General features: G+C 38.0%; 1 protein-coding gene and 1 long non-coding RNA gene across 5 annotated transcripts; both read right to left on the reverse strand.

The window, feature by feature from the left end:
• Positions 1-52,213: 52,213 nt before the first annotated feature.
• On the reverse strand, positions 52,214-214,113 carry RSPO2 (R-spondin 2). Its single transcript, XM_004282937.3, has 5 exons — positions 213,001-214,113; positions 139,219-139,407; positions 112,955-113,098; positions 110,722-110,910; positions 52,214-54,140 (listed from the first exon to the last, which is right to left on the reverse strand). The coding sequence occupies exons 1-5, from the start codon at positions 213,092-213,094 to the stop codon at positions 54,028-54,030; spliced, it is 729 nt and encodes a 242-aa protein (XP_004282985.1). The 5' UTR covers positions 213,095-214,113; the 3' UTR covers positions 52,214-54,027.
• Positions 214,114-235,823: 21,710 nt separating this feature from the next.
• On the reverse strand, positions 235,824-262,967 carry LOC117197809 (uncharacterized). 4 transcript variants are annotated; one of them, XR_007472572.1, is made up of 4 exons: positions 256,067-262,967; positions 252,404-255,920; positions 251,397-251,432; positions 235,824-237,658 (listed from the first exon to the last, which is right to left on the reverse strand). It is a non-coding gene; the product is annotated as an uncharacterized LOC117197809 (long non-coding RNA). The 4 variants fall into 4 exon arrangements; XR_004478688.2 differs by having other exon boundaries at positions 252,404-252,619; positions 255,394-262,967; XR_007472571.1 differs by having other exon boundaries at positions 252,404-262,967.
• Between the last annotated feature and the right edge of the window lie 25,391 nt (positions 262,968-288,358).

Genomic DNA, 288,358 nt, shown 5'->3' on the forward strand with positions numbered 1-288,358 from the left:
TGTGAATACTACCAAAAGCAATCTATAGATTCAATGTAATCCCTATCAGGATTTCAATGGCCTTTTTTACAGAAGTAGAAAAAAACACTCCTAAAATTTACATGGAACCACAAAAGATCTTGAATAGCCAAAGAAATCCTGAGAAAGAAGAGCAAAGCAGAAGATATCACACTTTCTGATTTTAAGCTATACTATAAAGCTATAATCATCAAAACAGTATGGTATTGCATTAAAATAGGCACATAGACCAATGGAACAAAATTGAGAGCTCAAATAAACCCAAGCATATACTGTCAACTAATATTTGACAAGAGAGCCAAGAATAGTCATTGGAAAAAAAGACAGTCTCTTTAAAAAATGGTGCTGGGGTAATTGGATATTCACATGTAAAAGAATGAAACTGGACCCCTATTGTATACCACTCACAAAAATTACCTTTAAATGTATTAAAGACTTAAATGTAAGACCTGAAACCATGAAACTTCTAGAAGAAAACATAGTAACAAAACTCCTTGACATAGGTTTTGGGAATGATTTTTTGGATATGACACCTAAAGCACAAGCAACAAAATAAAAAATAAACAAGTTGGGACTCCATCAAATTAAGAGCTTTTCCACAGCAAAAGAAACAATCAACAAAGTGAAAAAATGGAAAAAAATATTTGCAAACCATATATCTGATAAGGGGTTACTATATAAAATATATAAAGAACTCATACAACTCAATAGCAAAAAAACCCCAAATAACCCAATTAAAGGATGGGCAACAGACTTGAATAGACATCTCTAAGGAAGATATACAAAAGGCCAATGGATACATGAAAAGATACTCAACATCTCTAGTCATTAGGGAAACGCAAATTAAAATCACAATGAGATATCATCTCATGCCTGTTAGAATGGCCATCATCAAAGAGACAAGAGGTAACAAATGCTGGCATGGATGTGGAGAAAAGAGAACTCTGTGCACTGTTGGTGGAATCGTAAATTGGTACAGCCACTATGGAAAACAGTATGAAATACACTCAAAAAATTAAAGATACAACTACCATATGATCTAACAATTCCACCTCTGGGAATATATCCAAAGGTAATGAAAACACTAACTTGAAAAGATACCCATACCCCCATGTTCATAACAACATTATTTATAGTAGCCAAGACTGGAAACAACCTAAGTATCCATTGATAGATGAATGAATAAAGAAATTGTGGTATATATACACAATGGAATATCATGAGGCCATAAAAAGATGAGGAAATCCTACCATTTGTGACAGCAAGAATGGACCCTGAAGGCATTATGCTAAGTGAAGTAAGTCAAAGACAAATACTGTAAGATCTCATTTATATGTGGAACCCCAAAATAAAACAAAACTGAGCTCATAGAAAAAAGAGATCTGACTTGTTACCAGAGGGGGTGAGGAGGGGGAATTGGATGACAGGTACAAGCTTCCAGTTATAAGATATTTAAATAAATACTAGGGATGTAATGTACAACATGATGACTATAGCTAACACTGCTGTATGGTATCTAGGAAAGTTGTTAAGAGAGTAGATCCTAAGAATTCCTAAGACTTCTCATCACAAGGAGAATTTTTTCCTTCATTCTTTTTTTCTTTCTTTTCTTTTTATTGTATCTACAAAAAGATGGATGTTAGCTGAACCTATTGTGGTAACCATTTCACAATATATGTAAATCAAACCATCGTGCTGTATACCTTAAACTTATATACAGTGATGTATGGCCATTATTTCTCAACTGGAAAAAAAGCAAAATACATGTATACAAATGAATGAACTATTAAAAAATCCCTCCAAAAACGAATGAAAGTAACTTACCACCTTTTCAGAGAAAATGGAGGAAATCATATGATCATCTTAATAAATGCAGTAAAAGCATTTGACAGAATTTCATACCTAATCAGAAAAAATAAATTAGCAAACTGGAAATAAAAAGAAATTTTGTCAACCTTCTAAAGACATCTACAAAAATCCTCTTGCTAGCTAATATTGTACTTAAAGGAAAATACTAAACGCTTTTTATGTAAGATTAGAAACAGGGCAATAATGTTCACTCTCACCACTTACATTCAGCATTGTAGTGGACCTCTTAGTTAGCCCAACAAGGGAAGAAAAAGAAATAGAAGGCATAAATATTAGCAATAAATACAGTTGACCCTTGAGCAAGTCAGGGGTTGCTCTGCGTATAATTTATAAGTCGGCCCTCCGTATCCACGGTTTCTCTGCATCTGCGGATTCAACCAACCACAGATTGTTTAGTACTGTAGTAATAACCTTTGAAGAATATCCCTGTATAATTGGACCCATGCAGTTCAACGCACATTGTTTGAGGGTCAACAGTAATTAAAGTGTGCAAGGCCAATTGCAGCTGCTGGTTCAAATGTTTCTGATGGCACAGAACACCAAGCTTTCTCTCTAGCTGGATAAATAGGAAATACCAAAAGCAATTTCCTTTCACTCATTAGGGATAGCAGTAACCTTTTCTACTGTGCCTAGAATTAGGTCACCTCTACAACTCTCATCCATAATTGAGTCCTGCAGGATATCCCATTGATCCTCTACATTTATCACACCACTTTGATAGGATCTGTAGGACAGGAAGTAGATAGTATCGATGTTTTTGTAGGACAAAAGGAAGGAAGTAAATCCCCCCCAAAATACAGGGATTTTCTACCTTGGTTAAGCTTCTGGGGATCCATGGTCTGAGGTCTGCATGGATTTTCTCTCCAAATTGAAATACAAGTTGCTATACCCAACATCCTATATGTTGAAAACTAGTGATATCATTTGTTAGATCTCTTTGGACTTTAAAGACAATACATGACACGTTTTGGTTTAGTATTCTGACCAATGTATTAAGTGACCCAAAAGGCTGCTATTTTGAGTACAGTCTGAAGCCAGAGCAGGCTCTCCAGCTTGTCCAGTTATAGAACTTGGATGAAACATGGGAAATGATATCCTCCTAATAGGCAGAATCTTACTAATATGTTTCTTTGTATAGTAGCTTAGGACTGTAAAAATGACCATGCAAGCTGTAACTTTGAAAAGCAAAGTTAATAATCAATAGGAAAAAGTTCTGTGACCTTTAAAAATTTTGGTCAAACATTAAAAACTCTTACTGTCAATTATAAATGCATGGGTAAATAAAAAATAGTAACTAATATTTATGTAATATACTGTAATTTAAAATATTAGAAACATTGAGAATTAAAGTGGTTTTTTTTGTTTGTTTAAAAAAATGTTTATCAAGAGTAGTTTGAACAGTGATTGCTGCCTCCTTTTTGTATAACTTGTGATATGGAAAGATTATGTTTCTACACCTTGGTGAATTTCCATACTCCTTTTTATCATTCTAACATTTGATTCTTTGCACTTACACTGTCATGAAATATCTCTGAGAGTTACCTCTGTGATGTGTTTTTTTTGTCAGCATCACTTCCTCTGAAATTATCTTTACCTCTTGTCATAACCACTTTCCTCACTTATGCCCATAAGTTTGCTTCCACTAAGTTCCTCTGACTTCATATCTAGAGTCTCTCAAATGGCAAAAATGTCGACATTCCAAAGGTCGGTCGTTTCTTCCATAACTCCATTTACATTTTACTTGAATTTCACTTCCAGAGTTATCAGTTTTTGTTTCTTTGCTGCACATCCATTTTTGTAGGCCAGTTTCCTTTTACAATTATCTGTTTTTATAAGTCACATGGGTTTATCACTGGGAGACAAGGAGGCAACAGATGACACACTTTGCTGTGTGTAAACAGAATAACAGATGAGCAATGACCACTGACAGACTTTGAAAGAAGTGACATGATTTGGTGCTTACAGAGTGATTTGTGGACTGAAGAGCTGGTAGTGAAGTTTGTACTTTATGCAGTCTCTCAGGGTCAGTGGACCATAGGAACTGAAATTTGAACTGTGCTGTTGGGGGATTGTTGTTATTTAACTAAACCGAGATAACTGAAATTTGTGCATGTAAGTTACAATATACATGGTTATAGCAAAGTGAGGACCCCTGATACTTTTGTTGCTACTTTGCCTTGAAGGACAAAGTCCTTCAAGGACATGGTCGAAGGTAGGAGTTTATACTGATCTTTAGGCATGGTTTGGCCATTTGGTCAGAAGGAAGAATTTTTGCAGATTAGTGACAAGGAGGTTTGGGAAAGGATCACGTGGGTGGTTCTCTCAGAATGGGCACAGAATGTGAGAATAATTACATCATAAGTGAATGTTCACTAAACGTCCCCTTTGTGGAAGAGGCTTTCAGTAATAATATGAACAAGATGATACACCCTGTGTTTATCAAGTCAACCCCATTCCCAGTCCCCCTAATGTTTCATTAGTGGATTCATGAATGTGCCATGATGGCAGGAATGTATTTTATGCAAGATCGACAGTATAGGTTGCTCTCACCAAGCCAAGTCAGATTACCCCCATTTCTAGGTACGCCATATTCTAAAGACACCAAAATTGAGTCCTTGGAGAACCAGCCAGTTATTTGGTGAAATGATATTGCAGCCCTGCCATCATTGTCTTAGACTGTTTGAGCTGCTCTAAAAACAATTACCACAGACTAGGTAGCTTATAAACAACAGAAATTTATTTCTCGCAGTTCTAGAAGCTGCAGGTCTGAGATTAGGGTACTATCATGTTCAAGTGAGGGATCTCTTCTGGGTCACAGACTTCTTGCTGTGTCCTCACACAAATAGTGGAAGGGGTTAGGGAGCCCTGTGAGATCTCTTTTATAAGGAACCTAACCACCTCCCCAAATCCCCACCTCCTGATACCATCACCTTGAAGATCAGGATTTCAACATATGAATTTTGAGGCGACACAACCATCAAGAACACAACAATTGTGGAAGAGACAGTGATTTGTCTTTAGGAAATAGATAGTTTTGAATTTAGATTTGCCTCCCCTACCCAGCATACTTAGGCTAAAAATACATTTAAAATTCTTCTCTGTTAGAGTTTTCTACACAAATATCTTGACTAAGAAACTCATTTTTGGGCTTCCCTGGTGGCGCAGTGGTTGAGAGTCCGCCTGCCGATGCAGGGGACGCGGGTTCGTGCCCCAGTCCGGGAGGATCCCACATGCCGCGGAGCGGCTGGGCCCGTGAGCCATGGCCGCTGAGCCTGCGCGTCCGGAGCCTGTGCTCTGCAGCGGGAGAGGCCACAGCAGTGAGAGGCCCACTTAATAAAAATTTAAAAAAAGAAAAAAAAAAAGAAAGAAACTCATTTTTCAGCAAAAAAAAAAAAAAAAAAAAAAGGAAAAGGAAAAGATGAGCCTGTGGGCTATCATCATGGAGCTCACTAGTCTTACCACATACCTCATTACGCACATGAAATAAAAGCTATCAAAGATTCAGTTACAGCACCAGTTGGCAGTCAACACCTTGCAAGGTTGGGATGTGACATATACTCTGAGCCAGTGACTGAGATGAGGTGCTGTTTCCCCCAGAGTTAGAATACTTGGGTCTGGAATCGGGTGAATGTAGGCATGACACCTCCCGTTATTATACCTTATTACTCACTTACAAAAAGTTTTCTCCCAGTCCCCCAAACTCTGCATTTTGCTGGTTGGAGAATTTAGCACCCAAGAGAGAAACACTTCCACAATGGGGCATAGCAACTGCTGCATTGAACTGGGAAATATGACTGACCATTGCCATTTGGAGATTCTCGTGCTATTCGATGAACAGGAAGGAAAAGGTTACCCCTGTTCGCCTGGGTAATTGATTCAGGTCCAGGGTCTGAAATCATCTGTCCCTTTATGGAAAAAGTTAACTTTTCTGGTTTTGTGGGCCATATGTTCTCTGTCACAATTATTCAGCTGTGTGTGAAAGCAGTCATAGTCAGTACTTAAATGAATGGCCATGGCCATTCCTTACCAAATAGGAACAAGACAGGAAACCAAAAGATGAAAGGTTCCCTTCCTTCTCCTAAGTCATCCCCATTTGAAACACAGAAGTGTAAGATCAGTTATCCTTTCAAATGCTCCATGTTCCTGACTTGGCCAGTAAAATGAGAATTCCTACCCTCTGAGAAGTATTGGGAAGAAATGTTCTCCATTTCTTTATCTATCTTACATTCATATCTTTCTCAAGACTGAGGAATAACTGAGCACTGTACATGTATATTTCAGCCTCTTCTAGGCTTTGTCTCTTTGGGGAAGTTCTGTATCCATATATTTCTCCACATATACTCTTTACTTCTCTGATCTCTCTACAGTAAGTTTAGTGGGGAGGTCAGACCTTGCAAGAGAAGATAGGTGTGAAGGATGGGGAAGTCTCAGTTTTGCAGCTGCTTTCACCTGTAGCTGGTGGGTAAACTTAGCTTCTTCCTTAATAACATCAGTCCTTGTGTAAGTCTCACTGTTTTGTTCACTGATTTCCCTCTCCTAAACTTCTTCTGTGTTCCAGGATAACCAAGAACAAATTTAAGAATTTTTCTCAAGTGACAATTTTCTATAATACCTAAAGTCTTGCTATTCTGAACCATGAGTGTTTATATGAGTCCTAAATCTCAAGATCATGAGCATCCCTTAGATTGAGAATTGGAGAATATAAATTCCCCATGTAATAAGAAGGTCAGGGATTCTAGAGGGCCAGGAAGCCAGTAACAATTTTTTAAATTGTTCTAGCTATTGAGCTAGATATTTTAGGTGTATTACTTCATTTAATCCTTTAACAACCATTTAAAACTTATAACAACCTGAATATTATACCCTTCTTTAGATGAAAAATGGGTAACCAGAGATGTTAATTAATTTAATATTACTTAAACAAAATAGTAAGCAAAAAATCCAGAATTTAAACATAGATTTCATTGACTCCCAAATTCGTGCTTTTAATCACTGTGCCATGTTAGTGATTAGTGGAGGGGGAACTAAAACAATTAGCTATGACTGTTTGTTGGCCACCTCTCCCAAGACAGGAGATAATTCTGAGTAGCAGAAACTACCCAAGGAAGACAGGTAGTTCATCTGTGGCCATTCTCAACTGAAGTGAGCATTCCATTAATCAAACATCTTCCCACTTATAGAAATCTGAACTTGGGCATATGCTAATTCATAACTCCTCACTGGAGTTACAGTTCCTGGCTTTTCCCAGTACAGTGATCCATACATGATGGACACAACCCATGGATGACTGACAGAATAAAAGAACAAGTAGGATTCTGATATGAAGAAATCCAATGAGGGAGAGCTTTCGTGGTCCAACTTGTGAGTGTCAAATTTTATACTGTCTCCATCTGCTTAACTAGGCAGTATTCTCAATGTCCCCCTTCTCTGCAATTCCCATAATGATAGATTTTTTTCTGGAAAAAAATTATAGAACCATCGTGATTCACTGAAAATCCACGATATATACAACTCAGTTGATGTTCTACAATCTTTTTAAACATATTTTACTGGCTCTTAAGTATCCTTCTCCACAACCACTATACAAAACATCCAGTTTCTGCAAATATTTCCACTCAGAACAAATAACTCCACCTACTTTTATTGAGAAGGAAGCCATATTTCCTCATTTATCTTCTCCGAAATATATGTCTCGATATCATACCATCATAGGACTTTCTTTGTAGATACAGAATATTTACCTTAGAAAATAAAAACACAAGTAAGGTACACAATAGACAATTACAGTGATTTAAACTGTTTTGTTTTATATAGCTAAAATTTCACATAACTGCTCAGCCATCTGGCTTACACATGGAAGAGAGTAGACTTACTGAATTGGCTGAGAACACAAGGAGAACCATCTGGTCATGTAACAAACATAGCTTGAGTTCCTACTCTCTGCCAGGAACTGTAACTAAGATTGAAGACAATAGTTCAGTCATATGTGGCTCCACACAAGAAAGGCTTTTTCCAGTTTTAATTCTTGGACAATGGTATAGTCTATCTTAAAAACGTGTGAATACTCCATTTGTCAACCAGGTACCTACTGACCACATCAAATATTGTAAAAAGTGGGTGTTTTTTTCCCCACTGAAAAAGAGAGTTAAAAGTAACTCCATGCTTGTATGAGATGACAATTCTAGGTCTTTTTTTCCAGTATTCATTTTCTACCCCACACTGTTTTTATTTTCTCATTGCTTTAAAAATGGATCAAATCTCAGATTCACCTTTTTGATTATGACTCATAAGTGGTTTCTTCTAGTCCTGATGACCCCTCTAAGTACTAGTCATGCTTAGCCCTGCCTACTGGACATTTCCTGTTGGATGTCTTGCTGTCTGTCCAAATTATTTAATCAAACTTATCCTTAACTCAAAACTAGGACTCTTTCTGAAATTTACATTTCTAGCAATAGCACCATTTTATTCTTTGAGTAATTTTGGCACAAAATCTGGTAGTCACCATTGATGTACTCTTAAGCCTTGGAAATGATTAATCATCAATCATGTTGGTTCCATATTTCTAATGTTCTCTTACCAACTTAAAAAATGTTCTACCCATCCTTCTTAGTTCATGACTCTATTCCTTAGGCTGTCTAAAGAGTAGGATACAGATTAGGAACCAAGATCGTGGAGTAGAAGGACGTGTTCTCACTCCCTCTTGCAAGAACACCAGAATCACAACTAGCTTCTGGACAGTCATTGACAGGAAGACACTGGAACTCACCAAAAAAGGATATCTCACATCCAAAAACAAAGGAGAAGCCACAATGAGATGGTAGGAGGGGCGCAATCACAGTAAAATCAAATCCCATAACTGCTGGGTGGGTGACTCACACACTGGAGAACACTTATACCACAGAAGTCCACCCACTGGAGAGAAGGTTCTGAACCCCACGTCAGGTTCCCAACCTGTGGGTCTGGCAACGGGAGGAGAAATTCCTAGAGAATCAGACTTTGAAGGCTAGTGGGATTTGACTGCAGGACTTCGACAGGACTGGGGGAAACAGAGACTCCACTCTTGGCGGGCACACGCAAAGTAGTGTGTGCATCGGGACCCAGGGGAAGGAGCAGTGACCCCAGGGGAGACTGAACCAGACCTACCTGTTAGTGTTGGAGGGTCTCCTGAAGAGGCGGGTGGTGGCCGTGGCTCACCGTGGGGACAAGGACACTGGCAGCAGCAGTTCTGGGAAGTACTCCTTGGCGTGAGCCCTCCAACAGTCTGCCATTAGCCCCACCAAAGAGCCCAGGTAGGCTCCAGTGTTGGGTTGCCTCAGGCCAAACAACCAACAGGGAGGGAGCCCAGCTCCACCCATCAGCAGTCAAGTGGGTTAAAGTTTTACTGAGCTTTGCCCACCAGAACAAGTCAGCTCTACTCACCACCAGTCCCTCCCATAAGGAAACTTGCACAAGCCTCTTAGATAGCCTCATCCACCAGACAGCAGACAGCAGAAGCAAGAAGAACTACAGTCCTGCAGCCTGTGGAACAAAAACCACATTCACAGAAAGATAGACAAGATGAAAAGGCAGAGGGCTATGTACCAGATGAAGGAACAAGATAAAACTGCAGAAAAACAACTAAGTGAAGTGGAGATAGGCACCTTCCAGAAAAATAATTCAGAATAATGATACTGAAGATGATCCAGGACCTTGGAAAAAGAATGGAGGCAAAGCTCGAGAAGATGCAAGAAATGTTTAACAAAGACCTAGAAGAATTAAAGAACAAACAAAAGAGATAACAATACAATAACTGAAATGAAAAATACACTAGAAGGAATCAATAGCAGAATAACTGAGGCAGAAGAATGGATAAGTGACCTGGAAGAGAGAATGGTGGAATTCACTGCCATGGAACAGAATAAAGAAAAAAGAATGAAAAGAAATGAAGACAGCCTAAGAGACCTCTGGGATAACATTAAACGCAAAAACATTTGCATTATAGGGGTCCCAGAAGGAGAAGAGAGAGAGAAAGGACCAGAGAAAATATTTGAAGAGATTATAGTTGAAAACTTCCCTAGCATGGAAAAGGAAATAGCCACCCAAGTCCAGGAAGCACAGAGAATCCCAGGCAGGATAAACCCAAGGAGAAAAATGCCGAGACACATAGTAATCAAACTGACAAAAATTAAAGACAAAGAAAAATTATTGAAAGCAACAAGGGAAAAATGACAAATAACATACAAGGGAACTCCCATAAGGTTAACAGCTGATTTCTCAGCAGAAACTCTACAAGCCAGAAGGGAGTGGCATGATATACTTAAAGTGATGGAAGAACCTACAACCAAGATGACTCTACCCGGCAAAGATCTCATTCAGATTAGATGGAGAAATCAAAATCTTTACAGACAAGCAAAAGCTAAGAGAATTCAGCACCACCAAACAAGCTCTACAACAAATGCTAAAGGAATTTGTCTAAGTGGGAAACACAAGAGAAGAAAAGGACCTACAAAAACAAACCCAAAACAATTAAGAAAATGGTCATAGGAACATACATATCAATAATTACCTTAAACATGAATGGATTAAATGCTCCAACCAAAAGACACAGGCTTGCTGAATGGATACAAAAACAAGACCCATCTATATGCTGTCTACAAGAGACCCACTTCAGACCTAGGGACACATACAGACTGAAAGTGAGGGGATGGAGAAAGATATCCCATGCAAATGGAAATCAAAGCTGGAGTAACAATACTCATATCAGATAAAATAGACTTTAAAGAATGTTACAAGAGACAAGGAAGGACACTACATAATGATCAAGGGATCAATCCAAGAAGAAGATGTAACAATTATAAATATACATGCACCCAACATAGGAGCACCTCAATACATAAGGCAACTGCTAACAGCTATAAAAGAGGGAATCGACAGTAACACAATAATAGTGGGGGACTTTAACACCCCACTTACACCAATGGACAGATCATCCGAAATGAAAATGAATAAGGAAACAGAAGCTTTAGATGACACAGTAGACCAGATAGATTTAATTGATATTTATTGGACATTCCATCCAGAAAGAGCAGATTACACTTTCTTCTCAAGTGTGCACGGAACATTCTCCAGGATATATCACATTTTGGGTCATAAATCAAGCCTCAGTAAATTTAAGAAAATTGGAATCATATCAAGCATCTTTTCTGACCACAATGCTATGAGATTAGAAATGAATTACAGGGAAAAAACGTAAAAAACACAAACACATGGAGGCTAAACAATACGTTGCTAAATAACCAAGAGATCACTGAAGAAATCAAAGAGGAAATCAAAAAATACCTAGAGACAAATGACAATGAAAACACGATGATCCAAAACCTATGGGATACAACAAAAGCAGTTCTAAGAGGGAAGTTTATAGCTATACAAGCCTACCTCAAGAAACAAGAAAAATCTCAAATAAACAATCTAACCTTACACCTAAAGGAACTAGAGAAAGAAGAACAAACAAAACCCAAAGTTAGCAGAAGGAAAGAAATCATAAAGATCAGAGCAGAAATAAATAGAAACAAAGAAAACAATAGCAAAGACCAATAAAGCTAAAAGCTGGTTCTTTGAGAAGATAAACAAAATTGATAAGTCATTAGCCAGACTCATCAAGAAAAACAGAGGACTCAAATCAATAAAATTAGAAATGAAAAAGGAGAAGTTACAAAAGACACTGCAGAAATACAAAGCATCCTAAGGGACTACTACAAGCAACTGTATGCCAATAAAATGGTCAACCTGGAAGAAATGGACAAATTCTTAGAAAGGTATAACCTTCCAGGTTATATGAACCAGGAAGAAACAGAAAATATGAACAGACCAATCACAAGTAATGAAATTGAAACTGTGATTAAAAATCTTCCAACAAAAAAATTCCAGGACCAGATGGCTTCACAGGTGAATTCTATCAAACATTTAGAGAGCTAAAACCCATCTTTCTCAAACTGTTCCAAAAAATTGCAGAGGAAGGAACACTCCCAAACTCATTCTGTGAGGCCACCATCACCCTGATACCAAAACCAGACAAAGATACTACAAAAAAAAGAAAACTACAGACCAATATCACTCATGAATATAGATGCAAAAATCCACAGCAAAATACTAGCAAACAGAATCCAACAACACACAATGGATCATACACCATGATCAAGTGGGATTTATCCCAGGGATGCAAGGATTCTTCAATATATGCAAATCAATCAATGTGATACACCATATTAACAAACTGAAGAAGAAAAACCATATGATCATCTCAATAGATGCAGAAAAACTTTTGACAAAATTCAACACCCATTTATGATAAAAACCCTCCAGAAAGTGGGCATAGAGGGAACCTACCTCAACATAATAAAGGCCATATACAACAAACCCCACAGCAAACATCATTCTCAATGGTGAAAAACTGAAAACATTTCCTCTAAGATCAGGAACAAGACAAGGATGTCTTGTCTCACCACAGTTATTCAACATAGTTTTGGAAGGTGAATAATAGTTTTGCATTATTATGAACTTGCATAAAATCTTTAATCATGGTTATTTTTAAGTCTTTTATCAGTTACAGACAGTTCTGGACGTACTCTGATGCTTTTGCAAAAATATTCCTATATAAGGGTTTCATCTTCAAGGAATTCATGGAAAAGAGTCTGACAAGCACAGGTTTCTGGTAACTGACTATACTGCTGAACTGAATGAATAAGCATTTTCAGAACTCTAATGGAAAACTGATGAATTAATAAAAGTGCTAACTAACAAAAGATCAAGATGAAAAAGAAATTACATGGGACTAAGTGAACTGATGAGGATGATTATAATTTTTGTGACTTTCTGTTTGAATAAAAACAAAACAAACAAAAGAAAAGAAATAGGACACACCTATCTAGAGTTTTCCTGAATTACAAATGACTTGAGTAGTTTAGTGGTGTACTTCCATTCTTCTATTGTATTAACTATTTATTGAATATTTGGTACTACTGAAATGGAGGGAAAAGAATTTCACTCTCAGTAGCTTAGAGAAATATGTTTGAAATTAATTTACATTGTGATGAAGACTATAATTAATACGTAACAAAACTTTAAAATAAAAAGTGTGGGTGTGCTTATGTGGAGAAATGGGAAGGAAGAGAGATTTACAGATACTGTATCCTATCCTACTCTTTTTTTTCTTATTTTTAAATTTTATTTATTTTTAATACAGCAGGTCCTTATTAGTCATGAATTTTATACACATCACTGTATACATGTCAATCTCAATCGCCCTATTCATCACACCACCATCCCCACCACCCTGCGGCTTTCCCCCCTTGGTGTCCATATGTTTGTTCTCTACATCTGTGTCTCAAATTGTGCCCTGCAAACCGGTTCATCTGTACCACTTTTCTAGGTTCCTCATACATGCATTAATATATGATATTTGTTTTTCTCTTTCTGACTTACTTCACTCTGTATGACAGTCTCTAGATCCATCCACGTCTCTACAAATGACCCACTCTTGTCACTCTTTATGGCGGAGTAATATTCCACTGTATATATGTACCACAACTTCTTGATCCATTCATCTGTCAATGGGCATTTAGGTTGCTTCCATGACCTGGCTATTGTAAATAGTGCTGCAATGAACATTGGGGTGCATGCATCTTTTTGAATTATGGTTTTCTGTGGGTATGTGCCCAGCAGTGGGATTGCTGGATCATATGGTAATTCTAGTTTTAGTTTTGTAAGGAACCTCCATACTGTTCTCCATCATGGCTGTATCAATTTACATTCCCACCAACAGTGCTAGAGAGTTCCCTTTTCTCCACACCCTCTCCAGCATTTGTTGTTTGTAGATTTTCTGATGATGCCCGTTCTAACTGGTGTGAGGTGATACTTCACTGCAGTTTTGATTTGCATTTCTCTAATAATTAGTGATGTTGAGCAGATTTTCATGTGCTTCTTGGCCATCTGTACATCTTCTTTGGAGAAAAGTCTATTTAGGTCTTCTGCCCATTTTTGGATTGGGTTGTTTGTTTCTTTAATATTGAGCTGCATGAGCTGTTTATATATTTTGGAGATTAATCCTTTGTCCATTGATTCGTTTGCAAATATTTTCTACCATTCTGAGGGTTGTCTTTTCATCTTGTTTATGGTTTCCTTTGCTGTGCAAAAGCTTTGAAGTTTCATTAGGTCCCATTTTTTTATTATTTTTTTTATTTCCATTACTCTAGGAGGTGGATCAAAAGAGATCTTGCTGTGATTTATGTCAGAGTGTTCTTCCTATGTTTTCCTCTAAGAGTTTTATAGTGTCCAGTCTTATGCTTAGGTCTCTAACCCATTTTGAGTGTATTTTTTTGTATGGTGTTAAGGAGTGTTCTAATTTCATTCTTTTACATGTAGCTGTCCAGTTTTCACAGCACTACTTATTGAAGAGAGTGTCTTTTCTCCATTGTATATCCTTGCCTCCTTGTGATAGATTAGTTGACCATATGTGCGTGGGTTTATCTCTGGGCTTTCTATCTTGTTGCATTGATCTATGTTTCTGTTTTTGTGCCAGTACCATATTGTCTTGATTAATGTAGCTTTGTAGTATAGTCTAAAGTCAGGGAGTCTGATTCCTCCTGCTCCGTTTTTCTCCCTCAAGACTGCTTTGGCTATTCGGGGTCTTTTGTGTCTCCATACAAATTTTAAGATTTTTTGTTCTAGTTCCGTAAAAAATGCCATTGGTAATTTGATAGGGATTGCTTTGAATCTGTAGATTGCTTTGGGTTGTATAGTCATTTTCACAATATTCATTCTTCCAATCCAAGAACATGGTATATCTCTCTATCTGTTGGTATCATCTTTAATTTCTTTCATCAGTGTCTTATAGTTTTCTGCATACAGGTCTTTTGTCTCCCTAGGTAGGTTTAATCCTAGGTATTTTATTCTTTTTATTGCAGTGGTAAATGGGAGTGTTTCCTTAATTTCTCTTTCAGATTTTTCATCATTAGTGTATAGGAATGCAAGAGATTTCTGTGCAATAATTTTGTATCCTGCAACTTTACCAAATTCATTGATTAACTCTAGTAGCTTTCTGGTGGCATCTTTAGGATTCTCTATGTACAGTATCATGTCATCTGCAAACAGTGACAGTTTTATTTCTTCTTTTCCAATTTGTATTCCTTTTATTTCTTTTTCTTCTCTGATTGTCGTGGCTAGGACTTCCAAATCTATGTTGAATAATAGTGGTGAGTGTGGACATCCTTGTCTTTTTCCTGATCTTAGAGGAAATGTTTTCAGTTTTTCACCTTTGAGGATGATGTTTGCTGTGGGTTTGTCATACATGGCCTTTATTATGTTGAGGTAGGTTCCCTTGCTGCTTGTTTTTATACCTGACAAGTCAAATATTTCCAATCTCTACAACATTATTCCTTCTGTGGGATTCCGTTAAGCACTTTGACTCTGCCAAGAATAGGCCACAGCCTTACTTGAGTGTACAATCCTCACCTCCAGGATTGGTCATAGAATGACATGTGTCTAGTAGTAATCCCATTTCTCTGCATCGATTGATAGTAGCTCTTCATTGTACTAGAGTGTAAGCACCCAGAAGGGTGGGGCCCTGTTTTCAAGTAAGCATCTGGATTATTAGATCCTAGCAAAGAGCAATGCATTTAGTAAATCTGTTCAGCAAAGCAACACTGATTTTTGCTTTTCAAAGACATTGTTAAAAGAACAAAAAGACAAGCCACAGACTGCGGGAAAATAGCGGCAAATGACATGTTAAGCGAATGTATTCAGAAAACAGAAATAGCTCAGACTCACTAATAAGAAAACAAACAATCCAATTTTTTTTAAATGGGCAAAATATTTGAACAGACACTTCACCAAAGCAGATATAATGATAACAAATAAGCCCAGGAAAATATGCTAACAGTTTACTAACTAAACATAATAATAAACTACTACACACCTATTAGAATTTCTGAAATGAAAAAAACTGACCATATCATGTGTTGATAAGGATATGGATCTCATACACTAGTGGGAATGTAAAATACTGAAATCACTTTAGAAAGCAGTTGGTCAGTTGTGTTTTTTTGGTTTTTTTTGTGGTGTGCGGGCCTCTCACTGCCACGGCCTCCCCCGTTATGGAGCACAGGCTCCGGACGCGCTGGCTCAGCGGCCATGGCTCACGGGCCCAGCCGCTCCGCGGCATGTGGGATCTTCCCGGACCGGGGCACGAACCCGCGCCCCCTACATCGGCTGGTGGACTCCCAACCACTGCGCCACCAGGGAAGCCCGATCAGTTTTTATTTTTTAAAATATTTATTTATTTGGCTGCACCAGGTCTTAGTTGCGGCACACGGGATCTTTTAGTTGCGGCATGTGAGGTCTAGTTCCCTGACCAGGGATCGAACCAGGGCCCCTTGCATTGGAAGTGCAGAGTCTAGCCACTGGAACAGGGAAGTCCCCAGTTGGTCAGTTTTTAAAATCTTAAACATAAACCTACCATAAGACCCAGCCATTCTACTCTTAGGAATCTACTCAAGGGAAAAGAAAGAATACATCTTCACAAAGACTTGCACACAAATGTTCATGGCAACTTTTGTGGTAATAGCCAAAAACTGGAAATGACGCAAATACCCGTCAGCTGGTAAATGGATAAACAAATTGTGGTATATTCATATAATGAAACACTACTCCGCAAAAAAAAAAAAAAAAAGACTAATACAACAACATATATTAAGTCTCAAAATAATGATGCTGAGTGAAAGAAGCCAGGCATAAAAGAGCACATATTGTCTTACTCCATTTATATAAAATTCTAGAAAATTTAAACTAATCTATAGTGACAAAAAGCAGGTCATTGGTTGCATTGGTGCAAAGAAGTTACAAAAGGGCACAGGAAACTTTTGGAGGTGATGGATATGTTCATTATCTTCATTGTAGTGATGATTTCATGGGTGTTTACATATTTCAAACGTTACCAAGTTGTACACCTTAAACATGTATGTCAATTTCACCTTAATAAATCTTTGAAAAAGAAAAAAGAAAGGAAAAAGAAGAATCTCTTGGCTGTTCACTGTATTTGAAGATATTGATCATATGGATAAATCTAGTCACGGAGGGAGACTCGCATTTTTTAAATGAAAATCTGGCTGAGGATTATTGCTGCAAATGTAAGATTGACTCTCATTCATCCATTCATTTAATATCTATTTAGGACTTATTATCTTCTAGGCACTATTCCAGGCACCAGGAATATATCCATGAACAATGAAGGCAAAGTTTCCACCCTGTCAGATTAAAATTTAGGGGTAGAGGGGATGAAATGCTTAACACACAGACAAATAGATCCATGTTATTGCCCGGAAGAGTAAAGCAGAGGAAGGAGACAGGAATGATTGGGGAGGAGGTTGCTATTTTAATTTAGATTGTCAGGGAAGATCTGACAGGTGACATTTGAATATAAAACCTTTTTCATAACATCAATACTTTTAATTCACAAATTTTCATAATTTTTTTGAGATTTTAGACAGGGAAATAATGTTCTGAGGAATAAGTTATAATTCTTTGACCCTTTATGTGACTCACTTCCTCAATGTTAAGAAAGGATTTTGGAGGTTTGTTGGTTGGGGGGTGAGCTATAGAGAGTTAAACAAAATATATATAAATTAAAGGCCTGTGAGAATTCTAAAAGCCAAACACCAATTAGGGAGCTAGTTTCAAATTAGAATCATCTCCTTAATTACCACTTTGAAGGGAATTACCTTGCTCCCCATAATAGAACATGTAGCTCCCTTTCATTTTGCAGCTGAGCCTAAGTATTCTGTTTTTGATTTACCTTTTCTTGTCCATACTGATTTTTATGTGTTGAAATCAGCACATTCATAGCAATGAATGATAAGATTGTCTCTATCTGATCATACTGGCACATCTGTGTTACTGTCTATCATTCACCCATCCAGCCAGCATGTACTTAGCACCCACTATGCTCGGTGCACTGACTGCAGCATGAGGCTATGGCAATGAATCAGACATAGACCTTGAACTTGAATGACTTATTGTCTACTGGGGTAGATACATGTGAATAAATGAGAAATGAAAGTGGCAGAGGTGTTGACTTACAAGATAAAACAGAAGGAGGAAAGTGGCTTGTCATGTCCACTATTATGGGTGTCCTTGGTGACCTTTCTGTGAGTTGGAGCTTTTCCGCCTCTCCCTGTAATGTCCTGTCTGTAGCTCTTTGGAGCCAACCAATCTCAGTTATAACCTTAAATATCTTTCAGGTACTTAAACCTCTTCCGACTGTTCACCTATAAAATGGGAGATAGCAATAAGAATTAAAGTATACAATAAATATAAAGTGTCTTACAGATTAAATATCCAACTGATGTTAGTTACTTTCCCCCATATTTTGATCATCTTAGAAACCAAATCTGATTTTACATTTCAAAGATACTATAAAATTATTATGAAATATTTCAGATACAAAATAGTTTAAAGAATAAATCAATAAACTTAGCTTCAGAAACAGAACACTGTCAATACAGTTGACATCTCCTATGTATCTCTTTTATCTCCCTCCTAGCAGTAGCCCCTTCCAAAAGAAGTAACTTCTATCCAGAATTTGCTATCAACCCATGCATTTCTTTATATTTTTACCACACATGTATACATATATACTACATATGTATACAATGTTGCTTTGTGTGTTTTTAAACTTTACATGAATGACCTCATACTTTAGGTGTTCTGAAAACCAGATTTTCCTGCAAATGCATTTGTAAGATGCATCCTTGTTGACATGTATAGAGCTAGTTCAGTCACTTCTCTATGCTCTTCCATGTAAACATTCCATGACTTATTTATTTCTGCTCTGGTTGGTAGACTTTTAACAAAAGCTACTTCAAAAATGCTGCCCTAAATGTTCCTATATAAGGTGCCATATGCAAATGTGTGAGTTTCTTGGGGTTATACTTGGAAGTGAAATTGTTGGATCATCAAATATACACAGCTTCCATTTTATGGATGTTACCAAATTGCCCCAAAATGTTATTGTAATGTGAACTCCCACCAGCACTATATGAATCCCAATTTTCCACATTCTCACTAATAACTGGCATAGCCATATATAAAAATGTTCATTGCAACATTATTTACATTAGCCAAGATATGGAAGCAACCTAAGGGCCCATCAATAGATGAATAGATAAGATATGATATACACACACACACACACACACACAAAATAGAGTATTATCCCCAAAGGTGAATGAAATCTTATCATTTACAACAACATGAATGGACCCAGAGGGAATTATGCTACATGAAATAAGTCAGACAGAAAGACAAATACCATACGATTTTACTTATATGTGGAATCTAAAAACACAACATACAAAACAAAACAGAAACAGAGTCATAGATACCAAGAACAAACAGGTAGTTGCCAGAGGGAAGGAGATTGGGTGATGAGAGCAATAGGTAAGGGAGGTTAATAGGTACAAACTTTCAGTTACAAAATAAATGAGTCAGGGGTATGAAATGTACAGTGTGAGAAAAAAGTTTTCAAATGAAAGGGTGTGAAATGGTACTTCAATATGGTTTCAATTGACGTGTTCCTTTCTACCAGTAGAGCTGAGCATCTTTTCATGTGCTTAGTGGTCATTTGGGTTTCTCGTTATATGAATAATTTTTGCCCATTTCCTCAGTGTCTTCATAGTAGAATAACTCACATTTTTCTTCTCCAATTTTAAATTTATTAACATTTTGATAGAATACATTCAAACCTTTAGCAATATATTTTTTAAAAACAAAAATAAGATTTTCCTACCACCCTTGTCCCCAACCACCCAGTTTTCCTCTTTGTAATTAACTTTTCATCAAATTTGGAATCTGGAAGCAGTGCATAGAGATTATTGTTTCTGTCTGATGATTGTTCTGCCTGTGCAGTGAGGAGTACAGTAAGTAGAGTGAAACTTAGGGTCTTGTGGTAATTTTTAAAGGACTAGAGACACCAGAACCAGTCAAGAGGCATTTATTACCCTTGAACAGAGAGACAGGGTGAAGATAAAGGAGAGAGAATGATCATTGATGGTTGAAAGTCACAGAGAAAATTGAGAATGGAAGGTCTCATCCCAGCAGAGAGTTCAGGCTAGAACTGTCCTTGAATATAGCAGTCCCAGGAGCCATCAGCTTTTGTATGAACCTGTCTGTCCACATACAGGGTAATGAACATTGCGTTGCACAAAGATGAGAGTGTCAGCACCTGCTAAGCAGAGTTTCTTTATGAAGCCTGTTGAGTCATGCAAAATGCTGGCTGTTGCTTAAAGGTTCTCTGACATTATAATGAATAATATGCCTATGGCTTTTCTTTATTAAGTATTTGCTATACCGTATAGGAAATACTTTGCATACTAGCCCATTGGATTTCTCAACACTCCTAACAGATTGTTGAAGCGTTTCACAGATGAGAAACCTGAGGTTCATACCTGGGAATAGTTTACCCATTGTCACAGCTGATATGTTATAGCTTGTAGATATTACTTGCCTTGTGATGAAGTCTGTAGATTTATTTAAAGTTCACAGGAAGGAGAATTTAGTTATGTATTCTCAAGTTCAAATTGTTGAGTCACCCACCTGCAAGTGAGAATGACCAGTTTATTGGGAAATGACGGGGTTATTTCACATCACACCTCACATGGTATTTCTTTACAATGAATGTATCATATGTCCAGAGTATATAAATGTCTGAAAGGCGGATGCCAGGTCACCACTGAGAAAGATCTGACTGGAAACCCAAACAGTTGGACATTCCTAAACATACAGTGCTTCTTCCCCTGTGCTATCGTCCTCAATCATATCCCCCTGGATATTGGTAGGGGGAAAAGTCACTCTTCCAGAGCAACCTTCTGGGTTTATCATAGAAATTATAAAACCTCAGATTTCAGCAATTCATGAGCAATTTTCATTTCTGCAGAGAATTTCTAAAAGTCTAGCTCTAGAATCCCAGGCTTTCATATGCTAGCCAAAATGAACGCTTCCTGAATTTCCTTTCAGAGTTCCCTAAAACACTTCCCACTCTCCCGAGGTCTCCTTTCTCAGAGTCTGTGAGAAGTAGTCCAGTGTGAACTCAAGGGTCTAACTGCTGGTGCTAGAAGGTAAATTACTACTTAAGTTTCTCAGATGAAGAATTCAATGTCTTTTATAAAGAAATTGAACATGTGTTTTAAAAGGTGATATGTTCTCTCTGAAACTCTTTGTGCTTTCGGCAGAATGAGTCTAAGCCAGTTTTGGGGGTTTTATTCATCTTTAAAACTCCTGTGGCCACTAATCTACAGAGCTGTTTACTCTTTTGAAGTTTCCTTTCACCCTGAGCTGACAGGGTTTTGGCCAAGTTTGGCTTCAGGAGACCTTCAGAGATTATTCTCTGCCCAGGTTGTATCCTCTCTGTGTGGTGGTTGAGCCCTTGGCTTAAATTTCATGGGGAGAACGAAGTTGCTGAAGTCCAAGGCAGACTTGATAAATGTTTCCAGCTCAGGAATAGGTTTGTGAGAGGAGTGTGTGTGTGTGTGTGTGTGTGTGTGTATGTGTGTGTGTGTTGGTTTGGCGTTACTGAAATGAACCCATGAGATATGTACTGAAAAGTTTAATTGTGCTTAGTGTTTTCTAAACATTTATACCTAACAGATCCAGAAATAATTTTGTTTCAAAATGGTAAGGACTATACAATAGGTATTCTCTCTGTATTATTCTTTCCCCATGTAATTCTTAGCTAACTTGAGATAATAATGAAATAATCTCAGTAAATTGTCTAAGAAAAAGAGTGTCATGCCAAATTGACCCTGAGCAGCAATGAAAAAGTAGCACATGAAAGTGGTTAAGTGTATTACCCAAAGTTCCATTACTGTATTCAGCCATCTCACCTTAAGATGCACTAATATTTCTCTTAAATAGGGTCATGGATCATTAATTCCCTGGCCTTGAAATCTCTTATTATTAAAAGTGTTACTTAGCAACTTTTAGATGTTGAAGTTAATCCAAATAAGAAAACCCAAAAGGTCTGTTGGTCTGTTCACTCTTATTGTAAAAAAAATGATTGATGTCCTGTGCTGGAATATTTTTCATTTGCTTTCTCAGAATTATATTGTCTTGACTGGGTTAGGAAAAAAAGAGTAAAGTGTGAATTTCCTTGGCTGCCATAGATCGGGGAACAAAATCACAAACATATTTGGAGTTCATCTCATTTGTCTGCCTCACTCTTCTTCATACGTGAAAATGACTTTCTTCTCTCCTTCCAAATGTTGGATTCAGTCTTTAAGCAATACATGCTATCTAATATCCAGCTGGTGGATCCAGCAGGCCCAAATATGTCTATTTCTTTTTCTGCAGGTTTGATTCAGTGTCTGCAGACTTTTGCTAAAAGCAGTCAGGTTTATCTTGATTACTATATGCTAATTGGCGGAACCATTAGAACTGTCCAAAATGAGATCACCACTTCCACTGCATGTTAACTTAAAGCTCCATGTGGCTCTCTTGAAATTCATATTTTTTGAAGAAGAGGCTCTACATTTTTGTTTTGTATGGGGCGCCACATGTTATGTAGCTGATCCTGCTTACATGTCTATCTTCTTACTGGAGTTGAGCTCTTGGAGGGAAGGGATTGTAATATTTCTTGGTCCAGTTCAACACATGTTACATGGATTGATTGTTTCATGGAAAGCAGAAAGCTTTGATTACTCATAATACAACCTGATAATACATTATTATTTTGTTTCAAGCTTTGAACAGACACTTCTTTTTTTCAAGTTAAAGTCTGTATCTAAATGATTCAATCAGTGTATTTTAAGTATCTCAGTTATGTCCCTGGAATGCTTTGGGTACTAAGCCATGAAAAATTAAGGATCAAAACCACAAATTTTTCCCAAGAACAAGTTTAGAATAGTGTGATCATAAAGCTTTCTTCCTGAGAGTAGAAAATGTCATATTATTAAATTTTAAAAATCTCATTGAGATAGTTACTAAATGAACAAATTCTTACTGGATTAATGGAATCACCTAATAAACAGTGGCCATTAGCTACCATTATTCTCATCTCTGTGCTCTACATATAAAACATGCTTGTCTTTGTTAATTTTTTCCTTTCAATTAGATCTCAAAATCTATTTTTTAGGACATTTTCATGCACTACTTGTGAATGAATAGAAATTATGATAAACTTGCCATAAGGTAATATGGAAAAATAATCAAAAATCTTAAAATATGCAAACTATTGACCCAAAATTTCAATTCTAGGATTTTCTCCTGAAGCACATTACATCTATAACAGTAAAACTTTGGAATAAATGTCTAATAAATAGTTTATTTAAAAACAATGTATTATATATTTATATTATTTTAATGATATAGGGAAATTACAGAATAATTATAAATAAATATAAATTATAAAATAATTATAAAACCATACTTAAATTGTTATGATTCCAATTTTTTAATGTATAAATTCATTAAGAAATAGAAATAAACACTAAAATACTAAAAGTGATGCTCTTTCGGAAGAAGGGATTATAGATAATTTTTGTTTTCAATTTCTATATTTTAAAATGATTTTTTAAAGCAAAGGAAACCATAAACAAGATGAAAAGACAACCCTCAGAATGGGAGAAAATATTTGCAAATGAAGCAACTGACAAAGGATTAATCTCCAAAATTTACAAGCAGCTCATGCAGCTCAATATCAATTGGGCGATTGGGATTGACATGTATACACTGATGTGTATAAAATTGATGACTAATAAGAACCTGCTGTATAAAAAAAAATAAATTAAAAAAAAAGAAAACAACCCAATCCAAAAATGGGCAGAAGACCTAAATAGACATTTCTCCAAAGAAGATATACAGATTGCCAACAAACACATGAAAGAATGCTCAACATCATTAATCATTAGAGAAATGCAAATCAAAACTACAATGAGATATCATCTCATACTGGTCAGAATAGCCATCATCAAAAAATCTACAAACAATAAATGCTGGAGAGGGTGTGGAGAAAAGGGAACACTCTTGCACTGTTGGTGGGAATGTAAATTGATACAGCCACTATGGAGAACAGTATGGAGGTTCCTTAAAAAACTACAAATAGAATTACCATACGACCCAGCAATCCCACCACTGGACATATACCCTGAGAAAACCATAATTCAAAAAGAGTCATGTACCACAATGTTCATTGCAGCTCTGTTTACAATAGCCAGGACATGGAAGCAACCTAAGTGTCCAATGACAGATGAATGGATAAAGAAGTTGTGGCACATATATACAATGGAATATTACTCAGCCATAAAAAGAAATGAAATTGAGTTATTTACAGTGAAGTGGATGGACCTAGAGTCTGTCATGCAGAGTGAAGTAAGTCAGAAAAAGAAAAACAAATACCATATGCTAACACATATATATGGAATCTAAAAAAAAGTCATGAAGAAACCTAGGGACCAGATGGGAATAAAGACACAGACCTACCAGGGAATGGACTTGAGGACATGGGGAGGGGGAAGGGTAAGCTGGGACAAAGTGAGAGAGTGGCATGGACATATATGCACTACCAAATGTAAAACCGATAGCTAGTGGGAAGCAGCCGCATAGCACAGGGAGACCAGCTCGGTGCTTTGTGACCACCTAGAGGGGTGGGATAGGGAGGGTGGGAGGGAGGGAGATGCAAGAGGGAGGAGATATGGGGATATATGTATATGTATAACTGATTCACTTTGTTATGAAGCAGAAACTAACACACCATTGTAAAGCAATTATACTCCAGTAAAGATGTTAAAAAAAAGTTTTAAAATATTAGTTTTCAATATTTAATGATGCCTCCATCTTTGTTAGAGGTATTAACCTAAAATTATGTGCCTGTATATCAAATATTGTATTTAGACTACAAAAACCCTTAAGCTGTATTTGAATTTTCCAAGAAGAAATGTAAACCCCAGTGAATCCTTAAATGCAATGGTATTGAACATGGGAAGTGCTCCCTTATCACATTCTTTCAAAACACATTGCCTGGGAATCAGCACTGTGGACAAACACCAACTATCCAACTTTGCAAATCATACTGAACTACCTTAACATTGCAGGAAAACAACAAATCTTCCCTGGACTTGGGGAAGAACTTTATAGTGACAAATCCCAAAGTAAATATGTAAGACTGGGACTATTGAATTGACAAGAACTGGTCTCTTTGGAAATGGTGGCAGAAGCTTTCTTTGTTTTAACAGAGTAATTTATTCACAGCTCACTTTTAACACTTTGTAGTCAAAGTGCCCAAGTATATCTTTGTAGGTCTGTTTTCATTACTAAAGTTCATGCTTGAGGGCATGCACCATGAATTTTCCATGTGTCCTCCCTCCCTGCAGGCACTGGCATATAATAAGACATCATAAGTGTTTTGAGAATGATTGAGGAATGTACAAAGGCAGGACTTATTTATCTCAATTTGAGTTATATTGCTTGACCTTTAGTGTTAAATATGCTTTATAAATGCTTTTTATGTTTAATTTAAATTAAACAGAACCAAGTTTTGGTGTCAAAACTTCGAATAAATTGATGGAAACAGGGCTTAAATTTAGTTGTGATGGCCTAGAGGAAACACCTCTACAGATTTGTAAGCCATTTTGGCTGCCAATTTCAGATTCATTAGTGAACAAATATTAGTTGATAGCCTGGTATAAAAAGAACCATGGACTTGGACAAATTCACTCACTCAGCCTGTTTCCTGTTGTGTCAAATGGGAATACCACTACTTGCTTGTTGTACCTCATGATCTTTGTAGGGGCCCAATTTAAAAAATAGTAAAGCTCTGCAGAAACATTATTTATTATATGCAAAGTCCTATGTTAAGTGATCTGGGAAAGCAGTGTTTTAAACCCAAGAGCCCTGTCTTCAGGGAACTTATAATCTAATTATAAGTTTGAATTGCTCAGTCTAATAATGGGAGTAACCAATGTTTTTTTGGATCACAGAGCAGAAGCACCTCCATAAGTCAATCCATCAAGGTCTCCTATTTCTATTGTAAACTTTATGAACCTGCGCTTTCAGCTGCTCAGACTCTGAGACAGTTTGGAACCTTAATTTCGGTAACTTTGCACATTTGAAACAGTGACAAGAGGCAAAGATTCTTATTGTTGTTTCTGAGTTTTTTCTTCTTTGAATAACATATAATTTCCAACAAAAATCATGGACCATAACTTTCCCTGAATTGTTTTTCTCAAGTTGAGACAGATTATGGGAAAACAGAGGGGCTGGCAGAGTGAGAGAGAGAGACAGAGACAGAGAGAAAGACAGAAAGAGAGACAGAGAATATGAGGGGCAGGAAGGGAGGGTGGGAATCTGGGAGAGAGAGTAGAATCAGGACCCTCTGGGAAGTTTCCGTTAGCATCTCATCTTCCCCTTGTCTCCTAGGCTTGTGAAAATGTTTGCCACTTAACATATTTCCTGGGTGAGGACACTTGGTAAAGATTTTAATACCTTTGTACAAAAGTTTTTTTTTTTTAAGTTATAATAAATTTTCCGAAAACCATTATCATCATCATCACCACCACCAAACCAAAAGGAAGGGAGAGATTATATTTAAGAAATAAGTCCATACAGTAGTATAGAATTGGCACCACTAAGAAATTGTGCCACTTTAGGTAAACTCGGGCATGTCCAAGATATAAATTGAGTCCGCCTTGAACTTGAACAGTTTGAGTTTTACCTGGAAGAACACAGAAGGAATTGTCCAGGTAATAACAGCCCAGAGATTTATGCAGAGCAGATGTGGGATATGAGGTGGCGGGGAGAAAACCACTCCTATCCTTCTTTTATCTGGGCCCCAATTTCCTGTAACTCCATTGTCTAAGGAGTCCAGACCAGATTCTGGACTCGCTATAAACTTTACTCAACCTTCAACTATACTCATTTATATGTAGTTTTATATTAAATCATCCAAGGCCCTCACAGAATCATAGGGTGACTTTGTGGTAGCTTTCCCCCCAAATTATTCTGGAATGTGTTTGGATTGGCATTTGAGCACCAGTTTTATTTGTCTCAGAGTGTAAATCAAAGAATCATTTCTGGATAGAGTCAGATCCAAATATCTTCAGTACAGATGAAGTATATGTACAGCCAGTAAAATGTTATATATTTTAATTAATTTTTATAAAATACTGTTTGTGCATCAAAATAATGTTTTAAAAACATGTCAGCACTAAACTCAGTGCTGTGGAGTTAAAAAAATCATATAATCTGAGAAAATATATTTAATAATTGGTGCCAATTTTTAGATGGTGGTCTTTTGAATTTTCTAAATTTCCTAATTAGGGTGTAGCAAATTTAATGACAAAGAACTGCACACAAGCACCTAATTATAGTGGAGCACCACTGATATTGAGGAGCTAAAGAAAGGGTAACTAACATACCATCCATTTTGCCTGTTGCTATTCCGCAGAACACATCAGAGTTCAAAACCATAAGATGAAACACATTCAGCCAGCCTATTTTCAAAAGCTCAACCGTCTGTGTTTTTGAAATGCACTAATTTAAATTTAAAGACACATATTTAATGTTTCCCCTTTGTAGGTTTTCAGCAGCAAACACACATGGCGTCACCATCTGTTTTCTGCCTGATTCATTACCAATTCATCCCCTGCTCTGTATGATCAGATCAAGAGGGTGGACATAAATTTGGCCACCTGGGCACTGGTGTCATTAATGTGCAGTCCAGCCACACACTCATAAAGTGGTTTTGCTTGGAGCTGTAACTTCGTGGTGCTTACTTTTTCCATTTGATCAATGTTGAGTTTTGCTCAGTAAGTTCTTAATAATATAATTTCAGAACAAGCTAGAGAACCAAGAACTTTCAGGAGTATTTTGCCTACATATCTAGGAGGAAAGTAAGTGTGTTTTCAGGGACAAACACAGATTGACAGAACTAGAAGAGAGGAGAAAGGTAGCGAGAGATACACAAAGACACACAAACAGGGATAGAGAAACACAGGGCCCTGTCCCTTTTACTTTAATGAATATATGTATGGAAGAGTTCAGACTATTTTGATATAATTCTAGGTATGATTTCTGATTGAAAATGAGTGAGTCCATGTTTTCTCTTTGTTGTAAAAGAAACCCATAGCTATTCATCCCAAATCATTAAGTTCATCACAAGATAAAGCTGTCATATTTAAAACAGATGTTTTACTTCCCTAATTAAAACTTTAACTGACTAAATGTCACTTTGCAAACTATAGTGAATGGAGAATTAATCAGATAAATTATGAAGTAAATTAAGACAGACAAATTGCCCTGATTCCTTTTTTCTACCTTCTTTAAATATTGAGCAAAATCACAGAAACACAGTTATCTTAGAAATATGATAGATAGTAATTTATAGTATAGCAATCACATCTTTAAGAGAAATTTAATATAATTGAAAAATCTTACAAGTTATATAAGAATTCTCACTCGTGAATCTCATAAAAACTCTTGCGATTCTGAGATGAGTCAGATTTTAATAATCAAAAAATTAAAAAAGGGACCATTAACAGAATCCTTTACTGAATAACTACTATACATGCAATTTTGAGGAATAAAAGGATGAAATACATAGCATGAACTCTCATCTCAAGAGATTTACAATCAATTGATGAGATTATTCACTTGAAAAAAAGTTAAAGTATTTTATTTAAAAGTTCTATTAAATCTCAAGTTATTCTTACTATAGAAATTCAGCAGAGGAGGGTACCAATGATAAGTCAGGAAAGTAAGGTTACATGGAGGAGGTGATGGGAATCTTGTGCAGGATGGTGATTAGTCTTCTAAAGCTACCATAACAAAATACCATAGACTAGGTGGTTTAAGTAACAGAAATTTAATTCTCACAGTTCAGAGACTGAAAAGTCTAAGATCAGGTGTTGGAAGGTTTGGTTTTTCTTGAGGCCTCTCCCCTCGGTTTGCAGGTGGCTGTCTTCTCAGTGTGTCCTCACATGGCCTTTCCTCTGTGCATGAGTTCTCTTGGAGTCTCTCCTCTTTTTATAAGAACACCAGTCCTATTGGATTTTGGTCCCAACCTTATGACCTCTTACAACTTTATTGCCTCCTTAATGACTTTGTCTCCAAATACAGTCACATTGGGGGTTAGGGCTTCAACCTATGGCTTTTGAGGGTGCATAATTCAGTGCCCAATATGTGGGATTTTGATGGGGATGTTTTGTGGGGTGGGTGGTCAGTGATGTGATATGTGATATGATATGGCAGTCAAAGATCAGCCTCATTAACAAAGAATAATTGTAAGCTGTCATTAATAGCATTCTTTTTTTCCTTTAGCTTTATTGGAGTATAATTGTAAATAAAATTGTAAGATATTTAGGTGTACATGATGATTTGATATACGTATATATTATGGTATATATTATGAAAATATTCCCCCCATGCATCACCTCACATATTTACCATTTGTGTGTGTGTGAGAACATTTAAGTTCTACTCTCAGCAAATTTCGGCTATACAATACAGTGTTATCAACTATAGTCACCATGAAATACAGATGGTCCTCCACTTACCATGGTTCGACTTATGATTTTTCAGCTTTACAATGGTGTGAAAGTGATATGCATTCAGCAGAAATTATGTTTTGAATTTTGAATTTTGATCTTTTCTCTGGCTAGTGATATTTGGTATAATACTCTCTCATGATGCTAGGCACTGGCAGCTAGCCACTGCTTTCAGTAAACCATACAATCAAGAAGGTAAATAACTATTCTGTAGCCATACAACCATTCTGATTTTTACTTTCAGTATAGTATTCAGTAAATTACATGAGCTATTTAATACTTTATTATAAAATAGGATTTGTGTTCGATAATTTTGCCCAACTGTAGGCTACCACAAGTGTTCTGAGCACATTTAAGTTAGACTAGCCTAAACTATAATGTTTGGTAAGTTAGATGTATTAAATGTATTTTCAACAATGGTATTTTCAACTTATGATGGGTTTATTGGGACATAACGATGTAAGTCAAGGAAGATGCTCAGATATTATGCATCTTGTGACTGAAAATTTGTACATTTTTACCAACCATTTCCTTTTCCTCCCACCCCTGGCAACCACTTTTCTACTCTCAGTTTCTAAGATTTTATTTAATTTTTTTGATTCCACATAAAAATGATGCCATGCAGTATTTGTCTTCCTCTGTCTGGCTTATTTTACTTAGCATAATGCTCTCCAGATTCATCCATCTTGCTGCACATTACAGAATTTTCTTCCTTTTTAAGGCTGAATAATATTTCATTATATACATACATACATATATATATATATCTCACGTTTTCTTGATCCATTCATCTGTTGATGGCCACTTAGGTTGTTTTCATACCTTGGCTATTATGAATAATGCTACAATCAACATGGGAGTTCAACTATCTCTTCAAGATAATGATTTCATTTCCTTGGAATTTATAGCCAGAAGTGTGATTCCTGGATTATATGGTAGTTCTATTTTTAATTTCTTGAGAAATCTCCATACTGTTTTCCATAGTGGCTGCACCAGTTCACATTATCACCAAACCTGTACAAGCATTCTCTTGCCAGCTTGATAGCTTGTCTTTTTGATAATAGCCATACTAACAGGTGTGAGGTGATATCTCATTGTTGGCTTTTTAGTTTAGTTTAGTTTTGGTAACAAGAGCCATTTTAATGGAGATTGTGAAGAGATTGGTCTTTGGAATAAGTTAATATTAGTTAAGAATGAGTGTAAAGTATTGTCTTTTTAATTCACCCTTGGGATTACCATCTTCATTATTCAACATTTATTTAATTTTTATTTTTTCCAGTTTTACTGCATTATAATTAACATATAGCATTGAATTAGTTTCAGACATGTAACATAATGGTTAGATATATGTCTACATTGTGAAAGGATTATCACAATAAGTTTAATTAATATTCATCACCTCACAGTTACAATTTTTTTTGTGATGAGAACTTCTAAGATATACTCTCTTAGCAACTTGTAAATATATAATACAGTATTGTTAACTATAGTAATTATGCTATAGACTATATCCCCAGAACTTCTTTATTTTATAACTTGCAGTTTATACCTTTTGACCCCTTCATCCGTTTCCCCCACTGTCACCCCCTGTCTCTGGAAACCTCCAGTCTGTTATCTGTTTCTATGAGTTCAGTTTTTATCACATTCCACATTTAAGTGAGATCATACAGTATTTGTCTTTCTTTGTCTGACTTACCTCACTTAGCATAATGCTCTCAAGTTCCATCAATGTAGTCACAAATGGCAGAATTCCTTCTTTTTGTTTCTTGTTTTTTTTCAAAAAAAAACCGTTTTATTGAGGCATGATTGACATGCAATAAACTGTATACAACTTGGTGAGTTTGGGGATAAGTGTACACCCGTGAAATTAATATCAACACAATCTGTGCTATGAACTGTCCATCACCTCCAGAAGTTTCCCCCTATCCTCTTCTTTATTATTATTATTATTATTAGTGGTAAAAACACTTAACCTAGGATCAACCATTTCAGCATATTTTCAAGTTTACAACACAGTGCTGTTAACTATAGTCATCATGCTATAGAGTAGATCTCTAGGGCTTAGTTGTCTTGCATAACTGACTCTCTGTACCCGGTGACCAACCCCTCCTGTTTCTCTCTCCCCTCAGCCCCTAGCAACCACCATCCCACTCTTTGCATTTATGGGTTTGACGTTTGTGTCCCTCATACAAATCTTATCAGGTGGTAACTGTCCTTCTGTGTCTGACTTATTTCACTTAGCATAATGTCCTCAAATGTCCGTGTTGTCACAAATGACAGGTTTTCTTTTTTTTTGTAAGGATGAATAATATTTCACTGTATGTATGGAACACATTTTTTTCCTGTCCATTCATCCATCAAGACACTTAGATTGTTTCCACGTCTTGGCTACTGTGAATACTACTGCAATGAACGTAGGGGTGCAGCTATCTCCTCAAGATTCTGATTTCATTTTCTTTGAATAAGTACTCAGAAGTGGGATTGCTGAATCATATGGTAGCTCTATTTTTAATTTTTTGAAGAACCTCCATACTGTTTTCCATAGTGGCTGCACCAGTTTACATTCCCACATACAGTGATCAAGCATTCCCTTTTCTCCACATCCTTGCCAACACTTGTTATCTCTTGTCTTTTTGAAAATAGCTATTCTGACAGATATGAGGTGAGGCCTCATTGTGGTTTTCTTTTTTTTTTAATTAAGTTTTATTGGAGTATAGTTGCTTTACAATGTTGTGTTTCTATTGTACAGCAAAATGAATTAGCTATACATATATCCCCTCTTTTTTGGATTTCCTTCCTATTTAGATCATCACAGTACATTAAGTAGAGTTCCCTGTGCTATACAGTATGTTCTCATTAGTTGTCTATTTTACACATAGTATCAATAGTATATATATGTCAATCCTCATCTCTCAATTCCTCCCACCACCACCCCTTCCCCTTTGGTATCCATACATTTGTTCTCTACATCTGTGTCTCTATTTCTGCTTTGCAAATAAGATCATCTATACCATTTTTCTAGATTCCACATATATGCATTAATGTATGATATTTGTTTTCTCTTTCTGACTTACTTCACTCTATATGATACTCTCTAGATCCATCCACATTTCTACAAATGAACCAATTTCATTCCTTTCATGGCTGAGTAATATTCCATTGTATATATGTACCACATCTTCTTTATCCATTCCTCTGTTGATGGACATTTATAACTGAAAATTACTCCAGTGTGTGTGTGTGCACATACATATCACATTTTCTTTATCCATTCATCCCTAGATGAACACTTAGGTAGTTTCCATGTCATGGCTATTTTAAATAATGCTGCAGTGAACATGGAGGTGGAGATATCTCTATGAGTAGTAACTTTGTTTCCTTTACATGGATATCCAGAAGTGGGATTGATGGATCACATGGTAGTTCTATTTTTAATTTTTTGAGGAAACTTCATACAGTTTTCCAGAGTGGCTGAACCACTGTACAACAGTGAACAGGGGTTCTCTTTTCTCTGTGTCTTCACCAGTATTTGTTATCTCTTTTTTTTTTTTTTTTTTTATGATAGCCATTTTAACAGATGTGAGGTGATATCGCATTGTGCTTTTGATTTGCATTTTCCTAATGATTAGTGATGTTGAGCATTTTTTCATGTACCTGTTGGCAATCTGTATGTCTTCTTTGGAAAAATGTTTATTTGGGTCTTTTATTCATTTTTAAATTTGGTCATTTATTTTTTTACTATTGATTTGTATATGTTCCTTATATATTTTGGATATTAACCCCTTATTGGATATGTTTTGCAAATATTTTCTCCTGTTCCATAAGTTGCCTTTTCATTTGGTTGATGGTTTCCTTTACTGAGTAGAAGCTTTTTGGTTTGATGTAGTCCCACTTGTTTATTTTTGCCTCTTTGCCTTTGGCCAAATGCAAAAAAATTCCTGCCAAGACTAATGTCAAAGAATTTACCCCATATGTTCCCTTGTAGGAGATTTACAGTTTCAGATCTTAATTCAAGTCTTCAATTTATTTTAAGTTTATTTTGATATATGGTGTAATTTAGGGATCCAGCTTCATTCTTTTTCATGTGACAGTCCTGGTTCCCAACACATTTATTGAAAAGACAGCACTTTCTGCATTGTGTATTCTTGACTTCTTTGTCATAAATTAATTGACCATATATACCTTGGTTTATTTCTGGGTTCTCTATTCTGTTACATAAAGCTATACTGTTTTGATTGCTGTAGCTTTGTAGTACAGTTGGGGAGAGCAACACCTCCAGCTCTGTTCTTCTTTTGCAAGATTGCTTTGGCTATTTGGGGTCTTTTGTGTTTCCATACGAATTTTAGAATTATTCCTAGTCCTATGAAAAATGCCATTGATATTCCTAGTTCTGTGAAAAATGACATTTAATAGGGATTGCATTGAATCTGTAGATTGCCTTGAGTAATATCATCATTTTAACAATATTAACCCTTCCAATCCATGAACAAAGTATATCTTTCCATCTGTTTTTTGTCCTCTTCAATTTCCTTCACCACTGTCTTACAGTTTTCCTTTTACCTTTTAAAATAGATTTATTCCTAGGTATTTTGTTCTTTCTGATGCAATGGTAAATAAAATTGTTTTCTTAGTTTCTCTTTCTGATGGTTCATTGTTAGTGTATAGAAATGCAACAGATTTCTGTATATTAATTTTCTTTGTAGCATTTTTACCAAATTCATTGATGAGCTCTAGTAGTTTTTTGGTGGTGTCTTTAGGATTTTCTATGTATAGTATCATGTCATCTGCAAACAGTGACAGTTTTAATTCTTCCTTTCCAATTTGGACACATTTTATTTCTTTTTCTTGCCTAATTGCTCTAACTAGGACTTCCAACCCTATGTTGAATAAAAGTGGTGAAAATGGGCATCCATCTGTTCCTGATCCTAAAGCTTGCAGCTTTTTACTGTTCAACATAAGGTTAGCTGTGGGCTTGTCATATATGGCCATTTTTATGTTGATAAAGATTCCACTATACCCACTTTGTTGAGAACTTTTATCATAAATGGATGTTGAATTTTGTCCAAAGCTTTTTCTGCATCTGTTGAGATGACCATATGATTTTTATTCTTCATTTGTTAATGTGGTGTATCACATTCATTGATTTGCAGATATTGAACCATCCTTGCATCCTTGGGATAAGTCCCAGTTGATCATGGTGTATGATCTTTTTAATGTATTGTTGAATTTGGTTTGCTAATATTTTGTTGATGATTTTTGCATCTTTGTTCATTTTTGTTGGCCTGTAATTTTCTTTTTTGTGATATCTTTGGGTTTGATATCAAGGTGATGCTGGCCTTGTAGAATGGGTTTGGAAGTGTTCCTTCCTCTGCAGGTTTTTGGAATAGTTTGAGAAGGATAGGTGTCAACCCTCCTCTAAATGCTTGGTAGAATTCATCATCTGGTCATGGGCTTTTGTTTCCTGGGAGTTTTTAATTACTAATTCAATTTCATTACTAGTAATTTGTCTGTTCATGTTTTCTATTTCTTCCTGATTCCATCTTGGGAGATTGTACATTTCTAGGAGTTTGTCCATTTCTTCTAACTTGTCCATTTTAGTGGAGTATAATTGCTTGTAGTAATCTCTTATGATTCTTTGTATTTCTGTGATATCAGTTGTAAATTCTCCAGTTTCATTTCTGATTTTATTGGTTTGGGCCCTCTCTCTTTTTATCTTGATGAGTCAGGCTAATGGCTTATCAATTTTGTTTATCCTTTCAAAGAATCAGCTTTTAGTTTTATTGATCTTTTCTATTTTTTTTTTCAGTCTCCATTTCATTCATTTTTGCTCTGACCTTTATGATTTCTTTTCTCCTACTAACTTTGGGGTTTTTCCCTTATTTTCTAGTTCCTTTAGGTGTAAGTTTCTGTTGTTTATTTGAGATTTTTTTCATTTCCTGAAGTAGGCTTGTATCACTGTAAACTTTCCTCTTAGAACTGCTTTTGCTTCATCACGTAGATTTTGGATCATTGTGTTTTCATTTTCATTTGTCTCAAGTATTGTTTTATTTCTTCAGTGATCCATTGATTGTTTAGTAGCATATTGTTTAGTCTCCATGTGTTTGTGTCTTTTTGCAGTTTTTTTCTTTAAGTGATTCCTAGTCTCACAGTGTTGTGGTCAGAAAAGGTGCTTAATATGATTTCAATTTTCTTAAATTTACTGAGACTTGTTTTGTGTCCTAATGTGTGATCTATCCTGGAAAATGTTCCATGTACACTTGAATGTGTATTCTGCTGTGTGTGTGTGTGTGTATATATATATATATATATATATATATATATATATCCATTGGTCTGATGTGTCATTTAAGGCCATTTTCTTATTGATTTTTTGTCTGGCTAATCTGTTCATTGATGTAAGTGGATGTTAAAGTCCCCTATTATTATTGTGTTACTGCCAGTTTCTCACTTTATATCTGTTAATATTTGATTTATGTATTTAGGTGCTCCTATGTTGACTGCATATATTTAAAATCCATGTATCTTCTTAGATTGATCTCTTGGTCATTATGTAGTATCCTTCTTTGTCTCTTGTTACAGTCTTTGTTATAAAGTCTATTTTGTCTGATATAATTATTGCTACCCCAACTTTCTTTTGATTTCCATTTGCATGGAATACCTTTGCCCATCCTGCCGTTTCTCTCTGTATGTGTCTTTAGATCTGAAGTTAGTCTCTTGTAGGCAGAATATATGTGCATCTTCTTTTTGTAACTATTCAGCCACACTATGTCTTTTGATTGGAGCATTTAGTCCATTTACAGTTAAAGTAATTAGAGATAGGTATGTACTTATTGCCATTTTGTTCATTGTTTTAGGGTTGTTTTTGTAGTTCTTCTTTGTTCCTCTCTTCTTCTTTTGTTCTCTTCCCTTGAGATTTGATGACTATTGTTAGTGTTACATTTGGATTCCTTTCTCATTTTTATGTGTGTATCTATTATAGATTTTTGGTTTGTGGCTACCATGAGTTTTATATATAGCTATCTATCTATCTGTTTATATATGTGATTATTTTAATTTGCTGATCTCTTAATTTCAAGTGCATTTTAATAACCCTGCATTTTTACTCACTTTCTCCCATGATTACTGTTTTTAACATCATATTTTACATCTTTTTGTTTTGTGTATCCCTTAACTACTTATTACAGTTATAGGTGATTTTACTACCTCTGTATTTTAACCTTCCTACTAGCACTGTACATGGTTGATTTACTACCTTTGTTTTATATTTGCCTTTACCAATAAGATTTTTCCTCTTATAAAATTTTCCTGTTTCTCATCATCACCTTTTTCTTTTACTCTTAGACAAGTCCCTTTAACATTTCTTATAAAGCTGTTTTGGTGGTGCTGAACTGTTTTAGCTTTTGCTTGCCTATGAAACTTTTGATCTCATCAATTCTGAATGAAAGTCTCGCTGGGTAGAATATTCTTGGTTGTAGGTTTTTCCCTTTCATCACTTTAAATGTATTGTGCCACTCTCTTCTGGCCTGCAGGGTTTGTGCTAAAATGTCAGCTCACTGCCATATGGGAGTTCCCTTGTACAAAACTTGTTGCTTTTCCCTTGCTGTTTTTAATATCTTATCTTTAACTTTTGCCATTTTAATTACAGTGTGTCTTGGTGTGGTCCTCTTTGGGTAGATCCTTTTTGGGACTCTGTGCTTCCTGGACTTGGATGTCTGTTTCCTTTCCCAGGTTAGGGTAGTTTTCAGCTATTATGTCTTCAAATATGTGCTGTGCCCCTTACTTTCTCTCTTCACCTCTGGGATCCTTATAATGCAAATGTTAGTATGCTTGATGTTGTCTCAGAGGTCTCTTAAACTGTCCTTATTTCTTTTTATTCTTGTTTCTTTTCTCAATTCAGCTTCAGTGATTTCCATTACTCTGTCTTCCAGCTTTCTGATCCATACTTCTATATCTTCTAATCTACTGGTGATTCCTTCTGGTGTATTTTTAATTTCAGTTTTTGTATTCTTCAGCTCTATTTGGCTCTTCATTATATCTTCTAACTATTTGTTAAACTTCTCACTGTGTTCATCCATTCTTCTTCCAAGTTCTCTGATCATCTTTATGATCATTACCTTGAACTCTTTATCAGGTAGTTTGCCTATCTCTGTTTCACTTAGTTCTTCTTCTTGGGTTTTATCTTGTTCCCTTGTTTGGAACATGTTTCTCTGTCATCTCATATTGCCTAATTTGCTGGTTTTCTTCCTATGTATCTGGTAGGTCAGTTATGTTTTCTGACCTTAGAGAAGTGGCCTTTTGTAGGATATGTCCTGTATGTCCCAGCAGCACATTCTACTCTGGTCACCAGAGATATATGCTCTAGGGGTAGCCCCCATGTGGGCTGTGTGTGTGCTTCTGTTGTGATGGACTGACTACTGTGGGTGGTCTGGTAGACATGGCTGGCCCCGGTCCAGTTGGTTGCCAGGCCCTGCCTTGTGCGGAGGCTGCCGGTTGCTGGTTGGCAGGGCTAGATCATGAGGCAGCTGGCTGCAGAACCCCAGGGGCTCCTAGGGCTAACGTTGGCTCTCTGGTGGGCAGAGCTGGCTCCTGGGGTGGTTATTTGCAGGGCCTGGTTTCCCAGATCTAGTGTCAGCCTGCTGGTTGGTGGGGTTAGTTCCAGACATGGCTGGCTGTGGGTTCTGAGGTGTCCCAAAGCTGGTGTTGGGTCACTGGTGAGTATTTCTAAGTGTTATGGTGGCTGGCTAAGAAGACCAATCTGTTTCAGAGCTGGTGTTTGTTGGTGGATGGCTCTAAGTCCCAGTGCCTCTGGCTGTAGGGTCCTAGGGGTCCCAAAGCTGGTGTCAGCCCATCATTGTGTGGGCCTGGATCCTGGGGCTGCTGGTTCAGAGGCCCAAGGTGTCCCAGAGCTGGTGTTGGCCTGCTGGTAGGGAGGGCTGGGGTCCAAGGGGTCCCAGGGCTGATGCCAGCCTGCTAGTGTGTTGGCTGTGTCCTGACAAGGCAGGCTGCAGAGCTGCAGGGGATCATGGGGCTGGTGTCCACCCACTGGTAAGCAAAGCTGGTAGGTGGGACAGATCCCAGGGTGGCTGGCTGAGGGACCCAAGGTGTCTCACTGCTACTGTTGGCCTGCTGGTTGGTGTGGCTGGTCCCAGGGCTAGTGCTAGCCCTTTGGTGGGTGGGGCTGAGACCAGGAGGTCCCAGGGCTAATGCTACCTCACTGGTATATGGAACCAGGTCCCAAGTTCTCTGGCTTCAGGGCCCTGGGTGTCCTGGAGTTGGTGTGTCGGCCTGCTGGTGGGCGGGGCTGGGGCCCAAGGGTTCCTGAGGCTGGTATTTGCACAATGGTGGGTGAGACTTGTTCTGAGGCTAGAGCTGGATCACTGGGGGTCAGAGCTGGGTCCCAGTGTCTCTGGCTGCAGAACTCTGGGTATCCTGGGGCTAGTGCCTGCACACCAGTATGTGGGGTCAGGTCCTGGGCCCTTTGGTGAAAAGGACTGTGTCCTAGGGTGACTGTGGGCTCAGGAGGTCTTAAGACAGCCTGCTGGCTGGTGGGTAGGGCTGTGTCCTTGCCCAGACAGCTGCTTGGCCTGAGGTGTCCCAGTACTGGTGCCAATAGGCTGGTGGGTGGAGCTGGGTCCAGGTGCTAATAACTAAAGGGAGGTTTCCAAAATGATGCTTGGCAGCACCAATGTCCAAGTGATAGAATGAGCTTCCCATAATGGTTGCCACCAGTGTCTGTGTCCCCAGCATTAGCTTCAGTTTCTCCTTCCTCTCCAGGAGACTCTCTAAGAGCAGCAGGTAGGTCTGACCCATGCTCCTTTCAAATTACTGCTTCTACCCTGGGTCATTCTTCAGGCTTGTCTTCACAGTGTAGGACCCCCAAGTTTGGGGGCTCGATGTGCGGCTCAGACCCATTGCTCCTTGAGAACTTCTGCAATTTTAATTATCCTCCCATTTGTGGGTCACTCACCCTGGGGTATGGTTCTTGACTATACCACAACTTGTTTATATCTTTAGTTATAGAAGATTTTTTCTGCTAGATTCTTGTCTTTCTCATCAGTAGTTGCTCTGCAAATAGCTGTAATTTTGGTGTGCCCATGATAGGAGGTGAACTCAGGGTCTTCCCACTCTGCCATCTTGGCCTGGGTCTCTTTTTATAGTTATTTTTAATACTTTTGTCTTTTAATCTTTATACTAGAGTTATAAGTGATTTACCCAGCCACATTATATGATAGTATTTTGAATTTAACTATATATTTATCTTTACCAGTGAGTTTTTTACTTTCATATATTTTCCTGTTACTAAATAGCATCCTTTTGTCTCAGCTTGAAGAATTCCCTTTAACGTTTCTTGTAAAGCCAGATTAATTGTGATGAACTCCTTCATCTTTTGTTTGTCTGGAAAATTCTTTATTTCTCCTTCAATTCTGAAGGATAACTTTGACAGGTAGAGTATTCTTGGTTGACAGGTTTTTTTTTTTCTTTCAGCACATTGAATATATCATTCCACTCTCTTCTGGCCTACAAAGTTTCCGCTGAAACATCTCATAGTCTTATAGGGGTTCCCTTGTACATAACAAGTTGCTTGTCTCTTGCTGCTTTTAAGATTCTCTTCTTGTCTATAATTTTGACAATTATAATGTTTCTTAGTCTGTGTCTCTTTAAATTTATCGTATTTGGTTCTCTCTGGGCTTCCTAGATCTGGATATCTGTTTCTTTCCCCAGGTTATGGAAGTTTTCAGTCATTATTTGTTTTTAATAAGTTTTCTGCTCTTTCTCTCACTTCTCCTTCTGACACTCCTATATTGTATACATTGGTCCACTTGATAGTGTCCCATAAGTTCCTTAAGTTGTCTTTACTCTTTTTCATTTTTTTTTTAGCTCCTCTGATTGGATGACTGCCCTGTCTTTGAGTTCACTGATCATTTATTCTTATTTTATCTAGTTTGCTATTGAAACCCTCTATTGAATTTTTAGACTTAGTATTGTATTCTTCAGCTCTGTGATTTGTTTGGTATGTTTTTATATTTTCTCTTTGTTGAAATTCTCATTTTGTTTGTACATTGCTCTCATCTCCTCAGTGAACACATTTATATCATTATTTTGAACTATCAGATAAATCCCTTATCTCCATTTCATTAAGATCTGTTTCTCTGTGTTGTTCTCCTCACATTAGATAAATCAGCCACTTCTCCCAGTCTTGAAAATGTGGTCTGTGTAGGAGATGAACCTCATAAATCAGCCCAGCCCAAGCTTCTGGTTGTCTCTCAAACCTTTGGGGTTTCCAAGCTGCTTTCTTTGTTCTTAGTGGCTCCCAGTAGGTGAGAGTGTGCCAAGACCCATCAGTGTCCCAAAGGAGAGGATTATATTTGGCATCTAGACGCAGGTTATTGGAAGCTGGACCCTCAGGCAACAACTGGGAAAGTATGTAGGTGAGCCCCTTGCAGGGAGAAACTGGGAGATAGTCATTTTTGCCTGTTCACTCTGTATGGGCCTGGAGTTTTAGCCGTGATGGGGAGGGAAAGGGGTTGTACGCCTATACGCGTTAAGAATTGCTTCTTTGTTTGCTGCATTTGTTTGGGACTCATGAATGCCATCCTCATTGTCTTGTCAGAGCCAGGAGAGCCAGAGGCCTGTCCCTCAGGCAGCAGCCATGAAAGCTGGGGTGTCAGATGTGTATATTAGATCCTTTCATGGAGATACTTGTGACTTGGAGGGGCCTACAGGGAGAAAATGGAAGAAGTGTCCATCACCTTCCCTGGTCTCCAGGAACAATAGTTGTCAGCCCCTAAATGCATGCTAAATTAAAAGCCTGACCCTCAGGCAGCAGCTTTTAAAGTATACAGATGGGGCTTCCCTGGTGGTGCAGTGGTTGAGAGTCCGCCTGCCGATGCAGGGGACACGGGTTTGTGCCCCGGTCCGGGAAGATCCCACATGCCGCGGAGCGGCTGGGCCCGTGAGCCATGGCTGCTGAGCCTGCGCGTCCGGAGCCTGTGCTCCGCAACGGGAGAGGCCACAACAGTGAGAGGCCCACATACCGCAAAATAAATAAATAAAATAAAATAAAATATACAGATATATTCCTTTCCGGGAAAGACTAGGAGATGGGCATTTCTGCCTTTTCCCTTTGCCCTGAGCCCTTGAAGGGGGGGTAGCCATTTAAGAACTCTGTTTTTGTGGGATTCATGAGTGGATGTTCCAGTGGCTGTCAGAGTCAGGTAATCCAGGGATCCATCCCTCAGATGGCAGCACAACAGCTGGGGTGCAGACATGTTTAGAAGCTCCTTCCAGGGAGATACTAGTGATTTGTAGCCAGCTACAGGAAGACAGTGAGGGAGGTGTCCAGTGATTTCTGTGGTCTTCATGGATGATCACAGGTAGCCACTAGATGTGTGCTAAGTTAGAAGCTTAACCCTCAGGTAGCAGCTTTCAAAGTATACAGATGGACCTCTTTCAGGTAAAAACTGGGAGATGAGCTAGTTGTCTGCTCCCTCTTCATTGAGCCCTGGGGAGATAGCCATAGTGAGTGTTTGTACCAGTTAACCACTGCTTCTTTGTTTGCTATAGTCTTGTGGGTCTCATGGACACAAGCGTCACTGACTTTCAGAGCTAGGTGTTTTGGGGTCCTGTCCCTCAGGTGGGAGTCTTAAAAGCTGGGGTGCTAAATATAGGGTCAAAACCCTTCCATCCTCAGGAAGAAGCTGGGAGTTTGGAGTTCCCTCTCACTTATATGGTGCTGTGCTTGGAGTAGGGTTTATGGTAAAAGCGTGTCTCAGCCTTTCCTACGCATTTCACTGTGGGTGTTTTCTCATTTGCCCAATGTGGAGGAGTCACTCCAATAGTTTCTGGATCTCTTTCAGAGGTAATGACTCTGTAGCTGTACATTCAGTGTGCCTGTGGGAGGAGGAGAGTTGAGCAACCTCCCATTTCACTATCTTGGTCAACCCCCACTAATAGCATTTTATAGGCTGCCTACACTTGTTGCATAGGGTAAGTATGTGGAGAAAAGCTATGGAGATTATGTGTTGCCTTGAATATCTAACAATATTGTATGAACCTTTGCGAAAGTTTGACAACAAATTATTGTACCACCATCATCAGAATGTCAACTTCTTTCATTAAAATGAGACATTTCATTAAAAGTAGATGTCATTGTTCTAATTCTAAACTTATACAAGCTGATTATTCTCATCAAATATCTTTTTGACTTTTCTGCTTTTCTATATCTATTGATTAGCTTTCAACTAATAAATAAGATAGTTTCTTGATCTGAAGAAAAAGTGAAATACTGAAAAGTGAAACAGTAAACTGAAACACTGCATTACAGAGTAATGCCAGACCATGCTAAGGTAACTGATGACTTCAGAATCTCAGCGGATTAATACAATAAAAGTTTATTTCTTGTTTTTGTAAAATCAGATTTAGGTTAGCCAACTACCCAAGGCAACTGTTTTCTGTGCAGTGACTCAGAGATCCAGGCTTATTTCATCGTGTGGCTCTACCATTATGATCACAGACAAAGAAGAAAAGAAACCATGCAGAGCATACACCTACTCTTAAGTGCCCCAGCCCTGAAGTGACACACGTAATTTCCAGCCAAATTTTACTGATTAAAATCAATTACAAGACCCTACCTAACTGTAAGAGGATTGAGAAATGCAATGTTCCTTGATGGTCAGAAAGACATAAGTAAGCACTAGGTGTCTCTGCCACATTTAGTTTTTCCAGATAGTAATATGTAGGAGAGAGTAAACTTGGGAGAAGCATGTGTGATGGGAAAAAAGATTAGAAACATTATTTAATTTTAAAAATGTAATGCAAGTTCTTAAAACTTTAGCTCTCCTATTTTTACACAATGAACACTGAAAAAAGTACTTCAACACTTATCTTGTTTTCCAGTTAAATACCATGATTGCGTATGTGTGTGCAATACCTAACTCTGTTCAAACATGTATGGTCTTACATCAGAGAGCTGTTACAAAACAACCTCAATAATTACAAGTTTAAAAATTCCTCATTGTTGAAAATTACAAGCCCAAGGACCTATAATTCACAGAAGTCTTGTTTTATTATTCACTTGATATATTTTATTAAATTTTAAAGAAATTAGAAAATTTTTTGTAGGGCCCTTGAGATAATCATTTCATCATAAATGTAGATGAAATTCATAGGTAATATGGTAACCTAAAATTAAGTATCATTATCACATTTATGTGAAGAATAATTTCCATGGTTTTTAAGCATTGACTTAAGTTCTTCCAATATTGATACCATTTTCAAGGAGAATGTAAACTATTGGTAAGTTTCACTTTTGGAGTGTAAAATGAGGGGGAAAAATTGAGAAGACCAAACTCCTTGATTGTTACAAAGTTTTCCTAATTGTCCTTCACTTCTCCTGATATTTTTTCTAAAATGAGGGGGAAAGGAACTATGGAAGCCTTGAATCCCAGCTCTTGTGCTCTCTCTTAGTAGCTGACTGCTCCTGGATTTCCTCCCTGGACACATTTTCAGTCTCTTTACTGGTACCTCCTGCTTTGGTTGATATCAAAGCTTGAGTGCTTCTATGTTTCTTTTCCTCTCTTTGTCCATTCTCTGTCTGCATCAGCCCATAAAGTTCCTTGGTACCAAGTGCCATCTATACACTGATATCGCTCACAATTATATCTCTAGTCCTGACCCTTTTACTTAAACTCCATATTTATATCCAGCTGCCTACTTGGTATCTCCACTTAGATGTCTAGCAGACATCTTAAACTTAGCATGTGAAAAATGGATTTATTTATTCTCCAGTTTTCCCTGCCTTCTCTATATATCCTGTTGCATAGGACAAGAGACCTAGGGGACATATCCTGTTTTTTTCCTTTAGGATTACCCCCTACATCCATCTCATTGGCAAGTCTTGTGGACTCTTCTGCCAAACTATGTCCTGAATCCAACCACTTCTCTCCTTCTCTACTACCACCCAGCAGCCCAAGTCATATTAATTCTCATCTGATTACTGCAATAACCTAACTTTTCTCTCTGCTTTCACTCTGAAAACCCACTTCTACACAGCAGCCGAAGTGAATAGGGCAAAGGAACCAAATCACATCAGTCCCCTCCTTAGGTCCTCCAGTGATTTTCCAAGCACTTAGACTAAAAGCTTTCACCAAAGCCTTCATGGCCCTTCGTGACCCTTCATGACCTTGCCTTTCAATACTCCTAACCTCATGTATGTCTCATGTTCCTCCTGACTGTACTCTAGCAACTTTTCCCTTTTATCTGTACTTTGATCATGCTGATGCTGTTTGCACCTCAGGACTTTTGCACTGGTTGTTTCCAGTGTCTCGGCTACTTCTTTCTCAGATCATCATACACTCAGCATCCAGGCTTTGTGCCAAAGTTTAGCCCCTGAGAGATGTCTTCCTTGACATTTCTGCCATTATCATGTAATCTTTTCCATTGTCCTTGGTAGAGGAGCACAAGATGACACAAAACATTGGTCTAAAAATCATCTAGCAACTAAAATGAACGAGCCAGAAAACAAGGGCACTACAATTATTGACTATAAAGTTTTACTCTTAAAAGGCATTCAATGAAAAAAAAAAAAAAAAAAAGGCATTCAACGCATACTCAGTATTCATAGGCTAATACAGGAAATGAAGACCAAACTCTAATGGAAAGAAAAGGCACTAAGATAATGGGAGATACAATTAAGGAATTCTAGATCCCAGAAGTATAAAGAAGCCAATAAGTGTAATCAAATAATCATTTTAAAAAGAGTCTTTTGGGCTGTGTTTAAAATGAGTCCACTGCAATAATTCATGTAGATTAGGGTAATAAGAACAAAGAAGAGTACACCTATTACAGAGAAAGGATGGAAAGGTCTTGATGTTGAAGAGATAGAGGATAAAGAGAAAGTATATGACTCTCTGAATAGAATGCAGGGGCTCAGGTATGCTAGAAGACAAGGGATCTACTTACTGCAGTGAAGAAGTTAGGAGAGAACTTAGAAAAAAATTTTTTGCTTTTTGAGTTTTTACTATTTCACTTTAGGTTTGGGCCAGAAATATAGTAATAGTCTATGGCCAACAAGGGATAAAGCTAGAACTGGAGTGAGACATCAAGAGTGGAAATATAAATTTGGTACTTATCTCCATACACAGGGTCGTGTTAACAGGGCATATGCCTTCAATATATTTATTGGATGCCTCCAGAGGCAGAGTGTGGAGAGCTGAGGCAGAGTTAGAGGCAGCCTCTCAAAGAGTTTGCAAGGACAGTCCATGAGCCAACAAGTTACCTTCTATATCAACGGTCAACAAACCCAGCCGGTGGGCTAATTCCAGTCTACCACCTATTTTTGTATAGCTGGTGAGATAACAATTTTACATTTTTTTAAATGATTGAAAAAAATCAAAAGAAGAGTAATATATCATGACATGTGAAGACTGAAATTCACATTTAAGTGTCTGTACATAAAATTTTATTGCAATTTAGTTACAGCCATTTGTTTACATACTGTCTTATGGCTGCTTTTGTGCTGCAATAGTACAAGGTTGAGTAGTTGTGACTGAGACATGTGGCTTGTAAAGCCTAAAATATTTACTCTCTGGCCCTTTACAGAAAAAGTCTGATAACCTCTCTTCTCCAAAACAGACCTAGTGAAGAAGGCTGAGTTTATAACTAAACTAGGAGGGAGAAAGGGAGCCAGTAGAAGAGAATTAAATTCAAGTTGGATGTGCACTCAGACAGCATGCTGCCATGGAAGCTGAGGTTATAAAGCCCAAGGAGGAATGAGCTGGTTAGGCCATTAGAGAACTTCAGAACATCACCAAAGGACCACTGCTGAGCTTCTTAAAGGGGGATGGGCATTTCTCCAAGTATAAGTGACTATGTGCCAGGGAGTATGTGAAGCCACAGGACCAAATAAGCATGAAACATCTTCGTGGAACATGATTTCACTCCAGGTTTTTGGGGGGATGCTGAAGGCTGGGGGAGTAGGTTTATATTTAAAAACAGCCATTTTACTGAGTAGAATGCACAATTTGCATGACTTTTTTGTATTAAAATTTTTTGTTGCATGAATAATTTTTATATTAAAATTAGGGTGCTAAAGACACTTCAAATTTGAAGTAAGCCTGCTTCAGGTTAAAATCCTGGAGTTGTAAATTCACTTTTCTCTGTCTTTAAGGGCACTTTAGTGGGAAGGTTTGAAAAATACTTCATGGAATACACAAAGAGTATTTCTGAGAGAAGACATTGTCACCATCTAGGGCTTTAAATTGACCTGGGAATCAAAAAGGTTTAACTCCTAAAGATTATAAGTCCCCGTCAACTCCAACCTATTGGTAGTGTTTCCTTGGAACACCTTTATTGGGAGGGATTCTGAGACTTGTATTTAGTTCAGCAGTGATTAGCAATGTGTTCTAATGCTGGGGGAGGTAGTGCATGGCAGTTTGCTTTAATGATTCATCATAGATTAATATGAGAATCTGTCTAAATCTTTGACATATTTTTCAGACTGTTTAACCTCTCAATCAGATTTAATATGTTTACCATCTACTTTCAAAGCCATAGTTGCCCTTACATCTCTGCCTTCATGATTCAAGGGGTATCGACAAATATGGAGACCATGTCCAAGTTAACCGTAAAGGAATCGTTGAAAATTTTACAATAATGATCATCCCAGTCCATTCATTCAGTCTTTTCATAATCCCCACAAAATACATAAACAAGAAGAAAGTTAAAAGGGCACTGTATTCCACATGAAAATTTTTAATATTCTACAAGGGTAGGATGATGTTTAAATGAGAATAGAACAAATATATTAATAGAAAAATAAATGGTAGAAACATAAATGAAAAGTTGAAGTGAGTGAAGCTGGGGCAAGAATATTTAGGATAATAATGGAACAGTTCAGAAGAGAGACAAAGAGAACCAAACAGGTTTAAGACAAAGAAGGTGAAGAGGTAAGGAGAAATTCAAGAGATGCTTCTGAGGTAGACTCACTAGAATCTAGTAACAGATTAGATGTATGGAACAACGGTAGTAAATGATGAACACAGGGTCTTAGCTTAACCAACTAGGTAGGTAAAAATATTAATTACTAAATGGAGAAGGCAGGAAGAGGAATTGTTTGGGGGGCAAACCAGTGATTATGCTGTAGCATCACAGAGAACTACATTACCGAGGGCCCCTGGTTTCCAAGCAAGTTTGGGCAATGGCAGATGGTGGAAGACTGGAATTTGGCAGTAGGGAGAAGCCAGAGTATTCTTCCTTTCTCACTTTGCCTTCGGCAGCATTTCTCCTGGCGACTGGAATCTTTTCCGAGATTTCACCTCCTGCTATACAAGCTTTCTGTCTTTGGTTCCAGCATCCTCAGTGGCCCTACCTCTAGCCTCAGCTATGATTCTAGCTCTAGCTGGGTGGCTTTGCCTTCTGGATTCTGGGAACTCCAGCTCTTCCTGTTACCCCTCTTGGTAGTGGCTTTCTGCTGTTGCTAATCTCCTGGTTGTCTTACCATCCCAATTTTAGCTTCTCATCTCATTCATCACCTGTATAACCAATTCCCAATTAAGTTAAATTTCCTGTTTGAAATACCTAGACTGGTTTTTCCCTTGACTGGACCCTGACTGATACAGTAATAAATACAGTTTTAGACATGCTGAGCCTAAGTATGGGGCCCCCTGATCAAGATATTTAGTAGAGGCTTGGAAATAGTTAACAAAGACCTGGAGACAGAGATACAGGCTTATAAGTCAAAAACTACAGTTGGTAGTTGAAGCCATAAGGTTAGATTTCCCAGGTGGAGTGAGGAGATGGAAAGATTAAACCCAAAGTGTTAAGCAGTGGGTTTACCCCTGAAATATCAACATTTTTTATTTAAGTCAAGAAAGAACTTGAAGACTGAAAAGGAGTAGCCAGAGAAGTAGAAACCCAGGTTAGGAATGTCACAGAAGCCAAATGAGAAACAAAATTCCTCAAGGAAAGGGCCCAGTGGAGTCAAACTTGGTGGAAATAGCAGATAGAACACATTAAAGGATTGAGGCAAATATTTTCCTTTCTGTTTAGCAAAGGAAATGTATTGCTACGTTTGTCAGAACAATTAACTTAAATGAGTTAAGATAAATGAGAATAGGAGGAGGCTGAAGACATCAATGAATGTAAGCTACTTTTTCAGGATACTGGATGATAAATACCTTGAAAGAAAGAATACCTTAAGTTGGAAGGAGAGGAAGGGCTGAAGCCATCAAAGGAGTGGATACTGAAGATCTCACAAAAGAGGGGGTGGGATCAAGAGTAGAAATGGAATGGTTATCCCTTTGGAAAGAAGAGGGAAGATAATATGGTTGGTCAACATGTGCAAGGTTACTAATTCTGCTTTTTCTAACATGGTGTTATCAAGTGTATCCACCATGCACAAATTTCTCTAAAATGAACAGAAGTATCATTCTCTCCTACTCACAGCTCCCCTCTAAAGCAAAAAAAGATATAGTTGTTGAAAGAATCATACATCACCTTTACATATAAATTACACACTTGAGGCTGAGTGTTAACTCTTCTCCAAATGTCTCTAGCAAGACATGAAAATTTCATGTTTACAGTGACTGATATTAGCATCTTGAAAAAGAACAAAGACATTCATAAAATTGGCTTTTTCTAAGTGCTAATCTGTCAAACTTTTTTTTCTCTTGTGACGAGGATATTTATGATTTACTCTTCTAACAACTTTCAGTTATGCCATACATATTATTAACTACAGTCACCATGCTGTACATTACATCCCCAAGACTTATTTTATAACTAGAAGTTTGCTCTTTTGACCCCCTTCACCCACTTCACCCACCCCCACTTAAGGTTTTTTATTGAAGTATAGTTGATGCACCATATTATACAAGTTACAGGTGTACAATATAGTGATTCACAAGTTTTAAAGGTTATACTCTGTTTATAGTTATTATAAAATATTGGCAATATTGCCTGTGTTGTACAATATATCCTGGTAGCTTATTTTATACATAACCGTTTTTACCTCTTAATCTCCCACCCCTATTATGCCCCTTCTCTCTTCCCTCTCCCCACTGTAACCACTAGTTTGTTCTCTATATCTGTAAGTCTGCTTCTTTTTTGTTATGTTCACTAGTTTGTTGTTGTATTTTTTAGATTCCACATGTAAATTATATCATACAGTATTCATCTTTCTTTGTCTGACTTAGTTCACTTAGTATAATACCCTCCAAGTCCATCCATCTTGCTACAAATAGCAAAATTTTCATTCTTTTTTATGGCTAAGTAATATTCCATTGTAGATATATATGTACCACATCTTCTTTATCCACTCATCTGTTGATGGACACTTAAGTTACTTCCATATCTTGGTAATTATAAATAATGCTGCTATGAACGTTGGGGTGCATGTATCTTTTTGAATTAGTGGGGTTTTTTTTCAGGTATATATCCAGGAGTGGCATTGCTGGGTGATATGGTAGCTCTATTTTTAGTTTTTTGAGAAACGTCTATACTGGTTGTACCAATTTACATTCCCACAAAGAGTGCACGAGGGTTCCCTTTTCTCCACATCCTTGCCAACATTTATTTGTATTCTTTTTGATGATAGCCATTCTGACAGGTGTGAGGTGATATCTCATTGTGCTTTTGATTTGCATTTCCTTGGTGATTACTGACCTTGAGCATCATCTTTTTATGTGCCTGTTGGCCATCTGCATTTCCTCTTTGGAAAAATGTCTATTCAAGTCTTCTGCCCATTTTTAAAATTGGGTTGTTCGTTTTTATGATGTTGAGTTGTATGAGTTATTTATATATGTTGGATATTAACCCTTTATCAGTCATATAATTTGCAAATATTTTCTCCTGTTCAGTAGGTCGTCTTTTCATTTTGTCAATGGTTTCCTTTGCTATGCAAAAGCTTTTAAGTTTAATTAGGTCCCATTTGTTTATTTTTGCTTTTATTTCCTTTGCTTTAGGAGACAGATCCAAAAAAAAACATTGCTGTAATTTATGTCAAAGAGCATTCTGCCTATGTTTTCCTCTAAGAGTTTTATGGTTTCTGGTCTTAAGTTTAGGTCCTTAATCCAATTAAAAAAATTTTTGTATATGGTGTTAGAGAATGTTCTAATTTCATTCTTTTACATGTAGCTGTCCAGTTTTCCCAGCACCACTTATTGAAGAGGCTGTCTTTTCTCCATTGTATATTCTTGCCTCCTTTGTCGTAGATTGACCATAAGTGTGTGGGTTTGTTTCTGAGCTCTCTATTCTGTTCCGTCGATCTTTGTGTCTGTTTTTGTGCCAGTATCATACTGTTTTGATTACTGTAGCTTTGTAGTATAGTCTGAAGTCAGAGAGTGTGATTCCTCCAGCTCTGTTCTTCTTTCTCAAGATTGTTCTGCCTATTTGGGGTCTTTTGTGTTTCCATAAAAATTTTAAAATTTGTTCTAGTTCTGTGAAAAATGCCATTGGTATTTTGATAGGGATTGGAAGTGAAGAAGTAAAAATGGTTATTGTTTGCAGATGACATGATACTATACATAAAAAATCCTAAAGATGCCACCAAAAAACTACTAGAGCTCATCAATGAATTCAGTAATGTTTCAGGGTACAAAATTTATATACAGAAATCTATTGCATTTCTGTACAGTAACAACAAACTATCAGAAAGAGAAATTAAGGGAAAAATCCCATTTACCATCACACCAAAAAGAATAAAATACAAAGGAATAAACCTATCTAAGGAGGCAAAAGGCCCATACTCAGAAAATGATAAGACACTGATGAAAGAAATTGAAGATAACACAGATGGAAAGATATACTATTTTCTTAGATTAGAAGAATTAGTATGATTACAATGACAGTACTACCTACAATTGTAGATTGTAGGCAATCTACAATTCAATGTAATCCCTATCAGAATACCACTCAAGCTTCTTGGAGAAAGTTGTAGTCCCATATTTTACTTTTACAGATGCTAAGCTACCCGAAAATACTAAGAAAACCAGTTTCATATGTTCTACTTAACATACATTGTATGAAGTATAGGAATGGTATAGCCATTTGTGGAAAACCACGAGATCTTCTTTGTGTAATTACCATGAAGCTGTAAATTACTCTATAGTATGTCTCTCTCTGTTGGTTTGTATTTGCTTATAAGTAAAGGCTTAGAAATCAGGTAGCTTTAATCAATTCCCATAAGAGTAAAAGTTTGAGCAAGTAATATCCAGACATAAAAAAAATAGATTGAAGGGAAGTGATGATTTCATAAATATATTCTATTTTGTTGGTAGGGAGAATTATTTTTGAAATAAATAGCTAAGGACAGAGGCAACAAGAGTAACAGGTAACAACTTGTGCATTGCTTAGTTTATACCATGCTGTGCTGACCGTACTTTATGCATTTTACCTAACTGAATCGTTAAGACACAGCCCTACACATATTTTACTTAGTCTTTAAGACATAGCCCTACGACGTAGGTAATATTGTTGCCTCCATTTTACAGATTAGGAAACTGAGATCTGGGGAGATGAAATAATTTGCCCCAGGCGACCCTCAGAGTCTAGACTAGACCTCAGGTAGTGTGGCTCTAAAATCCCCACTCTTAATCACTCTGCTGCAGTGCAATTTATAGCTAAACTAGTTAGTGTCCTACATGTAGTTACAAACATAGGTTTTAAAAATTTGTCTGCTTTTTTTTAAGGACCAATATTTGGGGGTACAGTTAAATATTGTTTTTCCCCTAAATATATCTCTAAAGAAAAGAATATCTCCACAAGAATAATTTTGATTTTTTTTAATGCACTAAAAGAACATCCCAGAAACAGAACAGGTATTGACTTATTAACGATGAAGCACTATATAAAGAAGCCCCCTCCCCACTTAGTAAATAGGAATATAGTGTAAATAGATGTGAAAGGAGGTGAACACTTTAGGATTAAATGCAAACCCTAAAGTTGTATACAACATTCATATATGGCTTATTATCTCATAGCAATAGTATTTTCATAATGACGTATTTGACATTCATATTTATTGGTAAGATGCTTTTGACTCAAAAGTTAAACAAAAATACAGAAGAGGTAGTTTAGCAAATGCAAGGTGAGAAAAAGGCTTTACCTTTGTTTTCTTCCTCAAAAATCTGCGGCCATTCCTTTTTGTTCTAATTTTCTTCTGGATCATCCAGGAAGATAGTGATGCTTTTGGAAGAAGCCGATTCAAAACCCTCTAAGAACTGATTCCCCCAAGTGGACAGTGATGTTTTTGAAACAACTGCTCTGAAAGTCACCTGGGAAGTCTGCACAGTGTTCCTCTCTGTCTTGGATAAGAAAGAAATTCTGGTTCAAAGGAGTCCTGTTAAGATCTGACCAGCAGTTGTAGGAATTATGTTTCTCCTCCAATTCTACGCATGGTCTCATAAGATGGTAATTTCTACACTGACCTAAGAATATTGGTAGATGCTCTGTCATTGCAAGTCAGGAACTGCTTTAAATGGAAACTATACAGATTGAAGTTTGCAATTAAAAGTTTGAAAAATTCTCTAGTTGACCTGTGAAACTGCATGATGAGTACTACAAGTGACTGCATGTAATTCCTCATGTTTTCAGTTGTGTTTCATAAAGTCATCACATCTTAGACTCAAAGGGAGTTTCGGCTTCTGACTGCCAGAGGCCTCAAGCTTTAGCTGGGGTCAGGAGTAGGGAAGGTCTATTGATATTCAAATTCTCTGACAGGGGTCATTTGACCCTATGTACAAACTAGCTTATCCTATCCTTACAATGAGAAATAAGCCCACAAAGAAAAGAAAAGTTAAGTTTCAAGGGGCAGAAAAACATTCATCAATTCGCAAAACTAGAACAGTCATTTACCAGACAATGGTTAGGAACCACTAGAAACAAAGTGACATAATATTAATCAGGTATGACTTGTTGCACAGAAGAAAGTATAAATACAGTAAATAAGAGGTTTATATGTAGCCCCAGCAGAGTATGTACACATCCAAGCTGCTGTGAAACTGAACGGGAATTCCTGCAGCGGAACCCCAGCTAAAAGCAGTCTCCGTGCACAAGAGTTGGAAGGTAACAGATGTTGGGAACCACGTGTGGTAACACTAAGCAGATATCCACATACCTTGATCCTTGAAAATGCAATATGAGAAATGTCACAAGCGAAATAGCACTTTGCCTGCCAAGCGCTGTCTTTCCATAAATATGCACAAGTCAATTCTCCAGTGGGGGGTCTGCAACCTCACACCTCCTGCCCCTCTGTGGGACCAGGGGTGGCTCTCTCTGGGGGCACAGCGAGCTGAGTCACATGCTGTACACTTACTCCTGCTGCCACTGCTGCAGGTCGCAAGCTCCTGCCTTCACAGTCTCCAGATGCAAATCAAAGCATAAATAACACAGAGACCACGCTCGTGGCTCCTCCTCTCACAACGTGACTGGGAACAGGTACTGGTCCGAGCAGCGCAACTGCAACCCACCAGTGTCCGGGAGTGGAGAGTAGCTTTGTGCACTTTTGCAAAAACAACCCCCAACCAAGAAAAAAAACCAACCAAACAAACAACAAAAAAAACACCACCCTGTGTCTTTTATTTTACTGGTTAGCTCTGTCTGTAGCTAGGAAGACGCTGTGTTGCTCCTGGGCTCTTTCTATCAGCTTCTTCTTCTTCTTGTTCTTTCTCTCCTTTGCCTTTGGTGCTCTCTTCCCTACAACAGGGGGAAGAGAAAGAAATGAAGACATGTCAGAAAAGGCTCTTTCTCTAGGAAAGAAAACACAAAACATTAAGAGTTTTATACAAAGCCCATCTGGAAAACATCACCTATGGAAAAAGCAGCCTCAAAGAGAAAATTGTTCACGTTAATTTTGACGGAATAATAATAATTTACTAAATTGGATATGCTGTCTCAAACAGAGACTGATCTTCCTGTTACAGGGAACTGGCATATTTAAAAACCTCCCAGCGGCCTGATCAGTCTTGCAAATATCATTCTGCCACAAAAATTCCATTTATCCCCTCCTCCTTTTAACAATGCTACCCTTTACTAGACATCTTTACATCTTTCTACTGCTCCATATGTCAGTGGGTCAAAAGAAAATAAGCATCTATCTACAGTAAATATACCAGAAGTTTCAAACGCCCCTCTCCCTGCCCCCACGGGAGAAGAAAACGTCTAGCTTTTAACATTATTCCCTCAGTGTTCTCCAAAGGCCAATAAATGAAATGACATATGTTGAGTACTTTATTTTCTATAAAAATTCATGAGGACATCATTTTTATGTGGCTTATGGCTTCTTATACAAACCTCCTAGGCAAGTTGGTCTTATTGAGAGCAAGAAAAATGCTTGCTTATTTCTGAAGAGCTGATAGGTGTGTGTTTTACTACCAGAAAATCACACCCTGTTATCCTATTTCCCTCTTTGCCTTAGCCACTAGGAAGCACAGACCACAGCTAAATAGTTGAGGTTTTCCTCCATCAGGAGTTTTGGGATGCAGTTTTCCTTTTGCCTCTGCTGTATTTTACTTCTTCCATCTTGTGGTATGGTTTCCAGTCTTTATAAGGTCTCAGCATTTCTTTGCAAGTATGTCTACGTAGGACTGTGAGAAAAAAGAATCAGGAATATAGGCATTTGCTTTAGGTCCTTTGGGTTCTAAGCATATAGGAATCATGGGATTTTTAGAACAGAAAAGAGCTTGAAAGTTCATCTGCATTAGAAGTTTGGTGCTATACACCTTCAGGACAGGAAGGTTCTTCCTCACAGACTAGAAAGAATCCTCCCGTCAGCTCTTCTTCCTCCTCTACCTGTCCCTACTTCCAATTTATCATGTAGTTTCACAAAACTTAAGCTTTCTCTTCCTGTGAGGTATAGCTATTAGACACCAGAGTCATCAGTACCACAAATACAACATTCCGTTCTAATCCATGCTCTCCATCCTTCCCACACGTAAGAAACTCAATATTCCCAAGATCCTTTCATTACAGGGATATAGCTGGTCAGCTTTTCAATCCAGGCAATGGAGAAGTGGCTGATATAAGACATGGAAAAGAAATAGACCACAGGTTAGGAAGACAGATTTGAGCCACAGGAAACCAGAGTCACAGGAGATTAAAGGATGCCATGAGATTTTTAAGTAAGGGAGATGGTTCTCATTTCTGCTCTTTCTGATCGGAAAGTGTCTGTCTTGTTTGAGGATGGAAAAGTCTTACTCGTAAGACCCTAGATTCAATAAGTAAAACTTTGCTGAGTTCAACTGTTTATCACAAGAACAAAGATAAAAAGAATAACTTATTTTTAATAGGACACCACAGTAAAATAATAAGAATATAAGCATGCCTCATATTAAATTATGAAGGTCCTTGAAGTTAACGTCTGGTTCTCATTAAGTTCTGGCATTATGTTATAAGGGCATTTTGCCAACTTAAAACGTAGTTAATCCTACCCAATGAAACTTTAGTCCAAGGCATCATTAGTCAAAGAAACTGTAAAGTTACAACTATTTAGTAACACTGTTTCTAATGATGAGACACACCTAATAAGGACAGAGAGATGAAATACTTAACATAAAATAGCATATTTAAAAAGAAGTTTCACTTATAAAGTTTTATGAGGAAGGTTTTCTTAGTTCTATATTTTCTCTCAAAAAACAACCAAAAAATCCTTAGTTAAAAAAAATCATCGCTGACTACCATGTAAAAATTCAGTTTGTGTTTCATTTATTTAAAGGCTGGAGTTTCTTTTAGAAACAAAATAAAATTAAATGAAAAAATAATGCAAACATTCCTAGATTTTAAAATGTGTTTTGTTAAGATAAAAATATACTGAATATAATTTAAAGAAAACCTTTCCCAATCACCATTTCAATTCTTTGTATAAATTATGTAGTTGAATGTTAGATGTGTACTCCTTCACTAACAGCAAATCTATGCTGTGACTGCAAACTCTCATTTTCAAAGAAGGTTAATTTCATGTCATTTACCTAATCTCAATATATTATTCTGATGTAATTGTCAATATCAAGTAGTTTTTGTGTTTGCTAGCTGATAGAACATTGTGTAATAGAAGTTCCTCAATATTTGCATAAAGCAGTTCATACTGGGACAAAAAATTCAGAAATGCTTCTGAAAACTTATTTTATAGATTATATGATTATCCCATTGGCGATAAGTTTTATGGTACTGTTTCCAACTAGAGATGTTTTGGGAGACCTTATTACAACCCTAAAATTTTTCCTCAGATGTCTCTTTTAAATGACATCTCTGTGCTATTTGTTCACTGCTTGGTTTTGTTTTTGGTCAGCCACGTGTCACGTAGGATATATTTGCAAATACCAAAGGCTTAAGACGATTAGCCAAGACTTGACCATGGATAGTTCTAAATTACCTGAAAATATTTTGTGGTCCATAGTAGGTTGTTTGGACTTTAAGCCAACTCAAAGTAGTAAAATATTAAAACATAACCTAACATAGAGTATGAAAAGGGTCTTGCACACATTTTCTTCTGAACTCTACTAAGATTTTCAAATATAAGGAATTGGTAAGATTAAGGCTAACAGAAATATATATCCCTATTCTTATCTATATATTTGAAAATAAGTTATATTGAACCTACAAGTGTGCTAATTTGTTTCCACTTAACTTCTTTACATCTGTGACTATGAACTTAGACTCAGAGAATGACTTGTGTAGTTTCAGATTGTTCCACATTATCAAGTACATTCACCCTGAGCATTTAAGGGCAAATATGATGCCAGTCACCCAAAGAGTGATTCAACCCATGGACTTAACTTTCTTACTTCTCAGTTCACAAGAGAAGACTCGGCAAATATACTGCCCAGGATGAGCAGAAAAGGTTTGAGTTTTATGAGGAGATTGTCAGCCTTCAGCTATGTCCAACTCCAATGAAAAATTCTTCATATCATTGTCCTGAGTACTTGAAGAATGCAGTGGCCTTAAATTACTATTGGGGGAATCTCTTCAAGATCAGGCAGAATCTGATCTACAGAGCAAATCTTTACAGCACTGTTATATGAATGCAAGAAGATGACTGGCCCAGATATAACAGTTTTTAAGGAAAACAATGTGGTTTAATAGAGAAAGGTCCTCTCTGAGAGGAAGGAAACCTGGCAGGTAGGCAGTCTTGTAACTGAGATGTCTGGTAATACATTGTGGTTGTGACTCTCAGTTTCTACATTTATAGGATGAAGATGCTACAATTATCTTTCACTAGAAAGTCATGAGGCATCGTGTGAAAAAGTTGCGTTCCTAGGATGAAGAGGTATGTAAACCATCACTAGCGAGACAAGGTTATTATCAAAATGAACAAAGTTAGAAAGATGCTATCAAAGCCACACTCTAACCAACATAATGACACTGACTTGCACACATGTGGAAATGGTCCAACAGGATAACCTATCAACTCTTCTACAGGAAAAGGTGAACAGTCCCTTATGGAAATACTTGTAACATCCAGCCGTAGATTGCTGCTCTTAGAATCAGGAATAGGACAGATTATTTTGAACCAAGATATCAGGCAGACTTACAAATTACATGAAGCTGTGAAAATACTGACTCCACTGCCAGTCAGACATGAATTTCATTCTTTCATAAGCTCCCCAATTCTAGGAAGGTCTTCAAATGATTTTTCCTCTCACTAGATTTAGGTAAGAGTCTTTTTATCATCGGAGCAATGGTTATTGTACGTACATCAGTAAGGTACAAAGGCTGTCTAGGGTTTGTATTATGATTACTAAGTGCTTTGAGAAAGACTTCCTAATGGTAAATACAATGAAAGAAAATTGAAGAATAAACTCAGTAGCTGTGACTGTGGAAAAAGATAAAAGCTTCTCTCTCTATATATATACACAAACACATACACACACAACTGAGCAAAGTAAGCTACATCATGCAAATGTAATTAACTATAGTTACCATTGTTACAGCCAGAACTATGATGACAAGGCTAATCACCTGAAACGAGTACCAATTTTTACTAAATTTTAATGGTAAGTCTGTGATGCTGACTTGAAACCTGGGCTTCACTGTATTTATGAAATTCACCATGGAGACTTGGGAATCACCTCCAGTCATCCTTCAAAGCAGCTAAAACTGAGGACAAGAAGTCTGTAACTACTAACTCGATGAATCTTGTCATACTTCAGAGGATGTGCTGGAGGTGAAACATAAGGTTGCTTCCACATCTAAAGCCACAAGGACTGAGATGTAGACAATAAATAGTAACTGGGTTATTTCTTTTTCTCGTATGAGCAACTTTAGTTTGCCCAAGAAGGAGTAGCAATAGAGATTTATTTATTTAAGAGTGATTGATAATTCTCTGGAAAAATGCCAGCTGATTCCTAAAATACTTTAAAAGCTCAAAAAAGAGACAAAAGACCTAAATACAATTCATAAAGGAAATAAAATAGCTAATAAATATATTTAAAGAATCAAATCTCATAATTAAAACCTCCAACTAAGATGAGTTGCCACTGCAAAGATTCTTAAAAGTAAAAATATGTAAAAAGCTAGTGAGAAAATGGTAAGACAGCATCAGGATGCATTATGAGAATATAAAATTGATACAGTCTTTTTGAAAAGCCATCTGGCAATGTATACAAAAGCATTAAAAATATTCCTAACTTTTGACTCAGATTTAGGAATCTATCCTAGGAACATAACCTAAAGTTGAACAGAGATTTCTGCATAGAGATGTTTACTATCATTCTGGAACAATTGTAAATTACCTAAATGTCCGACTACAATTTTTTATGACCTCTTTTTATGATTACAGAAATCATAAAGTTTCTTTTCAGCTATGAATTGAAGTATTTTGTATTTTAAGGCCATGACAGTTAAGTTTATTCCCAAGAGTACTACTATGACTTGTCCCTAAAACTTGTCATAAATGCATATAAGGAAAAGCCTGTAATTCAAAAGCATTCCTACTGTGGGGGTAAGCAGGTTCCTTAGTGGAGGGATCAATCACAATTGCATCTAACACATGAAAGTTTAAGAACTACTAACCTACATATTTTAGACATGAAGAATGGATGTTGGCTCACAAAGCTTCTTGTATCTAGAAAGGTGTCCAAGTAGGCAAATATGATGAGCACGACTGGGACCTACCCCTCTATATTCTACATCGTCCAAGATAAAAATCTCTCCACTGTTCATAATGGTTCAGAACAACATATTGATGGTTATTTATTTACATCAGCTGGAGAGTCAGAGACAGTGAGCTAGAACGAGTAAAGCCAATGAACCTATTTGGCTCCTTTACAGTACAGAGTTCCTTAATCGGCATTTTAAGTAACATCTATCTGGTTTTTCAAAAATACACTCTACTAAAAACATTTCACAGAGAGAGATCGTTGTCTTTTTAAAGGACTGGTAAATTGTTCAATAGTTGTTTGATGACTGTGATCAAATTTTCTTTGAGAAAAAAATAATCTAGAGACAAACCAATAAATGTCATAGTGTTGAAAAATAACAAGCCATCTACTAAGGAAACTTTACTGGACATCTTGAATTTCAAGTCATAACTTGAAACTTCCAAGTGGTCACTTAGTCATTTCATCTTTATAAAAAAAAAAAGAGCATGTGCTTTCAAAATCTATACACAATCTGGAGATAGCTTACCAGTTGGCTTGTTCATCTTACAAGGCTATTGGTGGAGAGTGACAACTGACAAAATGGGCTTCTCTAAACATACAAACATGAAAGTCATTCAGAATTCAGAATACTTACTACCTATGCAGATTTATACTAATTTGTAAGCTGTGATTCAATAAGCCGATTCTGACTGTGTGTTACTGTTCTTTTATCTGTAAAATTTTACCATATTTTTTGTTGCAAAAAGAAGAATACAAAATGGCTTCCTTTCTCTTCGAGGCCTCTACTCAAAGACATTTTAGTAGACATGAGGTCTGTTGCCTATTTTGCTGAAAGGAAGTCCCATTTGGTTTCAAAAATCTTGTTGCATTGTTCAACTTGATGAAAATGGAAGAGAAAAGCTAATCCTGAGGATGACCTGAACCTTTATGAATTAAGTGTATCACCACTAAGATTTCTTGCACATGGTGTTTCAAAATTTCCTCATTGTATAGCTCTGGAGAAAATTATTGTTCTTCGGGTCTAAGATACAACTTCTATTACCAAGGCCTTACCAACCCATTTGAAGCAGTAGAGACTACAGAAAAGTAACCTAAATAATATCTAGGTTTGTTCCACACAACATTGATCGCTCCAGTTGATTTGTTTAACTTAAGTTCTTAGAAATCTGGTACCTCAAACAGGAAAGAAAAAAAATCAGTTTAGACAAGATTCCATGGAGTTTAAGATAGGTGAGAATAAACAAAAAGAGGTGGTTTCACAAATGTCTCGAGTTCTTTTCATGACTACTTTAGGTTCACTGTCAAGGACAAAGAGTTTCAGAGTAGTGAAAACTAAAATCATCCTGTCGAAAATTTCATTTGTGTGAAAAAAATAAATATATAACTCTACCACAAGGGGGCAATAATTCACTTTTACTGTAAGAGTATCTCTGGTTAAAAATATATATACAGGGGAGCTTTTAGGCTCTAACTTCTTAAATACTTTCTTTTAACCCCAAGTGAAGGTCGCCTTTTTTTCTTTTTAGCCAATGGTAAGCTCTGTGGTGGACTAAGAATAGGTAGTAAGATCCAAATGCTGCACGAGGAAAAATGTAATTACATCTCTATTAAAAAGATGTTTGAAGGTAAAGGAGGCTCAGAGAAAAGAAAATAAAGATGAAATCTGCTATTCAAACAGTGATTTAGGGGAAAAAAGCATTATTCACAAACCCAGGTTCCCATTTTCTTACGGGGAAAGTTAACATAAACTACCTGCAAAGAACAGGTCCTTTTCTCTTAGGTCTCTTATCTATAAGAATAGAGTTGTGGGGCTTCCCTGGTGGCGCAGTGGTTGAGAGTCCGCCTACCAATGCAGGGGACACGGTTTGTGCCCCGGTCCGGGAAGATCCCACATGCTGCGGAGCGGCTGGGCCCGTGAGCCATGGCCGCTGAGCCTGTGCTCCGCAACGTGAGAGGCCCCAACAGTGAGAGGCCCACACACCGCAGAAGAAAAAAAAAAAAAAGAAGAATAGAGTTGTAAATCTAAGAATGATCGTCATTATCTTCTGGTGCAGGGAGTGCAGAGATTTAATATCAAGTACAAAAGCTGATTGTTAGGTGGTGACTCCTGAGCAAGGCTTCTGATCACGTTGGCTTCCCAGCCTCAGGCAGTGGACCATGTTGGGGAGGGTGGAGAGACAGCAAGTATACCCGACATTACTACCCTCTGCTCTAGTCCAACTCTGCTAAATGCTTTAGAAATAAAGCAAGCCAGGCACAGAGAAATCCGAGTGACCTATCCAATTCCTACAGCTAATTAGCAGCAGAGCTGGACTTGCAGCCAGGTCTCAATATTTCTCTCTTATATAATTTTACAGCTTTAAAAGTCCCTGGGGCTTCCCTGGTGGCGCAGTGGTTGAGAGTCCGCCTGCCGATGCAGGGGACACGGGTTCGTGCCCCGGTCCAGGAAGATCCCACATGCCTCGGAGCGGCTGGGCCCGTAAGCCATGGCCGCTGAGCCTGTGCTCCGCAACGGGAAAGGCCACAACAGTGAGAGGCCCGCGTATGGCAAAAGAAAAAAAAACAAAAACAAAAAGAAACAAAAATAAAAGTCCCTGGATAAGAACACAGCAATAGAGTTATTTTTCAAGAAAGGCAGAAGAGTATTAGAAGACGGCTGATATTACTCTGACAGAGTTCTATGAGAAAAACCCATGGCCTCATCATAACTGAAAACCCATTATGAACTGTTAATACGGCATACATGACAACTTATCTGTAACTTAGAGACTTTCTGTAAATATACACTGCATTGATTCATTGCTTATTCTTCTCCTTACCTTTTATCAAGATGCAATCTATAAAATTTTTTGGTGGGGTAAGTGGATTGGTGGACATTCCTGCTATGGACCATGCACTGTAAGTGCTTCAGACACATTCTCATGTAATTGAACATCATCAAAAAATTTAAGCATTCAAACCGTTCTGCTAGAATGTCATGCAGCTATGCACCCTGAATGTACTCAAAATAAATAAAATTTGCAGAAAACAATCAGGCTCATTTGCCACTCTTAAATTAAGTCAGAAAAAAAATCAGGTTTTGCAGAGAAAATGATACTGATTTCATTTGATTAGGAGTGATGGGATAACCAGAGAAGAATTCCAAGTTGCTCCAAAGCTGACTTCATACTATAATGGAAGGTACCTTTTAAGATAACTCCATTTGAATAAGATGATTTAATCCCTTCATCTTGGGCTTCAATCGATAACTATTAACTAAATGAAAAAAAAAAGTCCAAGAAATGAAATGTAGGACTATCATCATACGGCAAGCATTTATTTAATTTGGACTCAACACAATTTGGAACTTGAAGACATACTTACAAGCAGTAAGAACGTAAATAATGTTTTCTACATGGTAGCTACGTCAGAGCGTTGGTTATCAGTCCAGCCTATGGCTTACCTAAGTGGCAGGCCTTACATGAGGACAGTCAACACAGGGTGACATGAGGGGATACATGTTCCAGCCTCCATAACTGCATCCCCTCCTCTGTGCCCCTGTAGCACTTTGAACCTCCCTAACTAAAAAATTTACCACCTTTTATTGCAATTTTATGTGTGCTTATATTTCATGGCTACTAGTTTGTGAAAAATTACAAATAGCTACAATGTAGTGCCAATATGTGCCACAGAGTACTGGTTAGAGGCTTCCTAAAAATTAAGTTACAGATATTCACTCAAATTTATCTCAATTAACATGGTGAGCTAGAGCAAAGATGTCTGGGCTAGATCTGAACGCTGAATGTGGTCAGGAACCAAAACCATAGGGTCTTTGTCATCCATCATCAAGCGAACTCTCTTGTTCTTCCTGGACTCTACATGGCTTCTGCTCTCAACTCCAGCTTACACATGGTTGATGAAGGCAGCCCTGGCCCTGAATAAACCCATGCCCTTCCAGCTTACCTCCCTCTTATAACGGCCTCAATCTCTTTTGCCTTAATTGCATATTCCCAAGAGAAGAACTCAACGTGCCTTACTCCCCCTCAGTTAAACTACAGAGTCGTGGATGCCTGGCCAGTCCATGGATAGGTCACTCCCAGGTCTAGCCTGGAGGGGTGGGTGAGTCACATGACACTGGACTAGGCGGGCATCCAGGATACATGGTTAAGAACATGGGTTTGGGGGTCAGACAGTCATAGATTCAAAGCAGAGCTCTGCCTCTCAGAAGCTAGTGATCTTGGATCAGTTACTTTTTCTAAGGCTTAGTTTTCTTATTTCTGAACAAATAATATCAATGGTACCCACCTCAGCATTGCTGTAAAGGATAAAGAAAATGTGTGTCAAGTTTCAGATACTATACCTGGCACGTACATGCTAAATCAATTCTAGCACCAGATGAGGTGCCTCGTGTGTATTATTTCTAATCCTTATGACAGCCCGCAAGGTAAGCATTATTTTCACTTTGCCGATGAGGAAATAGGTTTAGAGAAGTTAAGTAAACAGCTCAGGATCACATAGCTCGGCAGTGATTCAAACCAACATCTGGCAGATTCTAAAACCTGTACTCTTTCCACTATACTCTTTGGATCCCTTGTGCCCAGCAAAACTTCTTTGATCTCATAATCATTTAAATGGCTGCTGAACAAACAAATTAATCAGTAAATACTAGGCTGGAGGCATCAAGATCCCCACCCAGTCCCCCAGCACATCAGGGTGCTCTTGGGCCATATTAGCTCCCCATTGGGACTGGCCTACAACCTCTATTTCTCATATTAATTATTCCTTGGGTTAAAGGCGTTCAAAGCCTCAGTTTCCTGGGGTCAAGCAACACATTTAGCGCAACTCAGTGTCAACAGTGCGCCCGTGGTAAAACTCAAGGGAAGATGACACGGGATGTTTCTTTTTCAGCTGAGAGTTGGAAGAAGTTTAGACCTGTGGTTCCAAAAGCTAGTTTATGGGCCAGAGATAGTATAATCCTCCAGGGAGTTTTTTTTGTTTTTTTAAATATAGGTTTCCTAGCCATACACTGACTCTTGAATGAAACCTTCAGGAGGGAAAATCCAGAATTTTTTTGCTAAGCTTCAGACATGATTCAGTGCAAAGTTAAGATACATGCAAGTCGAGAGCATAAAGCTGTGCTGAAAAGGGTGTGGGCAGGAGAGAGAAAGGACTTTGGAACAGGATAAAGAAAGGAGTGCCAGGCATCCCTTCAAAATGAATGGCTTCCTCCTTCCCAACTGAGCTGACAGGTAGCTTCTGAACTGTGAAACGAAGCAAGCCTCTTTGTGCCCGGACTCCCTTCCCTAGGTTCTCTTTGTGGTGATGCCCCGAGAAAGCAGCAGAGATCAAGCTGCCTGTGTTGAGAGGAATGTACACATGAAGAAAGGGTCCCTTATCTTTTCGTTCAAGCTAAGTCACTCATGTTGTAGGTCACTCATGTTACAGCAGATTCATTTCTACTGTGGTTATATTCCACAAACTTGCTTTACTCTAAAGAATCTCTCAATTCACTCAACAGATTCTGGTTTGAAAGACAATCTACTTGGTTTGCAGAAATTCTAAGGAGTTGGACAGAAAAAAAAAAAAAGACTATGGTTGAAAACAATTAAAATTATCATCAAATTTGGAGCTTCTGCCTTACTAGGATACAGATCTGGCACTTCAAAACTTGGAAAAACAAACAAAAAAGGACCCCTTAGACCAGGTAACGCAAATACCAGAGGTATTAAAATGTTATTGGTTGGGCTTCCCTGGTGGCACAGTGGTTGAGAGTCCACCTGCCGATGCATGGGACGCGGGTTCGTGCCCCGGTCCGGGAAGATCCCACATGCCGCGGAGCGGCTGGGCCCATGAGCCATGGCCGCTGAGCCTGCGCTCCGCAACGGGAGAGGCCACAACAGTGAGAGGCCCGCGTACCGCAAAATAAATAAATAAATAAAATAAAATGTTATTGGTTGTATCACAGAAAGAAGGAAGCATATTACAAGTCTTTTTCCTTCTTTCAGAAAGATGCTATGAGTTTCCTCCATGTTATTAAATCATCATCATCTTCATGCTGCTGCTGTTAGCTGTGAGCCAGGCACTAAGCGTTTTACATATGTCAACTCATTTCATACTAAAAATATTCCTATGAAATAGATACTCTCTTCGGTACCACTTTGCAGAAGAAGAACCAGAAGATCAGAGAGGTAAGGTGACTTAAGATGGCACAGCCAGTAAGTGGTAGAGTTTGGATTTGAACGCAGTCTCGTCCCGAAGCTTACACTCTTATCCATTATGCTGTACTTTCTCTCATCACCTTTGTGGTATAATAAATGTGATCTCCTTAGAGGGAGGAGAGGAGGAAGGAGTCCGTGTTACACTCTTCCCTTGAATCATAAACTCCCACAAACCCTATGAATAGGTCTTCAGTCAAAGGGTTGAACCACTAAATTCATAAAATGGAGGCTGGGACCATCATTGGTTTGTTACAAGACCAAGATGATCAAGGGCATATTTTCTTTGTTATTCTTGCAGAACAAGGAAAATAAACAAATATTTGCCAAAATAAATAGTCTCCATCTATAAGTAAAGACCAGACAAATGTTTTGGTCACTGTAGAATCTCTGTCAACCACCCAAGTAGCAGCAATGGATTTCAATTAGAGGAAAAATATTTTACAAGGTACTCTAAATAACATGTTCAACACACCTAATGATTATTAGTGACATCACATCTCTAAGGTTTCAAAAAGTCTGCAACCTTTGCTGGGTTTTCTTGAATCCTAATATCTTGGTGATTGCCAGATATTAAAAGAGCAGAATATAGCTAATAATTATTTTTTTCACAAACATCCTACTGTTTAATAAAATGAGTTTACTTCTCCCCAACTGGAAATGGTATTTCACGCTCCAGAAAAAGTACATAGACTGTTAAACATATAATATAAACTGAAATCAAAAGAAAGTGCTAAAAATCCATACAGACACTCATATACATAATAAGTATCTGTAGTATTTCCCAAGCATTGCTCATGGTCATGTTTATATCACTATGTCCTAATCAGTTTTATTTGACTTAGGTGTTAAAGAAAAATGAGAAATGAAAAGTTTACATATAACATGAAAAAGTTTTAAATGTAATGGAAATTATTTAAAATAAATCATCACTGAATCAGATATCCAAGAGGAGTCTTGCATTCCAAACTACTATAATTTCAGTGAAGACATCACCTGGAATTTGATAAGAAAAACTACATAAAAGAATATCAGTGAGCTATTACTATGTTATAGAATACATACTCTCACAGTCTGAGCAGGGCAGGTTCCAGGACCTGAGCTGAAACTTGACCTAAAAGCATCAACATGAAAATGGTTATTTTAAAAAGGACTTTGAGGAAAGACTACAGAGAATGCTTTGCCGAGAAACAAAAAAGATGTCAATGCTCACAGGATATGTGAAAAACTATCTTCTAAAATAGAACTTTTTTCACTATGTTGCTAATCAAAAATACATAAAATTATAGCTACAAAGCTATAATACAACCATAATAATTTCTTTATCTATTAGGGAAGTTAAAGACCGAGTTACTGAGAACAGATATGAAAAGCTTTTCTGCTTTAGCATTTTTCAAAAATTAGGTAACCATTTTTCTGACAACAGCTTAATTAGAACACAGTTGGAAAACAAGGAATGAATTAAGAAACTTCTGGAAATCGCTTCCAATCAGTTTGATTCTAATACAAAACAGAAAAAAAATGTATGGGTGATAAATATAAGATTTATAATTTGATACTTTTTTGAAGGAATAAATATTTTTAAACTGCCTTAAATTAATGTGTTTCCAAGTCTTCTTATAGAAAAATTTAAAATTCCACCAAATAATGCCATTTAAATGTATTGTTAAAAGCTAAATTGGTTCTAACATAAATCAAGTCTTTTTTTGAAAGAGAACTGCAGATATATTTTAATGACTATTTAAACTTAAATTCTGGGTCACTAAAAGTTTCAGTAGCAATGAGGTAGGCTATTCAAAACTACTGGAGACAATTTCTCTGAGGTGTGTGTGTATTCATGAATGCATGTGTATCCAAAATATATCCGCCTCCATAGACTATCTGGGCACATTAGTTGAGAGAACAGCTTACTTTCATGTAAATATATGTGTGTTTATCTTACAGCATAAAATTATATTCTTTAGGATTACGACCAACAAATTACAAGTTTCTTTTAAGATAAGACTAAAAAAAATCTCGGGTATTAAAAATTATAAACTCAAAAGGAGTAGCAAAATTGCTACAGTAAAAGTTTATGGTTTGGAGTCATCACTAATCAATGCTTTTTTTCCGGCTCTGACAGAACATTTTGCACTGAAGAGCAGAGTTTCTTTAAGCATCCAGTTTTTATGCCATAAAATACAGGAAAATGATTCCTATTAACTAAGAGCAGAGCATGACTTAAGATCTCTCCTCCAGTTCCTGTATTTATAAATAAAATATGGAAACAACAGGAAATCTGGACAAGAGGAAGTTGTGTGGTGAGAGGAAAGAAGGGAGAGAGGAAGGAATGAAAAGGAGGGAGACATAAATGATTATTATGGCTACCACTCAACTCAAATACAAATTGGTCTAGGGGACCATTTTAGAAATATTTCCTCATTTAGAAATCAATCACTGATGTCACCCAAATGACAAGGAAACATTTTCATCATGATAGGATATGATTTTTGAAGGCTTACTATACTACTACTAGTTAGAGCTTATAAGCTGGTATAAAGCTGGTATAAAGATTGCTTTGTCATAGGTCCTATCCTAAGGATTTCCATTACAAAAACACCAATGAGACTGAATCATAAAGAGGTTCTAAACACATGACCCTTTGGGGAAGTTGGCATGGGAGATGTTACAAAAACAAAATGGCAACATTTGGGTCATATGCCATTTTGTTCTAAGTATTAAAGAAATACTTAAAAGGTAAAAAGGCAGTATGATGACTACAGTTTACTAATACTGTAGTACATACTGGAAATTTGCTAAGAGTAGATTTCGGGTGCTCTCATCCAACACACAAAAAGTAGCTATGTGAGAAGACATGTTAATTAGCTAAACTGCAGTAATCATTATGTAGATGTATATCAAATCATCATGTTGTACCCGTGAAATATATACAATTCTTATTTAAAAATGAAATGAAAAGAAAATGGCCATTTGATTTGGTCATTAGGATGTCATCAGTGACCTTTAAGGCAGGAGTTCAGTGATGCTGAATGCAGAGACCAGGCGGGCTGGAGTAAGTCAGAGGGAAGATGAGAGTGAAGGCTCCACTACACAGCACTGTTCTGAGAGAGACAGGAGAGGCGAGCAAGGGGTTCTTCAGGATGGGGAAATCTGAGGTTATTGAAGGCTGAGGAACAGAAGCAAACAGAGGGTGGAAATGGTTTCTTCTATGGCTACAATGTGCCTGGCCACATTCACATTATCAAAGAGATAAAGAAAAAAGCAAAGATAAGGGATTCTCTCCAGGCAAAACTGTATTAGCAACTTATCTGGTAATATTAGATTTGAGCAATCGAAACTAATTCCTGTGTAAATCGCTCTGTCTATGGAGTGCATGGAAATCCAGAGGCCACGGACATGTTTAATAACCTTCCTTGATTCCTAATTCCTTCCTCATACTGTCATTCCTAGGTCTCTTTACAAGAGAAAGCCAAAAAATTAATGGTCTTTCCAGCAGGAAAGAATTGAATAAATGTATTCTCTGTGCCAAACTGTGATAATAAAAAGTAAATAAATAAAGTTAAAGGAAAAAAAAAGTAATATTTGAGCATAAATCCTTTTCCAAATTCATTCCACATAACTCCACAAGTTGCGCATTATGTAAGTTGAGTACACTGATGAAATACTGTGGCTTTCCCATTGAGTAATAAATATTCCCTAATGCCAGCAAAATTTTATTTTATAGGTAGAAATTAGATCAGTTCCCATTAAGGGTTATCTTAACGCATAATGTTATGCAGGCAAAGAGTTTTTTCCCTAAGTGCTACTCCATGGGAATTTTATATACTATCAACTACGATTGGTATGTACCTATATATGTATACATTCAAAATTAAGTGCAACAAATTAAAATATGAAGTAGATGAAAAAAATAATGAAGTATTTACATATATGTCTGGTTTAAGTGTAAAGTAATACAACTCTTCTGAAAGGAGCTTTTCCCCTATGTTTTCTTCTAGGAATTTTACGGTCGCAAGTCCTACATTTCAGTCTTTAATCCATTTTCAGTTAATTTTTGGTGATGTAAGATAAGGGCTCAAATTCATGCTTTTGCATGTGGATATTTAGTTTTCCTAAAGCCATTTATTGAAGAGACAATCCTTTCCCCATTGAGTATTCTTGGCTTCCTTGTCAAATATTAGTTGACCAGATATGTGTGGGTTTATTTCTGGGCTTTTCTATTCTGTTCCATTGACCTGTGTGTCTGCTCTTATGCCAATACCATACTGTTCTGATTGCTATAGCTTTGTAATATAGTTTGAAATCAGGAAGTGTGATGCCTCCAGCTTTGTTCTTTCTCAAGAATTGCTTTGGTTATTCGGGGTCTTCTGTGGTTCCATATGAAAATTAGGATTGTTTTTCTATTTCTGTGAAAGATACTATTGGAATTTTTATAAAGATTACTCTGAATCCATAGATGGCTTTGGGTAGTATGAACATTTTAACAATATTAACTCTTCCAATCGCTGAACATGGGCTATCTTTCCATTTATTTGTGTCTTCTTCAATTTCTTTCATTAATATCTTGTATAGAACATTCACTTCCACAGTTAAATTTATTTCTAAAATTTTTTTTTACTGTTTTTAATGCTATTATAAATGGGATTATTTTATTTCTTTTTTCCAGTAGGTCATTGTTAGTGTACAGAAATGCAACTGATGTTTTGTATGTTGATTTTGTATCCTGAAACTTTACTAAATTTGTTTATAAGGTATAACAATTTTTTGGTGGAGTTTTAAATTTTTTCTGGGAACAAGATCATACCATCAGCAAACAGCCTATTTTACTTCTTCCCTTCCAATTTGGATGCCTTTTATTTCTTTTCCTTGCCTAATTGCTCTGGCTAGGAATTCCAGTAATACGTTGAACGGTAAGAGTAGGCACCCTCTCAACTGCATGGTCTTTGGTGAATGCTGCAGGGGGAAGGATGTCTTCAGAGGCCACAAGGGCTTTTGGGGTTTTCACTGGTGACTCCCAGTTCAGACGTTAGGCACCAAGGCAGGCAGCAGTAGTGGCTGGAGCCAGTGGTGTGCACATACTCAGGTTTAGGAAGCCAGCTGCAGGTAGCTGTGTAGTGGCAGGGGCCAGTTGCAAACACACACACACTGGTGGGAGGCAGGGCAAGCAGTAAGGGCTAAGGCCAACTGCAGTGCACTGGAAGCTGTGAGGGTGCTGGCTTCTGGTTCTGATCTCTGGTGCCAGCAGTGAAGCCTGGCATCAGGAGTCAGGCTGGTAGCATGTGGTATATAGCTGGAGCAGCTAGCTGCAGGTGAGCACAGTGGTACAGGCCAGTGATAGGAGACAGGGCTAGATCCAGACCCACAAGCAGCTGTGGGGGCCCTGGCTGTCAACATTCCCTCCTGTGGCTGTGTAGTCTCTCCAGTGATGGAGGTTGGGCCAGAGGCATGCAGCTGTGGCTTGCTGCAGATGAGCCCAGTGGTGCAGGCCAGTGACAGAAGACAAGGCCAGATCCAGGACCACAAGCAGCTGTGGAGGCCTTGGGTATCAGCATGCACTTCCATGGCTGTAAGACCTGGTCACAGGTGCACACATGGCAGTGGAGGTCAGATAAGCAGTGCGCAGCTACACAGCTGGAGGGGTTGGCCCAGAGAGCACACACAGCAGCAAGGTCAGCTGGGGGGCTCTGGGCTGGCATCTGGTACGCATGCAGCCACAGAGGATCCTGGGCTTTTGCCGGGGTGGGAGGGAGAGGGGAGCAGGGAGGGACTCAGGTGGCTGGTGTCAGCAAACATGAATACCGGGGGGCAAAAACCCAGTGACATCTGTGGTGGCTGTGCTGGCCCTTGGTTTCTTCAGTAGTGAAAGCTGCTGTTTTCATCCGTAGGACACGTCACTGGGAGCAGTGGCTTCTTTCACTGTGTATCTGACACTGGAGCCCGTGCTCTTCTTCCTCGTTCCCACACATCTTTATGGGTCGTGTCTCAGGTTTGCTGGTCTCTGGTGGTGGTGACTGAAGTGGGTCCTTCATGTAATACTCCAAAAGGCCGGGGAAGCTGGTCATTCACCCCACTCTTCCTCTCCCTGTGAGGCAAACTCTTTCCAGCTGGGGAGTTTTCCTTGGTGCCAAGAGTGCAGCCTTGGGGGATAGGATGATGGAGGTGAAAGGAAACATTCTTCCTTCTCTTTTTGTGTGGTTATTCTCAGGACTTTTTGTCCCACTAGGTTGCTGAAGTTTCTCAAGTGGATTCCAGAGCTCTCCCAGAGCTGTTTTTGTTTGTGGATAGCTGTCTAATTATTGATTTTTGTGGAGGGATGGGGGCTGGGGATCTCCTACTCTGCAATCTTGGTGAAGTCAGAGATAATTTTCTACTTTATAAACTGAATGGTAGGGTACAGGGATGATTTTATCATTGTTCTTTAAACAGTAAATATAAATTACATGTACTTTTTAGTAAGTATAATATTTCTTTAAAAAATACAAAATCACTGTAAAATATCCACTCCCCAAATAAAAAAACAACCCCCAGAAATAACCATAGTTAACCAAAGGTGTGTGTGTGTATATATATATATATATATATATACACACATACATATATATGTATGTGTATATATATATATACACATACATATATATATGTGTATATATAAATACACACATACATATATATATGTGTGTATATATATATATATGTGTGTGTATATATATATATATATATATATATATACATCCTGTAAACAAAAGTGTTACTGTATCATAAATGCTAATCAACTACTTGGTTTCGTAAGATATTCTGCAACGTTTTTTCAAGAAATGAAAACATTGGCATTATACTTTATAATTGTTGTATATTTAAGTATATTTCTGTCTTTTCAAAACAGTAATCCTCATTATCTGAACATAATTCATTCCTGAAAACATGCTGGATGGCAAATTTTTGGATAATGGAGGCCTGTCTTCTATTTCCAAAATGGAAAAAGTAATTTATTTCCAGTTTATGAAAATATCCTAACTAATTTCCCAGAATATCACTAAAATCCTTGAAAACATCTATGCAATAATCTAACCAAGGCTTTCTGAATTAAAAAAGAAATTTAAATAACCTAATTACCTGTTTAATAAAATTCAATAAACTCTGATAGATGTGTTTGTGTTAACCAAGCAATGATACTGTATAGTACTGGAAGCCTTCTATATTGGGGAGTAAAGTGAGCAGTGAGAAACACTATAGTGTGTGACCCCAAGATAGCTGCCATCATTTTCTTCCTTACTTGTACGCGTATGCCACACTTCATCCACAGGAGGAGTCTGTTCCTCCACTTTGAATCTGGACTGGCCTTAGCAGCTTGCATGACAGAGGTAATATTCTGGAACTTCTTTCATTAGAAGCATTGCATCTCCATTCTGGGTCCACCATCCTGTGAGGAAACCCAAGCTGATCACATGGAGAGGCTATGTGAATAGAGAGACAACAGCCAGCACCAACTGTTCCACCATGCCAGCCCAGAATCCAAACATGGGAGTAAGAAGCCTACACATGGGTCCATCTTCAGCAGTCACTTGACACAACAGAATGAGTGCCCCCAGGTGAGACCCTCCCAGCCACAACCTGTCCACTCTTGGATCCATGCAAAATGATAATCAAATTCTTGATTTTAAGCTACTAAATTTTGGAATGTTTGTCACTAATTAATAGAGAAATGCAAATCAACACCACAATGAGGTATCACCTCACACCAGTCAGAATGGCCATCATCAAAAAATCCACAAACAGAGGGTGGAGTCAAGATGGTGTAACAGGAGGACATGGAATTCATGTCTCCTCACAAGTAGGGCACCTACCAGGCACTGGTGGGGGACCATGGACACCTAAGTGGATGGGAGGAACCACCAGTGACCAGACTGCAAGATCTTGGTTCCCAGACCAGAGTTTGGGCCCAAGCTCCTGTGGTGGGAACTCTGAGTCCAAACCGCTGGAATAACAGAGAACCTCAGACCCCAGGGAATATCAATCAGAGTGAGACCTCCCAGAGGTCCTCATCTCAGCACCAAGACCCAGCTCTATCAAACTGCTTGCAAACTCCAGTGCTGGACATCTCAGGCCAAACAACCAGGAAGACAGAAATACAGCACCACCCATCAAAAAAAGAAAAATAAATAAATAAAATGACAAAATAATTTGTTACAGACAAAGGAGGAAGGTAAAAACCTACAAGACCAAATAAATGAAATAGGCACCAACCTGAAAAATATTCAGAGTAGTGTTAGTAAAGATGATCAAAAGTCTCAGAAACAGAATGGAGAAAATACAGGAAACATTTAACAAGGATCTAGAAGAACTAAGGAGCAAACAAACAGTGATGAACAACACAATTACTGAAATTAAGAATACTCTAGAAGGAATCAATAACAGAATAACTGAGACAGAAGAATTGATAAGTGAGCTGGAAGTTAAAATGGTGGAAATAACTGCCAGGGAGAAGAATAAAGAAAACAGAATGAAAAGATTGAGGACAGTTTCAGAGACCTCTGGGACAACACTAAACACAACAACATTTGAATTATAGGGGTCCCAGAAGAAGAAGAGAAAAAGAAAGGGTCTGAGAAAATACTTGAAGAGATTATAGTCAAAAACTTCCCTAACATGGGAAAGGAAATAGTCAATCAAGTCCAGGAAGGAGAGAGCGTACCATACAGGATACAACCAAAGAGAAACACGCCGAGACACATATTAATCAAACTATCAAAAATTACATACAAAGAAAAATATTGAAACAGCAAGGGAAAAGCAACAAGTAACATACAAGGGAATCCCCATAAGGTTATAGAGGATTTTTCAGCAGAAACTCTGCAAGCCAGAAAGAGTGGCAGGACATATTTAAAGTGATGAAAGGGAAAAACCTACAACCAAGATTATTCTACCCAGCAAGGATCTCATTCAGATTCGATGGAGAAATTAAAAACTTTACAGATAAGTAAAAGCTAAGAGAATTCAGAACCACCAAACCAGCTTTACAACAAATGCTAAAGGAACTTCTCTAAGGAGGAAACACAAGACAAGGAAAAGACCTACAATAACAAACCCAAAACAATTAAGAAAATGGTAATAGGGACATACATATCAATAATTACCTTAAATGTAAATGGATTAAATTCTCCAACCAAAAGACACAGACTGGCTGAATGGATACAAAAACAAGACCCGTATATATGCTGTCTACAAGAGACCCACTTCAGACCTAGGGACACATACAGACAAAGTGAGGGGATAGAAAAAGATATTCCATGCAAATGGAAATCAAAAGAAAGTTGGAGTAGCAATTCTCATATCAGACAAAATAGACTTTAAAATAAAGACTACTACAAGAGACAAAGAAGGACACTACATAATGATGAAGGGATCAATCCAAGAAGAAGATATAACAATTGTAAATATTTATGCACCCAACAGAGGAGCACCTCAATAAATAAGGCAAATGCTAACAGCTGTAAAATGGGAAATCGACAAAACAAAATAATAGTAGGGGACTTTAACACCCCACTTACACCAATGGACGGATCATCCAGAATGAAAATAAATAAGGAAACACAAGCTTTAAACGACATAGTTGACCAGATTGCCTTAATTGATATTTATAAGACATTCCATCCAAAAACAACAGAATACACTTTCTTCTCAAGTGCTCATGGAACATTCTCCAGGATAGACCATATCTTGAGTCACAAATCAGCCTTGGTAAATTTCAGAAAATTGAAATTGTATCAAGTATCTTTTCCAACTACAATGCTATGAGACTAAATATCAATTACAGGAAAAAAAACTGTAAAAAATACAAACACATGGAGGCTAAACAATATGCTACTAAATAACCAAGAGATCACTGAAGAAATCAAAGAGGAAATCAAAAAATACCTAGAAACAAATGACAATGAAAACACGATGACCCAAAACCTATGGAATGCAGCAAAAGCAGTTTTAAGAGGGAAGTTTATAGTAATATGATCCTACCTCAGGAAACAAGAAATATCTCAAATAAACAACCTAAACTTACACCTAAAGCAATGAGAGAGAGAAGAACAAGAACAACAAAAAGCCGAAAGTTAACAGAAGGAAAGAAATCATAAAGATCAGATCAGAAATAAATTAAAAAGAAACAATATCAAAGATCAATAAAACTAAAAGCTGGTTCTTTGAGAAGATAAACAAAATTGATAAACCATTAGCCAGACTCATCAAGACAAAAAGGGAGAAGACTCAAATCAACAGAATTAGAAATGAAAAAGGAGAAGTAACAACTGACACTGCAGAAATACAAATGATCAAGAGAGATTACTACAAGCAACGATATGCCAATAAAATGGACAACCTGGAAGAAATGGACAAATTCTTAGAAAAGCACAACCTTCTGAGACTGAACCAGAAAGAAATAGAAAATATAAACAGACCAATTACAAGCACTGAAATTGAAACTGTGATTAAAAATCTTCCAACAAACAAAAGCCCAGGACCAGATGGCTTCACAGGCAAATTGTATGCAACCTTTAGAGAAGAGCTAACACCTATCCTTCTCAAACTCTTCCAAAATATAGTGGAGGGAGGAATACTTCCAAACTCATTCTGTGAGGCCACCATCACCTTGATACCAAAACCAGACAAAGATGTCACAAAGAAAGAAAACTACAGGTCAATATCACTGATGAACATTGATGCAAAAATCCTCGACAAAATACTAGCAAACAGAATCCAACAGAACATTAAAAGGATCATATACCATGATCAAGTGGGGTTTATTCCAGGAATGCAAGGATTCTTCAATATATACAAATCAATCAATGTGATAGACCATGTTAACAAATCAAACAATAAAAACCATATGATCATCTCAATAGATGAAGAAAAAGCTTTTGACTAAATTCAACACCCATTTATGATAAAAACTCTCCAGAAAGTAGGCATAGAGGGAACCTACCTCAACATAATAAAGGCTGTATATGACAAACCCACAGCAAACATCATTCTCAATGGTGAAAAACTGAAACCATTTCCTCTAAGATCAGGAACAAGACAAGGTTGCCCACTCTCACCACTATTATTCCACATAGTTCTGGAAGTTTTAGCCACAGCAATCAGAGAAGAATAAAAAATAAAAGGAATCCAAATCAGAAAAGAAGAGGTAAAACTGTCACTGCAGATGACATGATACTATACATAGAAAATCCTAAAGATGCTACCAGAAAACTACCAGAGCTAATCAATGAATTTGGTAGAGTAGCAGGATACAAAATTAATGCACAGAAATCTCTTGCATTCCTATAAACTAATGATGAAATATCTGAAAGTGAAATTAAGGAAACACTCCCATTTATCACTGCAACAAAAAGAATAAAATACCTAGCAATAAACCTACCTAAGGAGACAAAAGACCTGTATGCAGAAAACTATAAGACACTGATAAAAGAAATTAAAGATGATACAAACAGATGGAGAGATACACCATGTTCTTGGATTGGAAGAATCAATATTGTGAAAATGACTATACAACCCAAAGCAATCTACAGATTCAAATCCCTATCAAACTACCAATGACATTTTTCACAGAACTAGAACAAAAAAATTCACAATTTGTATGGAAACACAAAAGACCCCGAATAGCCAAAACAATCTTGAGAATGAAAAATGGAGCTGGAAGAATCAGGCTCCCAGACTATACTCTAGACTAAACTACAAAGCTACAGTAATCTAGACAGTATGATACTGGCACAAAAACAGAAATATAGGTCAATGGAACAGGATAGAAAGCCCAGAGATAAACCCATGCACATATGGTCACCTTATCTTTGATAAAGGAGGCAAGAGTATACAATGGAGAAAAGACAGCCTCTTCAATAAGTGGTGCTGGGAAAACTGGACAGCTACAAGTAAAAGAATGAAATTAGAACACTGCCTAACACCATACACAAAAATAAACTCAAAATGGATTAATGACCTAAATGTAAGGCCAGACACTATAAATCTCTTTGAGGAAAACACAGGCAGAACACTCTATGACATAAATCACAGCAAGATCCTTTTTGCCCCACCTCCTAGAGAAATGGAAATAAAACCAAAAGTAAACAAATGGGACCTAATGACACTTAAAAGCTTTTGCACAGCAAAGGAAACCATACACAAGACAAAAAGACAATCCTCAGAATGGGAGAAAATATTTGCAAACAAAGCAACTGACAAAGGATTAATCTCCAAAATATACAAGCAGCTCATGCAGCTCAATATCAAAAAAACAAACAACCCAATCCAAAAATGGGCAGAAGACCTAAATAGACAGTTTTCCAAAGAAGATATACAGATTGCCAACAAACATATGAAAGAATGCTCAACATCAGTAATCATTAGAGAAATGCAAATCAAAACTTAAATGAGGTATCACCTCACATCAGTCAGAATGGCCATCATCAAAAAATCTACAAACAGTGAATGCTGGAGAGGGTGTGAAGAAAAGGGAACCCTCTTGCACTGTTGGTGGGAATGTAAATTGATACAGCCACTATGGAGAACAGTATGGAGGTTCCTTAAAAAACTACAAATAGAACTACCATATGACCCAGCAATCCCACTACTGGGCATATACCCTGAGAAAACCATAATTCAAAAAGATTCATGTACCACAATGTTCACTGCAGCTCTACTTACAATAGCTGGGACATGGAAGCAACCTAAGTGTCCGTTGACAGATGAATGGATAAAGAAGATGTGGCACATATATACAATGGAATATTACTCAGCCATAAGAAGGAACAAAATTGAGTTATTTGTAGTGAGGTGGATGGACTTAGAGTGTGTCATACAGAGTGAAGTAAGTCAGAAAGAGGAAAACAAATACCATATACTAACACATATATGTGGAATCTAAAAAAAAAAATGGTTCTGAAGAACCTAGGGGCAGGACAGGAATAAAGACACAGACGTAGAGAATGGACTTGAGGACATGGGGAGGGGGAAGGGTAAACTGGGACGAAGTGAGGGAGTGGCATGGACATATATACACTACCAAATGTAAAATAGCTAGTGGGAAGCAGCCGCATAGCACAGGGAGATCAGCTTGGTGCTTTGCGTCCACCTAGAGGGGTGGGATAAGGAGGGTGGGAGGGAGATGCAAGAGGGAGGGGATATCGTGATGTACGTATGCATATAGCTGATTCACTTTGTTATACAGCAGAAACTAACACAACACTGTAAAGCAATTATACTCCAACAAAGATGTTAAAGAAAATCCACAATAAATGCTGGAGAGGGTGTGGAGAAAAGGGAACCCTCCTACACTGTTGATGGGCATGTAAACTGGTACAGCCATTATGGAGAACAGTATGGAGCTTCCTTAAAAAACTGAAAATAGAGCTACCATATGATCCAGCAATCCCACTTGGGCATATAGCTGGAGAAAAACATGGTTCAAAAGGATACCTGCACCCCAATGTTCATTGCAGCACTGTTTGCAATAGCCAAGACACAGAAGCAACCTAAATGTCCACAGACAGATGAATGGATAAAGATGTGGTACATATATGCAGTGGAATATGACTCAGCCATACAAAGAATGAAATAATGCCCGTTGCAGCAACATGGGTGGATCTGGAGATTATCATACTAAGTGAAGTAAGTCAGACAGAGAAAGACAAATATCATATGATATGGCTTACATGCAGAATCTAAAACAAAAAAAAGATACAAATGATCTTATTTACAAAACAAAAATAGACCCCCAGACTTAGAGAACAAACTTTGGTTACCAAAGGGGAGAGGGGAGGGGGAGGGATAGATTGGGAGTTCAGGATTGACATGTACACACTGCTATAATTTAAAATAAAATGCCTTTCCATGAAAAATAAAGAAATAAAAATAACCAGAAATTTTTTTTGGAACGTTTGTCATGCAGCAATAGATAACCAGAGCATACACTACCCAACTGGGAAGACTACTCAGGTAAGACTGAAATGCACTGAACATCCTCCTTGCTTGGAGTCACACCATTGAAATGTTTTTGCCGGCAAGTGCATGTGAACCCATTATGGTAGGGTTTGATTCATAAATTTGGAGTAAAATTTTTTGCAAGTTATTATAGCAAATACTCCCATAGTGACAATTCTGGTATCATGGTGTATCCGTAAGATAACTTAGCTGGGTTACAAGATTTTGGAGTTACAGTCTTCATCTTTCAAAACTTAGATGCTATTTCCACTATTTTTTTTTCTTTTAAACACCCAAACTGGAAGTCTGAGGACAGCTTGATTTTGATTTTTGTCCTTTGGATATAAAGTACTTTCTTTAGAATTTTCTCTTTTATCCTTTTTTTTCAAACGTTTTTGCCAGGCTATGACTATATGTAGATCTCTCTTTCACAGACAGTTCTTTGGCTCTCTAAAACCAGGCTATTTTTCAACTCAAGTTTTTACTGTTAATACTGTTAATATCATCTTTTTCCCATCATCATTTTCAGCAATTTGTCCTTATCCTCTAAAATTCTGTTAGTTTCCCAAGTTTTTCCTCCATGTCATTATTCTATTTTCCAAATGATCAATTCTGTGCCTGACATTCCCCAATGAAAATGTTAATGTGACTACTCTATGCTCAAATTGCCTTCAATTCTTTATCTCACCTGATCTCTCTTTTAATCTGATCATGTTTTCCCTTTATCTCATTCTATTTACTATTGCTTTCTAAGCTATTTTATGCATATTATGTTTTCCCTGTACCTTATTGAGGACAAACTTTTTCCCTAAATTTTTCTTCTGTCTTATAATGCAGCAATGTCAGGAATCTGAACTTCATCAAGTTTTAGAATGACTTCCCTCTTATTCTACAGTAATTATTCTATAAACTCAACTTTTCCTCAAAAAAAAAAAAAAGTAAAGTCTACTCAGATTTAAGAGATGAATTGGGGGGACTGCCTTTGGACAGTCTCTACCCATCTGGGTATTGATTAAATTCCATATTCATTCCAACTCATGACTAGCACTTGATTTACCCATCCCCCAACCGAATCCAATGTTTAGCACTTTTTCTCTGCTGTGACTATGCTGAACTAAAATGGAACCTTCTCTTAATGACTGTCTAGATTTCTGACACACTGAAGGGAAATACATTAAGTTATGATCTTTAACAATCACTCCCATCAGGTTTCTTCCCATCATTCCCCTGACTTATAGCACTTAAGGGACCCACACTTTCCAGGACACAGTGTGCATTCTTATGTATTTATTTTCTGGGAATTGAGTATTTCTAAGAAGCACAGTACCAACAGGCTTTAGAGAGAAAGATGTAGGAAAGAAGAATCTGGCATAGACAGTTTATCCTTGTCACTAGGAGCACAAGCCCTGAAGCCAGACAGTCTAGATTCAGATTCTGGCTCCGTTATTCAACTTGCTCAAACCACACAGCTAACCTCTGTGCCTCTGTTTCCTCACCTGAAAATCAGGAAAACTAAGAGAATCTAACTTACACAATTACTGCAGTAATTAAATGAGCTAATATATTCAACACAATATCTGGACTATTACAAGTATTCACTATTAGTTATAATTATCATTCTGTTGTTATAAAGCAGAGGCCACACAACAAAATGACATCTGTCCGGTTTTCTAATTGATATGGAACTTCCATTTCTGACCCAGGGGCAATTCGGCTGTGAGGGGAGAAAGCATTTCTAGCTTTCAGGGAGCCAGAGTCATCAGCAGCAGAATGTACATGACCCTCCACTGATGTTTTTAAACAGACTCCTTTTGGTTTTTAGTTATTGGAACTTCCTTCTGGATTCTTATGACAGGTTGCCTGTTGGTTTTGTTTTACAGTGTTGTCCATTTCATCCTTATAAGGATTTTAGTGAGAAGTCAGGAGGGGTGTAGCAAAGGCAAATCCATCTAGGTACCATTCTAAACCACAGGCCATTGATCATTAATCCTAAATATGTTCAAATACTAAAACTCAAGTTTACATGACTGAGAACAGCTCTCAGGTCCAATTCTCTTCTGTTTACACCAATGGCAAATGAGAAATTCTAAAAATCTCCTAACTAGAATTATGAACTGTGGGCCAAAAAATACTGCAGTGCTGGACAGAAATTTGAGGGCTCATCTACTCCATACATGTGTCTTAAAATAAGCCTATATCAATTTATCTTGGAAAAAGTATTTAGAGACCGAAAGTATTCTTAATAAACATAAGTACCAAGGAGCTCTTGATTATGTGAATTCCAAGTCCTCTTCTGTGGTTATATAAGTACAGTTCTTCAAAGAGAAAAATAGTTGGCCATCAGGTTCTATGTAATCTTTATATTCTTTAAACCTTATTAGATCATCCATTACTACCCTTTTTTAAAAAAAATTTTATTGGAGTATAGTTGCTTTACAATGTTGTGTTAGTTTCTACTGTACAGCAAAGCGAATCAGCTATACATATACATATATCCCCTCTTCTTTGGATTTCCTTCCTATTTAGGTCACCACAGAGTATTGAGTAGAGTTCCCTGTGCTATATAGTAGCTTCTCATTAGTTATCTATTTTATACATAGTATCAGTAGCGTGGATGGACCTAGAGACTGTTATACAGAGTGAAGTAAGTCAGAAAGAGAAAAACAAATATTGTATATTAATGCATATATGTGGAATCTAGAAAAATGGTATAGATGATTTTACTTGCAAAGCAGAAATAGAGACACAGACGCAGAGAAAAAATGTATGGATACCAAGGGGGAGTGGTGGGACGAATTGGGAGATTGGAACTGACATATATACACTATTGATACTACCCTTTTTTTTAAAGTATGTAGTTAACAGATGCACTGCTTAGCTGAGAAAGTTTGCATAAATAATTAGCTTTATGTAAATACTGCCTATTCTTCTTTTGTAATGTCACATTTATTTTAAACAAGAAACTGAAAATTTAGTCTTGCCAAATTATGTAAAGATTTCTCCGACACTGCTTCTAGCCTAACCCTTTTTTTTTCTTTTAGTTTTTATCATATATCTTTTATTCTATGGGTTGTTTTTTTTTAACATCCTTATTGGAGTATAATTGCTTTACAGTGTTGTGTTAGTTTCTGCCATATAACAAAGTGAGTCAGCTATACATATACATATATCCCCATATCTCTTTCCTCTTGCGTCTCCCTCCCACCCTCCCTATCCCACCCCTCTAGGTGGTCACAAAGCACTGAGCTGATCTCCCTGTGCTGTGCAGCTGCTTCCCACTAGCTATCTATTTTACATTTGGTAGTGTATATATGTCAATGCCACTCTCTCTTTTTGATTCTCTTTACTAGAGGTACTTACATTATATAAAAGTAACAGAACTGGGAGAAATGCCATTCCAAATTTTTATGTATGGAACATTTAAAAGTGGTGAGTTCCTAAAGTGGATACTTTCCAACAGTCATCTTAGTTCAGGAAAGCGATATTACATAGGAGGTTAAGAACATGCTCTTTAGAGATGAAGAGCCTTGGTATAAACCTTAGCTCTGCCACATTAATTTATCCAAAGCCTCATAGCTAGTATCTTCTCTAGTATCTCAGTTTCTCATTTTTAAAATGTGAGAAATAGTTGTTTCTACCATATAAAGTTGGTGTGTTATGATTAAACAAGGAAATAAATTTTTAGCCCAATTCATGGCATGTAGTAAGCATTGAATGTATGTTAGTAGTGGTGGTGGTGATGATAATAATGATAACAAAAAAGACTATAAATGAGACAGAGAGGAGGAAGAGATCTCTTTAGCCTTCCTTAAACCAACCACATGAAACAGTCTAACTCACAGCCAAACCACCGGGGAGGCTGGACCACACTCCCTGACACTGCTGTAAGCCCGTCATGGCTCCACAGGGGAGGCTGGACCACACTCCCTGACACTGCTGTAAGCCCATCATGGCTGTGCCATCCCAGCTCACTCACACCACAGACCGTGAGTTTTCTGACTTGTATTAGAAGTTGCTCTTCCCATCTCCGGATGGATGGTAACTGCTGGTTTGGATGGGATTTACTCTACATCCTCTGATTTAAACAGCTTTGCAAAAGTAATTTTTCGTTGTTTTGAGAGGATAAGTAACACTACAGAAGTACTTGTGTTCAACAAAGTAAGGATCATGCAACAAAAGGAAAACACCCAAAGGAAAACAAATGTGTAGAGGAGATAAATTCACTTCAGGATGGATGTTGACCAAAAAGAAATTACATCCACAGTTCTCGCAGTTGGGGACCAATGGCAAATTACATGCCCCCTGTTTAGCAGCTGAAAGGCAGCCAGATCCTGTGGCTTGGCTCCCTCACAAGCTTTAAATACACGAACTTGCAGAACTGCACCCAAGTAAGCAAATAACATGCAAACTGCTTTCGGCTAAGAATAGAGAGAAAAGACAGAAACTTTTCAATAACTCCAAGCTTGAAGAGATTATACAGATAAATGGGTTCAGCTTTGCCAAGGTAGAAACATTCAATTAAGTTTACAAAATCTCTAAAGGATGCTTTATAACTCTCTTTCTCTCTTGCTCCCATCTTACAACTAGCTAAGTTGTAGGAAATTTAGATAAATATTTCAATAGCTGCTTTTCTTCTATTTTTTTCCACCCACCCAAATAGGTTTCCCACTATGAAGGGAAATGGAAAGCAATCTTGTCTCTTGTCTATACTATTAACTCTGGTTTTTAAAGAAGCTATAAGGCAAAATACCTGCTGGTGAGGAAAAATGTTGCCAGTGGGGATTACACAGCCTCTGTTCAGCTATAGTATTCATAAAACAAAGAAAAAAACTATGTATCTATTTTCCTACCTATTTTAAGCCATCTGGGTGATTCTGATGTGTCCTCCTTGGATTGGATCCTCTCTCTAGATGAGCACCACTAAGACTGCTTTATCTGTGTTCTTTAAATGGACTGATATTATCAACATCATTATTAGTTAACATCAATATGTGGCCAGGTACTATGCCAGGCTCTGATCCACTTAGTATTCATTACGACTTTTGAGGTAGCCATTATCATTTTACAAATGAGGAAACTAAGGGTTGATGAAGTTAAGCAGCTGCAAAGGTCACCAAGCTACTAAGTAAAGGAGTCAGGACCTAAACTCCAAAGCTTTCACCCTTCAACAATATGTTGTATCGCCCAGTTATGTAAGAGCTTCAAGAGTTCGAAATAAAGTAGGAGTGGAGTACAGGAAACCAGATTTGAAAGAATAATGAAGATAAAAGAAAAAGATTTAAACTTGACAGGCTCTATTAGCCTGATCTCTGTCACTCTAATTGCTGTACTGTCCCCAGTTCTGAAGCAGCATGGATCCTCCAACTGCTCAATTACTGTTGATGAACATGGTAAGTCCACTCAGAGACCTGACCTAATAAATGTCCTGCATGACGCCATGTTGCCACCAGGATTTCTCATGAACGGCAGATGCAGTCTGAACCACAAAGTTGAATAATAGCGAAAATTATACGGTCTTGGTTTTGCAATGATTTTGAAGAATCATTATTCATCCCTAAATAAGTCATCTAACTCGTGATGGGTCCTCCATAAAGCCTTATTAAAAATACAACTCTGATCTCACACTTGGAGAAACTGGACTGTTGTCAGGGGGCACATACACCATCCCCTAGATCAACAGCGGAGCCAGGCATTGAGGTTGACCTATTACCAGACTGGTATTGACCACCATGTGTCATTTTTCATCCCATTGACTATGATATGGTTCAAATCCTAACTTAACTAATTGACATGCTGAACTACCAAGTAGGATTTTGTAATCCAATTTGTTCCTCATCATTTAGGCAGCTGTTTTAACCAAAATGTGCTAACTTGTTTCAGGACATGCATAAAATCCAGCATTCTTCTACCCAGGCTGGTAACATAATGGCACTTTGCCAGCGGGAAAAAAAAAGCTTAGATGGCTCCCATAAAAACCTGTGACACGAAATTAAGCTAATTACAAAATGCAAGCTTAAGGTTTAAACTACTTAATTCTTACTAATCTTGCACTAAAAATTGAAGCCAACAATGGACAAGAGTTACTTTGTGTAAACTAACTCTCTTCAAGTTAATGCTATTTCCTTTATAGTAAAAAGAAATGTTAATATAAAGTGGGTCTTTATTCTTCACATATCCTCCAAATCATAGTTTTGCAATACTTATGGCTCCAAGATAGCCAAAGTCCAGCAATGCCCTTGGTAATTTGAGATCTGCAGTACACTTTTGACACAAGCCTCCTTTATTTTCCCTTTAAATGCTGTCAAAATACATGAATGTTATCACTCCACATAACTTATGTTTGGATGCTTGGCGCTCCCAAAACTAATTGAATCATTTTTGGTGTCAAGTTACAGAAACAAATATTGTACCAAAAATAGAAAAGTAAAAAAATAAAATAAAATTTGCAGAAGTCCAGTTACACAAAACTAGGAACTAACAACTAATATGAAACAAGATGTTGGCTAAAAATTTTTTTTAATTAATTAATTTATTTATTTTTGCCTGCATTGGGTCTTCATTGCTGCACATGGGCTTTCTCTAGCTGTGGCGAGCGGGGGTTACTCTTTGTTGCGGTGTGCAGGCTTCTCATTGCAGTGGCTTCTCTTGTTGCAGAGAACGGGCTCTAGGTGCATGGGCTTCAGTAGCTATGGCACATGGGTTCAGTAGTTGTGGCCTGCAGGCTCTAGAGAGCAGGCTCAGTAGCTGGGGCGTATGGGCTTAGTTGCTCCACGGCATGTGGAATCTTCTCGGACCAGGGCTCAAACCTGTGTCCCCTGCATCGGGAGGCAGATTGTTAACCACTGTGCCACCAGGGAAGCCCCAATGTTGGCTAAAATTTAAAGTGAGGTGACACTAATAGAACAAGTGCAACATGTGTTTTAAAAAAAGACTATCACTAAATAATAGTTAACCTAGAAATTTCAGCAACATTTCATAAACATGTATATTTCTTTGTTTCAGGGTAATACCTGGATGAAACAAAAAGATTCTAGTTTCACATACTAAACAGGTATTCTTCTACAGGTAGTTTTGAGGGGAAAAAATAAAGACCAGTCAAGAGACCACTAAAGTAGTCATGGTGGGCAGTGTGAAGAAAGAGTAGGACCGAGTAAAGAGGGGGAGTGAGAAGTAGTTCAGGTGGTAGAATCAAGTGGAATAAGTGACCAAATGGATATGGAAAATAAGGATGATAGAGGAGTAGGATGATTTCCAGGCCAAAATGAGGAAGGAGGTGATGCCAGCCTCTAAAATAGGGCATAGTAGGTGGAAGAGCCTGTTTGAAAGGAGAATTAGAAGTCATTTTAGATTTTTAAAATTTGAAGTACATTTGAGATAACCAAGTAGAAATGTCAGGTCAGGGGCTGGGGCAATGAAGGCACTGAGAGGGAAAATATAATAAAGAAAAGGTCATAACAGACAAATAAGATCCTTGTGGAGAAGGGCTAAGATTCAGGAATACTGGGGTAGCCTGGAAAGAAAGAGGTTTGTCTCTTTCATGGGAAAATACAAGTTAAGTAGGTACAGTATTTGAAGATATACAGATGGGAAGAAAGGTGAAGTATAGTTTGTCTGCCATAATGTATGGACACCAAGGGGGGAAGCGGCGGGGTGTGTGTGTTGTGTGTGTGATGAATTGGGAGATTGGGATTGACATATATACACTAATATGTATAAAATAGATAACTAATATGAACCTGCTGTATAAAAAATGAAATAAAATTCAAAAAAAATTGTCTGCCATAAGGAGAAGACATCATCTCTGAGAAGAGTCAAGATTAGGAATAATTTCTGTGACAAATGAGAAAGAGCTTAGAGAGAAGTAATGGGATCTTCAAGCTGGGCTGAGGAATTTGCTAAGATTGTGAAGTGTTCTGTCCACACGGTCTGTGATTTCCTCAACCTTAGACTGACTCAGGTTTGGGGGATTCTGAAGCACTAGAAGAAGAGGCTAAGTTCCAACCTCTCCTGCTGAGCCTGTGTGTGTTGTTCAATCACAGAAAGACTAATGCCCATGATGCAACCTCCACTTATACATACATATGCCTCTCTGATCTGATGCTGAGTTTAAATGAACATTGTCACTATCAACATGAAAAAAATCAGAGGGCATAATTTTTCCAGTATTACAAACGAAGCCACACACATGTTAGGCCTGCTATAAAAGTAAACTTAAGCTCACATAAAATAGTCCACTTTTGAAAAGAAACTGGCTAAGAGATTGCATATTTATTCATATGAAATATACATGTATTTAAATTATCCATTCTCTTTCATTTACTTCAATGCTCATAAAAAATGCTGGTCTCAAATTTATCACCTATATAAAAAAAATACATATTTATCTTAAAAAAATGTTTTAAGTTTCACCACATTAACAACTCTAAAAAATGTTGAAACCCATGAACAGATTTCTGGGGGAGCACATTTGCCAAGTTTTACCTCGAAGAAATATTTTAAAATTCATTTTCATAAAACAATTTTTCAAAAAGAAGCTGACATGTCCTTAATTCTATTTGTTTTAGCTGGCACCACTCAAGACTTAGAAAGCTTAGAAGAACAGAAGCTAAAACTATCATTGTACAACACGGAAGGTTATAAATGCAGCATTTTTGTGCAACTTTGTACTCATTTCAATCCATCTAAAAGTTAAAAACCTTGTACTTGGACCTGACAATCTATTCATAAGTATCCAGCTGTGATAATTTCAAAACTCTTTTCCATAGTGGAAGTCTTGGACCCCTCATCTTAAAAAATAAAATTACCACATAATTTTTTATATTTCTTTTTTTCTAAGCTTCTTAAGGAATGCACATGCTCTTTGCCTATCATGGGCAAAGGTTATGAAGACAGTTCACCAAAGAGGAAATGCAACTGGTAAACAAAGGAATGGAAGAGGGAACCCCCTCATTAATAAATGAATATAATTGAAAACAGATGACATATTTTTAAAAACATAATAAAACTGTTTGAAAATGTAAAACGTAGTTCTGGCAAGGTGTGGCAAGGCTAATACTCATATTATGCCGGTAGGGCAATAATATAGCCCTTTGGAAAAGCATTTGGCAGTATGAATGTTGGCAAAAAATTGATGTTCTTTTATACAGTAATTCTACTACTCAATCTATTCTAAGAAAATAATTCAAAATATTGGAACATTTATAATAATAATCACAAAAATATTTTCTTGTAAAATAACTTCAGGGTTTTTTCCTGATTATAATACTAAGACATTGTTATCTGCACAAAATTTAAAACTTGCAAAACGTATAAAGGAAGAACATTTTTACGCATCTACATTCATTCAGCTATTTACTGACTACCTACTTATATGCAAGGAACTGCTAAACACTGGGGACTGAGTAGTGGGTGTGACAATCCTTTCCATCATAAACATAAACCATGTTGGCTTATGGTTGATTGGCTGATACTTATGACTAGGGGTGATATTGATTTTTCCATCCTGATATTTTTTTGTTCAGGAGCCTTGCTGACAAAAGAAAACAAATCTCAAATGCAGGAAAATCTTAAGTGCTCAACTTTATAATTTAGGTATGGTTAAAAAAAAAATCATAGGATTATTACATGCAAAGCATCTTCTTATTCCTATGATTATATATATCATATATCTACATACGATTATACTTATATGTAATATATGTAGATGATTATATATATAATTTAACATATATTTTACACAATAGTCAGACTTTAATATGTATAAAAATGTCCAGATACACAAAAATTATGTACTACTATAAATCTATAAGCTAGTCATTTTAAAACTTATTTCAGAAAATATATATTAATGGTACAAAAGATACCCATTATCAGATAAGGCTCAAAATGGATGTAATCTACATATTCATCTTTGAGTTTTACAATCTCATGGCTTTCTGCTGGGTCCTGGATTGGGGAGAAATCTTTATCCCCATGGGAAGATGGTCAAGGTTTGGGGAAACCATGACCGGGTCTGAATTAGAGACAATTGCCCAAGCAACTGGGGACAGTAACACAAGCAGGTGGGAAGAATCAGAAGACACAAAGGCATGGGACTGATGCACCAGGGCCACAAAATAGTACTCTACTCAATGGCAGAATTGTGCCCTTAGTACCTCATGAATAAATGACCTAGCTTTATGTGTCTAAGAGAAGGAGCTAGGAGTCTGGAACAGTACTACTACTTTCTGGAAGCTGAAGCTCTTTAGCATCCTAGCAAGCCATCCAAGGTCAGCTGGAGGAGTTGACAGACTCACAGTAATAAACAACCGTAAGCACCCAGGAAATACTAGTTATGTACAGACACTGTGTGTTCTCCGTTAAGCCTCACAAGCCTGAAAGGTAGATTCCATCATCTGTCCCCAATTTACAGAAAAGAACAAGAGTATCAGAGACTCTTGAAGGGCAAGTAGCTAATGAATGGCCGTCCTGGGGAGACAATCTCAGGACTGTCCAACTGCAAAGCCTTTTCTCTCTTTACTCCTTTGTTCTTCTGCCTCTCATCATTTGAGGGTTGCAAAAAATAGAAACAGATGGAGCAGGTGGCCCACAGTGGAGTCCCAGGTTATGGTGATGTCAAGGCTGAACAGGTTGGCATCAAATAGAGATGGCAGGTCATCAAGGAACTTAAGACAATTCACAGGTGAGACTCCAGAATATTTACCCCTGGATGTGTAAACCTGCAATTCTACATTATGACTTTTCTGGAATGTTTTCTCTCCAAGCCATTTAGTAACTGGGTTACAGTAAGAGTAAGAAGAGTTCCTCCTCCATATTTTCAGCAGACCACTTAAGAACATATACATCTTGGTCGTATATACACACATACAAAGGCAATATGAATGAATGAGGTATATAAGTGCTGATAGTATGTTTGCTTAAAATCCTGAACCTGTCCACAATAGGATTCTTGAAACTGCAATCTAGTAGTGCTTTATCGGGCGACAGTCTCATAACATAAACATTTAGTGTCCTTTAGAGTTTAAATTTCAAGTTAGAAGAGATAAAGCATTTAATAGACTCAGTAGTTTTATTGCTACAGATAGAAATTTTAGTTTTGCTACATTTCTTGGCATGTTTATTAAATCAAATGTTTTGCTTCTGTTTACAGTAAAGTCTTTATGAAATCAGAGCTTGAAAATATTAAGAAATTAAAATTAACCCAGAAATGTTCAAATAATTTCATTCTCATGACAGTTTACAGCTACCCACCATCTTCCTAGGCAAATGCTCCCAGAACCCTCCTTAAAAAACATTATCTTAAACCTTTCATTTATGAATTCCTGCAGAATTACTTAACATATTGAAGTAAAAGGTTTTCTTTTCAAAATACACAGTCTCTCTGCCCACAACACTATCAGCACAAAAGGTCATTTATTAAAGCTGTAATATCCCACCCACTTAGTGAAAATAAATAAATACAATAAAACAGACCATAACTTCCCAGCCCATCCACCAAATGGATTAAAAATTGGGTAGCTCACCTGACTGTGGCTCTAGAAATGTGAAAAGTATTTGGAAGCTAAACACAAAGCATAGGTTCAGGAAAAAGGAGTCCCTCCCAAGAGGCACATAATCTCTGAGGAGACAGGTGACAGATGTGCCTATGGACCAAAATAAAATAAAGATCTGGCCAACCAAGCTGAGAAGGAATTTAAACACAACAAAAGCTCATGTTAGCACATGTTGGTGCCAAATGTATCCTGAAATCTTTGAGGAAAGCATTCTGATGAACTGAGGCTATAAGTCATGAAATGAAAAACTTCTAAGCACCTACCCCTGCCTGCCGGCCACAAATGCTCCCCACATTTTGCCATATAACACAGGCTAACATTGTACTGTGGCAAGAGATTTGAGATTCTGCTGTTATTGTGTTTTTAATGAATGGTAGGAATCAAAACAAAGCCTTGAGTCAGCACAAAATACACACTGCACATCTCTCTCCAAGAGTGAAGCCAGGTCTCAGAAAAGACCGATGTGTCTCCAGAAGATGAGAAAAGGGATTACGGAGAAAAGAAACATGTTTGTGAGCAAAAATAAGATTACAACTCTTGTTATTAACTCTGGCCAAGCCTAAACAAACTTTTTTTTTCTTCCAGTTATCATTGAGTCATATGGCCACCGGCAGGAACTGTTATCACTTCATTTTCTGCAGAACGTTTCAGAAACTTGAAACCTCCCACACTTTCCCCATGTGAATACTTTGGATTTTTAAACAACCATGAAGTGTTTGCTTCCAAAATTGAATACATTTGACGGCCTGGTAGTACAGCTGATCCCTCGCAAACTGTTTAGCAGGGAGAATGAGGTGACGGAGAAAGGTACCGAGAAAGTTACTAGACCAAAGTGCACAATGGTTAAAAAGTTATTATGTGACGGTTATATAGAACAGCAATTTAAATTAATTAAATTATTAGCATTAAAGCTGTCTCTATTGTGCCTTTGCCTCTGTTTTGCTGTTCAACCACACAAAATGGAGAACATGTGCAAGAGCACAGCCTGAAACGCTGAAAGTAAAGAAGTAACATTTCAAACATTTGTTGTACTCTTCCTTGTGTTACTGACCCCATGAAGCACCGGCTGAGCCACACAGAAACGTGAGACAAAAGATGCAAGTAAGTTAAATGCCAAGTACTTTGCCTGCGTCCTATTAACATAATAAAAAAAACTATGCACAGTCTCAAAGTCCAGTGTGTGCTACAAACTTGGTAATAAAAAAATAAAATCAATCCGTGATTTTTCTGCAGCTGTTTTACAAATAAAATGCATATTTTAGGTGTTTTTCTCTAAATAGAATCTCTCCTAAAACAAACAAACAAAACCCAAAAAACTACAAGTGCTTAATATCGTCTTTGAACCAGAGATAACTTTAAGGAAATCTCTGATACCAACAGATCCAAATTGACATCCCAGAAGTCCAACATAGAACACAGCTTCCTCAACGTTGTTGCTTGTAGCCCCCTAGACCCTTTTGATTTTGCTATTGTAATATCATCTTCAATTTCACCCAAACAATTTGAAAGGAGTCCTGCCTTTTGCCACTTATCTGGCTAAAGAAAATGCTTTGTCATGAGGGGACTTCCTTTCATGCTGATCTACTCTTTCCTGAGCTCAGGGCTAGTTCTTAAATTTTCACAGAGGTGGTCATTTCTGCCGAGAAGATCAAGTGTTGCATTTTGTCTAAAAGGAACTTGAAATGTAAAACACCAGGTTTCACAGCTCCAGCCAAGTTAAGTATGTGTGTTTTATAACAGACGCTAGCCAGAAATGCAAATGATTTCCATAAAGTTTTAATCCTGTTATCAATCCCTTGAGACACACCCCCTTACCCCTGATCTCTCCCCTGGCTATGGTTCTACATTTTTATTGCATGTTTTATAAAAGAAAAACACTAGTAAAGATACCCTAGATTCTGGTTTAGAAGTCCCAAGAGATGACACTGAGGTGTAGACTTAGACAGTTTTCTAATTAAAAAGTCAGATGGTCTGTTTCTCTTAGAAATGCTTCAGTTCCCAGTGTGTGCCTGTAGGTGTTTTGCTCATGGCCTCTTGGCCCAAAGCCATTTAAGATCTGCCTCAACAAGCCCCTTCGTGAAGTTGGGCCTCGCAAGTGATGGAGAGCCAGGATATCCAAGAAGAAAGGATTTGTACACCTTAAAAATGTACTGCTTTTACCGCAATTTAAAAAATAAAAATAAATTTTAAAAGAACTTGGAAATATAAAGAACATAAGCACAATTTTGAAAGAAAAGTCATTATATAGAAAAAGCAATTTGAAAAATTTTAACAAATAGATGAAAAAGAATCAAATATACTGAACTGTTTTAGCCATGGATGAAAACACCAATCACAACTCCCTTCTGATAAAGTTTTTTTTTTTTAATAAAAGGTATAATATACTTCCTTTATGAACCTCAAGCAATTGGCATCAACATTTTTCTATGGTGCCTGTTCCTGCTTTCAGCATTTGGTTCTTGCTTTAATTTCAGCTGTAGCAGCTTTTAAACTTTTCAAATCTTGAATCAACACAGCTCATGGTTTGTAGAATACCTATTATAATGACAAGCCATGCATCTTACCAGAAAAATGCGTATTTTATTAATTTCTTTCAAGTCTATTGATCAGGAAACCCTTTACCAAGAAGACAGCAATTGTATCCAGACTCCAGAATAACTATTTGCAACCCATCTGGAGCTGTGGCATAGACCACAGTCAGAGTCCAAAAAAGAGGCTAAGAACAGAGCTGTTACAATTCACTCTCTTACATTCTTCATTCTAGAGATTATCTTCTATGGTAGCTTTACACTAAATCAAACTTCATGAAAGTCTAGGACTTGGGTGTACAAAAGCCTCAACACATTCTTCATCTAGATTATGATGATGATAATAAGAGCTACAAGAGTCAAATAAGTGAGTGCAAAAAAAATCACTATAACAAGGAGTACATTGAAGTCGTTTATGTAGAGGTAATTTCTGCACACTGTACATAAATTAATGTAGACCATTTTTTTATTTTGTGTTTTGGGGCTATATCTGAAAAATCCATTAAGATAACCCTTGCAGATAGTTCATGGATTACTTAAAATATTAAATGAAATGAAATTTACACCACCATAAGATACTACTCTGATGAATACTCATTTCCACCAGAATGGGCATCAGTCAGACCATGAGTAAACTTAACCAGTGAGGAGTCGGCATTTTGCTGATACCATTCTGTTTTTACATAGAAAGCAGCTTGGTTTCACAGTTGGCAGAACCCAGTAATGCTGTAACTCTGAAGTGGTCCTTGATTGAACACTCTATAAACAATGTAGTAAAACTAAGAAATGAACTCTTTACAGTTAGTGTTTAATAAATCGGGTAGGTTATGCCCACTGAAAACTGACCCAGGAAAAAAAACATGGAAAAGGAAATATATTTGAATTAGTTATGCAAAGGCATAAAAACACATGATTTTGAAGAAATGTATTGTAATATATATAACTTTCTTTCAGGGCTATAGAACTGCCTTCAATTTCTGCCATCAATTATCTGTCTTCAATTAAATTGCCACCATCAGTAAGCATTCTGGGTGGGGATGTTCTGTGCCAGACTTTGCAGGTCAAAATTCTATAGGAGGACTTCCCTGGTGGTGCAGTGGCTAAGAGTCCACCTGCCAATGCAGGGGACATGGGTTCAACCCCTGGGCCGGGAAGATCCCACATGCTGCAGAGCAACTAAGCCCATGCGCCACAACTACTGAGCCTGTGCTCTAGAGCCAGCGAGCCACAACTACTGAGCCCGCGTGCCACAACTACTGAAGCCCACGCACCTAGAGCCCATGCTCCGCAACAGGAGAAGCCACTGCAATGAGAAGCCCACGCACCGCAATGAAGAGTAGCCCCTGCTCACCGCAACTAGAGAAAGCCCGCGCGCAGCAATGAAGACCCGATGCAGCCATAAATAAATATATAGATAGATAGATAAATAATTCTATGGTAACTTTAGGGAACCAACCTCAAACCAGAAAGCTGAGATAAGTAAAAACTAATCTCCAAGTGTCCAAAAAGCAGCCCCAGTCTCCTTAAGAACCCTTGAGGGTGGCTGGGTTGTCCATGGTTACTGAATAAAAGTAGTCTGTCTCTTCCAATTCCACATCCAACACACATTAGATTTAGAAGCCCCGGGGACAGCAGAAGGTGCTGGCGTCCTATGTTAAGATGGGAAAATATACTGGCCAAACAGCTAAATGTCCTATTTCAGACTATGTGAACATTCTGAAAACCCTATTGCAGCACCATTACCTAAAGCCCACACCTCTTGAAATTCTGGCATTATAATGATCTCTGAAGAGATACAACAATGGTATTACCTAATTTAATCACATAAGAGTCCAGCAAGTTTAATTTCCTCTGCATAATAAGTATCAGAAATTAAGATTTAAATTTAGGAGTCTTTTAACTCCAAAATACTTTTTTGGCTGCATTGGGTCTTCGTTGCTGCGCACGGGCTTTCTCTAGTTGTGGTGAGTGGGGGTTACTCTTCGTTGCGGTGCGTGGGCTTCTCACTGTGGTGGCTTCTCTTGTTGCAGAGCACAGGCTCTAGAGCACAGGCTCAGTAGTTGTGGTGCATGGGCTTAGTTGTTCCGCGGCATGTGGGATCTTCCCGGACCAGGGCTGAAACCCGTGTCCCTGCATTGGCAGGTGGAATCTTAACCACTGCGCCACCAGGGAAGCCCCTGACTCCAAAATTCTTTAATCCTTTACAGCACTGGCTTTGTAGCCTAAAATATCACTAGGAAGTACAATTTAAAAGCTCAGTTGTTTCCTTGGTTGACAAAACGAAATATCATCTTGTATTTAAAATACTAAAAAAATTTTGTCCTCCTTAGGAAAACCCACATAATAGGACACCAAAGCTTTTTTTTTGGTCAACAGGAAAATTATTTCTCTAAGTTCACGGGTGAAGTAGTTTTGGCTAATAGCTAATTCTGATTTTATCGTTACTAAAAGGAATAGATGCTAAAACATTTTTTAAAAAGTCTGAATGAGTGGACAGCTAGTTCTGAAACAGAGGTATAAAATGAACTTCAATTGTGTTTGTTTTTGAGCTATCTTTGTTTCTTGTTGGACTTCTATCTCCAGTAGCAGACAAATGCACTAATTTTCTCGGTACGGAAAATGCCAGCATGAAAGCCAAATAAAGTTGAGTTTAAGATAATTACTCGAGATTTCATCAAAGCAACTTGGCACTCATCAAAATTCAATCCCAGCTAGCTGATGAGATTTCATCAGGCTGCTTAAGAAGCAGGGAAATAAACAAAAGGAGAGACAATGAAAACAATGTGACAGCTGTCAAACAAAATGCGGAGCACAACATTGAACGCTTCCCTAAATGCAGTGCTGAAACCACTAGTTCTCATCCCCGCCACACACACACACACATACGCGTGTGTACAAGAATAAATGACCACATATTTTGAATTTTCAATCATCTTTCCTTGTGCTTTCACTGCATAATACTGATTGTGGAATCATTTGTTACCAAGTACTAAAGTTGCATAAAAGATGAACATCTTAAGGGCTGTACAGTTAAAAAAAGTTTTAAAATACGGGTGCTTAAGAGGTCACCTCCCTTATTTGAACTCCTTTAAGCAAGTTCTTAATAAATGTAAGCTATTATAAAAGGAATGGTTCAAATTATGCTACTACCAATGTTACAGTTTTGCAACTAGATATGCTCACATGTCATCCACCTGGTGGAAAATTTCACATAGTGGTTCTTGGGATATACAGGTCTTATGTTTCTGATAAAGTAGAAGTAAACTGGTAACGGCAACACAGTGCACTGCTTCAAACAGGGCTACAGAAGTTAGCAAAATAACTCAACTCAAAGCATATCTGATGACCATATTAGGTCAATCTGTGCACTTAGAGCTGACAATTATACCAAATAGAGGAAGGTCTGAAATGCTACAACACTTGACATTTGAAGCAGAAATTACTTTAAATTACTCAAGTTAGCAGTACCACTCTCAACATGAAAATACAAGAATACTACAAGAAATCTTTGCATACATGTAAGACATGCATATGGTTTCCTTCTACAGGTTTTGACATAAGATGAAAAGAAGAGAGGAAGAAAGGAATGGGAGTCAACACAATATCTATCTTCCAGGGATTAGCACTAGGGATTACTTTTTACCCTTTCATTTCATCAGAGGTTTATTTCCTCTAGAATTTTCAAGCAACAGATAGTTTGGAAAGTAGATTTTTCTATATGTAGATATTTTTGAAAATAGATGCTTCATATCAGCCAATATCTGTTGTACGTTTTCTGTGTATAAGTCCAAGATAACAATCAAAGACTTATTACTAATTCAAGTTTCTAGTTTTGGGTTATTATCTTGGACTAGACATTCTAATAACTAAATTAAGGCTATCAATGACAAAATGACCCTAGGACTGTTTCACCAAAAAGTGAGCAGAAAAGATGTGAGACCTGCCAGAATTTTCTCCTAGGGGCAAGGGAAGATAATACCTACTGAATAAAAACGTTAAAGAGGCAGCTCAAGACGAAACAAAGTTGTGTTTGGAGCATATCATGTGCTTGTCCAGCTTATACCATATTTAACTGTACATAATTTGTATACCAAAATGAATAACTGTAAACAAGTTAAGGGAGGATTTGGGGTTTTTTATTGGTTCATCATAGAATCTTGCAGAGTCAACCATAAAAAGTAGATACATTGTTGAATCAGTCTGAGCTAAGTTTCATACCACTATTTGGAGAGAAAATACTGCGAAAATAAAGGGCCAATCACTACAGAGAATATGTATGCAAGAACATGAAAACCCTAGCTGCAGTACCTCTGAAGGATTCCCAGAAATTACTATAGGTTGAACAATAAAGAGGCTGTATGGGAGAAAGCTCTAGGTTTGATGTCTAAGCAAGAAACAAGCTTTGCCTTTATCTTCTATCATTACCATGGGGAATTCACTCAGCCTCTCTGCACCTTAGCTTCATGACATGTAAAGGAAGGGATGTAAATGAATGCAACTTAAAGTTTTGTTTTAGAGAAAGACATGCTCCTTTTTCCCCAAAGGAAAACTCCTACGGAAACCACAAAACGGGGACTTCCCTGGTGGTCCAGTGGCTAAGACTCCATACTCCCAATGCAGGGGCCTGGGTTCGACTCCTGGTCAGGGAACTAGATCCCACATGCATGCCACAACTAAGAGCTAACATGATGCAACTAAGACCTGGCACAGCCTAAATAAATAAATAAATATTAAAAATAAAAATAGGGCTTCCCTGGTGGCGCAGTGGTTGAGAGTCTGCCTGCCGATGCAGGGGACAGGGGTTCGTGCCCCAGTCCGGGAAGATCCCACATGCCGCGGAGCGGCTGGGCCCGTGAGCCATGGCCGCTGAGCCTGTGCGTCCGGAGCCTGTGCTGTGCAATGGGAGAGGCCGCAAGAGTGAGAGGCCCGCGTACCGCAAAAAATAAATAAATAAATAAATAATAAAAAATAAAAATAAACCCCAAAATGTAAAAAAAGAAAAAAGGAAAGCTACTCTCATTCAGCCAGGGTGAGGGGCCAGATCCTTACCTGCTGGGCCTCCTCCCCACAAGCCACGAAACAAGCCACACACCATGAAATCCTGAATAGAATTAGATTGAGCACTCTTGGATCTACATCTAGAGATTTCTTCCCTTTTATGGATCCTACCCTCTCCTCAAGATTAAATGACTGATACATATGGGTTTAAGAAACTGAATTCCCATAGCAAAAATGTCTTTAGATACAGTGAAGCAACACACATTACTGTATCTGTTATACATCTGTAACCACATTCCTAACTTTAGGCTCATTACTCTCTTATGACGTAGGTAGCTAGTTCACTTGTTATAAACTATGTGCCATATGCTAGACCCATGCTTCTTGAATAACTACATACCTGAACTTGAGGTTTGCAAATGAATCATCATAAATGAGCAGAAACTGTCTCCTCCCTGTGGCAATTCTTCAGTCAGTCTCAAATTTTTCTGGCACTGGTTAATCCATGAGGCTCAATTTAGTAACTATTAATTTTGAAGTATCTGCTGAGTTCACTTCTTCTCTTTATTTCTACTCCTTTTGCCCTAATTTCCCCCCTTTTGCTTCCTGACACATACATTATATCAAGTGGATTCTCCGTGTTTACATATATGGCAGCATATATACATCCCATTTTTTCACGTTTTTGCTCATTTGATCTTCTCCCTTCACCCTCTACTCATTTTCACTTAGTCAAATCCTCCCATGATTCCAGGTCTATACTCTGAATGCATCACCTCTTCAGCCACTATTAACCTTTTCTAGTCATACTGCAACCTTCATCCCGTTCAATATTTGAGGCTTGCTCTGTCCTAGCCCCTACGCTAATCAGGATACTCAATGGCTGTCCAAGCCATTTCTAGAACTCACTGTTTCAATTTTACCACCTAGATTACACTGTAAATGAGTTGAAATGAGTTTAACTTTGAATACGTTGACACATCTGCTAAGCTGGAATGCAAATTAACCTACACTCCCTCTGCCTACCAAAGGCTATTACAATCTTCTCGGTAAAGAGAATAAAAAGGCTTCAAGCCAAGTAGAGACAATAGAAATAAAAATGAATGAACAGTGGAGAAACAGGACTGGGTGAGCAGTTATTTTAAAAAGATAAAATAATAACAACCCACATTTTCTGATCCTTGATTCTGTGCAAGGCAAGGTATGAATGATGTTTCTTAATCCTCTTGGCAATCCTATGAAGCAGGCATCTGTTATTATCTTCCAAATATAGATACTGAAGCTTAAAGAGATTAAATAAACTTCTCAAGTTTGCATACTTTTTAGGTGGTTGAGCAAAGATCTGAGACCTAATTTGTCTGAATGCGAGGAAGAGATTCAAAGGTGGGATTGAGGTCCTTGGTAACTGGGAGGCTAGTGATGCCTTTGGAAAGGATAGCCATCCCCAGAAAAATAAGATCTTGAAAGGATAGTAAGGTATGTTTCAGCTACACTTGGTTTGACATGCTGGCAGGATCTCTAAGGAAGATGCCCATCAACAGCCAGAACTGTGGGATTGGGGCCCAAATGGAAGATGAGTCACATCTGAACGAGAGCATGAAGAGGTAAGAGTAAGCCATGGGAAGAATGGAAAATATAGCAGAATTCACAATGGAATTGCAACAAAATGTAGCAGAATAATAAAAATTCACCTATTTGCATACATGCTCATTTACTCCTCACAATTATCCTGTGACATATTATTATCCCCATTTCATAAATGACTAAACTTTGGGAAATTAAGTAATCTGACCAATGCCGTTCAACCAATATGTGATCGAGACCAGTATGTACCAAATTTATAACTCTTTCCACTATTTTTTCACACTGCTTTTTCCAATATACACTCATTCACTGTCACTAAAGGTATAAAACAGAAGCTTGATGAGTATTTGTCAAAGATAGCCAAGTGTGTCTTGGGGGCTTGGAGGGTTAAAGGATTAGGGCGAACAAATACATGAGACATTGTTTCCCACCACACACCACAAACACCACAAATTGATAACTATACCGTTTTCTCCTGCACCCAGCATTTAACTCAGACTCCTTCTCAACCCAGTGTTCCAGGCAGCTGCTAGTAAACGACACGCTAGATAAAAACATCTTAGGTTATACAACCGACATTGGGTCTTGTAGGATCATTTTTATCCTTGACCTGAATAATATTTAATTTTTGTACTTTAAATTGTCAGAGTATTCCAAGCTAGCTGGTAAAGGAAACCCATTAAAAGGTTAACATCATAAGCTAGAAAATAGGGGCTAATACATCCGAGGGTCTTGGTAATGGCAAATGGAAGCAGCAGTTAGAAAGCAAATATAGTTCAGTTAGGGTGAATGCAAAATGTGTCTAGATTTTTAAAAATAAACTGAACTAATATAAACTGGGGAATGGCTTGGCTTAGAAAGTTGGCAGAAAAAGATTTAAGTGTCACAGTGGACTGCAAGTCAAGGCAAAATCCTGCGCTCTTTAGAAGAGCAAAGCATTACAGAAAAATGCATAAACATCAGAACCCAGAAGTATTCTCTGGTAATTCTCCCAAACTCAGGCTCTGCTTAACGCTCTGCTCCAAATCGGGGACATGCAAGTTACCTTCTTCCATACATCTTACTGACACACCCCTCAGTCACTCCCACCTTCAATCAGTGTTCCACTAAAATACTTCCATGCCCCACTGTGTTCAAGGTAAAATTCAAAATCCTGTCCTTTCCATAGGAAAGGTGCTTCGCACACTCAGTTTTCAACTTACATTTTTGCTGTGAGCTGCTATGACTGCCATTCTCAAAGTCTGAGTTCCAGCCAGGCTCTTGGGCTTATCCTCCCTTGGACACAAGAGGTACTCTTTGGCATCTACATCTTTTCCCTAAAAGGTTCTGTCTCAAATCATCTCCTTTTTTTAAGGTGTTTTCCACTCACCTCTCCTAATATGTTTTGCTCTTCAGGAAGCATCCCCTAGCCACAACAGCTAAAACAGGATACTTATATCAGTTCAGGGCCTAAGATGATACTTACATTTACAAATTCTATTTTGCTTCTTCTGTTATTTTGTAATGTGCATTTTCTTCATCCCTAACTAGACTATAAACTTTGGTTTCTATCACTCCCCACTGCCAATTTGCCCATTTCTTTAAAACCTGATTTAAATAATTGATTTGCTGAACCTGTAGATGTGGCCATGGAAAAATCATAGATTGCATTCGAAGCTCAGCTCCATCGCTTAACACCTGAATTATATTGGGGAAGTAGATTCGAAACAGGAATTAGAAGGCAGCTTGTAAAATATTTTAATAAAGTCAATTCAACTCAGTAAGCATTTACTCAAAATCCACATGGTTCTCTCATATCAAATAGCCTTTACAGGTTAAAATAATTGAAGTCCAGCCTTAGAGAAAAAACAAAAATCACAAAAGGTTATTTAAAATGTTAGTGCGGGGCGGGAGATAATCACCAGAAATAACCCTCCATCTAAATATGCAACTTCTGATCTTACTTAAGAACATCTTACTAGGTAGAAAAGACACCTGGCTTACTGACAAGCTCAAAGGGTAACTGACCCTCCATACAAATGCACATTTTCTAGCTCTAGATACCATGAAGTTCTAAACGGATTCAATATTCACTGAAAGAACCCAGTGGATGATTGCATTCAAATATAACTGGTAAGCCAGAAAGTCCCGATTCCATGATGCCTGTTCCTCTATAACTCACATTTCACTATTATACGTTCAGCTTTTATTGAGGAATAAACACTCCCAAGCTGCCTTCTACCTTCTAGAAACATAGCAGGTAGTGCAGATATTTGTGGTGCAGATGTTGTTGAAGACACTGTCCACCATACTACTCAATGCTCCAGAAGTGACTCCCCATTTGAGAAATCTGTTTAGTGTTTCTCTCCCTATGGAACTAGAATATTCCCTTTACTATGAGAATTATTAATTTCCTTAATTCTACGATGTAGGTCCCACAGGTTGCGCACACTTTAATGTGCCTGAAATTGAAGTATTCATATAAATGTGTGTGCCACGTATATATGTGTGTATATGTATATATATGTAGGTATACATCCATATATACATACATGTATGTGTGCATGTGTATCTATTCATGTTTGTGTACATGTATGTGTATATATGTGCTGTGTATATACATGGTGATTTTCTCTCCAAAAGCTGTTATTAAATTGATACTGTATTTTATAAGTAATCATTTATTTTAAATTAAGATAGAATCATATCCATGTTTTCCCTTTGCCTGGTAGGAAACCCAAGGCCAAATTTTTGGCCCAATTATTTCAACCAACACATACTCATATGGTCTATTTTCCCTGTCAATCCTGAGTTCCTAGTCTAAGTTTTCCCTAGTTCTGATCTTTTAAAATTTGTTTGGCTTTGTTTTGTTTTAGCATGTTATCAAATACTTTTTACATTAAGTTATCATTAAATCGTTTGAGTAACGGGCAGTCTATAAGGGTATAATACCAATTATTAAATGTCTCTTGACTATGCAAGTTCAAGTATTTTACTCCTCATTTCCAAAGTCCTCAAATACAAGAAAATAATGCTGACACACAGGATATTAGGCCCAAGTATTATATAAAGAGTCAATTGTAAAGCAAAATCTACTGCCCTTACATTTTTAGTTTAAATTGTAATAAAGTTTGCTACCTGAACCTTTTGCCCCTCTGTGCTGCACAAAGTAATTTTGTCGTCTTAACCACTTCTGTACGATGACAACATGAATCGCTCTGGGATTTGAGTAGAACTCTGTCATTATTTCCACGAAAATGTTTTCTTTCTGCCTCCTAATCCTGGAGGATATCCACAGGTCCAAGTCTAGGTCAATCCAGTAGCTGGAGAAGTATTTACAGGAAATCTCAATGAGCAAACAGCCTGCGCTCTTTTTATCAACACCATTTAAAAATCCCAGAGAGGTGTCTGATGAGGAAAATAAGTTGTTCCAAGAAATCATTAGGGGTTTATACTTGAGACTGTCTTATCTCATAAGGAAAAAAAAGTCCCCTGTAAGAGGGGGGAAAAAAAAAATCTACCACTGACACCATGTGTGTCCTATTAAAGTTGTTTTTATTTTAGAGTGTTGTAAAAATTGTTTTATATATTTTACATTAAGATCAGAGTAGCGTACTGCTGGGTAGAATTCATAAAAGAAAGGCTCCTTTGGAATTTTCCTGTCCTTGCCTGGTTACACATAGACTGTCGGGCCTTCGGTGGCATATGTAGTTGAGAAATCCTTTTTACAAGTACCCATAAAAGAGACTAGTACATGTTGCTCCAGACTATAATTAAGTGGGGCTAAGTAGAGATTCCAGATGTAGAGACTGTAGAGACTGGCACAGAGGTGTGGGTTCGCTCACTCACTCCCTGGCCCCTCCGACAAGAAAGTCTGGCACCAGGACAGGCTCAAAATGCAACTGGAGAAGAGGTTGTCTTATATGCCCTCCGTCAGCCTCCATGTGATGGGTGCTTGGCACGCCCTTGGATTTCTACGTCTAAGTCCAAGATTGCACTTCATCTTGCCCTCTCTGGACTTTCCATGAGCTCCCATGCACAGCACATCGGGGCCCACTTTTCTGCTCCTCAATTTCCTCAGACCCTTACCCTCTGAAATGTGAGAATCAGAAAATCTGAAAGAAATCATTGCTAAAAAAGAAATACAGAAACAAAAACAAAAAATACCACCACCACCAGGTGCCCACATAGTTATCCCCTACCCACTTTCCCAGAAAGAAGTAAAAAAAATAAAATAAAATAAAATTTAAAAAGTGGCCTGCCGATGCAGGGGACACGGGTTCGTGCCCCGGTCCGGGAGGATCCCACGTGCCGCGGAGCGGCTGGGCCCGTGAGCCATGGCCGCTGGGCCTGTGCGTCTGGAGCCTGTGCTCCGCGGCGGGAGGGGCCACAGCGGTGAGAGGCCCGCGTACCGCAAAAAAAATAATTAAAAAAATTAAAAAATAAAAAAAGTAGTTGTGGGCGGAGCCGCAAGGGAGGGGATACGTCCCAAGACACCGCCTAAAGGCTCATTGTTAAGACAGATGAGGCAGGAATTTCAGATACTTTAGCTACTGAGAGGAATGTTTGGGAGCAGGTGGATCTTTGTTAAACCTCAGTTTTATAAGATAATCATACATTTACATTTAAGATGTGGCTGCTTATGAATGACTGTCCCAGTTTATAATCACTATAAAATAAACATTACCATTCACTGCCGTGTGTCCAGAGTACCTGGGAAATAGCACAATTTGCTTAATTTATAGTGACTAACACAAATCACTGATTTTAAAGGAAACAAAATATTTAGCATAGCAAAGAGGCAACAAGAATTCCCCTTTTTTAGATGCTCTCTTATTCATATAAAAATTTCAATATCTACATTCCTGACAACTCTGAAAATTTCAGAAGAAAAGAGGTTTTTCTCTTATCCTCTCCCAAACTACTCTTGAGGTTGGCATGTATAAAACAGACCACATAAATTGCAACTCAAATGTAAACAAAATGTAGAGAAATAAAGAACATATGTCTAAAGCATATTTTCTTGACCCTATCCTACTGAAAATGTGCTTATTTCCTGCTCTTGGTTTAATCCATCACAATCTACAACCATCTTTAGTTATAGTATCTAATACCTAATCCACATGTTGCTGTCAGTTTATATACAGAAAACAAAAATTGGAGAGGTCTTATTACTATTGCCTTTTGAAAAGTAGATGCTTGCAGAGATTCTGGTTCTAAGTTGCTAAATAGTATTTTCTTTTGTATCCTACCAAGTTAAAAGCCACTTAAAAAAAAAAAGTAGATGCTGGTCAAGTAATGTCAAATAAGAGGAGTGAGTTGTTTTCAAGTTGAAATCGTAGGTAGGGGCAGTTTTTATATTTAAATTGTAGCACAATCCTGAGAAAATACTTCGAAAACACGAGGGCTTAAAGAATTGCACCATATTATTACTAACACCTGAAGTATTGTGAGCTGAGGCAGCCACGAGCAAAAGAGACAGAAAGCTATCTGACCATCTGTCAAAGCATCACCTAAAGTACTTTAGCAGTCTGATTGCTTAGATGGGTCAGAAAGAGAAAGGGCATTCCAGACACAGAGCTACTAAATGTGAGGGAGGGGCTCTGAGCCCCAAGGCTCCTGGACAGCCAGGGAGCAAAGGGGCAGAGAGGAGTGCTGGGTGTGGTCCCACCAAGACAGCCTCCGGGGGAGGGCCACCGTGAAAGACTGCGGATGGAAAGAATAATCTTGAAATCACATTTTTTTTCCCACAACAAATTGAGGACCAAAGATACTAAAATTACAGAAGAAGATGGCCTTAGTAGGAATGGCTGAAGCAAAACAAAGCCAGTGGGCTCAACACTTCGGCACTTGTGAAATGACCTTTGGGGTATGTTTCACCAGCTATTTCAAGTGGGAGGACATTGGGAGGGGTGGTGATTGCAGTGTCATGTTTTTAAAAAATATTTGTAAAACAAAGTAAAATGATGCATTGGGGTGGAGGGAGAGACCGTTTAAAGTCAGCTTCTTCGATGTTGGACAACCATAGCTTTTATCTTTGAATTTTATGATAAGGAACAAGGAAAAGGTACAGGAAAACTTGAGTTTTCTGGGCAAGACGTTGGTCCTACTCTTGGCTTTACCATTAATAACTTGCTACATCTCCATGGACTAGGCAGAGCCTCCTGGATCTCAGTTCCTTCCTCTTCCCTAGTACGTAATGGAAGAATCAATGATGTTCATAAAACGTAGCTATTGAGTCAAGAGCTAAAAAATCTTTCCCCTAGGTCTTCAAAAGATCTCCTTCATTCAGATCTCTGATCAAATGTCACTCCCTCAATTTCCCTGAACACCCTACATAATACACTCCCAATCCAAATTTTCACTAGCTCCTTACCCCGCTTTATTTTTCTTCACATAGCTCCCATCTCCACATGAAATTATGCACTCAACCACTTTTTTATTGCCATGATCCCACTAGAAAAAACACCGTAAGAACTTTGAGCAATACCATGCCTAGACCAATGATTGGTACACAGCACTGCTCAATAAACACCTGATGAATAAATTAAAATTAGTTATCATGGGACTTTACATACAGGACAGAAGATTTCAGGTTGAGGTGGTGTTGGCCAATCCTGTGAAAGACTACTCTCACCTCCAAATGACATTCCCACCAACCCCTGCTCCCTGTATGTGAACGTTTTCCAACTTTGTACTGCAGCAACCATGATTTTGTTCTTCCATTTGTCATTTAAATTTCATCATAGCATGTTTGTATTTTTCTATTAATATATTGTCTAATGTACAACATAGTCCACACTTGAAAGTCCTTCCATTTAAAACTGCAAGTTAGGGAATTCCCTGGTAGTCCAGCGGTAGGGACTCCACACTTTCACTGCTGAAAGGGTGCAGGTTCAATCCCTGGTCTCGGAACTAAGATCCTGCAAGCCGCGTGGTGTGGCCAAAAAAAATTTTTTTTTAAGTCATAATAAAGCTGCAGGTTATATATTAATAGAATAACTTGGTCCCAAGAGGATGAATTCTATTAGTGTGCTCAGGGTGGGAGGGAGGGGAGTGAAGACAGTTACATCTGCTCTGAGTACAGTCTTCATTTTTAGTAGTCTGTTCATTTTCCCCTTGTTTCCTACACTCATTGTTCAATTGTTTTTCCTCTAACTCATTGTCAGTCTTTCCCTCTTTCCCATCGTCTTTTACGATCCCCTCCTCTTTCTTTCTCCATCCTGCTGCTATCTTGGTAGCTAAAGCATAGGTCATATGCAGACTTTACAAGAGTCTTGGACAGTCTTTGAGGGTTCACTATCTGTGAAAAGGAAGGAGGAGGAAGGAAGAAGATGAAAACTGCCAGATGTAGAAGCCTTGGCAAATGCACAGTACAGCTACTGGAAAAGTGGTCAGTTCTTGGTCATAAAACAATGCTCTTGGGCTTACAGTTCTCTTCCTTACCCTTCATATGACAGCCACAAAACCTACCCATATCTTTTGGCAATTAGTCGTAGAGTCATTGGATTTTAGGACTGGACTGGATCTTACAGATTGCCTACCTCAATACCCTCAATTTAAAATGAGGAAATAGAGGCCAAGAGAGGTTAAGTGACTTGCCAAGGGTCATAGAATTAATGAGTTGACATGGTGCAGAGACCCAGATCTCCTGATCACCAGACCGGAATCCTGAAGAGTGAGAGTCAGAAAAGCCCAAGGTACTCCACAGATTATGTCATCAGAAATGAAAGAAAGGATAACTAATCAAGAAAAGTTTGGAAATGAACAGTAACTTCAAGTCATACATCAATCCATGACTTAAGACATTTCCAAATATTCTTTCACTGTTTAAAAGCAAATAAGCATACAATAATTAAGGGAAAATAGGCAAAAGCATTACGCTGTTGTTTTTAAATCTTACAGCCATTTATTGTCTCATTTCTAATAGTTTTCAGTGTAATATCTTATATACTTAGGACTACTCCATTTCGCTGACCTCTAACTTATGGCTTCCAGTAATGAAAAGCAGCTGATTTTAATGTGCCCATGCTCCAGTGTGAAGGAGGCTAAGGCTGCGTTTGTGTGCAATCAGGTTAAGATTGGCTCCAACAGGAGAAAAATCCATACATATGTTGAAAAGATCTGAAAAATGCCTGTATTCCCAACCTGATTACGACTTACATTTTTGCATGGTTTGTCAAAGCAGATCACCGAAATCAAGTCAAGATGTAAAATGGGATAAAGTGGTTTTCTTCTCTATTCTTCCATTAATCCCCGTGACCTATTGGAGAAAGGAACTTTTTCCTCTCTCACCTGAGGCAAGGTGGGATACTCCACTGGAAGTTATGCCAATTTTTATCAATTGGTGCTCAATTTCCAAAATTAACTTTCTAGTTTTCATTTCCTACATTTGTAAATTGAAGTTATTTTATTGCAGAGTCATTTTCCATTTCTATCAACAATCCTATGTTAGTTCCCTTTTTTAAAAACATAAAACAAATTCCAATATAATTTTTTAAACCTACTAACTTTAAAGTTTACTTAAAAATTGAATTTATTAAACTGAATATGTAGATACAGGGATTAGAGCAATAGCTAGTCTCTCCTAAAGTCTATCCTAAAAAATAATATTTGGTAAAACCTAAATGTAAATTAAATAAGAGTTCATTGCTGGTTCACTTGTCAAAAAGAGAATATTAACAGATGATACATAAACATTTGTTTTGACATAATTTTAATTGTTGACAGTGTCAGGTTATATCTATTAAGACAATGCACTGTTGCTTGAAGCATAAAAAATTAAAATGCAATAAACATTACAGGTTAAAAATTTAGCTGTTACCTACAAAATTCTCAAGCAAGGCTGGGGCTAAGTCAAAATAGTTTCAGAGGGGAGGGGAACGTGCTGGCTCTTGTTACACATAAGCATGTTTGTTATAGGAGCATTTTCAGGTTAATTTTTGCTATTAACGTAAACCACAATTGGGGGACCACGTTGCTGGAAGAGGAATGGGGGGGTAGTTATATAAACAATATACAACAAAGAAAGTCTTTATTTCCAATACCTGAATACATCAGGTTTGTTTTTAGGTACAAGGTTGCAGGTTAAATGCTCTCAGCTATCCAAGAAGTGGCTTATTAGTTTTGTAAGAAAATATTTTCTTATATTTTGACTGAAAAATACCCAGTTTAACTGAACAAAACCATCCTTGTTAGTGAAAAGCAGACCCAAAAAAACTTTGTTTCAAAGACTCAGCAAAGAAAAGCAAAACTAATTCAAGAGGAAAAGCTGCCTTCCTAATAGTAGCTTCTGAATCTGGATCTAATAGTTCTCAAAGGCCGACTGGAGTCTTCAAGTCTTAAGTTTTGTCTTCCTCCATGGATCACAGACATTCTCTATGAGGCAGCATAATATGGATATAGATCCATTCTAAGCAGATATATGTTCCCTGTCTGGGCTATAGCCACGAAGCTGAAAAGCTATGCCCAACAGGAAGAACGAAAGCAAACAAAAGTTTCGACTGTTTCACAGGGCAATTTTCTAAACACAACTTTCTTTTTTGCTTTCCTACTTTGTGCACTAGAAAAATCCTAACTTCATCTTTGGCAATGCGGCATCCGCTAGTGATAAAATAAATAGTAACAAGAGATTATGCTTTCAGAAGCACAGCACCAGCGCTAAGAACTGCATTTCAACATACGGACTCGGCTCCAGCCAGCACCTGAGCTATGTACACTTCTCCTAATTTGTAAGTGGGCCTAATCCTGTTATTACAGAATAATTACTACAAATCAGCACAATTACTACAAAGACACAAATAAACATACACATACCAGTAGCTGTTTTCCACAAATTATTATCAAAACAAAGAGAACCGGCTAATTGTGGTAACATTAAGACAATGTTTATTCCTCCCAGTGTTTGGGCAAGTTTATTTTAAGTTGTCATCTTCAACTAGTAATGATACAGATGATTTTACAGATTCCATAAACCTTTCTAATCTAAACTGTTCTCAGCTGAAAGTTGGCTACTTCTCTTAGAGCAAAGGCCTGATTTCATAAGAACTGGCTTTTATGGTACATTAGCAAAAAAAAAAGAAAAAGTAAAAAACCAGCGCGCACACACACACACACACTTTTAGAAATCTCATTTTAAAAGCTCATTTGTAATGTAGTCTTCTAAATTATTTTCAAGGTACCATGAAATTAAATATTCACTTTACATTCTTCACAGTTTAAGCATTCGTCTCTAAGGAAGTGTAACGTGGAATATTCACACCAATGTTATTATCAGGTTTCCCTCATAGATAAATACTTTTTTGGGAGCGAGGGTGATTAGACAGGAGGAGAATTCAGAAAGCACACAGCCCACAATAGGGATTATCTGAACTCACCTCCTGGACAATGCCTCACGGCCATCTTACATCTCCTGGATTCAGCGATCGTTGGACATGGTATCGTGTCTTTTGCTGGCTTTTTAACAATTTGCCGTGTTCTGGTTTCCAGACCCCACTTAAATCCACATGTGCGATTATTTCTGCTACAAGTTCCCCATTCACTCCAATGGCCAACCTCACATCCTTCTAATAGAGAGAAAACAAACACAGATGACAATTTGGTATACATTTCTCCACCATCACCAAATTTACATAGCAGTGTTTCTCTAACTCCCCCACCTTCAGATACCAAGAATTAAGTTGTACAGCCCACAAGACCTGTATACACCTTTCAGGAACTTTAACTCTTTGAATTATGAAGTTATAGATAAAAGTAAATAACTACCACATAAGTACTTTAAAAATTACTATTTGTCTTAGTTCATTTTTTGAAGGGATGCTACTGGTCCATTCTAAAGACATTGAAATATATAATCTTTAAAAAGTTCAACAGCTAAAACCTACAGTAAAAGATACTCTTTTCATACCATGACAGGACACAAAATTTTACAGGTTAATTCTGCATGCACCCCCCCCCCGAAATTCACAAGTGTGTTAGTTTTATTTTGGAAGTAAGTATATGATGAAAAGGATAGTGAGTGTTTCGCATTTTCTGATTGTCTCAATTCTTTTAAAAGGTGTCTTACACTGCAGTATATATTTCTTACTCCCTAAATTGATACCGCACATTACCATAGTTTGAAAAGTAAACAAATATGGTCAGATATTTGAAAATGTATGTTTTGCCTAGATATGTAAGCTTTTAGCATCCCCTTTTGTAAGTTCATATAGTGGAAAAGTAGGTTACTCTCCAATACCCTGCGATGAGAGGAAGGGGGAGGAGATAAAAGCATAAAAATATGCAAAGTTAAACCTCCTCATCAAATTCACCATTAAAAACCCCATCACACTAGCAGATGAGGACTCAGGCCTAGAGTCCACACACCATTAGTATTTCCACATTCCAGATCTCAGCAGGCGTCATGGGAACTCTTAGATTTTTCAAAGCTACTTAAGATTTTTATTTAGGGGAATGCATAGGACTCTATGGTTAATCTGTTAATAGTTAAGGGTTTCATAAGCATTTCCACTGAACATTTGTAATAGGTGTGGGTCTTGCCTCTCAAAAGCGAATTCAACGTACTGAATATGCTCTTCTAGTGACTTTCTTATTTTTCAGTAAGGTGTTGCCTGTATGCATGTATTAACTCACACATATATAGGAATATATGTACACATTTCTTCAAAAACCTCTCATTTAAATGTGTTCTCTGCAAGCTTCCGAATACATAATTACAGACTACTTCAAAATTTCTACAGGGAAAACGTTCTCAATTTAAGTCTCCATTTTAAAGAGATGGAAAGCCTCATTTAGAATACACTGCTCTGTTGTACACCATATCAGATGTATAACATGTCAAATAAAATTCAGGCATGGCAGAGGTGGGAGTGGTGAAGATGCCATCACACCTAAGATTAGATAGAGGCATTTATCAAAACGTAGGTACTGACAGATCTTTACCTTTTAATCAGTGGTATAAAATTATCGAACTTTTTTTAAACACTCAAAAAATATAAAATTTATAAAATGTGTATTCCTAATTATTACTCACAAACAGCATATATATGTATATTAAATTATGCATTCTACATATCTAAATTTAGTAAAAGTAAAATTGTTTTACTGCACTTTGCAACATTCAGTCAATCATCAACAAAGTACATTTGGCACAAAAAATCTCTTCCCAATTGAATTTTTTTTATACAAATGGCTAAGCAAGAAGCTCCATAATTAACACACGTAACAACAGTGACAGACCAGCTAAGCACACGGCACGGCTTGAAAATCTTGTTTTTCTTCTAAACAAAATGCTTTTCTCTAACGGTTACTAATAACTTTATAAGCTAATTAAGAAATGGATGTATTACATAGATAATAAAAACATTATTCTCAGCATTTAAGTGGTTTAACTTAGATGTAAAACTAACAAATTTTGAAGCAAAATATAATATATGGTACTGCCTAACAGCATAAAGTCAGCAAAGAACTTAAATAATTTTCAGTTCAAATAAATAACAAGAGAACCGATTTGTTTCTATGATGAATACATCCAGCATGCACTTTTTTCCCCCAAGAAACGGGTGTTAAAATAAAAGTTGAAGTTTGAAAGTTACATGGAAAACTACTCACCCACACATTCCATGGTTTCATCTAATGGTGCAAAACCATCTGGACATTCCTCAAAGCAGCGGCCTCTATGCAAATAAAAGCCTACTTTGCACTTGGTACAAAAGTCTTTGCTAAAGCAAGAATCACAGTTTTCTATTCTGCATCCTAAAAACAATTTTAAAGAGAAAGAGAAAATTTCAGTCAAAAATTTACTGGTTTTGCAAATAAAACTTTCACAAACTCACCGGTTAGCTCAATTGGAATTCTAGTGGTCAGAGAAATATGTGTTCAACTCATTTGTTTCCTCATGCCATCTCCTTCTAAATCACTCCTACCTCTTCCAACAGCTCACCACATCAATAGGCTAAGACAAAATTCCAGCCCGGGGCCCTAGGCAGCATGAGACCCTTCAGAAATTTTTGCAACTCCAAATGGGATTAAAATGAAGGATTAAAAAGAAAAACACTCCCCCTACAAATTACATTGCTGGTGGGATTGAAATCTGTTCTGCTCTTCCAAAGACCTACTATGAAAAACACAATGGGAACAGTCTAATCAGTATATTCTGTTCCAAGACAGTAAGTTAAAATGCTGTTTAATGCATTTACTTTCATCAGAGGGTGTCTTAACTAGGAGGGGTACTTTAAGTCATTTTTTGGAAAACCCATAATACATTTCCTTAGTCCTCACAACAGTCCATCAGGGTGAGCAGTGGTACCCCTATTTTGCAAATAAGGAATCTGAGACTTAAGCCACAAAGCTGGTAATGGCTGAGTTGGTTCTGAAAGCCCCCAAATGGACTGTCTTCTAAATCTGTTCTCTTTTCTCTATAACACACTAACTGAATTTCGTTGGAAACAGTTGGTGAAAGAGAAATGCTTTCAGTTCTGCTAGGTGTGGTTTTGAATCCCAGCTCTGCCCTTACCAGCTATGTGACTCTGAATGGCTACATGCCTCTCTGAGCCTCTGTTTCCTTCTGTATAAAACAGGGATGTCACTGACTTTACAAGGTTACTGTGAGGATCTACAACAATATATGTAAATCGACTAGCTCATAATCGGTAGTCTGCAGATAGAAGCACCAGTGAATTAGAAACAGAAACATGTATTTTTCCACTAAACTATTCACATTACAAGGTGTAAAAAGAAGCAATAATTTACAGGCTTGTATTCTAGGTCAGATTCCCCTGTATTCGAGGAACAGCTGGGCCAGAGGTAATTGGTTTGTAGGGGTGAAAATAAATAAACTCTAAACTACTCTTCAAGGAGAAGGAAGGAAAGGTCGGAGAATTGGTTAATTGAAAGGAGAGGTTTTCGACAGATTACAGTACATTACTACTTGTAACAGATTTAATTGATGGCAATTAACAGCACATAAAGCTCTATGGAAAACTCCCTGGCAACACTTTTATTCTTTTAACAAGTCTCTGAGTGCCAGTACTATATTTGGTGATTTAACGATTCAGAAAAGCTTTAAAAACTAGTTTCCACAACCGAAGATATAATTGAATAAAAAATATAACCAAAACATGAAATCATTGAATATCAAAATTTTGAAAATTGAGAAGATAAAGCCAGAATACAAACACTAAAAAAGTTTGTTAAAATAGATTACATTATAAATAATGACAGTTTCTAGACTTATAAAAAGAAAACGGCAATCTTCACCTTTCAAGTTTGGGTCTAAACATGTCTGCATGTATTAAGTGACCACCATGAAGCAGCTAATTCTTCTAAAATGTTACCCAAATTTACAACTGGAAAACCAACTATGTGTGGGTGAAAGTCCATAGTCAAATTACACTATTGCTCTTTCAGGGGAGGATGGTGGACACAGAAGAATGGTTTATCACCCTATAAAATGTTCATTTGCAGCCTTAAAGACTGTAACCTATATTTTTATAAAACGGTGGTCTATCGCTGGTCAGTAGCTTCTTAATCATGGTCAAAATACATGACCATCATGTCCACAAATTGTTGGTTTTCTTGCTACATTTTTCGAAAAAGCAAGCAGCCCTCCCTGTTAGCAGAATTATTTTCCAAGAAATAATGATAAACATTCCAAAGGATAAAACAGACCTAAAGGGTGAAGAGAACAAAGCATTTATATATTTTTTTAAAAAAAGGACTATACATTTCATAAGTCAATTGTTATGTATAAGATCTGATTGTTTTTTGTTTTTTTTTAACATGGCCTGCACCTATGAGCTTTTAGACCAAAAAGTTATAGCAATAAGCATTTGGAAATAATTTTACAAGGTCCTTTCCTGATCTTTATTGTTACTTGTAGTTCCCTTTCCTCATTTCATTCCATGCTCCTAAACCAGTTCACAGAATGTGGAATTTCTGAAATACCTATCATTCTCTCTAAAGTCCCTTAGGACTTCTTCAGGCATAAATCTGGCTAGAAGAAAGCTTAATTATTTGTCCTCAAATTTCAGTACAATAAAAATCTGATGAATTCAAATTATAAAATACTATAACCATGACAAAGCACAAGGTGAATTATAAGCAATGACTGAGAATAAGCTGTGAGCCCCATCATTAAATGAAAAATGGCAAGTTGCAGGATATATAGAGTATGATGCAATAAAACCACATATACACGTGTATGTGTACATATATGAAGCAGCGTGAGAAGTTAATTTGGGAAGGGGAAATAGCGGAATTTTGAAATGTTAAAAATTATATTTCTGAGTCATGTGAATCTTTTTAATTGCAATGTATTTGTGTATTAAAAGAGAAAAAGATATTTCAATATACATTTGTGACCTACTTAAATATACAGAAAATGCCACTGTATTTACATTCTAAAAGAAATTCTTTTGATTTTTAAACAGGCAAGAATGAATAAAGGAATGTTATCCCATCACAATTTTTTTTCAGATTTGGGAGCATGAGGTTATACCCCTTATATGATAATGCTGAACCTGCCATAGCCTTCAAAATAATCATTTGACCATCTCTTGCCAGTGTCCTTTGCTTTCATATGTTCAATGGTGCTTTCCAAATCATTAGGAAAAAAGTTAAACATTTTTTTATTCATTGAAGCATTTAAAAAAGCTTTGATTGGTGCAAAGCTGTAACGACGTCAGGAGCTCCACTGATCTTCCTGGTCTCCGTCACTCTTCGCCACAACGTAAAACCAAAGCAGGCCGCCCACATACTTAGCAGCCTGAACTGACACAATGCGTTCACTCACAAACACCTTTGAGCTGAAAGGTTTTTTGTTTGTTTGTTTGTTTTTTTGCGGTATGCGGGCCGCTCACTGTCGTGGCCTCTCCCGTTGCGGAGCACAGGCTCCGGACGCGCAGGCTCAGCGGCCAATGGCTCATGGGCCCAGCCGCTCCGCGGCATGTGGGATCTTCCCCGCCCAGGGCACGAACCCGCGTTCCCTGCATCGGCAGGCGGACTCTCAACCACTGCGCCACCAGGGAAGCCTGAGCCGAAAGCTTTTTAAAGCTAACAGCGGCATAAAACCAACTACACTGCCAGTCTGCTTCTTTTCAGGGATTCACATCAATTCTACTAACTCATTTTTTCATACAAAAGTAAAACAGGGCTTCCCTGGTGGCGCAGTGGTTGAGAGTCCGCCTGCCGATGCAGGGGACAGGGGTTCGTGCTCCGGTCCGGGAAGATCCCACATGCCGCGGAGCGGCTGGGCCCGTGAGCCATGGCCGCTGAGCCTACGCGTCTGGAGCCTGTGCTCCGCAACGGGAGAGGCCACAGCAGTGAGAGACCCGCATACCGCAAAAAAAAAAAAAATATATATATATATATATATATATATATATATAAAAAACATTCTCATCACGAATAAAAATTCAAAACAGTACAGAAGGTTTAAAGGAAAAGATAGAAAGTCTTCCTTACCTGATGACACATCGGGCCTACTCCCCAGAAATAGCCACTGTATTAACACTTCAGGAAAATCTTTATGTCCATTTTATAAATAAATGAGTTTTCAAACACCAATGGGATCATTCAACAGACTGAAAAACTTTGCAAAACTTTATACTGACTAAGAAAACGGGTATATCAAACTTTACTAAACACGGGTCTTGTCTCTAGAAACCTGGGCTTTAAGTCCTTGTTCAGAAATACAAGACCCTGTTTTATCCAATTTACATGCTTCTAAATTATAGTGCCTCCTCAAAACTGTAATCCACCAAGTGAGGGCTGCCAGTATCGGTTTAAGTAAAATTATTGTCCAAGTAAAACTGTGTCCAAATGCAATCTGATGGGGCTGTCATTTGGCAAGGGAGGCTTGCTCTGGCCAAGAAACAGAAAAATAGCCTGGGTACCCTTTCTGTCCTTCCACAGTAGCCATACCAGCTCCATTGTAACATTTCTCAAATTATACTCTAGTTCAATAGCTCATTCCAAACATCCTCCAAAAATTGAGTATGTGCCAGGTTTTGTGCCATTTTATGAGAACATAAAACTGTAACCCCCATTCCCTGTCCTGGAGGTGGAAAAGCCAAAGAGAGGGGGCCATGTGGCACTTTCAGGGCATCGCAACATAGCACAGGAGATATTAGAAGTGTGTGCTGGGTACATTAGAGGCAGAGGAGATCCATTTCTGTTCTGCCATTACAAACTTTTTTTTTTTCCAAGCTCTGAATTCCTTGTTTCTAACACAGTGCCGGACACATGGTCGAGTTTTAGTGCTTGCCAAGTGAATGCCATTTAAAAACTCAATTCCTTTATATTTAAAATCTCGTTTGAATGCTTAATATGAGATTGTTTCATATGCACTGTAAATATCTTTCATAGAAAAAGAAAATCTATGGTTGCTGGTAAAGGACTACAAATCTTATGGGAGGAACAAATAGTCCAACACCTGAAAACAAGTATAATGGAGAATGCAAATACTGATGTGTGGCAGGTCATGTGTGCTATGGAATTGGGAACCTCCGCTGAGTAGGTTTGAGAGAGACAGAGGGGAGAGCAGAGTCCTGGGAGGGCGACTCCTCCATCGTAACACAACGGCGATGGTTCACGTAGTGCGTGACACCTGATGAAGAGGGGCCGGAATGAACTGGAGGTTAGATGGGTGACGTGGCTACTCGGCTTTAGATGGCTGTGGGTGGAGAATTTCACCTCTTGTTTTATTCAGTTTCAAAAAAGGAGGTAAAATTATAAATTATTTGTGGTTTTAAGTATTTAAGTAACAATTAAAATGAACAAAAATGAAGTAAAGTTCAAATTAGGGCTTGGTCTGACTAGCAGTAAGAGGTCCCCATAGATTACACTTGAGAATAACGTGATCAAAATGGTATCTGGTTTGTTCCCTCATTTTGGCAGATAACAGCCCCTCGGGGCCAGGCGCCATGATGATAGCTAGAGGGACAGATGAAGAAGCAAAGTTCCTGCACTGCAGGATATTCTGTCTACTAATAGGAAAGGTACCCAGGCAGGCAACGAGGTAATAATGTAACTACGCTAAAGTCTTTACAGTGAACTGGGGAGAGGGTATTTTCAGGAAATTAAGCTACCTGAGAGCAGGGATAGCGGGGAGGTAAGGAAAACCACTGAGAGCCTCATGCTCTAAGAGCTACCAGTCATGGGGAAAGGGGTTACAGTGAATCAACAGAACCAACAAAGTGGGTGGAGGAGAAGATGAGCTGAGAGAAGAGAAAGATCCAGTTATCCCCCTCCCCTGCCTCTTCCTTTGGTGCCGCAGCTCTCAGGGCCTTGACACACCGAGAGTTTTATTTATCTCCCCAGCAAAATCTAGATGACAAAAACCACCTCTTATTTGAATATCTCAGAGCGGCTAATAATATAAACAAAAAAATGAAAACCTTAAATGAAAAACAGAGAAAAAGCAACCTCTGTTCAACCCAACTGTGAACATGTAATTCTATAGGTTACAATCAATTATTAGAGAAAAGAAAGAATCAGTGAGGTAGAGAGGACCTCAGACACACACTGAGGAATCTGTTATTTCTTGGGCACCAGGGCTGTGGGCTGCAGGCTCCTCAGCACACTGTGAATATCCAACCGCTTCTTGTTCTCTAATTGCCCTTTCGTGTCAGCTTCCTGGCACCTCCTTCAGAACGTGGCATACACACCCATGGTGGGCGGCTGGGGGCGAGATTTAGTCTTCAGTTAGCAGTTGCAAGGATCAAAGAGCATCAAGTCAACCCCTGGAAAACCCTAGAGGTTTCTTGGCTCAGTGTATACTAACATCTGAACAGATATTAAAGGGACAGGTTGTTCCAAAAGACATTTGAAATTAGACTTTTAGCAGTGTTTTCACATGGAAAGTACTAGACTGTGCAACTTCATATGAGGTTTCTTAAAATTGTTTAAATATTTTTAGGCTTCTCTAACAACTTCAAATACTGCTGTTTAACATTCCTTCTCAAAACTTGCAATGGTTTATAAATATCCCTAAATAAAGTTTTTAAGCTTTATGTTACACAAATCATGCCTTTCTAATGTGTACTATTGCAGTAATCCCATTAGAGTAGGGGCTGATGAAAACTTATGACCTAAAATCTAAAATTACATTTTTTCTAGTAGGGTCTAGTTACATGCAGCTCATCAGAAGCTTCATTATATTTCAACCTAAAGAAAATAAAGGACAGATTCAGAGGTTTCAGGACTCAGTGTTTCATACTTACAACTGAGCTATTTGAATGATGATGCAGTAAACCAGCATTAATTTCACTAAATTAAGAGAAGATCCAGGGTAGAAGTCTGTGTAAAACCCACCAGAGTGGATTTAAATAAAGATTGCCTTTATTAGCTAGGAGAGTTAGCATAGAGTGAAATGCAACTATGTCAAGTGCAGAACAGGACATTTCAAACAAGAGCCAAGGCAGGGAATAAGTACTATGCTGAGAATATAGTGGCCTTTCAAATAGTACAGTGGTGAGAGGGTCTGAGGTTACAATCTTGGCTCCCTTACTGTTGTGTGACCATCAGCAAGTCAGTAGAGCTATCTTTGCCTCACCTTTAAAAAGGAGGTAACATCAGGCCCTATCTCAGAGTTGAGAGAAGTCAGAGGTTTAATAGAGGCAAAGATCTCAGCATAATATCTGAGAAGAGAACGTGAGCTATTATGAGTATAAAAATTTGCCAACTAGGATAGTCCAAGATGGCGGATGGAAGGAAGCTCAAATAAGGTACAAAGACACTGTATGTATATGGGTATATGTATGTATAATTATTTTAATTCTATATCGTATACATTCATAGAATAAATTTTAATTATATACATATGTGTGTATATGTATACATATATATATATATATATATATATATACACACATACATACATAATGTACTACTTAAATGAAAGGCATTATCCAAAGACCACTGTCTACAGTAAACATAGTAGCTTTACCCTTGCTTAGGTCATACGGCTAAACAAACTGAATACAATCATTTGTTGAGTACCTACATGGAAAGTCATCTACTTCAAACATTCAGAGCCAGGATTTAGGAAAACTGAGATCTAAATGCAAGTCTGAATTGGGGGGGGGGGGGGGCGGGAAATTACATGCTCTTTGTGCCCTACTTCCTTCCCCATCAGATAGGAGGAGAAAATATCTGACTTACCTATATCATATCTTTGTTCAGAGTATCAAATTAAAGGTGAGAACAAAAAGAAAAGATTAAAAGGTACCACATAAAATGTGTATTACTTCCTAGAGCTAAATAAGCCTAACCTTCAACAAATACTGCGTCAAACATGCAGCACCCACTTCCAAGCGCTATAAAGATGTTCAATTTATGAAGTGCACTAAACATGGTCCGTCATGGCCGTTAGGGCAGTGACCACAAGGATGGGAAAAATCATGGCCTGGGAGTAATTTTAATTCTCAAATTGCAGTTAGGTAGGATGAATGGACTCAATCCAGAAATGTATACATTGCTTTTCAGATAATTATAGAATTCTGTTTTATATGCCCAAAGTGCCCTTTATTTCAACTTCACAGGATATATATGCTATCAAAAATTGTTTCCTCCTGATTTATTTTAACTTAAAGTGTTACAACACTTCTTAAAAAAAACCCCTCAAATTTGTAAAATATGTTGCTGGGAGCTTCACTGTGACATCTGACTATTTTAAAAATTATATCTTGCCCACCCACACAAAGAAATCTGAAGAAACATTGAGGCTTGTGTAAAATCATGTGGTCAAATAATAAGGAACTATAAAAATGTTGGCGTCATTTCTCATATGTTCAAGTGATGGATATTTGAAATCATTCTCAAAACAACTGAAATTAAAACTTGGACACGTTTGCTGGGAATACAAAGCTAGGTGTTTAAAGGGCTTTTTTCCCCCCATCTAAAGGGGATGAGAGAGAAGGACAACTACCTCAGAATAAAATAGGAAAGAAATGTGACAGTAATGAAAAAAGTTAAAAAAATTATAAACCAAATTAATATCTCTTATCAGATTTTAAATTCCTACCAGTAGCAGATCTCTCATCTTGGTTACTCTTTGTGCTTTTCCTTTTTTGGTAAGTTGTCACCCTTTCATATTAAGGTGGAACCAAGGCAGGTTAATAAATTTCAGACCTAAAAAAGACTTAGTTGAATTTTTCCAAATGTTGGAAAATGCAAATCTCTCCACCCAACTAACAGAAAAGCATATGTAAGCTAATATATGTCTTGCCCTCCACTCAACCTCCATCCAAGGAAAACAAGGAGACTTTCTGAATCCCTTCACCCTCCAAATAGGCAAGAGCAGGAATAGGCAAACTTTTCCTGTAAAAGGCCAGATAGAAAGTATTTTAGGCTTTGTGGGCTACACCGTCTCTGTCTAAACCACTCACCTCTGTTGTAGAACAAAAGCACCCACAGACAGTATGTAGGTGATTAAGCATGACTGTTTTCCAATAAAAATTTATTCACGAACCCTGAAACTTAAAGTTAATATCATTTTTGTGTGTCATAAAATACTATTCTTTTTGAATTTTTCCAACCAATGAAAAATTTGAAAGCTAGTCTCACCTCAAGGGTCCTACCAAAAAGGTGACAGGACTGATTTTGCCACTGGTCATAGTATGTTGACTATGATGCCTAGAGAATGATGGAAATCCATGGAGTACATTGAAGGAAAAAAGAAAAGAATTTCATTTTTAAAACACCAAATGGTAGCATTAAACTTAGAGAGGCATAGTGATGTCTTATACACACCATCTGGCAGTGTGTGTAAGACAAATATCAAATGAATTTGAGGACTCTGAAATTATTTCAACATAGGGGTAATATTACTTCAATGTTTTTCACAGTATATTGATAAATAAAAAAGAGTGACTCCTTATCAGTTAGTAATAGGTCAAAATTCCACCCTATTTTAATAAGCTTTTAATTTCTTGATTATGTGTGGCATTGACTTGTCAGCGAAGGGGTTGACTGAAGAGAAAAAAATAATTTTACAAAATAATGTTTTGGCTAAAACCTGCATCATGTTTATATCTAGTCCTATGGTCTGATATCTTTACCCAGCTCTGTTTGTGAAGGTAGCTTTGATGATAGAAGTAGATACAGCCTTCACTGTGCCATGTAGTGGCAGGCAACACTTAGGCTTGTAAGTGGACTTCTCAGAACTTCTGTTATCTGCTCTGTAAATAGGGATAATACTATCTCCCTCATAGGATTGTCAGCAACGAATGAGAGAATGTACAGGAAAGCACTTTAAAAACTAAAGTGCAAAATAGATGCCTTACTTAGACAAAGGGAAACAGAGCACAAGGTAGCATCTGCCTTTAACAGAGAATGATGCTGTCAAACTTGGGTCTATCCTGAAATAATAGGCTCATTCAAGAGAGCTACCAAACCCACAAGAAAATTAAATGTAAGCTTGAAAAAGATTTCCTCTATTAAATATCGGAACAGACTTTTAACATTCCAAATATTAGTATCATCATTTAAAATTTTTAAATATAAGTAGCATTGAAAATCACATAGCCATGTTTACCACAGGGAGGAAAATATACATCCTAGCTCTTAGGCTATCTATTTGATATAATTTGTCATCCAGATCAAATAGCAAGAAAGAGTACCCTTTGAGTTTTCTCTAGCAGTTACCCAATACAATTAAAAAAGGGTCTCTCTTGCAACAAGTAGTCATGGCACTGCTACCCTAGACCAGTATATTAAACATCTGCAGTGTGAAGGTGAATAACCATAACTGAAGTTGTTAACAGTATCTCCAACCTGGCCTACATCTTAAATCCTTGATAGTTTAACCATACCGGTGCTTCAAATCATAATGCTCAAACTAAGATTGCTCGACTGCAGCTGCATGAGGACCTCTGTGATCTTTCAAAAACACAAGTTAGTCATGTCATTTTCTTGCTTTAAAATTTTTCAGTGGCTCCCTTTCACTTCCAGAATCAGTTCAAACCCTCGATTTTCAAACGCAAGATCCTTCTTGATAGACATACCCATCTACTATCCTCACTTCATCACCGTGTACCTTTCACCCTAGCCATGAAGTTTCCTTAAAACTCCCCATAATCTCCCAGCACCCAGACGCCCATGACAATAATTCTTCTCATAGTTGTTAATAACTATGTTCATTATAATCACCCTATTAAATGGAGAGCCCATGAAAAAGAGCGTGTCTTATTCTATTCAGTATTCACAGGGTATGGGTACTTGACACAACAGATGACAACAGATGTATCTACTGAATGACTAACAAATTTAATATTAAATCTCTTTCAGGTTAGAATAAACACTGAAACAGAGTTCACCTTGTTTGTTTAAAACAAAAATACTTAAATTATAAAAATCTCCATTTCCAAATTAGGCACCAATTTATTATAAACTACACTGAAGCGCTTATGTCTCATTTTTTGTCTTTCTATAAGACACAAAAGTATGCATATTCCTGTAAACCAAGTAGAGATAAGGGTTGGAAGGAGAGATTGAACACAGCAGAAACTAGACTTTAAAATTCATATAAAGTCACAAAGAGATCAATATTAAAGACGTGAATAGCCAATAGCAGATAATACTGTGTTACCCAGTATTTTCTTAACAGATACTCTTGAGAATTATTAGAACTAGAAGGTTATTATTCCAGCGTCTGTTATGTATTTGTCGAAGCTTGTGAACATAGTGCAAAAGCTCAAATCACAGCTCAGAGTTCCTTCCAATTCAGTGCGCTTTTATTTTTTTATAAATGTATTTATTTATTTTGGCTGTGTTGGGTCTTCATTGCTGTGCACAAGCTTTCTCTAGTTGCGGTGAGTGGGGGCTACTCTTTGTTGCGGTGCGCGGGCATCTCATTGTGGTGGCTTCTCTTGTTGTGGAGCATGGGCTCTAGGCATGCGGGCTTCAGTACTTGTGGATCGTGGGCTCTAGAGCACAGGCTCAGTAGTTGTGGCGCATGGGCTTAGTTGCTCAGTGGCATGTGGGATCTTCCCGGGCCAGGGATCGAACCCGTGTCCCCTGCATTGGCAGGCAGATTCTTAACCACTGTCACCAGTGAAGTCCTCAGTGTTCTCTTAAAGTGATTTTCCACAAATTGATTTCTCTCTTTAGAAAACCAAATGTTTTGCAATCCTTAATGGGATTTAAACACTTAAACTGACCATTCATTTAAAAAATAGTCAAAGAAACTTTGATATTTTTCTAATATTCAGGTTAACTGTACATAATAGTTTTGTCTACATCACATGGTTTATTTTTAAGGAACAGTATAATGAAAAGAATATTCCATTGGAGTCAGTAACTCAGACACTTAGGCCACCCTGCTACTGACAAATTGTATGACTTTGGGGAAGCACTTCCTTCATAAGCCTCAATATGCACATTTGTTGGGGTTGGGTGGAGAGGGAGAGAAGAAACAGAATCAATTAGGTTTCTTCCAGATCTATGTGTACAGTTTTTAATTAGTTTAAGAGAACTTCTACATGCCTGACAGAGGCCTTGTAGGGTTGTGAACACACACACACACACAGGTTGGTCAGTGAAAGTGTTTACTAATTGAACAAAACATCTCCTTTAAGAACTATTTGAAATATGCTGTTATTACTTGCTTTCCTCAGCACAATGCAATAAGCTATTGCTTACCTTTATCTGAACTTTGTTTACAGACTGAAAAGATAGGAAATAGTTCACAGTATATCCAATTTAATTTAATAGAAAAGAACCCACAGCTAACATCATGTTCAATGGTGAAAAGCTGAAAGCATTTTCTCTAAATATCAGGAACAAGACAAGGATGTCCACTCTCGCCACTTTTATTCAACATAGTTTTGGAAGTCCTAGCCACAGCAATCAGAGAAGAAAAAGAAATAAAACGAAACCAAACTGGAAAATAAGAAGTAAAACTGTCACTATTTGTAGATGACTTCATACTATACATAGAAAATCCTACAGATGCTACTACAGAAAACTACTAGAGCCCATCCATAAATTCGGTAAAGTGGCAGGACACAAAATTAATACACAAAAATCTGTCACATTTCTATACACTAACAACAAGAGATCAGAAAGAGGAATTAAGAAAACAATCCTATTTACCATTGCATCAAAAAGAATAAAATACCTAGGAATAAACTTACCTAAGGAGGCAAAAGACCTGTACTCTGAAAGCTATAAGATGCTGATGAAAGAAGTCAAAGATGATACAAACAGATGGAAAGATATACCATGTTCTTGGATTGGAAGAATCAGTATTGTCAAAATTACTGTACCACCAAGGTAATCTACAGATTCAATGCAATCCCTATCAAATTACCAATGGCATTTTTCACAGAACTAGAATAAAACATTTTTTAATTTGTATGCAAACATAAAAGACCCCAAATAGCCAAAAGAATCTTGAGAAAGGAAAACGGTGCTGGAGGAATCAGGATCCCTGCCTTCAGACTATACTACAAAGCTACAGTATTTGAAATATGGTACTGGGGGAGGGATAGAGTGGGAGTTTGGGGTTAGCAGATGCAAACAAGTATATATAGAATGGATAAACAACAAGGTCCTACTGTACAGCACAGGGAACTATATTCAATATCCTGTGATAAACCATAATGGAAAAGGATATAAAAAGGAATGTATATATGTATAACTAAATCACTTTGCTATACAACAAAAATTAACATAACATTGTAAATCAACTATACTTCAAAAAATGTAGTATGGTACTGGCACAAAAACAGAAATATAGATCAATGGAATAGGATAGAAAGCCCAGAAGTAAACCCACACACCTAAGGTCAATTAATCTATGACAAAGGAGGCAAGAATATACAGTGAAGACAAGACAGCCTCTTCAGTAAGTGGTGCTGGGAAAACCGGACAGCTACATGTAAAAGAACGAAATCAGAACATTCCCTAACACCGCACACAAAAATAAACTCAAAATGGATTAAAGACCTCAATGTAAGGCCAGATACTATAAAACTCTTAGAGGAAAACATAAGCAGAACATTCTTTGACATAAAGCACAGCAATATCTTTTAAATCCATCTCCTAGAGTAATGGAAATAAAAATAAACAAATGAGACCTAATTAAACTTAAAAGCCTTTGCACAGCAAAGGAAACCATAAACAAAATGAAAAGACAACCTACAGAATGCGAGAAAATATTTGCAAATGATGCAACCGACAAGGGATTAACCTCTAAAATATAAAAAACTCATACCACTCAATATCAGAAAAAGCAAACAACCCAATCAAAAAATGAACAGAAGACCTAAATAGACATTTCTCCAAAAAAAGACATACAGATGGCCAAAAAGCACAAGAAAAGATGCTCAACATTACTAATTATTAGAGAAATGCAAATCAAAACTACAATGAGGTATTACCTCACACTGATCAGAATGGCCATCATTGAACAGTCTACAAACAATAAATGCTGGAGAGGGTGTGGAGAAAAAGGAATCCTCCTACACTGTTGGTGGGAATTTAAATTGGTACAACTGCTATGAAGAACAGTATGGAGGTTCGTTTAAAAACTAAAAATAGAGCTACCACATAATCCTGCAATCCCACTCCTGGGCATATATCTGGAGAAAACCATAATTTAAAAAGATACATGCACCCCAGTGTTCACATAAGCACTATTTACAACAACCAAGACATGGAAACAACCTAAATGTCCATAGAAAGATGAATGGATAAAAAAGATGTGGTATAAGGATTTCCCTGGTGGCACAGTGGTTAAGACTCCACACTCCCAATGCAGGGGGCCCTGGTTCGATCCCCGGTCAGGTAACTAGATCCCACATGCATGCTACAACTAAGAGGTCACATGCCACAACTAAGGGGCCCACCTGCCACAACTAAGGAGTACACCTACCACAACTAAGACCCACATGCAACCAAATAAATAAATAAATAATTTTTTTTTAAGTATGAATGGTAGCAAATATTAAAACAAAAAGATGTGGTATACTTATACAATGGAATATAAATCAGCCATAAAAAAAGAATGAAATAATGCCATTTTCAGCAACATGGATGGACCTAGAGATTATCAAACTAAGTGAAGTAAGCCAGACAGAGAAAGACAAGTACATGATATTGCTTATATGTGGAATCTAAAAAAGTGATACAAATGAAATTATAAACAAAACAGAAATAGACCCACAAACATAGAAAACAAACCTGTGGTTACCAAAGGGGAAAGGGAGGGGAAGGATAAATTAGGAATTTGGGATTACCATATACACACTACTGTATATAAAACAGATAACCAACAAGGACCTACTGTATAGGGTTAGGGGTAGCACAGGGAACTATACTCAATATTTTGGAATAACCTATAAGGGAAAAGAATCTGAAAAAAATAGATACATATGTACATATAGCTAAATCACTTTGCTGTACACCTGAAACTAAACACTGTAAATCAACTATACTTCAATAAAGACTTATGTATCATTCACATACAAAAAAATTTAATAGAAAAGAATCACCCAATTATCCTCATTATCATCAATGCTGGCTCATTAAAAGAACTGAAAAGGGCTGTCACTTGGTCAATAGTAACCTACCAGGTTGCTCCATTATACCACCACCTTCCTAGATAATCATGTTTAGCATTTCAGCAAGAAATTTGTTTATCTTTTAATGATTTTAAATGCTAAAAGTAGTTAATATAAATGTCTTCGTAAAACGCAAAAATAGTTTCAACTTTTAGCTTGCCTGTTCCACAAATTTATAAAGTGATCCCTCTTTCAAATTGCAAAGAATTCCAGGAAGCATATAGCCCAGGAACAATGAACATGGGTTGTCAGCAGACACATGTTCCAGTATCAACTCCACTACCAGATTTTGAACAAGTGATTTAACTTCTCTAGGACTCAGTTTACTTGCTTCCCACAGTCATGTATCTACTTCATAAGTGCTTGAAAAGACTTAACCAGAAGGAAAGTGCTAAATAAGTCTTCGTTATTACTAGTAAGCACATGGTGTCTTTCACAGAAGAGCAGCCAGCGTTACTGAGCCCTCCCTCTTACTCTCAGAGACCCCAGCCACCTGGGATATGTCAATCATCCAGTTCATATATATTGAGCCCCTGTTAGAACGCCAAGTTCTTGACTAGCTGACCTCAGCCAATTAAACTGTGGAGCAGGTGAGACCAAGCTTTTAGATACAACCCCCTAAAACTAAAATCAGTTGGCAAATGTTTTGTCCCAGTCATAGGTGCATCAAAATATAGCCAGCTCTCTTGCAGAGATGGCTTTTATTGAGAAGAAAGCATAAGAATCGAGAGACTCAGCAGGTAATCACATCTCAATTGTCTTCTGATAAGGGGACAAGAGGGCCACGGTCTGTGGTCCCTCTAAGGAACTATTCTTTAACCTTATCAAATTCTGGTCAGGTTATTAACTGGCTAGGAGCAGCTCTTTCAATGTCAAGCCACTTTAGGACAATAAGCTTTCTCCAGCAGGCAGCAACCTGTTAACCTTCTGTAGAATGGTCCCCAAGGCAAGGTCCCTCTTCAGGGGAGAAAGCTCAGGAAAGTACTGTTTCAAAGAATGCCAGTTGAAAGTGAAGACCTTACCCTCCCCGCCCCCTCCAAAAAAAAGACAGATTCTAAAACTTATCTAATAATGTGATTTTTGTTATTTTCTTTTCTCCAAGAGAAGCAGAAAGGTATGGTTAAAGGAACACAGGAATTAGACTCAGCTCAGCCTTATACTGTGTATCCTTGGGTAGGCTTCTGAACCATTCTAGCTTATCTTTTCAATGGTAAAATGCAAATATTTATCTGCGACATAGAATTGTTAAGAGAATATTGGAATAGCCATTCCCACCCAGAGTTTGAGAAGAGGGGCTAGGCTGGAATAACAAAAAGTGATTTCTGAAGGCATTCAGAATCCCAGAATGTTAGAGCAATGATTTCATAGACTCCCTTAGTTTTTACAGATAAGGACACTGGGGCTCAGAAAATGAGGCTCACCCATTGTCAAAGAGGAAGTTAGAATACCTGGTTGATCTCCATTCTTGAGCCAGCTGCAGACAAAGCCAACAGAAGGCCCCTCTCTGCCTGAGTAGTCACCATGATCCCACTTTTCTGTCAGTTAGCACTCCCCTGCTCTTCCCTTCAAAGTCTGGTCCAAAATAAAGGTCTACAATGCTTCTACTCATGTAGAAGCCACATTTCAATCAGAATCTTTTGTCAAAACTTTATCCACAAAATCAAAACATAAGGGAATCAGATTCTAAGATATCAAGACACAGTTATAAATTAGAATACCATATGTGCCAGAATACTTGGAATCTTAGAGAATTAGGAAGAGGGAGTTATGAGAAAGTAAAGGAGGCAGAAAAGGGGTCAGCAGAGAGTTAGAAGCATTAGAAGCCTGACCTGACAGCCCGTGTATTCTACCATGGTCAACTCAGTAGAGTCCATATCAGATATATGATTAGTGATTTTGATGTTGATAATTAATGAGGGACGTGGGGGAAAATACACATTTCTTCACAATATCCTAATATGCTTAGAGGATATTAAGATGTGTCTTCTACTAAAGGCAAAGCCTTGTACTCCCGAATTAGCGACAGATAGAGACAACATAATTATTACACTGTAGCACTGATTCCCCAAGTGTAGTCTCTGAGCCAGCCATGGCAGCATTACCTTGAAACTTGCTAAAAAGGCAAGTTCTAGGGCACCACTTCCGACCTACCAAATCAGAAACTCTAGGGGAGGACCCAGCAATCAGTGTTTTTACAGATGACTCTGATGCAGCCTTCAGTTTAAGAACCACCTCACTTTACTCCCTTGCTGCCACTAGAGAACATCCTAAAACAAGTAAAGTGTCTGCCCAGCTTAGGGATTCTCCATCCTCATCTTCCAGGATTCCACTCTCAAACCTTATGTGCCAACTCTCAGCTGACTCTCTGCTACGAATGTCCTTTTCCCTCTTGCTCTTACTCACCCTACTCCTCCCTTTGGGATCATTTCAGATAATAATATACTCTCTAGAAAATCTTAAGACTCACCCATCTCCAAGTGCACATTAGCTGACACCCATGGGTTCCCTGAGTACCCAGTGCATCGCTGTCACAATTCCTACCACATTGTATTCCCTTGCATTATTTTCTAAAAACACACATTTGTCCCTGCATAGTGTAAGAAAGGTATGCATTAAGTGTTTGCTACATTTATACACTTTATTAAGCAGTCTAAACTATCGCCCAAATTATAGAGTGCCCTCTCTTTCCTCACCAGATAAATACATACTATTAGCACCGGGCAGACTACCCAAGTGCCCCCTTCATGATTACGCTTCCTTGACTGTAGTGCAACCTCTACTCCAAAATAAAGAATATGATAGGCTCCTTCAATGATCCCTAATCCATTTGGTAGTTTGCTAAAGATCAAACCTAAAGTAAAATAGCTCTAACACAATACATGATTTAGAACATTTCTGGTTTCTTTTCTTTTTTTTTTTTTTTTTTGCGGTACGCGGGCCTCTCACTGCTGTGGCCTCTGCCGTTGCAGAGCACAGGCTCCGGACGCGGAGGCTCAGCGGCCATGGCTCACGAGCCCAGCCGCTCCGCGGCGTCTTCCCAGACCGGGGCACGAACCCGCGCGCCCTGCATTGGCAGGCGGACTCTCAACCACTACGCCACCAGGGAAGCCCTCTGGTTTCTTTTAAGTGTAATCAGAATAGTCCCTAAATTTGAATATTATTTTGCGTTGGAGCAGTAACAATCATTTATCATCTTCAGGTTTCCCATCAAGGTCTCATCACTGGCACTTTCACACATCATGCTCATCCATTTCCTCTGGACCCCCTAACTTTTCACTACTGACCTAGCTACCCAGGCTAGATGGAGAAGGAAGGAGATAATATAATTAAGTTACACAATTTCCATACCATTTCCAACAGTCATGAAAGACTGTTCTCACTTAAACACTAACCTTTCCCTTCTCTTACCTCTCTTATAATTATGTGACACACCAACCCCATTTGCCTGTGTGTTGCAGCAGCAGTTTAGGTAATGGTGCTATATATTACTGTTGTCTAATTCTGTATCAGTTTCACATGCAACCCAACTGTGTATTCAGTCAATTTGTAAGTATCTTCTAAATAAAGACATTCTTTAGTTTTATTTTACTTCTCCTGTAATCCCACAAATACTGCGGTTACATCAACATATTTGTTAGAGGTCTGCATCTTCACAGATCTTTAAACAATTATAAAGACTTTATGGTACTCAGAGTAATTATATAGGTCCTCTTATTTGTAGTTCACAATTATCCAGATTTGATTTAAAACATCTTAAACATATTTCTGTTAATTCTAAATACCTTGATCTTTTTTCAAATGCATCATCACACTGCATGATTCAAGAATGGCAGGGGTTTCCAAAAGGACTCAAACTTGACATGCAGTAATTCTTTAAAAACACCTAAACACTGATCTTGGGGTTCACAAATTAAGGGATGGTTATACTTAACTTTGAATTTTCTTATACATTCAAAATTCCTAGTTTTTAAACCTATGTCTTTTCATTTCAAAAACAAATTATAGTATTCTCCTGGCCCAAAAGATATTTCTCACAAAGTGCCAAAACAAGGGCAGCATCATAAAATATAGCAGAGTGAAAACAAAAGTAGCAAGTTCACTGGATACAGAACTGCAAAATTTCATTTCCATAATTTTTTGCTTGCAAATGATTTTTAAAAATATACTGCCTCTGGCAAGACAATTATATATTATTTTCTTATACATAAAAAACTTTACTAGTCCATTTTCTTTCACTTCAGCCTATTTTTGATCCCCTTCCTTGTACATGAATTAAACAAAAACCTTGACTAACATGAGGTAGATACTTTATAGATTGCTGATTAAACAATTGTTTAATGTCCAAGGCTAATTTCCTCAGTTAGGTTTTGGATCCTATGTTCTTCTGTCTCTTTAATGATTTTGTTGCCTTAATCATCCCTCTCTTTCTCCACTTCAACTGGCTATTTCCCATTCAAGTCTCCTTCCATCTTACACACACACACACACACACACACACACACACACACACACACACACACGATTTCCTAATTTGTGAGCCTTCTAGCTATCATAAGATACTCTTTTGCAACAAGCTTAGCAGGGAAGGGAAAGAGAAGGAGGGTCTACAGTCACCTGGCTGCTTCCCTAAGACTCAATGTACTCCCTGAAACCGTAGCAATCAGGATAGCACTCCAACATTAACAATGAAACAACTCCCATCGAGGTCAACAACTCTTGTTTAAACAGTACAACTTTGACATTGACCCCTTGATACTTCAAGTCTTCCTACTTGCTTCTGGGACATCATTCGCTAATTTTCTATTTTCCTGGTGATTCTGTCATGGCCTCTGCCACAGGCTTTTCTTTCCTTGCTGTAAAATGTCCCCATTCTTCAGTCTTCAATCCTCAGAACTCTTTCTCAGTTGATATTCTTTTCTTCTTCTCAATAATTCAGTTCAGATCTCCCTTGACAGCTCCAGACCCTTACATCTAACTGCTTATTGGGTATCTTCCTCCCCAGGATGTCTCATACTTCCTCAAGCTCAACATGCCCCAAACCAACCATTCTCCACCATCATGATCTTTCTCTCCAGCAAATATGCTCTTCTTCCTATATTTTGTACCTTGATAAATTCTACTCTCCAGCTCTCAAGTCAAAATCGTAAGAGTAATCTTAATTTCTCCCTTCACTTTTGGCTAACATCCTCCAATTGGTTATGAAGTCCTACTGATTCTTCCTCAATATCTCTCTCCACTTCTCCATTTCCACTATAACTATCTTAGGTCATTTATTCATTCAAATATTTACTGAGCACCCAGTTTGTGTCAGACACTATTCTGCATAACAAGAGCCTGAACAATACAGACTAAAAATCCCTTCCCTCTTGGAATTTGTGTTCTAGTGGGAGAGGTGAATAAAACAGATAAGTAAAATATGCAGTGTGTTAGTCAACCATAAGTGCTAAGGAAAGAAGGGAGGGAAGGAATGAGTGAAGGAGGGAGCAAAGAAGAGAGGGAGGGATAAAGAAGAGAAGGAAAAAGGAAATATTGGAATAGAGAAGGTTAAAATTTATATAGATTGGCCAGGAAGGGTCTAGTGAGGATACAGCTGTTCTCATTTTTTTTTTTTTTACCCAGAATATTGATCTTGCTGCCTTCATTGCAGACTCCCCTCTGGCCCATCTTCCATGCAGCTAAAAGAAAAATATTTCCCCAAACCGTAACCTTTATCATTCCCTTACTTGTAATGCTTCGTTTACTACTTGTGGCTTTCAGGATGTTTCTACTACCTAAATTTAGCACATAAGGTTGCAATGACCTAGTCCCCACCAACCTAACTAGTTTTTTAGTTTTCTGATTTTACAGTGGAACTGCACTCAACCACTTGCATCTTACTTCACAAGGAATGATTTTTTTGTGCATCTCCATACCTTTCCATGTGGTTTTTTTCCCCTTTTTTCTACCTATAATACTTAATCCTAATAATTCTGCAAACACCCACAGCTTTTTTTTAAGTGGAAGCTCCTTCATTGCTGAAATCCACCCAACCATTAGAAAGTGCGTTTTACTTAGTTGGTAACTTCATCCATAAAATAGAAACACCATAATCTACTTTCCACACTTATTTGAAAAATAAAATGAGGAAAAGTACATCTAATAGAGTAGCTGGCACAGAATGGAAGCTAAATAGTTAGCAGCATTTACCACATAATACACTTAACTATCTGTCTTTCCACTAGACCAGGCTTTCTCAACCTCAAAACTACTGACATTTCAGGCCAGATAATTCTTTGCTGCAGGAGGCTGTCCTCTGCACTGTAGAACGTTGAGTAGTACCCATGGCCTTTGTCTACCAGATACCAGTAGCACCCCTCCACTTGTATTAACCAAAATGTCTCCAAACACTACTAAAGTGTTCCCTAATGGGCAAAATCACCCCTGGTAGAATGTCACTGCACTATGCCATAAGCAACTCAAGGACAGAAACTAGTTATTACTCATTATTGTATCTTCAGGTATCTAGTACCAAAGTCAGCACATAGTAGGTGTTCAATAAATGCACATCAGTAAAAACCACAATCCTGCCATCTAGCACCATAGATTAATTTTACATATTTTCGAAAAGTATGTAAATATTATTTTATAGCCTCTTTCACCCAATATTATATTGTGAGATTTATTTATGATGCTTCATGTTGCAGTAGTTCATCTCTACTTCTATATATACTTTTTTAAATACTCTATTGTTTGGACATTTGAGTTGTTTCCAATTTGTAGCTAGTATGATTAGTGTCATCATGAATAATCTTTTATATGGTTTCGGTTACAAGTCAGGATAGCAGTTTTGTTGAAGGAGAAATGGGAGTGATTGGGAAGGATATAATGAGGGTTCTTGGGGTACTGTTAACATTTCTTCTTGAGTGATGGTAACATACGTGTGTCCACTTTGTGATAATTCATTGAACGCTCCGTTTATGATCTGTGAGCATATTCTGTGTTATCCTTCACTTGAAGGTTTTTATTTATGTTACTAAGAAAATAGTTGTGCAATTAGAGGAAAAAAGAAGGCCAAGGATTCTGGTAAATATTCTGCAATGCCAATATTCATGAGAAAAATAAATGTTTGCCTTCATTTGTATCAAAGAAAAGCATATTAAAACAAAAAAAGATGCATTTTATCCTTTTTGTCACTAATACCCAGTGTTGGTGAGATGCAAGGGAAAATGTCTGCTATTAGTAAAGACGTGAATGAGTACAACTTTCCCAGAAGGCCATTTGGTGATATATATCAAAAGTCTTTAAAATATATTTTATGCTTGTATCTCAATTATATCTCAGTAAAGCTGGAAAAATATGCTATGTTTAAAAGCTTATCTTACGAAAATAAATCAGAAAAAACGTGTAAAACTATACATGTGTGTATAAGCAAAAGAATCTATATACAAGGAAATTCTTCATATAACTGCTTACAGTGGTGAAAACTAAAAGCAAATTTTCAACAGATAATTAGCTAGATTATTATGGTATATCCATTCAGTAGAAAACAAGCAGTCATAATTAATGACATGAAAAAATGTTCATAATTCATTAAATTAAAACGTTACAAAACAGAATGATGACTCATTTGTAAGGAAAGAAAGACATAAATATGCACAGAAACAAAATGTCAAGAATAGAAGCCAGAATATTACTTAGCCATAAAAAAGAGCAAAATAATGCCATTTGCATGGATGGACCTAGAGATGGTCGTACTGAGTGAAGTAAGCCAGACAAATATCATATGATATCACTTATGTGTGGAATGTAAAAAAAAAAAAAAAGATACAAATGAAATTATATACAAAACAGAAATAGACCCACAGACCTAGAAAACAAACTTACGGTTACCAAAGGGAAAAGGGTGGGAAGGAATAAATTATGAGTTTGGGATGAACATATACACGCTAATATATAAAGTAGATAACCAATAAGGACCTACTGTATAGCACAGGGAACTATACTCAGTATTTTGTAATAACCTATAAGGGAAAAGAATCTGAAGAAATAGATATGTATGTATAACTGAATCACTTTGCTGTACACCTGAAAGTAACACAACACTGTAAATCAACTCTACCCCAATAAAAATTTTAAAATTATCTAGAGAAAATTATAATTCCTAGCTAAATTTAAATGTTAGTCTGAGCAATAAATATTATTGTATATATATACAGGTGTGATTATAAAAAAAAAATAGAAGCCAAAACGTTGACTTTTGTTATCTCTGAGTAATATTTATTTTTGTTTCTGCTTTTTATTTTTTTAAAGTTCTATGTACTTTCCAAGCTTTCTGCAAGGAATATGTACAGCAATTTTTAAAATTAAGCTTTTTCATGTAAATGAGTTTATCAATGAATGAGAAAGAAAATATGAGAGAAATCTCACCTAACAGTATCAGAGACAATGGCAACTCAGTGTTGTAGTATGTTTTTTTCCACACTATGCCGCAAATGATTATTGAATTGGTTTTTAATAAGCATGTTTGAATTTTATAAGATCCACACTGTATGGACCAAGAAGCCAACCTCAGCCAATATTCTATAGAGCAAGTCTTTCTTTGGAAGAGAGGTTTTTCTTTACAATGAATTCTTACTTTAGTGATTAGGAAATAGATGAGCAAGTTTCACTTAGAGGATTTTTTAAAGCTACTGTTGCTTGAAGTATAATCTTCTCTACTGTCTAGCATTAATCTTCTAAAACAAAAAGTCAATATGATTTCAAATTCTAAGTCTGTGACAGCTTTTCCAATTTAAATCTGTCTCATTCTCTGTATGGAATACAAATAACAATGCAATATATTTCAAGCATCTATGAAAAAGAGCCAATATTACTAAGAATGAACCATAATCATCTGAAGTCATATACTGAGAATTAAGAAATAATTTTCCACTTTCACTTTGCTTCACAGGAGCCTTGTTAATAAGCACTTCCCGCTTGTACCAGATAAGTAATGATTTCTAGGTCAGTAAACTGCAACATCGATTGCATTCACTTACAATAAGTATAGCCATAGCAAACTCATTTTCACGTGTAGATTCTCTTTCCAAGGCTGATTTACAGTCATTGCTCTCCTCTCCATTTCTGGGAAAAGGGATCAACTTAACCAAAATGTTTGTGTTAAGCCCTGCCTTGGGGTATCTCTCTAAGGAAGACACTGTTGATAAGACTATAAGGTACCGCTGAATGACCACCCATTCCAGTTTGCCCAGGACAGCCCTTCTTTACACCCAATGTCCCTGCATAGTTATTAACAGCAGCCACTTTCAATCCCCAATGTCCCAGGTAGAGTAATAAATTATATGGTCACCCTATTGTCCATACACAGTGTGTAGAGTGCTAGGCATAGAACTTGGAATAAGTGCCTGGAGCTATCTACACTCTTTATCTTCCTTGTGCACTGATAGTCTGGAATAAAAAACACACAGAATATTCATGGACCCAAATCCACCCCCCCATAGGTGGTCTAAAGCAATCTGAACAGGAATCCATTTCAAGATGGACACATCCTCCTATGAAGGTTCAAAAACTATGAGGATAGACATTACTAGCTAGCCCAAATCATACACCTTAAGGATAAGGTACATATTTGAAAAAAATGGCCAATCTATTGATACTCTGGGGGAGCCGTACCCCTCTAGTTATTAATCCCAACAATTCCATAAAATGGAAGTCCATACAAATCTCCTCTAAATCCATATGTTTCTATCTTGCTAATGGCAAAACTATTCACCTAGTCACCTTAGCTAGAAACCTTAGTATCAAATTTGATTCTCTCTTTATTCTGTGAATTTAGTTAGTTACTAAGTCTCATTGATTCTATTTTAAACGTCTCTGGAATTCATTACCCAAAAACCTTTCATCAGAACACAATTTCTCATCTGCAATTGTTACAATAGACTTCTCCAATTCATTTCCTGCACGTCTGCAAGAATTATCTTAAATAAAGCAATTGCTTTAATTCACTGTCTGCTCAGAACCCTCAGATAACATCCAGACTTCTTAACATTGCACTCAAGACTTTTATCATTTGCACTCAAGCCTCCCTTTTCATCTTCAATTCCAACCACACCTCACACTAAGCAGCTACTACTCAATGGTTCTCCAGGGATGGTACTGTTCCCCTGGGAGGTGTCTGGAAATTTTTAGGGACATTTTTTATTGTCACGGTGATTTGGGGGAATGAAGAAGATTTACTGAGCAAGGACTAAGAATGTTAAATGTCCGGCAATGCAGGCCAAGTTGCCTTGCCAAGATGCCAACAGCATCCCCAAAGGAGACTTCTTGTTTCCCAAACACATTATTTTTACAAACGTGTCCCTTCTTCTTCCCAGATTCTATATAACCTTCCTCTAGTAGTTCTGCCTTCTTTCAAAATAACATTGCCCTTGGATGATAAAATTCAAAGTCTCTTCTTACCTGAAGACCTCAGCTGATTTAATAGTCATGCACACAGTGTGTTAATTGGAGATAATTAAATCACTCCCATAACATACAAGTTGCCTGCTGATCTAGTACTTAGTGTATTGAATTATGATTAAACAGCTTACCCATCTGTCATTTCACTCCACGTTCCCCTTTTTTCTCCTTCTATCCCCTAAAATTTGAGCTCCTTAAAAAGGGGGATATTCCTTTGGTATCTTACTCATTTTTTTAAAGTCCAATTTTTACCATTTACCCAGAAGTTAAGAATAATTCTATAATGAGAAGTGACTTTTTGGACTAAAAGGTAAAAAATTGTACTTGTATTCCTATGTATAGAATGCCATTCCCTAATAACCTTTTTGTGGTTGCTAAACTTAGAATACTTTGAAGTAAACTGTATTTTAGTTATACCTTTTATCAGCAGTGATGCTTTAAATTCATGTATTAAATTAGAGATTAGACTAATTCACGTATTACAAACTCAAGTATAAGAGAAAAAGAAGCTATAGACACTGTGGTAAGCTCAAGAGGATGTTCCCAATATAAAGGTATTTAAATCCCTTTATTTATTGATAAGTGCTGAGTACACCTTACAAAGATCTGCCTACCATGCTTGTGTTTAAGATACATGCTATGAAAAAATACTTAGGTAATCTTTAAAAAGAAGTGTGTGTATACAATATACTTCTATACAAGAAATAAAGTAAAAGTGTTCTTATACCACCTCACTTATTTTTTTTTAAGTTTAAGCTTAAACTATTTCTGTAGCATATTAAAATTGTACTCTTTCTTAATCAAAATTTTCAACTTAACTCCCCCTAAGTTGCAGAAACAATAAAATAGGGTGGACAAAAGTTGACTGCTCACTTGCACATCTGTTCATATCTGGGGCTCGGTGTCCATAGTACCCGGATGGGCAGGAATGCAGGCACTCTCCATACTGGCGCATGCCTTCTCTTCGAAGAAAGAAGAATAACTTCTGTTGACATCGGCTGCACCCATTGTCCTTTGAACAAGACAAGCATCCCTTGCAAATGGGATTTGATACATAACTAGCTGTAAAAGAGAAAAGACAAAATCCATTTAAATATGAATATGATCAGACTTCTGGTCAATGCAACATGCTGAAAAGACAAGTGTCTCTTGTCCTTTTACTTTAATCACATAGAAATGCTAAACAAAATAACCTCTGCCACCCTCCAAAAAACAATGGTTCATACACAACCAAACTTAGAAACAAAGAGGAAACCCAGAGACAGAGTTGAGGCTGGAAGCTCAAACTGAATGGCTTATGGAGATGCTAGAGCAGACAGAGGCAGACCTCAGGGCAGGGTCCTCAGTCCAGATCAAGAAATATGCATGTAGAATCACGTTGCTATAAACTTGAAACTAACACACTATCATAAATCAACTATACTTCAATATAAAAAAGAAAAGAAATACGCATGTAAAGAGCTGATGCTTGTCTCTATGGAGACTGGAGTCGTAAAGGCTCGTGTGTCCATGGAACAAGCACTAGAAGCCCCCACTCCAGCTGGCCAGAGAAGAGGTTTCCAACCCTGGATTGGGGCATCGAGGACGTGAGCACAGGAGAGAAAAATATAACCCACGAGAGAAAGCTACCCCAAATCTATGAGACTTCCAAGTGTGGTATCCAAGTTTAAATCATCAATGTAGTGTGGGGTCCCTAAGTCAAGAGGTTAACATAAAAAACTTGCCCAGATCCAGCAAAATCCACAAAGAAAAAAGTATGAAACAACCCTACAGAAATCTTCTACAATCCTGAGACTGGGACTACAACCTGGGACTTTCATGGAAAACCACCTTAACATCAAAATGAACAAATCACATGTGCAAGCAAACCTCAATGAGGAAGAGTCAGTCTGAGTAAGAGATTTCATACCTAAAGAATCAGAAATAACAGAACCATCTGAAAATGACTTTAAAATGAGTATCTTTAGAGTATTTGAAGAGATGAAATGACTAGAAATCACACGGGAAGAAGCAGTATCATAAAATGGGCAAATTAGAAAAATTAAAATTCTAAAACTGAAAAAAATTCTAAGGACAAGTTGAATGGTAGACTGGGAGAGGGACTTAACTAGAAAACAGGCTTAAAGAACTGTGGCACAAAACAAGATATAAATATTAGAAAGGTAGGAAGCATGTAAGAAAAAACAGTATCTGAAATATATGAACCTTATGAAGTTCACTACAGCTAGTGACAAAAATGGTAATTTAAAAGAAAACAAATTCCGTTTCTAGCCCTGGTATAAAATTCAGAAATGATACAATCTGAAATCCTAGTATAATTTCTAAAGTATAAAAAGTTCATGTAAGGTCATAAGCTTAAGGCCACACTGACTTCATTTTATTGAGTTAACCCACAAAAGAAATAAGACAAGGAACAGAAAATTCATCAATTATTGAAACTTTCTGCTTTGAGACTACATCCTATTTGCCCTACATATAATCTTTATTGCATATAAAATTAATACCAAGCCGACAGTATTCAGACTAGCAGCTATACAACAAAGTACATTGTATACCACACCAGTCCTTATTTATAATGATTTAACATCCAATATATTTACAACTACTTGCAGCAGATCTACATAGGTTTCAGTTCCACAACATGCTCTCCCCAATTCTGGGCTCCCTGACTTGTTCTTGCAGCCTCTCTTCCAGAGAGATTCCTAAACAAGAGCTTAGTCTAACCTTTCAGAGAAGGGGCCAAAGAAGAACCAAGACACTCAGGACCAGAAATCATGGTCAAGATGACCCTCTGAATTGGGCATTAAGATCTACTTCTTCCCACTTATTCCAGGACTTTGTTCTATCAACTGTTCAAAACTGCTTTTATTTACATAGTGAATCTATGTTAGAGACTTTCTCTTGCTTGCAAAGCTATCTATGCTTCCCAACTAATTTCTTATTTACCACCTTATTTTCTTAAACCTGCAATTGTGGAGCAAAAAAGAATCAATTCAGATTAAAAGTCACCTCCTCAGATAGAATTCCTAATAAAATTTTGGCAAACTTTCCAGATACTCCTTTATATATGTACGCATATACAGTATTTATAATATGTAATTGGTATTTTTCATAACTGTGATCAGACTTTACATGAAGTATGATAACTTGCTCAATTTCAATCAAGTTGTGAGCATCTTCTCATATCAATGAATCAGACCAATATCACTCATATTTCTTCGAAGTGTCAGTTTTATCTGCAGCCTCAACCTACCATCCCCACCCATGTAATTATCCCCAACACTACTTTTATGAAGACCACAACTGGTTTTCAGATCCTCAATTCAAGACCTCATTCTCAGTCTCTTGTCCTCCCAACTCCTGTAGCTGGGTCATTACTGAAAGTTTTCTTCCTCTTCTAGACGAATGAGAATGTCTCCTTCTAAAGATTTAATTCCAGCCCTCACTCTTGTAATTTCCACTAATCTTCTCATAAGTCAGGCCCTTATTACTTCTCACTTAGACAGTTATAGTGCCCCAACTCCCCACGTACCTCTCTCTGCATTCTACTGTTGGCTCAGCTCTTCTGCTTTTATTTTCATCACAGGATTTCTGTTATCCCTTACTCTCATGAAATAATTATGACTTATAAAGCATTTTCACATAGCCAACTGGAAATAAGGTTAGACTATTTACAATTTCCCCAGCTGCCTTCTGAAGAGGTTTTATTCTCCCATTTTGTTATTAGTGTCCTGAGCAGGTTGTAAGGAGTGAGTATGTAAGTTTCAAAAACTGGGATACAGACAAACTTTTGTGTAAGGAAGGGGTAAAAAACTGAGAGTGGGGTGGGTAGGGTGCAGAACACGGGATGAAAAGGACAGAACTAGGAAGACTCAGCAGCTGTATGATGGATGAAATGGCTTTGGCAGAGGAAGTGGTGACTGGGGAGAACCCAACACATTTTAATTTTCAGGGCTGCCTAAGAACATAACCCACCTTAAGCACAAAGACCCTCTGGCATGATATTTGGGGAAGAAATTTATGACTCTCTTGTGAAAGAAAAAGTCCTTATGTAGGAGCAACCAGGAGACTAAGGCAAGGGCAGGAGCTGCTGGCTGGAGCTGCATCAAAGGCAGCCCCACACTGCAGGGTCCTCTGCAGCACGTCTAAGAACAGTTCACTGGCTGCCTTCTGCTCTGCAACTTAACTACAAATATGAAAAGGTACGATCAAGGTTGTCCAAATCCCAAACGTAGTTTCATAAGTAAAAGGAGAATTTGGAAGATTTACATACATAGCAAAATGGTTTAAGGAGAAGGTTCTCTGTACCACAGTCATCACAAAGTAAAACTGAAGCTATACTTACTTTCAGTTCAAAAGTTAAACCAAGAGCTCTTTATCACTATAAATCACACTCTGTAGAAAGAAGTATGGAGAAAAGAGAATTACAGAGCTAAGAGAATCATCATAAATTAAAGGCTTTTTGTTTTGTTTTATGTATCAGAAGCCAACTTTCATCCTGACCACAAAGATTTCAGAGTCAACAAATTGTACTCTACATTTTTTAAAAGGTATTCTTAAAATCAATAAAGCATTGCTTTATTTACTTGAACCTTAACTGACAATGAAAATGAAATAGGGAATACTTACCTGAGTCCATATCTTAGATATCTTTATAACCCTACACAGGAGGAATTCTCTTAAAACAAAAGTGATGTGAGCCACACCCAACCTAAGTGCTCTCTCTTTCCCTTCCCCCAATCTTCTTCAACCGTGCTCCTCAATACTGAAGGACAAGAACACATGTAATTTTGGCAATTTGAAGCTTTGTGCCCCAAACCTCAAATGGACTTTTTGGTTTAATTAACCATTGTCCAATGTCAACTATCCTAGTCACCTCTATGTTGTACGTCAACAGCTTAATTCAACAAGAACTTCTTCATCCGTTATATGGTGACTACACCAATCTCTGTATCTAAAGCCAGGCAAAAATAGACCTTTAAGCATGACTAGAGTAATTTATTTTGTCAGGATCTTAATAAGTCAAATGGCTCTGCCTATTTCTATGAGATTTAATTCAAGTGTGCAGGTGAATAAACAAATCTTAATTCCCAGCTTTGATGACTGTGTTTATTTGCTCTCCCCGTAAGCTTCAACTTTTCCAACCCTAAAGCCTGCTGACATCCAGAGCCTCATCACTCCAACCAAAACACTTTTCTAAATCTAGATCCACCCAAAATTCTAAAGATGAAATATATCACATAAAACATTAAAAATCTTCAAAAAGGTGCTGGACAGTGGTGTAAACACAAATCCACACATATCTCCCTGACAGGGAAAGGAATATATGGATACAGAAAACAAAAATCATGAGGCAGAAACCAGGTAACAATTACTTATATCACTAAGTATATAAGGAGAAAAAAAAACAGTATAAGTAAAACTCTTTACTCTTTTTTTTTTTTTTTTTGGTGGTACGCCGGCCTCTCACTGTCGTGGCCTCTCCCTTTGCAGAGCACAGGCTCCAGACGCGCAGGCTCAGTGGCCATGGCTCACGTGCCCAGCCGCTCCGTGGCGTGTGGGATCTTCCCGGACCGGGGCACGAACCCGTGTCCCTTGCATCAGCAGGAGGACTCTCAACCACTGTGCCACCAGGGAAGCCCAAACTCTTTACTCTTGATTCTAATTATCTGATTTGTATTCCTCTTAAATTGCAAAGTAAGTTTGGTTTTTCATGAATCCTGATATTTTAAGTTTGATCCTTTGTTAAATCAAACCCAGTTATTCACATTTTATCCCATAGAACATTTTATGTAGGTGTTGAATGACCATCTGTTTCTAATCTACTCCTAATACTTTTTAAAAGTGTTCCCCTGTTTCTGGAGTAGGCCCTGCCAAACAAGAAGAAATCTAAATTCCTGCTAGGTGAAGGTATCCATTCCTGACAAAGAGTACAGATTTCTAATCCTGAAAATAATGGGACTGAACAATGGGCTGTTGGCATCTTAGCCTTGCTCCATATTTGCAGGTTCAATAATGTTACAAGTTGAACAGCTTTTTAAAAAATGAAAAACTACTATTAACTTCATTGATCAATCTTATCATAAAATTGCTAATATATTTATCTCTGCCCAATCCCAAATTCAAGATATATATTTAGAAACCAAAACCCTATCTCTGGCACCAATGACAGGGAACTTGCATGTCAGATTCTATACAAATCAAGTCAGGCATAGATCCTTCCACTACAGCTTGGCAACACTGGGATAAAAAACCATGTAATCATGTATACTCCCAAGCTCAAACTCAACTAAGCAATCAACGTCGTGAATTAAGGAGCCACACGAGATTTGACCAAAATGAGAAATGCCTATCTTAGGATACTTTCCTTAGTTTTACATTAAATTGTAAGTATTTTTAGAAAATAAAATAATCTGATCTTTGATGCAAAGACAACAAATTTTAACACTCTGGATGTTCACCATTATAATCATTATGCCTTAGAAAATAGATGCTAAAATTAGCAATGTTAATAAAGCTTTGACAGAGATAAATTTCTAAATGTCCATTAAAGTGTTAGAGGAGGAAAAAAAAAGTGTTAGAGGAGGTAAAATAACATGAATTTAGTCTAGAAAAACTTTTGAGAATAAAGGGCAAACGTGCCAAAAATTCCAAAACTTTATAACCTGTAGAATTAAACCATATTTTCTCAGAATCTCTTTACCTTTTATCATGAGTCCTTCAATAGATACTAATATTTTTAGGAAAAAGGCTTACAAAACTTTTAACTTCTCAAAGTACTAGCTTTGAGAAACCCATATTAATTGGCTGCCTGAAAATGTTATTAGTTGATAATTAATACCATTGTTTATCCACCTAAAACATGTTAATTAGGAATGAAAGAATGGATATATCCTTATCTTCAGAAATATTCCTTAGGAAAATAGTATTTCTAAAGATTTATAAGCCTCCTAAAATATTGAAATCATCTCTAGAGATGAATATTCTTAATGACATCAGGATTAAAGGAATTTAATCAGATGATTTTGCTGCTCCTACAAAGGTGGGTGTCTCACTGTATAAAAACTCAAAGCTACTAGATTTTAAAATATGGAGGGAGAAAGTTAAGTAGAATTACAGGTTTATTTTAACACATGAAGTGCTAACATCTTCAGAAAAAATGAGGAAAAGGACCACAATTGTAAGCTCCTGATTTCTCGCCAGTGTCAGCAGTACATGAGTCATAATCCTTTATAGACGGGCACCTCAGAAGTACAGTTACAACCACGATTAACCATGGCTGTAGTGTGGTTAACTGGACGGGGTATTTCTTTTTCTTTTTTTTACACATCACAGGAAGCAGAAAGTCTGGATGAGGCATGTCATGCATGCTTCAAGTATAAATTAACTAAGATGTCTCAGGGAAGTCCAGAATACTCAATAAGGGCAGGTCAAGGAAAGATGATGAGCTAAGATACGGTTGCAAAATAAATGTGGATGGAATCTTACATAAGTATGTTTGAGGGCACAACGAACCTATCCAGAACATGATTAAAACACATTCCCCTTCTAATTTAACACATCATCATTAATATTCAAGAGAGTCTGCCAGAACTGGAGGAAACTGAAAGAATGTACCAAAGCAGTCACTGCAATCATCAGAGGAAAAATTACTTTGGTTCAACACATTTTACCTTGAGACCAAGCAGTATCCCTTTAACATATTTCACCCAAAACGTGAGCAGCTGAAGCAGATGCAGGTCACACATCTGGTGATAGGAGCCAGAGATGTCCCAAAAGAGCTTCGGAATGCACATCTTACATTCAATGCAAGGTACTTAAGTGTTTTTTTTTTTTAATCAGAATCCATCAGGTCCTGATCCTCAGGGCTCAGGACCACAGAGAGCAGCTCAAGGAAAGTTGAAATGAGCACTTTGATGTGCCATTCTATGTACTGACCAACTAAACATGAAGTAGAACACAAGAATCTGAATGAGTTAAATGGGACCCAGAAACAGGTTTCCAAAAACAGTCATTAACACCCAACGTCAAGTAAAAAGACACAAGAAAAGATAAAAGTAGCTATGTATAGACTCTCACAAAAAATTAAAATAATGAGCCCTCAAGTTAGCATATACAATTCCCCAAATGGTGAAGTATTTCTCATAATTAACACTCACTGTCGAAGCCAAGCCCTGGAAGAATTATTCCTCTTCCCTCCACACCCCCGCTACAAACTCTGGCACAAAAATCTTAATGCATATTCCTATGCTAGATGTTAACGCTGACAGGTAACAGGGAAATATATACAATTAAGGGTCAGAACACCCGCATCCCAGAACTAAACTATTAACATAAGCAAAATACCAGAATCATAAGCTCTTCAGCTTCTACAACTGCTAACACCAGTAACATTAACTAGTTGATGAGAAAAATATAAGATGGTTTGAGATTTGCTCATTTTCCCAAAGATATATGATGTTCTGAAACAAGGGAAGACTCATATTTTATGTTGTATAAAATAAGCCACCTGCTTGAAACCGTGAAAGAGAAAAAAATTTACTCCATAAAACTGTTCTAATGCCAGAGGAAAAGTAAGCGTAAAGTTATAATGTATGGGAGCCTCTAAGCTGTGGCTAGAAGCTGCTGTGTAGTATAGATCACTCATGCCAAGGGTTGGCTTGGACTTTCACAACATACTTAAAAGACCCTGTGGAAATGTTGACAGAATGTTGGTGCTAATGGTAACTCCAACATGAGCAGATCTAAATAGATACATTTATGAAGATTGTGAAACCACCACTTTCACATGGTCCCATGTTTACACAAGGAGATAATCCAATTATTTAAATAGAAAAAAGCAAACTGCTCATAAACAGAGCCAGATTTTTATTCCATAAAGTACTTAAATACTTCTTATACTAACACTACTTCAAAATAGTTTTGCATACTTCCTAAGTACTGTAACTTAAGTGCGCATAGCGTCTGACCTACCCAACTGCCTATAGGAAAAACTCCCCTTCCTGTCTATTCAAAGATTAATAGAATATAAACTAACTCCTGCTTATTTCACGATTTTAATTTTAAAACAATAAATGGAAAGCCAACTGGATGGCTTATTTGGTGTCATAAGCACAGCCCTCAAGAACCACCCATGCCATAACTAACCAGATTAAAGACTCCATGTGTTTTAGATGTGGAAACTCCCATGGATTATACCACTGTGTTTTAAAACTGGGAGTGAACACTGTTAGCTACACTGTTCTAGAGAAAGGTCTCTTCAAACAAAGATAATTAAAAATTTTTTTTAAGTTGCCTTAATGAAAAACACACTAACAAACACTTTGGGTTGACAAACATTATTATGTAACAATTATTCCGGAATACACTATAATGCAAAAAAAGGTGAAAGCTTTATTATACTCAGTGTAGGTCGCTGTGGGTAAAATATTACTTACGCTAATAAAAATCAGAATGATTCACTACTAAATCTCCAGGCCTACACAGGATTTAGTTCTCAGTAATTTTTAAATCAATTGTCTGTATTTAATATTTATCAACAGTTCATTTTAACATGCTTTGTCAGTTTGCTAACTTCACAGCAATCAATACCTTAGACACAGTTTGCAATCTAGCTGCTTAACCATTCTTGCTCTAAGAAGTTATATCTATTCAGAACAAGAAGAAATGAAAAAGAGAAAAGTCAAAATGGGGGTGGGGAAAGAAAAGAAAATGAACTTGGGGAAACATTCTAAGTAATGTTCATTACTCATAATTTCTGTTTATCAAAAGTGAATAAACAGATCAGAGAGTTTAAGAAACCTTTCCAAAGTCATACAGTTTGCTAGTGACTAATTTAAATCCAGTTCTGACCTCTGATTTCAAAAGCCATGCTTTTAATTTCCTCATTAAGAGATATATGTACAGCACCTAGGGAAAAAATGCATTATACCATGATTAAAACTGTGAGAACTTTTTTTCAAATTAGACTGTACCCTTGTAATTTTGCTCACTGCCCCTGTGCTCTGTTTTTAGCTACAGCAAAATAATCAAAGTTCCTTTTGGTGATTAGCCACTAAGAGTACCATACTAACTCTTTCCTAACATAACTAGGACTATATTAAGTCTCATAAACCAACAAAATTAGGATGTCATCCACAAAAACACTTCAGAGTCAAACTGCTGATACAGCACAAAGGATAATGGGGGAAACTGAGTTACAGGTTTCTTCTGGCAGAGGTTAAAGAGAAATCTTCAAAATTATAAATGGAAAGTCTTTAACTGTTTGGGCATACAGCAAAAAGCCAGCACTCTTTACTCCAATTGACAAGTTCAAAGAAAAAACATCACCCCCAAACCATGCAATTTCCTGCAAATGGGCCACTCTCCTCACTGTCTTTGAAGACAAATCGTGTCCTGGACAAGGGGCCTTTGAAGTAACACAGCAAGCATAGCTATGTAATTAGAAAGGCTCGTTACGCCATCCAAATGAGCAAAACTAGACTTTAAAGATGCGCTAAAGTGAAGAGGCTGGACTGACAGACTGACACAAAGACTTTGAGAGCAGTTTGCCCCTGCTCACTAACCGTAATTCTCCTTCACTCCCTCCAAGCCTCAGAAGCCAAAAGCAAACTCCATATGCACTACTGGAAAACTGTAAATAGTGTTTGGTCACTCTCAAAAAAGTGGCAAAACTGTATGTATGCATGTTTACAGACATAGATGTGTATATAGATACCTACACTTATGCATGTGTATATAAATGTATGCATATACTATTTTTCTGAACCATTTGAGTATAAGTTGTAGACATTACACTCTTTTACCTCTAAATTTCAGTGTTCAGTATGTATTTCCAAAAACGAGGACATTGTCTTATAATATCAGCCATATTGATATGATCCAATACTATTTTCTAACCCCCAGTCCATATTCAATTATCCCAATAATGTCCCTTATATCTACTATTTTCCTAGACTAGAATCCCATCCAAGATTATGCATTGCATTAAGCTGAACTATTTCTTCAGTCTCCTTTAATCTGGAACAGTTCCTCTTTCATGAGCTTGACATCTTGGAAGATCAGTTATTTACAGAATATCTATTTGGCGGACTGATCTCACATTTTGGGGATTATGTATGAATTGATGTTATGTCCTTTTCTCGCGCAGGTCAACAGACACTTGATGAATTTGGTTGCATTACTGGTGATATTAACTTTGATCCCTTGACTAAGGTGGTGTCGGTCAGGTTTCTATACTATAAAGTCACTATTTTTCCCTCTATAAGAAGTTTTTTTTTTTTTTTTGAGGAGATATAGTGAAACTACATACATATCCTGTTCTTCAAACTTCCACACACTGGTTTTGGCATCCACCCGTGATCCTTTTGCCTAAATCAACTATTCTTCTGATGGTTATCAAAGGTGATTTTATAACTCCATCATTCTTCTCCATTTATTAGGGGGTGTTCTAGTGTTAGGAAGAGCTTTCCCTTCTCCTTCATTTATTTCTCTGCTTGTTTGTTTACATCAGTAGGGAATCGCAGATTTTATTCAGCGTACTATCATCTGTTACTGTAATCTGTGCTCAACTTATCCTAGATTTGTTCACTGAGAGCCCTTTAAGGTGCTGTGGATTTTAAGTTGCATTTTATGTGCACGCTACCAAGTGCTTAGGGGTAGAGAAGAAGGAGATCAAATTTATCCTGGAAGAGCTAAGAAATAGGTGGTAAGATGAGTTGCCAGTTGGAGCAGGAGTTTGCCAGTTGGAGGGGGATATCCCAAGGGGAGGACTAGTACGGGCACAGGTGTCTGCACAGGACTGGGGGATGCTGAACTCTCTGTCCTTGTATGTCTGATAAACCTTGGCCTATCTTATTGACAATCTATCTTTCAGACAATAGCAAAAGGAGCCACTCAATACTTAACTTGGATACAAGAAAGAATTTGCTGAGAATATGGAAACTATGATGTTACCATGGGGTTTAAAAGAGTAGAATATACAGAAACTGCAACCCTAGAAGTAAAATCCAAGATTTCAACGATGGATTTTTTTTTAAGTTTGGAAGGATACAAGTTTGGCTTTGCAGCCAACATTTCTTAGTTAGAAGAGGAATTAAGAGGATATTTTCAGGGCTTCCCTGGTGGCGCAGTGGTTGAGAGTCCACCTGCTGATGCAGGGGACACGGGTTCGTGCCCCGGTCCGGGAGGATCCCACATGCCGCGGAGCAGCTGGGCCCGTGAGCCATGGCCGCTGAGCCTGCGCGTCCAGAGCCTGTGCTCCGCAACCGGAGAGGCCACAACAGTGAGAGGCCCGCGTACCGCAAAAAAAAAAAAAAAAAAAAAAAAAGAGGATATTTTCAAAATAAGAATCTACTTATATAATCCCAATGGGAAAAGAAATGAATGATATTCTATTAGAATCCAATAAGGTTTCATAGGAAGTCCTCTGATGAATTCAAACATTTTAAGCAACATGTACAAAAGGATACATTCAGGAGAAAAATAGGTTAGTCACAAAGAAATGTGAGGGAGGCTAAATTTTCCTAGGAAGGCTAAATTTTCCTAAGGTTTATAGGGAACTTTTTTTTTTAAGAGCAAAATTAACAAGATGAAATTGTTCAGTCCAATTATTAATATAATGTAATACTAGATGAAAGGTAGAAAAACTTATTTTCTGCTTTCATTTTGTATTTATTAAAAACAAAGACCTTCAAAGTGAAAAGGGAAAAAAAATCACAGCTTAAGGAAAAAATATTGACTATAAGCAAGAAGACCCTAGTGAATATATCTTTATATTTTTAAATATTGAGAAATTGATTCCTGAAAAAAAAATGGAGGGCTTTAAAGAAGGGAAATGAATCGATGTCTGATTTTCAATAAGTTGGGAAAACTGAATTTCAAAAACTCCAAATTTTAGAAGAGGCTTTAGGACACCAGGGTTGTAAGCACTTATAGTTTAAAATAATTATCATAAATACCTATCACGGTGTTTATGTCAATAAGAACAAGTCCTGTCAAAATTAACCTCATTATTTAAAAAAAAATCAGTTTCCCTTGCTTTCTCTCCTTATCTATATATCAACATCTATATCTATGTCTCTGTCTATATACACACAGATAGAAAGATATAGAAATAGCACACTCATATTTGGTAAACTACTTATAAGTAAGTTGCAGACACCACAATACTTCACATCAAATTCTTCTGCATGCACCTTCTGAGAATAAGGACATTTTCTTACATAATCACAATACCATTGTCAGATGTCAGAAAATTTATCATGGGTAAAATAATATTTTATGGTGTTTATGTTCATACTTCATCAGCCATCCCAAAAATGTCTTTCCATCTATCCAGACACCAATCAAGGACTGTGCATTGCATTTGGTTTGTTTCTTTAGTCGTTTTAATTCAGAACACCTCCCCCATTATTTTTTGTCTTTCTTGACATTGAGACTTTTAGAGTCCAGGCCAGCTGTCTTGTAGAATATCCTACAATCTGCATTTGAATGACTGTGGCCACATAATTAGATGCATCATTCTGCCATCATTAATACGATAATTTAATTCAGGCAGGAATCATCACCATCCTAACACCATTAGGTGCAAGCTTACTGGGAAAAAGTATCACCCAGGAGATTACTTACTAATTCCAAAGGGGGAAGTTCCCTTTATGATGAAGAGGTTTGGCAGAACCCGCATTAACCAAGGGATCAGACTGAGTATCACCAAAAATGGGACAAACTGCCTCATGTGCTTCCTGATGTGATGAAATGAGAAGCATACATCTGTCAAGAATTCTTGTCAATAGGTACTTCTTCTAATTACTTTGTAATCACTAAGTCTCCAATTTCATTTTCAGGGATCCTGAACTTGATATTGCAGAAACCTGTTTCTTCCTCTTTATTCTTTTCATTTTTACGCACAGGATTCTGAGAGCAACGCATTTCAAAAAGGATTGTAGCAAAAGAGGAAAGCAAGGAGACAGTAGACAGAGATTATGAGGCATCTGGTGTCTTCTCACCATAGAAGCCAATCATTAGGCTCATACACACAGGCACACACCTATGCACAGACGTGTGCATGCAAGCCCATACACCCCAAGGGAACAGAGGAGGGGGGACGTTAGCTACTCTCTGGGAAAATCATTCCATCACTGTGGTATAGAAGCATTTCTAGGGCCACCACACATGGCTATACTCTACACAGCTCTGGGGGACACTGTTCACATAGAGCAGTTCTGCCTCAAAAAAATATAAAGCAAAGGCTCCTACCTGATGACCATGAGCCCCTATGCAGTCTGTAGAAGTACTTTGTTTTACTCACAACGTATCTGTTCCTCTAAATTTTTTAATGGAAATTCAGATTTCTTGCTTTTTTCTTGAATAGTCATATGGTATGGCCCACATTCCAGCTTGATAACTATCAACTGAGCTGTATGACAGTTGCCTGCATCAAACAGACATGGCCTGTCCACTTCAGCTCATCACTCTCCATGGTCTAACACATGACCAACTTCATGCACAGAGCAACCACCTGGCCTCTGGGGATCACCTTCCACAAAGAAGATAAAATGCTCAAGTTCATGCTACTGTGAACAACATTTTCCTAACATTCAATTCACTTACTAACGGGGGGGTGTACATCATCTCACAAACCAGTGCAACTTTCTCTTTGTGAATTTATAATCATGAAATAGTAGCTTTTTCACTGTAACCTAGTAGAGAGCAGTCGGCATAAAGAGAAATAATGTTACTATTTAAGTAATATCAGTGAAAACCAAAATTAGATTCAAGAGTTAAACTATTATAAACATATTTAAAGGTACCCAAATTTCACACATATGTAATAAAAAATCACTTTGTAAAATGGTTTGCCTATTTTAAAATCTATGTTAATAAAGCAAAAGAATCTCCTGAAAGCCTGTGTGACAAAGTCAGACCAGCAAAAAAAATACTTACTAAACAAAGGAACAAACTGGAAAAAATTATAGCAACACACAAAAAAAGGGTAGATGCTTTTGTATATATTGAATACTTGCAGATCAACATGGAGAATGGTCCTTTTAGAAGAGGAAGTAGGGAATATAAACAAACTATTAAAAGTTGATCAAAGAAACGGAAAAATGTACATAAAAATATGTTCAAACTCACTAGTGACAAAAAATACAAATTAAAATAAGCAGCCAACTTCATCATATATTAAAGTTCAGGAGATTGATGATTAAAAACTATCAGTAAGCATTTAGAAAATGACAACCTCATATACTCCTGGCGGTAATGTAAATAAGTACAAATCTTCTATAGTTTAGCAATATTATACTTTTCCTCTGACCCAGCAATGCGGCTCTCAGGAATCCTATGGAAAGAAATGGACAAATACATAAAGACACACAATTCACATCACAGCGTTTGTTTTAATGGTGAAAAGATAGTAAAGAGCCAAAGTGTCCATCAATAGAACACTGAATAATTTATCAGATCTAAAATATTGACTTTAAAGATAATTTATTATACACAGAAATGTTAGTTAACATGCAAAGAAGGCTCTTTCCATATAGAAAAATGTAAGAAGGCGGATTATAAAAATAATGTAAGACTCTATTTAAAAACAAATGTGTATAATATTACACATATTATTACACATATTATATTACACATATTATATTATTATCATACATGGCATGATATTCTGCAGTATGAACTGACTTTTTTCTTTTAAGTTCATTCTTAGTCCTTAGGTTTTTCTTTATTCAAATATACAAGTAGCATTCATTGGCTCAGGGAAGAGTTTCTCAAAGAAAGAAGTGCAAATGCTCAAATTTTAAGTTTCCAAATGCTATTTTAAAACTCTTAGAAGAGACAAAACCTTCCCATTCTTTTAATTTCATTGCGTTATGAGACACTGAGTTCTGAGTTTCAAAAACAGGAGACAAATTTCACAGAGGAAAAATGTTTCTGTCTTAAATAAGCATGGAAGACTATCAGAGCCAATTACCTGCTTAGATAGGATAAAGATCCCATGAATTGGGGATGTAGGAGGGAGGGAGAAGAGAACACTCAGTTTAGGTTGAGTGGGTCTCTACAAAGAGTCATATGCCCTAACCTTGGGGGAAATGGTTGCACGAAAGAATATTCATATCCTGTCCAGATAAATTAGGGAATCAGAACAGAAGGTATATGTGAAACCTAAGAAAGGAGTGCCCAGGTGTGTGCCTCCAACTGGGATACTTAGAGCCTCAGGATGGAGACATGGGAGTGAGGCATTTGGGGCAGAAAAGGCCTGAGAAGGCCCCTCAAGCCCAAAGCAGTCTAGGAAAACATCCGAAATAACCTCACATCTCAAGAAGAGCTCAGACACGGTGGAGAGAGACCACAGGCCAGGGACAGCCTCACAGTCAGGACAAAAGACGCGGACTTCGCGGACATGAATTCATGCCCTGACAGAAGGTATGCAGAGCTAGACATGGAAGAGTCAAACCAACGCTAACTGCACACAGTCGTGGAGAGCGGCATCAGGATGACAGAGGCCCTCCACTGCTTCCTCTCCTCAGACAAACTTGATGCAAACCTTGCTGAGAAGCGGGTGGATGGAGAAAGAGGGAAGGCCAGAGCTCATCTGATGATGAAAATGGAAAAACACTTAATTGACAGAGTATATGAATTTACCAGGATAAATTTTCCACTACTAAGAAGAACAAGGTCTCGAGATAGACACTAAACTCAAGCTTAGAAAATAAAGTGACTTTGCTGTACTCCCGGGGTGTGTATCTTAGGAAATTTCTACCTTCTCCATATACACAGAAAAATATCTTACAAATATAGATGCAAAAGCGTTAACAATGGTTAATGAAAAGAGATAGAATGAGTTCATCTTTTTCTGTACACTGTTCAGCATTTCATAAAGTTTTGCAACGAACCCATATCACTTTAATAGAAAACAAAGCTATTTTGGAAATAAAAGGTAAATGACAATTATTCTGCCTTAAAATGTTTTAAAGAATTTAAAACAATCATTAGGTTTTTAAAATAATTTTGGGAGCAAAGGACAATTTCTCTCCATTTCTTAGTTTCTACTTTTAGTTATCCTGACTTTCACATATGGAATTGACAAAAAAGACATTCGTAACTTACACGGTGATTCACCTGAAAGAATAAAGTAGGCCATGTGCCTTTGCGCCACGGGCACTGCAGGCGCATGCGCACCGCCGGGGGGGCATAATTGGGCAAGGAAGAAGTTACTGTCTCTTTAAAAAACATAAAACTCCTAATTTGCTTAAAATACACACAGAAACCCAAAGGCCTTAATAACCTTAATTGCAATTTCCTCCAAGTAGAACATTCATAATCCTTAAATCCCTTTACTGAGTTTTATTGCCAGTAATTAGCCAAAGTAGACAGAACTGAAAGAGTGTGTGTGCATGTGTTTGTGTGTATTTAAATTTAATAGACTCAAGAAACGTTTGTGTCATTTAGTCCCCACTTTTCAATACCAAATGGAAATATTCAAGAAGGAAAGGGAAGAGAGATGGGAAGAATTCAGAATAGGTGGAAAAGAAGGAATTTCTAGATTAGTTCAACATCCAAATAAATGTAGTATTTGGATCCTCTTCATGTAAGTTATTTGTTTTAATTATTCCCTAAACTTTCCAAAAAACATTTAGTGGGAAAGCTGAAACCATGATTGGTGTTCCAAACTACAGGGCTACATTAGCAAGTAGCCCTTTCAAGTCTTGCTATGTAAAACGTGGTCCTCAGCCCCGCGGTAGCAGCACCCACTCGAAGCACGATCACCAGCCTCCCCCGCACCTACCGAATCCAAATCCATATTAAAAACAAGATCCCCCATGATTCCTACACATTGATCTAAGGCATTCCGATCCAAGTTTTGAATGCAGCATCCCCCTCCAAAATAAAAGTAATAAGGAAAATTAATCTCTGTACCTGAAAACACTAAAACTACCTTTGTGTCTCCCTATACGTAGATTATAATCAATTCAAAGGGGAATTTTATGTATCCTTCTATCAGAAAAACCAAAAGTCGTAATTAAAGTAGAATCTTTCCATTTTATTCTTTCACTCAAACTACAAACTGAAAATAGGTTAATTTGCAAAAGAAATTCCAACGGTGTAAGATTTATTTTCCAAAGTTATTAGTTGACCCTATTCACCCTACAGGATGGGAAACTGCTAGGTCACAAAGTACCATCCTAGTCAAGTAAAGGCTACATATAAGAGATCTTCCAAAAAGTTGAAAAACGAGCTTTAAGAGTATACTATATAAAGAAGAATTAACAAAGATCAGGAAATAGAAAAGTTAAGGTTTTCAAGTTTTCATTCATTGAAATTTACAACCCTCATATTGGAATTTACCCTAAATTTACAACCCACACCAATCTGGCACAGATCAGTGTCTAATGCGTCTTGCCACACTGGATCAGACTCATTCTCCTTCCTGCCCAGGATTCTGATGATAGCACCAAGGGACATGCTGTGGGAAGAATGGCTGTTCTTTGATGTCAGCCTCAAAGGTTAGGAGTGTACCCAAAACATCCTAGCTCCCTGTAATAACCCATTATGGAGCTGTCATCCACAAACTTAGTTAAATCATTTTTGAGGTTATTTATATTTTCCACCCCTACTTCCTCTTAGAGTAATCAGTTCCATAAGTTTCTAACTAGTTGGGTAAGGTGATATTTTCTAATCCCATTGCTCACCAAATCTTAGAATAAGGCAGTGTTCTTACTATCAATATTATTCACATCATCCACGATGTAAAAGGAAAATGGCCATATCTTCTCACAGCACTTGTGTCCATAGATCCCTATCGTTTTTTTTCTTCCCATGGGCAGGCATCTTCTGTCGTGACCATTTTAGACTCCTCGTATCTTCTCTGATTTCACTATAGATCTTTTGGGGGGATTACCAGTCTATTACAAGGAGTGGGTATACTATTAACTTGTTCAAAGATAAGAGAATGCCCTCCACTTGATTTCAAAGTTCATTTCCTGAGGATTTATGACTTCAGTCAAAATTCTTAGGGATCCTGTAACCCCTCATCAAAACTAGAAGCAAACAAACTAGATTAACTTCCCATACTTATAATTTGCCACCTTTGTTTTTTTGTTTGTTGGGTTTTGCTGGTGGTGTTGGGGGGCTTCTCTCTCATACCTGTCCACCGCTGTGAACATAGATTCATCTGCCTACTTCTATTTCTCAGGTAAGCTCAAGAGCTTACCCTGCAATTTCTCCTCTTGTGTGGCTTGGCCTTCTACCATTTCCTACCAGTATTGGCAGCCAAAAGTAGAACCTGTATACCCTTTGAAAACAGTAGATTAAGACTACATTGATCCTCAATCTTTAAAATTCCCAACTTGCTACACACTTCAAAATTGAGCCCAGTTCTAAACTGAGGTCTCTTTTGTCCTGTAGGAATAGTTCCTTTAAAAAAATCTGCTTTTACCACTTTACCGTCCAGCTCTAGTTTTATTTGACAATCACAGAGAAAAATGACATACCGACAATGGGCACCCATGGTAACTTTTGAAGGTGAGGGTGCAGAGAAAGGAAAGATACCCTTCTGCACATGCTCCTGACTTCCACTACCCACCTGGGTACTGGAGAAGAACTAGAGAGGAAATTAAGAGAGTTAGATGTAGTGAGTGCTTCAGGAGGACCCAGCCTGAGGCTGAAATGTGAGAGTGAGGGGATGGCTATAGAAAGTCTTCAGAAAGTATCCAGGACCACCCAAAATGGTCAAGTGTGAAGAAAAATAAAGACATTTCTCACATGTAGGGTCCCAAAAATATATATCTCGTGTACCTTTTCTCAGTAAGTTACTGAAGGACATGCTCTACAAAAACAGGGGAATAAATTAAAAAAAGAAGAAAGAAAGTAAAAGATGGAATCTAGGAAACAGCATATTAAACACAAATTAGAGGCAGAAGGAATCCCCAAGATGATGGTTAAGGAAAATCCCAAGATGATGTCTGTGAAGCAGGCTATACAGCAATCAGTCTAGATGGCACCACATCAGAGACTCCGAAGTTTCTTCAAAAGGATACAATTAATAAAATAGTTAATATATTCTAACATACTAGGAAGAGATTTACACAAGCTGAAGAGAATTTAGAGTTGAAATTAGGGGTGCATATATGAAGGAGAAACCAACTCCAGAGAAAACAACAAGTTATACAGGAAACAAAATGTGATAAATATATACGTACTATGTGACTCAGCTGTGTTTGCATGGTTGTAAGAACATAACCACTAGTTACTCATCCTTCCAAACTTATACTATAACCACATGAGAGGATAGAGAGGAGAAGCATGCTCGTGTGTAGTGAGGAAGGGAAGTAGTGAGAGTGAGCTAAATCCTTATCTCCCATAGTGGAATTCAACAGATAATGCCCCAAGCTAAAAAGTACAGCAAGAGCAATAAAAGCCTGTTTTGAACAGTTATGACCATAAATACCCAAAGATTCTAAAAGAGTTGAAAGTAGTCGTGGCACAGTTAGCAGGAGGGCATTGGGACAAGGGCAGTAGTTTTTCATAACAATCTTGGTAGAACTATTTGACTCTAAACCATCTGTGTGTTTAACTTTGATAAAAACAAAGGATGTGGTGTTTCCTTGTAATATTAGTAGTGAATAATTTAACTATACTTGGGAAAATTTCAAATTTATGCAATTAAATTAGAAGAAATTACAAACTAAAGATTTAATTACATAGCACTTACAAAGTCAAACAGAAATAAACATACAGCTGAATGTTAATATTCTGTGGGCTGTCAGCAGTTATATCACAATATTCAAATTCCCAGATTTGTTCTAACTGTTCGCAAGTAAAAAAAGGACTTTAGGATCTCAAGTCTCAGTGTACAGTATCTTCCTTCATTCAGCAACTGAACAACTTATTTGATGTAGAGAAGAACAAAACATTATTTGCCATAATGTTTTTATTTAATTATGGATAAAATTATATCCTTAATTCACATTTATATTTCCCTACCAAAAGAGGACTTCACTTAAATCTTGGCAGAAAGCAAGAGTCTCAAAACGGACACACAGTTCACCTCTATGATGAACCCTTTTAGGGGGGTCTCTTATTTTACTCAGAGGGAAATGAGGGAATGAATCCAAGTTATTGTGATGTGTTCTTATACAAAATATTTGATTTACAAGGAAAGAATGCCTATACTAATGACACATGGCGTTTGTAATAAATCCTTCTCACACCATGGTATATTAACCAATATTTCCCAAACCTCCCTTAGGTCAACACAAGAGACCTCAAGCAGACAACCAGATTAACTAGGACCACATCAAGTAAAACCAGGCCACACAGGACTACTCTCCTACATAAGAGACAAAACAATACATGTATGATTTCAATAGTTTCTCAAGCTGTTCCAGTGTTGGCTAAAACTTACATCTTTCCAGACTTAGCAAAAATACAGACATTATCCAGGCCTAAGGAGTTTCATATTCAGTAAGAATTAAGTCTCTTTGTTCCTCTTTGCCAAGATGTCTTAAAGTCTTAAATAGAAATGGAAAGGGGGTAGAGACATGATAGAAAATCCAGATAAAGCATTAAAAATAAATGCATGTATTACCAAATGTGAAGATTTTTTTCCATAAAACATGAAGAATCTAAAAGTGCCAGTACTCTGAATTTCATGATCCATGATCTTTTAGTGAATTTGGTTTTCAAATTAACAGTTCATACTTTAAGAAAACAAACGTTATGCCAGCCCAAGAATTGCACATATGTTACTGCATATATGTTTGAAATAGTTTTGAAAACTGACATATGGTGGTATAGTTAAGTGTATACAATATAGATTTTAAATATAAGTACAAAAGAGGCGTATATAAAAGCAAACTTGATAGAAGATTTATTATTTTATTTCTGGTCTATGGACCTCATAGTCTGTAATATTTTCAAGCCTAACAAAATGAATTCAACTCAAAATGTTACACTGAACTATCCAACACTGACCCTTGTTATTTAAAAAAAAAATATATAACCCATACAACCCTTTCCCTTTTATATCTTTATTGTATTTCTGCAAAGCTGACCCACACTCCATGGTAGGCTTTCCCTTTTGTGGGCTTCCCTCAGCCTGTTGGTCTGAGCCACAAAATAGTCGTATATTTATATGCTGCTTTTAAATGTTCCTTTGAAGGTTTTTTGTTTTTTACTTTTCATTCAAATCAAGCTGGGTGAGAAGACCACAATCACCTCCTTTCTTTTTTGTTTTTCTTTTTTTCTTATTCTTTGTGATTAGAACAATAATCATTCTTAGGAAGAGCTAAAGCACCTGCTGATTGAGTGCATGTTAAAAATATGACAGCCACATTTTTCATGCAAATATAGTAATCCCCTTTTTGTATAGGATGGTTTTCTCAAAGCGTTCTTCAAAAGAATAGACTTTGGGCTTTTTGTTTAATACTAGTAGCAGAGAGATGAACAGGTAACTCACCATGTGTCAGACATTACTAGTTAGTTGCCTACCCTTGTTCAGGATCCCGTTTCTCTTTAGGGAGGCATTATGCTGGGCAAAAAGCTGACTTCCCAGACGTTGTGGTAGTAAGGAGGCATTTGTTACATGTAGGCAGGGACAAGAGTATATGCCAGTCAAGTCTCTCTTGTTTTTTTAATAAGAAACCGACAGCTTTTCCAGAAGCCCTATCCGGGAGACTTCTACTTATATCTCAGAGACCAAAACCTTACATCCATCCTAGACTCCCATCCCCTCACCACAGTCAGTTACCAGCTCCTACTAACCTTCACTCTCCAATACATCCTTCACTCCAATCTCTTTTCTGCATTTCTACTACCATGGCTATTCCACAAGCCTACACACTTTCATGCTTCCAACTCTCACCTCCATCTAATCCTTTCTCCACTAAACTTTCAGAGGGACTGAAAAATTAAATAACTCCTATCACTCCCCCTGTTTAAGAATCCACAAGCCCAGTCTCACCTCTGAGTTATGCCTCAACCCTACACAAGACACCAGCCCCAAACTCTTGCGTTTCTGTTTCCACTCTTCACCATCCATCCCCAGAATACCTTCAACCCCCATCTGCCCTTATTTTTCTAGTTATTTTACATTCATTATTCAGGTCTCATATCAGGCTCTATTTTATTCATTAATTTAGTCATTCAATAAATATTTATGATTATTCCCTATGTCACACACACTAGGGACACAATGATAAGAAAATAATTTACAATTTCCCAACTTAAAAAGGAACTTGCAACCCCTCCAAGAAGCTGTCTCTGATCCTTGAACAACTTTTAAGGGCTTAAGGGCCACTACAGTATGGCCCCTCAGACATGTTGGACTGTCTACTATTACTATATTTGTCACATTATGATGAAATTAACCAGCTGTCTATATGTCTTCCCCAGTAGATAGTAAACTCTTCAAAGGCAGGTATCACCTCCTGTACATTTTGATGTGCCCAGAGTCCAGCTCAGCGCTTTGCATCTAGTATAGATGTTTGCTGTTATGCAAGAACATACTGCTTAAATGCAGTGCCTTTCAATTAACAAGTTTTAGTGCACAGACCTTTTACTTAGCTTGTTAGAAAATAAAGCTCCTGGTCTCCAGAAACATACCATACCATCTAATTTAACAAGATATGTATGCATGATATGTCAAATTTAGTGCAACATTAAATAATAAGGGGAAAAATCTCTAAGGTTTGGTCTCAGTTGTTTTGAACAATATTATGACAATGTTTTAGAGATCACGAATTTGAAAAGCAAATCAATTATTTCTCTTTGCCAAATAAACCATTCACCCATTTACTAAGACAGTTTGACTCACTGGGATATTTAAATAAGATTTCCCCCCCCAAACTGGCTACCCTCTTCTGCTACCCTGAACCCCTGCTTTCCATTTGGGTATCAATTCCCTAGGTATACTGAGCAGATTCCATAAATGAAAGCAAGATGAAATTTATTATAGTAGTTCTTGAATTTTTAAGGCCTGTTACTTTTTATTTTAAAACATCAATTTAGATTTAATATAAAGCCAAAGCCTTTCTTCCACTCCACCTACAAAGGCAGGAAAAGTCTAATTCCCTACCAGCTTGGGGTACAGAGGAGTTGGATGCATTAACTCCCCAGTGTGCTACAGAGGAAAAGGGCATGTCTCCCACTCAAAGGATGAGGTTTTATCCTTCTCCTTAGTTGGCCTTAATGGTCTCATTGCCAAAGGGCTCAGGAAGGAAGAGTGATGACATCACCTTCATCAACAGGAACCTTTTCGGGGAGGGGCTAATACCCATAGCAACTTCCCTAAGCTTTGGTAGTCCCTTTACAAATCTCACCGCACCTTCCAGCTAACACTGTGTTCACACTGTATTCCCCCATACAAGCTTTAGCTGGCCACCTCCCCACCATGTTATAAAGGTCCTGTCAAGACTGTAATCCCTAATCTCATCCACCCTGTAATCAGATATGCAGGCTCCATCTTTACTGCCTTCTAGAGGCAGTTTCCACCTCACAGTCTCCTTTCTCTTCTTCAGATAGAGTGACAGCCACAGTCTACTGCCTAAGTGTCTTCCAACAATGAAAGGGAAGGTAGCAACCTTCTGACAGTAGTAACACAATTTAGGAACAATTTTTTCTTAAAGTGCCCACCCTTGCCTTTGCGGAGTAGAACACTTCCCCTTCATCCTCAAGCTCCCAAACTTTAAGAGTTTATATGTGTGAGGGTACAAACATATAGAAAGCATCAGAAATTGATATAAAATAATAGTTGCAGCTAGAGAAGGATAATTAAAGGGAACACAGGAGACATGCTTTTTACTGTTTTCTTTTCTCAATTTCTTTTTTTCCTTGACAATGAAGATGTATCTGTGTATAACAAGTGTAACTAAAATGAGAATGAAAGGAGAGAAAGAGGAAGAGAGGAAATGAAGGAGATAGATTGATTGCTTCCTTATAATGAAATGATTCAATGATCAAATTTTCAAGTTAAACTCCCTTTGTATTCACATTACTATTTATTAATTTACTCCAGAAATAGTGAGAACAACTCTTCTTCATGGTTACTGCAAAGGAATAAAATTATATCACTTTAATCAAATGCAACAAATTCAGAATTAAGAAAAACATCATAAGACTTAAGCATCCCTGAGGAGCACACCACATTACCCTCAGAGCCCATTCAAAAACGAAGCTTAGAAAACACCAGCTTCTGGTTAAAGTCAATCAACTCAGAAACAACAGAGTCTTTGTCAAGGAAACCCGAGTTCAAGTGCATGAGGATCAGATAAAACACAACACATGGCATCTGAACTAAAATGATATGCTTTGATTTTAGATTAGACGTTAAGAAACCAGCAGAATGCAAACACTTAAGAGAAAGGATGTACAAATAAAATTACGATTGGCTTCCTCTTAGGTGGTGACAGTTGAACAGGAAAGTGGTAATAGTAAAAGTGCTACAGAGCAGCATGTAAACATCTTTATTTGTAAATCCACAATATAGAGAGTTCTACTTAATAGGACATTGTGTTATGGTCACAGATAATAGATATTAGATAACCAAGTGTTTAGAAAGTACAGTGTTTAGGAGACTACTGATAATAAAAGAACAACTGTTAATTCAGAAAAGACCACAAGCAGGGCCATGTGCTTTAAGGCCTGTATCTTGTACAGGGAGGAGGACGTGGTGGATGGAAGGAGTTATGCAGAGCTGTGTCTCAATTACGGCTATAAAACCAGTTCCCCAGATTCTTTTAGAACCTCTCGTTAGAAGCTACTCAGATTACCTAAGATAATAAAAAGCCAGGAAGCATAAGGGCTCTTTTGACCACACATTAAACATGAATTAAATTACTGAAATTTCATGGTATAGAGTCCCAATATGGTGTGTTTCTGTGTTTAAAAGCAGGAGAATTTAACAATTTTATACACTGAGGATGCTTCCTAAGGAAGAAAAACAAGTTAACGCATACATAACTCCAAAATTCTCTCCATCAAAGACAACCTGGAGAAGACTTAGATTAAGTTGCTTCAATGAAATAAAAATTATATTAATCTGAAAATACACTTGTACCAGGTTATTCCTTGAAGCCTTGTTTGTCCCTGCAAAATATTGGAAGCAACCTAAATGTCCACACACAGGAGAGTAAGTGGATAAATTATGGTACATCCACACAACAGGACACAATGCAGCTATAAAAAAGAATGAGGGAGAACTCTAACTCTAAACTGATATGGAGTGATTTCCAGAATGTACTGTTAAGTTAAAAAAAAAAAATCAAAGTGCAAAAGTATAACAGAATATCTAATGTGTGTTACCTTTGATATCAGGGAAAAGGAGATAAATAAGAAAATTTTAAAATGTCTGTTCACTTGTGCAACAAGAAACATAAGTTGAATAAACCAGAAACTAGTGAGATAGGTTACCTTCGGTAGGCAGGTGAAATGGAGTTAAAAAGATAGGGGACTGTAAATAGGTTAGAAGGGGTAGGGTGTGGGAAGTACACACACTTCTTTTATACTGTTCTGACCTTCATAATCTTGTTAATATTTGACATACTCAATAAATGAAAACAGTAAGGATGGAGAAGAGGGAAAATGTCCCACCAAAAAAAAAAATCGAACTGAATTTTAGATGAACAGAACCACACTGAAGTGGGAGGGAAACTAATCTAAGTAATTTTTGAACACTATATCTTGACTACATATCCTTAAGCTAAAGACAAAGAGAACTATAAACAAATACTGCTTCTGAGTAGGTTTGTTTTTCACAGTGGTATGGGTTAGCATTTCTAAAAGCCTTCTATGTAATATATTCTCAAATTGAACAAATGAGTAAATATATTGCGGATGAGAGTTAAGTTTTTCATTGTTAGAAAAGAGTTAGAAACATGGAAAGAGAACACACTAGAATGAACCCTGAGATGTTGGATTGGAACTGGAGGCCACAACATCATGAAATCACTTTTAATATGTTCATAGAGATAGATTATATATGCACAGGTATGTATGTATGTGTATACACACAAGCACAAACACACATGCATATGTTTTCTAGCTTTGTTTGCAGAGAAGGTCTAGAATTAATGCCATTCCCGATAGCAATGAACATACCTAGCATCCAGATTCTGTTTTCTAAACACTATTCTCAGATAAAAGGAGCTATGGCCTCTTGGCGAAATGGCTGATTCAAAGGCAGGGTCAGGGAAAGTACAAAATCAGCCTGAGACGTTTTGTACCAGAAAGCAGAGAAGTCTTCAGGGAATGTTGGGAACATGCCAAAAATAGAAGTTTAGAGGAGCTCCCAGTGGCCCGATCTAGGACAATTTGAGCAACAGAATAAACATTGACAGATTATAATCCATAGAAGAAAATAACAAACCATGAATCTATATTGCTATGAATGAATGAATGAATGAACAAGGGAGAAGTTCTTCTTTGCAGAATTCCAAGTAATGAATATAAGATAAATGAGGGGGATTTCCCTAGTGGTCCAGTGGTTACGACTCCACGCTCCCAATGCAGGGGGCCCGGGTTTGATCCCTGGTCAGGGAGCTAGAGCCCTCATGCCGCAACTATTATGAAAAGAGCTTGCATGCCACAACTAAAGATCCAGCGCAAGCAACTAAATAAATAAGTATTTTGATTAATTAAATAAATAAAATGGAGATCCCCTCACTTGGAATCACCATAGTAATAATCATTTCAGGCACTAGTTAAAGCTATTGAGTAAATGTATGATGAGTAAAAGATTTTATATAGCATCAAAGCATTTCCCACAAAATACTTATTTCAGAGAGAAATATAGTAACTTTACAGACAAGATACCTTAGTGGTCAAAATTAGTATCACCAGAAATGGAACAAATCAATATCATGTGCTTCCTGATATGATGCACTGGAAAAAAAAAACCACATCGTTTCTGTTATATCCCTGGCAAGAACGCAGAACTTCAATCTAGTCATGAGGCAACATCAGACCAACTCAAACTGAGGAATATCATACAGAATAACTGGCCAGTACTCTTCAAAAATGTCAAAAAGACAAAGCTTTTGTCTTCGTGAAAGACAAAGGCTGAAGAATTAGTCCAGATTAAAAGGCGAATAAAGAAACATAAAGCAATGTATGATCCTGGATTGGATCTGAAACAGACTTTTCTTCTTTTACTACATAACACATTAGTGGGACAACTGGGAAATTCTGAATAAGTCCTATAAGCTAGGTAAAGAAAATAACACTGATATATACTGTTATTTTTAAAAATGTATTGTGGTTATAAATCAGGTTTTCATTTTTAGGAAATACACACTGATGTCTTTATAAAGAGCATCATGTCTCCTTATAATTTCAGAAAAAATAGATAATATGATAAAGCAATTGTGAAGTGTGCTAAATATTAGCACTTAAGGAATCTGGGTAAAGGGTATATAAGATTACTTTGTACAAATTTTTAAACTTTTCTATAAGTCTGAAATTATTTCAAAATAAGTTAAACAATATAAGATTTCAAGTTTAGGCAGAAGAAGCAATAACCAATCCATTTCAAAGTAATTAAAATAATAACTACCTATAAAAAATGATAACAATTAATACAAAGAAGTTTTATGAAAATACCTCTGGTTTTTCCAAGGAACCGGATCTCTATTTCACTTTTATATTTCTTGGAGTTTTTGAGTAAATCATGAAAACCACCTCTGATATTTATTAGATAATAAGGCTTATTACTTTAAAAGACTAGCATATCCAAATACTGCATTTTCCTCTTAGATTTTTCAGTAGAGGAAGTTATCCAACTGATTAACAAATAGTTACTGAATGAAAGACACTGTCTAGATGCTTAAACAGATAACATCTACATCTGGTTCATCCATTCCAGTGCCAACAATAAACCACTATACAAGATTTACCCCATGGGCTTTGCCAAATGAATTACCAATCTGGTAATCTGGTCAGTCTGGTAGGACTACCACATGCAGGCAGAACATTCAATACAGTCATGATAATAAAAGAATTCTTGAATAATAATTTCAAGGAACTTACTAGAAATGCATGCTTCAGTGCATTTTTATCCAGGAAAATACAAGAGTAGAGGGCTTACATTTAAAAAAAAAAAATCCATGAGTTAATTTGTATCAATTCATTCCTAATCACCACTATCCATTAGATTTTTTTTTTAATTGAGGTATAATCGACTTAAAACATTGTGTAAGTATAAGGTGTATAATGCATTGATCTGATACATTTATATACTGCAATATGATTACCACCATTTTAGCTAACACCTCCATCACATCACATAAACCACTATCCACTAGAATGGACAGATCAGGATAGATGTAGTTTGGGGGAGTGGTTTCCCAGTAGCTCTTTTCAGAGCCTAATAGGAACAATAAAAAGGGATCATATTTCTTGTAGAATTTCATCTTTCTCAAAAACAGAACCCTCCTTGATGTTTCAGTTTACTCCCTAATATATTCTCATCTGGTTTTATATTCAACAGTCTGCAAGCTCCTTTCTGTATATTTGCATACTCAAAGATTCAACGCAACCCTCATACCCTTCAAAAATTCTTCAGTGGTTCCCAACATCTACTGATAGTCTTTGGTCTCTCACCTCTTATTTCCAGCCTAGTGGGTCCCCTGAGGAAGTAACTGTATATACCAAAAGTTCAATGACCTGACGAACATGTAGCCATTCTATATACTGTACCATCCAACAAATTTAAGTTTCAGGTTCCTAGCTTGACACTCAAGAGACCCCTCCAGTTTGTCCAGGACTGAGGCGTTTCCTGGGATCCTAGACTTTCAGGGCTGAGAACCAGTGTTTCAGGCAAACTGAGACATTTGGTCATGCTAGTTCTGGAACCCAACAACCGACCTCTTGACCTCCCAAATGCACCTTTCCTTCTGATATTCACTTTCTCTGGCTCATCCTACCCCCATCATCTCTACATATCTAAGTGAAAATTATTCAAAAACTTGCCCAAATGTCACCTCAGTCAAACGTTTGCTTTTCTCCAAACCTGGAGGTAATTTCTCTTCACTGTAAATTCCAAAGCAAATCAATTGTTTTCTCCCTTGTGGCACTTGTACTATGCTGGGGAGGAAGAGGTGGGTCACTTACTCCTCACTTCTGGTGTTTTCTTCTCCACCGGGGGGCGGGGGCGATATCTATATATATAAGCTGTGCACGTTCTCCTCCTTTTCACTAATTCTTCCTCAAGAAAGAGGGAGGAAGTTCTCTGTATGGAGATTTGGGACAAGGAACTACGCGTTGCAGACCAGCACCGTTCTCCATCTTTTCCTGTCTGGGATTGTCTTGCATTGCCAAAGTGTTATAGAAGCAGGCCTCCATGCTATGCCTGGCTGGATGGGCTCGTCTGAATCCAAGGTATGGGATTAGGAAGTTCATTTTTGCTGCACATCAAAGCCACGCCCTCGAGCATCAACTTCACAAGTAACAAAAATGATATTTAATTTGTCATCTGAAAACCCTGATCTTGTTATCATTCACAACTTGGGCAGATAAAAGGAATGCTGTTTATCAACTACAACCCCCTCTAAACTGTAGGTTCCTATAACTGGGCCTGTAACATCTCCATAGCATACTGTACAGTGCCTTGCAGGTAGTAGGCACTCCTAACCAAGTGAGTAGATACTAATCTCTCACTATTGATTTTTTTTTCAGTATGGCAAAGTGAAGTCCGTTTATGCTAAGTGAAATAAGTCAGAGAAAGACAAATACTGTATATCACTTATTTGTGGAATCCAAAAAATACAACAAACTAGTGAATATAACAAAAAAGAAGCAGACTCACAGATATAGAGAACAAACTAGCATTTACCAGTGAGGACAGGGAAGGGGGCAGGGGCACTATAGGGGTAAGAGTGATTAAGAGGTACAAACTATTAGGTATAAGATAAGCTATAAGGATATATTGTACAACACAGGGAATATAGCCAATATTTAGAATAACTAAATGGAGTATGACCTTTAAAAATTATGAATCACTATATTATATACCTGTAACTTATATAGTATTGTACAGCAACATTACTTCAGTTAAAAATAAAATCCTAGGCCTGGTACTTACTAGCAAGGTGGTCTCGGGTAAATCTCTTGACATCAGAGTCCCATTTTTTCCCCAATTAAGGAGTTGCTACAGAGACTTATAACCCACAAGGCCTAAAATATTTACTCTTTGGCCTTTTACAGATAAAGTTTGCCAACCCCTCTTCTAAGGATTGTTGTAAGGATTACAGATCAGACGCTATTTATTGCTAGTGCCTAGCGTATTTTTGGCTGTTATCAATTTAAATACCACGGTAATATTTAAAGTAATTTTTATTAAAAGAAAATTCCTGTGAACATACAAAATTAACAGCTCAAATACCCTATACTCAAATATTCCACACCTAAAAGAGGGGAAAACAGACCATAAGAATCATCATTTTTAATTTGCTACAAATTTAGAGGCTCAGGAAGCATTACCAACCACAAAACTCTCACACTGAAAAGCATCTACAAGACATTTAATCAGTGTTCCCAAGAACAATGATGACTCAAGAGAAATAAAAGATACACTAAACATTTTTTCCACTAAAAGGGAATCTTGAAATAGAACTTGAGCAACAAGAATAAGTATATTTACATATTTAATATTCTTTAATGGATGAGAAGCAGAGGGTACTGATGAGAGTTATTCCAGCTTGAAAAAAGTTGTGAAAACTATTAAGTCTGACCAAGACACTGCAATAATTCTTCTCCCAATTAACTTTGACTTCTTTAACTTTGTGTTAAGTGTCAGGGATCCAAAATAAATACAGTCCTGGTCCTTGTAGAATTCAAAGTCCAATGAAGAATACAAAACATGCATTTAAGAAGGTTATCTAAATTCTTCTAGCTGGAGTTCAAACACTTAGCAGAAACGACCCTTCTACCCTTCTCTCAGCTCCAGATCAGTTTTGTTTGGTACCAGGGATGGAGGGAAGAATTCTGCAAGGGAGGGTTCTAGGACAGATAAAAAGACAAGACAGCTAAGCTTGTGATGCTGGCAAGCCCCTTGGACTGGATTTTAGTTCCAGAAGTTAGAAGAGTGAGAAATCCTAGCCAGGGGCTTCCCTGGTGGCGCAGTGGTTAAGAATCCGCCTGACAGTGCAGGGGACCTGGGTTCAAGCCCTGGTCCGGGAAGATCCCACAAGCCGCAGAGCAACTGAGCACATGCGCCACAACTATTGAGTCTGCGCTCTAGAGCCCATGAGCCACGACTACCGAAGCCCGTGTGCCACAACTACTGAAGCCTGGGCACCTAGAGACCGTGCTGCGCAACAAGAGAAGCCACCGCAAGGAGAAGCCCGCGCACCGCGACGAAGACTAGCCCCCATTCGCCGCAACTAGAGAAAGCCCGTGCGCAGCAACGAAGACCCAAAGCAGCCAAAAATAAATAAATAAATTTATTTTTTTTTAAAAAAAGAAAGAAATCCTAGCCAGATCAGATGAGCTGGCTGAGAAGACTGCAGAGATCCACGCAGTATTCATTTATACAACCAAAGTTCAGCTTAGGGTTTGGGAGGGCGCTGGTGTCTCTGCGTCTGCATGGAAGCTAGCATGGCTCCTGGACCCTACAGGTTGGCAAATTGAGATGTTTCAGAAGCGAGAGTCTTTGGTCCTGCCGGGCGCCTGCACTGTCCTGAGCAGTGGCCATGGAGAGGCTCCTCCAAATAACTTCATGAACAACAGACATTGATTAGTCCTGTCTAAGCAAAGGAGGAAAACCATGATGGAGGAGGCTATATGGTGACTGCCAGGGATGCCCAGAAATAACTGGACAAATTGACTGGGAGTGTAACCCACAATCCTTTAGTCGTTCCTCTGCTGGCTTGAATATGCCCTACTCATTTAGTTTTATTTTCATGTGTATCTTAATACATCATGGTAAGTGCTATGATAGAGGTCTGTACAAGTTCCTATGGGAATCCGGATGAGGGGCTACGAATTCAACCAGTTCAGGCAACTCAAAAAGAACTCTGGGGCTTCCCTGGTGGGGCAGTGGTTGGGAGTCCGCCTGCCGTTGCAGGGGACATGGGTTCGTGTCCCGGTCCGGGAAGATCCCACATGCCGCAGAGCGGCTGGGCCCGTGAGCCATGGCCGCTGAGCCTGCGCGTCCGGAGCCTGTGCTCCGCAACGGGAGAGGCCACAACAGTGAGAGGCCCGCGTACCGCAAAAAAAAAAAAAGAACTCTGAGGAAGATCAGTTATGTTTTTAAGAATGTAACAAGGAGAGCCATTCCTTGCTATGAAACGGTTCTCTTTTCACATTTCTGTCAATGTTTTCTTCCTTCTAAAGATACAGTATAACAATGGGATACTTTTCATCAAGTGTATCTTCCACTGAAATCCTTGCATGGGGTACCTGAAGAATTGGCAAGCACTTAGCCACTGATGATTATACACCTGTGTTAGTATCTTTTGAGGATCGAGATAACTCTTTATGCTACCAGAGAGAGAATTAGTGTTTCCCATTTATTGAGTTCTTTCAGACACAACCAATTCCATTGTTAAATTATTCTTGTATCTCACAGGACATGCATCTAAGTTACATTTCCAAACTGGAACAAGCATAACTTGAACCAGTCTCTTTAGAAGTCATGGTGTTATAGGCTTGAACCTACCACCAGATTAATCTTCCTTCAAATAATGGCTGTAAAGAGGGCACTTAAAATATCCCAAAGATCTTGCATCACTAATGGATCACTGTTACATGGTGCAGAAAACTTGACTCAGGAAGCAGTAAGCGTAAACAGGTGGAGTCCATTATAAGCTTTCTTTTCTTGTGGTGTAACTAAACGGCCTTATTATGCTACCAACTTGAAAAAATAAATTGTAATGTTTATTACTGATTATTAAAAACACCATGCACTTTGAAAAACAGAGAGTAGACTGTCAATCGATTTTAAAAGAGACCAAATCTTTTATGTTTGCAAATGCCCTTTCAGAACAAGAGGAATACAGGTATTAAGTGTCACCTGGGTGAGAATAAGAACTGACATAAAAATCAGAGAATAAAAGACCATAATTTTATATATTAAAAATTCAAGATCATCCATGAGTGAAAATGTAAAAATATTTACTGACACTGGGATTCCTAAAGATGAAACCTTTGGTTAGCAGACTTTGTTTCCACATTTTTCCACTCTCTCTGTTAATGGAAGAGGGGAAAAAAGTAACCTTGAATCAAGGGACCCACCAAGCTGCAAAAGTTATTTGCTGTCTTTTGTAGACAGTAACTAGCTTCTCCACTTTCTGGCACTAATAGAAGAGAAGAAAGGTGATCGAATAAAATAGAATTGGTGCCCCACATGTCACTCAACTCAGGTGGCCCAGAAGCTACGATGGTGGCTTAGATTGGCAGAGGCCAGAGGGTGGGAGGGGATGGAGGAGAGGTTGTCACCCCATGCACCCACACACAGCTTGTATGGGAGGTAGCCCCAGCCCAGGAACGATGACTAGACCACAGGCAGATAGTACGAATATAAGTTCTGGCCGCACTCCCACCTTTTCAACAACTTCAGTAAAACACTTTGCACACTCTTGTCCTAACTCTAAAATTAAGATTTTTTTTTTAAAGGAAAACAAAAACAGGAAAGAAAAGTAGAGAGGAATTTACAGAAAAAAAAAAACCCAACATCTACTGCTTTTACCACATCTAGGCCTACCTATAATCATAAATATTTAATAATTACATAGTTCACATGTGGTCTATCCCTCTGAGTACCTGCTCGTTCATCTTCATTCCTGATAAATTATGAACTACTTGAGGACAGACAATCTTAAATTTTTATCACTAACACCTTAATACGGTCTCTATTACATGAGGGTTGATCAGTAGTTTCCATTTCTATCCTGTGTCCTGGCCACATTTCCTAGAGATACAGGGCACATTTCCTCTTGGCTGCCTATGCTTTCAAAGTGAAGGTATTGAAATTAAAAAAAAAAAAAAAAATTAACCTCCCCTATCAATTTTCATGTTTCTTTTCAGAAACACAGTAAATATCTTTTATTGTGTACTGTGGCACAAATTCTTGGTCACCCCATTCTTTCATTCCTCAGATCCAATAAGTCACCAGTTGAAAGGATACTTCTAAACCTTTCTAGCATCTCTTCTTGTCACCCAATGCTAGGACCCTTGTCCAGTTCTAATTAACTAGTGCTAAGATTACAGCAAGAATGTCTAGGTAGCCTCCCCGATGCCAGCTTCCTTCCCCTCCAAAACACTAGTCTTCTCCAAGCCCCACTTCCATCCCCCTCAGAAGACAGTCATGCCTGGAAGGCAGGTGCCATGTCTCACCAACTCAGTGTCCCTTCACATGTTTGCAATAAAGTACTTCACGGACTGAGGTACCACATGAACTTCAAGTACTTCACGGACTGAGGTACCACATGAACATCAAGTTATGTTCAAAATTAGACTTCTTTGGACTCTCTGATTATTTCCTTTAAGTATAGTCTTGCAAATCTTTGTAATTGCAAGGGAACAGAAAGCTTACTTCTTATTAAGACGCAGCTCTCGCTAGAGTACCTGTATTATTACCATTCACCTGTATACTGTGCTTCTCAGACGCTTGTTAATCTTTAAACAACAACAACAACAAGATGAAGAAAAGGAGGCTGGATGCGCTTGGTGCTGGTGCTGGTGTGCGGAAAGAGAGGCATGGGGGGCAGAAAAACGCAGCACTAACTTGAACATTCTTTATGCAATTCCATCATAATTGGAGAGCTAAAAATGACAACCCACTGGCAACACCCTTCGCTGAGTCACAGTATTCTTCGTGTGCATTTTTCTAAGAGCAATCAAAATGGTAATTGCAGGACTAACTTTAGAACATGAAATCACTGTATCTGCACCAACATGGAATGCAGTGTGAAAAGTAATCTCTCATTAAACCAGAAACTGTGGTTTACAGTGTTTAAAAATTGCCTTGAGTCGTTCATTCTCAGGGGATAGATCACAGTGCTCCTTAAGGACAGAAAATTTAGAGAAAGCATTAGCTCCTGCCACAAAATACTTAAGAAATCCCATGAGGTTCTGGGTTTTCCCCCCACTTGTTCTAATTACACCAGGAATAAAACGTTCTTTACGCGTGTCTTAAGTACCACCCTTAAAAATGTCCTTTTCCCAAACTAGGTTCCCAATTCAAATAAACAACCTATAAAAAGCCATTTTTGAGACAATCTGAGAAATTTGGTCGTGGTAGGTACTAAATGATGCTGAAGAATGATTGTTAATTTTGCTAACTCTGGAAACGGTACAGTGGTTATAAAATAACCTCATTTTATAGATAAATGATGAAGTATGTTAAGGTAAAATACATGATATCTGAGATTTGATTTAAAATATCAGGTACAAAATAAAAAGGACAGATGAAGCATATATAGAATATATATATATATTCTTAATAAATGTTGAATCTGAGTGATGAATATGGGGGGTATCCCCTATTTGTGGTTTGACAGAAAAAATTCATAATAAAAAAATTTTAATGTTTATTTTTCTGCTTTATGTACGACTCAGAATAATGATTGCAGTGGCCCAGCAGAGAGGGTGCTGGGCCACAGTAGCAACAAAGCAGAGGAAGATTTGCTGTGACCAGGCTATGGCCAAAGCCATGTGAAGGTTAACAGAAAGTCTAGAAAAGATGTGCATGTGCACACGGAACACTTAATCTTGTGATAACCTCACATGACCAAGCAGACTCCTACACAGAAGCCAAGTGTTATTTTCTTCATGTTTTGAATGAAAGTAGCAACTTTTCCCCCAAGCACTATTTTGCTTCTCCCCCAACCAGAACATGCATGTGGTTTTATGTTAAATAATTGAAACCTATTGAAAACTCCTTCCAGGTAAACACACCTTCCAAGTTTTGACCATTGCTCAGTAGGAAGACCAAAAAAAAAAAAAAGGGGGCGGGGACAAGATTAGATCCTTTTCCAAGAAAATAATATGATGGACACAAAAGACCAAATGATTACCTGAGTATCTGGCAGTAGCAAGAGAACTTTAGAAATCTATCTTTTCTGAATTATATTGTTATCTTCAAATTACTGCCTCTTGTAGCTGCTTCTTAGGACAAGTAAGGCACCAGATAAATCAAAGTCAGAGATTTCATGATACTTCCTGGTGAGTTCCAAATCTGTCTTCTTACTGTGTTTCATCTCACTTCTGAGTATAAGTGAGTATCACAGACACAATGAGTAGTTGCCATGTCAATAGCACAAGCTTACAGTGAGCACTGGTTTCTCCTGTGGTGCTTAAACATCTGTGATTCCTGGATGCAGCAGGGTCCGAGCTTTTCCTCGGAGAGTCTGTTTCAGTTTATCTGGAGGGGGGCCCAGGCTCCCACATCATCAAATGTTCCCCAGATTATTCTCACCATTATCAGGTTTAGGAACCACAGACCATGTCTATCCGTGGACTGCCTGATATGGAAAACTTTTTCTTGATTTTGTTAAATATATTACAAAGATAGAGATACAAGGGCATCCTGTGAATCTGTGCATACTGTCCTCCAAGTATTAAAAAACAACTTTTTAAAAAGTTTGCATTAAATTCAAAGATATTTTATTTAACAACAACAAAAAAAAAAAAACCCAGAATATTTGGTACAATTAGCATTCCCTTCATATCAAGTAAACCACCACTGGCACTTTGCTGTCTCCACAGATCTTGGTAAAGCAAACAAAACAAAAAAAATCCCACCTCACATTACTAAAATGTGCTAAAATCTATAGCAAAAGAGTTGTTCTGTCCCCTCTGTAAAAGTCTGACCACTTTCAAGACTCAGTTCCTCTGACACCCTCCTCTGTCAAGAGGAGGCATAGAAGCCTAGGCACATTGTATATACCTGTGTCCATAGCACTTGAACATTGAGCTGTAGTTATTGAAGTCATAAATCTGAGCACCCTCAAAACAAAAGCCATGTGTTATTCATCTTCATGCTACCAGCACCTTGGAAGTACCGGATCAATGCTTTGCTCAGTGTCTACTAGGTATCACATAAATAACCATCCATGTTCTAGAATGGCTTAAGTAATTAAGTCAGTCGCTCAGTCCCTTGGTGTCTACGACTACCAAACAAATACGAGGCTAGATTGCTTAATTTTCCCTGACATTTCCATTCATTCTCTCTTTCACTATGCTCCATATCTTAAGAGTTTCTAGACCTTAAGGGTACTTAACCTCATGTGTTAAAATCATAGCATTTTTATAATCTGGCAAATAAATTAGAAACAAATTCTAATATATCTTTTTCTGGCAGCAATTCCCTCATTGCTTAATAGTAATATTAATTGACAGCATTTGGGAATACTCTATTTGCCATATTGTTTAATATGCTTTATATTCATTAACTCATTTAATATTTATAAAAACGTTATGAATATGTTATTATTCTAATTATACAGAGAGTGAAAGTAAAGCACTGAAGAGGCTATGTTGCCCAAGGTCATTCAGCCACGAAGTGACAAAGCCAGGATTCAAACCCAGGCAGCCTGGCTTTAGTGCTTCAAGTGTGTTTTCCTGTGTATTTAAAAACAAATGAATAAAATAAGTGTTTGAAAGATTGTTTATCATAAGCTTCCTTTCTGAAGGAAAAGAAATAGTTGGTAGTAAAGAGGTCTGAGCTCATCCATGCAGTCTCCACACTGGTCAGCCCAGCTCCTCTCACCTCCCATCAACCTTAAGAGAGTCCCAGTGACTACCAAGCTGCCAGGCACATTTACCCTTTATCACTGTTGGCCAAATAACAAATGGTGTAAACAAGGGATTAATCAAGAAAATAATACTGAGCACCTGTTGCTTGAAGGCTCTGAGGAATTGGAGAAAAGAAGACATAATTGAAGCCCTTGGAAACCATCCAATCAAAAGGGCTGCATGAATAGGCATTAGATCACCTACCCTACTAACAGGCAGTAAGTGTTATAAACATACGTATTGAAATTTCCTGCTTTAATCCACTAACTTCTCAACTGGGATGATCATTGAATCCATCTGAACTGGGTCTGATGGGCTGGACTTCAAACAGAAGGGAGGTAAGGGGAAATAAAGGCATTTTCAACAGAAAAAAGGAAAAAAACCATGTGAGAAAATGCATGGGAACAATCAGTCCTGCAGTTCAGCTGAAGCACAGAGTAAATGCCTAATGGTCTCAGAAGACAGCTGAAAAGGTAGGTTGGGTCCAGACCAAACAGAACATGGAATATCACACTAAGCAAGAAAATTAGCCTCCAGGCACTGACAAGTTTCCTAAAAATCTGAGCAGGAAAATGACATGATCAAAGAGTAGTAATAGAAATACGAATCCAGCCTGATGAGTAAAACTTAGAGGGAGAGCGGTGATTAACAGAGAGAAAAATCAGTTAAGAGACTTTTGCAATAATCATGACTAAAATATTGACTTGGGACAGAGTACTGGCAAGCCAAAATTTGGACTTGATTCATTATGAACCAAAACTAACAAGTCTTGATAATAGACGAGTGTGGAGATCTGAAGGAGAGAGAATATTTGAAGATGTACTCAAAATTTTCAACCTGGGAAGAGAATTGAGGTATCACTAAAAACAACAGCAAAGTCGGTGATGAGCAAGGTGAGTGAAGTTGTGGGTGTCATTGGTTTAGTTTTGGCTGGGGGAGGAGGTACAGAGAATTCACTTTTAGGACAAGTTGGCCATGAAAATGGAGCTCTCCGGCATGCAAATGAAAGCACAGGGCTGGTCTACAGAGAGATTTTAAAGTTATCAAGCAGTTTAGGAGGAGAGCCCCAAAGCATGAACTAAAATCAGGTTTTGTTTCCTTGCAATATTTTAGATAAACCCTGAATGTGTGGCAGGGAAGAAAAATCCTATGGGGATTGCAAATGATTTTTCCCTAAGAAGTTGAACAATGAAAGAAATGGCAAAAGCAGAAAGGGTACATTCTAAGGATTGTAGAATCAAAGGATATTTTTATTTTACATGTAATATGGAAGATACCTAAAGACTTTTGACAGTAAGAGTAGACAGTGTCAAGGAATGTGAGATAAAAGATACAAATGAAACAGATCCTATATGAGAAAAGCTCAGAAAAGGGAATATAGGAGCAAAAGTACAAGTAGAGGCGACAGGCCCCACTTCCGCTGAAATAGGAAAAAATAAATGTAAAAGGATAGGGGACATTTTTAAAAGAAGGTTTTAAGAGGAGTAGGGTATGCAGGGTATGTAACAGGGGGACACAATATGGTGAAAATGAGAGAAAAGATTAGTGAATTCTCAGAGGACAGCTTTGATGTTTCTCAGCAAATTAAGTAGCAAGGTTGTTATCTGAGTGATAAGGGACTTCACACAATAAAGATCAAGATTGTAGAAAAACATTTGGAAAAGTCACTGTCAAAGAGAATGCAATAAAGAGTCCTAGAGAAGTGATGAAAAGGGTTTCCATAGAGTAGTAAATCCCACTTGTGGGCAAAATGCATATCAAATCCCCCTTAACAGCATGAGGTTCACATCACAAAAGGTCAAAGGGGAAAAGCTTAGGATACTAAAGACAGCAGTCTGGAGATGATTGTTAGGGACTGAATGTTTGTGTCCCCCAGAATTCATATGTTGAAACTCTAATCCCAATGGGATAGTATTTGAAGGTGGAGCTTTGGGGAGGTTATTAGTTCATAAGGGTGAAGCCCTCAAGAATAGGATTTGTGCCTTTATAAGCATCAGAGACTTAGCTAGCTCCCTCTCCTTCATGTGAGGATACAAAAAGAAAATGGGGGCTTCCCTGGTGGCGCAGTGGTTGAGAGTCCGCCTGCCGATGCAGGGGACACGGGTTCGTGCCCCGGTCCGGGAGGATCCCACATGCCGCGGAGCGGCTGGGCCCGTGAGCCATGGCTGCTGAGCCTGCGCATCCGGAGCCTATGCTCTGCAACGGGAGAGGCCACAACAGTGAGAGGCCCACGTACCGCAAAAAAAAAAAAAAAAAAAAAAAAAAAAAAAACCAAAAAGAAAATGGCTGTCTGCAACGTGGAAGAAGATCCTCACCAAACCTGACCATGCTGGCACCCTGACCTCAGACTTTTAGCGTCCAGAACTATGAGAAATAAATTATTGTTGTTTATAAGCCAGCCTATCTATGATATTCTATTATAGCAATCCAAATGAACTAAGACAATGACCATAATAAGTTCAGTCAGATTTCTGAGTTTACCGATATGTTGATAGTCGCCCACAAAAAATGAAATTTAGGGACCTGTGACTACCAAAGAACAAGTTTAATTAATTGATGGTAAGGAAAGGTCAAACCATATAAATTGTATGCAAGACATAAACTTGAGAACTAGGAATTAGAAGGGTTTTGAGATGCAGTCACTTCAACAGGTAATTGAGGAGAAAATGAGATCAAGAACACACTCTCATGGGTCACCATACTGGTGCTGAATTTAAAGGAACCCTCTATGACCCAAGTTTGAAGAAGCTAATAGAAGATAGTGAAGGAAGATCCTGAATGTCTACAGATTGGTGATAATGAGGGGAAAGCAGTAGAAATGGACATAGCAGACTGTAAAGAAGGAGACCGCTAAATAACTGTGTTCAGAAACAATGGCGAAGATGAAGCACAGAGAAATGAGAAGCAGACCTTCCTTTTCCAGGGAAATCAGGAAAAGGGGGGTGGGTCTTCCACAAGAGGAAGACTCTAGAAAAGAGGCAGTATGGCTCGCAACACAGATTTCCTTACAGCTCAGTACTGGTGCTCATTAAATGTTGAGTTCTTGAAGGAGTCATTGTAAAGAAATAGAAGCAACTTTGTCCTTAACATAGCTTTCTCCTGACACCTAGGGAACCAAAGTGACAAAGTGGGGAGGATGGGAAAGTGAAGGATCTGAGTCCTTAAAGGTGACTACTAGACTAGCGGTGGGTGCCGGATAAGCTTTGCGTCTAGGGCAACAATGATGGTTAACAGATGAAGGAAGCATGAAACTGGCGGACTGGGAGGCAGCACGAAACTGGGAAATCGGGGCGGGGGATCAAACGCTTTGTTTGGAGTCAGGCCCAGCTTTCGATCCTGGTTCTATCACATGTGAGCTTTAAGAGCTTCTCGTCTCGCCTCTTTCCTCCCTTAAACTCCTAGTCTGCAAGTTTCCAAAATCCGTTCCAACTGCGTGTGGCTGGTGCAAGGAGTGAATGAAACGACGAATGCTTATGAAGCACGCGGCCGAGGTGTACTGCGGGCACAGCAACAAAAATGAACGGTAGCTATCGCCACCAGAGGGAGGAGGCGTTGAACAGTCTCAGACAAAGGCTGCGAAAAGTGAAAACGGCCTCCAGCCGACTGTGGATGAAGGACAGAGGAAGGTAAGAGCGAATGCATGACCGCAAGTGCCTCGATACGTGGGGCTTTTAAACCTCAAGGGTGAGGGCACTCCATTTGTAGTGGGGAGTTTGCTTTGATGAAAATGCTTGCTCTATAATGTTACCTGTAATGTTAATGCTTCGTCACTTGAGAATTCCGCACTGTAAAATCCTTCTTGTCTAAGCCTTAGAGAGAGATCTGGGCAGTGGGTTGACAGATTGCAGTGGAGGTCTCTTCTCACTCCAGCAAGGTAAGGATTATGTTTCATCTGCTCTGTTTTTCTAATGGTGCCAAATAATTAATATTTTATTCCTATTAAGGAATGAAAGAAAGGATTTCTAAAGTTGTGTCTACAACACATTATACTACTCTTTTTGCTAAATAGAATAGTTGTTTTTATTTGGTTATACATTTTACCACAATACTTTGGGGGGGGGGAAGTACCATCTTGGAAAAAAACAAAAGATAGTCTTAGCACCTCTCACCCTGAAGCATGCCAACATTCTCTCATTCCACGTTTAATTTGAAAGGAAGTTAAAGAGATACCCATGACATCTTGGCTGAACTTCATAACTGTGATACCCAGTCCAGAAGCAAAGGCATCTGAAAGCTCTGCAGCCCAGCCAGGGCCATCCCAACAGGGACAAGGAGAGGAAGGGACTCCCTGAGAGGCAAGGATGCTTCAGAGAAAAGTGCAATGAAAGAGCCACTTGTACAAAACGTTGTTTTGATAACCAGGAATTTTTTTTTTTTTTTTTGGCGGTACGCGGGCCTCTCACCGCTGTGGCCTCTCCCGCCGCGGAGCACAGGCTCCGGACGTGCAGGCCCAGCGGCCATGGCTCACGGGCCCAGCCACTCCGCGGCATGTGGGATCCTCCCGGACTGGGGCACGAACCCGCGTCCCCCGCATCGGCAGGCAGACTCTCAACCACTGCGCCACCAGGAAAGCCCCCGATAACCAGGAATTTTCAGGGACGTTACGTGGATAGAACTGCATTTGAATTGTCATCAATAGCAACTTCAGAGGGGAAAAAATGTTGTTTTCCACTAAAATTTTTAATACAAAAGCAATGTTCTTACTGTCTGACAAATAATCATTTCTAGCACAATGCCTGACACCCAGCAGGAACTCAAAAGACCTTTGCTTAATGAATCCATGTCCCGTGAAAAGCTGATATGTCCCAATGATTATGCCACAATTCTAAAGTGGGTTTACAAACTGTCACAAAATGTCACTGATTCTGCGGTCAAGAAAACTATGAATATTTAGGAAGTGGTCAAGAAAGGAAAAACTCTGATTTTAGAGGTCAAGAAGTAACACTATTATCTATATTTCTAATTCCTCAAAAAGCTATTAAAAGGTTAATTTTAAACACAAAAGTTTCTCTTGACTACAAAGCCCATGTATTAGGCACCTGGATTCAAAATCCAAACACTCTCAAGAACATTAATTCCTTTCTCCCTTTATTATATAATATGATACATTCGAGATTATAAAGAAGTATGTTTCATTTACTATTCACAAAAATACCAAAACTCGCAGGTATTAAAACTTTTTTGGTGGGGGGGGCGTTGGGTAGGGGGAAGAAATGTCTGTTCCACATGCAGCTGCAGCATAAGCTTAGGTGAATCATATTCACCTCTTCTAGACATTAGAAGATAGCCATCTTGTCTGTGTATGTTACACGGATATATACATCTTAAACAGTAAAAGACTTTTTCTTACATCTACTTAAGTGAGTTGCAGGGCAAAACATGTGAACAATTTGCTAACTGCTTACTCCACTCAGATTGCCATAGAGTCGGCACTCCAGGATATATAGATATGGTTGGACTTAAACTGTGTAATATAAAACACAGCTATGTTTTTAATCTGTCCTTCCTACCTTGCCATCTTTGGTCACTAAAGTGGAGAATCTCTGTATCTCAGGTTCACATAAGTAAATATTCAATAACACATGAAACACCTCTTATCTTGGAGAGGCAAAAAGCCAAAGCAGGTAGAGTTAAACGCTAAATAACCCTCTTCCAGACAGTGCGAACGATGGCAGCAGCTGCTTGAAGAAGGCTCCCCTGCACACATGTAACAGAGTATGGAAATCATTTGTTAATGAGAAGCCATAATTTAGGCCTAGGGCCTTATGAAAAGAAAACGTTTATACATTTGCAGAGCAGCATAATAAGATTTCACAAATGCAAAGATAAAATGTGCTATCATTTATCTTGGACTAAACTATCTGGGGTTTGATTGCCTTGAGAAATGTCCAAATCAAGAACAATTATAGATTTTTCTCACACCACATATACCATGAAACACTGAACAAGTACTTCTTTTAGACTATTCGAAAGATTAGAAAGGAAGAAAATTGTCTATTCAGTGGTAGCCAAACCAGTAAGATGGGAATACAGTACGATGTAAAGAAGAAAAATAAACAGAACCAAGACAAGCAGTGAAAAGGATCACCAGTCATTTTTCTTCACCCTTATTTTAGGGAAGGAACAATCTTATATCCAGTCATGTAAACTGTTCTCTTGGGTTAAAATTGGCACCTAGAGACAAAAGCATCGTTTGCAAAATACATCTCTAACTGCATGGCCTCGCCAGTGGTCTGAAACACTGTGTGCTTCCAGCCCATAATTCAAGCCTGGCCTGGTGTGTCGAGGCAATTCTGCCAAATTATACATGAAATGGACAAAAATTTTAATATTCATCCTATCAGTTCCCTCTCCCAATACAATTGTTAAGGGAAATCCCACATAACAGGCTTTCTAGAAATAAACCATTTGGGTGTGCAGACAAAACACTAAGTTTTTAACCAAGTCAGCAGACATAATTGAAAAAATAATCCTAATCATTTAAGGACAACGGTTGATTCCAAGTGTCTGGAGAGAAAAAAAAAGTCAAGAAAGGTAAAAAAGAGAACAGAAAAAAAAGGAAAACGGCAAAGATGGAGACTGGAAACTACATGAGTCAGAATCAGAAAGTAGGACCTAGAGACTGAGCATTTAGCAGGACTCCACAACCAGAAAGCCATTTCCTTGCCAGCGGTCACCCAGTAGAAGCAGGGCTAGTAACTGGTAACAGTTTTAATCACCTTCCTGCTCTTCAGTATCACTTAATATAACCTATGGGCATTATCTAGGATATGAAATATTACTAATGAATATGAAATTTAATCATGTACCAGAACACACCATTTGAAATTTTTGCATATTATAAATATTTAAATTGTAGTCTTTAATACTGCGTATGTCAGAGGCCATGCCAAGAATACTAAGGGGAACTTTGGGGAATTTGTGACCTCATGTTTTGTCAGCAAAAGTGCTATATTCTAGTACCAACGAAAAATTTGGACACTTCACCACACGTGCTCTTCAAAACACCTCAGGAAAATTCTTGAAAGGTTGCTGCCTCTCACTCGGTGAATAACTTGGTAAAATTTTAAGAAGTGCCTGCAATTGGGAAGCAGCCACCTAGCACAGGGAGATCAGCTCGGTGCTTTGTGACCACCTGGAGGGGTGGGATAGGGAGGGTGGGAGGGAGGGAGACGCAAGAGGGAAGAGATATGGGAACATATGTATACGTATAACTGATTCACTTTGTTATAAAGCAGAAACTAACACACCATTGTAAAGCAATTATACTCCAAAAAAGATGTAAAAAAAAAAAAATGCATGCAATTGAGGAAGCCTGTGGTCCACTGTGCTTATAATATTCACCCAAAGTAATGGGACGAGGTAAGGGATTGACACCCTAAAGATTTCTTTATTGTGAAAAGAAAGTATCTATATACAAGGGAACTGCTTCTATGTATTTGCTAAGTATTTCTGCATAAAATTAATGACAGCCAGAACTTTTTTGTCCTTACTATGTGCTAGGTACTATGTTAAGCACTTTTTAGGTATCTCTATATAGTCCTCACAATTACCCTAAGGAGGCAGGTACCCTTAACATCCATTTAACAGATAGGAAAACTGAGGCCCGGAGAGGTGGAGCAACTTGAAGAAGACACATAGAGTGTGTCTTCTTAGACCCTAGGCTGCTATCCATTAAGTATCCTGCTTCTCTTTACATGCCACGTGTCAAATCATGAGAAAGAAAATTTTAAGAAAGCAAATTCCTGAGGAACCTTAAGAAAGCAAATTCCAGGGCTGCTAGGAAAGGGAGTGGGGCTAACCCATCAACATCTATTCACATTTACATCCCAAATGAGGCTGCATGATAACTCAACAGTTAAAATTAGAAATAACAGTCACAAAGAAACAGTGACATTACAGAAAATCTACTAGAGTCAGGAAAATAGAAGTACATCAATTTTTCTAAGTTCCAACACTTAAAATAATCGTTTTCATTTACTTGGAATCTTGGTTTTCCAAAGTGACTTATTCTCCATTGATAAGTATAAGCTTAAGCTTTACTGTAGCTTTAAAATCCTAACGTTTAGAAAGAACAGGTAAAGCTCCTCCCATTCCTTTTTTTTTTTTTAACCCCAAGCTAGGGATTACAGTTTTTTAAAATGTCTATCATGTACATAATTCCATAATCTCAGAAAAAAAAAAATACTAGACCACTCACTGCTCTACTTTTTCCACTGCAGTTAGTCAACATTGGGAAATCTTCAGTACACTCCAAACCACTTGTGTTTCCAGGATATATTTGTTTTATATCTACTGCATTTTCAAACAATTTCCACAGCCCAGAAAAAGTCCTTCCAATGAAAACAAATTGTCTTTTACTTATATGTATTTAAGTGCTAGAATGTTTGCTTTCATAAGATTTTGGACTTGAGGTATAGATTGGTTAATCAGAATAATGCTTAAATTTAAGAAGAGTTTATACAAGAGTAAAATCCACCCTTTTGGATAATTGGTCACTTCTTTCATAGCACCGAACTAAACAGCTCCAGTTTCCCTACTAAAAATTAGCAACAAAAGTATGTATATATAGACTGATGAAGCAAACATGGCAAAATGGTAACTTTTTATTTTAGTCTGTGGGTATGTAGATGTGTATTTTACTATTCTTATGTTTCTGATTATTTCCAGTTTATCAAAATTAGAAGTGAAAAATATATTTTTAAAGTAACAAAAGTTACAAGGTGGCATTAATAAAATCCCATTTGGAATGAACAAAGCAAAGAAATAAATTGCAAGCATGAATAAATGAAACAGTGTCCAGGGACAACTGCTGTCACTACCCGGTAAATGTCGAACAGGACCTGAAAGCTGGCTAGGCTGGATAATCGGTTCCCATCTCATCACCCTCTGAAGCGGGAGGGAGGAGAAGCAGCAGCATAATACACTCCATGAGATCAGGGAGCAAAGTAAGTTATCTACAACCCCAAGCACAGAAAAATCACCTGGAAAAAAAATCTCATGCTCAGCTGCCTTTTCCTGGGTTCCCTTTTACTGACTTGAACCTTCAGATTTCTTCTTAGGAGATTAATTACAGTGATGGCTACAGCAACATACCACAAATGAATCAAAAAGTGAAGAACCCTCTTACACCATAAAATCAAAACCACATGCAAGGATGTGTGCAAGAGCTGAAGAACGCCGCAGGGCTCTCAGCAATAAGCGAGCTTCCCCAGCCCCACTGCACCACAAGGCCTCCAAGAACACATTCGGTGAAGAAAAAGAAAACTCACTGAAATGTTAAGGGAGAGAAACTGGTAGTTGATTTTTTTTTTAAGCTCATCGAAATACTAAAATAGAAGCCTGTTACTATAAAATAAATCCAGACATGTGTCACTGGCAGTCACCAAGTTGAGAGTGGGCATTGCAGAAGCAGTTTGGGGGCTGGGGGCAAAATAAAGACTTCAGATTTCACCCAGTTAAGATTTGGGTTGAGGGGCTCCATCAGTAGAAAAAAAGGGCTGCAAAGAAATTTAAGTTTTCTTTTGAACTGGTTTCTTTTGCTGGACAGAAAGTATGAGTACTAAGAGATGTCAAATGATTTAAAAGAAATTTTTAAAATATTGATACTACCTATCGCCTGAAAACCTCGTCAATACAGATAGCAATGCAAGAATGTTTCAAGAATAGTACGGAAGAGTCCTGGTCTTATCAGGGCTGTGATTTTGAAAGGACAAGTGGAACAGCTGAACTAAGTAGATTTGAATATTATCCCAGTAAAGGAAGACAGACAGGGAGTTAAGTCTCTAGAGACAAAAGGTGGAGGAACATTCACGTACTCAGATTCAGTCTTTGAACATGACACCCAGAAAGATTCAAGGACTCCAGTCACAGTGAGAGCTGATGCCCAGCCGGAAGGAACTCCAGCCTAGGACTCCTGACTCATAAGCCAGTGGTTTTCTAGTAAACTATCGCCAAAGAATTCAAATCACATGCACGTAAGTAAGCTCTGGAAATCCATTGTTAGCACAGTGCTTATAGGTAACAGCACTGCACTGAATACTTAAAATTTACCAAGAGGGTAGATCTTACATTAAGTGTTCTTACTACAAAATTAATAATAATAATAATAATAATAAAGAGATGGGAGGAAATTTCGGGAGGTGACATCTATCTCTATGGCCATGATGGTGGTGATGGTTTCACAGGAGTATACTCATCTCCAAACTCATCTAATTGTATACGGTAAATATGCACAACTTTTTACATGGCAATTATATCTCAACAAAATATGGTTGTTTTTTTTTTAAATCACATACACAACCAGGATTAAAGAAAAAACTTCAGTTGACTGACTTAAGTATTTTCTTTAGGCATTTCCATCCTAGTTCTTTGGTAACCTTTATCAAACTAAGCAATGTACATGTTAAAATATTGGTTTTTGTATAACTTTTAAAAAGTAAAAGTTTTATGTTAAAATAAAAAGGAAAATTTTAGCTTTTTCAACTGGTGAAGTATTTCTAATGTGACTCATTTTCATACTGAAAAAGAAAACCCTATGTATAAAAACTGGTTCAAGCAGGAACAGGATAATATAGAAAGCCAGGAAATAGAACATATGCCGATTTTGGGTTCTAGATTAACATGTTTCTCTGAATTCCTTACTTTTTTATTTTTCTGTTTTTATTGGGGTATAGTTGTTTTACAATGTTGTATTCATTTCTACTCTACAGTGAAGTTGAGTTCCCTGTGCTACACAGCAGTTTCTCATTATTTATCTATCTTATACATATTAGTGTATATATGTTAATCCTAGTCTCCCAATTCATCCCATGCTCCCTTTCTCCACTTGGTGTCCATATGTTTGTTCTCTACACATGTGTTTCTATTTCTGCCTTGCAAACCGGTTCATCTGTACCATTTTTCTCCACAAATATGCGTCAATATACAATATTTGTTTTTCTCTTTCTTACTTCACTCTGTTTGACAGTCTCTAGGTCCATCCACATCTCTACAAATGACCAAATTTTGTCCCTCTTTATGGCTGAATAATATTCCATTGTATATAGGTACCACATCTTCTTTATCCATCCAATGTCTGTTGATGGGAATTTAGGTTTCTTCCATGACCTGGCTATTGTAAATAGTGCTGCAATGAACATTGGAGAGCATGTGTCTTTTTGAATTATGGTTTTCTCAGGGTATATGCCCAGTCGTGGGATTGCTGGGTCATATGGTAGTTCTATTTCTGGTTTTTTAAGGAACTTCCATGCTGTTCTCCATAGTGGCTGTATCAATTTACATCCCCACCAACAGTGTAAGATGGTTCCTTTTCTCCACCCCCTCTCCAGCATTTATTGTTTGTAGATTTTCTGATGATGCCTATTCTAACTGGTGTGAGGTGATACCTCATTGTAGTTTTGATTTGCATTTCTCCAATAATTAGTGATGTTGAGCATCCTTTCATGTGCCTCTGGGCCATCTGTATGTCTTCTTTGGAGGAATGTCTATTTAGGTCTTCCACCCATTTTTTATTTACCATCTTTATTGGAGTATAATTGCTTTACAATGGTGGGTTAGTTTCTGCAGTATAACAAAGTAAATCAGCTATATGTATACACATATCCCAATATCCCCTCCCTCTTGCATCTCCCTCCCTCCCTATCCCACCCCACCAGGTGGTCACAAAGCACCGAGCTGATCTCCCTGTGCTATGTGGCTGCTTCCCACTAGCTATCTATTTTACATTTGGTAGTGTATATATGGCCATGCCACTCTCTCACTTTGTCCCAGCTTACCCTTCCCCCTCCCCGTATCAAGTCCATCCTCTACATCTGTGTCTTTATTCCTGTCCTGCCCCTAGGTTCTTCAGAACCGTGTTTTTTTTTTAGATTCCATATATATGTGTTAGCATACGGTATTTGTTTTTCTCTTTTTGACTTACTTCACTCTGTATGACAGATTCTAGATCCATCCACCTCACTACAAATAACTCAATTTCATTTCTTTTTATGGCTGAGTAATATTCCATTGTATACATGTGCCACATCTTTATCCATTCTTCTGTCGAGGAACACTTAGGTTGCTTCCATATCCTGGCTATTGTAAATATTGCTGCAGTGAACATTGTGGTACATGACCCTTTTTGAATTATGGTTTTCTCAGGGTATATGCCCAGTAGTGGGATGGTCACATGGTAGTTCTATCTGTAGTTTTTTTAAGGAACCTCCATACTGTTCTCCATAGTGGCTGTATCAATTTACCTTCCCACCAACAGTGCGAGAGGGTACCCTTTTCTCCACACCCTCTCCAGCATTTATTGTTTGTAGATTTTTTGATGGCCACTCTGACTGGTGTGAGGTGATACCTCATTGTAGTTTTGATTTGCATTTCTCTAATGATTAGTGATGTTGAGAATCCTTTCATGTGTTTGTTGGCAATCTGCATATCTTCTTTGGAGAAATGTCTATTTAGGTCTTCTGCCCATTTTTGGATTGAATTGTTTGCTTTTTTTGATATTGAGCTGCATGAACTGCTTGTATATTTTGGAGATTAATCCTTTGTCAGTTGCTTCGTTTGCAAATATTTTCTCCCATTCTGAGGGCTGTCTTTTCGTCTTGTTTATGGTTTCCTTTGCTGTGCAAAAGCTTTTAAGTTTCATTAGGTCCCATTTGTTTATTTTTGGTTTTATTTCCATTTCTCTAGGAAGTGGGTCAAAAAGGATCTTGCTGTGATTTATGTCATAGAGTGTTCTCCCTATGTTTTCCTCTAAGAGTTTTATAGTGTCTGGCCTTACATTGAGGTCTTTAATCCATTTTGAGTTTATTTTTGTATACGGTATTAGGGAGTGTTCTAATTTCATTCTTCTACATGTAGCTTTCCAGTTTTCCCAGCACCACTTATTGAAGAGGCTGTCTTTTCTCCATTGTATATTCTCGCCTCCTTTATCAAAGGTAAGGTGACCATATGTGTGTGGGTTTATCTCTGGGCCCCCTATCTTGTTCGACTGATCTATATTTCTGTTTTTGTGCCAGTACCATACTGTCTTGATTACTGTAGCTTTGTAGTATAGTCTGAAGTCAGGGAGTCTGATTCCTCCAGCTCCGTTTTTCTTTCTCAAGATTGCTTTGGCTATTTGGGGTCTTTTGTGTTTCCGTACAAATTGTGAAATTTTCTTCTCTAGGTCTGTGAAAAATGCCATTGGTAGTTTGATAGGGATTGCATTGAATTTGCAGATTGCTTTGGGTACTATAGTCATTTTCACATTCTGCCCAGTTTTTGATTGGGCTGTTTGTTTCTTTTGATATTGAGCTGCATGAACTGTTTGTATACTTTGGAGATTAATCCTTTGTCCATTGATTTGTTTGCAAATATTTTCTCCTATTCTGAGGATTGTCTTTTTGTCTTGTTTATGGTTTCCTTTGCTGTGCAAAGCTTTTAAGTTTCATTAGGTCCCATTTGTTTACTTTTGTTTTTATTTCCATTACTGTAGTAGGTGGGGCAAAAAGGATCTTGCTGTGATTTATGTCCAAGAGTGTTCTTCCTATGTTTTCCTCTAAGAGTTGTATAGTGTCTGGCCTTACATTTAGGTCTTTAATCCATTTTGAGTTTATTTTTGTGTATGGTGTTAGGGAGTGTTCTAATTTCATTCTTTTACATGTAGCTGTCCAGTTTTCCCAGCACCACTTATTGAAGAGACTGTCTTTTCTCCTTTGTATATCCTTGCCTCCTTTGTCATAGATTAGTTGACCACAGGTGCATGGGTTTATCTCTGGGCTTTCTATCCTGTTCCATTGACCTATATTTCTGTTTTTGTGCCAGTACCATACTATCTTGATTACTGTAGCTTTGTACTGTAGTCTGAAGTTAGGGTGTCTGATTCCTCCAGCTCCATTTCCCCCCCCCCCAGGATTGTTTTGGCTATTCCGGGTCTTTTGTGTCTCCATACAAATTTTAAGATTTTTCGTTCTAGTTTTGTGAAAAATGCCATTGGTAATTTGATACGGATTGCACTGAATCTGTAGATCACTTTGGGTAGTATAGTCATTCTCACAATATTGATTCTTCCAGTCCAAGAACATGGTATATCTCTCCATCTATTTGTGTCTTTTTTTATTTCTTTCATCAGTCTTATAGTTTCCTGAGTACAGGTCTTTTACCTCCTTAGGTAGGTTTATTCCTAGGTATTTTATTGAACTACTTTTTCAAAGGTGACCTTTGCACTTTAGCTAGCAATGCTTGGTATCTCTAAGCATGCACATTTTCTGTTCTTCACCAAAAGCAGCCAGTTTAAAAGAAAAAGCTGCTTCCTTTGAGAAATTCAAACTTACCTATGATTTTGTACAAACTTCCAACAGGGATGTATCCCTCTAATATTCATTAGAATTAATTTTATAAAGACACCATTTCAGGGAATTTTTCAAAACCATGAATGGAGAATTTGTTAGAGACGTAGGATGGGAGGAAATATGAGCAAAAAGACACACAGAGTAAGCAAGGGGGAAACATAATCAGCAGCAGCAAACAGTCTCTGCACACTTGCTTGGTGCCAGGTTCTGTTCCAAGGACTTGACATGGTCCCTCTGTTTAACTCTTACAACAAAATCATTAGTGAACAACACATATATATGGAATCTAAAAAAAAAAAAAAAGATTCTAAAGAACCAAGGGGCAGGACTGGAATAAGAACGCAGACGTAGAGAATGGACTTGAGGACACGGGGAGGGGGAAGGGTAAACTGGGACGAAGTGAGAGAGAGGCAACGACATATGTACACTACCAAATGTAAAATAGATGGCTAGTGGGAAGCAGCTGCACAGCACAGGGAGATCAGCTGGGTGCTTTGTGACCAACTAGCGGGGTGGGATAGGGAGGGTGGGAGGGAGATGCAAGAGGGCGGGGATATGGGGATATATGTATACATATAGCTGATTCACTTTGTTACACAGCAGAAACTAACACAACATTGTAAAGCAATTATACTCCAATAAAGACGTTAAAAAAAATATCATTAGCTAGGTAACTACCATTACCTTCTCTTTACAAACAGCAAAAGTGAGGCTGAGAGATGCGAAGAAATAACCTGATCAATGTTACAAAGTAATTAAGAAATGGAAGAATTTGGGGTGCAAATATTTGGACCAAATGAAGAATAGAAAAATGAATTTCATTGTTTGAAGGACCCTTGGGACTATTTAGTCTAAATCTTGTTTCTAAATAGGCAGGATGTCTGGTCAAAAGGTGAATTTAAGTCCTCTCTCTCACTTTCTCACACACACACACACACCCTCTCACACACACTCTCACACACACAAACTCTTACACTCTCACACACTCTCATACACACACACACACTCTCCACACTCTCACACACAGTCTCACACACTCTCATGCACACACTTACACAGTCTCTCACACACTGTCATACACACACTCATGCACTCTCTCATGCACACACTCTCACTCACACTCACTCTTCCCCACACACTGTCCCACACTCTCTCACACACACACTCTCCCTCACACACTCTCCCTCACACACTGTCTCACACACACACTCTCCCACACACCCACTCAAACACACACAGTCTCTCACACACACACATTCTTGCACACACACACAGAGTTCGTGGCAGAGCCAGTGAATAGTTACTTGTCAGGGCTAATTCAGGTCGGGCAAAGAGCCCCTCACAGCCATTCCATCCAGAGTGTGAACCTTGCCAGAGACTTTAGAATAAAAGTAGGAATAAAGTCCTCAGATTTTAAACATTCTAGTCTTAACTAGGGTACAGAGCCTGTATATCTGAATCTTCTAATAGATCATAAAACTTGACCCACCTCCTGCCATCAATCATCCTGTTATCAGGGGCTTGCAGGGTGGGCTTCTTTGTGGAAACGTGTCCACAGCAAGTGGTAGAAAACTCCTTCCCCCACTCCCACCACCTGCCTGGAAACTTCAGTATCGGCAATCACCCTACTCTTACCCATCCTTCTCCATGCCCACAATCTCAAGACTTCCCAGAAAATCAAAACAGGTTCTCTACTTAAAAGGGCTAAAAATCCTTAATCTTGACCAAAAACCCTTCCATCATCAACAGTACAATGCTACACAATGCCCTCTCCTTAGAGCCTATAGACATTTCTAGAAGGAATGCCACCAGATCCTATCCCCAAACTAACGTTTCTATCATTAGGCAAGCAAAATAATCTACTGAACTTTGAACATCAAGGAATTTCACTGTATCAGTAATAAAAGCAGACATTCCTTCTGCGTTGCATTAAATTCTTAAAAGTCCAAACATATATTGGGCATAATCAGTAAGAAATAAAGACAAGAAATTTTCAATATTTTCCAGTTATAGGCCTGTAACTATAAAAATGATTGGATATAGCCTAATATGTAAGCTGTTGGTATTAAATTCTATACATTTCGTGTGAAATCACTGTGCTGTACCTTTGATATGTTTCCAAAACATCTGCGACTAAGAAATATAAGGACCACTTTATAAATAGTGTGAATCTTATGTTTAAGAGTTAAGTCTCGGGCTTCCCTGGTGGCACAGTGGTTGAGAGTCCGCCTGCCGATGCAGGGGACATGGGTTCGTGCCCCAGTCTGGGAGGATCCCACATGCCGCGGAGCAGCTGGGCCCGTGAGCCACGGCCGCTGAGCCTGCGCGTCCGGAGGCTGTGCTCCGCAACGGGAGAGGCCACGACAGTGAGAGGCCCGCGTACCGCAAAAAAAAAAAAAAAGAGTTAAGTCTCCATTTTCATGAAATCTTTTCCTAGAGCATCATCTACTCCTTCCCCTCTGAACCCAGAAGACGTTTCTCATCTGTATCCTCCTTTTAGCATTCTGTCTTGAATTTCCTGTATACTGCTATTGATGTTCTGCATTTATTTGTTAAAAATTGTTTTTCTTTGATACCCACAGTCTAAGCACTGTACTGGGCACTAGAGATACAATGCGAACAAAGTCACCATGCTTTTGGAGCTTATGTTGCAAAAGCTCTGGTGTGGATAAGAGAGCCTGCATCAGTTAAGGCAAGAAATGCTAGCCTGTTTTTGTTTTTCTGGGGTTTTTTTCCAGCTTCATTGAGGTATAATTGACAAATCTGTAATATATTTAAAGTATACAATATGATGATTTGATATGTGTATACATTGTGAAAGGATTCCCCCCATCGAGTTAATTAACACATCCATCCCTCCTCACATTTACTTTTTGTTTTTGATTAAGAACATTTAAGCTCTAGCAAATCTCAATGAGAGAGTACAGTGTTATCAACTATAGTCACATTACATGTTAGACCCTTAGACCTTATTTATCTTATAACTGAAAGTTTGAACCCTTTTACCAATTTCTCCCTACAGCCACTGGCAACCACTTTTCTACTCTGTTTCTATGAGTTTGACGTGGTTTTTTGTTTGTTTGTTTGTTTGTTTTTAAGAGTCCACATATAAGTGATCCCATGCAGTATTTTTCTCTGGTAGGCTGGCTTATTTCACTTAGCATAATGCTCTCCAGATTCATCCACATTGTTGCACATGGCAGAGTTTCAGTGGCTTTAACACAAAAGGAGTTTTGCTTCTTGCTGACACAGGGTCAGGTGCAGATGTGCAGTAGGGAGATTTCCACGGAGTCATTCAGGGACCTAAGCTCCATTCACCTGGTGGTCCTGATGTCCCCTGGGGGCTCCGAGAAGGGGGGGTTAGATCCTCTGCACCAAGTTGGCCAACTCAAGAAGAAAGAGAGACCCTCCACAGGAGGTTTGTGGGGACAGGTCTAGAAGCAGTAAGAACATCCCTTCTATACATTTTCCATGACAAACTCAGGCCCATGGCCACACCCAAGAGGCAAAAGAAATGGGTTTTGATGAATATGCTGTGTTTGCTACCAAAGGGACAAGAAAATTCTACAGTGTTTAAGAAATAAATAGTTGATATAATAGAGTAGGGCTGGAGCTAGGGTGAGGGGAGCAAGGCTCCGACAGTGGAAATGCAGGGAGTCGCTCTCTCTCAGGCTTGGGCAAGTACACGCCTTAGATTTGTGCCATAGGTGCCCCTCTTGCCTCACCCTATCCTGGCCCTGATACTTTAACTGCAGAAAATGGAGAGCTAGAGAAATGCATTGCTTTAGATACAGTTATCTGGAAAGGAGCTTTCTAACCAGAGTAAGCAGCAGAGGCACAGGGCCTGAAACAGGAAAGTTTAGAGTGTTTGAGAAACAGGAAGAGGCCAGTAGGACTGAGATAACAAAAGGAGGGTTGGAGAAATAAAAAGTGCCCAGGTCACACATAGCCTTTCAGGCTGAGTAAGGAGTTTGGGTTGGAAACTCCAACTAAAGCATTTATGTGGCGGAATCAAATGCTCCAGATTTTGTTTTATAAGCAATTGCTCTGACTGCCCTTTGGAGAAGGGATTGCAGGGAGATCAGATGGAAGGATACCAGTGTGGTTTGGGAGGGAGCTGGTGATAACCTGGTCTACAAAATGGCAACAGATGCAGAAGAAGAAGGATTTAAAATATACTGGAGAGAGGTATAGAAATCATAGGTATTGATGAGGGAAAAAAGGGATAAAGATTTATGCAACTAAGTGAATATTAATGTTATATGAAGCCAGGGGGGAATGAAAGAGAATTTTTTTTCTATTTAAATAGTGAGCTTCTTGAGGGTAAGGGAGATCCTTCTTTCTATTCTCAACAGGAATAATCCAACAAGATGTTTTTTAAAATATAGTATCAAAGGCTCAAGGCCATATGCACACCATCTCCCACCTACAGAATAAGAATCAGTACCATATTCTGGAGAACAACTGGCAATAAGATCAAAAGCCTCACCTCTCCATCTTGGTGGCTAAGAGCATGGCTGAGTCAAAACGCCTAGACTGAAATTCCAGCTTTACCACTTACTAGCTCTTGGTAGTTCTGTGACTTTGGGCAAATTACTTACCCTCCTGTGCCTCAGGTTATTCCTTTATAAAATGGGAAGAAAAATACAGCCTACCGCACAAGGTCATTTGAGAATTAAATAATATGTAGCACAAAGAACTATGATTGGCACATAGTAAGTGCTCAATAAATGTAATGGTTAAAGTATATTAATTATTATATCTAGTTCTGTGAATGATTCCTAAGGAAAAGAGATGTGGGAAAAGATGTACAGTACAAGGAGGTTCATAGCAGCATTATTAATAATACTGAAAACTTAATATTGAGATGTTTATCTGCCCAATGATAAGGAAATGGATTTTAAAATGTCATGGTAAACAATGACTTATGAAGCAGACATATCATTAAAATAGGTACGAATATGTGCTTTATGATGTATTAAGTTTTAAAATCTTATATTTATGTACAAGGGGTGGAAATATCTAGAAGGATAAAAACCAAAATGTTAACAGTGGTTACTGCTGAGTGGGAAGATTATTGGTAGTTTTGTTTTCTTCATTGTTTTGTTCTCTATTTTCCAAATTTTCAACAATAAATAAATGTTGGAATTATATCCATAAAAAATTCTGCAGTTAGTGGTTTTTAAACCAATGACTTATATGAACACAGTGCAAAGTCTTTACCACTTACTTCCAAGACAAAACACCTAAACATCTCAGCAAGATGAGGGTTTATTACCAAAAGACATTTCAAAACTAAGTGAAAAAATGGGACATGAACTACTGGCCCTAATTAGTGGATATAGCTCATTTGTTTTCTCACTTAAAAATGTACAGGTTGAAGGAAGGAAAAGTCATTCTCAAGAATCATTAGTAGAAGCAGCTAGATACCTTGCCAGTTCTCTTTCCCTGACTTGCAAGATAACCAATTTCTTCAGCTCACAATACTTTCTGCTCTTAAAAACACTGCAAAGGGAGGGTGGGAGGGAGGGAGACACAAGAGGGAAGAGATATGGGAACATATGTATATGTATAACTGATTCACTTTGTTATAAAGCAGAAACTAACACACCATTGTAAAGCAATTATACCCCAATAAAGATGTTAAAAAAAAACCAAAACACTGCAAAGGCACTTTACTTCTAAGAAGAGCACACACCTACCGGGTTGTATTTCTCTAGCAACAGGTTTGTTTTCATGAGCCATGTACTAAACGTGTTTCTATTCGAAACTTCTAGCGTGCTCTTATCTACTTCTCCCAACAGACATTTGTGTGAATTAAACTTGCAACTTCATTAAATAATCAAATTATTAAATGTAGATGTTATAGATATCTTTCAACAGGTGAAACAAATATCAATGGCAACTTAATTAGTAGCAATGAGCTAGGGTTTTAAATGGATAAAGGAAAGATTTCTGTAATTAGCAAGAACTACCTGCAGAATAAGTAGGAGGAATTTTTTTTTTTTTTTTACAACTTTTACTGCCACTTTTGCACTGAAGACATAACCTCTAGACCCTTTCTTCATATGCCTTCAAGTTAAAGACCACACAGCTAAAACCGAGCCATTGACGAGTGTGGGGTACACATTCAAGGCGGCAGGCTGCCATTCAGGTCAAGCTTTGAGGAAACTTTAATCCTTCTCAGGTGACGCTACTTTTATTCTACAACATCCAGTTGATCTCCTCAAATATTTTCCTTCCTCCCCTCCCTAAGCCTTCCAGAGAGTGTTTAAGTAGCACAAAGTACTGTTTTTCTACCCAATGAGTGTCAGATTACACTAGGCTGAAGCTACTGTATGTTCACTCAGTAGCTTCTCTGAAAGCTGTTAACAGAAAACATTATCAGAAGATGTCTAATAGAATTCAGGTTTTCAGAACGTTTGCATTTCATTCCTGTTAGCATAAGCCAAAAAAAGAGTTTTTTAATGTCATGCTACCACTAATGTTTCAGTAAGCAGAAACTGCTGGAAGACTTCACCTCCTCCATCTGACAGCCCATGGCTTGACACAAATCAAAGTTGACCCACTGGCCAGCCAAACATGCATCAACTCATTACTCTGAAAATTACTCTGCAATTAAAGAGGAAGAATTAAGTGTATTGCCTGCTCTCTAAGAACTGCTTCATAGTTAACAAAATATCTATGGTTGAAAAGGAACAGTTCTTTTTTTATTGAAGAATTTCAGCTAATAATTGTGGAAGGAATAAAAATAGAAAAAAACTATTTTATAACCCTGAAGACACTGATGATTCAAAGATCATCAGTGGAAGAAACCATTACATGAAAGGTTAATGGGAGCCTCAAAATGGAGGAATCAGGCTGTAACCACATGAACCCACTGGTTAACCTTAGCATCACTAAGAAAATGGGATATTGTGTGCTTCCTGATGTGTTGTAACATGAGGTGCACAGCAACACCTGTGAAGCGTTCTAGCCAAAAGAGTTGAACCTGAATGTAATCAAGCCTTCAAGGAGAGCTTCCAGTTTACAAAAACATGGAGGATAGAGGAAGTCAAACGACCCCCACAAGGGAGCAAAAGGAAAAATCCAGAATGTCAGATAGTCTGTAGAAAACTGACCTGATCTTTTCAATAAGTCAGTGGCACGGAAAACTGGGTGGGAAGGAAGTACTGCTCTAGAATCAAAGGAACTTGAGGGACATACCAACCAAGTACAATGAGTGGGTGTTACATCAGTGCTGATTCATACGTATCAGCTGTATAAAGATATTGTTGAGGCAACTGATGAAGTTTGATGACATACTGATTATGAGGTGTTACCAAGGAATAAGCAATTTTGTTAGGTATGTTAATGGCACCGTGGTTTGGTAAGAAAATGTCCGTATTTGTAAGAAATAGATAAGGTAAAATGATGTATCATCTGAGATTTGCTTTATAACACATAACAATAAAAACTTAAGAAGAATATAAGGAATAGATGAAACTACTGTGATGAAATCTCAACATTTGTTTGATCTGGGTGATAGGCAGTCTTATGCTACCCTCTCTGTTTTTGTGTATGTTTGAAATTTATCACATTTAAAATGTGAGAACATTTAAAAGTATGTTCTTACCAGCCCTTTATATATAGCACACAAGTATGAACAGATCCAGCTCCCTGGCAGTGCCAATATTAGATACTACTCAATATCAGAGGGAACTAATTTAAGATACCTCTAACACCAGAAGCAACTGTACAGTAGACCGTGTTGATATTTGAGTAATTACTTCACTAACATTACTTCATAAAGGATGGTAACAGCTCTTGGAGTTCTGTAAACTTCAGAAGGAAGCCAGTTAAACAGAATTTTCAGCTTTAGCTGAAGAAGTCAATTTGATTCATGGATTTATTTAAAAATGTAATCAGCACACTCAGGCGATTCTTTGGATTCGTGCAATTTCGTGGAACTTCATGGGCAGGAAGGAATTTGAGAGTCCGATTCCAAAAGCTACACACTTCTAAATCATGGCTAAAGCATTCTTCCCCCCAGGGCCACTGGGTGCACACTTCCAGGGGTTGTCATTAATATCATGCTTTATGTGCAGTTCACAATCTGAGCGGCTGTGTACAGTGCTCCATTAGTTATTATACTTCCATGGCCATTACTTTTTCTTTTAATACTATTATTTTTATGGTATCATTAATAATAATAATACTTATTACAGAGTTGTGAAAATGAGGGTTTAAAGAACCTACAGGTCTGCCACAGGTTAGGACATATGGGTTGAATTGTGCCCCCCAAAATATACACTGAAGTCTAATCCTCAGTACCTGTGAATGTGAGTTTATTTTGAAATAGTGTCTTTGTAGCTGAAATGAAGTTAACATGGGGTCACTGGTGTGGTCCTTAATCCAATATAAGCGGTGTTCTTATAAGAAGAGATGAGAGACCATCACAGAGGGATGACGGCCGTGTGAAGGTGAAGACAGAGATTGGAGTTAGACTGTCACAAATTAAGGAACATCTGGGGTCCCCAGAAGCTGGAAGCAGCAAGAAAGTATTCTCCCCTATAGTCTCAGGGGGAGTATAAACCTGCTGACACCTTAATTTTGGACTTCTGGCCTCCAGAACTGTGAGAAAATTAATTTCTATTCTTTTAAGCCATCCAGTTTGTGGTACTTTGTTACAACAGTCCTAGGAAATCAATACAGTATTATGTGTGCTGCAAATGCACTTCTGAAAGTAATGACATCTAGAACAAACCACTGGTGTGGGCTGAGGACCTTCATCTGCCTCATTCTTTAATCTAGGTAAATATTTCTCTCAATGTAGCCAACTTCTTTTTGCAACTATATCACATTGTCACCTCAAAAATCAGTGGTAACCCCTTGCCTCCAACATCCTATTCGTCCATAGTTGGGTCCTTGATCTTAAGATCTAAACTCTGCATTTTTTTTCTAGCTAGTGGGAAGCAGCTGCATAACACAGGGAGATCATCTCAGTGCTTTGTGACCACCTAGAGGGATGGGATTGGGAGGGTGGGAGGGAGACGCAAGAGGGGGGGATATGGGGATATATGTATATGTATAGCTGATTCACTTTGTTATACAGCAGAAACTAACACACCATTGTAAAGCAATTATATTCCAATACAGATGTTTAAAAGAAAAAAGATTTCATTCACAAATTCATCCTGCCATTCCCAGCCATCGAGATCTTTTTGTAATGTCAACCGACCTTTTAAGTGTCCTCTTCTACTTCATATTATGCACAAGTGTGGATGGCATGCCCATCTGTTTTCAACCTAATCATTAAGAAAATATTGTTCCAAACTAGGCTGAAGAGGGGTCCTTTACTATGCCAGAGGCTTCCTGCAAAGTGCACATCAATCCATTACTCACCACTCTGTCAAATGTAATTCAAGTAAGTAACAGAAGATGATATATGTCCATTTCTCTACCTGTTCCAAAAGAATTTTTAACCCTATTATGCTTTCATAAGTGCAAAGTATTATTATTAATGAATTTTTGTCCAATGCTCCTTTATCTTCCAGTCTAGTAACCCCACTAAAGAAAGCAAAGTATTTGTATGGCATAACCCATGCTGGTTATAGTTGCATTGAAATCTGACCTTCTTATAACGAAACATTCTCGAAATTGGCATCCTGGTCCTGTAAGACTTGAGAGATACATCTTTTCTGTTTTAGGAATTCAGATTAGACTTCAATATGTATAATAGTATTTATTACTGAAGTTTAGAATGATGACAGAGGCATGTGATGAAGAATCTAAAGAAGTGATTTTGTTTAGTGTTCTCTATTTAGGAAGGACATTATTTGGGTCTTATAATTTGAGTTGAATAATTGTCAACAAGAATTTCTATTTAAATATTAGATGCCAGATACATTGCAGATGTGCTCATCATGGCTGTTATGGTGTGAGTGGCCCTTCAAGGTTTCTCTACACTCAATACAGCCACTGGCTTTACAACACTCTTAAGAGATACCCTCTGCTGCTGGAAAAGGGCAGTTTCCAATGACTCGGGGCATCAAGAAAGGGTCTTTTACATGAGTGGATAGTTTCTTAAATATAAGCCATAATCTTCCTCCCTATGAGCCTCCTTCATTTTGCCTTAATCCCAAGGGAAGAACGAATTACACCCTTTTTCCATGTGACAGGCCTCAAGTTTTGGAAAGGAGTGATCCTGCTTTCTTCCTCTCTCTAGGTCCAGACTCTCCCATTTCTTCAAAACTCTCTCCCAGAATTCAACAAAAAAGATGACTACTTGAAGCTTGCCAAAGCCTTTAGAACAGTTATTACTCATTTTGAGTCGCTTTCAAGTCAAAATCATGTTGAGGTCACCCACAGCAGCTGCAAAGAACTAATTATTTTTACTTCTACACGAGAGAACAATTAAAGTGCACAAAATTCATAACTTTGGGCCATCAATTTTCAAGAGACAATTGCCAAGCTCTAGATCAATTTTCAGGATAGTATTATTCAAAGGGAGAGGGACAAAGAAATCTTTCATAATTGACAGATTCAGTCAAGAATCACATCAGCCAGGACATGACTTATTGACCCCCAGGAGTGGTGTGAACGGCTTTCCGAGGTTCCACAACAAACTAACCTCAACCCACTAATCACACCTCTGGGAACCACTGCTGTCCACTATCAAACAACATTTGGTTTTTCAAATTAGTCTCCTATCCCTAACAAAGTTTCTCTATAATACTAAGTTGATGGAAGGATAGTAACCACGAGGTATATTTCACCAGTAGAAGGAACGCTTTGGGTAAGACAGCCCTGATTTCTCCCTAAGCATCAGACAGATACCCAGATCCTTGTGTCAACAGAAAAGTTTAATGTTTGCTCTTTCTATTCACTCCACCTACAGCTATTCTCTGTCATGTCTTCATATTGACTTAGAGCTCAGAACTAATACCCAGGAGTCCCTCAAAATATCCTGTAAACCTGACCCTTAAACACACATACATACACACACTTCCAAAGAAGTGCTCCTCTAAAACATCATCAAGAAGTGAGTGTCAAAAATTAGAATTTTAACAAGATATTCTTCCACCTACAAGAACTACCCAGAGGACAAGTCACAGACTAGGACTGCTTTAATTTATATTTAAGGATGGTGACCTGGGAGCCCCAGGTACAATTCTTCCCATGCCACTGGGATCATTCAGTGCAGAATCCTCAAAGACCAGTTATAGCAGTGGAACACCTGAGAATAATGAATACCACAGTCACTCTAAAGGGCTATGGGGTGTGGGGGGGTGGCAGAGGGGAAGGGTGTGATGGGCACAGGACACGTCACTCGATCATGGGAATATTAACCCAGCTATGACTCAACTTGAAACCTGGTCTACTATCAATACATAGATACACAGGAAGGTTAATGAAGATATAGCACAACTGTCTTCAACATTAAAAGCCAGACTTTTTTTTTTTTGGGAAGCGCTGCTCAGCTCGCGGGATCTTAGTTTCCCCACCCCGACCAGGGATTGAACCCGGGCCCACACAGTGAAAGCGCCAAGCCCTAACCAAGGGACTGCCAGGGAGTTCCCAAAAGCCAAGAAAGAGGCATTAGAACACAGAATGTAAGGTGATCAACAATGAAGGGCCAGAGAATTTTTAAATCCTATGTCAGACATTATTACGTGAAGGGGAAAGAGAACCTAAAAAAAATTAAACGAGATTTTTCAAGATAAGATCAGACAGTTTTTACCATTCTCAAAGGGTTGCAATGTGAGAGATCCATTGAATGAAATGGGTCTCTACATAAAGATTAAAGAATTTGGCAAACAATTGGGAAGTACTAACTTGGAGTCGTTTGGTCAACTCCGAATTTTACCAATTGCTTAAATTTTTAGGCATGCACTTTACGGAAAACATTCTTTAAAAAAAAGAAAAAAATTAATTAATTAATTAATTAAAATTAATTTAATTTAATTTAATTTAAAAAAAAGAAAAACTAATGTTTTCCAAAGTGGCTATAGAAGCTGGAATCCACCTCCCGGTTAACACAATCTCTAGCTTTCATATCTGCCTCACAGATATTAAAACTGTGAGTTTGGTTAAGTCTGCCTTTTGGCGAGAAGGTCTTGTCAAAAGGAGACTAGGGACCAAAACCAGAAATCCTCAGTAAAACTGAAAGCTCTCTTTACTTTTTCCTTTTCCCTGTCTCTCCATGAGGAGGTCAAATTGTTCACAGCCTCAATCTTACTGGAAAGAGTAGAACAGGTTTCCCACCTGAACCTACCCGGCAGGGCAGGGCAGGGCAAGGCAAGCACAAAAACCTACAACATTTCAGAGAACAAAGCACGAGGAAAAGAATGCAAAGTGCGCCCTCTATCGCTCTGTGTGTTTTAACTGCTAAGTGGCTGGTTGGATTGCTGAATCCAGTGGTAGGTGAGAGAGGAAGGCCATCACGGTAGAAAAATTCTAAGTGTGCTGACCCAGCAGCAAGGATCTTGTAGAAGCCTACGTGGCCAGAATTGAAGAGTGCTAAGCCTGGTTCTGACCAGTCTGTGAACTGGCAGTGTGAAACATACAAATCCTATCAATGCCAGCACTGCACATCATCAGCTGGAAAATTGCAACACTGATTTCTAAAACTGTATATTACTGTTTTATTAATGAGATAAAAATTAGACTATATGAGAAGCTTTAACAGAACCCCTTATTCTGTGTTTATTTTGTACTTTTATAAACTTTTTAGGGAAATAGAATGTAACAACTATTGCCTTTGAGAAAGGTATTATTAGCCAAGTAATTATTTACTGAAATAAGTCTTGAGATAGTGTTTCCAATGTGTCCTCACATTGTGGATTATACACACGGCAAAAGGCTGGAAACCCACATATGGAAAATACACACTTGTTTCCTAATAGTTTATGTCAATTTGAAGCAGCCAGTTGGCATCATGCTCCTTAACAAGGTCTACCTCCTATTTCTTTAACCAATGCTTCTTAACCTGTTGAAGGAAAGATGAACCATGGCCACTTGAAGACCTCAGTGAAAGCTCTAGATCCTCTCTTTACACGCTAAAAAGAAACAGAAAACGTTTTGCATCTAATTTCAGGAGTCTCACAGAAACCCTGGCCCCATCTCTGGACCCCAAGTTAAGAAGCCTTGCTCAAAAGAAACGTGCAGAACCAGCTGTTTTATAAGCGCTCTTAATATCCTTCAGCAGGTGATGAAAATCAAATGGTTTTAAGTAAATTGTAAAGGTTTTCCCCAAATGACAAGATAAGGTGGAGAGCTACCTACAATTAGTTTCTCTACATTTTAAGAGTAAAAATAATAATATTGACTAGCTTTTCTCTAACCTTGATTGGCTATGCTGATCATATGATGGTGTTATGGTACATAACACTTATGTGATACATAACACATAAGTGTATGTACAAAATTCATACATACACACCTACAAACAAACATATTGATACACAAGCACACACCCACAGACACACAGATATTTGTTCTGGCTATGGGAGTACCAGAAATGAAAGAAGTTCCCATAATTCATATGCAAGAACATTGATAAAAAATTTAGCAACACAAGTATGCAAGTTTTTACCAGATCACACTTATGCTCTTACACCGCAGTTACTCCACCCACTCAGCCTTCGGTTCCTTAATACCAGTTACTTTAGTGGCGTAATTATGAGTTGTAGGAAGTTCTGAGGCTCAGTAAAACTCTGGGTCCAAAGAACTTTTGAATGGGCTCAAAGGTGATTTCTTCTTTTAAAACGAACACTGATGTTCAGAGTGTACTGTGTACAGGAAAAGCCAGTGAATTCGGGAGGGTTGGATTCTAGTTCTAAGCTTTCTTCCACTTAAAAATTAGTTTTTTAAATTATACATTTCAGTAAGCAGCTCACCTTCTTTATTAGTTAAACCAGTCTCACCTCCTTCAAAGGGTAGCAAAATGTCAGTGCTCTCCTGGAAGGCACTGTACAAAAAACTATGTAGTCTACTCACACCTACAGAAGAACTTGTTCTAAAATACACACATACACATACACACACACACACCTGTGTCTCTCACAGGTATGTCTACACTGCTATATTTATTATTCTAAAGTCATAAATATAAGATTGAATGTTTGCCTGCACTAATTTATTTATGTTATTAATATGACTGCCTTTTAAGAAGATGAATGCTACTTTCTTTTTTCTCTAAATAATTATTCATACAGACAAAGTGTTTGGGGATGAAAATCCTTTACTGGCCCTCCGTTTAGAAGTATTTTTTAGATATGGGTGACTCCCACAGAGTTTCCCCCCTCCCCTGTCCAAACTCACCCACCATTTGGGATACTCTATCATTCAAATAATAAACAGGTATATGAATACACACACAAGCACTAGTGTACTCTGAAATTCTGAAGATTATCAGAGACTTCAGAATAAGGCTAGACTGGGATGCTTTTATACATCAGTGTTGCTCATCTTTAAACTCTAAAAAAGAATAGTAAATAATCAAATTATACCTATTATCCTAATTATTCATTCAACTATGCCCAAAGAGCTTCGAATTGAAAAGAAAAACATTTCTCATTAAGTCATTAGCATTATTTTAAGGGCAAACAACAAAATCTCATCATCACTGACTTTTTGTTCAGCCACAGCTTGTGGAGGAAGCACTCTAGTTGGCCTGGTTTGGGGAGTATTAAGATGAATATGCCAAAGTTCTGCCCTAGAGGAGCTTAAAATATAGTAAAGATGACACATGTGGCAAAGTAGCCAAAATAAAGGGGGAAATGAGAGTCCTTTAGGAGTAGCATGAAAAGCTAAGAAAGCTTTTAGGGAAAATTCCAGGAAGGCTTCACAGAAACGGTGACCTTTTATTTAGCTGGGCACCACCACAGGCTCGACAACCCAAAAACATGAAAACATAACGGTATGCTTGGAAATGAACTCATATGGTGTAGCTTAAGCATACAGTGCTTTCGTGGTGGTGGAAGGTTGGAAACAGGCTGTGGTCAGATGGTAGAGTACCTTGAATGTAAAGTGAAAGAAGCTGGAATTTACTCTGCAGTCAATATGGAGACCTGGGAGGTTTGAGGTTTATTAGCAAAGAAGTAACATGATCAGATCTGTGGATCACATTGAGAAAAATTCAACATGGCAGCATTGTAAAGGATGGAGTGAGGAAGAAGTGGATGATGGGAAATGAGTCAGTGAGGACCTGAGCTAGGAAATACCTCTGGGAATGGAGAGTATGGGGTAGACGTAAACAACATTTCTGATACCCGCTAAGACTGAACAAGCCAACAAAAGAGACAATAGGAAAGTCAAAGGCTACAGCTAGGCTTCCAGCCTTGACACACAGAAACCCCTGAACAGAAAAAAGGAACACAGGTACAGGAACACATTTGGGAGAGGAAGAGTAATTCCACATATAGAAGAGGAATTGAGTTGTCAAGACTGAATGTGCATGGAATGGAATACCTATCCGTATATGAGGGTGCATGAAATATTTATCCATATGGCAGTAGTTGGGAAATCAGAGAGTAACATAATCTGGAGTTCAAGAAAAAGGGGGGATAAAATTGAAGGACTTTACATGGAAAAGGCAGTTGAGGATAAAGGGATGGATAAAGTTCCCCAAGGGAAAGAATAAAGGTAAAGAAATAGGAGCTGACACCTACTCCAAATGAGGGGACCAAAGAAGAAAAATGTGCAGAATATGGGAGGTGAAACTAGAGTGCAGTGTCACTAACCAGAGGAAGAGACTTTCTTTGGAAAGGAGTGATAATCTCTGAGACGGGAGGGCTGTAACGTTGGCAGGGTTGGCACTGAGGTGAGTAGTGAGAATGGATGACCATTAAGAAAATCCTTTTGATGAAATGGTGGAGGTAGAAGCCAGATTGTGACAGACTGACAAGTGAGTGAATGAAAGCGGATTATTAGGCAAGACAAGAGAAGGGTTGAAGTCAAGAAAAAGATTGGAAAGTAAGGTGAGAAAGAAGGAAATTAGGAATTTTAGGATGGCGGGATAGCAGCAGGCTTGAAAAGAGGGTGACTGGTTACAGAAAGGTCCTAGAGGAGAGAAGGATACGTGGGGGGTGGGTCTTGGAAAGAATAAAAACACCGTATCCTTACCCATTCCCTCCTCTAGTCCTCAGCCCCCCCACCTACCCCTGTCCTGCTCTGTTGTCCCGAGAAAAAGATGAAAAATGGGAAAGACGAGTAAAAATCCTTTTTAGTTACAAAAACCCAATTCTCCATAGTTACACCATGCCCCACCCCACATACCTACATATACACGTACGTATATGCACGTAAGTAGATATGCCTTCCCTATCATATATAATCGTATACTACTTATGTACTGTATTCATTAGTGCCTTCCATATTTATTCCAGCTAAAATTGTGAAAATGTATAAATATGACATGCAACACTGTATCTAATGGTCAATCCTTGATTGTGGCAGATAATGGGGAAAAAAAACAGTGACCATCACAACATTTTGGAAAAAGAACATTTTAAACTTTATTTTTATCCCAGAGCTTACCACCTCCTTTTAGCAGGGTGGTTCTCAAGTACTCTGTCACATGATTTGTCTGTCATCTATTTCCTGAACTTGGGAGGGGTAAGAGTGCTTATTTCCAGAAAAAAAAAAAAAAAAAGGTTCAAAAGGCAGTCAGTTGGAAGAAAAGAAGTAAAAAGCCTGGATAATCTATAAACTGTCCGGTTAGTCTCTGAATAAATCAAGACGTAGTTTTGCATTAAGAAATTAGAAGCGTCGGGGCTTCCCTGGTGGCCCAGTGGTTAAAAATCCTCCTGCCAATGCAGGAGACATGGGTTCGATCCCTGTCCGGGAAGATCCCACATGCCACGGAGCAACTAAGCCCGTGTGCCACAACTACTGAAGCCGCGCGCCTAGACCCCGTGCTCTGCAACAAAAGAAACCACAGCAATGAGAAGCCGCGTACCACAACCAAGAGTAGCCCCCGCTCGCAGCAAATAGAAAAAGCCGGCGCACAGCAACAGAAGACCCAACGCAGCCAATAAATAAATAAAATCTATTTAAAAAAAAAAAAAGAAATTAGAAGTGTCGTCTCCAACTTGTGATTTCTGTAAACATTGGATTTGACCCAAGCTAGTTTTATAAACAGATAACGAAAGCCAGGATAAGTGGAGGCCTGAGGAAATGTCACCTATTCTGAATCACTGCCAAATTTCAAGAGAGGAATAAGACGTTGGTTGGGGAAATGGCAACTTTCTAACCTCTGCGCACTGGTAAGGTACTGGCCAGAAAAACTCAGAATTATGCTGGAAGAAAAGCCCATTAACAAGAGAACAAAAGAAAAGAAAGAACATATTTATGCTGCAAAGTTAAAACATCACATGAGCTTTTCTGAAACACTCTAAACTTAAAAAAGCAGGCCTACAAATGTATTCCGAAGCTTTTAAGCGTAGGTTAATATGTTCCATGTGCCATTTTGTATTTTGAAAGAATACTGTGAGAAATAAGCTATCATTAAAAGTACTTGTAAAACTTGTAAATATCTCCACATCTACTCATTTGATTTTTTAAAACACTAATTAATTCAGCCTTATAAGGTTTAAGAGGAAATGTAGTGTTTTGTTTTGTTTAAACAACCGAAGTTGCCAGTAACATACCACACTATTTGTGATAAACACTTCAGATTCATGGAAGAAGCCAAATCTAATCGTAGGAAAATGAGCGGTTATGGAGAGAGAAGCTGAGGCTTCAGGAGGGAAAAGGCTATGGCGGGAAACACTTGTCATACCACGCCCCCTACCATCAGACCACCAGAAACACAATTACATGTCTGGGAGCCTTGCTGCTTTTAAAGAATTTCATCAAGAAGTTTTCATAAATCCCTGGTAAATCTGTGACTGGGCATATCAATAGAATGAAGGAGATATAAAATGAAATCACTACATACTAAGCTCAAGAAATCCCAGAAGACCATAATAAAGTTATGATTTGTCTATCTACCTTTCAGTAATGCGGCCTGAAATGTGGCTTACAACCGTTCCAAAAAATAAGACAAATCGGATAACCCAGTTTACCATACAAATAAACCATAAGAGGTCCCAAGACAGATACAGGCCACAGGGGTTAACAGTAGCTAATAACGACTATGTTTTTGAAGGGGACTGGAGGGTGAGGGGCCAATGAGTTACCACATAGACACCACATGAGTTGTCAATCAGCGTTTCAAAACGTTGGCATGTGTCTCCCATCTACAAGATATTCATTCTCACTATTGTGTTTGTGCCTTACTTTCAAATGTATTGCTGCCAGGCCCCAGTAGTGATTATCAAATGCACTTTTACTGTATGATTTTGTTTTCTAAATAAGCAGACAAAAAGACTAGTAGATGGCTAGTGTTGTTTATGATAGTCTCTCCCATACACAGTTTTATCTGACATTCTAGTCTCTAATCCTCTGGCCATATTTTGAAATAAAGCATAAAGTTAAAGGATATATTTGCTCTCTATTCCAGACTGGATGCAATTGATTTTAACTGACTAAATTATCTGATCTCTGCCAAGAATTTTATTTCATTAAGAAAATGATATTATAGAGCATCTGAGATCATAGAGCAGACTAAACATAATGCCAAAGGAGTTCTGAGAATGCTCCACAGTGAAGGTTTGATTATTTGCAGATGGAATATGAAAAAAAGAAAAAGAATCAGATCCCGGGCATTAGCCTAACCAATCCTGGTATCACTGCTGCCGACATCACAGCACAAAGCCAAGAAAATAACTGATCTTCTAAGCCACAACACCTTTTTTTAATGTACTAATCACTTTTCTTCCTAGAAAGTAATACTTAACTGCCACTACCCAAAACAAAGGGAAAGGGGGAAATGTTGGTACCACAATAGGCTCTAGCATGTCAACTGTCACTGCTGACATGATTTGGCTAGTAGTCAAGCATTCGCCAAGGAACTAATTTAAATCAATCTCCTTTGGGAAGGCCAATTGTTTGGTATGCGCAACAATTGGTGTAGGATCAATCAGTGGACATGAGATCAATTAAAACCAGCTTAAGCCTGTGAAGAGGGACAATTCACACAACCTGAGTTAGATCTCTATTCATTTCAATACTCTCACAATGCAATCCTTAAGCTTCCTTGCAAAGCAGAAAAGCTACTATCACCCTACACTGTCTAGCCAGCACTTTAAGTAGTTCCACTTTTAATTAAAAACACAGTACGCCCTTTGTTGGTACAGATAGTGTGGTCACTTTTAAGGGTTGCAGTTATTTTAGCCAGAAGCTTGAGATTTGGGAAGGGACATCTGTTAAGGAAAACACACACATTTTGATAGAATTTTTTCTTTACAACCTTACCAGTTTACATGTACTTGAAAGCATTTGAATTTTATTAAATTGAAAGGTTTGTCTGGCAAAAGTTACTCCTGCACACTTTAGAACTGGGTTTCTAAATGTCAGCACTTGGGGATGTGGTGGTAACTGCCATGAGATTTTGCTAAAGCACCTTTGAAACAAATAGGTTTTGCAGCAGATATAGGAGGAGGTATAGGCAGGACTTTGGAGATGGCACTGGAAAGGAAAGCATGCAGTATCGCTTCTGGCCGCAGGAGTGCTGTAATGTCATGTTCCACCAAAGAGCATCTCTGCATTAAGTTCTACTAAAGCAACATGCTTGATTCTTCCCAATTCAACCACAATGGGGCAGGCAATGTGGATCAGAAAGACATCGCTGAATTAGCAAGTCATCTAAGAAACAAGAATTTGGCAAAGGATTTTAGATATTTTGTATTCTGAACATTTTAAAGCACTTTAGTCTTTTCCACCAAATAGGCTGCAGTGTCTACTTGGGGGCAGGGGGTGAGGGGTGTAGGGAAGCCTCTCCCTACACTTTGACCACTTAGACCAGGGTAATCAAAAATTGCCAACTCTACGAAGTGATACCTGGAAAGAAAATACCGGAGTGGAGAAAGGAGGCAGAGGGGAGGTGAAGGAGATGGAAAGGGACTTTGGCAAGACTGGTATCAGTATCAAACTTTCATGGCCTCTGGGAAGAAATTCCTCCCTAGTACATTTATTCAGAAAAACTTCTGAAAATAAGCATTTTCCAAATGTCAGAAATGAGAGACAAGGAGAGTAAGAGAAATGAGGGCGAGAGAAAGGGGTATTCTTCTCATAAACCACAGCTCCATAGTGTCAATTGGAGAGCAGAGGCGGTGGAAATCGCACACCACCAAGTTATCCTGAGTTCTGCCCTCTGGCCGGCCAACCTTCAGCCCTGCGGGTAGGTGAGAACAGCTTAACGACGTCCCAAAAAGCTTTGAAAAATTAGGGCGCAGAAACCTCTCTCCAAAATCTGGATGCAGGACTGGAGATTCCATGAAACGAGTTGTAAATAAACCGCATCACAAGTCGAGCGAGACGTTCATATCCCAGAAAAATCAAAATCTGTTAACCTCAACACAAATCCTAACTGCGCAAAAGTCCAAACCGCACGACCAAGACGGATAAACTCTAAGGGGCTGCTGTGCACCTTCCGTGAGGCGGTATTGCAAGGTGGGGCTGTGCGTGCTGGGAGCGGGGGTGTTGAGGTTTGCGTTTAAATCCTTCAGGGGACTTAACAGTGTTTAGCAGCCCTTCCCCTAAAACGCAGTTGGACTAGCTGCAGCCGCAGCAGAACTCGGAGACAGAAATACAGGCGCACTAAATCATCAGGAAATCTAGCTTTCTGAAACCTTTCTGAAGGCTTCCACTCGCCTCCCCGCAGTGCACACAGGTGATGGAGAGGAAGGAGGTCAAAAAGCCGCCAAGTGAGTTTCACTGAGCGCCGGCACTTCTCTCAGAAGTAGCTGCTTTTGAGGGGAGTAAAGAGAGAGGGCAAAGTCGGGCCTGTCTCCAAAACATCACCCTGCAAGCAAGAGTTCCCCCCAAAAAACCTGCTCACGAGTTGCCGCTCAATGCGCTAAGTTCAGTACGTCATCCCACCTAGTCTTCGAGTCCAGAAAAAGAAATCAATGTTGCTCTTTTCCTAGAAATGCAGGTCCTCCACATTGACTTGGTAACCCTCCCCAGCTCTCGATCCCACACGCGCGCGCAGACACAGACATACACACACACCCCAACACACACACACACGCCGAGTAGTAGGCCGTGTCCAAAGCTATCTGGGGTCAGGACTTTGGGCGCACGTGGGTGGTGAATGTAGAGAAAGATGAGCTGCAAGGAAGATGGTTGAGAGGGCTAAAAAGAGAAAAAGACAAAAAGAACAAGAAAAAAGGATGCCAGGCTTAAAAAAAGAGAGAGAGAGACCGAAAGAGAGAAGAGTTCAGAAGTAGAAGCTCGGCAGTCAACGTGGGTACGGACCGCACCGCTCAGCCCTGAACTCCCGCAGGACGCCCGGCTCGCCGCGCGTCTCGCTCCGGCTCGCCGCGCCTTCTGAGCACGGAAAAGACAGCGTTCGGCCGAGCTCTGGAGACCGGAAAGCGGGGAGCGGTGGCGCGCAATGGCGGGGGGTGGAGGGCACGGTCCTGCCCACCTGAGCCCCTGAGCGAGCGCCGCCACCCGCGCCCCCGACCCCGACCCCACGCGCCTCCGGCAGGGTAGAACCCACCTCTCTTACTGCGTCTCCATCGATTGCCTTGGCAGTGGCTGTAATCCATACAGTTCAGGATGATGAGGGCAAAGGAGAAGAGACGAAACTGCATCTGGGCGGTCGGGCGGGGGAGAGACGCCTCTCAAAGTCGGGGAACTGGAGGGCTCATCCGAGGAGCCGGCGCCGTCCGCGCTGTTGAGGAAGACGCCGAGGGGGAGTCGCCACTAGCCCAGGGGCCTGCACTGGTCAGTTCGGCGCAACCAGCATCTTTCCGCCTTGAACCTGAGAGACGAGGAGGAGAAGCCGGGTGGAGAGAGGCCCAGGGAGGCAGCTGCCTCTTCACGCGTCCCAATTTAAGAAGGGGAGGGAGGGGGGAAGCGAACTCACTGCCTGGCAGGAGCTGCGGAGCAGCTTAACCCCAAGCGCACAGCTGCCTGCAACTTGGAGAGGAAGGTGATTACAATCAGTGAATTAGCAACCTCTGCAGACCTATAGGCTCCGACCCGGGGGAAAGGACTTTGCGCGGGCGCTCCGGAAAAGAAAAGAGCTCCACAGTTCCCGAGGGTGCAGGGTTAAAGGCGCGCTCTTCGGTCCTTTGGTCCCACAGTGGGGTACCCAAGCGCCGTGGTCGCGGTGGCCAGGCGCGGGTCGCCTACCGTGAGCACTTACGTCTCAGGCTGTGCGGCGTGCCTAGGCGCGGAGCTCCATCCAGGGCTCGGAAAGCGAGACGCCTCGCTAGCACGTGCGATGGGGAAAAGTTTGCCGAGACCCGCCGGGAGCGCGTAGCAGCTCTGGGATCCCGGCGGCTGCCTTGGGTTCGAAGTGCCCGGAGGGTCCTCTGGACTGACCGCGCCTAGCAGGAGCGCGGCGGGGCGGGCGGGTCCGCAGCCTCTGGGATGCTGCGTCCCCGCCGGTGTGTGCGATCCTACGGCAAGGGTTACGCCCGCTCTCACTCTCTGGGTCCCTGTCCACTTGTGCGGTTTCCAGAGCTCTCTCCACAGCCACTTCACAGCTAAGGTTTCTCCGTTTCCAAGCTGTGGGAGACAGAACGCTCCCGGGAGGCCGAAGGGATGGCGAGCTCACTTTCCGATGGAGATGCAGTCGGGCCGAGGCTCGGGATGCTTCTATAAGTAGGTGGTGCTGTGGTCCAAGGCAACTAAGTCAGGGCTGCCTCGGAGTTCCTGGGTCCTAAAGCCAGAACCTCTCCGGTGTCCCTGAGGTCCTAAAGAGCGCTGACAGCCTCCAGCGGGCCTAACCCCAGGCGAATCCCCTCCTGGCTTTCCTGGAGTGGGTGGCTAAACTGAAGAGTAGCTGAGGTGGAGGTGCCCCCTGACTGTGCTGGCCTGACGGCCCAGCTGTCTCCACCCCCAAGGCGTCTTCTCCGCTGCTCCGGGGTCGACTCCAACCTCAGCGCCGACCTTCCAGCAGGAAGATCTGACTGACTGATGGCTTCTCCTAAACCTTCCTTTCCGAGCTCCCGGCCGGGACGGCTGCTTCCAAAGTGGCGTTTAAACTTGAGCCGCACCCCGAAAGATGCCACACCTCTGCCACTCTTAAGTTTTACGTCTTGGCTTTGTTTTACAGGAAGATGTTAGCAAGGCTGAAACTAAAACGCGTCTTCGGTTTAGGGAGTAAAAAGAGTATTCCAATACTTTGCTTATCCTTAGAGGTTGTACTTCTTGACTTTGTGTCTCCTGCGGAAAAACTTACAAAAAACTTTGATCCCTTTCTTGGCGTACGCTAGAAACTGGGGCCTTGGTTCTTCAAAGAAAAGTTCACTTTCTACTGAAGTATTTCTCATTCATAATCTTCCTCCCTCCCCCACCCTCAAAAGTCTCCTGAATTGAACTTTTAGGTGCCTTGAGTTTGGGGAATACTCTGTTTAACAAAGTGTTACACTAAATACACTTACGCTATCTGATTTCATTCTGGTGAAATCTTCTGTCCTGAATTCATTACTGTAGGAATGAATGTATTTACCCCCTAGGCAAAAGATAAGAATTTATACTGCTCACCATGGCAGGAGGAATGTTTGCAAATATGACCTCAGGTACCATATTATTATGCTAGCATTTTGTATCATTTAAATTTCTTTCTCTATGCCTTCAGTTTCAGAAGATGTTCAGAAGTTTGGAGACTTGAGACAATCATATAGAAACAACAAGAATATTAAAATAGTCACGTTTATTAATTGTTCCATTAATGCCTATCCGTAATTATTTTAATGGAATCACTATTACATAGCAGTATTTATGTGCTAAGAATTTTAGTGTTATTCACTTTATGTATGTCTGAGAACACCCAAGTCAATCTGAGTTGAAGTCCCTGGTCCCATTTCCCACATAAGAAAATTCAGCCCCTGAGAATGGCCCATAGGGCACAAGTAGAGTTGACAAAGCACATAACAGCAACAGTGGATCTGTTTCTTAGCTTTCAGAGTCTTTGATTTTTGTCACAGAATTTGGAAGTGATAGGAAACATTTCAGTTTAGGGAGTGGCCCAGCATTTGACATGATATTCCAGTGAATATCCCCCAATCATCAGAAATACCATTTCTCCCATACACTCACACATGTGCCCACCAAATTTATTGCACTTCTAAAGGAGTTAAATCCATGAAAGAACAAAGTCCTCTATAAATAAGCCATCTACCTTTCTGTACAGCCTTGGGACTCATTCAAGGTTAGTGGTCATCAGTGTCTTTTAAAATATATAAAGACAAAAATAAGCACAAGACCAAGTAGATCTAGCTCTACCATTAACCACCTGGGTCATTTTGGGCAAGTCTCTGGATCTGTTTCCTTGTTGGTATTTTTAGGAAATTAGAACAAGATCTCTTTCACCCCTACCATGTTCTGGTTTACAATCAATTTTCTATTTCTATCAAGAAGTTTGCTACAGAGTCTAACAGTGTCAGGACAAACTCATCGTTGATGAATTTTCAATATAGAAAGATGAGAGTTAGCCACTGTCATCCTTAAATTTACAGACCACTTTCAATCTCTGTCTTCAAAGGTTACTTTCCAAAATTTTAATCATTTGGGTTGCACTGATGGCATTTTTTAAACCAGAGATACTTTTCAGTTTAGTGAACTCCTAGATCCATTTCACAAAAAAAGAATTTTAACAGCACCACTTCTGCTGAAGATAGGTTAATGCTCTTAACAAGACAAGAACGGGCACTAGAAGTAAAGAAGATTCCTAATTCCTTTCTCCTTGTGCTCTCTCCTGGTCTGTCTGTGCTTTTTAAAGGACACCATGGAACTTCAAAGAGATCTGTCACACTTAGTTCTTGGGGTACTTAGAATCTCACACTAAATCTCTTTGGGCTAGTTTGTTGATAAAGCAGAATTTTTTTTTCTTTTCTTTTCTTGCCATTCACTGAATATTTCTCCTGATTTCAAGAACCCAGGAATGTTCTTGCTACTAAAAAACACATCCCTGGTGGATCCTAAACTATCATTAACTTTAACCCCATATTTCTGTGTCCTTTCATTTCTAAACTGTGAAAGTGTTGTTGTTGAGGCTCAGAGTTCAGTTTCTCCATCTTGGAGACTCAATGGGCTTTTTCTTCAAACTGAGTTTAGACGGTGGTTTCATTAAACTCGCTTTATAAATAGGCATGTGTCTGGTGTCTGTTTACAGAGAAGCGTACTGACGAGGTTGACTTCATGCCATACACTGGTGATAGAGAAGGTTAACTGAGTGCCGGTGGGGTGGGGGTGGGGGGAGATGATGTTATAGATTAGAAGCAAGTTGACTACTTTACTTTTTTGACTTGTAATTCATTCATACAGCTAAAATTCAATCGTTAATATAGGGCATACAGGGAAAAGCCTCTCTACCAGCCAGCCAGTTCTCCTCCTCAGAAACAGCCAGTTATTCATGTACAACCTTCCAGGTTTTTAGTATACTTCCAGAGATATGTTGTGCTTATCAAGAAAATGCATGTGTATACACATATATATTCTTCACCCCTTTAGGCAACTAGTAGAATACTCTATTCACTAATTTGCACCTCGATTTTTTTCATGCATCTTAGAGTTCATTCAGTATCAGTTCATAGCGAATGTTCTTGTTGTTTTTATACAGTCACCTATCATTTCATTGTATGGTTGTATTTAGCCAGGTCCCTACTGATAGACATTCAGATTATCTACATTCTTCTTCTGTTATAAGCAATGCTTCAATTAACCTTTTCATGGGTCATTTTAAATTTGTATTATAAGTTCCTAAAAGTAGAAAAGTTGGATCAAACAGTTAGACATACTTGTGTGTGTGTGTGTGTGTGTGTGTGTATCCTTAAAATTGCCTTCCACAGAGATTCTATCCAGTTACAATGTATGAAAGTGCCCATCTCCCTATATACCGGCCAATGTGTTTTGATCTTTGATACCCCTAGGCAAAAAGTGGTATCTCAATGGTTTTAATTTTTATTTCTTTTCTTTTAAATGAAATTAGGCATCTTTAATATGCCCAAGCAATTTGTTTTGTATATATAATCTTTTGTTATTTGAGTTGCAAATATTTTTCCAGGTTTATCATTTGTCTCTTAACTTTACTTTTGATGTACATTACTATGCTAAAACTTTTAAAATAATTTTATGTAGTTAAATTTGTCAGTCTTATCTTTATAGTTTCTATGTTTGTGTTACACTTGTAAAAAGTTTTTCCCCATGCCATTCTTTTTAAGTTTCTATTTGGGATCTTTCTAAGATACTTTTTTTGATATTAAAAACCATAAGATGTTAGTGATTTTATGACAGTATGATGTGGCTGCAGCAGAATAGAGTTTACATTTTCTAAATCTTTCCTGAGTATTTATGTTCACAGATTTGGTTGACTTTGGCTCTGACTCTCATGTTTATTAGCTAATTGATTTAGAGTTCTCTTATCTTTTATGTTATCAGATTCATACCCTCAGATTTAAAGTTTCCCACAATCTTCTGATTCATTGTTGAAATTTGGTGGTGTCATACTTATTCTTCCAGTCTAGAATTTATCCGTTACTTACTTTGAAACAAATTATGGCATTTTTGTCATTGTATCAAAATTGATATTTTTTTTCTGTTAAATATAAGCCGAATGTCCATTTTGCTAGCTGCATGTGATAACCTATGTTCACTTATTATATTTTGTATGAAATAATTAAATGAATTGATATGAAAGATCTTCAACCAGGTCACTGACCAGTCCTTATCCAGGCTAATTTGTTGTTTTTAAAAGCCACATCATAATCACTTATTTAACATTTGAAAAATGTGTAAATATTTGACTCCTCCAAATATTAATACTATGTCCTGCCACTTGAGAACTCTTTCTGTAGACTGATGTGATAAGGCCTATTTCTCATTTTGTTCTTCATCCCCATGGAAGAGATCCAGGAGGCTCTCTTCAAAGGAAGTCCAACTCAGACCAGCTCATAAGAAAAGAACTCAAGATTTGACCTGAAGCTTTAAAATTATTCCCTTTATTTAATCTTGTGCATTCTGAACTCTTTTGAACTAAAGTAGTGTCATTTCCATTCTTTTTTGTGTGAATGTGGTTGCTGGAAGGAAGTGTTACTACACTTGGTTAATAACAAGAGATAAAGATTCTCAGCTATTTTAAGAATGAGACAGTTTTCACTAATAGAAGAGAATGTCTCTTTTCACTGTTTGTGGACACTCAATTAGTTATGCTAATTGAGATGAACAATAGGACAAGCATCCCTAAGAGCAGGAAACACCCTCCCCAGAACTTTTTTCAGTATTGATATCCCAAGTAGATCCACCTCTCCTAAGCAATTGATTTCTCTTTAACTTATGGTTATAATGAACTGCGTTACTATTCAAGAGCAAATTTGTGGTTTACCATCAGCAAGTATACAAAATGGTCAGGTACTTTATGTACTAGTCTCATTTCTTGCTCAATTTTTTCTCACCTATTTTTAATGTTGTATTTTGCAGTATTATTATGCATCTTCATAAGCTGCTTTAATTTTGGAATATAGAAAATTTAAAAATAATAATTTATACCTTATACACATGATAATACAAATATATATATGTCAAAGAATCAACATAGGGGTTCTAGTTGCTGATTACGTCTACTCCAACTGTTCATTCAAGAACTGAGGAAATAGCCATGGCATGAATTTGGAGATCCACTAGGCCCATTGGGAGATGAACCCAAGCCCAAACTCTATCAATTACCCAGTCTTCATAAACCCCTTCTCTTGATATTTTGGGTGTCAAGAAATTAACCAAAGTCTAGTTATTTCCCCCTCCCCAAAACACAGTCCTCTGAGTAAATGGCTCCAGGTCCTGTGGGGGGAGATCAGGAGAAAGATTTACTGTGAGAGTCCTTGCTCAAGAGACCTGACCTTGTCTTCATTCAAGGAGCTCTGGGGCTGTGAACTGGCTCAAGTCTGGGTTGGTTAAGGGGCTGTGACTATTGTGGTGACTCAAGTTACACTTCTGTAAGCCAGACCTAAAGTTTTTCTGTTATACAAATCAAGACTTTAGTAGGCTGTCCATCTACTTCAGTCCTAGATAAAAGTAACTTATAAGTACCAATAACAATCACATAACTAGCTTCAGAAACACACACTATAGCAGTAAGTATTTCTTCCTTGATTTGATATAAATAACAAATATCAATATTTTGTCATCTCCTACTCCTTTGTTATTTAACATAAGTTGTGTAAATTGTATTGATAGTTAACTTCATATCTCAGTATTTAAACTACCGAATATGAAATAGCGAGTGACTCAGCTAAAAGAATGAATTTCACCCCAAGATTAATAAAGGGACATCTGATACTTTGGGTATCCTCTTTCGGGAAGCCAGTCTGTATGTTTTTGTGCAGGTAGCTGTGCCATGTACTGTAGAAGCATAAATTTGCATTTATCTTTATTTGGAAGTTAAATGTGGTTAAAAGACGTATGTATTGGATGCCAGATTGTCAAGAGATGGACTGTTGTGGTTTATACTATCACTTGGGTTAAGTTGGGAACTGTATTTCTCAAATCCTCTGGCATGTAATGCTTTTAGGTTGGAGCTGAATAAAAGAGGAATTTACATGGGATTTGGGGGGACAGAAATGAAACAGCATTCAAGACTTTCTTGGAGGTCTCTTTTTCAATATGATGCAGTGACAGACAGAAGCCTAGGTATACAGCAGGTACCAGCTTGAAACTCGCTCTGCTCTACGTCCTGCTCTTCTGAATGCCGCTCTGCTTATCCAGAGCCCCCAGGCCCACTACTAGATGACCAGCTGCAGAGGCAGTAGATTTCCAGAGACCTCTCCACAAATTCCCCCTTTGCCATCACACTATGGTGGTTGGTCACACTTGGCTTCTCACACATATTAGTGACTCCTCTTTTTCCCTCCAATTTTCCTTCCAGATCTTCCCTTCCTCAGCTCTTCTCACAATCATATAAGATCTAGTTCCTATAATTCCATCTGTAACACCCAGTGACTCTGCTCTCCTGACTGAACCATGGCTGATATAACTATTATCGATTGATTTTTCCACTATTAAATATGAGAACTTATTCCCTTTTCCTCCTGTTTCTTTCCTACACACCATCCTCCCCCACCCACCAACCCCATCCTTCAAATATGGCTAGATCAATATTGAGTGGCTATGTCTGACTATGTTATTCAGAGCTGAGTCATGCAGTAAACTGGACTACTGTTACTTTCCTGTGCAACTTTTTGTTTTCTCTGAAATTATCATTACCTTGTTTTCTCCTCTGCAGAGTTTTCTGTGACTTATAAAAAACTGAACCCAAACATTCTTCGGGTCATCTTAATAACCTCTTAGGTTCCTACCTACCAAGTAGATCATCAGTTTCATTTTCTTCAAGTTCCTCTTGAAGGCTCTGGCATACTTCTGCTGGACTGGTTACCCTTTGTGCCTGATACACAGTTGTCATTCTGGGATGTCCCTTTACCATCTTCCTGGGGATTCCCTTTTTCTTTCACCTCTGGTGGATTTTCTGTTTCCTATGTCCCATGTCTTCCTCTTTCCTAGTTAACCTTTCATTGTGGTGGAGGACATTCTCCAGGAGTTTCCTGAAAAATTTTGTATAGGGGTAAAATTTTTTTGAGAGTTTTGCATGTCAGAAATGTCCCTATTCTACTCTCACAACTGACTATTTGGATAATATAAAATTTTATATTGAAATCATGTTTCTTTAGTAGTTTGAAAACATGACTCCATTGCTTTTTACTTTGCAATATTGCTTCGAGAAGGCCAAAACCATTCTAATTACTGATTCTTTCTCATGTTCCTGTCTGAAGCCCACTCCCAGAAGATTGAAGGGCTGAAATTTCACTGAAACTACTTTGTCATGGATATTTTTTCATTGATATTGTTAGAGGTTTGATGGCCCTTTTAACCATAAAATTCATATTTTTCAGTTCTATAAATGTTCTTTAATTATTTGGTGTATGATTCCACCCCTTCCCCACCCCACTACACACACACACACACACACACACACACATTTTTCTCTCCTCCTTTTTTGGGAATACCTATTGTTCACATATTGGACATCCTAGAGTGGCCCTCTAATTTTCCTATATTTTCTCTCCTATTTTCATCTCTTTGTATTTTTTCTCTATTTTCTGGAATATTCCTTCAACTTCATCGTCCGAGTCTTCTAATGAGTTTTCCATTGCTCTTCTCACTTTGTTTTTAATTTCCAAGAGCTCTCTTATTTGATTTTAAAATTTCCTTTACTGTTCATAGTCTTGTTTATTCCAAGTTGTTGTTTGTTTTGGTCTTTATCTTTCATCTTTGAGGCTTTTCTTGATATTTTAAATTCTTGGCTATTTGCTTATATTTCAAAGTGAGAGACTAACAAGCTGATCTTTGAAAAACGATTCTTACCACTTGGGTGATGCTTGCCAACTTGAGCTTTACTGTATGGTAAATACAGACCGTAAGCAAACGGACTGAGGCATTTATTGGAAAGAATCAAAATATAATTTATTTAACTGTTTTCACTAGGTTTGGTTAGATTTCCCAGAACAAAGTTTTCCAATATTCTGCAAAGAGGGAGGGTTGAGGGGTGGCAGTTATTGTCTTGTCTTTAATTCTTCCTTCCCTTGTGTATTTTCTCCCCTTTTGAAAAACTTTTGAAAAACTTATTTCACTTAAGTTTTGAAAAACTTTTGAAAAACTTATTTCACTTAAGATTTAGTAAGGTTTCAGGAGAGAAAAAAATTAAAGGCATGGGAATCCACTTTATTGTTACTTGTCTTTGTTTTTCTTTTATTCACTCAACAAATAATGATTGAAGTCCTATATTTTGACACTGTTATGGGTGCTGAGGATACAGCAGTGAGAAAGGAAGACAAGATCCTTATGGAGCCTATATGCTAACTGGGAAAATATAAACAATAAAAAGCAAATACGCAGGATTGTCTTTATTTCCCTAAGTGTTTATGTTAACATTTATTTTGATGCAAGTTCAAAAAACTCCCACATACTCTTTTCCAAACATCATTAATAATTTAAATTTTACTGCATTTGTTTTTCAGTCACTTTATCTCTACAGCTATACATATTTTTTCTAAACCATTGATGAGTAAGTTTTAAATATGGTCTGTTAGTCCTAAATACTTCAGTGTATACTCCCTGAGAACAAGAACATCCACTTATATAACCTCAACATTATCAAAATTAGGAAATTTAACATTGATAAAATATCGTTACCTAATTCACAGTCTATATTCAAATTTTCTCAGTTGTCCAATATGCCCTTTATAGCCACTGATTCCTCAGCCCGGGCTTGAGTCCAGGATCACATGCTGCGTTTAGTTGTCATGCCTCAGTGTCCTCTTTAGCCTGGAACTGTTCCTCAGTCTTTCTTTGTCATTGTTTGTCATTAATATTTTTGAAAAACACATTCTATTTTGTTGAATGCCCCTTAGTTTGGATTTGTCTAATATTTCCTCATAATTAAATTGAGGTTATGCCTTTTTGGGGAAGAATACTATAAAATTGATGCTGTGTCCTTCTCAGGGCATCATATCAAGAGGAACATTCTGCTGATCTATCCTATTACCTACTACTTGATTAAGATGTTGTCTGCCAGGATTTTACATGGTAAAGTCACTATTTTTCCTTTTGAGATTAATAATTAATTTGTGGGAAACATATTGGATTATGTAAATATCCTCTTTCTCATCAAACTTTAACCCCTACTTTTGTCATCCATTAATGATTTATTAATTGATAATTAATTACTGTGATGTAAAGAGGGTAAATCACTTATTACTCTGATGGTTGTCAAATGGTGATTTTCTAACTCCATTATTTCTTCTACATTTATTATTATTATTTATTATTTACATTTATTATTCTACTGTAAGGAAAAGCTTTCTCTTCTCCCTGATCAACTGACTGATATCAGTATGGACTCATAGATTCTTAGTTTGCTCAGTGTGTTATATTGTGTTACTACTTTTATTTTGAGTCTCAGTTTGACCCAAATTTGGCCTGTGGAGAATATTAAGCTGGGTTCTGTGCTTCAACGATTCTTGAAGTACTTTTTCACTTTTAGGCGCAACCATAACTTCCAGACTTATCTTGTGTTTTCCCTGTTCCAGCCCTGGAATAAGCCCTGCTTTTCTCCAAGCAGCCCTGGTTCCTTTTAGTGGAGAATTATATTTAGAAGCCAAGACCTGGGTACTTGGTATATGCAATTCTACTGGTATGTCATAGCTTCTACTTCTTCTCAGCATCAGAGTTAAAATCATGAGTTCTTTATATACACCCCTCATTCCAATCCAACAGCACAGAGTTCATTCTAGCCTTTTCTATTTCCATATTTGTAACTCCCTCTGCAACAGTGATAAATGTAAATTGGAAATACCTATAAAGAGCAATTGCTGCTGTTGTGTGAGTATCAAGAAAAGCTTCACCAGAGATGATATATAAGCTTGGTCTTGAAGGCTAAGGAGGATTTTATCAGGGAAGCAAGAAAGGGCGTTTAAGTCAAAAGTGATAGAAAGAGGGAAAGCCAAGATATAAAGGGAAATAGCTGGCTAATAAACCAATGTGCTAATGGAGTGGGGCATGAAGGGAGGGAAGTTAAGGGTTTAGACTGGCAAAGTTGATAGCAGTCAGATTGTAAGTGAATGGACTTCCATGGTAATGAATAGGAATTTTACCTTCAGTACGGACTGAGTAATTTTTTAAAGCAGGAGTTGTAACATATTCAATTCTACCTTAGGAAGATAATTACCTTGGTAGTACTGAAAATGTATTGGAGGGAAGCCAGTTCAGAGGTCAATTATATATATATGATATGTGACTATATTATATATGACACATATATATATATATATACACACACACACAGTTGATTCTCATTATTTATGGTAGTTGTGTTCTACAAAGTCACCATGAACACAGAATTAGCAAATACTGACCCATTGCTCCTTGGAGAAATACCGGGTAAGATTCCTGCAAGTCTCTGATCACTTTTCATCAACCAATCAATACAGAACCTTGTTTTATGTGTATTTTCCTTTAAAGACACCATATTTAATATGTATTGTTAATTCACTAACATCCTACTCACAGCAACAGCACTATAAACTCACACCTGAATGAATCTTATTTAACACGTATTTTTTCAGTAAGGCACATCACAGCCTTCTTGCACTGGGGGACACTAGACAGCACTTCAACACTACAGGTGGGGACCTTTCTAAACAATGAAATTACCAACAAAAAATTTTTAAATGTGAAAAATCTGGCACTAGGGCTTCCCTGGTGGCGCAGTGATTGAGAATCTGCCTGCCAATGCAGGGGACACGGGTTTGAGCCCTGATCTGGGAAGATCCCACATGCTGCGGAGCAACTAGGCCCGTGAGCCACAACTGCTGAGCCTGCGCATCTGGAGCCTGTGCTCCGCAACAAGAGAGGCCGCGATAGTGATAGGCCCACGCACCGCGATGAAGAGTGGCCCCTGCTCGCCGCAACTAGAGAAAGCCCTCACACAGAAACGAAGACCCAACACAGCAAAAATAAATTAATTAATTAATAAAAACTCCTACCCCCAACATCTTCTTTAAAAAAAAAAAAATCTGGCACTAAATAGATCACAAAAAGATGCTTGTTCACAGTATGAGAGCTGAAACAAGAAGGCAGAGTGCCGCTTGTTCGACCTCAGCTGGGAATATGAACATCAGGTGACTTAAATTTTTGCCACTCTGTGCATGTCCACAAATGACCAAGAAAGCACCAGGAATACTGATTTTGAGGCTACAAATAAATTTTCGTGAGTAGGCAAATTTGCAAATACAGAATCTACAAATCATGAGTATCGACTATATATACCTGTATACATACATATGTATGAAACTAAACCAGTGCAATGTTAGTGGAAATGGGAAGGAAGGATTTGATCAATTAAATGTGGGAATGGGGAGAGGTAGGAGGCAAAGATGTTGCTGAAGTTTCTATTTTGGAAGACTGGGTAAATGTTAATGTTATTACCAAAAAATATAATCCTGAAAAAGAGTCTGGAGGAGAAAGATAATACAATTTTGGAAATGTAGAATTTTAAAACAAGAGCAACATCCTGGTAGCGATAGTCAGTAATCATTAAAATGTGGAACTGGAGCACCTTACGGAGGCCATAGCTAGGTATAAAATTTAATTATAAGGTACATATAGAGTACAATTGAAGCTGTAGGAATAGAAGAGATTGCTTGGGTAAGGAGGCAAAAATCCAAAGATAAAACCTTGAAAATATATACTAAATTTAAGGGGTATAGTGGAAAAGAACCAATGAAAAAGCCAAGGAGAAATTTGGGGGGAAAATCTCAAATCTAAGGGGATTATAAGAACAATAACAAGTAAAAAGGCTAGTAAATGTTCCCCAAGCAGGACAGGAAGTAAAGGAAATATTATGTATGCAAACATGTATGTAATACAATTCTAAATATGCAACATTATTTGTATATTTGGTACCCGTTGCCTCTGTAACAGTCTAATTTTTATCATGCTTTAAGATGGTAGAAATAATTTAAGATTGGTTATCCTGGAAATACACCAGAGTCCAAATGGACCAAGAAGATCGTTTTTTGGAGAAACTGGAAGCACCCCATACCATCAATCTCAAGGTAGAGAAAGAAAGATATGTACCAAAGATCATGAAAAGTTGATCCATGATGTCACATCAAGAAACATAGGTTTGGGACTTCCCTGGTGGTGCAGTGGTTAAGAATTCACCTGCCAGTGTGGGGGACATGGGTTCGAGCCCTGGTCGGGGAAGATCCCACATGACACGGAGCAACTAAACCTGTGTGCCACAACTACTCAGCCTGCCTGCACACTAGAGCCCGCGAGCCACAACTACTGAGCCCACATGCTGCAACTACTGAAACGCGCGTACCTAGAGCCCATGCTCCACAACAAGAGGAGCCACTGCAATGAGAAACCCACGCACCGCAATGAAGAGTAGCCCCTGCTCACCGCAACTAGAGAAAACCCGCACGCAGCAACGAAGACCCAATGCAGCCAAAATTTAATTAACTAATTAATTATTTAAAAAGAAACATAGGTTTGTCTATCACATTCCAGTAAGACCTATTCATAAGCAAAGTACAGTGAAAGGACAGGGGCAGAAAACTGGGAGAGTGGACACAGAAAGAAAGGATCAGGAATGACGAAGCATTGACCAGGGTTTTCAGGAAGAAGACTTCCAGTTCCTAGGAATGGCAGGCTGGGCTATCTGAACAACTCTCCAGCTGAAAACAACTAAAAATGATGAATATAATAAACATCTTTCTAATAGCCACAAAGAGCTAAGAAGATAGTAAGAAATAACAGGCCAAACAAGAACCCAGGATGGTAAGTGAACACAAAACCACTTTCATCCTGAGGCTATTTGCCTAACACAAAAACGTGAATTTTCATTTTCTCAGGAAAGTGAGGGTGTCTTGTGGGAAGGGAAATAGAAATTCAAAGGCAAGGTTCACATTAGTTGAGGAATTTTATAGGAGCTGGCAGGAACAAATTTAAAACCTGTCCAGGGAAAAAAATACATTCATCCTGAATTCACATTATTTCTAGAAATAATTTTTCAGATACAATAACCAGCACAAAATACAAGAGAACCAGATGCATACACACACAAAAATCACTGTGGACAAGAAACAACAGACAATGGACCCACAAAGACTACAAATATTGGTGTAATCAAGCAAACTATAAAACAACTATGCTTTAATGTGTTTAAAGAAATACTAAAAAACAAGCTTGACGATACCTGCAGGGTATAGGATTGACCGTGAATGAGGTAGGAAGACAAGGCTAAGGACAATAAAGTTTCGGGAGAAAACTTGGAGGATTCTGTTTGCATACATACATGCCTATATAATGATTAAAGTCAATAACAATACCATCATTTTCATCAAAATGCTTTATTAAGCCCCTACTACGTAACAGATATCTGTTGTTTTTGCATGTCTATTTTTCACTCCCTTCCTCTCAAGTAGCCATCTTATTTTCCTTAATAAGGAAACACACACTATAAGGAAGACTCACCTTCCTCCAAGCTCCAAGAGTGATACGGAGACCGCAGACTGACTAACTGAACAATTCCATTCACCTGGTTACTGTAATCGATTCAGGAGTGGCACTGTTTTCCAAGACAGAACAATGAAAGTAAAACTTTTGCTGGAACTCCTGAAGGAGCTGGAACTGCTGAGGCAGCTAACCTGGGAGGATGGAAGTCTGCTGGCTGTTTTCGAACCATGAGAAGAGAGCCCGCTTATAAACAGAGCCAACACCAAGAAAAGAAAACCCAAGGTAGAGGAATAGATTCTTAATGACATCATTTAAACATCTAGATTCTATGCGTATAGGCCAGACACATCTCCATTTTACAGGATAGTACATTCCATTTTTCTGCTTAAGTCGGTTTGAGTTGTGTTTCTGTAACTCACAAACAAAACTCCTGGTATATAAGAACATTATTCAGAGCCCTGGGCTGGTTACCAAGGATAAAATATCTGAAAGAGGGAAAGTCAGTCTTGGAATGAAAATTTTAAAAGGAGGAAATGATTAGAAAATTTAGGTAATGAGACTTACCTATTGCCAACACATCCTAAAAATAATCTCCTTCTACTGATTTTCATAGCACTTTATCAATTACCTTATCTCAGCACTTAAAACATTTTACTTTGTATTATAGCAAGCATTATATATCTCTCCTACAAATCTGCATACCCTGGGGAGGATATAATCATAGAATTTCAGAGTCAGAATGTACCTTGGAGGGACTTCCCTGGTGGCACAATAGTTAAGAATCCACCTGCCAATGCAGGGGACATGGGTTCGATCCCTGGTCAGGGAAGATCCCACATGCCACAGAGTAACTAAGCCCGTGAACCACAGCTACTGAGCCTGTGCTCTAGAGCCCACAAACCACAACTACTGAGCCCACGTGCCGCAACTACTGAAGCCCGCACACCTAGAGTCCGTGCTCCACAACAAGAGAAGCCACTGCAATGAGAAGCCCGCGCACCACAAGGAAGAGTAGCCTCTACTCGCTGCAGCTAGAGAAGGCCCGTGCACAGCAATGAAGACTCAACGCAGCCATAAATAAATAAATAAATACATTTATATTAAAAAAAATACCTTGGACAGACTTAGAAGGACTTTCTTATTTCATAAATTGAGGTAGGGACTATGTTTTATCTTGGTATCCTAGATGTGTTTAGGTGGTAGTATTAATTAATTGAAGGAATGAGTTGATAAAATGAAAAGAGAAAAGGAAATAAGAAAGGAGAAATTAAGAAAACAGGAGAGATATAATAACTAAAATTTATGTACTTTGGGAAAGGGAGAAGAAGAGAGGTTGGAAGACAGAAGGAAAGAGAAAAAGAATAAGAGAAGATAGAAGAAATTAGAAACATTAAGCAATACTTTTGGGCATCTCCAGTTATGAGCTACATTATAATGCTTTCTTTTAGAATTTTGACCCTTCTGAGTCTTCTCTGCTTTTGCAAATAATAAAATTTATTTCTTAATATCCTGAGTGCACATTAAACGACAGGACGAAGGAACTCTGGATGTATTCTTCACAGCAGGGGGAATCCTAATTTAAATCATGGAAGTAGGGTGGAAACTGGAAGCACCCTGGACTGACTGATGATGGGTTTATGGAAGTTCCTCTTGCTTATCCTGTTAGATTGTACTGTGGTTTTCAATGATTTGCTTCCCCTTTCCTTTAGCGTAATTATCTTATCCATTGCCATGGAGTATGCAGTGACTTCTTGTGGGAGAAACACACCTCCTTGCCCCACTGATATCCATCTTGGCTGTGCAATTTTCTGTGGTCAACAGCATGTGTGAGCCATGTCACACCAAAGCAGAAGCTTTAAGAGCCATGATGCTTGCCCTTTTTCTTTAGATATGAAAATGACATGTTTCAAATAAGAGCTGCTCCTTTATCCTAAATCCTAGAATAAGACGACACTGGCAGCAGAGCCACAGCTGACCCTCAGACACCTTTGCTGTTCTATGTCACTGAGACTGAGGGATTATTTGTTACCAAAGCAGAGCTGACTTATACATCATTAAATTGTCTTTGACGTGCAAACCAAAGCTTTTTAAAGTAAACTCCTGAGTTACTTTGTTTCCAGTACTACATGCTCTGAGATAAAACTGATACAGAAAAAAATGTAATGTTTGAAATATAAATTTGTCTATGTTTATAAACCTTTTTTATTTCTCAATACCTATGAAAAAGAACCATAAAAATCAATCTATAATCTGTAAAATTCACAGATCCACAATGTCTGAGATTGCAACAAAAGAAAATAACCACATATTATCCCAGCAGAAACTTAGATTGCTTTGCTCTCATTGCAGGAAAAATCGGTTACTTTTAAATGATAGAAAAAAAATTATAAGGCAGTCTGTGTGTATAGGGAAGACCACCCCTTTCTTCACCACTACCACCATAAAAATATTTACAGACTATAAATATCTTGGTTTCAGGACTCACTGGTCATCTGATAGTTCAGTAATAGTCTCAGTGCAGAAAGAAAAATATGTTTCTTGGTTTTAGAGGAAGGAAAAGGAAAACAACTCCAATAGTTGCATTTTTTAATTCCAAGCTGCAAAGGAAATGTTTTCTTTCAGGAAAAACCAGTGAAGCAAGACTCCCCTGAATTTTTATATAAAGCTCAAAAAAAAAGGCAATGAACCATAGGTAATACCACTTCAGAAAAGGTGAGTTTTTCATTTAAAAACATGATAATAATGAGTAAGAGTACTACCAGGAATACAGCATGTATGTGACTATGTATAGATTTAGCCAACCTGCTACACAGCTTTCCTCCTCAAAAACTCAAAATTACTTTTCCTTTTAATCTAAAACATAATTAATTTCATTTTCCCCTTTCTTTTCAAGTCACAGGGGAAAAAAGTAACATTAGAGAAAAAATAAAGGAATGGTTTTTATAAGCCATTTGAGTTTCAGTTTCAGGGACATTTGAAAATTTTTTTCCAAAAAGCTAGATACACATAAAAAGTAATAAGAAAAATATGCTGTTCACTGCATCCTGAATCCTCATCTTTCAAACTGGACCTATTTGTGAGTGTCAGTTAGAGCCTGCCAACTGTAGAAGCTGTATTCCTGCTGGAAAGTCCTAGCACGAGAATATTACATTTCTTCTGGAGGGAACCCATTGCAATTTGCTAATATTCTTAAGGTGAGAGGGCAAATTCAGTTTTGCCAACTGTACCCACCAAGTGGGTTTTGGAAGATGTTAACTGTTGGTGTTCGGAAAGAGATTCTTTAGATTCCAAATGTTTTCTATTTGTTTTTCTCAAAAGAAATACCCATCCATCAGATGAGAGGGTTAGATTCTTTGGGGAAGAGTCTGTTCTTTCCCCCTTTTCGGTGGCAATTCATTATTTTTACAAGATTAATCACTGGTCATAAATCTCATGTGTCTAAGGTACTTGGCTTGCTCTTTGCTGCGTCACTGTAAAATATTAATGAATCTAATATAACACGATTGCATCATCCAATGTATGCGTTTTTGAAAGTGGAAGCCAAATGTAAGTAAATTGAATTGGCTGACTTCTAAGAACCAGAGGGTTCTGTGCGATAGTTTAGACTGAGCACAATCTCAGCCCAACTCCATTCTGCTCTTCCCCCTTCAGAAACCAAGTTCTTTCATTGCAACCCCCTGTCTGCTGAAAGACTGGTCTTCTTGACCACAAAGGACCATTATGCAGCCTAACGAAATGGAATTTGGAATCTTTCATTTCTTTTCCCTCCATTTCTCAGTGCAAAAACAGTTGTATCAGCTTTGTCCCCAAATGCAGCTGCTCTGCAGGTGTTCGTTCCCTGTAACCCCAACCAGACAGATCCTCATCAGGTCCAATCAAACACCTCACAGTATTTTTGGAAGAGAGTAAGGTATCCCCTTCTTCCTTGGATGCCCCTTTTCTAACCAGGCCATCATCTGGTGCAGAGATCACAAACTCAACCAGCTATTCTGGATCAAGTAGGGAACGTAAATGAGTAAAGTGAGTAGATAGGGATGATGGTGAATTACAAATTACATGTCCCATCCAGAGAGGGTAGTCACAACTTAGGTCTGGCCAAATTTTTTCACATAAGCGTTTGACCTACCAAAGCCAAGTCTTTTCTTTTATCAAGAGAAATGGTGCATCAGTCAAGAGCCAATCGAGGAAACCACACAAATCCAAACTTTTGTGATACATGATATCCCAACTTCCACCTGTAGCTAACTTAAAATTTTAAAACACATACAGGCATACAGGCATTATTCACAAATTAAGTCTGTGGTTCTCCAGTTTGTGATAGTGAGGGACAATATTTCTCTAGACAAGTAAATGGACAGAGGTAGCCTCTTAAGATATTTTACTGAAGTTACAGTCAGCTTTTCAGGATTGCAGAACACATTCAGCTCAGTAACTTCAGTCTACTTAACTTCGTGTTCATTCATTTATTTATTCATTTATCCATCAAACATTTATAGAGTGCCTACACTAGGGGATGGCTGTACAGAGAGAAATAAGACATAGAACCTGCCTTAAAGGAGCTTACAAACTACCTACGGGGTCTGACAGATAAACTAAATTATTATAGGTATTACCAGCCTTTTATAGGAATTTGTTGAATGCAAAAGAGACAAACTATCACTGTTTTTTAAAAAAATCAGCTCTCAAAATCACAATGCTGCTCCGTCTTGCCCCAATCTCCCTTGGAGAGCTCTTTCCACCCCAACGACTCTTCTCTCACATATGCTAATTGGTGCATATGCTGAAGGCGTTGGGTGTGTTTGCTGGCTGCTTCACACTCATTAAACTCCATAACTCTACTAAACTGTGCATATCAAGAAGCCAGTTATACAGGCCACACTCTTAGACACTCTGCCTATGTGAATGCGCAAAAATAACTTAAGACAGAAAGAAAGAGTGTTTCTTGTTGCTCTCACTTTTCTCCTCCTGATTTCTCCCTTATTCTGTATACCCCCAATCCCCTTACTTTAATATTCATTTCTCATATAAAGACAGAATATAGCAAAATGCCTGGCAAGAGTTTTAGCCACTAGAAAATAATGCAATAAAACTTAATCTCTGTCTTTAAAAAGTGCATCATTTGCCCTTTGAGACATCCCACCTTAAGCCCTAAAAAGTAAATAGATATCCAAATACCCAGGACTGAGGAATGGCATTAGAATAGAAGGGTTTTCAGATGTTTGGGAATTATTCTTTCTCTGCATAATTTACAGCTAGGTTTTGGGGTCTCTACACAGTTGAAAATCAACAAGTAAAGACAGGAGTTATTAACATCCTCTGGAATAAATTATAAGCTATTTTAAGGGATAGTTGGTGTTTATTGAACATTTTTTATGTTTCAGGTACGTTAGAGGATTTTTGCTGTCTAATTTAAAATTTTAATTCTTACAATTACTCGTTAGAGTTACCACATTTCCAGGTGAGGAAACAGACTTGGAAAAATCAAACAACCTATGTAAAATCACACACTGGTTAGTGGCAAAGCCAGAGTGTAAATGCAGGTCCTTCTGCCCCTGGGCTTTTGCCCCTCCCACTAAACCACACTGTTACTTTAAAGCAGACACTGAGTAGATCTTTTCTCAGTCACGATTTTACGCATCGTATAAATCACTTAGCTGCCACTTGATCTTTCAGCCAAAGAAGTAAAGAACCAGAAAACAATTAAAAATGTCAAACACAGTTGTATATGACCAATTCTTCATAATAAGACTACACTCTGATTTCAGCCATGGTCGTGGCAAAGACATGGGGTAAAAAAGCCTATGAATTGCTTTCCCCAGTAATAAGTAGGATTTGGTAATAATTACATTCATAAGATAATATTGGTTATTCTCTTGTAATTTACTGCAGGAGTAAACTGGCATCAGTAAGACTGAGGATGGATGAATTGACATATATCCATTTTATAGTACAAAGAGACAAATGTCATTGGTTTTTATTAACATCAACCATCAAGGTGATAGTGCTGTTTGGCCTCTCCACAATCTCCCTTGGCCCGGCTGCCTACCTACTCCCACCCACCACAGATTCACATGCATTAATTAGTGCATATACTGAAGTGTTTATGTGTCTGCTGTGTGCTTTACACCCAGTAAGCTTCATTACTCTATTGTGCACACAAAGAAGCCAATCACACACCACCTTCTCAGGTTCTCAGGTCTACATTGAAAAGCAGAGATTCTACAGTCAACAGAAGATTGAAGAGGGTCTGGTGTAGACCAAGTTCCCTCCCACTCACTTCCCAATTCCATAATTCCATACTCTAGAACTCTAACTAGAGAGGACCTGGACATCCATAATGCAAGCACAGGAGGAAGTAGGAAAGTAAATCTTAGGCCTTAATTTTTAGTACGGATAGTTAGGATCAACATGAAAAAAAATCAGCACAAGAGCAGAGCTTCGCCCTTTCCCTATGATTCTGAGCCAATCCCCAACTCAAGCATTTTTTTCCAGATCCTAAAACCCTTCCATTCAACATTTTACATCACTCCTCCCCTCTAATATTTGCCCAATGATTTGCACTATTTGGAACAAGTTCAGCCACATGATGAGCCCTTGTCTAGTCTCCTTCCTGAAGGAGCCCACAGGGATGGGAGAATCAGCTTCCTGCCAAGGGTGCCCATTCTGCTTCCAAACTCTGTTGATCTGTGGTGGTAAAAGAGACTTTAAATGAAAGATTCCCCTGACCCATTCCAGGGCCCCCTGCCCTTTGCTTCCAGCCCTGGCCCCTCAAAATTAGAGGATGGTATTTTTCCAGGATATCTGTCCATTTGCTTCATGAAACCATTCTACTTTCTTAAATGGAAGTGTTGTTGACCCCTTGATAGCTTCCTTTAATTTTGGTCCCATTTGCAAATGGATCTAGTAAAATTTCATGAAGTTTTGTAAGACACAGATAGTCTTCTTTCTGGTGTTGTGTACAGCTTCTCTATGTTTGCATTCCTTTGTTCAATTCAGTTGAGGATGGGAGGATTCTATGACACCTGTGTTCATGTTGTCATTTTCCCTGAAGTCTTTCACTGAGATTTCTTCTATGGTTCCTTGTTTATAAAGCCATATCCACCCACTCCCATTTCTGGACTTCGTATTAAAAATATTAGCTTTCATTAATGGGAGTTTTCTGATGCTCAAGGAGGGATTTTGTGCCCAGAAAAGACTATTTAGAATTACATGGAATTTAAGTATTCAGTATAATAAATTTCCCAATTTAAAACTGAAACTTGCTGCAAATTGAAACCAGAAAGAGATATCACCTCACACCAGTCAAAATGGCTATCATCAAAAAGTCTACAGATAACAAATGTTGGCAAGGATATGGAGAATAGGGAACCCTAGTATACTCTTGGTGGGACTGTAAGTTGGTGCAGCCACTGTGGAAAACAGTTTGGAGGCTCTTCAGAAAACTAAAAATAGAACTGATCCAGCAATTTCACTTGGTATATACATCCAAAGAAAATGAAAACTCTAATTTGAAAAGATATATGCACCCCAAAGCTCATAGCAGCATTATTTACAGTAGCCAAGATAGAAGCAACCTGTGCCCATCAAAAGATGAATGGATAAAGAAGATGGGGTATATATCTATACAATGGAATATTTCTCAGCCATAATAAAGAATGAAATTCTGCCATTTGCAACAACGTGGATGGACCTAGAGAGCACTATGTTTAGTGAAATAAGTCAGAGAAAGATGAATACTCTGTGTTATCACTTATATGTGGAATCTAAAAAATAAAACAAATGGGTGTGTATAACAAAACAGGAACAGAGTCACAGATATAGAAAACAAACTAGTTGTTACCAGTGGGGAGAAGGAAGGGGGGAGGAACGAGATAGGAGCAGGGGATTAAGAGATATAAACTACTATGTATAAAATAAATAAGCATCAAGGACATATTGTACAGCACAGGGAAATATATCTATTATTTTATAATAACTTTAAATGTAGTTTAATCTAGAAAAACATTGTACACCTGAAACTAACGTAATATTGTAAATTAACTATGCTTCAATTTTAAAAAAAAGAAAAACAATAGGACATACACAAAAAAAGTGCTGAAATTTCCCTTAAGCTTTTAAATTCAAATTCACTTAAAGATTCTTTCATGTTATCTATAAATCTAGTAAATTTTATGTAAAACAAGAACAATAATTTTCAGGAAAATCTTTAATTAATGTATGGCCAACTAATGTAGAATGGACTAAATTACACTTAAGCCATTTAATTCATGGACTTAATTGATTTCCTTAAGCATGTTGAACTGCATTTAGATTAGTATATTTTATTTTCTTTTGAAGAACTTCAAGTGCTTGATCGGGCAGATACATACACAACACTACTAGGCAAATCCTCCTTAGCTTTTACACAACTTTTTAGAGTTAATTACAAATTATTTTAAAATATTTCAATAGTCTTTTAAAATTTAAGCAAATTCTCTTAACAACTTTCAGCTTAAAATAACAAACTTAGCATCAAGTAATATTTTAAAGTCAGAATCACAGCGTTAATCTTTCAAATTCTTTAAATTTTCAAGTTTTCTTCCACACAACAAACTATATAATAGCATACACATATTATTCTGAGTTTAATACAAAATGAGTTAAACTGTGGGTTTGATTTCCTCACTCTCTGAATAATATAATTAGTAAGATGAACTCAAGAGCTATATATCAAACTCTAGACCCCTCAAAATGAGAATGATATTCTTTTAAAACAACAGTGAAACACTGATAAGATTTGACCATGTATTAAGCCACAAAGAACTCCTCAATAAGTTCTACTAAATGGAATTAAACAGGCCATGTTATATAGTCAAAATATAATAAAATTCAAAATAAAGAACAAATAAAAGAAAACCATTAATTTAGAAACTTAAAATTACTTTCATAAATAATTATTGGAAAGAAAAATCAAAACTTTAATAAAATAATGCTTTTAATAATAATACTTGATACCAATACATAATCATTTGACAATATCCCTTGCTGACTTTCATTTTGCTGTTTTTTACCTCTTGATCAATCTTCTTCATTCATCAGTCACTTTAGTACCTGGCTCACTCTTTCCCTCTCTATCATTTACTCTTATCATCTTGGTGAACTTAACTCTATATAGATAATTCATCCAACGCCCAGGCTTTCAGTTTCTTGACTTCCTGAATTGCAGGAATGGCTTCTTACACAGCTAATGAAAGAATATTTCTTTCAAATTTGCATTGGAAGTGCAAGAATATCTTCATAGTATTATATGATTTATCCCATAATAAGAACTACATTAAGATATAGTTTAAATAGGTTTTATAAGGCTGCCTGACTCTATCATCTAATTATTCTGTTTTTAACACTGGCTGCTGAAATTACAAGCACTCCTTTAATGCAAAATATAATGAAATTAAATACTGAAATATAACAATCTAATGTATGAAAAGACTCAACGACCATTTTAAAACAAGTACATTAAAAACCCATATGCAACGATCTGACTTCTAGTATCAAAATAAAACTACTCCAAACTGCAAACTCCCCCAGCTTGCATGATCTCTATTATTCTGGATGCATAGTTTATATTATTACATAGTTACTGGCTGATTGATGTAATTGCATGTTAGTTGCACTCAATTACTTAGATGCCTCTAACAGTGTCTAAGAATAATGATAAAATATTGATAAAGGCATATAAGATCATACCCACCCACAAGGAGATAATCATCTAATTGGAGAGAAAAAATTAGCAAAGATAAAGAGGTAAGAAAATAAATAACTGAGTTATGGTATGACATTGACATGTATATAGTATATAGTATATATATGTATATGCATATAGTACATGGGGGTACTATATAGGTGTTCCAATAGCTGTACATTTCACTCACTAACCTATTGTGAATTATCCAAAGGAGGGATTATTTTGTCATACAAAAAAAAAAAAAAGATGGCTATAGATAGGCAGTGCAGGGCTGGTGCAGTAAACCCATGATATTACTAAAATCCCAGTCTACTCTCTTTATGTTCTGCCATCCTTAGCATTTCTTTTTTATTCCTTTGGTCATTTTATAAACACAAGATGACTTCTCCACTTGCAACTTAGAGTCCAGGTTCTAGGAAGAAGATGAAAGAGATAAAAATCATACAATTTTATCAATAGATGCAGAAAAAGCACTTGACAAAATTCAACATTCTTTCATGATAAGAATTCTCAACACCTGGGTATAAAAATAATGTAATAAAGGCCATCTGTAACAAGCACAGTTAACATCAGACTCAACAGTGAAAGGCTGAAAGCTTTTTCTCTAAGATCAGAAACAACACCAGGGTACCCCCTCTCATTGCTGCTATTCAACATGGTACTGGAAGTTTCAGACAGAGCAAGTAGGCAAGAAAAACAAAGTGGCATCTAAATCAGAGAGAAAGAGGTAAAAATTTCCCTGTTTGCATATGACATGATCTTATATGCAGAAAATCCTAAAGACTTTACCTTCCCCCCACAAAAAAATTATTAGAGAGAGTAGAAAAGTGGTAGCCAGGGGCTGGGACATAAAGAAAATAGGGAAGGGTTGGCAAAAGGCTATTAACTTTCAGCTATAAGAGGAATAAGGTCTGAGGATCTAATGTATAACATGATGACTAAGGTTGATAACACTATTGTATAATTAAAATTTGCTAAAAGATTAGAACTTAAATGTTCACACCAATAATGAGAAGAGGAAGAAGAAGAAGAAGAAGAGGAAGAAGAAGAAGAAGAAGGAGGAGGAGGAGGAGGAGGAGGAGAAGGGGAAGAAGAAGGGGAAGAAGAAGGGGAAGAAGAAGGAGAAGAAGAAGGAGGAGAAGGAGGAGAAGGAGGAGGAGGAGGAGGAGGAGGAGGAGGAGGAGGAGGAGGAGGAGAGGAAGAAGAGGAAGAAGAGGAAGAAGAGGAAGAAGGAGAAGAAGGAGAAGGAGAAGGAGGAGGAGGAGGAGGAGGAGGAGGAGGAGGAGGAGGAGAAGAAGAAGAAGGAGAAGGAGGAGGAGGAGGAGGAGGAGAAGGAGAAGGAGAAGAGGAAGAAGAGGAAGAAGAGGAAGAAGAGGAAGAAGGAGAAGAAGGAGAAGAAGGAGAAGAAGGAGAAGGAGAAGGAGAAGGAGAAGGAGGAGGAGGAGGAGGAGGAGGAGGAGAAGAAGAAGAAAGAAGAAGAAAAGAAGGAGAAGAAGAAGAAGAAGAAGAAGAAGAAGAAGAAGAAGAAGAAGGAGGAGGAGGAGGAGGAGGAGGAGGAGGAGGAGGAGGAGGAGGAGGAGGAGGTGGAGGAGGAGGAGGAGGAGAAGGAGAAGGAGAAGGAGAAGGAGAAAGAGAAGGAGAAGGAGAAGGAGAAGGAGAAGAAGGAGAAGAAGAAGAAGAAGGGACTTGGTTCATGAAGACTTCACCTAGAAGTGAAGCTGCTGAACAAACATTGAGAAGGACCATCTCCTGCTTCAATCTGCTGCTGGATAGGAACTAATCAGAGAGAGAGAGGTGGAAGATGGAGAAGGGGGGCATCCAGGGCTTTCCTGATCACAAATCCCACCTCCACTCCAACACTCATTACACTTGTCTTGCAAAAATAGTAATAGAAACAAGGAGGAGGTGGGGTTTCCAAAAACAAAAATTGTAACCTTCAACCATGTGGAGAAGGCAAAAATCACATCCACCGCAACTCTCAATTCAAAAGTAAAGTTGTACTGCACACAATCAGGTTGTTACTTAAGAGTGCTCTTAAAAGAACACATGGTGTGTGGCTGACAGGGTCTTGGTGCTCCAGCCGGGTGTCAGGCCTGTGCCTCTGAGGTGGGAAAGCCCAGTTCAGGACATTGGTCCGGCAGAAACCTCCTGGCTCCACGTAATATAAAACGGCGAAATTTCCCCAGAGATTTCCGTCTCAACGCTAATACCCAGCTCCACTCAATGATGAGCAAGCTACAGTGCTAGACACCCTATGCCAAACAACTAGCAAGACGGGAACACAACCCCACCCATTAGCAGAGAGGCTACCTAAAATCAGAATAAGGTCACAGACACCCCAAAACACACCACCGGATGTGGTGCTGCACACCAACAAGACAAGATCCAGCCTCATCCACCAGAACACAGGCACCAGTCCCCTCCACCAGGAAGCCTACACAACTCACTAAACCAACCTAGGCCACTGGGGGCAGAAACAAAAACAACAGGAAAGACGAACCTGCAGCCGGTGAAAAGGAGACCCCAAATAAAGTAAGTTAAGCAAAATGAGATGACAGAGAGGGCTTCCCTGGTGGTGCAGTGGTTAAGAATCTGCCTGCCAATGCAGGGGACACGGGTTCGAGCCCTGGTCTGGGAAGATCCCACATGGCACGGAGCAACTAAGCCCGTGAGCCACAACTACTGAGCCTGTGCGTCTGGAGCCTGTGCTCCACAACGGGAGAGGCCATGACAGTGAGAGGCCCGCACACCGTGATGAAGAGTGGCCTCCACTCACCGCAACTGGAGAAAGCCCTCGCACAGAAACGAAGACCCAACACAGCCAAAAATAAATAAATAAATTTATTTAAAAAAAAATGAGACGACAGAGGAACACACAGCAGATGAAGGAGCCAGATAAAAACCCACCAGACCAAACAAATGAAGAGGAAATAAGCAGTCTACCTAAAAAAGAATTCAAAGTAATGATACTAAAGATGATCCAAAATCTTGGAAATAGAATGGAGAAAATACAAGAAACGTTTAACAAGGACTAGAAGAACTAAAGAGCAAACAAACAATGATGAACAACACAATAAATGAAATTTAAAATTCCCTAGAAGGAATCAAGAGTAGAATAACTGAGACAGAAAAACGGGTAAGTGACCTGGAAGATAAAATAGTGGAAATAGGGGCTTCCCTGGTGGCGCAGTGGTTGAGAGTCCGCCTGCAAATGCAGGGGACACAGGTTCGTGCCCTGGTCTGGGAAGGTCCCACATGCTGCAGAGCGGCTAGGCCCGTGAGCCATGGCCACTGAGCCTGCATGTCCGGAGCCTGTGCTCTGCAACGGGAGAGGCCAGGATACCACAAAAAAAAAAAAAAAAAAATTAAAGGGGTCCCAGAAGAAGAAGAGAAATACAAAGGGACTGAGAAAATATTTAAAGAGTTTATAGTTGAAAACTTCCCTAACATGGGAAAGGAAATAGTCACTTAAGTCCAGGAAGTGCAGAGAGTCCCATACAGGATAAATCCAAGGAAAAACATGCCCAGACACACATTAATCAAACTATCAAAAATTAAATACAAAGAAAAAATATTAAAAGCAGCAAGGGAAATTCAACAAAAAATATACAAGGGAATCCCCAAAAGGTTAACAGCTTATCTTTCAGCAGAAACTCTGCAAGCCAGAAGGGAGTGGCAGGACAAATTTAAAGTGATGAAAGGGAAAAACCTACAACCAAGATTACTCTACCCAGCAAGCTTCTCATTCAGATTTGACAGAGAAATGAAAACCTTTACAGACAACCAAAAGCTAAGAGAATTCAGCACCACCAAACAAGCTTTACAAAAAATGCTAAAGGAACTTCTCTAGGCAGGAAACACAAGAGAAGGAAAAGACCTACAATGACAAACACAAAACAGTTAAGAAAATGGTAATAGGAACATACATAAGTGATAACTACCTTAAATGTAATTGGATTAAATGCTCCAACCAAAAGATATAGACTGGCTGAATGGATACAAAAACAAGACCCGTATATATGCTGTCTACAAGACACCCACTTCAGACTTAGGGACACATACAGACTGAAAGTGAGGGGATGGAAAAAGATATTCCATGCAAATGGAAATTAAAAGAAAGCTGGAGTAGCAATTCTCCTATCAGACAAAATAGACTTTAAAATAAAGACTATTACAAGAGACAAAGAAGGAGACTACATAATGATGAAGGGATCAATCCAAGAAGATATGACAATTATAAATATTTATGCACCCAACAGAGGAGCACCTCAATACATAAGGCAAATGCTAACAGCCATAAAAGGGGAAATTGACAGTAACACAATAATAGTAGGGGACTTTAACACCCCACTTTCACGAATGGACAGTTCATCCAAGCAGAAAATAAATAAGGAAACACAAACTTTAAACGACACAGTAGACCAGATTGCCTTAATTGATATTTATAGGACATTCCATCCAAAAACAACAAAATACACTTTCTTCTCAACTGCTCATGGAACATTCTCCAGGATAGATCATATCTTAGGTCACAAATCAAACCTTGGTAAATTTAAGAAAATTGAAATTGTATCAAGTATCTTTACCAACCACAGCTCTATGAGACTAGATATCAATTACAGGAAAGAATCTGGAAAAAATACAAACCCATGGAGGCTAAACAATACACTACTAAATAACCAAGAGATCACTGAAGAAATCAAAGAGGAAATTTAAAAATACCTAGAAACAAATGACAATGAAAACACGATGACCCAAAACCTATGGGATGCAGCAAAAGCAGGTTTAAGTGAGAAGTTTATAGCAATACCATCATACCTCAAGAAACATCTCAAATAAACAACCTAACCTTACACCAAAAACAATTAGAGAAAGAAAACAACCCCCCCCAAAATTAGCAGAAGGAAAGAAATCATAAAGATCAGATCAGAAATAAATGAAAAAGAAATGAAGGAAACAATAGCAAAGATCAATAAAACTAAAAGCTGGTCCTTTGAGAAGATAAACAAAATTCATAAACCATTAGTCATACTCATCAAGAAAAAAAAGGAGAAGACTCAAATCAACAGAATTAGAAATGAAAAAGGAGAAGTAACAACTGACACTGCAGAAATACCAAGGATCATGAGAGATTACTACAAGCAACTATATGTCAATAAAATGGACAGCCTGGAAGAAATGGACAAATTCTTCATAAAGCACAACCTTCCAAGACTGAACAAGGAAGAAATAGAAAATATAAATAGACCAATCACAAGCACTGAAATTGAGACTGTGATTAAAATTCTTCCAACAAAAAAAAGCTCAGCTCTTAGAGGAAAACATAGGCAGAACACTCTATGACATAAATCACAGCAAGGTCCTTTTTGACCCACCTCCTAGAGAAATGGAAATAAAAACAAAAGTAAACAAATGGGACCTAATGAAACTTAAAAGCTTTTGCGCTGCAAAGGAAACCATAAAGAAGACCAAAAGACAACCCTCAGAATGGGAGAAAATATTTGCAAATGAAGCAACTGACAAAGGATTAATCTCCAAAATTTATAAGCAGCTCATGCAGCTTAATAACAAAAAAACAAACAACCCAATCCAAAAATGGGCAGAAGACCTAAATAGACATTTCTCCAAAGAAGATATACAGAGTGCCAACAAACACATGAAAGAATGCTCAACATCACTAATCATTAGAGAAATGCAAATCAAAACTACAATGAGATATCATCTCACACCAGTCAGAATGGCCATCATCAAAAAATCTAGAAACAATAAATGCTGGAGAGGGTGTGGAGAAAAGGGAACCCTCTTACACTGTTGGTGGGAATGTAAATTGATACAGCCACTGTGGAGAACAGTATGGAGGTTCCTTAAAAAGCTACAAATAGAACTACCATATGACCCAGCAATCCCACTACTGGGCATATACCCTGAGGAAACCATAATTCAAAAAGAGTCATGTACCAAAATGTTCACTGCAGCTCTATTTACAATAGCCCAGAGATGGAAACAACCTAAGTGTCCATCATCGGATGAATGGATAAAGAAGATGTGGCACATATATACAATGGAATATTACTCAGCCATAAAAAGAGACGAAATTGAGCTATTTGTAATGAGGTGGATAGACCTAGAGTCTGTCATACAGAGTGAAGTAAGTCAGAAAGAGAGAGACAAATACCGTATGCTAACACATATATATGGAATTAAAAAAAAAAAAAAGACATGAGAAACCTAGGGGTGAAACAGGAATAAAGACACAGACTTACTAGAGAATGGACTTGAGGCTATGGGGAGGGGGAAGGGTAAACGGTGACAAAGCGATAAAGAGGCATGGACATATATACACTACCAAACGTAAGGTAGATAGCTAGTGGGAAGTAGCCGCATAGCACAGGGAGATCAGCTCGGTGCTTTGTGACCGCCTGGAGGGGTGGGATAGGGAGGGTGGGAGGGAGGGAGATGCAAGCGGGAAGAGATATGGGAATATATGTATATATATAACTGATTCATTTTGTTGTGAAGCTGAAACTAACATACCATTGTAAAGCAATTATACTCCAATAAAGATGTTAAAAAAAAAAAAAAAAAAAAAAAGCTCAGGACCAGACAGCTTCACAGGCAAATTCTACCAAACATTTAGAGAAGAGCTAACACCTACCCTTCTCAAACTCTTCAAAAATATAGCAGAGGGAGGAGCACTCCCAAACTCATTCTATGAGGCCAACATCACCCTGATACCAAAACCAGACAAAGATGTCACAGAGAAAGTAAATTACGGCCAATATCACTGATGAACATAGATGCAAAAATCCTCAACAAAATACTAGCAAACAGAATCCAACAGCACATTAAAAGGATCATACACCATGATCAAGTGGGGCTTATCCCAGAATGCAATGATTCTTCAGTGTATGCAAATCAATCAATGTGATAAACCAAATTAACAAATTGAAGGAGTAAACTATATGATCACCTCAATAGATGCAGAAAAAGCTTTCAACAAAATTCAACACCAATTTATGATAAAAACCCTCCAGAAAGTAGGTATAGAGGGAAGTTACCTCCACATAATAAAGGCCATAAATGACATACCCACAGCCAACATCACTCTCAATGGTGAAAAACTGAAACCATATCCTCTAAGATCTGTAACAAGACAAGGTTGTCCACGCTCACCACTATTATTCAACATAGTTTTGGAAGTTTTAGCCACAGCAATCAGAGAAGAAAAAGAAATAAAAGGAATCCAAATTGGAAAAGAAGTAAAACTGTCACTGTTTGCAGATGACATGATATTATACATAGAGAATCCTAAAGATGCTACCAGAAAACTACCAGAGCTAATCAATGAATTTGGTAAAGTAGCAGGATACAAAATTAATGCACAGAAATCTCTTGCATTCCTATACACTGATGAAAAATCTGAAAGCAAAATTAAGGAAACACTCCCATTTACCACTGCAACAAAAAGAATGAAATACCTAGGAATAAACCTACCTAAGGAGACAAAAGACCTGTATGCAGAAAACTATAAGACACTGATGAAAGAAATTAAAGATGATACCAACAGATGGAGAGATATACCACGTTCTTGGATTGGAAGAATCAACATTGTGAAAATGAGTATACTACCAAAGCAACGTAGAGATTCAATGCAATCCCTATCAAATTATTAATGGTATTTTTCACAGAACTAGAACAAAAAATTTCACAATTTGTATGGAAACACAAAAGACCCCGCATAGCCAAAGCAATCTTGAGAAAGAAAGACGGAGCTGGAGGAATCAGGCTCCTGGACTTCAGACTATACTACAAAGCTACAGTAATCAAGACAATATGGTACTGGCACAAAGACAGAAATATAGATCAATGGAACAGGATAGAAAGCCCATAGATAAACGCACGCACATATGGTCACCTTATTTTTGATAGAGGAGGCAAGAATATACAATAGAGAAAAGACAGCCTCCGCAACAAGTGGTGCTGGGAAAACTGGACAGCTACATGTAAAAGAATGAAATTAGAACACTCCCTAACACCATACACAAAAATAAACTCAAAATGGATTAAAGACCTAAATGTAAGGCCAGACACTATACAACTCTTAGAGGAAAACATAGGCAGAACACTCTATTAAGTAAATCACAGCAAGATCCTTTTTGACCCACCTCCTAGAGAAATTGAAATAAGAACAAAAATAAACATATGGGACCTAATGAAACTTAAAAGCTTTCGCACAGCAAAGGGAAACATAAACAAGACCAATCTCCCATTTCTCAGAATGGGAGAAAATATTTGTAAATGAAGCAACTGACAAAGGATTAATCTCCAAAATATACAAGCAGCTCATATAGCTCAATATCAAAAAAACAAATAACCCAATCCAAAAATGGGCAGAAAACCTAAATAGACATTTCTCCAAAGAATATATACAGATTGCCAACAAACACATGAAAGGATGCTCAACATCACTAATCATTAGAGAAATGCAAATCAAAACTACAGTGAGGTACCACCTCACACCGGTCAGAATGGCCATCATCAAAAAATCTAGAAACAATAAATGCTGGAAAGGGTGTGAAGGAAAGGGAACCATCTTGCACTGTTGGTGGGAATGTAAATTGATACAGCCACTATGGAAAACAGTATAGAAGTTCCTTAAAAAACTAAAAATAGAAGTACCATATGACCCAGCAATCCCACTACTGGGCATATACCCTGAGAAAACCATAATTCAGAAAGAGTCTTGTACCAAAATATTCATTGCAGCTCTATTTACAATAGTCAGGACATGGAAGCAACCTAAGTGTCCATTGACCGATGAATGGATAAAGAAGATGTGGCACATATATACAATGGAATATTTTTCAGCCATAAAAGGAAACGAAATTGAGGTATTTGTAGTGAGGTGGATGGACCTAGAGTCTGTCATACAGAGTGAAGTAAGTCAGGAAGAGAAAAACAAATACCGTATGCTAATGCATATATATGGAATTAAAAAAAAAAAAGGTCTGAAGAACCTAAGGGCAGGACAGGAATAAAGACACAGACGTAGAGAATGGACTTGAGGACACAGGGAGGGGGAAGGGTAAGCTGGGACGAAGTGAGAGAGTGGCATGGACATATATACACTACCAAATGTAAAATAGATAGCTACTGGGAAGCAGCTGCATCTCACAGGGAGATCATCTCGGTGCTTTGTGTCCACATAGAGGGGTGGGATAGGGAGGCTTGGAGGGAGACACAAGAGGGAGGAGATATGGGGATATATGTATATGTATAGCTGATTCACTTTGTTATACAGCAGAAACTAACACACCATTGTAAAGCAATTATACTCTAATAAAGATGTTTAAAAAAAAGAAGAAGAAGAAGAGGAAGAAGAAGGAGAAGAGGAAGAATGAGATAAATATGTGAGGTGATTGTGTGTTTAACTGGATTGGAGGAATCCTTTCACAATGCATATATATATTGAATCACCACAATGTACACTTTAAATATCTTATAATTTTATTTGTCAATTATACCTCAATAAAGCTAAAAAACACTGTTAAAACTAATAAATAATTTCAGTAAAGTTGCAGGATACAAAATCATGCAGGTTTCTATACACTGACATTGAACTATCTCAAAATAAATTTTTTTAAAAATTCCATTTATAATAAGCATCAAAAACAATAAAATAGAAATAAATTTAACCAAGGAGGTGAAAGATCTGTATACTGAAAACTATAAAACACTGATGAAAGAAATTGAAGAAGAAACAAATAAATGGAAAGATTTTTTTGTGTTTATGGCACAAAAAAGCCATTAATACTGTTAAAAAGTCCATGCTGCCCCAATCCATCTATAGATTCAATGCAATCTCTCTCAAAATTCCAATAGCATTTTCCTAAAATTTGTGTGGAAAAGACCCTAAATAGCCAAAGCAATCTTGAGGAAAAAAGAACAAAGCTGCAGGCATTACATTTCCTGATTTCAAACTATACTATAAAGCTATAGTAACCAAAGCAGTATGGTCCTGGCATAAAAACAGACACATAGCACAATGAAACAGAATGAAGACCCCAGAAATAAACCCATTCATATACAGTCAACTAATATTTGAAAAAGGAGCCAAGAATATTCAATGGGGGAAAAATAGTTTCTTCAATAAATGATGCTAGGAAAACTGGATATTCACATGCAAAGTAATGAAATTGGACCCCTATCTTATATCACTCACAGAAATTAACTCGAAATAGACTAAAGACCTAAATGAAAGACTGAAACCATAAAATTCCTAGAAGAAAACATAGGGAAAACCTCCTTCACATCAATCTTGGTAATGATTTGTTTGATATGACACCAAAAGCAGAAGCAACAAAAGCAAAAATAAACAAGTGGGACTACACTAAACTAAAAAGTTTCTGCATAGCAAAAAAAACAATCAACAAAATGAAAGGGCAACCTGTGGAATGAAAGAAAATATCACAAACCATATAGCTAAGGGGTTATTATTCAAAATATAGAAGGAACTTACACAACTCAATAGCAAAAACACCAAATAATTTGATTAAAAAGTGTGCAAAGGACCTGCACAGACATTTTTCCAAGGAAGACATAAAGATGGCAATAGAAAGGTGCTAAACATCACTAATCATCAGGAAAATGCAAATCAAAACCACAATGAGATATCACCTCACACATGTCAGAATGGTTAGTATCAAAAGACGAGATAACGAGTGCTGGCAAGGATATGGAGAAAAGGAAAGACTGGAACACTATTGATAGAAATGTAAATTGGTACAATCACTATGGAAAACAGTATAAAGCCTCCTCAAACAATTAAAAATAGAACTACCATATGATACAGCAATCTCACGCCTAAGTATAAACCAAAGGAAATGAAATCACTATCTGGAAGAGATACTAAACTCCATACACGTTGCAGCATTATTCACAATACCCAAGACATGAAAACAACCTAAGCAACAGATGAATGCATAAAGAAAATGTGGTGTATATAAACAATGGAATATTATTCAGCCATGGGAAAGAAGGAAATCTTACCATTTGCAACAATATAGATGAAACTTGAGGGCATTATGCTAAGTAAACCAAGTCAGAGAAAGACATACCAGTATCACATATATGGAATCTAAAAAAGCCAAACTCATAGAAACAGAGAGTCAGTTGCTGATTGCCAGGGGCTGGAGGGTTGAACAAAAGAGATGTTAGTCAAAGAAACAAACTTCTATTTATAAAATGAATCAGTTATGGAGATTTTATGTACAGCATGATGATTACAGTTGACTATGTTGTATACTTGAAAGCTGCTAAGAGAGTAGAACTTAATTGTTCTCACCACAAAAATTAAAAACATGGTAACTATGTGAGGTGAAGGACATGTTAAGTAACCTTATGGTGGTAATCATTTATATGTATATGTACACCTTACTCACAAAATGTTACATGTCCATTTTATCTCAATAAAGCTAGAAAAAAATAAAAGAAGCCTCAAGAGGAAAAGGGGATGCCATATCTATATTGGGAAAACAATTCATAGAAATTCATTTCTGTCTCACTAGCCAGAGTATTATCACTCCTTGCTTCAAAAGAGCTGCCCAGAACAAAATTGGGACTCTAAAAGAAAAAGAAAAGGAGAGTTGTTGTAAGTAGATGACCATTTGTTTCTGCAACACTGAGAGTCGAAAGAAGGGAGAAAGTTCTTGGAAATGGTTTCATGGAGGAAGTGAAACAAGAGCTTGATCTGGAAAGGTGGCAGGATCTGGATATCCCAAAGAAGACAGAAGGAGTTTGCTCCAGTGGCATCAACAGCATGACCAGAAGTGGAAGTCAGATTTGAATGATTAGCCTGACATATTCAGAGAACAGATTAAGGGAAGAATATGGCTGGGAACAATGAGAGAACAATGAATAGGTGGAGTGAGTTCAAGTGGTGGATATCTTTTTTTTTTTTTTTTTTTTTTGTGGTACGCGGGCCTCTCACTGTTGTGGCCTCTCCTGTTGCGGAGCACAGGCTCTGGACACGCAGGCTTAGCGGCCATGGCTCACGGGCCCAGCTGCTCCGCGGCATGTGGGATCTTCCCGGACCAGGGCACGAACCCGTGTCCCCTGCATCGGCAGGTGGACTCTCAACCACTGTGCCACCAGGGAAGCCCAAGTGGTGGATACCTTTGACAGGAAGACTTTGGACTTGATGTGGAGCATATTAAGGATCTACCAAAATTTTGAAGCAAGAGGAAGAATGTGTTTAATAGTTTAAGAAAACTTTTTTTCTTTGTAGAATGTGGTACAGATTAAAGTGGAAAGAGATTGGATCTATTTGCTTATGAAGTCACTGAAAAACATTCAAGTGCTTTCACTGCATCACTTATGGTTGTTGCCCAACTGAAGGTCTTAGAGTTACCTTAACACAAGTGTTTCCTGACTAATGGTTCACAAACTGGCAATCATCCATGACATGCTCTCTAATCCTCCCAGAAAATGTTCTATTCATTCTGGAGACTTCACTAACAGTCATTATCAGAACAATATTGTCACTATATTTTTCAACATATAAGACATTCTCTACCTTGGAATTGTGGCAACGGAGCTTTTGAGAAGGAAATATAAGTCGTGATTTTTTTAAAAGCAGGCCATTTTTATTTTGGTCAACATGTTTAAAGTTAAGTGTTGATAGCATCCATGTGTGGAGAAGTGTGTGAAGACTAATTTTTATGCCAGTGTCCTTTCAAACACTGCATTGAAACCCAAGTTTAATGGTCTGCCTGACTCACTCTCCATTCCTCCCCCATCCCTTCACTCTCCATCCCTTGGGCAACTCATATTTCTACAGCAGGCTGGAACTTAGCCCCACCCCCAGCTTGAGGACCAATCTTCCTTCCTCCTTTTAGAGGGCAAATTCTGGAACTATAATCAAGTAGCTCAATGACTCAGCAACCTAGCATGAAGTCAGCCTTGCTTCTGGATATGGTTAACCTTTGAATCCCTTTCTGGTGATTTGGTCCTCATTGTGTTTTTCCTTATTGAACACCCTGTTGTGATTGCCTGACCTGATGCCCATTCCTCTAAGAGCTAAGGTCCTGCCTGGGTCCCACTGATCCTCCTGAAGACCAGTGTCCTAACCCTGAGTCCCAATGCCCTCCCCGCTCTTTGCCAAACCTTCCTGATGCTGCTTCTCCTCTTGTTGACATTTCTAGCTATTGCTAGTTACCAAATCCCCAGCAGCTCAACTACCAGTCCTTATTTCCTCATATTTCCTATGGTTTAGAGTTGACTGGTCTCCTGTGTCAAGTCAGCTGAACATCTGACTACAACCCTGATTCAGATTAGTCCTTTATTTGTGTAAAGGTTCACATCTCAGAGCCAGTCTTTCAGCTTTTTGTCTGTGGAAGGATTTTTCCCTAAAATATTAATACTTTTTTCTTCTTTATGTTTTTCCCTTCCCCAACCATTCCAAGCAAGTAGCCAGGCCCTTAGTATCTCCTTGATGCAGAGAATTTTCCTAAGAAAGCAGAAGCCACTTGAAGAAGATGACTTTTTTTGTCTTTTGGGAAAACTTACTGAAGAGCTTATCTTAAATAACCTAAATGGGTAGAACTGAGAAATGTGTGTTCTACAGAAATAAGAGGAATGAGGACCCAGGCCCATGTCAGGGGAGTACTCCTGAGAGTTGGCAAGGCCTCAGAGGTTTGTCTGTATGAGTTACCAAGAAACCTAGGCCCAGGAACCCCCAGTGCCTAAGTTTCCCACCCCCCACATATGGTACAGATGGGGCACAGCTGCAGAAAATGAAAGGACCATTCCAGTTTCGATTAAGGTGTCTCAATAGTAGCAGTGTGGACTTGTGATGGGAGGAGAAGCAACAAGAATGAGATTGATCATCCCTCCAGCCTACTGTGATATGGGTTCAGAAAGGGATTCAGCTTGGTTTTCAAGTAACCCTAGATAACATAACTATGAATAAGGCACAAACAGTACCTTCAAGGAATTTCAAGATAAACATGGAAAATAAGACAAGGTCATTATATATGTACATATATCTTGGGGTATATATATATATATGTATTATATATCATAATATATAATATAACATAACAATAAATATAACATAATATCTGTGCCATCAAAGATATAAAAAAATTTACCTCTGATTGGAAGATTCAGAAACATCCTTCATAGACCTAAAGAGATTGGTAAAATTTGTATAAGCAAAACCTCTCAAGCTAGAAAGAACAAAAAATGTAAAGCATCATTCAGTAGGAAGTCCATTTGGCTGAAACTAACAATGCCTAAAGTGTCAGGGGAGGAGATAAAGTTAGAGATGAAACCAGATATGGTGACACTCTGTTCTGCTGACACAGAGAACAGAATATGCAAAGTGATCAGAAGATCTGTGTTAAACGTGGGAGAATAATTCCAGACAGTAGAGCCATCCTGCACTATGTCAAGAATTAGTGGGGATATAAACACAATCTAGTGATCTCTTATCTCACTTATAACAAATGGTAGAACCAATCAACATAAAATAAGATTGGCAACAGCTAAATTATGAGGTCTTCAATCTGACCTGGGAAAGTTAGACTTATTAAAAACAGGAATCAAAAGGAAGTTCAAAAATTACAAATAGAATAAGCTATAATTGGTAGACTGTAAATGGACAAAAAACTAACCAAGGAATCAAATTTCACTGCAAAGTTTTCACAAGAAAAAAGCTCTCAGTAAAAATAGTAAAATAAGTTAATAAAATAAGAATGAAAATGGAAATATTAGAAATGTTTAACTGTACTCTATAGAAAATTGATCAAGGAATCAAACTGATTTGGTACAATTCACTCTGGAAAAATAGTTTCTCAACAAAAATATATATTGCCTGTGGAATGATTCTGACGAAATTCTCTACACCAACACCATTGTGTGAGAATGGAAGCACCATAGGGGTAGGGACTTTGTTTTATTCACTGCTGAATCATCAGCACTTAACCCAATAAGGTCTCAGATTTCCATTTCCATTTTATTTCATTCAGCCTACTCAGCAATTATCTATTGAGTACTTACTGGGTTAGAAGTCTTTATTAGGTGTCCTGAATAGAGCTATGAACAGGAGAGACATTGTCCTTGACCTCAGAGCTCTTACAGGGTCTCAGGTTCTTACCAGGAAATCTTCCAAGCATGCTTTGCTGTCCAGTGAAGACCACCGGGAATCTGAGTCCATTTTATGTTCCTCTAGGCCTCAACGTATTAAAGCAGAAGTCATCTTCTTTAGCCTCAAGCATCACGACAAGCAATGTGGAGCAAGGTCTCATAGATTTTGTCTTTTCCAGATTCTTCTCTCTCTTTTTTTTAGTTGACGTATAGTTGATGTACAACACTATATGTTACAAGTGTACAGTATAGTGATTCACAATTTTTAAAGGTTATACTCCTCTTATAGTTATTATAAAATATTGGTTATATTCCCTGTGTGGTCAATGTATCCTTGTAGCTTATTTATACATAATAGTTTGTACCTCTTAATCCCCTATCCTTATATCGCCCCTCCCCTGCCCTCTCCCCACTGGTAACCACTAGGTTGTTCCCTACATCTGTGAGTCTGTTTCTTTTTTGTTATATTCATTAGTTTGCTGTATTTTTTAGATTCCACATATAAGTGATATCACACAGTAAACTGGCAGCATTTTAATCTCTTTTTTTCCTCTCTATGGAAGTATTTAGGTACGACTGTGTATCAAATTATTCTGACCCCCAACTTAGTAAAAGGTTGAAGAATGACACTCTACCACAAATAAATTACAATTCAGGAGTTAAGTCTAACTCCACTAAGAATGTACATAATTACCTCACACATTCAGAAATTATGATCCCAACTCCTTATAACTTTGTATTTTGTCATTTAAAAGCAATTGGATTATTTTCAGATAATCAACAAGGACCTATATAGCACAGGGAACTCTAATAACCTATATGGGAAAAGAATCTGAAAAAGAATAGATACATGTATACGTATAACTAAATCACTTTGCTGTACACCTGAAACTAACACAACATTTTAAATCAACCATACTCCAATATAAAATTAAAATTTTTAAATAAATCATTTTTAAAAGTAAAAAAATTAATTAATGTGGTATATCCACACAACAGAATATTATTCAGCCATACAAAGGAGTAAAGTACTGATACTGGCTAAGACATTGTTCAGATGAACCTTGAAAACCTTATGCGAAGTGAAAGAAGTCACAAGAAAGACCACATATTAGATGATTCCACTTATATGAAATGTCCAGAAGAGGCAAATCCGTACAGACAAATCCATAGAATAGTGGTTGCCTAGGGCTGGGGGCTGGAGGTAATGAAGAGTAACTGCTACCAGGTACATAGTTTCTATTTAGGGGGATGAAAATGCTACAAACTTAGATTATGGTGATAGTAGCGACTCTATAAGTAAATTAAATCCACTGAATTGTATACTTAAACAGTAAATTTTATGGACTGTAAATTATATATCAATAAAGTGGTTTTTAAAAATCACACACACGAAAAAGAGCAATTGGATTATTGTCATAATTAAAATCAAGGTAATCCTTGTTTCATCTCCTTGTATATTTATCAAAAGTGTCCTTTCCTCCATATCTACCAAAATACAGTTTCTGAATTGAGAAATGATTTAAAAAAAAAAACAAAAACCTTTCCCTTCAAACTTTGGGGCAGTTACAAAAAGAAACCTATCCTGTGGCCATTGCTGACAAGTGCTTAACTACATGATTGTCTCACAAAAGAGAAAATGTCATTGGATGTGAGTTGCTCTTCGAACCCAAAGTAAAAACAGATTTAAGTTCTACTAAAAATACTCCCCAAGCATGTTTGCAAAGAGAAAAGTCCTCCTCTGTGTGAACATATTGAGCATATTTGGATTTCCCAAGCCAGGACTGTAAAGGATTTTGGTGGTGGAGAAAGCAAAGGAGGTTAGGACACCAGCTTTGTCTTCCTTCCTACTATGGACTACCATTCTCTTCCTCACTCTCTACCAGCCTGTTGCCCCCATTTCCACCATCGCCCACTCTTTCCTAAATCCCAGCTCACCCATTCAACACACATTCGTGGAGCACCTATATCACTAAGGATGTTTGAATTGAAGGCAAAACACACTTATTCCTCTTCTGAGCCCCTTGGTCAAGGGCATCTTGGCGTTATGTGTGGGAGAGAATGAGGAGATAGAGACGTGCTGCAGAGTTCTGGGGAGGACCTGTGAGACAGCCTCGAACCTCTGAGTCTGCCCATCGTGTGCATTAGGGTAGTATGTAAAGGTCCACAGGATCAGCAAAGCAATTTAACAAACCATCCCTTCTCCGTTCTCCTTAATAAGTGCCCACATCACAGTGCTTGAAAGACCAGAATATGCCCTTTATTAATCTTATTACCAAGACTCAGGTCCTTGAGAGCAAGACCTAAATCCCACCCCAGTTCTGACACAATAGAATTCTCAGAAGCAAAAATTTCACAGGGAAAGAGCAATAAATCAAGACCGAGCTCCTCCCGGATTCTTCTCCAGCAAATGTATTTTCCAGGCAAATAGGAACAAGCGGCAAAAAACAAGCAGCTCAGGTTTCCCTATGATGCGATTACTACCTTGGGGGAGGGGGTGGAGGGTGGATGGAGAGAAAATCTGATCCTACCTTGGATTTATAAAAAAAAAAAAAAAAAAGCTGGCATTTTGGCAGTCCATCTACAAGTGCTTTCAGAATGCCAAGTGCACAGTAGAACGCAGCCAGAAACAGAGACCTCCGGTGCCTTGTGATAAGCCACTGTTTCACTCGCTCCGCTTTTCAGTAGTGTCAGGTGAACGGAGCCTTGCACTGCAACCTTAGACCGAGGAGAACAGTGGCTGCAAGGCAACCAAACACCCAGCTCCACCGCGGTGCCCAAGTGCTAAGCTCGGGAGTAGGGGGCGGGGGGGAGGCCCCGCTTTCTTTTCTTTAAAGAAAGGGCTTGCTACCTTGCCCTTGTTCTTAACCTTTCCTTTTCTGCTGTGTACTCCAGGCAGGTTTATCAGTCAGTGGACCAAGTTGGACCAGCTCACACCACACCTTTGCCTGGGCAACTGCACCCTCAGGGGTCTCCAAGGGTGAAGAGCTTGACTTCTACCTCATCTGTCTTCCCTTTATACTTCACAGAGTGTCAGGAGTACCAGCTCGAGAGTCCGACAAACTGGACTTGGACTTCGGCTGGATGTTCTTGGGCACCATACTTCACCTCTCTGAATTTCAGTCTCTTCACCTGTAAAATGAGGATTATTATACTTGCCCTCCAGTGACAAGGGTTTGGGATTAATAATACACAAAATACTTGCAGTCTGGTCTAGCACACGCAAATTGAACAGCAGGTATTGAATGCAGGTATGCACGAAACAGGTGTGAAAAAACATGGATTTTGTTTTACCTGGAAGGTACCTTAAATGCCCCTTTGTTCATTTGTTCCTCCCACTCACCTGTCAGGATTTAACACAAACCTCTCTGCCTCTAGAAAAATCCTGCCCAACTTCATAGAGTTCAGTGCTTTTTGCTCCATGTTTCCAAAGCAAATTGTTTGAGCGTATACACAGCAGCAATTCCTGCACTGTTGAATGTGGTCATTTCCTTGTCTGTCAGCCCCGTCCTGCCATACCCTGAACACTTGGAAGGCAAAGAAGAGATTGTTCAGTGTAAGGGTTACAAGCACAGCCTCTGGGGTCAAACTGCCTGAGACTAAGCCCCATTTTCTTCTTGCCAGTTAACTGTATGCCTCAGCATTCTCCCTGAGTGACAATAATAGTACTTACCTCCCAAGGTTCTTAAAAGAGTGCCCAGCATCATAGAAGTGTTAGCTTTTATTACTATTCTCCTCTGGGTCTCCGGAGCCTGGGAGACAGCTGGTACTTGGTGTATGGGGGTTGGAGGAACCACTGCAAATTACAAAGAGAGTGATCCATGCATTTCATTCAGGGTCAACACATCATACAGTGGTTCAAGAATGCCTAAATTGGTACCCAGAAGAATTGGAAACAGGATTTTGAAGAGATATTTGCTTACTCATGTTCACCGCAGCACAATCCACAAACCCAAATTTGGATCCACCATCCAAAATGAAATGTCCATCGATGAATGAATGGATAAAGAAAATGTGGTATGTGTGTGTGTATATATATATATATATATATATGAAATATTATTCAGCCTTAAAAAAGAAGGAAATCCTGTCCAACATTATGACATGGATGAAAATTGAAAACATTATGCTAAGTGAAATAAGCCAGTCGCAAAAGGACAAATATTGTAGGATTCCACTTATATGAGGTATCTAACATAATCAAACTCAGAGAAACAGAAAGTAGAATGCAGGGGAGGGGGAAATGGGGAGCTGCTGTTCAATGGGTCTAAAGATTCAGTGATACAAGGTGAAAAAATTCTAGAGAGCTGCTGTACAACACTGTGTATATAGTTAACAGTACTGTACTGTACACTTAAAAATTAGAGGGTAATTTTTTTATGTTCTGTGTTTTTTACCACGATTTTTAAAATGCAGATTTAAAGCCAAAAAAAGAAGGAGAAATAAATTGGATGTGTCGGGTTCAGCATCACAAGCCTATTTCTGCCCAGCGCATCTCTGAGGTAAGTGCTGGTGTTCACGGGTCAGTCAAACCTGACCCTGAGACACGGTTCCCTCTTTATGACAAGTACACGTCTCCATGTCCGCACAAAGGTGTTTATCTTTGCTGAGCACCACTAACATCATTTGAGAGTCCTGAGCCCTTCAAGTGGCAAAACTGTACAGGTTGAAGGATGCCTGAAGTGTTAATGCTTTGGTCATGTTATTTCTGCCATATATCAAAACTTAACTTAATGATAACATGTTTCTTTAGGCAGATGAAATCTCAAGCTATATATCTGGTGATAAAGAAAAAAAAATCTGAAACCAAAAGCAACTAGACACATGATAAATGCATTTAGAATTAACCCTGGCTTATTCTTTGGTTTAAAAATGTACTTTTTACTTAATAAACTGTGCAGGAACAACAAAAAAAAGTATTAGTGTTTTACTTTCTCTCTAGTCAAATAGTTTGCTTTCCAAACAAGTCTTCTGCTAGATAGCCTGCTTTGTTTTTCTTCATAGCACTTATCTCCACCAGCATTATATAATATAGTCATTAGGTTATTGGTCTATCGCCTCCTAGTAAAATATAATTTCATGAGAGCATAAACTTGGTTTTATTCACTACTATATTCCCAGCTTCTGGAAAAGTTCCTATCACACAGCAGATATTCAATAAATATTTGTTGAGTGAATGAATGAATTAATAAGTTCCTTGTTAAGGGAGGGACAAGAAGAAAGTAGATTGTCCTTAGCTTAGCCACCAAAGTTAAGGTGCTTAAGTTGAACAGGAAATTGTCCTTGGAAGGATAGAATCACTTCATCTCATTGCATTTCATTGTTTTACCCCCTCTAGTGAGGGGATGCAGACCTCAGTTCCACTCTGCAACACAGTAAATATTAATTTAGTTATGATTCTTTAACTAGATATGTCCAGGACACACTAAACTTTATAGACTTTTGTCAGCTAGATAATTCCAGAAATTCAACTTAGTGACAAGAATTCGTTAGACATAAGAGATGGAAAAGAGCAAATCCCTCAGGTAGGGCCAAGAAGACAGATATAATTATATTCTGAGCCATTTCAATAAACTCTCGGATAAAATCACTTGAAAATGGGTTCAGAAGCGAAGAAAGGGAGATGTCTGAAACACACAGTATTACCCACGTATTCGTTTAATCAGCCTTCAAAGACTGAGTCCTCACGCGGAGTTAAAAGTCTTCCTCTACTTCTTTTTCAAAGCCAACCAAATTCTCTACCAAAAACATCTGCTAGATTTGTAAGGCTTAGAATCCTGGCATTGCAGAGTCTCTCTTTAAGTATCCTGAGGCCCTCTTTTCATGCCACTTAAGAGGATGAACCACCTTTTCCCTATTCTGACCTGTGGGGAGACCCTGTGTCGACAACCGTCCAAGGGGTCCTGTTCATTCTGAAGCTCAGTTCCTTTGAGCCAACATTTCCATCTGTAGCATCTAATGCCATCCCTCCTATGACCCCACAGAAGATTATTTTTACATGCTTCATTTAGGTTTTCTCATGAAATACTAGATCAGAGTCCTTTCCAGAATGATAACTGGAGAGACTATCAAAGCTTCGGAAAAAGAAGATACCAATGGCATTTTTTCTCTTTTTCTTTGAAACAATCCCATGGAGGAGGCTTGGGAGAACTTCAGTTGGGCTTATGAACCTCTTCCATCATCAAACGGCAGCCCAAACTGTCAGTAGCTGACTTTGCACAGCAGTTTGAAAACCAGAAACCAGAATAACTGCCAATAAGAAGCTACTGACAGCAAGATTTTTCCCTGTTGTGTAACCCAGTCTCCCTTCCACCTTCCCTCCCAGAGATCATTCCGTGGGGGGGTATCATTTCCCTTCTCCTGCCTCTAGCAAGTGCCCCATGAACGCATCTGCAGTTTATAAGTCTCCTCAGTCAGATTGGATATGGCAGGAAAAGACTTTGGAGGGATCAGAGCAGGAGATGAGATCTGAGACTTGGGTTCTGTCCCAACCTCACTCCTTACCAGGGTGGCTCAAGGAGAGCTCAGAGTCCCAGGACTATCTCAAAGAGTAAACACATATATACAAGTAAAACCCAGATTAAAGCAACATCAGTTGCAGTATTCAAAGAGGAAAAGGAGTCAAGAAAGGCCAGCAGGAAGCTGCCAGCAGATGTGAGTGAAAAAAGGAAAAAGATTTTGTCTCAGGGGTAGCAGTGGACAGACCCATTGAAGAGCGGTTTATACATGACTTTAATGTTAATGATAATGATGATAGAATAACAACAGCTACCATTTATTAAGCACCTGTGATGCCCCACTGTGGCAAGTTCTTTCCATACATTAACTGGTTCAGGCACAATGTAATGTGTGCAACTGCCTTTAATTCCATGTCTCAGATGCGGGTCCCAAGGCTTAGAGAAATTAATAACTTGAGTATGATCATTCAGTTGCAGAGAAGAGTTAGGATTTCAGCACAGGTCCATCTGACTCCCACGCAGCTCTCCTAGCCCCTTAGCAGGGCTGCTGTCCTGAGGGCTTTGGAATGAACTCTAGTTGGAGTATTCAAGTTCTGACTCATGCCCTCTTCTACCAGCTCCCTGACAATCCAGCATGCGTGCGGAAAAGGAGGGTGAACCAGGGAAGCGATTCCTGCTTTATTCCTCTTCTAGGGGCTGCTCTCTGCTCGGATTCCTAGAGATGGTGTAGATTGACCCCGAGATGGAATGACAGGGAGCAACAAGAAGTCCACAGGGGGTCATTTTGCCATGTCACACCCCTGCACAATATATCTGCCCCAAGACTCCTGGGGGTGCCCACCTGGACTTGGTCTTGGTTGCCTCTATTTTCCTGTCTGAAAGCTCCATTTGTTGGTTATTCTTCTGTTTCTAATAACACTTTAGCTCAGCTCAGCTTTTGCTGACTCTTCACACTCCTTCCCATGAACATTGTTTCCCTCCACTGCCAACATGGAGAGCAGTGGAACGGGAATGCCAAGGGGAAGCCAGGGAGCCCCAGGGCAAATTTTCCTTGGCAGCCGGCTTTTTGATATGGCAAGGACAGGCCAGGGTTCCAAAGAACACAAATATTCCCATTTTTCTTTTTGGCAGAATTAATGGATAAGTGCTTTAACAAAGACGGGAATATGATGGAGGGAGGCTGGAAAGAAAGGGGTAAAGAGAAGAGACTTTTGACTAGATAAGAGGCCTGCATTGGAGCTCATCTTCTAGGCTGCAAAGATGACATCTACTTTACACTCACTCAGAAAAGAGTCTTATCTCCTATGTTCTCAGCAATTGTCAGAGCTCCACACATTTTGGTTTTCTGTGGTGGGAACAAAAACATTTTCTTCCCCAAATCTAACTATGATAATAATGATGATGATAGCTATCCTGTGCTAAACAGGATAAACATTGTGCTAAACATTTTACGAGATGATGATGATGATTAATGATAATGAAGACTCACAACTTCATAGTTAATCACATAACAGGCAATGTTCTAACTGATTTATATACATATTAACTCATATACTAAGACATGAGTTAACATATTAATTCTTACAGCAAAAGTTCGAGATAGATACTATTATTTTCCCAGTTTACAGATGAGGAAACTGAAGAACAGAGTGTGACTTGCTCAAGGTCATGACCCTGAAAGGTAGGTATTTATTCCCCAGGAAACCAAGGTTCAGAGGGGTTTAATAACCTGCTCAAGGTCGCATGCAGTGAGATAATGGTGAAACTGAGTTTCAAACCAAATCTTCTAGACTCCAAAGCATATGCTATTAGCCACCACGCTTGATTAACTCTCTAATTCTCTCTATAGATATATGTACAGACACACATATATACATACATGTGTATATATGTAAAACACATACACATCCACACAACCTAGCAAACCAGAGGCTTGATGGGGTCAAATAGCCATCTTGTGTTTCTCTCCAAGAATTTGGGACTGTTAGGCTCTAAAACAGTGTTTCTTAGTGCCTCTAAAAATGTCACATCTTGCTATACACACAAAAGGACTATATTTGGAAGTGACTTGAGATACATGGAGAAGGCCACTGGAGGCCCTTTCAGGTCTTGTCCTGCCACCTGTGAGTTGAAAGGATCAGTATTTTGGAACACTGAAATCCACCCTGTTTAGGAAATTCTGCCTTAGAGAAACGTTCCAGGCATGTAAGCAGGAAGCGAACTGAGAACCTACTCCATCTCACCTCTTCCGTTTCCCTGGTTCTGCACATGCTCTGAATTTGTTTCTCCAGGAATAAAAAGAAATGTGCTGAATAAAGTCAATTTCACCACTAAAAACAAATAAATAGGCCCCACCACCTGAAAAATCCCAGTTAAAACTTTTCGTTTTCTTTCTTCTTCCTCCAGGAAAACAGAACAATAGTAGTTTAAATGGAAGCATCAGGAAGCCCGGAGCAAACTGTGAACACCATTTACCCAGAAGACTGCTGAGCTGCAGATTTCACTTTTTCCCCTGAATGAACAGCAGGCACTGTCTTTACTGTCTTGCAATTCCCATCATCAAAACCTGACGGCTGGATGAGCAGCACAGGTGTGTGAGTGTGCTGGGTCCCTTCTGAGCCAAAGTGCTGTGAGCTGCACCAGTTGGGGCTTTTTTTTTTTTTCTGCCAGAACAGAATAAACATTGGTACCCATATCATTGGGGCAGGAATGCCGTGGCAGAAGGACACACTGTGTGACTGGCAGCCAGTCCTCTCTGGCTTTCAGTTTTATGTTTCTCAAATTCTAATTGATTTACAGCCTCACCAGGAGGAGTTCTACTTCATTTCTCTGTTACAGAAAGCTGGATGGCCCTAGGGCACATGCGCTGTGGAGTTCTCTGGAGCTCAGGCTTGGAGTGAGTGAGTCCATTCCCAAAGCTGACTCCATGCATGAGACAGAGAGAAGAGAGGAAGATAACTCTGAGCCTTTGCTTCTTTGCATTTTCCCCCTGGAAGCCACACAGTGATAGGTGCTGGGTAAACCCTTTTGCTTCCAATGCCAGATGCAATGTACATGTGTTGTCAAACTAGGATTAGTTTGTTATTTCTCCTTTAAGTAGGTTAAGCTTTTTTAAGCAGGGGTAATTAAGATTATGACTAGACAACGAATGAAGAAATCACAGGGCTTAATGAGGGTATAGTAGTTACCCTCAAATGAAAAGGATAACAAGCTTGCTTTTATTGGTAGGAGAAAAGGATTTTTTTAAAAAAGGAGGGCTTCCCTGGTGGTGCCGTGGTTAAGAATCCACCTGCCAATGCAGGGGACATGGGTTCGAGCCCTGGTCCAGGAAGATCTCACATGCTGTGGAGCAACTAAGCCCGTGCGCCACAACTACTGAGCCTGCTCTCTAGAGCCTGCATGCCACAACTACTGAAGCCCACGTGCCTAGAGCCTGTGCTCCACAACAAGAAAAGCCACCGCAATGAGAAGCCCACGCATCGCAACGAAGAGTAGCCCCCGCTCGCTGCAACTAGAGAAAGCTCACGTGCAGCAACGAAGACCCAACACAGCCAAAAATAATAAAAAATAAATTTAAAAATTTTAAAAAGGAAAGATGGCAATAAAAGATGCACAGATACACAGCTCCATCCGCAATCCTCTAGTAGAATTGGGAGCAGATCTGACCACTAAGGTAACTGGTCTGTCCCTTTTGGAATTCATTTTTAAGAACAGTTTCCTCCCCCACTTCTCCCACTACTTGTTGGCTTCTTCAATTATCTGTGGTTACTAATTTCAAAATACTTTCAAAGATAAAGGTCGTGATGTTGGCACAAATACTTCTGATCACAGGTTCTGGATATCTGCTCAAAGACCTCGGTGGAAAACAGAAAGGCATAAAGGAAGAAAGAGAAGCAGTCAGAAAGGGGGTGCAAACTCTTTCTCTCAGTTGACTCTATCCATTAACTGTTTCTCCAATCTGTCCTTCACTCCCAGCACTCCTTGCCAGCGCTGTCCACAACTCTCACTGTCTCGCTTCTGAAGAAATGCAAGAGACTCCTGATCTCTTTGCTTCTAATTGCTCGTCCCTCCAATCCATCCTCCACACAACAGCCAGATTGATGGCTCTAAAAGGCCAGCTTTGGGATTCCCTGGTGGCGTAGTGGTTGAGAGTCCGCCTGCCGATGCAGGGGGCACGGGTTCGTGCCCCGGTCCGGGAAGATCCCACATGCCGCGGAGCGGCTGGGCCCGTGAGCCACGGCCGCTGAGCCTGCGCGTCCGGAGCCTGTGCTCCGCAACGGGAGAGGCCACAGCAGTGAGAGGCCCGCGTACCGCCAAAAAAATAAATAAATAAAAAGAAAAGGCCAGCTTGTTCATGCCACTCCCCTGTTTAAATTTCTTTCTGGGGCACAGAAATTCCACCTTGAGGAGCATCTCCTGTAAGTAATACTTGCATGTTTTCAAAGACAAGAATATTCAAATCAGCATTGTGTATTGACTGGCAACATATTTAATATCTATCATTAGTGGACGGGTTAAATAAACCATGGTTCAACCACATAATTGTAAAACACGGAGCTTTGGAAAAGAATGAGATAGATCTAAATGTGCCAAATACGGAATAATCTCAAGATACAAAGCAAGGTCTGTATGGTATGCTCCTGTGTGTGCAAAAATGGGTGAAGAAAGGAGATGTTTATACATAAACGATTTCCACAAAGATACACAAGAAGTGGTTGCTTCCCAGGAGGGAGGCTGTGGAAATGAAGATCTAGGGTGCCAAAGATTCTTTTTATTATGCGCTCTTTGTAGATTTTAAAATCACATGTAGATATCACATTTGTAATTAGAAACACTAATTTAAAAAGCAAAAACAAAACCCTCCATGTAGTGAAAGCACTTCATCAGCATCTAACAAAGGCACTTCATCGCCTGGCCCCAGCCTACCTTTGAGTCCTCCTCTGTTGACTCAGGTCATGCCACACCATTTGCCACTGCCTGACCCGCTCCTGCTATCCAAGAGTATTGCAAACATATGCATACAGCTGGGTCTCCTCATTTTCATATGGAAGATAATAGCAGTGCCCATTACATAGAGGTTTTTGAGAATTAAATGAGATAAAACACAAGTGCTCATAACAGTATCTAGCAAGTAATAAGTTTTCCATAAATGTTAGTTGCTATTATTTTATCCTAAAGCAGTCCTTCTCTTTAGAAAGGCTTTTGCTCCATTCTATGCCTGGTGAAAGGTTACTTATACTCTACAGTCTAGCTCAAATGTCGTCCTCTCCACATTCTTCATAGCCTCCAAACTCTGAGCACTTTGTTCATACCATTTGTGTAGTGCTTTTCATATTCTATCGTAATTAATAACATACAGGTCTGCTCTTATCCATATCTGTCCATATCCATATTATGGGGTAAATAGAGCAAGGACTGTGACTGTGATATATATAACTTTATAGAGTCTAATATAAGTTTTCAATAATTATTTAGAGAAATCGTGTAATGAAAGCAGTACAAAAATCCCCAGAAGATGCAGCATGTATGTACCACAGCAATCAAAATCCTCTCGCAGTGTGTCAGCTAATGGTTTCCCCACTGTGTGACACTTGAGGAACCTTCTGGGAAATAAGGATTAGCATTAGTGCCAAGATTCCCCCCAAGGTGATCTAAGCACTTCACACCATTTTGGTTGTCAGGCCTCACTGTTCACAGCTCATCCTTCTTGCCAGAACACTGGGCCAGCTTTTTGTACTTAGCAATATAGATTGTGAGCTAACGCTTGGCTGATGTCTAATTTAAAAGATTGACTGTGCATTAAAAGCCCTACAAGACCAAAACAAACAAAAAAATGGCTTGAATAAATCATTCCAAGATCAATCTCTTCTCTGATTATCATTTTGGATTTGAGTCTCTAAAATTAACACATTTAATAATATTCTCTGTCCTCCATGCTCATGTGGAAAATAATATATTATTCAGAGACAAAAAACACAAGTCCAGAGTTAAAATATCTGAGTGGGGAGAAAGGTTTTTCTAGACCGATATACCTCCGTGGATAATGTATTATCAGAATCACCTGGAGGTACTTAAGACTCAGGTTCTCAAGCTCACCCAAGGCTTACTAAACGAGAATCCCTAGCAATGAGGACCCTGGAATCTGCTTTTTCATATAGGATGCACTGGTGGTTCTTGTATATGAAAACATGAGAGCCACTGATTTATGTTAACATTCAGGAAATTCAGCTTGAATAAGAAAGTACAGCAAATGTGAAGATCTCATGAAATGTCAAGCTTCACCAAATCACCAAATCCCTACTGTGTGCTGCTGCCCTCTTTTGTACTCTCTAGGCAGTGATATTTTTGGTTTGGCTAGGCACCTTGCACAATGTCATGCTTGCAAAGATGCCAAGGATATTGCAAGCTTTGGACAACTGTGGAGAACTGAAATGTGGTTAGCTAGTGATTGATTCACTTTCCCTTAGGCTGTACATTGAGTTTCCCAGTTCTAATTAGAGCTACACTTTCCTGTGCATCACAGGCCTCATTAGGAATAATGGTCATGGGAAGGAAAAGAAAGCAACATAGTTTGTCTTGGGGGTCAAGTAATATGGAGGATTGGATCAAAATTGTACTTTACCCTTCATGCCCATTTGTTTTGCATTTTTAAATGCCTGTCTTTTGAGTAGATCCAGTTGCCTTTGCAGTTCTTCTTTTCACAGCACTGTAAGCGCATGGCATAAAGGTAAAAATCAAGAGCCACACACTCTACTCTTCCTCTTTACCCACAATAGACAAGTCAGCTCAGTATGATTTGGGAGTCATTGTGCCTTATAAATGAATCTATATATTAACAGATTTACTGCAAAATTATAGTCTCTAGTGGAAAGAGCGTTTGTTTTCAAGTCAGGATCTATGTTTAAGACCCACTTCATCTTTTCTTAGGTGTACAACCTTAATGAAGCATTTCACTTCTCCTTTCTGAACCACGGTTTTATTTGCAAGAGGAGAATAAGAATTCCTACTTTCAGGTTGTTGTCATAAGGATAAAAGAAATAATATTGAAAAAGTGTTAGAATATTGTCTTGGGATTTAATAACATGTCATTAATTCAATCATCAAATAATGAAGCATCTATGATTTCCTACTATGTGGTATCAATAACTGTGTTGCTCTGGAAAATACTAAGAGAAGTACAGTTATCCTTAAGCTACTATGGTGTTTACAGACAAGATAAAAATTGAAACACACAAACTATAACAATACTGTATAGACGTTATTTAAGTAATAATACAAAATACATCATTAGGCAGTATGTGATCAAGTGCTAGAGTAAGCGTTTAATTTTAAAAATGCAACAAATAAAAGAAGTGAAGAAATAATTTAGTGGCCAGAAAAGCAATTTGCTAAGGTCACCTTGAAAATTCCTGAGGCACTTGTGAAAGTATATTCACTCAAAAAATATTTCCTGATTGTCTACTACAAGCAGGCACTATACTAGGCTCTGGGAAACAGTGCTAAACAAGACAGAAAAGATTCCTGTTGCCATGGAGCCTGTATTTTAATGGCAGGAGAAAGACAAAGAGAATAAATTTATGTTCACAACTAATGTAATTCCAGGCAGTGAGTGATAAATTCTAGGGTAAGGCATTAGAGTAGGACTAGTTGGTGGTTATTTTAGAAATAGAGAGTCAAGGAATACCTCTCTCTCGAGGGAATGTTTGAACAGAGACCTAAATGAAGTAAGAGAGTGAGCCAGGGAAAGGTCAGAGGGAAGGCAAAGGAGCAGCAAGTACAAAAGCAGGAATGAGCTTGGAGTGCAAGATCCTGCAGGAAGAGCAGTGTGGCTGGAATGAGGAGCAGAGCAGGAGACTCAGTAAGAGGTTAAAGTGGAAGCCAGACCCCACAGAATGTCTCAGCCATCAAAAGGGAGAATTTTACTCTAAATCGTGATGTGAGCCCATTACAGGATTTTGAGCAAAGGAGTGGCATAATTTACTTATTTTCTCTAAGATAATCATGTATGGAGAACAGACTCTGAAAGGAGAGAATAAATATGAGATCAGTTAGTATATAAATACAGTGGTCTAGGAAAGATGACAGTGGCTTAAGCTCTAGGAGATGAGAAATGAAACTAAAAAGATAGTCATTAAAAGAAGACATTAGGGTTTCCCTGGTGGTGCAGTGGTTGAGAGTCTGCCTGCTGATGCAGGGGACACGGGTTCGTGCCCCGGTCCGGGAGGATCCCACATGCCACGGAGCGGCTGGGCCCGTGAGCCATGGCTGCTGAGCCTGCGCGTCCGGAGCCTGTGCTCCGCAACGGGAGAGGCCACAGCAGTGAGAGGCCCGCGTACGGCAAAAAAAAAAAAAAAAAGAAGAAGACATTAAAGAGACTATCGAAAGGAGAAATGATGAAAAATATAACAGGCTGGTGGACAATAGGGGAAAAGTAAAGAGGATAAAGAAGAAATGAATTAGAGCTGGGGTGAGAAATAGGGAGTTCAGTAAGAGTAATTATTTGGGTAACAGAATGTAAAGACCTAGAATCTGGAGCCCACACACTTGAATTTGAATGCCAAGTCCACCACTCACTACCCATATGCTTTTGGAAATGTTATTTAACATCTCTAAGCCAGTTTTCTCATTCGTAAAATAAGAATAATAACATCTACATCATAGAGTTGTGAGAGTCAAATGAGAAAACATACCAATTTCCCGACACATGTAGGTCCTCCAAAAAATGTTTTTACCCTTATACCCGCCCCATTAAATTTAACCTTTATTCATCTCCTTTTAATAACAAGAAAACTCTAAATGCCATTATTTAGAAACAAAGTTTCTTTATGGAAACTTTGTTGTAGTGAATCCACAATTATAGTTTATTTTAATTACTGTATTCTCCAATAATTCAAGGAGAGTTCTAAAAACTGGCCTAGCTTTATAGAAATTCAGGAGAAGATTTCTAGGCAAACTGTGTGGCATGGTCAGATCACTTTAAGGGAATCTCTGTACCAAGCCCTGTTTACCAGATGGGGCTCAGTCTTGGGTCCACTGAAACTGTGAACTGTTAGCAGGAACACTGTGGGGAGATTTTGACTGTCTGGGACACTGTATAAGGGGAGGCGAGCTTTAAGGTAATCAAAGCATAAACTCCATAGGGCTTTATGGATTAAGGTCACAGCCCCTCAATGAATACGTAATGCCCTAAAGATGATTCCCATTTGCTCATCCAAAAGAGAAAATGGACCAGCAGAAGGGAGGTGGCTTTTATTTCCATTGTGCTGTACTAAGAAACTCCAGGGCTTACTGCAATTTCCTATCAGGGCCTCTCCCTTTAAGTACAGCCTCCTATCCCTGTAGCATGTAGGAAAATTGAAGTTTTCTAAATATTAGGACGAACTCCATTAAAGAGTTGAAGATGAGACGTTGAGTCAGAGCTCCCGCGTATAAGATATAGCTCAAGGCTTGGTCTTTCATACTGTTAGAAGTACTTTATTAGATAATGGACACAGGGCCAAACTAAAACAAAAAATACCGTTGGTACAATATTGGTGTAATATGCAAAAAAGAACTTGGGGTTGGAGAAGGGGAGGTAAAAGCACATAAGAAGATTAAATCTCACAAGTTAGGAAATGAAGCAGGCAAGTACTTTAAATCAATCAACAGTTTTTTCATATTCCCCAAAAGACACCAAGGCTCAGTTGAAAATAGTGGCCATTGAATTAATTTAGACACACCACATAAAACATTATCTATCAGTCCCTTAATTGCTCTGTGATGCTGAGTAAAGCTATTTCTTCTGATTTAGAGTCCCAACTAAAAAGTCCTGTGGTCCAAACAAACGGGAGAATTTTGATAACCGATGCGTTGGTCCCTTAGAGCCGATGATGTCAGATATTACCAATGACCATACTTTCTATAGTACAAGTGATAAATTGAATCATGGCAAGAAAAAAAAATTCCCCCTGGCTCGTAGGTATTTTGATTTGAAAATCAAATCATCTTCCTGATTTCTATGAAGATTTTAATCAAACTACAGAAAATACGAAAGATCGTTGATATTTTGTTCAAACAGAAGTGGACTTTGCTTATCTATCTGTATATTCAGCAGATGTACTATACAAATATAAATTTTGGAAAATTCCAATCTAGAAACTTCTTATCAAAGAAAATAGAAAGGTCTTACCTGCTATGTTCTACACACCTGTACACAGCAGTATTGGGGAAAAACAAGGAGTGTGATTTTCTTGCCTGTAATATTGAGGCTTTCATAGTGAAAACATTGGTCACTTTTCAATTTCCTTAAAATGCACAGAAGCACTTAATAAGATTGACTTTATAGAAATGGAAAGAGATTGTGTCCTTAGACATGTGCCCACAAGATGGGTATCATTGCTACTAGCCATAGAAAAGATGCTAAAATGTTAGCTTACTGTAAAATCATATTTTCAAACTGTGAGACAAGAAGAATGTCCTTCTCTAATATGAAAATGCATCCAGAGGGAGAATGGATAAAAGATTACAGTAAAACAGAATTGTATATGCTGTTTCTCTGAAATTGTTCAATGATCTTTGAAGAGGCCATAAGGAAACTGGAAAAGGATGGACTGGGTGCACATGAATCATTCAATGTTATGTGTGGGCTTCAACAAAACTCATACAGTGAAAAACAAAATGACTCTTTTTTTTTTTGGAGAAATAAGACTGCTTTAAAACTCAGAAAATGGTAGCCAAGTTAAATAGGACTTTCTCATTTCTTTACTAAAACTACCTTATTTGGAATCCAACTTCAAGTTCACAAGTTCAAATTACCTCTATGCCTTAAATGCTGAAAAGGACATTTAACTTATGATGACATCCTATGTGCTTGATTGTTTAAAAATGATGAACAATTAAAAAAACAAAAAAGTTTAAAAAAATGAAAAAAAATGGTGAACAATTTAGTTATGGATAACCTACCTGATTGACTTCTACATGCAAAGGATCTGATTGATAAGCAGCTGGTCTACCAAAACAAGTGTATAGATACAACATGAATGGACATTTTGGGAGAGCCAGAAACTAATTCTTAAAAATCTAAAAACCTGCTGTTACTACAGAGTAAAATCCCAAGTATTCAACGCCCAACTTGTTGAGAAGATATTGGGATCAATGTCGTCACATTGGATTGACATCAGAAATCCGTGGGCTTATAGCTATAATATTTAATATATTTGAATGGTAATTAGACTTATCATGGTGATCATTTTGAAATGTATAGAAATATTGAATCACTATGGTGTGTAACATGCTCTAATAGTAGAGCCTAGCTGTAGATCAATTATACTTCAGAAACAAACAAACAAACAAACTCTTAGAAAAAGAGATCAGATTTGTGGTTATGGAGGTTGTGGAAGGGAGAATTGGATGAAGGCAAACGTACAAACTTCCAGTTATAAGTAAGTACTAAGGACATAATGTACAACATGATAAATATAATCACCACTGCTAATGTTATAAGTGAAAGTTGTTAAGAGAGTAAATCCTGAGTTCTCATCACAAGAAAAAAATTTTTTTTCTATTTCCTTAATTTTATATCTATATGACTAGATGGATGCTCTCTAAACTTACTGTGATAATCATTTCACGACATACATAAGTCAAACCATTATGCTGTACACCTTAAACTTATACAGTGCTCTATGTTAATTGTATCTCAATAAAATTAGAAGGAAAAGATTTAAAAGAAAGAGCAGAGCTGCAAATCAAAATGAATTTTACATTCAACTATATTTACTTTTACCACTACATAAAAGAAAAAAAGGATGTCCTAAGGCAAAGGCTTCAGGCATTCAGAGAAGTATTATTGGAAAAGGAAACTGAAAGAGTAAAACTATTCTACCGTATCGTAAGATAGAAAGAAACATCTCATTGTTACTTTTTTATTAGATATAGGCAATATCTGTTTAATTAGTATGGATCTTAAAAATACACATTACTATATCCTGGAATTATTTAATATCCAATTAAGAGAGTTAAATCATTGCATCAGAGGGAAGAAATATCGAAATATTGTTAAATCTTCCTCACACATACAATTAATTGGTCTTACTATTAATTACTACTAATTGTCACTATTAACTAGTTATATTGCTTTGGTTGAAACAATAGCATTTATATAACAGAAAAGTAAATAATACAGAATTTAATATAATTTCAAATAAACACCCATTTTTCATATCTTTATTTTAAAGTAATAACATATAAATTATTTATCATATACTATAGATAACTATCTCCCAGGTGGGAGCTCTACTAAGTTGTTCACCTTAATTCTCTCCCAGACCAATCCGGTTCCCTTAACCACCTGGTGCTCCCTAGATCACGCTTCAGTAAACCTCCTTCACATAACTTCCTGTCAGCCAAAGTCCGATTCTGGGGAAGCCAATGACAATGACCAGCACAGAAATGGCTCCTTGCTTCATGAACTTACCGTCTAGGAGGAAAGAAAAACATCAAACATGTAATTCCAAAAAATGTATGTAGAGAGGAAGGATAGGGGATCTATAGAGAATTAGAGAAAGTCCAACTGGAAGAGCCAATCTGGCCAGGGAAGGCTTTCCTGAGGAAGAGACAGCTAGTTAATTCTCTGGAGGCTAAAAGGAAAACCACCTGCAAGCCCAGGTTTGCAGTATTGGAATAAGTTTAGGGTTGCAAATTAGTTGCCTACAGGGCAAATTCAGGCTGATGGCAGACTTTGTTAGGCCATTATAGAGTTTTGTAAAAACTCAGACACAGTACAGTCTTTTTTTTAATCAGGAGATTTTTTATTTAAATGTTTGATTTCTGGCCTCTTTTGAAAAATAATAAATTTAGCAATACTAGGCCTAAATCCCACATTACAACAATCAGTGGGAAGTGAGGAGCCACTGACCACCTTAGGTGACTTACACCTTTTCTACTTCACATGGTCCCCTCACCACCCAGTCTTTCATTAGTTTAGAAAGACTTCCACTAGATATACCAGTCTTTCTGAGAACAATCTTCCCACCTCTATGACTAGCTCTGAGAAGATTCCTTTAAAGTATTCTGCTTTTTAAGAAACTAGTGATTCCCTAACTACCGCTTTTGCTTTGTGTTCAGACAGTACTGAGTTGGCATCCTAGCTTCACTATACGTTTTTGGTCAGATTATTTAAACTTGCAGAGCCTCAGTTTTCTTATCTGGAAAAAAAGCAATTTTGCAAGGTTGTTGAGGGATTATGTAAAGTGTCTACCACTTTATATACAAAAACAACAGTAAAATAATTATTATAACAAGGCAAGATTTATCTGCTATGGTATTCTAGTATTCTTATTTAGCCTTGGACATTTACCTGTTCCCAGAATAATTTCTGAGAGAGAGACAGAGACATTTTAATTGAACCCAAATAACACAGAAATACTTCCAAATATCCAGCTATCTAGCTCTCAGCTGGCTAGCCATTTAAAAAAATAATAAGGAGCTCAGAATAAACCTTTTCGTTGCTGGCTAAATTCTATTGATAGAAGCATTCAAATAGAATGTTAAACTTATTGATTTTAGTCCCCACCTGCTCGGCTTGCATCTTATTTCCTCGACAGCAGGATTAAAAGAGAAAGAGCCATGAGTAATGGAATGTCTGGGGCAGATTTCGGGCACAAGAGATAAACTCCAGGTGTCTAAACTTGCATATATATCAGCCTATATCTCTTTCTGATCTTCCTAGTAGGAGTACATTCCTTTGGTTTATCCTCACTTGATCTCTTCCATTTTCCCACTGAGGACTGACCAGACTCTGCTTTAACCATATCCTCGATAGCAGAATGAATTCCATCGTCTCTTTTGGTGGGGTGTCATTTGTCAACTGGAATAAGGGCCTCAATTGTGATGAGGAAGCCCTGAATATCGATAGACAACTGCTGACTATCAATGCCTCACTCTTGCCTTGTGCCTGATACCCCAGCCCAGCTAGCTAGGTGTCAGAGGTAACATTCCTCTCCCAGGTTTCAATACCCTTCGTCATGACCCCTTGACTCAGCTTCATGACTTCCATTATTTGTTTGTTTGGTTTTTGTTTTTCATTATTATTTGTTTTTATATATTGAGGAAGGTGAGATTTTTAAGCTTATAGGAGGAAAAAGTAACCAATTGGATGCCGTTTAGCACTGAAAAAGAAATGGATTGAATATCACCTTATTTGTTTTAATTCCTGCTACTCCACAACATACAATATCCTCTGGTTGAGCTTGCTAACTTCCTGGACCCCATTCACTCTTACTTTTAAGTGATTTTACTTTTTATTATGAAATATGTCATCCATAAAAAAGAATATATAAAGCATACATGTACACTAAAAAAAAAAACAAACCTGGGGACTTCCCTGGTGGCAGTGGCTGGGAATCCACTTGCTGGTGAGGGGGACGCTGGTTCGATCCCTGGTCCGGGGGATCCCACGTACCACAGAGCAGCTGAGCCCACACACCACAACTACTGATGCCCGCGTGCAGCAACGAAGACACAATGCAGCCAAAAATAAATAAATAAAATTTGTAAAGCAAACACCCAAGTTCTCATACACACCCCCATTATGAAATGATAGAACATTAATACTTCATGAGACCTTCCCTTCCTTTCCCCAGATGTAACCACTATTTTAACTTTTGCAATAATAATTGTTAATAGCTTTATAATTTACATATGTTATCTGTAACAATGTAATTTAGTTTTGCCTAGCTTAGAATTTTATATAAATAGAATAATAATAGCTTTTATTTTGTGACTTGCTTATGTTACTCCATAGTTTGTGAGATTCATCCACACTGATATATAGGTACAATTAGTTAATATTCTCTGCTGTATAGTAATCCGTTGTATTACTTTACTATATTGCAGTTTCTTGTATGCATGCCACTGCTGGTGGACATTCACTTCTCCATACGCACTTTGTTCCACTTATGCCTTCATGCCTTTGTCCCAGTCTAAGAGACTCTCCTTTTTCCCTTCTCATGTATTCAATTCTCTCAAAAATATGAGTATTGTTTTTCCTGATTCTTCCTCACCAATTCACTGTCTGTTCTCTGGGTTACTAATGCATGCCTTCATTAATTAATCAAATACTTTGAGTACTTAGTGCTAGAAACTTAGCCTCAATACTACACAGTTTAATATTCAGTATTGCTCACAAATCTTTTACCAACACTGTTGGACTCATAATAGTGCTCAATTAGTATGTGTTCATCCTTGGTTGAGAATAATAGCAATAACAATAGTTATATTAGTAGTAGTAGTAATAGCTGACATTTATTGTGTACTTACTATGTGCAAGCCACTGTTCTAAGAGCATTACAAGTATTAACTTAGTTGATCCTCACAACACCACTATGAAATATGCTTATCCTCATTTTATAGATGAGAAAACTAAGATCAGAGAAAGTATGTCGTGTGCCCAAAGTCACAGAGCTAGTGAGTGTTAGAAGAGAAGGAATAATAGCAACTTAAATATGATCAATTTAGTTTTTCCATGCTGATTTATAAAGGTATAATCATAACATTAATAGTAACAAGTATCACTTGTTGAGTATCCTCACTGTACCAAAAGCTAAACTCAGCCCCCTTACATGATCTCATTAATTCTCACAATAATTTGTTATGCTGGGTACTATATTTCCAACTTAAAAGCAAGGAAACTGAGGCACATAGAGGTTAACCAACTTGCCTAAATAGATTATAAGTGGCAGGCTGAGGTGTGAACCTAAATACGTCTGACCTCAACATCTATGCTCTGCCATAACACCCTGTTACTTCCCTGTAGATTTCACCAGCCCTTTGGCATTGATGCTTTTCCTTGTTAAATCCTAATTTTTCTCCTACTCCCCTCCCTCTCTTCCTCTTCCCCCTCCTCCTGCTTCTTCTTTTTACTGCCTTTCATTACAGGATGTGATGGGAAATAAAACCTATCAAGTTCAACCTTCCAATGTGCAATGACATCAAGGAAAGAGAGGTCATCACTGGTTGGAGTGACAGTATTGTATGCTCCATAGAAATTTTTTATCCATACTATTCTGCTCTCTGTGTATGTCACCATAAGTGATTGGGTGTAGTACAGGAAGAAAAAGTGAGTGTGACCATGGACCCTGCTAGTAGGACTCTGGTGAATATCAAGACAGTCTCTTCTCCCACCAATCCTTCAGATTATTCACTTCCTCCTTGTTTCCTGAGAGTAGAAGTTACCAGCTGGATCCCTCTCTGTATTCTCTGCTGCATCTGTTGCTCTAACTAGTGAAAAGTAAGCACCACATAATGCTTTCAGAACCATTGTGGGGAAAGTACAATTATGACCATCAGTAAGTATTACTTTACAGTTTATAATGTCATTTAATTAAATAATAGTTAAAACTTTACACTTTTAGTATGAGTTACCATATGTAGCTAAATCTTGGGCACCCAAATGGCATTTAGTTAACTTTTTGCTTATATAACTGCAAAGCAATTTGTAAACTGAAAAGTGTAGAGATGCCCCTTGCAAAGCTACTTTCTGAATCACCAGGGTGGAATTTAAAAAACTATTATGGGGGACTTCCCTGGTGGCGCAGTGGTTAAGAATCCGCCTGCCAATGCAGGGGACGTGGGTTGGAGCCCTGGACTGGGAAGATCCCACATGCCACGGAGCAACTAAGTCTGTGCGCCACAACTACTGAGCCCACGCATGCCACAACTATTGAAGCCCGTGTGCTCTAGGGCCCATGTGCCGCAACTAGTGAGCCCACATGCTGCAACTACTGAAGCCTGCATGCCTAGAGCCCGTGTTCTGCAACAAGAGAAGCCACCACAATAAGAAGCCTGCACACCTCAACGAAGAGTAGCGCCCCTCTCGCTGCAACTAGAAAAAGCCTACATGCAGCAATGAAGACCCAACACAGCCAAAAAATCAAAAAATAAAAACTAGTATGCACACAAATGACTGAGATGATACAAGTGAAAAAAATCAACAATGTAAATGGATTTTTATATTAACCAGGGAGGAATTTAAAAAGCTAGTATGCACAGAAATGACTGAGAGATGGTACAAGTGAAAAAAAATCAAGAGATGTAGATGGATTTTTATATTAATTTACAAACAGTAAAATTCACTCTTTACAGTGTACAGTTCTATGCGTTTTGACAAATGCACATAGTTGTATAACCATTACCACAAACAAGACACACCACAGTTCCATCAACCTCCCCCAGATCTCTTTGGTTACCCTCTGGGACTCAGACTTTCCCCCTACCCTTAGTTCCTGGCTACCACTGATATGTATTCTATCTCTATAGTTTTAGATATGTATTCTATCTCTATAGTTTTACATCATATAAATGAAATCACATGGTATATAGTCTATTTTTTTTCTACATAAGTTACCATCATGAATTTTCAGTTGAATATGGCCCAACTCTGAAATTTCAGCACTTTTTAATATACAAATTGTAACTTCTTAAAAAATTTTTAATTTTAAGATAACTCAATAGTTTTATAATAGAAAAAGAACACAGATTGAGTACTTGGACTTATGTCAAATAGCACCTTATATTTTAGCACTCAGTAATTAGCAGTCAGTAATTAAAGAGAACAATTTTTAAAACATAATTTAAATTCTCAAAAGTTTTTATTAATTGAAATTAGTTGTACAATATTATGTTAGTTTCAGATGTACTACATAATGATTTGACATTTGCATAATTAGGAAATTATCACCATAAGCCTAGTAAACATCTGTCCCCATACCAAGTTATTACAATATTATTGACCATATTCCTTATTCTGTATATTATATCTCTGTGACTTATTTATTATATAACTTCAGGTTAGTACCTCTTAATCCCCTTCACCTATTTCCCCCCACTGAACCTCCCTCCACTCTGGCAACCACCAGTTTTTTCTCTATATCTACGAGTCCGTTTTTGTTTTTTTTTTTCTACATTCCACATATAAGTGAGATCATGTGATATTTGTCGTCTGATTCATTTTACTTAGTATCATATCCTCTAGATCCATCCATATTATTGCAAATGTCAAAATTTCATTTTTTAAAAATGTCTGAGTAACATTCCACTGTGTGTGTGTATATATACATATATATATGCCACATATTCTTATTTTTAAATTTTTTTTTATTAATTTATTTTTGGCTGCGTTGGGTCTTTGTTGCTGCATGTGGGCTTTCTCTAGTTGTGGTGAGCAGGGGGCTACTCTTCATTGCAGTGCCTGGGCTTCTCATTGCGTTGTTTTCTCTTGTTGCAGAGCATGGGGTCTAGGCGCACAGGCTTCAGTAGTTGTGGTGCATGGGCTCAGTAGTTGTGGCTTGCAGGCTCTAGAGCACAGGCTCAGTAGTTGTGGCACACAGGTTTAGTTGCTCCACGGCATGTGAGATCTTCCCAGACCAGGGCTCGAACCCATGTCCCCTGCATTGGCAGGCAGATTCTTAACCACTGCGCCACCAGGAAAGCCCCTATGCCACATATTCTTTATCCACTTGTCTATCAATAGACATTTAGGTTGCTTCCACATCCTGCCTATTGTAAATAATGCTGCATGAGCATTGGAATGCATATGTCTTATTGAATTAGTGTTATTGTTTTCTTTGAGTAGATAACCAGAAGTGAAATTGTTGGATCATATGGCAGTTCTATTTCTAATTTTTTGAGGACCCTCCATACTGTTTTCCATAGTGGTTGTACCAATTTACATTCCCATCAATAGTACACAATGGTTCCCTTTTCTCCATATCCTTGTTAGCATTTGTTATTTCTTGTCCTTTTGGTGATAGCCATTCTGAGAGGTGTGAGGTGGTATCTTACTGTGGTTTTGATTTGCATTTCCCTGATGGGTAATGATGTGGAGCATCTTTTCATGTGTCCGTTGGCCATCTGCATGTCTTCTTTAGGACAATGTCTATTCAGCTCCTCTGCCCAATTTTTAATTCAGTTGTTTGTTTTTGATGTTGAGTTGTATGAATTTTTTGTATATTTTGGATATTAACCCCTTATTGGATATATGTTTGCAAATATCTTCTCTCATTCAGTAAGTGCCTTTTCATTTTGTTGATAGTTTCCTTCAATGTGCAAAAGCTGTGTAGTTTGATGTAGTCCAATTTGTTTATTTTTGCTTTTGTCTCTGTCACCTGAGGACACATATCCAAAAAAGTACTTCTAAGACTGATGTTAAATATTGCATTGCCTATTTTTTTTTCTAGGAGTTTTATGACTTCAAGTCTTAACATTTAAGTGTTTAATCTATTCTGAGTTTACTTTTGTATATGTTGTGAGAAACTAGTCCAGTTTGATTCTTTTGCATGCAGCTGTCCAGTTTTTCCCATTGCATATTCTTGTCTCATTTGTCATAGATTAATTGACCAAGTAAGTGTGGGTTTATTTCTGAGCAATCCACACTGTTGCATTGATGAATGTGTGTCTGTTTTTGTGCCAGTATCATACTATTTTAATTACTGTAACTTTATAGTGTAGTTTTAAGTCAAGGCCTGTGATAACTCCAGCTCTCTTCTCCTTTCTAAAGATTGTTTTGGTTATTCAGGGTCTTTTGTTTTTCCTTAAAAAATTTAGAAATATTTGTTATATTGCTCTGAAAAATGTCATGGGTATTTTGAAAAGGATTGCATTGAATCTGTAGATTGCCTTGGGTAGTATGGTCATTTTAACAATATTAATTCTTGCAATCAATTAGCATAGCATATCTTTTCACTTGTTTGTGTCACCCACAATTTCTTTAATCAGTGCCTTACAGTTTTTTTAGTGTAAGTCTTTTACCTCCTTGGTTAGATTTATTTCTAGGTATTTTATTCTTTTTGATGCAATTGTAAATATAATTGTATTATTAATTTCTTTCCCTGATAGTTCATTTTTAGTGTATAGAAATGCAACAGATTTCTGTATTAATTTGTATCCTGCAGCTTTACTAAATTTGTCTATTAGTCTAATAGTTTTTTGGTGTCATCTTTAGGATTTCTTACATATAGCATCATGTTATCGACAGTGACAGTTTCACTCTTTCTTCCCAACTTGGAATTTTTAAATTTCATTTTCTTATTTGATTGCTATGGTTACAAATTTCAATACTATGTTGAATAAAAATGGTGAGAGTAGGCATCCTTGTCTTGTCCCTGATCTTAGATGAAATGCTTTCAGCTTTTCACCATTGAATATGATGTTGGCTCTAAGTCTCTGATATATAGCCTTTATTATGTGAGGTATGTTTCCTCTATACTTCTTTTGTTGAGTTTTATATAAATGGATGTTGGATTTTGTCAAAAACTTTTTCTGCACCTATTGAGACGATAATATAATTTTTATTCTTCAGTTTGCTAATGTGGTATTTGAGATTTTTCTTATTTTCTGAGGAAGGCTTGTATTACTATAAACTTCTCTCTTAGAACTGCTTTTCCTAAGTCCCATAGATTTTGGTCCAAAATGGAGACATTTTCATTTGTCTCCAGATATTTTTTGATTTCCTCTTTGATTTCTTCAGTGACCCATTGATTGTTTAGCAGCATATTGTTTAGTCTCCATATGTTTGTGTTTTTGGCAGTTTTTTTCTTGTAGTTGATTTCTAGTCTCATAGTATTGTGGTCGAACAAATGCTTGATATGATTTCAATCTTCTCAAATTTACTGAGACTTTTTTGTGGCCTAGCACGTGCTCTATGCTGAAGAATGTTCTATGTGCTCTTGAAAATAATGTGTATTCTCCTGCTTTTAGGTGGAATGCTCTATATACAGCTATTAAGTCCATCTGGTCTAATGTGTCATTTAAGGCCAGTGTTTCCTTACTGATTTTCTGTCTGGATGATCTGTCCATTGATGTAAGTGGAGTGTTAAAGTTTCCTACCACTATTGTGTTACTGTTAAGTTCTCCCTTTATGTCTGTTAATATTTGCTTTATGTATTTAGGTGCTTCAATGTTGGGTCATATTTATTTAAAATTGTTACAACTTCTTGTTGGATCTATCCCTTTAGCATTTATGTAATGTCCTTCTTTGTCTCTTGTTACAGTCTTTGTTTTAAAGTCTATTTTGTCTGATACAAGTATTGTGACTCCACCTTTCTTTTGATTTCAGTTTGCATGGAATACCTTTTTTCCATCTCCTCGCTTTCAGTCTGTGTGTGTCTTTAAATCTGAACTGAGTCTCTCATAGGCAAGCGTACATGTGTCTTATTTTTTTATCCACTCAGCCACTCTCAGTCTTGATTGGAGCACTTAGTACATTTACATTTAAAGTAATTATTGATAGGTATGTACTTATTGACAGTTTGTTAATTGTTTTCAGGTTGCTTTCATAGTTCATTTTTGTTCATTTCTTCTTCTTTTGCTCTCTTCCCATGTGATTTGATGGCTATCTTTAGTATTATTTATGGATTCCTTTCTCTTTTGTGTATCTATTATAGGTTTTTGGCTTGTGGCTACCATTAAGTTTATATATAGTGATCTATCTATCTATCATCATCATCATCTATCATCATCTATGTATCATCTCTGATTAAGTTGCCGATCTCTTAATGACAAATGCATTTGAACAACCCTACACTTTTATCCCCCTCCTCCCATGATTACTATTTTTAACATATTTTACAACCTTTTGTTTTGTGTATCCTTTACTTATTGTGGCTATAAATTATTTTACTACTTTTGTCTTTTAACCTTCCTACTAGCTTTATAGGTGATTGATCTACTTCCTTGACTGTATGTTTGCCTTTACTAATGAGATTTTTTTCTTTCATAATTTTCATATTTCTAGTTGTCTTTTCTTTTTCACTTGGAGAGGTCCCTCTAACATTTCTTATAAAGCCAGTTTAGTGGTGCTGAACTCTTTTAGCTTTTGCTGGCTGTAAAACCATTTATCTCTCCTTTAAATCTGAATGATAACCTTGCCAGGTAGAATTCTTGATTGTAGGTTTTTGCCTTTCATCCCTTTGAATATATCATGCCACTCTCTTCTAGCCTGAAAATTTTCTGCTGAAAATATCAGCTGACAGCCTTACGAGGATTCATTTGCATGTGACTTTTTTCTCTTGCTGCCTTTAAAATTCATGTTTCTGACTTTTGGCATTTAATTATGATGTGCCTTGGTGTGGATCTTTCTTTGGGACTCTCTGTGATTCCTGGACCTGGCTGTCTGTTTCTTTTCCCAGGTTAGGGAAGTTTTTACCTCTTATTTCGTCGAATAATGTCTCTGCACCTTTCTCTCTGTCTCTTCTCCTTCTGGGACCCCTATAATGAGAATGTTAGTATGCTTGATGTTGTCCCAGAGGTCTCTTAAACCATCCTCAATTTAAAAAACTTTTTTTTTTTTCCTGTTCATCTTGGTAATTTCCACTATTGTCTTTCAGTTCATGGATCCAGTCCTCTGTATCATCTAATCTACTGCTGATTCCTTTTAGTGTATTTTTTACTTCAGTTATTGTATTCTTCAGCTCTATTTGGTTCTCCTTTATATCTTCTCTTTGTTAAACTTCTGTGTTCATCGATTCTTCTCCCAAGTTCATTGAGCATCTTTATGATCATTACCTTGAACTCTTTATCAGTTAGATTGCTTATATCCACTTCACTTTGTTCTTCTCCTAGGGTTTTGTCTTGTTCCTTTGTTAAGAACATATTCCTCTGTCTCATTTTGCCTAATTATGTGTTTATTTCCATGTATTTGGTACGTCGGTTACGTTTCCCAATCTTGAAGAAGTGGCTTTATATAGGAGATGTCCTGTGGAGCCCAGCAGCACACTCCCCTCTGGTCACCTGAGCTATATGCTCTACAAGTGCCCCCTATGTGGGCTGCATGGGTCATTCTCTTCTGGTGGGACCAACTACTGTGGGCATGTTCTCTGGCTTAGTTGGCTGCCAGGCCCTGTCTTGTGTAGTAGCTGCTGGCTCACTGGTGGGGGGGCTGAGTCTTACCTCAGCTAGCTACAAGGCCTTGGGTGCCCTAGGGCTAGTGTCAGCTTGCAAGTGGGTGGGGCCAAGTCCCAGGGAATCCTGTGGTTGGTGCCATCCTGAGACTTGTGCCATCCACTGGTGGGAGGGGCAGGGTCTCAGCATGGCTCTCTGGAGGGTCCACTTCAGCTAGTGCTGGTCCATTGGTGAAAGGGGTCAGATTCTGGCTGGCTGGCTACAGGGTTAGGGATGCCCAGGACTAATAGGCTAGAGAGAGGACTCCAAAATGGCATTTGCCAGCACCAGTATCCTTGTGGTAGAAAGAGCTCCTGAAAATGACTGCTGCCAGCATCTATGGCCCCAGGGGGAGTCCCAGTTGTCTCCTTTCTTTCCATGAGGCTCTACAAGTTCAGTACGTGGGCATGATCCAGGCTTTTTTCAATTTGCTGTCTCTGTGCTGGGACTTGGAGCATGAGATTTTGCACACACTCTTTAAGGGCAAAATCTTTGTTTCCTACAGCCTTCCAGTTCTCCCATGTGGAGGCCTTTCTGGCCTTCGAAGCCAGTCATTCTGGGGGCTCACCTTTCCAGTACAGGACCCCTGGGCTAGGGAGCCTGATGTGGAGCTAAGAACATTTGCTCCTTGGGGAGAACTTCTGCAATTGTGATTATCTTCCTACTTGTAGATCACCTACCTGGGAGTGTGGGTCTTGACTACATGTCTCTATATGTAGTTCTTTCTTTATACCTTTAGTGTGGAAAGGTATAAACTATAGAAAATGCCTATACTCTTCTTTGATTAGTGAAGATTTAGCAATTTACCTTAACCATTGTTTACAGATGTTACTACAACGTAATGTAATTTTATAGAGGCTTTGTGCTCTCTTCACAAAGTATCTTTTGAAGTCCAAAATAGCTTAAAGAAGAACAAAAGAAACTTCTGAGCTCTCTACCATGTCATTGCTAAATTACTGGGGTACATTTAATTCTAAATTTTGACTATTCACAACACTCATTCAGTGTGAGTAAATTAATAAAAATAATAGGGTTTTATTAGTATAAATTATCAGCATTTATATTAATACACAATGCTGAAAAATAGAGATTGGTATTGGTGTAGGTGTCATTGTATTAATATCCAGTGTACCATATGGTAATAAAATGAATGTTTTTCTAAAAAAAAAAATTCATTCTTTATACCATCTCATTGATAGTTTCTCTGTAAATAGTTGTACTTTTGGTGTGCCCATGGCAGGAGGTAAACTCCAGGTCTTCCTACTCTACCATCTTGGCCACACCTTCTGGTATATAGCCTTTTGACTCTGGCTTCTTTCACTTAGCATAATGCACTTGAGATTAATTCATGTTGTTGCATGTGTCAATAGTGCATTACTTTTTATTGAGGAGTAATATTCCATTATATGTATGTTTGTCCAGTCCCCAGTTGAAAGACATTTAGATTATTTGTAGGTTTTTGTAATTAGGAATAAAGTTGTCGTAACATTCACATACAAGTTTTTATGTAACACAGGTTTTATTTCACTTAGTAAATGACTATGAATGGAATTGTAGGGTTGTATTTTAATTGTATGTTTAACTTTATAAATAACTGTAAAACTGTTTTCCAAAATGCCACTTTGTATTCTCACCAGCAAAGAAGAGTTCCAGTTGCTGCACACCCTCCTGTGCTGCATGTCAGTCTTTGTTTTCAACCATTCTAATCTACGAGTAGTGGTATCACATTGTAGTTCTAATTTGCATATCCCTAAGACCAATGATGTTGAGTATATTTTCACGTGCATATTTGCCATTTGTATACCTTCTTTGGTGAACTGTCTCTTCAAATCTTTTGTCCATTTTAAAATTAGGTTGTTTTCTTATTTCTGAGTTTTCATTATATATCTGGATCCAAGTCCTTTACAAATATGGGGTCTTCAAACATTTTCTCCAAGTCTATGGTTTGCATTTTCATTTTCTTAACAGTGCCATTTTCAGAGTAAAAATGTTTTTATGAAGTTCAATTAGTCAGTATTTTTCTTCTATAGATTATGGTTTTGATGTTGTATCTAAGAATTCTTGCTCTAATGTAAGGTCACAAAGATTTTTTCCTGTTTTCTTCCAAAAATTTTATAGTTTTACCATTTACATTTATACCTATGGTACACTTAAAGGTAAATTTGGTATAAGGTATGTGGTATAGGTCAAGGTGCCTGATTTTTACATATAGATGTTCAGTTGTGATGTTACCTGTAGTTTTTCGTATATACCCTTTGTCAGATTAAGGAAATTTCCTTTCATTTCTAGTTTGCTGTGAATTTTTATCATGAATGGTTGTTGAATTTTTTCAAGTACATTTTCTGTATCTACTTAAAGGGTTAGGTGGCTTTCTTTCATCTGTTAATATTGTAAATTATATTGATTGATTATTCTATGTTGACCTGGCTTTCCATTTCTGAGATAAGCTCCACTTTGTCATGATGTATTACTGTTTTATATGTTGCTGCATTTGATAATATACTGTTGAGGATTTTTGTCATTGTATTCATGAGGTATATTGGTCTGTTGTGTTCTTTTCTTGTAATGTCTTTGTCTAGTTTTGGTATCAGAATAATGCTGGCCTCTTAAAAAGAGGTGGGAAGTGTTTCTTCCTCTTCTATCTTCTGAAACAGTTGTACAGAATTCATATTACTTCTTCCTTAAATGTTTTGTATAATTTGCCAGTGGAACCAGTTTTCTTTGTGGGAAGGTATTTAACGTATAAATTCAATTTCTTTAATAGGTATAAAACAATTCAGGTTATCTATTTCTGAGTGAGTTTTGGTAATTTGTGTCTTCTGAGGAATTTGTCAATTTAATCTGTTACAGGATTTATAAGCATAGAGGTGATCACAGTATTTTTACCCTTTTAATTTCTTTAGGGTCTGTAGAAATATCTCCTTTTTCATTCTTGATATTGGTAAATTGGGTTTCCTCTCTTTTTCCTGGACAGGTTTGCTAAAGATTGATCAGTTAAAATGATGTTTTCAAACTGGCTGCATTTTAAACACGAATCCCCAAAGATTCTGATACTAATGGCTCTAGATGGGTCTTTAGGAGATCTCAACCTATGGCATACAAGGTACTCACCATTAGTAAGAAGAAGCAAATCCAAAATAAGGTTTATGTTTAAATAGAGCTCTTATGATTTACCTAACTCTAACCTGTCTCATCACCTATGACATAATTTTGCTGTGTTAATTTAAAAGTCACTTATTAGAACCAACTTTATCTAAGAAACTCACGAGACACTTCAAATGAGTAAATGGTGGGTTTTCATCTTCCCCAAACACACATTCCTAAATCTCTATGTTTCAAATAATTATGGACATTTTTCAGAGTAATATATTAAATATCTTAATTATTGATTTTTCTTAGTCAAAAGAAGTTACTATGGTTCATGTGACCCTGAATTAAAAATAAAATTATGGGAATTGCAGGAGATGATATCAAGTATTTTCCAGATGTCCTTTAAAATTATTGCTTCATATACTCTTGCTGACTTGAGGAAAACAAAATAGGGCTCAAGAAATGATTCAAGCATATAAGTTATTAAAATTCAGATGCTTTTTGACCCTACAAGCTAAATGCCAAGAGAAATGAGTTGGAAAATGCCCCGTGCCCATCTTCTTTCTGGAGGTTCCAAAATTTATGCCTAAGTTATTTTCTATAAGTTTAGGACCAATCGTTGCTGTTCCCAGAATGCTTAAACAATTATGCCACTGCACTGGACTTTAAAAAGAGTGATCTATATTTTAAGCTATGGTTGTAATTGTCAAAATCTGACTTAATAAAATAAAGATATTGGAATAAAAGAGGTCCTAAGAAATATTTATTAAACTTCCACTTTTTATTTAAATGAAGAGTGTTTTTTCACAACAGAAATTTATCTTGAAGTCCTCTAAAATCAGATTCATTTTTCTATCCTCTTAGCACATTTAAAAAAATCCTCAAAGCACCTGTCTGCTGCCCTGTAAAACTCTTTCTCTAATACACTACATAAAGTTAGGGCAATCATATACTCCAGCTTAGATGATAAATTATAAGGTCACCCTACCTAAAATGAGTTTGAGTCAAAGCTATCAATATACAATCAGACATTCACTAGATCAAGTACTAACTGACCAACCTTAATGCATAGCAGTTGAGAGATAAAAAGAATGCCTTCTGCTTTTAAAGAAATGACATTTTCATAAGGTGGTGAGTACAAGCACTACTTACCAGTACCATTACTTGTATGTTTAAAAGAGTATAACTGAAAGAAGAAAGTTGAGTATAAAGTAAACTCTTAGCAGCAGAAGAACCAAAAACATGTCTGCTATGGTTCCTACTGTATTCTTGGCACCTAGCATAATGCCTAGAATAAAATGGGTGCTCAATAAATATTTTTCTGCTGACTGTAAGTCTAATTACGTGCTTAGGCTTGGAAGTCAGACAGACTTGGGCCAAAAGCTTGCCTTATCCAGGTATCTATATACAAGACTTTCATCAAAGGGTTTGTTCTTCCGAGTCATAAGACATGAATTTGAAAGACATCCATTTCTAAAAATCAAATTTATTCTAAAAAATTAAGATTATCGCGTGAAAAATCACTAAAAAGTTGTGTGTTAAGCTTTGAGGGCAACTCATAAAGAGGAGTTTCAGTATTTGCTGCATGTTACATAAACACTTATCTGTGCAGAATGTCCACTTTAAGGAGGATGAGACTTTGGGATATATAAGTTCTAGCATATTTGTTTGGATTCAGTGTCAGTCACTGATGGGAAAAGAATAAATTTATTTTAAAAATGGAACTATGTATCAAAAGACTTATTATAAATATTTGTGCACTTTGACTCATTAATTCCACTTCTGAGAATCTATCCTAAATCAAAATACAGAAGCTTATTGAAATATTACTTGAAACAATTACAAAAATAAAAGGAACAACCTAATACCTAATAATAGAAAATTTATAGTAAAACTATAGTACACCAACATTATTCACTATAACTGTGAGAAGATTTTTGATAAGGAAAACTGCTTTGTCACACTGCAAAATCAGAAACGTATAATAAAAATTATGTATTCAGTATGCATTCAACTATATAAAAATAGACATAGAACTAGCACTGGAACTGCCTCAATTTAAAGATAAAGACATCAGAGTAGGTAAAAATAAAAGGCAAATGTTCAGACAAGAGAAGAAACTAACAAAAGAATAGATCAGTTTAAAAATAAACAGATACCTTAAAACATATTAGGCAAACAGAAATAAAACAGGTGTCAAAAGACTGATTTCATAAAAAGGAGAATTCAAGGAAGAAAACATTAAGTGGGAAAAAAGATACACACATGTTTATAATAATACATTATAAAAATTAATAACAACTGTATAAAAGTCTATGTATCAAATTACATAGCACTAAACTGTAAAAAGAATCATTAAAATATCTGTGAAATATTTAGAAATACACTTTAGATAGAAAATTTCAACATGCCACTATAAATTCTGTCATATCAGATAGAAAAAAAAATAAGAGAGATTTGAAAAAGTAATTAATAATCAATTAATGATTCACTCTGAAAACACTTTCACATAATTTTTAAAGCATCTAAGTAAAATTAACATGGTAACATCCATTAGACCAAAAAATATATATAAATAAACTCTGCAAAACTAAATTATAGCAGTCTACTTTATAGATTGCAAAGCAATAAAATTATAAATTAATAACGGAAATTTAAACCGACAAACCTACTCCTTCAAAATTAAAAGTGTTAAAGTGTTTCTCCTACTGGATTACATGTTATGGAATATAGTCATAGTTGTCCAAAGGCAAAAATTCACAATCCTTATTACTGTTTTAAAAAATAGCAAATGAAAATTTAAAAACTAACATTCAACAAGCTATAAAAATAATATGCTTCATTCTCTACCTTTTACATGTTGGAGTTTCCCAGGGCTAGATTCTCTTCCCATTCTGTTGTGAGGCAATTTCATCCATTCCCACAGTTCCATTTGACATTTATATGGCAAGTGAAATGAAATTTTTTAAAAACTCAGAAGAATGGAAATCATCTCCCCCAAAAGAGAGAAAAATCAAAGAGCAGAAGAAATTAAAAAAAAAAACCTTATAAAAATCTTGTTCAGATGGAAAAGAGAAAGATAAGTTACTACAGTTATGAAACTAATGTTACTAAAGATGATGAAGATTTTAAAATCCAAAACAGAACAGATAGAATAAAAATTTCAAACAAAAGTTCAAAAGACAAAATCAGCACTTCCAGTTCCTGCTCTGACATGAAAAGAGTTTGGAAGTCATCTCTCCTATCTTTATGATGAGAAAAAAGCTGAATATGAGTGCCATGCCATAAGGACACTCCATTAGCCCTGTGGAGTTATCCGCATAGAAAGGAAATAAGGCCCCTATTTGCCACCTTGGTAATGCGTACTCCAGGACCCTCTAAGCCTTCAGATAACTACAGCCCCAGCCAACACAGGACTGTAATCTCATGACTCCAAACAATGACTAATTGACTGAGTATATCCTGAATGTGACCAACAGAGACTATGGGAGATAATAAATTAT

This window comes from Orcinus orca, chromosome 17 (assembly GCF_937001465.1).
Source record: "Orcinus orca chromosome 17, mOrcOrc1.1, whole genome shotgun sequence".
Lineage (NCBI taxonomy): Eukaryota > Metazoa > Chordata > Mammalia > Artiodactyla > Delphinidae > Orcinus > Orcinus orca.

Excerpts from the sequence above, each read along its gene's own strand:
- RSPO2 (XM_004282937.3), bottom strand. The coding sequence starts at position 213,094 with ATGCAGTTTCGTCTCTTCTCCTTTGCCCTCATCATCCTGAACTGTATG. Across the intron at positions 139,408-213,000 it reads ATGGAGACGCAGTAAGAGAG|CTAGTTATGTATCAAATCCC; the intron begins GTGGGTTCTACC and ends TCTCTTTTACAG. Across the intron at positions 110,911-112,954 it reads TGAAACCATGGAATGTGTGG|AAGGATGTGAGGTTGGCCAT; the intron begins GTGAGTAGTTTT and ends TCTCTCTATTAG.